Here is a 228105-nt window from a genome sequence, read left to right as displayed (position 1 = left end):
GCATGGTAGAGGGCTATCTTGTGCAAGAGTCAATAGTATATATCATGGAGTTTCTTGCATCCATGGATCTTGATATGCCACATGCTTGGTAGAACTAGGACGATGATCATAGTGAGAGTAAGAGTTTGCACGAGGATGTATGGTACATGTAAGCTTCTTACCTTTTGACTCAATTAATTTATGTTTCATCACAATCGCTTAAAAATGCATCCTCATTATTTTAATGATCTTTTATATACAAAAAGTATAGTGTATTATGGTCATATGGACAATATTTTTGTGTGGAACACATCGATTCAAAGACAATCCCATATGATTGTGAAGTCATGGCAAACTTCATCCAAGATAGTTGAGCAAGTAATTCTGATACCATATTCTCTCCCCACAATGACATTATTATGGGGCCATATGCAAAATTTATGAAGTTAATTTTAGATGATTTGGTATTTTCATAATTGATGTAAAAATGGTTTAGAACTATCTACAAAGGTCCCAATGCTACATTTAGAAAAGACAATAGTCGTTTCTTTGCCATAGACTCCACCAAGTTGTGTACTGATGAAAGTGATACTTTTATTCTTCCCAAGCATTATGAGCAGGTACAGGGCAGGTACGTACTAATGAATTAATTAAGCTAATGCCTTCATTTTTAAAGAATTGGTACATGTTCATATGTAATTCAGCATAAATTAATACAATTGATGATATTTAATTTGCATCGTGAACATAGGTGGTCTTCCATCAAGATCATTCTAATCCAAGAAGCTGGTATGCGATCCAAGTTTCTCCTCAAAGTAAACATACTTTTGAAGATAGGGACATGGACTCAAATATGCTGCCAATGGATCCAATTGATCTAATGGATCTAGGAAAGAAGATAAAGATCATGATATGAGCCAAGAAGAAAGTGCATATAATGGAGGAAGGTGGAGATCACGACATTTGGGAAGAAGATTGGGATCATGTATCCCTGATGTTATTGAAGAATTTGAATTAGAGGATCAAGGCTTAGATAGACGTACAATTGATGATGATGATATAGGTGATCAAATGACTATACATTTAGAGATGAATTATTTGGCATGCGGAATTGGGCTCAAGATGAAAACGTTGATGTAAATCCTACTGATTGATTATTTTGCCATTGACAAGGCTTTTTATCTTTGCCTCTTTCACTTTTATAGTGGCATTATGTACATTTATATATTAAATTCACCATGAATACATGAGTATTTTCATCTCAAACTTATAGTACATACTCTTATAATTTTAAATCTTTCAAATGATAAAACTTATAGCAAAAAATTATTTTGGATCTTATTGCAAAACCATGTTTTGTAATTTCGTTTAGTATAGAAATTTTTTTACCCAGTGTCGGCATATACCAACACTAGTAAATCAACTTATGCTAGTGTCAGTATATAATGATATTAAGATGATGTAGGTATATACTAACATTAATTAGTGTCGCTATATACCAACACTAATACCAATGAAAAACCCACCGATGTGTCACACTAATCGTTTTTTCACTCGAGCATGCTAAATATTGGCAAGAAAACATTGAAAAAGAATGAAGGTCTAGTAGTGTCTTATATGAGGCTATTGTTGTAGGGTTAGAAGCACTTAATGATGCAAACCTTGGGGCAACAGGGGATACTTTAGTCTGAAGATCTATGGAAAGGCTTGGAATTGAGTTGTGAGCTACTCTTGGGGCCTCTTGGGTAGCTTCATTGACATTTGATGTACTTGCAACATAGCTTGGTGCATTGCCTTGGAGAGTTGGAACAACATGCATACCTAAGGGTGTGGGAGCACTTGCAACATATGGAGGTTCATAGTTGATATTGCTTTAAATACTAGGAGAGAGAACATGGGAGTTCCCATAGGAGAGGGGCCTATGGATAGATATCTTGGCAAATAACCTGATGGGAATTTTGATGATGTAGGTAGCACACAACATGGACCAAACAAACCAGTTCCTTGGGCTACTTTTGAATTCGAATGAGACTCATGAAAGTGATAAAAGTGTCCCTATAGCTTATTTATATCCTCAATTAGTAATATGCACAATAGGAATATTGAGATAGGGAACAAATATGTGAAGCAAGATGCAACTTTGAGATGTTGCTTCACATAAGAAATCCTTGCTATAGACATGGAGTATCTCTTCATTTGGGCTTTGAGCTTCAATTGTTGGTCTTTTTTATGATGTTGCATGTACATGGACAAGAATATGTTTATTCTTTTTGCTTTGAAATCTTTACCTTTTTGTACATGGGTCATATTTGTTTTATGTAGCACATCAATGAAATTTGCAAGGAACATGTACAAACGTCTTGTAGGGGGATCACAACATTGAGGGTCCACTTGAAGGAGGACTACAAAAATTTCCAAGAAACCATTTCTTAAAGCATAATAGTTGAATGTCTGTCTGTTTCTCTCTCTCTCTCTCTCTCTCTCTCTCTCTCTCTCTCTATGGATAGAATCATTGAGGAAAGAGGATCTCTTTTGCCATGGGATTTGTTTGGTCATAGCTACACATGCTCTTATTTTGCAATTGATGTGGTGTAGTTTTTATTGGAGATGGGATACTGATGTAATAAATCACAAGAATATTGAACTTGATCATTGCAAAACTGGAATAATAAATAGACTTCCAACACACCTCTATTGCAAGCTTGCAAGTGGGAGTTAAAAGAGGCTTAGCAAGTTTCATGTAGAGGCTAGTTAAATCAAATCAATTATATCAACTCAATGAGTAGGATTGATTAAGAAACACATGATTTACAACTTATCATGAGTGAAGTCTATTGATTTCATTAGCATAGTAGTCAACGTTTCTCTAGTACGTAGCTTTTCAAATTTCTATAGTATTCCTTGATTTATACCACAAGTATGAGGGAGCCAATACGGCTATTGTTAGAAGCTTAGTAAACTAAAAGATGAACACAAAAATAAAAATGCTAGCAAAGTGTCTTCTTGAGATTGACACCTATAGAATTAAGAGAGAACTCATGTCTCTTCCTCTCTTAACGATGGTTCGTAAAAAATGGAAGATTCATGGGAATTAGGAGTTGTGGAAAGAATGACGTTAACTATCACTTGGAACATGAAAGCCTCAAGCTACATTGAAAAATAGAGACTCTCAAATGCATGTAATATTCAATACCTATATCTACATGAGGATGTAACAATAGGGATTGCAATCAAATCAATTCACTTTCATTTGGTTTTTGAGGCCATATGATTGCATAGCAATGACTTAGATTAAGGAGAATGGATTTACAGTCTGTAGATTTACACTCTCATATTGAAAGATCTTGCCTTGACGTTGACTTATCTAAAAGCAACGTGTATTTCCATGATGCATATTAAGCTATGAGATGGATGTGCAGTACAAATATCACTTGTTGTTGCACTGTGTACCTTTACCAACAACCTTTCCTTGAAGATCCAAGATCTGTGCACCATTCTTATCGAATTGAACTTTGAGGTCCTAATCCGTGATCGTAGAAATGGACAACAAGTTCCTATTGATATCTGGCACATAAAGAACATTGGACAACTATTTTACAACTCCATTTGACTTGAGAGCAATCGTACCTTTTCCTTTGGTGGACATTTTGCATCATTGCCGACTGCTACCATGATGTCATTCTCTACCGGCTTTAGAGAGGTATACCAATCCTTTCGACTGGTCATGTGGCATGATGCACCACTGTCAATGATCCAAGGTTCATCCGCAGGTACATGAACTGCCTCTGTGCAAATATCCTCAATTGCGACGAACAACTCTATTGATACTGCTTGAGCGCTGTTGCTGGACTCTTTCTTTACTCCGTTCTTCTCATCTACAATCTTCTTTCAGCACTCATTCTGCTTGTGCCCTGCCTTGTTGCAATAGAAGCACTTGATCTTCTTCTCTCTCTTTTTATCATCAGAAGAAGATGGGTTCCCAGAGTCCTTACCCTTACCTTTCTTTGATCCGGTCCAGAAAGCCGAATCTTCTTCAATCCTCATCTTTTGACGCATCTCCTCCTCCCAAAGCATCGCGTTGAAATCCTCAAATTTGAGAGTTGGATTTATGTTTTGTTTATTCAGCGTCATAATAAGACTGTCATACTTTGGTGGGAGAATCTATATGCACCTTCGTGCTAGATTCTCGCTGGTGACGGTGATGCCAATCACCGTCATCTGATCGCACAAATTCTTCACCCTGGTGATGAACTTCTCTGCCACTTCAGACTCAGACAACTTCTCGTTCACGAGTTGAGTCTCTAGATTCTGAATCCGCGTCTAATTCGTGGTCTCGTACTGATTTTTCAAGACCATCCATGCCTCCTCTGCTATGGTGACATGTTGAATTAATGCCACGATGGAATCACTAACACTGCAGACAATAGAACACAGTGCATCTGCATTTCTTCTTGTCCACGCGAGAATCTCATTCATAGTTGGTACTATCTGTTGTCCTACATTAGTTGGATCCGGTCTCAGAACCGGCGACCCCAGTAGCAGTGTCCCAAAGCTCATATGCGCTTAGAATGGCCTTCATCTTGAACTTCGAGAGTGGATAGTTAGAGCCATCCAACTTTTTGCTTTTGCCAAATGGTGGGATTCGCAGTCTTGCGGGCTGGGCCATCTCTCACAATTTGCTTGCAAACAGAAACACACTACCAAATCTTCTTGCTAGAGTCCAGGCTCTGATACCATGTAAGAAAATAATACAACATCTATGCTCAACAGATAATAGGATCTCATATGCAAGAGAGAAAACAAGATAGTATGGAGAATCAAAAATTTGATTGCTGTAGAACTGATACAATAGATGGTGCTACCTCCCAACCATGCGCTCCTATAAAAGAAGCTTCGATGGCATGCCGGAAATAGTAGAAGATGGAGGTTGGATGCTAAGGAATCAGCGTTGCTATAGCTAGTGATGAAATGGGCTTCACGGGCGTGCTCTTATATAGCCACTAGTCGTAGTCGGTTAGGCTCAATTGGGTGACTGACCCAGTTCGCCCAAAACGGTTGACTGGGGGTCGAACCCGAAATAGGCCACTGACCATACGATAGAACCGATGCACAAAATAGAGCAACTAACCTATGGTCACCGTTCGGCCCACAGCCATCCGAGATCATCTGAGGCTCCAAACGGGCCCCGCAACCCGAGAGTGGGCTGCCCCAGGAAATGCTCCGTCCACCCTCAATGCGGTCAATTAATGGATGCCTTTCGCACTTGCATGTAGCCTAGTTGGTGGTGTGCCAACTTTATCTGAAGCTGTCCAGTCATCAGACCACACATGGCCCCCATCTGGTGTCCAAACCAGGACCTACCAAATAAGTGAGCTACTCAAATGCCTTCTCCTCATATGGGGTGCTTACAAGTAGAGTTAGCTGGTTCCCGTGTAGTTATACGAGAGTGGAGCATTGATATCTAACAGTCTTAGATTGGCAACTTGGGAAGATTCAAAGCATCCCCTCTATGGTGATCTAGTCTACTCTCTATACCAACCATTGATCGATGAAAGAACAGCAAATAATTTCTTTTCTTTTGTTCTTTTTAAGTGCTGGGTCAAATGCGTCGATGTAGAGGTTGATGTGCGTGTAGGAAGTGAATTTGTCGATGAGGCTCAAAAGTGAGTGACACTTGCATAGAAATGTGCTTATGATGTGACAAGCGCATAGAGGACAAAAAATCGAGCGACTTTTCCTTTTGAAGCGCCCTCAAATTCTTCCTGGATCAAGAGATACGACTTGATCTAGGTGGAGGGGCAAAAGGAGTGCAAATGTGCTCAATGATGATGTGACACTGTGCCTAGCAAGAGGTGTGCCTGTGAAGCAATGTGCTAAGGTGGCAACTATGTGCACATGCAAGGTGCACAGTGTGCCTACAGAGTGATAATCGTGCCTGTAGGGGCTTAGTGTGCCATGTGGCAATTTGGTTTATGGTTAACTGACCCATGGTGAACTTGACTAATCCTTCAACCCAGGGTCTGATGATGACATAGCAGATGATGCCAGCAACAATGACATTCTAATTGACGTGGCCTGTTGACGTGGACCTGATGATGTGGTAAGAGAATAAGGTCTGCTGATGTGGTAATCGGCTACCAGTGGTAGAGAACGATGGTGTGGAAGCCTCACAAGGCTGCTGCTGATGTGGCATTGTCGGTGGTGACATGGCAATAGAGCCAAGGTGATGAGGTAGCAGATAGGATGCCACGTGGCATTTCTTTCACCACCCCCTCTTATGTGGTGACCTTGAGATAAGGTCTATGCCACATGTCGGTTGGAGGTCAATCCTTGGGTCACTGGAATCTATGAAGATTCCATTGAGATGCGACGGAATCAACTATGATTCTATCGATGGAATTCTCTCTGTCATCTTCCGTGAGCAGCCCGTTTCGTTGGGCTTTGTGGTGGCCGGTCAATGCTTTGTGGAGGTCATTGCTATCGGCAGGTTGGAGTAGTGTATGGCAGAGATCAAGCTAGTGGCACAGCTTTGTGAAGCGCTTGGAGCTTTGGACGCTTGGAGAGGCTTTGGGTGCTGGGTGGTGGAGAGCAACCCTTGCTGCCTGATGAGTCTGGGAGCCCATGAGCTCCATGTGTTGTCGCATTCGTGGAGGGCATGACTGCTGTGCGACGAGGAGCCCGTTGGAGTCCGTGCTATAGGTCAGAGGAGCTGTGGGAGGCTGGAGATTGCTGATGTTGTCGACTGCATTGGAGATGGAGTAGTCATTGCTGGAGAGTCACTTGTGCTTACCAAGATGCTCTTTTGGAGTCTGGATGCTTGTGCTGAGAGCCTCAGAACATGTTGCTAGCCGTAGTTAGCTATAGGAGCCAAGGAAGGCTATAGTTAGGGAAGACGAGGCCTACAAGTGCTTTGGAACGCTATAGGTCATTGAGCCTTGCATTTGGAGAGCAAGTCGTATGGCGACTAAGCGGGTGGGCCGCTGTTGCAAGGCACTATCTATAGAACTTAGCTGTACTAGAGTCTACACGTCGCTGCTATGGGCCGTAGATTCTTGAGAGTTATCATTCGTTAGACGGTCATAGCAATTTGCAGTAGCTGGGAGCAGCAGCATTGGTGGTAGCTACGTTGTCTGCTAAGTGACTGGACATTGGGGAGTAGAGTTTTGTTTGCCATGAGAGATGGCTCGTTGTAGGAAACTATGATCTGGCTGATTCACACCGAGCTACAAGAAACAACAAGGAACAACAACTGAGGCTATAACTCCAAGAACCAACACGATGGTCTCTCTAAGAGAACCTTGAATTTTGGGCGATGACAAGCCTTCAGGCTAGAGACTACACTAAGGCGATGCTCAGAATGATAGATTGCATCTCATTATCATGCCAAAAACCAATGCAGTGGTCTCTCCAATCCAACCTATGATTTGCATGGGCTGCAGACAAAGATGCGGCAAAAGGCTGCACGATGACTGGTGGTCAAGCCAAAGACTGCATTGCAATGGTGTTCAGAAGGATAGATTGCGTCTAATTATTACACCAAGAACTAGTGCGGTGGTCTCTCTAAGCCAACCTTGAATTTTAATCATCTGCATGGGTGCGTGCCTAGTGACAAGTGGCAAAGCTACAGCAAAAGGCTACACGATGATAAGTGATCAAGCGACGTAGGCCAGAGACTGCACTACACAAAAAAAGTAAAAGCTTGAATAGACGTGAACCCTCTCCTAGAAAGGAAAGCTATTGTCAAAAGTTTCGAACCTATAACAAAAAGATTTTGATTCTCGTATTAAAGTTTTAAACTCATATAAAAAATATTTAGGTACAAAAGTATTTGATGATGATGTCTCATGTGTGTGCATGAGAATCTATGAATACATTGACTCAATGTCCAATTGAAGCAAACTAATAGCATAGGACTACATTCTTGCCAATAGTACATACACTGTAGCCTGCTTGGACCTAAAATACAAATTTATAATATGCTTAAATAAATATGGATATGTCTATAAATCCTTTCAGATTAGAAAACAATTTGCTACTATCATAATTCTTTTCGACAAACTACTTTTAAAAAAACAAGGTATGCAACTATTGACTAACAATACATCAAAGACTATAATCTACTCATTACAAAATTGTATGCACCTATCTTTTATCAATTAGAAAAATGAAACTCTATAAATTTTTACTAACCAGATAAACAAAATGTTAAACTAAACCATTTATATCTAAAAAGTCAAACACGTTTTTGTCTACTAACTAAAAACATTAAGATAGAATATAATAAATGCTACTTGTATAATGCATGAGTTAATCAAAGAAAACAAATTTAGCAAATTTACACAATAAACACAAGATACTTTTCAAAAGGATATATTTCTATTGTGAAGCTTTGTTTAATCCTTTACAATTCTTAATATCCTTTTCGTTTTATCCTTTTTATTGATGTGAGAGTCATGAAAGTGTTGATCTTGGAGCACAAGACTCTCAAGAAAAGCATAAAGTACTAAGGCATGGGAGTGTGTGTGTGTGTGTGTGCACGCACACACATGCACGTGTGCCTGTGCGTATGCAGGTGCATGTGCATACGTGTGTGCATGCACGTGCATGTAGTGCGTGCATGTGTGTGTGTGTGTGTGTTTGCTTGTGTACTACACGCACGTGCATGCATGCGTGCATGTGTGTGTGTAATACCATGCGGTGGCATGGTATTACTGTGTGATGACTATATGTAACCGATGGTGGGAAAATTTTACTATTGGGGCAGTTTAAATTATCAAAATTATGTCCCAAAAATATTAAAAATGTTTCAATATGTCATTTTAATGATCTAAATCTCTCACAAATCCCTTGGGTTTAAAGCTCAATTATATTATTTTAACTGTGAGATTAAGGTTTGGAATGTGTGCATTTGTTTAGACATCAAGTTTCTTACATCATGCTAAAGGAAGCACAAGTTACCTATATGCAACATACTCACAAAGGTGCCTCTACAAAATCATCTAAACTTGTGAGCTACACTTGGTTATTCTTTTACCCAATGTTAAATACAAAGAAGAGACCAAGCCCTAAACAAACATTTAGATCCTTTCATTAAAAGATAAACTATCTTTCCACCCATATTGTACATGTATCGTACATGTATTGGGTTAATTAGTTATGACAAGATGAATAAGAACTGAGCATAGTCTTATACAATTGTAGTTTTCATAAACCATGCTGCATGGTTTACAAATTCTCAAAGGAAACTGTAATGTTTCTTCGGAATTTAGACATGTTTACGAGCACAACGGCTTAGCTAGCAATGACATGAAGTTTCAAATGATATCGTACTAGAGGAGTACTAGTGACGATGTCCATCATTGAATCTCGACGCTTCTTGGACTCGGTGGCCTCATATGCAAGGCTGAGCGAGGTTTAGGTCACGGATTAATGAGTGAAGTTTGGAGGAACGAGGGGGACCTAAGAGGAGGAGACGGAGAGAAGAAGGTTTTAACTTAGTAGGGGACAGAGGAAGGGAGATGGAGATGAGAGAGAGAGAGAGAGAGAGAGAGAGAGAGAGAGAGAGAGAATGGATAGGATGGGGATCTTTTACTTCGTAGCAGCAATGGCAAGCAGCCTACAACGCTAGTCCGAAGTCCTGCATCCGAGAGAGAGATCGTAGTTGACGATAAGGCAGAGAGAGAGAGAGAGAGAGAGAGAAGGTGGTGGGGGGGGGGGGAAGCGGAGGCTAGACAACATGGGGAATATCAGCAGAGGGTGTGGAGGGCGCGGGGCGGAGGAGGCCGTTGACGGAGTGGTCCGTCGTGCTGAACTCAACGGACGGACGAGTAACAGCGTCTCCGGCAGCGGCACCCGCAGACAGATCGCGTCGGCTACGAGGTCGATACTTATAAAAGCTGGCACAAATCACAAACAGCCCAAGGTTGATAACATTAATCACGGCCAACATCCAATAGAAATAGTCCAGCCGAGATCTGTTGAGGTTATCCGGCAACCATCCACCGTTCCGTCCCGTCCCCTTCTTCACGGCATTAACAATGGAGCCACTCAGATAATAGCCCAAAGCTAACGTACTTTGACTGATTCCGGTTCCCAAACTTCTCATTCCGTCGGGAGCCTCTTGATAGAAAAATTCTAATACTCCGACGTACGTGAACATGTCTGCAATCCCGAATGCTAAATATTGTGGTACTAACCAAAATATGCTCATTGGAATTGATTCTAGCCCTTGTAATACTTCTACGTTGTCTAATAGTCCGTTCTCTTTCGCCACCTTCACCCTCCTCCTTTCCACTCCCCCCGCTATGCTCATCGACACCACCGCCATCATCAATCCCACCCCTATCCTTTGTAAATGCGTTATCCCCGTCGCCCTTCCCGTGATCCTCCTCGCCACTGGCACAAATACTAGCTCGTACATCGGTGATACCACCAGTAGCATCACCACCGGAAATGTCACCAGTGATGCTGCTGGTATCTGGAAGCTGTGGCCTTTCCCCAGATACCTGTCCACTGTCACGCCTTGCTCTATTGAGAATGTCTGCAGCTGCGCCAAACATACGTTCAGCAGTATCGTCGTTGCCCAGATGGGCATCATCCTCGACAGCGCCTTCACCTCCTCCACTTGCGTCACGGTGCACAGTTTCCAGGGGCTCGGCGCGCTGCCGTCTCCCTCTGAATCCACGATTGCGGCCTTGTCTAGCCACCTGCAAGCAATATAACGCACACAATCGAAGAAGGATGTTACGAGTTGGACCCGAAGGCAACGTCTCAATCAATGGACAAGCGCTACTCATTCCGCAAGTAAGACGAACGTTACAAATTAATTTAGTCGATCGGAAACTAAAAACATCAATCAGCCAACTTTTAGTTCTCCAATTCTAAGGAGAAAGCCCCAGAAAACAAAAATCATCATGTTCCATCTAATGACTGTAATCTGTGCTTGCATATATTCACCCAAATTGGTTTGTATGATCGATGTGAGCCAGCCGTGGCAGCATTGCATCATCGCCTTTCTCATACACCTCAAACAATTCGTTGGCGTTGGATGGAAGTCTTTTTCCGCGCTTTCGAAGGGCTGCCACAAGCACCTGCGCGATGCGCGTAAGAGGACTACCCACGGGCACCTCGTATCTGTAGAAGGGCGAACCCCCAACGGCACAAGAAAGCCCGATGAAGACGAACGCCATCGCAAGTCCAAATCCTAGACCGAAGCTCACGTACTCTTGAATGTAAACCAAGAAGGTGCCGGCGATGCCGAAGCCTAGCGCGAGACAGAAGAAGAACCAATTGAAGAAACTGGACATTTGCAACCTCTCCTTGGCATCGCTCTCATCGAATTGGTCAGCTCCATGTGATGACAAATTCACTCTCACTCCCCCGGATCCCACAGCAATCAGATACATTCCAGCCATGAGAATGGAGTATTGTCGCCCTCTCACGGGAGGGCAATCAGTCAGGGAAAGACATGGGGGTGTTCGATGGTAGGAAGCAATAGATGCTGAGAGAGTCATAATGATGAACCCCTGGACAACATTCAAACAAAACTTCAGGCTTTACATTGTTACAGCAGGCAACTGCTTCCTCTAAGTTTCAGTAGAAATTTGCAGCACTTATTTCAGGACTCAGGACGTTGCCATACCGTAACCTCCACTATTCCGAAAATCAAGATGGCACGGAAGCGTCCCAAGTAAGCATCTGCGAAGAACCCAGCTATGATGGGCACTATATAGGCTGTGCCCAGAATGTTGGTGGTGATCACGGCTGCGTTTGAGTAAGAGAAGTGTGCCTCCTGAAGGAGGTATGTCACAATATTAATACCTATTCCAGCAAAACCTGCCACCTCGCAGATCTCCAATACTGCACATGTAAAACAACAAAGGTGGCTTCAAAGTTCAAATTTCAATCGTAGCTAGAAGGCAAGCAAGGATTAGAAGTAAAGAATTTCAATCATCCGAGAACCTCGAAAGTTTGCAATCCATGCTACATAGTACAGTCATTACTTAGAGGATCCACTGTGTAAGGTGCGATCAAATGAACCAGAAAAGAGTGTTGAATTGATTTGAAACGTTAACGACGGTACAGGAATTACTCATTTCAGAACTCTAGACTCTCTAAATTGATTCGAACGTTAACGACGGTACAGGAATTACTCATTTCAGAGCTCTAGAATCTGTGCTAATTTTGCGAGTTTTTTGCTACCTGCCCTCAAATTTGAAGGCTGCAACACCCTTCAAAGGGGTTTTTACCCTTCTAGGCAACACCCTTCAAAGGGGTTTTTACCCTTCCCTAGAAGGACAATAGAGAGATCAACCTTCAAAAGAAGGACCGCTTTGGGAAAAATCACAAAGGAAATGCCACGTCACCCTTCAAAAGGATAACTCTTAAATTGCCCTTCAAAATGAAATTCTAAGCTACCCTTCAAATTTGAGGGCTGGTTTCATACCTAAAAGAAAGGGGACTGCTCTCCAGCCGCCTGTCTTGGATTTCAGAGCCTGGCGACCTTTAAAATCCACCGCACCCAGCCGTACATACGATTCTTTTCCATTTCCGTTCTCCATGGTGTAAACAGGTAATGGGCAAAAGCAACACGGCGCTCACGAGTCTAGACTCTAGAGCTTACTGCTGATGTGATTATAACATCGAGCCGAGGCCCGAGGCACAGGTTTTATGTTGCCGAATGCTGATACGCAGCACTGGATTGAAAGCCCTCGGGCTACGTTTATATGCACTTCAATTTGAGCAACTATCGCCCAAACTTCCAAGCAATATGATTCAGAAGAACCAGTCGGCTGTAGCCAAGGATCCCTGGATTCCATGAACAAGCTACCGACCGATATCAGATATGCCGGAGCGGCAGATAGTGCTTTTGTATTTTGCGTCGTTTAGATGCTTCGATAGTCCGACAGGGGATGCCGTATCGGAGTTTTTGTCCTTTCTGGCACTACAACGCTCACAACCATTCAACCGAACCACATGATTGCAACCACAAGAGTGCCAATCTTTGAAATATAGGATAATGGTGAGTCGAGTCCCAGGGACAAAAATTGACCAATATCATTGTCATTGGGTGTTTTCTTTTACATTTACAAACGCTCTCGATAAAAATTTGTCAAATGAAAAAGGGAAATGGGGAAAATTTTTGTCATTTTTATACACACATAGAAATTTTGGGCCAATGACAAACTGAGGATCAATACTGATTTTCTTTAGAAAAAGGGGGGCAGTGTTGAATTTTTGTCCCTGATGGTGACGAGAGGCAGTAGAGAAAACCATATTGTTGTTCTTAAATGTCCATAAGCAATAATCGTTAAAGTTTTCATCCTTTCTGGCTCTATAACGCTCGCAACCATTCAGTCTCCTCATTTATTACTAAGTAAAAACCAAAAGCCATCTCATACAAAATGTTCTGAAGATGCTCTCTAACATCCACTTTTGGGCCACTAACCATTTGACTTGGACACCTATATCTATGGCCTATGAAGGCTATGCCCTACAACAAAGTCAATTTCTTCCTATTGGCAACCATGTAGCATGGATGACAGATGTTCATGCTAAGTCTTTGGGGTTGGAGTTTATCTCCAAGGGTGCAGCTATTTTTGGAACTGACCATGAATACCATTTTTTTCAATGGTGAACCTCTTTCATTCACTAGCATATCATGTACACTCATAAAACATAGAATTTGGTAAGTGCATGTGGACTTTAATAAAATCAAAGAAAGAATTTTGTGAAAATAATTTTAAGGATTCTTCATAAACTACTTACACAACAAGATAAAGCACCCATAGACGTGCGCACAGACGCGTTTCATGAACTAATAAAAAACTTACGGGCGCTCTATTTGCGCATCTATTTTCACGTTTGGAGACCCGCGTCTAATTGCGCGTCTATATATCAGACACACGCGCATATAGACGCGCAATTAGATGCATAAATAGACGCGCTTATAAACGCATTTATAGATGCACATATAGACGCAAGTCGAATAGACAGACGTGTATATAAACGTATTTTTAAACGCAATGATAGACGCGCTTTTTTAAAAAAAAAATTTACAGAATACTGTGTATGTTGTGTATGCTATATGGTTACAAGAATCCCATATCCACATTGTGTAATTCAATTCTTACAGCCAATCGCATTTTAATTACAATTCAAAATAAAACATTACAACTCCAAAACGCAATAAAATTGAAAGCTTAAAAAGTGCTTGTATATACATATAGCACGAAGCTAAGCCATGTCATGTGGCTTTAAGTACAAAAAATAAGAGGAGTGTATATACAAGAGGCACAAAGCCAAGCCAGTGGCTTTAAGTACAAAAAAGAGTAGCTAGCACTACTTGTATAACTAATCTATGTTCTCTAGGTCCTCGCTCCCTTCCACGCTCCCTTCTGCGCCTCCTTCCTCCTCTTCCTCATCGTCTTGTGCACGGGCCTGTAAACAAGGGACAACATATATCAATGTATGAAAAATCAAATCTTTACTTATAATTTTGGCATTATTTAATTACTTTCAAATACCTGGGGGGCCGCTCCAGTAGCTCGAGTATACTGCTCCTCAGTAATCAACCCATCATCATAGAAGTGCCTCCATGTATCTCCTCTTCGATGGTGGCGGTGGTAGGCTGTCTCCACAGGAGTAGGGTATCTGCCCACGATCTCAAGCTGCATGACCGCGACACACTTTGCGAAGGGATTAGTATAAAGAAACAACCTCCTAATAAACTACATAAGCAATATAATTTGAGATCGATACTTACAAATTGCGCCTCCCATGATTCAACACCCCTTGCTCCAAAATGCATGCTTCCATATTCCTCCATCTGGATCCTCCGTGCCTCCACGTGCTGCAGACTGGGGTCCTCCCTCGCTGACTTCATTGCCTTCTTCCACTCACGCTTGTGAGTGGTGTGGGGCGGGCCCCTTGGTGGTTGACCTGCCTCAAGCCTGGCAAGCTCCGCTAGTGCCTGCTTCTTAAGCGAAGATCTTTTATTGCTAAGTATCGTAACAATCTTTGACTTCCCCCATTTATCTGTGAACTGGCGATTGGGGGGGTTAGGATACCTAGAGCGAACAGTAGCGAGGGTCTCATCAGCCAACCTCTTTGGGTGGTCTTTGTAGTGGATAAAGCAATCTCTGTAATTGTTAGCAATTACAGAGCGCATGAAGGCCATGATATCCTTCCCCCGCGCATCCATCAAGATGCCTCCTATCTGAGTGATGTCATAATAAATCGTACCATCACCCAGAGGCACGTCTAAATCATCTGAATCATCATCCTCCCCACCACCACATGGCCTAAAGCACTGTGCCGTGCATCCCCCACCGCTCTCCCTGCTACTACGCCTGCTACCCTATCGTGTCGAGCTCGTACGGTGGCCACTCGTAGCTGGGGACTGCACAGGACTACGCTGACCACTCGTAGCTGGAGAACTGAGTCTCAACGGCACAGGAGTACGTCGACGGCTCGTAGAGACAGAAGGACCTCCTAACGGCATGGGGGAAGGGGCATAAGACGGGATGGCAAAAGGGACATAAGACGGCATGGGGGAAGGGACATAAGACGGTATGGGGGAAGGGGCATAAGACGGATGTGCTGACTCTGCTGGGGTGATCTCAGGCGGTGTGGGGTGGCTTGGAGTCTGTAGTGCCGACTCCTGGGGAGTGTTTAGAGTACCCATCATATACCCGTATAACTCCGCAGGAGTAGGAGGGTGTCCTAAAAGGTCATATAAGTCCTTCCAAATAGATTCCCGGGGATCAGGTGAGCTGGAAGCGCTTCCTGGCCACATGTTGAACTGGAAAAAAGGAAAAAAAACTATGACTGATGAGTTGAGAAGAAAGGGGAAGAAAAGAGAGGCTTACTATCAGAGCGCGTCTATAGACGCGTCTGATTTACGTGTCTATAAACGCGTCTAACAGAGCATCTAACAGAGTGTTTAATAGAGCGTCTAATAGAGCGTCTATCGATGCATCTGTCTGTGTCTGCAACAGGCCAGACGTGCCTGTAGACGCGCTTTTAGACGCGCTCTAAAAGGTGCCTATAGATGTACTCCGATAGACAGGATTTCTAAAAAGTAGAAAAGGACATTGCGCCCGACACAAAAACGTGACACTAATACCTAGATCATGCACTTTTTGGATACGAGAAAGTACAAATCTGGAGAGAGCAAACTTCCAAACAAGATCAACTGCAAAAAGACTTACTTGGATAGAGGTATGGAAGGTTCTTCTTTCTTTTTCAAAGTTGCTTCTCCTCCTTGTTCGTCCTCCTCTCCTTTAAGCTTAGAAGTAAGTGTGGGTGCCTTTCTCTTGAGTGTAAGCTTGGAAGTAAGTATGGGAGCCTTTCTCTTAAGCATCAAAACTATGGATCTGCTAATAAGGAAGGAAGCAAGCTGCGCGAAGTATAAGTAATGTGAAGAAAAGCAAAGCGAGCGGTGCGCTAAAAAGCAGGTTTAAAATCCACGTCTATAGTCGCATCTAATAGCGCGTCTATAGGCGCGTCTAAATACACAGAGTAGACGTGCGTTTAGACGCACCATTAGACACGATTTTAGACGCGACTATAGACGCGACTATAGATGCGCCACAGAGTTTAAATTAAACATTTGAAGAAGAGCAAATTTGGTGGGTTGTTTGTTTGTAGGATGTCTTCATCTTCAACAAGTAGCTCCAGTGAGGATGAATCCCTCTGTATCCACCATCGTGAAATGTGGTTGGAGCAAAAAATCAAATGTCTGTGTGATCGATGTCGAGGAAACATGTATCGTGCACGCAGGATTACACTTAATCATATCTCAAAGTATGGAGAATGGGATGTGACCGTAAACAAGGTAAGGGTTTGTAAGTTAAGGTTGATTGAGATACCTATGGGTGTTCATATGTTTGAGTTATGATCCTGTTTTAATTTGATACAGGATGCAATGCCACACCCGCATATGTTACCCTATGCTCGTCATGAGGAGGCGAAGCGTTGGCGATATGAGGTGGGATCTTCAAGAGGGACCGTTACGGATGCATGGAGTGATGGTGATAGTAGCCCTCCACCATTACCTCATGAAGCCGTGGAGAAGGAGGTGTTTGATGATATGGTGCGGGATTTATATGTCCATCAAGGGAGGGATAATAGTATGGAGCAGGATGATCTTTTTACTGCAGCATCGACTCCACTGTTTGAGAGGTGCACATTCTCTATTCTACGTGCCTCCCTTGAGTTACTAAACTTGCAAACCATCTATGGATGGAGCAATGCAAGTTTGAATGCATTACTCAAGTAAGCTTTAAAGTGGATTTTGCAAACATGGTGAATTATGCTAGTGGGTCAATTACTCGAATGCTTTTCCTCATTTATGGTCTTCACGTGCAGGCTATTGTGTAAAATGCTTCCAAGGCAGAATAAACTACCGACCTCAAGAGATATGGCGAGGCAACATGTGACCTCTCTTAGAGGATTAGATTACAAGCGCATCCATGCATGTGTCAACGATTGCATTTTGTTTCATGGACTACATAAGGATGCAAGAGAGTGTCCTACTTGTGGAGAGGCAAGATATAGAGCAGATCTCAAAACCTTGGACGTGCCTCGTAAGGTATTGCGACATTTTCCCATAATCCCTCGCATCCAACATATGTTCAAGTGCAAGTCTATTGCAAAGCTCATGTCATGGCATTCCTCCCATCGATCAACCGATGGCAAGTGGAGAACTCCCGCGGACTCTCCTGCGTGGAAGCATATTGAAGACACATGGCCAAGCTTCAAGGAAGAACCTAGGAGCTTGAGACTTGCATTGGGCATGGATGGTGTGAACCCATTTGGTCTCAAAAGCATGTCTTACAGTGTATGGCCAGTGGTATTGGTGAATTACAATCTTCCACCCTCTATGGCTATTAAGAAAGGACATGTCATGCTGTCCCTTCTAATTCCAGGGAAACATAAAGTCAAAAACCCTGATGTTTATTTGGAGCCTTTGATTGATGAGCTAGAGATACTTTGGAGAGCCCCCAAGAAAAAGTGACCTTGGAAATCCCTATATTGTAAGCTCACTAGAAGTCACCAAGTGGTCGCAAGGGGAAGCTTTGTGTGAAGGGGTTCTCCCCCCACAATAGCCATGCTTGAGCTCTCCCTCTCCCTCTCTCTCCCAAAAAGTCCCGAGAGAGATGAGAGAAGAAGATTCTTCTACCGTTATATTCAAGGCACATGAGAATATGTCTTTGCTCATGGGATTAAATATACATGCTAAAGAGCACCTCAATGAGCCCCATACACCCATTTCCCAATTATCCATACAAACCACCCAAGGGGATTAGCCCATATCCGACATATATGAAAATATTAATACTCAGCCAATGGATGTTTATATTGAAGCAATATGAATACTTAGCCACGGATGTTTTTATTGAAGCGACACTTGTATATTAATAGAGCAAAAGTTTATCAAACTGGATTTTTTAGTTTCAAAACTTTGATAACTATAGTACAATTTTATATATTTTCTTTTGAGTCTTGAACTAAAATATGTATATTATGTTGAAACTTCAAAAAAAAATCTCATAAAAGTTTTGAATCCTAGCGAATGTTTGAAACTTGAATCACTTTCTATTAGGGCACACAAACTTAATGCCAATATAAAACTTCTTCTTTTTATCAAAACTAATAGGACAAAATCATCCATCTACTCAACATTCATGTAATATTTTATTTGTAGCCACTCATAGAAGAAATGGAGAACATATTTGTAGCCATTTGTAGCCCTAATCATTAGTTAGATAGTAATCATGATTTTATAGTTATATAGTAATCATGATTACTATGCTTCACTTGTAGCCCTAATCATTTGTAGCCATTCGTAGCCCTAATTACTAAGCATTAACTCATGATTTTATTTGATAGAAGAAATGGAGAACCTATTGGAGCATAGTAAGTATTAGGGATCAAATTAACTACTTATATACACTCATATCTAATTAATTACCTATCTAACTAATGATTTTTAACTACAACCATGTGTCTCAAATATAAACTAGCCGAACACTTTCAGATGATAAACCAAGAAACCAAAAGTAAGGAGAAATTTTAAACCTTTAGATTCCACAAGCGTATACTATAGTAAATAGATTTATATAGCATGGCAAATGTGAGCGCATTATCTTATAATTTTCACATGACTAAAGCACTGTTTGTGTATCTAGCCACTTCAAGCACCTTTGGCTTGGAGGCTAAGCATTGCGAACCTGTCCATCTCATTTATGAATGCTTCTTACTCTTTAATCTCTTTTGAAACTATTATCACATTAGCCCAACACCATCTTCTCAACCAATGTATCTACCCCATACCAAACAAAATCCATGAACTGAAAACAAGGTTAACCAGTTCATGCTTACTACGCTCCAATAGGTTCTCCATTTCTTCTATCAATCCATTCATGATCTTTTGGCTTCTTTTCTAAGATGTTGCCAAACAAGGAGGAGGATTTCAGTCATTATTGCACGCAAGGATTTCCCAAGTGGATAATGGACATTGCAGATCATTAGAAGGATAGTAGAAAGCCTGTAACCCAATTTCTTACGAGGCTAAGGACTTGCAAATTTGTCCCTGAGCTAAGGTTAGGGATAGGGCCAAAGATTGTATTGCCGCTAATATCAAAGATGAAAAATTTCCATACAGACTCCGGTATACAAGCAGCTCCATCTAGAGCATGTGTAGTTAAAAACCAATGTTTCTGAGTGCACCCAAGTACAACCTTTTTAAACAAACCGAACCAAATCTATTGTGCCCATTAGCAATCGATGACCATACCTATAAAGAAGTTGTCATTTAAGGTCACAAATCGGAGCTTAGTTTCTCCATATATTGTCTTGAGCTTGCTCTTAGGTCTCCCCAACATTGATGGAATCGCTCTGGTCAGACAATTGGAAGCAAGATTGAGCATCACCAGCTTCTTCAAGTTTAATAGAGATGCCAAAATTGAACCTATTAGCAAGTTACTATCCAACAAAATTTTCATCACGTTTGTGTTAATGAGGTTCAACGAGATGTGAATTGGTCCCATCACGGAAGAATCACTTAAAAAATAAAAAATAAAAAAATTAAGCTGCAATCACATGTAGAAGGTTGTTCCATGCAACCAACCTCGGTTGTATTTCAATGTCTTGTCCTGAATCACGATATTTGAGCTTTGGAACACGAAAGAGGCAGGCATGGACTTTTGTCAAGTGCTTGCAATTGGCTCTTCGATCTCAAAATTGGAGGCATCATCTCCGCTACAAATAAACATGCTGACAAAGTTGGAGACATGATCACTACTGCAAAGAAAAAATGTTAGCAAACACAATCAAGAATGAAGAAGAAAGGAATCACATCTCCATAGTATATGACACCAAAAACGCGATGCACCCAAGCCCATCTTTCTTCTCTGTCATGCAAGTTTGGATCAATGCAAGTGAGTTGAAGCAAATTATTTGTCTATAATCTTTGTCCATCGTAGATTGCGTACGCTTCCATGATTGATAGATAGCAAGGCTTCTTGAGTTGAACCTTCAAACAAGGCAGCTCAAGAAATTGGATTTTATAGTTATACATACTCTCAAAACAGTCTACCACCATCATCCCATCCAAAATAGGATTCAATTATGCCAATGCATTCTTTACCCTTACTCTTAGCATATCCCTAAGCCAACTGTCTAAACTGCTTCTTCATGAACTCAATCATTGTACAAATCTCGTGAAATCTTGTCATGTCGAAATCCACATTGAACGTGAGCCTTTGCATTCTCAGGCACAGGCTCTGATAAAAACCATCATACCACTGCTAGTTCCTTATCTCGTAATAGGACCTACTTACTAGAGCATCAGGGGGGGGGGGATGTTCCCTTAGTAACATGTCTAGGGCTTGAAGCAGCTCCATGCACTACAAGACATGGGCTGCTTTTTGACATCGATACCAATGCTTAATACGAAGGGAAAAAAATTTAACAAGTGAAAAGTGTCAGAAAGTCCGTCGTTGTGTATGTCACAAAGAAGCCATTGGTGCAGGCATTGATATCACCATCAATAACATATGGTTGCCTGTGTCAGTGTAGACATCAGTGTAGCCATCGGTATATACTGACACTGCAATGTGGGTACAAGCGTCGGTATATATCGACGTTTTAATATAAGCGAAAAAAAAATTGTGGGTTGTACCCACTGCAGTGTGGGTACAACCGTTGGTATATACCAATGTTTCAGTCCCATCCTGCCCCACATATTTTTTTTCCTTAGAATCATATTAAATGTTACAAATTGCTCCTCCTCGTCTCCTCGGTCTCTCTATATGCACCTAATCCCTCGCCCTCCTCTTCTGTGAGCCTAGCTGATGCTTCTTGAGATCTAATCTCTAAGTTTGGATCTTCATTCAAATCTTCGAATGGGTCGAACATGCCTCCCTAAGAATGAAACAAGTTAGAAAAACTCAGAGCATCGATTGTAGGACAACACTGATAGTCAAATGATAACAATGCTCAAGGATTAATGTATATTCACATTATGGACCGCCACAAGGCACCAATTGATGTTGTATCCCTCGCCCTCCTTCTCCTTAAACCAAGCGTGGGCTCCAATCATGAATGCCCTTCTGTACTCCTCATCGGTTGGAGGCCTACCAATGATAGATTCCTGTGGATCCAAATTCAAGGAGTTAGATATGAATGACAAAACATTTGAACGACTCAACATATTAGATATTCAGTAGAAGATAAATATATACTTACCACCCATTCCTCATTGCCTAGTCTACCACTACTACTGAGGTGCAAAGAACCTATAATCTCCAGGCGTATCCTCACCCCCCTCTGCTAAGCCTCAAATGCATTTGGATTCTCCTTGTGCTTCTTCTTCACTATCTTCCAATCTTTTGGGTCTGCCCACCATGGCTTGTGCTTACTCTCCTTAATAGCCAGCCTTAAGTCATATTACGAGAATTTAGGATCTTCCTCATGCATGTAAGCATGGAATTTTAATCAAATTGATACCCTATAGGGTTGGGAAATTATCTCTTGAGGGCATCTATGACGGCCTCCTTGTCTCTATTGTCATGTTGTTTCCAAGATTTTAATATATCCTTGGGGAAGTGGGTGCTCAACAACCTCCTCATGTATCTTATGACCATCTTCCCATCGTCCTGTATAACTTTCCCAATACTGTCAACTCAGTAGGATAGGTCCTCGAGCAAAACAAAGTCTGAAGGATGTGCGGTGGATGTAGTAGTAGAGCTAGAGTGAGGGGTGGAAGGAGCGAGGAGTAGGGGAGTGAGTGATCTCTAGGGTGCTGTGGCCTATGAGAGGGGAGGACAAGGGACCAGACTGGTACTGCATCTCATGAAAAAGGGGAGACCTAGAGTAGTGGGAGTGTGCATACTCATCTACATCTGCCGTGCCACCACAACAGCCTCGACCCTTACTACTCTTTTTGGACCTAAGATGGTGATGCCTAGGTGATGATCCCTCAGAAGGGGCAAGAGGGAACGGTTGTCGAGTAGGTAAAGCCATTGATGTCCCTTATCTACCTCCAAGTGGTGTAGGAGAGGGAATAGTGGAGGTCCCCTAGGATAGAAGAGAGAAGAATCTCACTACCTCCGCATTGCTCATGGCTGCGACAAACTCATTAGGACTCCCGACGAAGCCATGGGCTGCTAGTAGCAAAGGAGTTCCTCAAGGGATAGTCCCCTTAGGGGTTGGCCCTTGGGGAGTCCGCCCAAGAGTAGTCCCTTGAGGAGTCGGCTGAGTGGAATTGAAGTCCTCTGTAGAGTATAGCCCATGGATTTAATACAATAGCTCTATGATGTACTCTACACACCTAGTATATAATCCAAATGGCTTAGATCCAACAGCTTTGTGCTACACTTCACACACCCCAGTATACTATATTGTCGGAATGACCCTAGAACCTAGGAGATCATGGCCCTTCTTCCTTAGCATCCTTTTCAGCAGGTGACCAAACACAGACACAGACAAGAAAACAAACACAAACACAAGATCAGGCAAGAAGAAGAAAAATACTTACACTTTACTTAAAAGCCAATTTACTACTTAAAACTCAAGTTCAATTTACTAAAACTATGATAAATTCATAGTGATGAGCAAAATTTGTATTGATAACAACATTGGTCTCCATAAAGAGACATTATCCTATATTATCATATATCTCCATAAAAGACATTATCATATGTCAACAAAAAGAGTATTCATAAACAATGTTTTTCTCCAAAAGAGACATTCTAGCATATGTTAAAGAAAGAGGAGGTCTATTGCTCTACATTACTATCACTCATACTATCCTCCTCCTCATGGCTAGAGGGGTCACTCGGGACCTCATCTTGCAGATCTTCTTCTATATATTGATACTCTTCTTGGATGATGTACCCACGGTCCAAGAAGGTGTGAGAACAATCCATAATATCCTTCTCAGGCTCCTCCTAATTGATTTCCAACTCAAACCGGTCCCTCCTAATTGATTTCCAACTGAAACCGGTCCCTCCAAAGCTTGTGGATATCCCTCATGTTGGTTCTTGTGAGTCTCAAGAAATGCTCCTCTCTTGAAGATCTATCTCGACCCCACCCATGTGCATGCACTTCCACATTAAACTTAACCCATTCTTCATCATGCTTAATTTTCTATGCTACATGTAGTAGCAAGATATCCAAATGTTGAATGGTGGCAACATGAGGAAGAGGGTTTGGAATTAGGGAAGATTGCCAAGGAGAGAATGAATAGTGACAAATCATCAGATAGGGGGCCGCCTCTCGGGACTTTGGAATGGCTTTGTGAGAGATTGCCTTGTCTTTGCACCATTGCAGGCGAGGGGTTCGTCATCAGTGTTGTATTGTCATGTGCCACTTGCAGATGTATGGAGAGGCACCACTAGAAGAGGATATTGGCCGTCATGCTAGTGCTCCTTCAGTAAACCAATGATATTTGAGTGATTCATGGATATTTATATTACGTGCGTGTTGCATACACTAACCTCGTGTCATTATACAGGATGAGGAGAGCAGCGAGGGAGCACATGCACCAACATCACAGTTCAAGCAAGATGATCTTGAGGATGATCCTCTAGAGAAGGACGAGGGTATGACCTGATAAGCAGTGATGTTGAGAGTAGCCTTCTCACAGAGGAGGTAAATAGAAAGAACAATGCTAGAACTAAAAGTTCAAGTGCTCTCAATGTGAGAGGGAGGTCATATTCCAGGGGGAAATATTAGGACAGAAATACAAGCAAGTCTAGAAGCAAATCTAGAGGAAAATCTCATGCCAAAAAGGATTTGGAATGCTTCTATTATGGGAAGAAATGTGGGAAGAAAGGCCATTTCAAGGGGATTGCTACAAATGGAAGAACGATAAAGGCAAAGGCAAAGCTAATGTGTAGCCCAACAAGGAAGAGAAATCCACGGTCAATATAGAGGAAGTGAATGCCATAAGCAACAATAGTGATGAGGGTGACATTCTTTATGCCTTTATGTTTGAGCATCCTTTTCTTGTGACTAGTGATGATGCATTGTCACAGAGCTAGATACTAGACTCAAGAGCATCTTTCCATGTCACTCCACATAGGGAGTGGTTTACCATTTATGATGCAGGAAGGAAAGGAACCATGAGACTTGGAAATGATTATCGATGTGACATTGTTGGAGTGGGAGATATCCACTTGTCTCTTCCTAATGGTTCTACATTTGTACTCAAGAATGTTAGGCATGTTTCAAATCTGAAAAAGAGCTTGATAAGTATGAGACAACTTGATGATGATGGCTATCATGTGTTTTTTGGCAATAATACATGGAAAATTAGCAAAGGGTCACTTGTGATTGCTAGAGATTCCAAGCATGGAATGCTATACTCAATGCATGTGTCAGGCATAAGAGATAATGTAATCAATGTGACCGAGTAGCCATGCATCTCTTTGTGGCATCATCAATTGGGACACATGAGCATGATAGGAATGAAGATACTTTCTAGTTTGCAGTATGTTCCCGTGTTTAATTTTTCAGATTTTAGCATGTGTGAGCATTGCATGTATGGGAAGCAAACAAAGTGTTCACATAAAAAATCTTTGGGTAAGAACAGGCTTGAACCATTCAAATTGGTTCACAGTGATGTGTGTAGACCTATGCCTACTGTCTCATTGGGTGGTGCTTCTTACTTTGCTACTTTCATTGATGATGCTACATGGAAAGTGTGGGTCTATCCTCTTTGGAAGAAGAGTGACGTCTTTGATGCATTTCAAAAGTTCTTAGCATTTGCTGAAAATCAGTCAGGCAAGAAGCTCAAATGCTTGCGCATTGATAATGGAGGAGAGTATACCTCTCATGCATTTAAGAATTCTTCTGAGCTACATGGCATCAAGCAAGAGTTGACTACTCCTAAAAATCCTTCTCAGAATGGGTTGCTAAGAAGATAAATAGAACTATTCAAGAAAGGAATATAAGCATGCTTTCTAATGCCGGTCTACCTCATGGCTTTTGGGCTGAGTCTATCAAGACAACAATATATCTTATCAATAGATCGCCTAGCAAGGCACTAGATGGGAAAGTGCCAGAAGAGGTTTGGTCAGGCAAGCCACCATCTTATGGGCATCTTCATGTATTTGGCTGTGAAGCTTATGTTCATATCCCTAAGGAAAAAGGTAGCAAGCTTGATCCAAAGTCAAGGAAGAGCATTTTTCTTGGATATGGTGATTCAGGTGAGATGGGATACCGATTGTGGGATCCAGAGGCCAGGAAGATAGTACACAGCTATGATATTATCTTTAATGTAGACATGATGCACAAGAAGCCAGAGAAGACTATTGAGATACACAGAGTGGTGTTTCAGGAGGATGGACAACCACCATATGAGAGGCATGCACAGCATGTTCCACATGATGCAGGGCATGGATAGCCCATAGATCGTGAGGTGGGAGAGCCACATCTAGGCACACAACCTCAGGTTATGCAGGAAAATCAGTTGGGACAGCAAGATGCTCATGGTGAGCAACTGTTGAGACGTTCCACTAGAGTCTCATGACCTCCACAGAGATATGCTCCATCTCTAGATTATGTCATGTTGACAGATTGTGGTGAGCCTTCATGCTTTAGGGATGCTATGTCTAGGGATGACAAGCATAAGTGGGAGAAGGGTATGCAGTTAAAGATGGATTCTTTGATGAAGAATACTACTTGGGATTTAGTTTATTTGCCCAAAGGAAAGCATGCATTGCCATGCAAATGGGTTTACAAGCTGAAGATGTCTCCAGTAGATGCATTTCCTAAGTATAAGACAAGGTTGGTAGCCAAGGGTTTTAAGCAAGAGAAGGGTATTGACTTTGATGAGATCTTTCCCCCAGTGGTGAAGATGACTACCCTTCATAAAGTGCTTGCATTGGTTGCCAGAGAGGACATGGAGCTTGTCCAAATGGATGTAAAAACAGCTTTTCTACATGGAGATCTTCATGAGGACATCTATATGCAGTAGCTGGAGGGGTTTGTTGTGCAGGGAAAAGAACGGATGGTATGCAAGCTTCAGAAAAGTCTTTGTGGGCTGAAGTAGTCTCCTAGGGATTGGTACCATAAGTTTGATGCATTTATGTGATCCCAAGGGTACACATGAAGTGAGACAAATCATTGCCTCTACATGAAGAAGGCATCAGATGGCAGCCTTTTTATTTTGATTCTATATGTTGATGACATGCTTATTGCTAGGAAATCTGCTTTGGATGTGGATGCCTTGAAGAAAAGGTTGCATGAGACCTTTGACATGAAGGATTTGGGTGATGCCAGTCACATACTTGGCATGACTATTGTTTGAGATAGGAATAAGAAACTCCTTCATTTGTCACATAAAGAGTACATTAGCAAGGTACTTGAGCATTTCAATATGGAGAGGGGGAAGTCCATAAGTACCCCGTTTCCTCCATATGTGAAACTTAACCAAGCGGATAGCCCTAAGTCAGATGAGGAGCAGGCTGAAATGGCAAAGATACCTTATGCATCCGCAATAGGAAGCTTGATGTATGCCATGGTTGCTACACATCCATATATTTCTTTTGTAGTGGGAGCTGTGAGCAGGTATAGGGCAAATCCTGTGGGGGTTAAAGGTCACTGTCCCTTAACCCTGGTTATGTACAATACTCAAACACATATATAAATGAATGAAAAAGAAGATTAGGGTGGTGGTTCTGCACCCACCAAAACTTGTGGCTCTCTGTCTCTCTCTCTCCTTCTTCTGTTCTTACTTCCGTTGAGAGCACTCTCAACTGGTATCAGAGCCCGGGTGATCTAGCTGAGCGTGCGTGAATGCTTGAAGATCAGCAGCTCTGTGGAAGGAAGGAGAAGCTCTATGGGAAGCTTTGTGGGTGACTTTACTTGCATCCGAGTGTGTAGAGACCTTGGAGGAACCTTTGGAAAAGTCACTTTGGCTTTCCGAAGTGTTTTTTGAGAGCCTGTTAAGTGGTTTCAAAGAAAAAGTCGTTTTTTGAGCTTTTCCCTATTCTGTTCGATGACAGAGACTTCGTATTGACTTGTAGAGGCAACTATTGCTTGCTTTTGGTGTCCACTTCACTTCAAGAGCTTGGAAACACCTTCATTCTTGAATCTGGGATCATTTCATTGGATTTCTGACTCACTGTGTCAGTTCCTGCGTTTTTTGCCCGGGTGTTGGAACTCAAGTTTGGAGTAACCATTTGTAGATCTGTTAGTTCCGGTGGACTCAGGAGGTCCTAAAACTTCTATGTTACTCACCATTCGCACTCCGGTTGAGTTTACAAACAGCTCTGTTTCCAAAAACATTTTTCAGTCCGTGTGTCGAACCCAGTGATTGAGACCACGGTTTCCAAAACCATCTGTCCCATTGCATTCCGGACGCCCAAAAACCCCTACCTATCAGTTCTTGCACAATTCGGTGGAGGATTTTCAGAGTTATAGATCTCTGTGTATTCGATATTCGTCTCTCTATTATGCATTTTTCATTCTAAGGTTTTAAAACCTTAGATTTATGCCACATGGCATTGGATAAGTGTTGACTCCCATTTCTCACTCATCGGTTGGGATTTTGGAGTTCTGGCAGAAGAGAGATATTTGCAAATTTTCTTGCTGAGTCCGATTATGCAATGGTGCCCATGTTTTGAGGCATCTCAGGTTCTATTTTTAGTAGCAGTCATTATCGTGGGACTATGATTTCTTGAGCATACCTTATGCAGATCACTCTGGTTGTAATTTGAGCAGTGTGTGCTCATTCGTGGTATGCATTGGGTTGCAGTGGATGATTTATAGGCCATTTGGATACATTGCGGTCCTTATTGGATGTGCTGATAGGCCCAAATTGCCTTGTGGGATGCTATTTTTATGGACGCTTTGCACATGGATGCTATTTTATGCTGAGGGACAGCTTTGACACACTACAGGTGATGTACTGATAGTGCTATGCTCTCTTGGATGAGATATTATTGATGTATATGCTAGTGGATGGTGTTTATGCTTGAGTCATTTGGCACTTATTGGCATTTTCTTTTGGGTCAGATTTGCTCATATGGATGCATAGTATATGCACATGAGTCAGATGCATCTTTTGATGCTTTGAGCTTTGAGTTTTGGTGATATTTCACTCTATTGTGGCATACACATTTGGGTGCACCTGGTATTTGGTGTGATTCTCTCTTGCAGGCACTAGCATTTGGGATCTTGTTTCATTTGCATAATGGCATCCTCTTCCATGTCTGAAAAGGAGTTTTTCAACATTAAAAAGTTTGATGGGACAAACTTTTCTTTGTGGAAAGAACAAATAAGGGATGTGCTTATTCAAAAGAAGCAGATTAAACCCTTGGTAGGGATTGAAGCTAAGCCTGCAAATATGTTTGAGGATGATTGGAATGAGTTGGATGCATTAGCAAAGTCTACTATTAGACTTCATCTTGTAGAGTTAGTTTATTTCATAGTAGTAAATGAGTAGACTATGGAAGATTTGTGGAAGAAACTGTGTGCCACTTATGAGAAGGAAACTGCCTCTAATAAAGTTTACCTCATGAAGAGGTTGTTTGAGCTGCAGATGAAGGAAGGGGTCTCCATTGCTTCTCACTTGAATGAATTTAATATTATTTTCAGCCAGCTTCAGGCTCAGAAAATGAATTTTGATGCAGAGACTAAGGCAATATTTCTCTTATGTTCATTGCCATCCTCATGGGATACCTTCCGTACAGCTATCAGTAACTCTGCACCTGGTGGAGTACTAAAATTTGATGATGTTGTGGGTAGCTTGTTGGCCGAGGAGATTAGACGGAAGTCTATGGATGGCAACAAGCAGGATGCAGCCTTAAATGTGCAAAGGGGCAGATCACAGTTCAGGGGGAAGTCCCAAGAAAGAGGGAAGTCACGTAGCAAATCCAGGGCACGAAACATTGAGTGTTACCACTGTGGCAAGAAGGGCCATATGAAAAAGGATTGCTACAAGCTAAAAAGAGAGCAAAAGGATAAGAAAAAGAATGCAAATTGGGTTGCAAATCAAAAGGAAGAGAGTCCAAGGGAGGACAAAGGAAAAGTGAAGATCGAGGAGATCAATGCAGTCACACATGATAGTGACAATGACGTTCTCTTCATGTCTAGTTTATCTGCAGAGTTGCTTACCACTTCAGATGACGCATGTTCCCAGGATTGGATTTTGGATTCTGGTGCTTCATTCCATGTTACTCCCCATAGGGAATGGTTCTCCACTTATGACAGTGGAAAGACAGGTTGTGTGCATCTTGGAAATGACTATGCATGTGACATAGTGGGAGTAGGTGACATAAAGTTTTCTTTTGCAAATGGGTCTGCATTTGTTTTGAAACATGTGAGACGTGTGCCTAAGCTGACCAAGAGTCTTATTTCAGTGGGTCAGCTAGATGATGCTGGTTTTTACACCACTTTTGGCTTTCAGAGTTGGAAAATTCAGAAGGGCTCTATGCTTTTGGCCAGGGGTGACAAGTGTGGGACTTTGTATCCCTTACATGCATCAGGGGTATTTGATCATGTTGTTGTAATAACCGAGCAGCCAAGCACTTCTTTGTGGCATTGCAGGTTGGGGGACATGAGCCAGAATGGAATGAAACTCTTATGCCATTTGGGTTATGTACCGCATTTGAGTTTCTCTGATTTTGAATTTTGTGAGCACTGTCTCTATGGGAAGCAGACTAAATCAGCCCATAAAAGAAGGGGAAAGAAAGAGTTTGAAATGCTTGATTTGGTGCATTCAGACGTATGTGGTCCCATGCCTACACGGTCATTAGGCGGGGCTGAATACTATGTGACATTCATTGATGATGCAACTAGGAAAGTGTGGGCTTATGCTATAGCTCGGAAGAGTGATGTGTTCCAAGTATTTCAGAAATGGCTGGCCTTGGTTGAGAATCAGTCAGGTAGAACGCTTACATGCCTACGGACTGACAATGGTGGAGAGTATCTCTCTCATGACTTTTAGCATTTCTATGATACACGTGGGATTAAGAGGGAGCTCACATCCCCTCGTACTCCAGAGAAAAATCTAGTTGCAAAAAAGATGAACGGTACCATTCAAGAAAGGTTGCAATGCATGCTTTCCAATGCAAGTCTTTCTGGTGGTTTTTGGGCTGAGGCAATGAAGACTGCAGTGCATGTGATCAATAGATCACCTAGTAGGAGTTTGGATGGTGGTATTCTTGAAGAGGCATGGAGTGGCAAGAAGCCCTCTTACTCTCATTTGCATATATTTGGGTGTGAGGCATATGCACATGTGCCAAAAGAGCTTTGAAAGAAGTTAGATCCTAAGTCTAGGAAATGCATCTTTCTGGGTTATGGTGAAAGTGGAGAGATGGGCTATCGTCTCTGGGATCCAGAAGCAAAGAAGATCATACGCAGCCATGATGTGGTCTTCAATGAGAAGAAGATACATAAGGCACCCATGAGGGATGTGGAAATGAGGAGAATCACTTTCTAGGATGTGAATCCATCTGCATATGTTGATAGACAGCAAGCTGTCCATGCACCAAATGTGCAAGAAATGGTACCACCAAGTACTCCCACAGGTATACAATCAAGGGTAGATGATGGATCATCTATTGGTGGAAATGATGAGCCAAATGTGGCTGATATGCAGGTGGGACAGCAAGCTGAAATGCCCTTGAGAAGATCATCTAGAATATCTAGACCACCTGATAGGTTTGTTCCAGGGGTAGACTATGTGATGCTTACTGATTGCGAGGAGCCTTCTTGCTACAGAGAGGCTATGATGCGTGAGGATCAACGCAAGTGGGAGTATGCTATGCAATCAGAGATGAGTTCACTTATGAAGAATAAGACTTGGGACTTGGTTTCTTTGCCACATGGAAAGAAAGCATTGCCATGTAAATGGGTCTACAAAATGAAGGTCACAGGTGATGATGTGCCTAGGTACAAGGCCCGTTTGGTTGCTAAAGGGTTCAAGCAAGAGAAGGGTGTGGACTTTGATGAGATATTCTCTCCGGTTGTGAAGATGACCACACTTAGATGCATGCATGGACTAGTGGCAGCAGAGGATATGGAGCTTATGCAGATGGATGTCAAGACAGGTTTCTTGCATGGGGATTTGCATGAGGAAATTTACATGGTTCAGCCGGAAGGCTTTGAAGAAAAGGGCAAAGAGCATTTAGTTTGCAAGCTGAAGAAGAGCCTCTATGGTCTTAAGCAAGCACCTAGAGAATGGTATCAGAAGTTTGATGCTTTCATTCGGTCCCAGGGTTTTAGAAGGAGTGAAATTGATCACTGCTTTACACTAAAAGGGCTAAGGATAATAGCCTGATAATCCTGGCACTATATGTGGATGATATGCTATTGGCTAGCAAGAATACTTATGAGCTAGATGCATTAAAGGCCAAGTTGCCTGAGGCCTTTGATATGAAGGATTTGGGACTTGCAGGTCATATTCTTGGTATGCGCATCACACGTGATCGGAGTAGGAAACTCCTTTGGCTTTCACAAAAAGAGTATGTTACAAAAGTATTGCAGCGTTTCAATATGGAGGGGGGGAAGGCAGTGAGTACTCCATTGCCTCCATATGTGAAACTGAGTCATATAGATAGTCCCAAATCAAATGAGGAGAGGGCCATGATGGCCAAGGTTCCTTATGCATTAGCGGTTGGGAGTCTTATGTATGCTATGATAGCTACTAGACCAGACATTGCATTTGCAGTGGGAGTTGTTAGCCGGTATATGGCTAATCCAGGAAAGAGGCATTGGGAGGCAGTTAAGTGCATCATGAGGTACATGAAGGGTACCAAGGAGATGTGCATCTGCTTTGGTAGAGGAGACATGCGTGTACTTGGGTACATAGATTCAGACTATGCAAGGCATGTGGATAGTAGGAGATCCACTTCTGGTTATGTGTTCACCTTTGCAGGTGGTGCAGTGTCATGGATGTCTCAAGCACAGAAGTGTGTTGCTTTGTCTACCACAGAGGCTGAGTTTGTTGCAGCCACAGAGGGTTGCAAGGAGGCTATATGGCTTGATCGGCTAGTGTGAGATTTGGGGATTCATACAAGTGTACTGACATTGCATAGTGATTCCATGAGTGCTATTCAGCTAGCACGAAATCCGGTCTTTCATGCAAAGACCAAACACATTGAGGTCAGGTACCATTTCATCAAGGAGGTACTTGAGGACAAGTGCATAGAGCTTGTCAAGGTTCATACAGATGATAACTTTGCAGATATGCTGATGAAGAGTCTACCTAGTTAGCAGTTTGAGTATTGTCGTGTATTGATGGGCATTGGATAGTATGCTCACTGGTTGTTCTCCCTTAAAGGCACATTGTCCTTTAAGTGGGAGGTTGTGGGGGTTAAAGGTCACTGTGCCTTAACCCTGGTTATGTACAATACTCAAACACATATATAAATGAATGAAAAAGAAGATTAGGGTGGTTCTGCACCCACCAAAACTTGTGGCTCTCTGTCTCTCTCTCTCCTTCTTCCGTTCTTGCTTCCGTTGAGAGCACTCTCAAATCTTAGCAAGAAGCATTGGGAGGCAGTGAAAGGTATCATGAGATACTTGAATGGTACAAAGAACATGTGCATTTTCTTTGGGAGGAAGGACACATCTGTTGTTGGATATGCAGATGCTTATTTTGCAGGGAATGTAGACACCGGGAGGTCTACTACAGAATATGTTCTCTCATTCACTAGAGGTGCAATTTCATGGGTCTCTCATTTGTAGCCATGTACGGCTTTGTCTACGATTGAGGCATAGTATTTTGTAGCACTAAGGCATGCAAGGAAGCTATATGGCTTACTCGTCTAGTGGGAGACTTGAGCATTGCAAGAGAGGTTCTAGTTTTGCACTGTAATAGTCAGAGTGCCATCCAGTTGGCATAGAATCCTATCTTCCATGCGAATACAAAGCATATTGATGTGAAATATCACTTCATCAGAGAGGTGATTGAGGACAAGCACATCTAGCTTGTCAAGGTTCACACAGATGAGAACCCTGTAGATCTTCTTACAAAGAGTCTTTCCTAAGAGTGGTTTGCACATTGCAAAGTATTGATGGGTGTTGAATGACATTAGGATGCCCATCTTCTCCCTTAAATGTGCATTGGCCTTTAAGTGGGAGATTGTTGGGGTAAAGGCCAATGGCCCAGTACCATACATACATAATAAGAGCTTACCTTGATCTAGGTGAGTTAGCACCCACCATTTTTTGGTGTTCTCCCTTTCTTTGTTGCTCTTTGATAAGACCTCCTCTCCATCAGGAAAGCCTAAACTTTTCAAACTCAAGTTGAAAAGATACATACAAAAGTTGATCTCTCCTAGAGGCGATCCTTAGAGACATAGTCACCCTTTGCAATAGTCATAGCTTCCCTTAATTTTGTAATGCACCGCATCTCTTTTAAAGATATGTAGGCTCATGTCTCTCTTGTGAAATGGAAGCATTTGCATCCTTCAGTCCCTAATAGCTCTATCAGACATCCCTTGAAATATACATTTCAAGCATTTTGCTACAAATGTGAAAGACTCTGTAATCCAAGTTGACAAATCGATCTAAGTATACCTTTGAATCGACACTAAGTTCTTACCATTAGCTTAGATGAGTAATTGTCCCTACATAACAACATATAACATTATCATATTTTTGTTTCTATGCATCAGGATAATAGTTTCTCCTGAGAGCTTGTGATGCAAACTCAATCCCTTAAGGCAAAAGAACCAAGATTTCTATCATCTCAGCCATAGTCCACATGTGTAGATCCCACAAGTGTAGATCACATGTTCCTTCTTGCTCCACTAGCCAAGACCCAATCATGAGATGGACAACACCAGAGAGCAAGATGTGGACATGCAAGAAATGACAAGAGAAAAGACAATGGATCTAACCAATCTATTGGGCTTCACCCTACACCTGGAGGATAAAGATATGCAAGAACTAAAGAAAGGCACAGTTGACAAAGGACTCAAGAGGCTACTGGTAGACTTTAGGTCCGCACCAGACAACCTCTCACTTTTCCAGAATGACATGAACACACTATAAAATGAAAAAGCTATTTTTATTGCGGCTCTAGCTCAAAAGCGTCCTGCTCATGGAGCCCTCCTCCCCCAATGTGCTATGCAGTAGATTAAGAAAGGGCGAGCCATGCTAGAGGTGTTGAAAGGAACCTATATGGGAGCTATCCAAGGAGGCTACCAAAGCTTGTTTAAAGCCACTATGACCTTGAAGCGGTTAGAGTGGGAGCAGCTCTCAGCAAGAGCAAGGAGGATCCTAAGTGACCCCTCCACCACTACCTTCACAGAAGGAGATATTGAAAAAACTCGTCCTGACTCAGTCAAAGGTAAGCTTCCTACTATGAAAGTTTATAATGGGATGCTGAATGAAACCATGATTAAATTGAGGAGGTAGATCATTTTGAAAGCCCACAGTAAGGTTAAAAAGTCAAATGTATAATAGGTTAATTTCAGGTCAAGATGAAGACCATACTTGCTCTTCCAAGCTTTGCGAGATGGCCATATTGATCTAAAGGCCAAAACACACCCTTATCTATTAAAATTGTGTGTTGTCTTTGAGCCCTTGGAACTCTTTACCTTACTAGAAGTGCATAGTACAGAAGTACTTGTACTTTAAAAATTTCACAAGACACCATACGTAAACAATTAGGATCGATCAATTAAAGGTAATTACAAAAGGATCCAACCAAAAGAAGCTACTAGTTACATTGATGTTTGAATATGGCACCATTCTCCATACCAAGCATGTTGATACCATATCTTCTAGGTAAGCTGCATCATACTGACACAAAATGTTAATAAAATGTGTATTGTATTAGGGGTGACAGTGTGTATGTGTGTTCATGAAAACATACAATGTGTGTGTGTGTGTGTGTGTGTGTGTGTGTGTGTGTGTGTGTGTGTGTGTGTGTGTGAGTGTAAAGCACACTTAGTGGTGCTATGAGGTGTCTGGACCATGACACAAGTGATGATGTAGTAAAAGGTTCTCTCTTGAGGAGGTGCCACTAATTTAGGAGTTATCTCCTCTGATGTAGGAGAGGTGCCTATGATTTAGGCCACCCTCTCTCTCTCTCTCCTCCTATAAAATGAGAGGATTCCCTCTCAAATCAATGGAATGCACTCTTTGGTTCCCACTCCCTCTTTCCATGATTGTCTTGTACTCTCCCACTCCCCAACATGCGGTATCAGAGCCTCCTTGAGCCTCTAGTCCATTCTAGCTCAAAATGAACCCATCATCTTCTTCTCAACCCTCAACCCTCTTCTTCATTTCTATCCTCTTTCTCTCTAAAACTTACATAGCTCCATTCTCCATCCTCACATGACCATTTGTCAAGCCCTCTGAGCTAAAACTTCCTCAATTGGGGCAAATCTCTTGCCCAATGGAATTAGGAATGCTTGCCTCTACTGCGCATGCTGATAAGATAACTGCCCGATGGCTTTTGACATAATTGCACCTCTACAGACAAAATTTGGACTTGCCCTTTAAGCACAAGTTAGGCAATGCTGTGATCTTGCACCTGATGAAATCTAAGCTCAAATACTTGTTGGAGTGAGGAAAAATCACACAAATACTAGTCAAAAATGGCACTTCTCCCATACGAAATAGCACATAATCTCATCAATGCTCTCTGTTGGACTTCCTTTGGTATACAAGCTTTCCTTTTGCAAACAAAGCCCCTTCAATCTATTTTCTAGTTGTGTGAATTCTACCCTCCAAGTTGATCTAGTACTCTGCATGTCATTTTGGCAATTCTTCGACATTTGATGATAGAATTTAGTTCATGTGAGTATTGACAGTTATTTTCTATCCAGTAACACTTTCAGCTAGTAATGTTTTTTTAGAATGCCTAGCTCTTGTTCCTCTTACAATGTTTCATATGTGAAAGCAAAGAAGAAGAAACAAGCACCTAGATATGTCAATAGGAAGGTGACAAAACTTGTGAAGGAGAAGTCACATAAACCATACTATTATTTTGATGCATAAATATTAGGATTTTTTGATTCTATGGCTTGCAATATGCACTTGTATGGTTGAGACTCATATCCATTTGTAAGAGAGCAGACACTACCTAAATATAAAGGTAAGACCCTCTCATGGCCACCTTTAAGGTAGACGAGTTCAATGGCCAAGGCTTCCACACTTGGCAAATGAAAATCAACTGTGTGCTTACAAAGGAGAATTTGTGGGATTTGGTCAAGCTAGGGAATCAATCATCACAAGAAGGTGAATCCACCACAGCTAAAGGTAAAGGTAAGGCAAGTGAAGTCCTCTAATAGCACTAGAGAAAGCTTTTGCCCCGAAGACCCCAGGTCAATAACGTGACTATTGCTTATCACCAGGACCTGGAAGGCATGAGGGAGCATTATTGCATTAGGTTTGGGAGACGATATGTGCATCGTATTTCAAATTTGGAATCCCCTTCTGAGGCTTGGCATAAGCTAGATGTGTCTCATACTTCTAATTTGAATCTAAAAATTAAGTTCTTTGAGCTTAAAATGGATGGAGAAATTGTTGCAACTCACTAAACTATGAGTATTATGACACAGTTGGCCTCACTAAACTATCAAGTCACTGAAGATGATGCAATGGTTGTGCTCTTGAAGAGTATGCCTCGGATTTTGACAATGTTTTGACTACTTTGAAGAATCTTCCCCAACCAACACTAGAGGGCATCATCAGTGCTCTATAAACTCAAGCACTTGTAGTGAATTTTTCATCAAAGGGCAAGTACAAAGCATGCAAGCATTGTGGAAAGACCAATCATCTTGAAAAAGATTGCTATAAGATCAATCCTTTCACTTATTATGGCAAAAACAATCACTTTGAGAAGTTTTGCAATGAAAAGAAGAAAGAACTCTATCAACACACGAAGTAACAAACTTTGTGATAGAAGAAAATAAAGATTTTATCTTTTGAGGTTCAATATCTTTGAACTTTTTTCATCACTTGGTCATGTAGTCAATTTTAAGGTTTTCTACCTGGAGTAGTACTCCAAAAAGAATGTTATGGTTATGTGTTTTAGTCCTTATAGTCTTTGTAAATCATCTCTAGTCACCATAGGCCATGTGTTATGTGTTTGCCTCCATGGTACCTCTTGCAGTCATGAGAAACTAGGTCCACACAAAGGCCTAAGAATAATCCTTGTACATGCAAGAGAGAGAACCATTTGGGGGGGGTCTATCCCATTTTGTAAACCTTCACCCTTGGGCACCTTTGCTAGCATGAGATCCTAGCCACTGATTTATCCTTGACCACCATCAGATGTCTTGTAAAACTATGTGACTAGATGTATCCTTGACATAGCATGAGGCAAACCCTTAAGGGGGAGTATGTTGGGAATAGTGTGATCAAGGGGGGCTTACTCTAGTAGTAGTCATATGAACATGTGTGTGTGTGTGTGTGTGTGTGTGTGTGTGTGTGTGTGTGTGTGTGTGTGTATGTGAAGCACACTTAGTGCTATGAGGTGTCTGGACCATGACATAGGTCATGATGTAGTACAAGATTCCCTCTTGATGAGGTGCCATTGATTTAGGAGTTATCTCCTTTGATGTAGGAGAGGTGCCTATGATGTTAGGCCACCCCCTCTCTCCTTCTATAAAATAAGAGGCTTCCCTCTCAAATCAATGGAATGCACTTTTTGGTTTCCACTCCCTCTTTCCATGATGCACTCCTACTCTCCAACTCCCCAACAAAAACAAAGTGTAACAATGGCAAGTATATCTTCCCTTAGTGCTCTCTAAGAAGCTAAGGAAGTCTACCGCAATGTCGAAGTGGAGAAAGCATGGTATTAAGGATTAAAGGTATGGGTAAGACATGAATAGGGAAAATTTGAGGCAGATTAAATAGCAATAGCAAAGGGCAGGCAATTAACACTGTATAGTATTGACATGGTGCAACTCAAGAGTAATTGATATATATGACACTCGTCCTCGATTGGATGGTGCCACCTTAGCTAGCTTAATCAACTACCACATCACGATGCCAACTGGAACCTTATTGAGAAATTTTCCTACAATGTGGGAAAGTTTCAAGGGTTGGATCAAATTGACAAAATGTTTCCGACCTTACAAAGAGGTATATCAGTGAAATTCGATGCTAGATATGACATCAAAAGTATAGCCATCCCGTTGGATCATAAATCATTTAGTCAATACCCATCAATAGTGGATGGTGGAGTAGCTATCATATTTAAGCAAAAGATCTCTATGAAGAATGGGTACTACCACCAATGAGGAATGCCACAGTCAGCATATTTCTAGCCAACCACACTAAGATGAAGCCACTCAGAATTGTCAACATTTTGTCAACAAACATTATAGGTGTCAAGCTCACTGCACAATTCACCATACTGGCTCTCTCCCCATGGTTCAACATCATACCAAATATTGTTGGGGAGAAGGTGGCCTAGAGAGGCTTTAGTACTCCATGATTGGGGCATTGATAGGATCACAATCCAAAATAGAGATACTACTATGAAAATAAATCTGGGAACCATGGAAATCAAGCCCACTATACCAAGAAATGTTGATGACACATCTTCCACCACAACCACCAGTCATGCATCACTTTCCGCATTGAAAGAACTATAAAGGGTGACAGCCAAAGTGACATCAACAATTGGATAAAGGAACTGGCTACATTTGATAATTATAAGACAACAAATCCAATGTTGCAAGATGTGGATTGAAAGAACTGTAAAAGGTGACAGTCAAAGTGACATCAACAATTGGATAAAGGCACTGGCTATAATTGATAATTATAAGACAACAAATCCAATGTTGCAAGATGTGGATGCACAAATGATATAGCTAGAACCAATGTGTAGATGAAGACAAAACTAAACATTATACACCAAAAAGAAAAGCAAGTGAGCATGAATTCAACGAATCAAGACTATTCCACAAAAATTAGTAGTCAGGTAGAGTATCTAGAGGGGAAAAACAATCGTTGCTTTGATGTGCTATAAGGTCAGCCACAATGATCAATAGGCAAGCAAAAGTGAGTGATGGAGGCAAGGCTAGGTCAAGCAAACACATTCAATGCATGCAAATGAAAGTAAAGATTATAGAAATACCCATTATAAGGGTGATACTTGTTGGGATTTTGGGGGAAAGCAGGGGACTCTTCTGTGTTTTCCAAGGCCTTAAGTTCTTTAACTCCATTTCACCAACCTTCCACCCTCCCCTTTGTCTTACAGGTGATTAGAGGGTATCATTGTTCTTGCTCTTACATATTAGTACTTAAGCTAATATATATTGGTGGTGAGGGATTTTTTACTAGCCAAACTTGTGCTGAGGAATTTTTTACTAGCCAAACTTGGTGTGAATTTAGAAAGAATAACTCTGCTAGATTGTGACATTCACATGGTGGTATTTATGTAGTTACCAAGGGAAAACAATTGAAGGCTCATACCATAGCCTCTATATTTCTCATGGTATAGATATGTTAAAGGTTAACACAATTTGAAGGCTCATACCCATCTCCTTCATATTTCTCATGGTAGAGATATGTTAAAGTTCAAAAACAATTGAAGGCTCATATAAGCCATAGCCTCTATATTTCTCATAATAGAGATATGTTAAAGTTTAACACAAATATGCTATTGGTCAATTCCTATGGGGTTTGGACTAGCCATGTGACAATTCTACCCTCTATAAGATTGTAACATCTAGCTATGACCCCTTTACAAATATGTTTAATAACTCTTTATTGACAACTAGTAGTATACTCATTTTACCTATATGTAATAGTCTTGAGAAACAAAGGGAAAAACATAATATTTTTGCAAAATAATGAAAGGAAATACTATTATTCACCAAATGTGTGAGTAATGCTCAATTTCCTAGAATAGGGCTTTCATGCTTGCATGCAAGCATGTGTGTGAGTGTGCATGCATGCGTGCATGCATTCATGCATGCTTGAATGAATGTGTGTGTATATGCACATTTGTATGTCTGTGTGTGTGTGTGTGTGTGGTGGGGGTGTGTGTGTGTGCGCACGCATGCACAGGCTATGTGGATGCTATGTGGGTGTGTGCACGTATTGTTCATGTGTGAATGCATGCATGCTTATGTGCATGCATGTGTGCTTACCTACATGTGTGTGTGCATGCGTACGTGTGTGTATGCATACATGCTGATGGTTGGGTGGGCGAGCATGCATACATGCATGCATGCCAACATGTGCATGCATGAGTGTGGGCATGCACATGCATGCATTCATGCATGCGTGTGCATGTGCACGTGCATGTGTGCATGCATGCATGCGTGCGTGTGTGTGTGTGTGTATGTGTGTGTGTGTGTGAAATCTTATTAGTTCTCATAAAAATTAACTATGAGAAACCACATTATTTTGTATGTGGACTCAACTTCCTGAGATCAACAGGGAGAAACTTGAGGCTCATAATTGTAACTACCCTTTCTTTATTATTAAGAAACAAACAAGAATAGAGTATTCGGTGCTCATAAGATAAGATGCACCAAAATCTTATGGCGAGTAGTTCGGACTAGGGAGTGACATTATAGTCATGAGAATTGAGTAGTTCGAACCAACGAATAGCATTATAGTCATTACAGTTCAGCAGACCGGGGAGTGACATTATAGTCATGAGAATTGTAGGTAAACTTTATTTGTTAGGTGGTCCCCCATACAACGAGCTTCAAAACAAAATAGTCAATACTAGGAGTTAAAGGGTGGGGGGTTTGAGCGTGTCTATGGCTTATGGACGGCTAGTAAAAGCAAAAGCATCCAAACCATGACAATTCGTGTGTTCTGTCAAAAAAACTAGAGGAGGGTCTCTAGACAATCGTAGAGGGCATTGTGGATCCATGGGTAGAAGGGCTCACCACCAATGACCTATGCTCTAGAAAGATACGGATTTTCAAGGGTCGTTCCAAGATACCCAGCGTAATCATTATATGTTCTAAGAGCGGATTGGGCATATGAACAGAGAAAAGTTCCTGAGATGCCTAGCATAGATCAAAAGTACCTAGTGATCACATGCAACCACTAGCCTATTAGCTGTTCCAGCATGAGGCTTATGGACGTATTCAAAAAAGCTTCATGGGCTTAAGGGGGCTGACCAGGTAGCATGCGGCTTTAGCCTTCCAATACCATAACTCTTATGCAACTTAGTAGACTTTGACATACACCTAGTTGGGAGGCATCTTGCATGGCTAAGTGTCCTAGACAACAACCTACACAACATTTTTGGGCATAGAATCCAGAAGGCAGACTGTTGAGCTCGCTCTTGCATGATATGGATTCACAAGGAATTCTCACCATCCCTAGATAGGAATTTGGTGTTGAACTAGGAAATTTGAGCATATTTCCTAGATAGAAAGAGGTATCTTCTCATCTTAGTCTATGAAATTCTTTTTCCTATATAAACAGCCAATGCTATCTAGGAAATTTTGACTTGTAATATGGAGAATCAAGTGGATTATAGGTTTTCCATCTAGGAAATGACGTCTTTTTTTCATAGGAAATTATATTTCCTATATAGATCACCCAATGCTATCTAGGAAATGTGACATCCTATATGGAGAATCAAATGAATTTTATGTTTCCTATATAGGAAATATGGTTTCTTCTAGGAAATATGGATTTTTATCTAGAGAATCAAGTGAATTCTATGTTTCCTATATTGGAAATTAGCAAGAATGTATCTTTTCTATATGGTGACTGCAATTACCTACATAAGAAGAGTTTCTTGTGTAAGCAAGAATGTTGAATATTCCATATAAAAAATGAGTGTATACTTAACAAGTGAGTTCTATGTTTCCTATATTGGAAATTACCAAGAATGTATCTTTTATATATGGTGATTGCAATTACCTACGTAGGAAGAGTTTTTTGTATAAGCAAGAATATAAAAAATGAGTGTATACTTAACAAGTGTGTATCATTGTAATTTTAATAAGATGTCTACTGTAGGCCACTTATATTTTCTTTAATTTTAAAATAGTATATTTTTTCTATATGTAGTCTAAATAAAAGTGACAGGGAGAAGTACATACGCTCATTTTTCTTTCCAAAATTTTCAAGGGAATTTGAAATGAAGGTTTCTCCATTTTATAATTGCAAAATATAATAATGTTAATATGAATTGTCAAATTCGTAGATAATTATAATATGCTATGTAATTCCAAATTAATGCTCCAAATTAGAAGTACATGGGCAATGTCAAGTGGATAAGTCATAATCATCTCACGTTTTCTAAGATAAAAGTATATGTCAAGGGAAATTTTTGCCAATAGAGGGTAAATAATTCCTTGAGCCATGACAAATGTAATATTTTGGTGTAAAAATAAGTCATCTCATGCTCCCAATGATAAAATTATAACTCAAAATAAATAATCTCTAACATAAGATAAATATTGTTTACCAATAAATATATAAAGTTGATTAAATTAATTACAAAGGAGATGTTTATTTCCTATAGTGCACATCTTTTCAATTAGGTATGCAAAACTATAATGTTGTGATGTCAATGCCATGTCCTTGCATCTTCAACTACATTCTTATTTTGGTACCCTGAACATCCATGTGCATTTGTAAATAAGTCCAAAATAAACCTCTAGGTTGAGTGACTTATCAACCATATAAAAGGCTTTCAGTTAATATAAACATAATTTTCTTCCCTGCCATTGTGTTGTTACCTTATATTATCGTATTCAGCTCATACACATTATACATTTTGTAGTATTATGTTGTGATGTTAATGCATCATCACTCCATGAACTTTTTGATACCCTTCATCCAAATACATTTGAAAATAAATCCAAATAGACTTGTACATTGCTTGTTATATTATCAATCCAAAAGGAAGCCATCTAGACTAACATAATATGCTTCACTCCCATTTTCTCTTTACATCTTTGTATTCTACTCATATACATTCTACTTCTATAGTGCAAAAATGGTAGAATATCTAACAATGGTAAAATATCAATACTAGACATGCAATTCATAAAAAGATGATGGCTAAAGAAAGTATTTATGAATTGAAACAAACAAAGATTGAAAGTGTCATATAAGAACCAAAAATATGCTTTAGGTGATGTAATAGTAACCAAAAATGTTACCACACACAATTGGCACAAGATAAATCTATTGACAATAGAAATACATTCTTAGATGCATTGGTTAGATTCAAACTACCAAAGGAAAAGTATTCTCATTGCCATCACGATATGATCATTTACCATTCGTATTAATTACTCTACTCGTAATTGATGTTGAGTTCGTATATTATTGCTCTACTTGTAATTGATGTTGATGCAAGGAAGCTAGGACATGAACTTATCAAATGATCCCACGTTTTGGTTATAAACAAGCTTATACAGCATGGCAGTCTTTACTTAAATCGAAAGTACTTTAAGAGAGTTAAAATGAATGTAAGGATTTGTACAAATTTATTTATAAGGCTTGTCGAGCTTCAATACAAGGTCTTCAAAGACTTTGTAAGATAAATTTTTACATATACACTATATACGGTTTCTAATGAATTTATGTTTGAGTATTCCAGGTCGTGTTATACTCTAAATGTGTCTTTGTTTACATATACAAGAACATCTAAGTAATTTTGCTCTCTTATTACACTAGGATGGTTTTCAGACATCAAGAATAACTCAAAAGAATTGTGACGTCATCGAGATAAAGGTTCTCAATTATGAAAAGAAGTCCATAATTGGAATAATACTAGTCTTGTTTATTCTATTTAGTTGCAAAAAAATTACAAGAAACTTGATCAAACTCGTTCTTGTTTTTATAAAACCCTTGATAGATGAATTGGAAAGTTTGTTCATACAAGGAATTGATATCAATTTCGATTAGTCAATGTCTCTAATTTTTTGACGTGATAGGCATTTTTATCAATCTTCAAAGCACGAGCTATATTATAATGGTGAGTAGTGACCATCTAACTGAATGTAAGATTAGAGCTTTAAAAGATAGTGGCTAAGCTTTTTGTCACTCTTTTTTTCAAACCTTAAAAGCACGTGCTATGCTTATGATGGTGAGTCATGACCATTTGAATATAAGATTGGAGCTTTTAAAGATAATGGTCAAAGCTTATTTGTCAGAGAGATAAACCTATAGCTACTTCGAAATGTGAAGGATCGAGTCGATATCTTTATGGCCAAAATAAGTTTCAATTTAGATATGCTTTAGTTAAAAAGTCTACAAAAGATAGGTTGAAAGAATTGCTTCTTATAGAGCAAGCAAGCAGTCAAACTCAACGTGAAGACATTCTTAAAGAGGCAGGCCTTTTAGGTAGATCATGTATACAGAGATTATGTAATCTTTATGAGTTTGACTTATCTATCAATCTAATGTGCGATTATATGTACATATTAGCATTGAATATGTTTTTAAAGTAAATGAGCTTTTCAATGAGAGATATCGATAATAGAGCGAAGTTTAAAATTAATGAAACAACTCACAGAATAACCCTCGTCACACCTTATTCCATATGATATGGTCAATGGCCAAGATTTCCTCTGAAGTATTTTAAGAATTACAAGACATAGAAAACTCAAAAGTTTGTACAATGGTATCTTCCTTATGTCATGTGAAATCCAAGGTATTTCCAAGAAATTTTATGATTTAGATCTCTTGGTTATAGATATTGCTCAAGCCTTTTATAACTATACTCAAAATAATGTCTAGTCTCAAAAAGGCTTAAACTCTCTGAGAGTATTGCTTGCTTTTTGGAAAATAAGATTAGAAGAGTTTTTTTAGCTCCATTAGAGCATGTTGTAGGTTTCAAAGAATTTCTTAATAACATTCTGTGACATGGCAACCAGGATGGATACTGGTGCTACACATATGAGTGTATGTCTCAATATTTGTTAACATCAAAACAAACAATAATGACAATGAGATTTTAGACACAAACTATTATCAAAAGAGATTATTCACACATAGCCGCCACACACTGACATAGACACACACGTAGCCAAGGATTGCAAATCGACCTTGGGTATTTTTACATATTCAAGAAAATGCTAATAGTTGTTTCCTCATCAAAGGATGTTGAAATAGTTTCATGGAATTATTTCAGTCCCAGATTGATATTTAGTGGATAAATATGGATGTTATGATTGTTCTCAATGGCATTCATTAGGATTAATACACGTATGATCTATTGAAAAAGCGAAATATTTATGGAGTTTAGCTACTATGCATGCAAAAGACTACCCTTGTCAAAGAGTTATTGACCACAAGGGTATTGTAATAGTAAGAAAAAAGTTAAACATCAAATACACAATAAGTGAGAAAAGAATATATTTGTAGATCAATATTTTCACTTCGGGATTGAGAGAGTAATAGAATACAAGAAATTTTTGTTTAAAGGTGAGGTGTATTAGATTGAAGATAAGATTATCATAAAGTCTAATGAGGACACAATATTAGTCTGTAATATGAGACATTGAAAAGCGTATATAGCATCATTTTTTTTTCTCAACATAATGGTTACATGCAACTATTCTTTGGATCATAATACTATAGGCAACGCATTGTGGTTGAAAGAAAATGTCAAAGATATGCGTTCCTGCAATGCATTGTGGTTGAAAGAAAATGTCAAAGATTAGATGTTGATGAAACCACTGGCATAAGTATTCTACACAGTGCATATTTGTCATATACATAGAAGCCAATTAGTTCTTTATTGCATAAGTTTATTCTCTAAGCACGGAGGTGGTATCATTGAATATGAGACAATAGCTTTAGAATTGAGAACACAATCTAGTCTAGTTTTATTGGATGTATTCCTCCTTGTTAGAGGAGAATGATATTATTTTATTGAAGTCTCATCTTGATGCATTATGCTCACCAAATGATCTCAAGTATGCAATTATAAAAGATGTGGATCACACACTAAAGCAAGTTAAAGTAACATGTTCCATAATTGCAGGCCCCTTCTCCAAATGCATAAGATACATGCCATAAATTTAGCCCCTTCTCCCATAAATTTAGCCGTCCTTCTCCCATAAATTTAACCCCTCCTTTACATCTAAATGTAAAAACATACATGCCATAAATTCACCCCTTCTCCCATAAATTCAATCCTTCTCCCATAAATTTAGTCCCTCCCTTACATCCAAATGCAAAAATTTATTGGAGAATGGTGCCATAAATTTAGTCACCATTCTCCAATGAAAATACACATGCCATAAATTCTCACATGAGTGCCATAAATTTAGTCACCATTCTCCAATGAGTGCCATAAATTTAGTCACCATTCTCCAATGAAAATTCAGCCATAAATTTATGGCCATAAATTTAGTCACCATTCTCCAATGAAAACACACATGCCATAAATTCAGTCACCACCTTTTTCTCTGAGTACATAACATACATGCTTAAAAATCAGTCTCTTCTTTCTCTAAATGCGTAACATACATGTCATAAATTCATCCACCACCTCTCTTAATCCATAAATTTAGTCCCATCTTTCTAAATTCAGTCATAAATTTATGGCACTCATTGGAGAATGGTGACTAAATTCAGCCATAAATTCTCACATGAGTGCCATAAATTTAGTCATCATTCTCCAATGAAAACACACATGCTATAAATTCAGCCACCACCTTTTTCTCTAAGTACATAACATATATGCTTAAAAATCAGTCTCTTCTTTCTCTAAATGTGTAACATACATGTCATAAATTCATCCACCACCTCTCTTCATCCATAAATTTAGTCCCATCTTTCTATCATCTCTCCCTGTTTTCATCCAAACGCAATAAATCCAGCCCCTTCTCCCATAAATTCAATTCCTTCCCTTACATCATAATGAAAAAACATACATGCCATAATTTCAATCACTTTTTTTCTCCAAGTGCATAACATATTTGCCATAAATTCAATAATCTTGGTTCTCTAGGTGCATAACATATGTGTCATAAATTCAATACTTCTTTCTCAAAATGCATAATGTAAATTCGGCATGAAGAAAGGACATACTTTTATTATAACCAACCATGGAATCCCCTTGAGTCTAAGGAAACTTGGATCTTTACTTATCATTTTCTTGAATAGCGTCGACATGTACAACATAAATATAAAAGAGTATAGTTATTATAAGCATCAAATAAAAACACATAAAAGAGCAATAGATATAAAAATAAATTAAATACCAATACATACTTAGCCTTTTTTCAATTTCTAGAATGAAATTAGCTTTATGTCAAACATGAATAATCCTAAGATTGCCACATGAATAATCATAAGTTTCATCTATAAATTCATCCACTACCTCTCTTTATCCATAAATTCGATCCCATCTTTCTGTTATCTCCCTCTCTTTTCATCCAAATGCATAAGATACATGCCATAAATCTAGCCTCTTCTCCCATAAATTCAATCCCCTTACATCATAATGCAAAAACATACATGCCATAATTTCATTGACTTTTTTTCTCCAAGTGCATAACATATGTGTCATAAATTCAATCCTTCTTTCTCGCAATGCATAACATAAATTCGGCATGAAGAAAGAACATACTTTTATTATAACTAACCATGGAATCCATGAGTCCAAGGAAACTTGGATCTTATCATTTTCTTGAATAGCGTCACCGTGTACAACATAAACATAAAAGAGTACAGTTATTGTAAGCATCAAATAAAAACACACAAAAGAGCAATAGATATAAAAAGAAATCAAATACCAATACATATTCGATTATTTTTTCAATTTCTTGAATGAAATTAGCGTTATGTCAAACATGAATAATCCTAAGATTGCCACATGATAGGCACTATCTTGGCTTTGCCTTCAATTACCATGTTCTGAGTCTTGATAACTTTCCACATCTCGTTAACACATACACAAAACCACCAATCATCATTTGTTATCTTCCATCAATATCTTCCATCTCTTTTTCTCAACATAAACCAGGTTTAGCCATGTTACTTTAACTTGCTTTAGTGTGTGATCCATATCTCTTGTAACTACATACTTGAGATCATTTGGTGAGCATAATGCATGAAGATGAGACTTCAATAAATTAATATCATTCTCCTTTAGCGAAGGAGGAATACATCCAACACAACTAGGCTAGATTAAGCATGTTCTCAATCCTAAATCTATTGTCTCATATTCAATGATACGACCTCCATGCTTAGGGAAATAAACTTGTACAATAAATAACTAATTGGCCTTATACAATTCCATGTGTATTGCAAATATGCATTGTGTAGAATACTCATGTCAGTGGTGCCATCAATATCTAATCTTTGATGTTCTCTTTCAACCACAATGCGTTGCCTATAGTAGTGTGCTCCAAAGAATAGTTGCATGTCACCATTATGCTCAAAGGAAAAAAATGATGCTATACATGCTTTTCAATATTTCACTTTACAAACTAATGTTGCGTCCTCATCAAACTTTATGATAACCTTATTTTTAGTCTAAAACACCTCACCTTTAAAAAAAATATATTGTATTTTGTTACTTTCTTAATCCTAAAGTGAAGATATTGGCCTACAAATATCTTCTTTCCTCACTTGTTGCATATTTGACTTTTAACTTTTAACTTCTTTCTTGCTATTACAATACTCTTGTGATCAATGACTCTTTGGCAAGGATAGTCTTTTACATGCATAGTAGCTTAACTCCATAAGTGTTTCGTTTTTTCAATGGATGACATGTATATTAATCCTAATGAATATCATTAAGGACAGTCATAACATCCACATTTGTACTAAGTATCTATTTAGGACTAAAAAAACTCCATGAAACTGTTTCAACATTCTTTAATGAGGCAACAACCTATCAGCATCTTCTTGAATATGCAAAAAGACTCATGTGAACAATCTCCTTCAAAGATAGTTTGCATATGAAATCTCATTATCCTTATTGTTTGTTTTGATGCTAGCATATGTTGAGGCCATACGCTCATATATGTAGCACCAGAATCCATCGTGGCTACCATGTCGCAGAATATCATCAAGAAATTCTCTAAAACCTATAATATGCTCTAATGGAGTTGAGTTTGTTCCAATCAACTTTTCTTATCTTACTCTCTAAGAATCAAAGCAATACTCTCACAACGTTTATGTCTTCTTGAGACCAACTGTAATTTTGAGTATATGTTATAAAAAGCTTGAGACCAATCGTTATTTCGAGTGTAATTATAAAAGCCTTGAGACCAAGTGTTAGTTCGAGTATAGTTATATAAGGCTTGAGCAATATTTATGATCAAGAGATCTAAATCATAGAATTTCTTGGGAATATCTTGGACTTCAAACAAGGCATAAGGAAAACACCATTGTATAAACTTTTTACTTTCCTCTATCTTGTAACTCCCAAAATATTTACTAGGGAACCTTGGCCATCGACCATATTGTATGAAATACGATGTGACCAGTGTTATTCTATGAGTTAGCTCATCAATTTTAAACTTCACTCTATTATCGACATCTCTCATTAAAGAGCTCATATACTTTGAAAACATATTTAAAGCTAATATGTGCATACAATTGTACACCCAATCGAGGGATAAGTCAAATCCCAAAAAATGATATAATCTCCATAGACATGATCTACCTGAAAGACCTCTCTCTTTGAGAATGTCTTCACGTCGAGTTTGAGTGCTTGCTCGCTTTATAAGAAGCAACTCTCTCAACATATCTTTTGTAGACTTTTTCACTGAAGCATATCTAAATTAGAACCTATTTTGGCCATAAAGATATCGACTCGATCCTTCATATTCCAACGTAGCTACAGGTTTATCTCTATGATAAAAAGCTTGGCTACCATAAAGTTATAATCTTGCATTGAGTTAGATGGTCATGAGTCACCATCATAAGCATAGCACATGCTTTGAAGGTTTGGTAAAAAAGTACTACCACATTCAAAAATTAAAGACACTGAATAATTGAAATCGATATCAATTCCTTGTATGAACAAACTTTCAATTCATCTATTAAGGGTTTCATAAAAACATAAAAGAGCTTACTTAATTTTTTTGCTACTAAATGGAATAAATAAACTATTATTGCTCCAATTATAGACTTCTTTTTACAATTGAGAACCTTTATCTCGATGATGCCACAATTCTTTTGGGTTGTTCTTGATGTCTGAAACCATCCCAGTGCAATACGAGAATAAAATTACGTGGATTCCCCTATATATATAATCAAAGACATATTTAGAGTACAACACGATGTGGATTACTCGAACATAAATTCATTAGAGACCATATATAGTGTACATGTAAAAATTTACCTTATAGAGTCTTTGGAGACCTTGTATCGAAGCTTGACAATCCTTGCAAACAAATTTGTACATTTCCTCACATTCGTTCCAACCCTTCGAAAGTGCTTCCAATTTAAGTGCAGACCACCATGCTATAAGCTTGTTTGTAATACTCCTTCTCACATACTAAAGTCAACTCAAACTCCGATTTTGGATCCCAGAAATCTTTAATGCTTTTATATTTATGGCCATCCCAAAACTCATCAATTCTAATATTGTCATTGGAATTGTTTGGTACCAACCATTTGTCTTTATTTTGCTACATTTCTAATAATTCATGACATAAAGATCTACTTTTCGTAAGTAGTTTCAATTGTTCACCAATCGAAATATAGTCAAACATATTCTATATCCTTGGATTCACAACAATACCAGGCCTTGTCAAGATAGTACTAAATCGCTCCTAACATGTGAGAACACTTATTCCATTTAGTCTTGCATCCCATGTTTATGGCAGTTAGACTAATAGTTTACTCTTAGTGAGTTCTTCGTTCACCAAAGTATCATTGTCAATAGAATTTCACTCATTTACATTTATCAAAACTGATGCATATATGTTTCCAATGGAGTCTTGTTGCAAATGCACATAATACATTCTCCGACTCATATCTTGATAGCTAAGAGGTGAATGCCTACACTTGTAATTGCATCTACATCTCCGTAGGCTATCCATATGAAATAAGACACATGAAATAAGAATTTAAATATGATGCATGTCTATCCAAGGCTTTGATAAGTGTTTCTGGGCTTGTTCATTTAACCTTGGAGTATCTATTTATTAGGGGCCAATTATGAGGAGCATCTTTCTTATCCAGATCATGCCGATTGGCATCCCACCAGAAGTGACATGATACTCCACCAAATGTGGGATGCATTCGAAAGAAAGACAAATACTCAACAAGATACTTTTCTCTAAGAAGTTTTGGTCTATGCTATGTAGGTTGGCTCCAATTTGTTACTTACATCCAGAGTGATTTACGCTTGGTTAATGTGCATGGAAATCCCAAACAGATCCCATCCTTCTCTTAACTAGATGTCTAGGTGATAATCCTTGAGGGAAGGGTTTTCAAGCGGTGGAAAAAAATTTAGGTATTACTGGATGGTGGGATTTAGACTCTTGGATTAGGACATAGTGTTGAGAGGCATGGCAAGGAATATGGGTTAGCATGGATCTCAAGGAAGGTACAGAGGATGTTATTAGAGTTAGGGAGGATGTGAGAAGATAAGAAAAGAGAGTGGTTAGATAGGGTAGATTAGATTAAAAGTAGATCACATTTTCTTTGGGCAAATCTTTATCGCTTTTGGAAGGCATTGTCAGATTCAATGTTGGATTTGACATGGAATTATATCCCCGAGATGCTGATGGTGATTATTGCAGTAGGGGTAGGAGTCCAACTACTACACAAAGAGGAGGACTTCCCATCAAGCATTCATATAGAAGTATTGCATCAAGTTTTAGCCGTATGAGGTTTGCATGCACTAAGAGACAAAACACCTTTTTCTCATCCTCATCCAATTTCTGGCATAGACCACGGAGGGTCTTTGTGCTCACTAGCCTGGTCCAGATACTGCATGTAGCATCTTGAGTTGCTAAAATATGAAAACCCATCTCCTTTCAAGTTAATGTAACTTTTTCATGTGTTACCTAAAGTTCAAGGCATAAAGACATATTTGAAGCTCTTTTAGTGTAGAACACGACCATGCTAATTTAACTAATTTCTACTCATGGCATATTGTTAAATTCATCTCATACTTAAGAATTTGATAGGTATTCTTACTAAAGGGAGTTGGCACCCTAGGACTGTGCCATACTTAGCCTTCTCCAACTCTCTACCTTGATATGAAGTTATGAATTGAAAGATGTATTCTAATATAACAAGTGTTGGTAAGAAGGATTGTAGCTTCTCAAAATAGTTCCCTAGGCCCTTGGACTACAAGAAGTTACATGCACCAGCTAACATGTTGAACATTGATACTCGTGGCCATATGACTTGTATTGTTAGCTCCTTGTTGGCTTGGGTGGGCATCAAGCTTTTTTGGTTTTTCATCTTGCATAGTCAATGGCTCTATCTCCAATTATCTTAACTCTAGGGTCTCGGAGGATTACGGCATCTCTCCTTAGCATGTTGCATTAATTTCCTCATCACCATCAGTATCTAAAATCTACAACCATGGTTGTTTTGGGGTTAATATTTTGGTTTGGTGAATTGAGATCTTGGCCTTCTTCAGGAGTGATTGGGAGGGTTGTTGATAGTGAGGTTTGGGCCATTTGGCATGGTGTCGCTTTGCCGATGTGATTTAGGTCTTTTTCCCATCTTATGGAGCTATCTTTGGCCTAGCATTTCACACATGAATTAAATCCCATTTTGATAGTACCATGTGCCAATAGTGCCATGTGCCAACAGTGCATGTTTCTTTTGTGAGTGGCTGATGAATTTTATTCTTTCTGAGGGTGCCGTGTGCATGGAATAAAGCAAGTATCTCTTAGATATTTTATTTTTACAATTTATTCATGGTTCTCAAAACATGAGGGCGCCTTATGAATGACTAGTGAGGTGGTAATTCCTCCTTATGCTTAATTTGCTAGGGAGTTCATAGGGCAGCTAGGACTCGGTCATCACCTCTGAGCCATAGGTTGAAATTAATTGAACCTACGTATATGTGTGTGAAAATGTACATATGCCAGCGAGTACTCATGATACAATATAATGCTAGCTTGGAAAGATATGGGGCCTTAAATCTTCATTATTGTCAAAGATGGCTTGTAGTGTTGATGTAGTGACACTTTAGTCAGCTTCCATTGATTATTGCGGTGAATTGAAGTCCATCTAGTGTTTCTAGCAGGACAACTCCAATCGAATTCATCTTTTTGGATGGACAAGTCATCGAGGAAGACTTGTAGAAATTTGTTAAGAAAGGCCTTGAAGGCAATGTACATGAACCTTTGAAAAGTGGGTGGGACATTGCATAAGCCAAATGGCATGACAATTTTGATTCAAAGATTGTCTTTGTTTGTCTCTTTATTACGTTCTTGTCTCACAATTTATCCATATGTTTGTTGCAAAAGGTATAGAGGAGGAGGAGATAGAGGTGGATGATATTTAGAGCCATAAGATTATTTCGACATTTGTTTCTTCTCTGGTATAGGAGAGAGAGAGAGAGAGAGAGATCTTGAGGCACAATTTGTACTTGGTTGTACCTATTGAACCCATCCAAGAAATTACATACTTCTAAACCCGCTACGTGTTCCAAGATTGTCTTTATCTGATAGAGAATAGTGATCTCTTATTGTTACCATATTAACATTTTTGAGATTCACACATATTCTTAGCTTCTTGTTTTTCTTCAAGACAATCACTATTGGTGAGACCCTTGATGTGCTTGATCTCATAAATGAATCTGGTATCCAATAATTTTTCCAACTCTTCATAAACATGGGCGCCATACTTTGGATTTGTCCTATAAGGTCCACATACCTTAGGCTTCCACCCTTCCCTAATTGGTATGGCATGTCCTGCAACTTCAGGGGAGGTCCCTTTCATTTCTTTGTAGGACAAATCCTTGTATTCCATCATCAGTGCTATTAGTTCTTTTTCTTCCTCTTGACTGAGCTGTTGTGGCTAATGTACACAAGTTTTCTTCTTCTGCTTCAAAGGAAAGATCCAATTTTCTACTCTTGGCCGGTCCCTCATAAATTGGGGTTCCCCCTAGTCCTTGTTTACATATCTCTGATTCCATAATTGGTCTAGGCATTGCAATTGTTGCATTCCCCCTTGTATAAGTTTTGAAATAGTCAGGTATTCCTCTAAGGCTTTCATAGCATTGTGAGGTGCTTGCCTAACTATTGGTGCTATAGATTGTTGTAGAAGATTATTGATCCATTGATTTTTTTTCTTTTTTGTGGGTACAGTCCAATTCAATCTTCATCCGCACATTGGGTTTGAGCTTGCAAAATGTTTTGTTTTGGGAGATAGGCACTGGACTCTCAATGGGCATTTTATTTTCGAAGAGTGGATCCTCTACTGTGCATGCACCTTCTAGGCCCTCTAGATCACATTGTAATTTTGGTGGCTCTTGTGCTTGGGTGGGCTTTGTCCTATAGTTCTACCACTCTAGCCTACATTCTTTCAAACTCATTAAAGTGCTCCACCTTAGCCTTCTAGCATTAGACATCCTTTTTCTTAGAATACTCTACTACCAATAATGCGTGAAGGATGGCCAAGTCGTTATCAAAGACTTGACCTTCAAATCTCTTTCTCTCTCTCTCTCTCTCTCTCTCCCCTCCTCCTCCCCTCCCTCTCCCTTTCTTTTTTTAAATTTCTTACTGCCACGATAGTGTGTCCCTTCCCTCTCCTCTCCCTCTCCCTCTCCCCTTACCCTCCCCCCCCCTCCCCTCTCTCTCTCTCTCTCTCTCTCTCTCTGTCTCTCTTTGTGGCAATGCAAGGGACTACCCCAAAAAAAAAAGGGGCAGTGCAAGAGCTTCCTTACCCCTGTCTCTCGCTCACTCTCCCTCTCTCCCTCTCCTTTCCCCCTCCATTCTATCTCTCTCCCCCTTCCTCTCCCTCTTACTTCTTTCCCTCTCTTTCCCCCTCCATCAAGATACTTCATTTGAAGGTGTGTGCTTATGGTATGATGTGATGGGTGGGTTTCGACACATCACTGACAAAATTGGATGTGTTGTCTTATAGTTATCAATTATGGCCAATGCATGTATCCAATTATTGATGTCACTTTGGCTATCACATTCTATGGGTTTGAGTTCAAGTGATGCATGTTTGGTGGCTATGGTGGAAGATCTATCATCAATATTTCTTGGATGGGCTTGGTTTCCCTAGTTCCCAGATTTATTTTCACCAGAATCCCTATTCTTGATTGTGATCCTACATGTACCCCAATCATGGAGTACTAATGCCTTCTAAGGCCATGGTCTTCCCAATAATATTTGGTATGTGGTTGATCCTTGGGGAAGATCCAGTATGGTGAACTTCTCCAATTACTTTTGTTGGCACATTGTCAACAATTCCCAATGGCTTCATCTTGGTGTGTTCAGCTAGGCATATGTTGAATGTGGTGTTCCTCATTGGTGGTAGTCCCCATTCTTCATAGAGATATTTGTGAGAATGTTGATGCCTGCCTCAACATCCACTATTGCAAGGTATTAACCAAAGGCTTTATGCTCAAGTAGTATATTTACTTTTTTTATGTCATCCCTTGCACCAAATTTTACTAATATAGCCTTATCTTCCTCTTCAAGTGGTGGGAAACATTGTACCAATTCTATTCAACCCTTGAAATTTTCCCACATTGTAGGACAATTTCTCAATAAGGTTCCAATTGGTATCGTGATGGGGCAGCTAATGAAGCTGGCTAGAGCGGCACCATCCAATTAGGGATGAGTTGCATATAGATCCATTAGCCATGGGTTGGTGGTGGCTTCAATCATCATGTGGATACTATGTGATGCTGGTTCCCTACCCTCTGTTGTTGCTCTTTGGTCTGCCTCAAATTTGTCCTATTCATGTCTCACCCATTCCTTCAAGGAATGATTCTCCAATTCAGCATTGGGGTAGACTTCCTTTACTTCTTGAACAACACTAGGAGTGTATGTGCTTGGAATTACCACACTTTGTTATGGGGTTGGCAAGGCTTGTGTGTCTTTTGATCTCTTTGCTTTCAATGCAAAAATCAATTTTTGGTGTGCAGTTTCCTTATTATCAACCAAACTGTGACTCTCGATGCCAATGATTGCAAGGAGTACATCTGGGTTTGCTTCATTTGGCTATTGATGCTTTGCTCTAAGTGGGCAATCCCTGCATGCAAGCCCAACTCCGCAATCTTAGCACACGAGTTGAAAAGTACTTGGGCTTCCTTTGTGTGGGGCATTCAGCAATCCAATGGTTTTCTCCACATCCAAAACAATTGATGGGTACTCGGTCTTACTTGATTGGCATACACCAAAGTGAGTCCTTCGGCACTATCCATGTAGTACATGGGGAATTCTTTTTCATACTCATATTGCCATTCCAGCTCCTTAGATTAGAGTTGTTGCAATGGGAATGTTGGAGCAAGATTGGGGGCTCAAGGATACATGGAAGATTGGGATTTCTTAGTAGTTGAGACGCTTGTGTCCTCACCGGGATGGGATTGAGCCGTGGCACTTGTGCATTGGGTGTAAAGTTTGGCTGCCTATGCTGTATATAGGAATTGGTGTCTATTGGTATTGATGGGGCCAAGGCTTATGCAACACTCATATTGTAGAAGCATGTGTTTACATCATGGCCTGCAACATTGCAAATGGTACACCATAACCTTGGGAGTTGGGCCACTTATGGTGGATTGAGTTTGCTCCTTAGGATTGGACACTCATTGGCTGTGGTTGGACATATACTGTGGGCACCATACATCCTCTCTTATTGGTTATTGTGGTGGCTCAGAGACTTGCAATTGTTTCTTAATGGCCCGCATCATTTCCTTGTTCACCCTTAAGGCCATGGCTTCCACTCTATCCTCAGTGGTGTAATCCTTTGTAAAAGTGCTTCCCTTCCTGAAAGATCTCTTGTCAAGGTAACTTGATTTATAGTCATCATTGTTGTCAGAGTTGGTCATGCTATCCTTGATTGTCTAGCTACCATCCCAAGGCTTATCGGTTGAAGCCATGGGAAACCAAGTAGCTTTAGTTTCATTGGATTGGTCAGGCATTTCCAACTTTCCAAAGTGTCTTCTCCCAATTTTTTTTGTTGGTTTTGCATTGTTAATTGAAGAAATCTTTGGCATTCTCTATGTCATCTAGTACTTCTTCATTAGGCCTTGAATCCTCCATGCTGCTTGTCGACAGGGAGAGGTTGAATTCTTGGAGAGTGTCGAGGGTAGAAGAAAGTTCTCGAAGGTAGGTGGTTGCATTCAAATTACTTTCATGTTCCATAAAATTACTTTTCTTCTTTGGGATAGACTGAAAATGAAATAAACCATTTTTGAGTAATTTTATGATACATGAAAGTAATTTGAACTTTTCTTTTTTTAAAGACTGAAAATGAAATAAACCATTTTTTAGTAATTTTATGGAATGTACCTTGGGATCATCATATGGAGCACTCTACAAAAGAAAACACATTGGAGATTATCAATGTTTGTCCCAGCCAATGGAGTAGTGTGAAGTATCATCATTATCAGGTGCTTTTCTTTTGGGGACAGAAGTGGCGAGGACTCCGGCTGGGAATCTTTGACATGAGAGGTGAAAGAAGGGTTGCTAAGAGGGGTAGAAGGGGTGAGCTTCTAAAATTTGGGGGTATATTTTGGGGGGAACTATGCCTTCTTTTGGGTAAAGGAGGAGTGAGTTGGTAATAGAGGAAAGCGAAAGAATGTTAAGGGTGAGGGAGGGGCCTAGGAGATTGAGAAAAGAAGAGGGGAGTGCAAAGTGGATAGAGGGAGACATGCATTTTGCTGTTTCAAGGAGCAGGATCCTAAAGTGGTAAAACGTGACAAGGGAGAATATCACCTCTTTGGGTAATTGCACCATCTAGTTTAAGAAGGCAAAGAATTTTGCTTGTAAAGAACCAATAGGGAAAAGGAGATCTAAATGGTTGAGTATATACCAGATCACATGGTCAAACCAAAGGATAGAGGATTTGCTCGGCATGTTTGTTTTCTTTATGAGATAGGTGCACTTTATGTAAAGCCTGAAGACGTTCCAACTATTCTTGACATAATAGTTATCGTCTTTGGTAGAAGAACTGGCATCATTGCGAGTGGCACCTTTTGAACGAAATAAGACCTTCTTGGTGGAACCACATTTAGAATGGTCTCTAGAGTTTAGGAAGAAGTGGGAGTTAAAAAAGTAATTTAAATTTAGATGTTGACGTCCCTAGTAGGCATCTTGCTTGCATTTCTCCATCTCTTTTGAAGAGAGGTTACAAATGAAGGCAAGCGATGGAATGGAAAAGGGTGCGAGAGAGCTAAGGTTATCCAGAAACTAGATTTTGTGATCAACAATTGGAACCTTCATTTCTGTGTGTCTAAGAGGGAGAAGGGGAACACATGAAGCAAAATTTTTAAGCTTTCTCTTGTTGAGGGGCTTTGATGGTTGAGCGAGGGGCTACCTCAATTTGTGCATTCTTCATTGGCTTTATGTGTGTCGCACATGTTGCGCATGTACTCAAGTTCTTGCTCAAGATCCTGTGCATGATGTTTCCATGCATCCAATGAATCTGATGCATGCATAGGTTCCTCGTCCTCAATCGATATAGGTGGCTTCCAAGTTGTCGTCACTTGGCGTAGAGCATCTTCAATCTCTTGACATTGTTGCTTGTCATGCTAATAGCATTCTCGCCATTCTTCCTCAGTAAGTGTCATCAGTGTTAAACTTCTTCTTGACTAATGGTGATCGTTTTCCATTCAGGATAACCTATCTCTGATGGAATATGCCTTCCAGACATAGTTAAGTATGTGCACGGTTCAAAGAAGAAATCACTATGAAAGGAATACACACAAACACAAGACTTATCTCAATTCGGTTTCCAAGCTTTGAAAGCGGCTATTTGTCGAATAGTATCTCTGTGGGCTCTCAAACTCACATGATTCCAATAACTGAATCCACTTTGTAAGGTACAAAGCAAAGCTCGTGTCCGATAGCACTTGTAGACTGCCTCCTACTCTTGTGAACACTTGCTTTTGAGATTCTCCTCTTCCAAAATCCATTGGGTTGCTCCCTTATTTGCACTTTTGCCTTGAAGGATATCTTTATGACTAGGAACTTCAAAGAATAGAGCAATAAAGCGACTTGATCTAGTGGATAGTCACCAATTCATAAGACAGCCTTTCGCACGTCTTTCGGGTTGTATGAGTTTCTTGTCATGCCATTTGGACTCACCAATGCTCCTGCTATGTTCAATCGAATAATGGACAAGATCTTTCGGGATCATCGATCGTTCATTGGTACGTTCTTTGATGATATGATTATGCGTTTGAGAGATGAAGCAGAGCATAGGAAGCATCTTGCGATTGTGTTTGCTGAGTTGCAACCGCATAAGTTGTACATCAATCCGAAGAAGAGAGTTTTTTATGCATAAGATCTATTTCTTAGGTCATATTGTTTCCAAGGATGGTGTTCGTATGGATCCAGCTAAGGTGGAGGCCATTAGGAGTTGGCCACAACCAAAGAATCTACATGAGGTCAGGAGTTTTCTGGGGCTTCGTTCATATTATCCGTGTTTTATTGCCACACCGATGCATGCTTTTCAGAAGAAGGGCACGGATTTTGTTTGCTCTAACAGGGAAAAAAAAGCCTTTGAAACTCTAAAGAAAAGCTTACTTTAGAGCTAGTGCTTATCATGCATGATCTGCGAAAAGCTTTCCATGTTCAAGCTGATGCCTGTGGGAAGAACAATATTGGGGTTATTTTAATGCAGGAGGGCAGAGTGGTGGCTTATGAGAGTCGTATCCTGCAGGATAATGAGAGGCATTTGGGCATTTATGAGAAAGAGATGTTTCCATGCTTTGCAAACATGGAAGTACTATTTGCTCGGAGCTAATTTCACTGTTCTTGTTCCCCATAGGAGTGGTGCTCTCCTTCCACCTCCTATGTATTTATGTATATTCCCCAAAAAGCTTCCGAAAAAAAATCATACAAAAGCCCCTGTGCTTTCCTCCATACACCCTTTTACAAAAAGCCCATCCACCTTCTATAATAGCTGGCTTTTTCTAAAAATAAAGCTTTTTCTAACTTTAGTTTATACACTTAGCCAAGCCACTAATATTCCAAAATTCAATTATGTACATAAGCTTTTGTAATATCAAAAATTAGGCATAAGCCTTATTCATCCCCGCAACACTGGAGTTGCGTCTACGCATCCAAAATATGGCAGATCATGCTTGCCAGATGCCATTGCCCGATCAATTACTCTTTCTTTGGATTCACATGATCAATAGCAATGAAATATTTCAAGCATAAGGTAACCTTGGAGTTAATCACTACAATCAATCAACCTTTTAGTATTATAGCAATGCGAAATCAATAAATCACAAATGAATGGTGCACGCATGCGACACATACCATCTCATGGTGCACCTGATGCTACACATGAATAAAATCATACGGATGTTGCACACATGCCACACATACTGTCATCACGTAAGTGGTGCACACTATGCTACAGTTGCAACCGTATATCCTACCATGTAGAAGCACACATGCATCACTATGGAATAGTGAGCACACATGCATCAGCTGCATGACAAAAATGCTGGATCTCACTAAACTAAATACCGAAGGATTAAATTAATGGGATAATTCCAATTCTTGTAACAATAATTCTCTTAACATAATTCTACATAATTCTAGTGATCATACCATTACTCTATACAACTTTGCATTTATAATTTTTACAACTAGCTTTGTTAGCCAGAGGTTAAGTGTTTATTTTTATTGTGACTCCAATAACAAGGGAGGGGTGATTGTGACACCTGTCTTCCCAACGAAGGTTTAACTGGTTCTCACCATGTTTTTCTTGTTGGATGGTGGCAGTTAGGCATATTCCCCTCTTCAATAAAAGTGATGCTGCCAACAACTCATCAAAGCTCAACTGCTCACATCTCTTTTTTTAATAAAAAATGTTCACCCTCTAGTGATGCTACTTCATTCATAGTGGATTTTCTAGTTATTTTAAAGTTTATCAATAAAACATTTCTCATTCCTTCTCTAAATTGTCTTCTCTTCACTATGGAAAGGGGTGGTGTAATGTCTTCTACACACACACACACATACACTTTTTTTGGGGGTGAAAACTTTGAATGCTTTGTATTACAAGATAGCTATCCCAAAACTAGGAAGCTTAAAGATCACATCAAGAGAAAATCTTTGTGTATGGCAAGTATACATCATAGTCTATGCAGTGAGTTTGCAGATAATCGAAGATCAATTGCTGCAAAAAATGACGAAAGAAAACAAAGTAGAAAAATAAGGATCACTAAAGACTCTGTGGTTTCTATCTTTCTAGAGAATCCGGGGTTGCCCAGTAGCGAACCTAGGTAAAGAACAAACTCAAAATCCGACCGTCAAAGATAGATCCCAAAAAGCCAAAAAAGTTTTCCGAAAGAAGCCTAAGGAAATCTCAATCATAATCTCTTTCGAAGGATGCCCAAGAAGCCCCATGTCTCCACAAACACACACACACACATACACACACACACACGTGCGCACGCACACGAACGCACACCCAAAAGACACACGCATAGAGAGAGGTTGTCTCGTTGACAAGGATTATTGTCTTGCTTAGTGCATGCTAATTAGGAGAGTCTTGTTGACTGAGGAGATTGTGGAGAAGCACCTTTGTATGTGTTAGAACAATGCGAATGGAAGGAAGCTTGATGTTGAGGGATCTATGAATTTTGATGAGGTGTACTTTATCATTTTGGCATACAATGAGGGGTAAAGAAGATCGCATATTTATTTTTCCTTTTGCATGTAACATTTTTGGATTGTGTCAGATAATAATTATTAGGTGGGAACCCCCTTCTGAGGGCTAACCATAGCTTGCATAGTTGTAGCCACGAGGGCTATATCCAACCCTATAAAAGAGGGTAAGTGTTTGGATTCCCTCCACTTTTGAATTTGTAAATTGTAGCATATAACCAATTCCTTATTTTGGGTTATTGGGTTTTAACTTTGGTTATAGTCAACCCTCTCTGGTTAGCCTAACAAAGGCCTACTTGCTCTTGACTTCTAGATCCCTTTATATATGGCGAATAAAAGGAGTTTATATTAGGTTGACTTTTCTCTTTAGTTTCAAAGGTCTCTTTATTTTAACCAAATTATGTTTTTCTTATTTTAGGTGACCTTTCTCCTAGTATTGGTTTAATTATTTTTCTATGTAGCTCTATTGTGATGGGCCTCTCTCTCTCTCTCTATACTTAGCCCTACTTTAAAAGAAATTCACTTCATTTGTTAACTTTTAAAATAAATTCTCTCTCTCTCTTTGTTCAATTTTAGGGTTTATTTGCTCTTTCTTATCTGTAAAACCATATATAAAGACACTCACCCTCCCATAACTCACTAAAGTAGAGGAAGACAAAAACACACTACTTAATTGCAAACCAACTGTTTTTGCATACTTACATATAGTTAGAGCAACCAGGTTTCGTATGGATCTAGTTGAGGGTGCCCCAAACTTGTTATATATATATATATATATATATATATATATATATATATATAAATTCTCATCGTTGCTTGCGTATTTAAAAATGAAACAAAATTGAAACACACCCACCCGTGGTCCTATCGAGGGGCACAATGATGGGCACAGGGGTTGGTCAACTCATGCACACCACCGTCACACACCTAATAGACCACTTAGTTAGACACTACGAGCTATCACCCAAGTTTGCCACCCCTCGCCCAAGAGGTGCCTACTTTGTGGGCGAGGGGCACAACGCACCTTTTTCGCGATGGCTTACACATTGCCAAAAATGTTCACGAGGAGTGAATGCTGGGGATTGCTTGCATAGCCTTGCTTATCGTAGTCACCTTGCCTGCATAGCTTGAGAGTAAGCAGACAGGGAAGTTGGGCAGTGAAGCTACCCCGCTAAGAATCCTCATTGAACAGGTTGGGGGGAGCATTTAATGCTCCTCCTAGAAGCAAAAAGTCCACCCTGTGGTGTGTAACGGGGGGTTTACACCACCCATTCGAACGCCCATAAAAAAGGATGACAAGGATCGTCGTCCTTTGTGGACCAAAAAAACCCATCTGGCATGAGGTCACCCACCCACTCAGCCGCCTGCAAAAATGGAATGGCTGACGAGTTGCACCCATCGGGGGCTTGAACCCCCATTGCTTAACACAGTCCAATTGAGCCATCCACCCCAGCAATCCAATGCTTGTGTAATTCAAGGGCAACCGTTTTTACATCACTTGACCGTTGGGTCGTGTGAACTACAAATCTGGTAGCCATGTGCTCTTCCTTCCATCTGGGCGGGTGGTCAGGAAGATGCACAGCGGTGAGGGCCATGGTTCCGTTTTTTAATGTTGATGGGTCAAGATGCATTGAACTGGGTACTAATTGGTCAATATGGGTTGAACTTGGGGGTGTGTAACCAAGGGTGAGAGGATGGAAGTCAATAGGCCAAAGGGGTATTGGCTGCGTAATTGTAGTAGCTAAAATGTACCGAAATGTGAGCTTGTCCCACTCACTCGTTGCGATTTGTTCACCCTTCTCAGAGCCTGTAAAGTCTAACTTGGCTCTCGTTGCAAACTTTCATTTGCTCTCTGCATTTCGCACACATTCTACGTAAGTTGCAATCCTTTGCTCGTTTGTCTTTTCGGTTAATTAAATCCCAAACCTTTTTCGCATCCCATCACGAGCTTCTGAAATTTGTTCTGTTGATCCTGCCTGCTCATACTCCCAGTATTTTACTTCGATCATATATAGCTATTGCCCTCCCTTCTTCCAACGTGCCATAACCTTTTGAAACTTTTAGAATGGTACTGTCATCTTTCCTCAGCAACGTATCCGTCCCTCTATTGGTTTTGTAATTGTTAGCTGCGCTCTGCTCCACACAGCTCATCCTCTCTCAATTCACATAATGAAAATGAAAGGATTTTCTTGCACCTTTTGATGAATCCGATGGATCTTTCTTTTCCCTATCGTTATTTTAGAATGTCCTGTTTCATTTGGGCACTTTGATAATAGTGCTTGTCGTTGCAGTCCTCATAAACAGAGCACAGGGGCGGTACTCATGAACGTTTCAGCAACAAAGACTGTAGAAGCTTCACCAGCTCCCGTTTCTCCGATGGCAGAAGAATTGGAACTCAATGCTCATTCTGAGTTGTTAGAATCATTCTACAAAATTCCTGGCATTGACAAAGCGTGGCTCTTCTCATCAAAGACAGGTAGCACAGCGGTGCTTTCCCCTTTAAGGTTATCGACTCTGTAAAAGCAAGTGGTGAAAGTAGCTTTGTTTGTCAAAAGGATACACCTGCAAAGCGTTAAATCGGCCCCTTAACAGTTGCAGAGTCACATATTTCCACAACACTAAGACATATAGGCAAAGAATAGAAAATGATTGAATACGCTAGTCCCTGGCAGCAGGAACTGTCATCTGCTCTTAATAAATATGCGAGCTTGCAAGCATCCACGGGTAATCCTCTTACTCTTGCATTCACTTCTTTCGTTTTCTGCTCTTTTTGTTCCTAAAATTCCCCTTGTAATTTTGCATCCACCTTATCCTGAAATTATTCAACTACTTTGTGTTGAATTGAGTCAGCCACTTGATTATCCATCTTATTCTATATATATGATCAACTTGCGTATTGATTATTTCATTCAAAGTAGATATAAATTGAGGTTAACGAAAGGCAATATATTATTGTATGGCTTCGTGAACATCTCGTCCTTTATTCATCATACCTTCTTGATCCATTTTTGACTCTGTATGCATGCGTGCCTGAGCTCCCTGATTTCCTTCTGTAGCTAAAAACTTTATTCCCTTAGTTCGAGAGTACTCACATTTTAGTCCAGCTGCATAGGACTTGCTTGTTGTAGATACGGATGTCATTCTGAGACGGGTTACCATCCAAAACCTGTTGGTGTTGCTATTGTCCCTGTGTACACTCCGTACTTGCTGGAAATTGACCCCTAAATCAGACAGGGGTCCAATTCAGGGCTCCCCCCTCCTCCCCCACCCAAAACAGGCTGCCTACCTTCCAGGCTGATCGTGAGCATGTTTCCTGTATCCAACACCTACCATGGTTCACGTCTTTCCACTTCAGCCCCGATGGGTTGAAATTGTTGGACTAACAAACAATTCAGGTGGAAATGCAGCTCCGGATGCTGCCATAGCTGAAAAACTCTCACAAAAACTACTAATCGCAATTCACTCCTTTCAGCTCCAGGCTCTTGAGCAAATTGTCTAGAGGTATCTGACCTACGGCCTTTAGATGTCCCTTTTGGCCAGCAGATTCCCTATGCAGGTTTCCCTAAGCAAATCGGATCCATGATTATTCTACCAAAGCCCGAGGAGTGCTATAATGGGCTGACACCAAATACATGAAAAAATATTCGTTTTCTTCTGCCTGTTAAGCCAAAAACGAAATTCTCTAGGCTTCGTGAAAGGCGTCTTTCCAAACATATGCTCAAACCACTCTTAGTAGATCCCCGGCTAAGAGTTCAGCCAACAAAAGGATCAGATGTCAGGCTCACCTCCCAGCTATTGACCCAGAGCATACTGAGTCACCCCCAAGTTGAAGGTTTAGGGATACTGCCCCTTAGGTAGAGCGCGTTCCATAAGTATTACCATGACCCCCTCGAGGGTTATGCTGAACTCTGGACGGCTTACACTGAGGAGTCCAGGCACCACGATGACTGATAGCCAAGTAATGAGGGTCAAGCCACTTTGTTACATCTTGGTCCCACTGAAATGCTGGTCTGAGGCTATGGGATGCTGCTCATGACTGTGGCTGACTGGAGAGGCTAGAGAAGATAGGAGGGAACATTGTTGAGGCTGCTGTAGAGGTTGAGGCATCCGTCGGAAAGGCTGAGGTGGCTGGAGCTGAACTCAGCTCTAGGGCTGATCCTGCTGCTGAAAGTGACGGTAGTACTGCCACTGCTGCACTAGGTTCTGCTGTTGCTGATGGCATTGCTCTTGTTGAGGCTGAAGTTACTGCTACACTGGCTGCTAGGGAGGCTGCTGCTACTGCTGGAGTTGATGGATCTGAATGAGGGAAGAGGCCTCTTTTATAGCCCTGAAGGCTCCTGTAACTGCCATATCGTATGTGCAAGGTATGGTCTTACCCCTACCATTGGGCGCTACCCTGCATCCCTCTTTTCAACATTGGTATCAGAGCACCTTCTTGGGCCTGTTGTTGTCAGGAGATTTGGTCCACTTGGGACACCTAGGACATCTAGGTAGAGACTTGGTCTACCTAGGACACAGGTCTATGTGACCCCTTGTATGTTCTCATGCAAGTACACTCCATTGGAATCTCAGCATGTTGTCTTTCATTCCTTTAGTGCTAGCCTTCGTCATGGCTGAGTTTGCCCTTCACCTCCGGAGTGCCGACAGAAACTCAGTACGAAGACTTTGTATAAATGGATGCTCAAGTATGTGTGGGTGTGTGGATTAGTATGTGTGAGAGCATACTTTTATACTATGGTCTACACCCACTGTTGGGCACTGATGACGTCAGTGGGGATGTCATAGTAGCTAGTCCCTGCTATGCATGATGGAGTTTATGGTTTTCAATCTTATGAGTGACTCTCGTGAGATTGAAACTGCACTTTGTTGTATTTTTAGAGGATGAGTTTGGGAATGTTCCTGCATTCATCTAGTTATAGATGTTGTCTTTCATTCCATTGCATCCAACAGTGGTATCAAAGCAGGTTCTTGCTCTGGCCTGCCGTCCCCGCGTGCACACCTTTACTTCAACAGATCTTGTGACCTACAGTAGCACATTGGAGTAAACTCACAGCTCAACTTGTAGATTGAGCTCCTGCGACAGCTTCGTACAGCCCCGTGCTGCTCCAGCTTAGTCCCATGACTGTTTGTTGGATTCTGCCTTGCATTTGCAGTTTCAAAGCAACCTACTGTACTTGCGCCTGTTCTGTGACCAACCTGCTGAGTTTTCAGCTGCTTCCAACAGCTCCAATCAGCCCACGACCTGTTTGTAGCTTCAAAAATGCTTCCATGCACTCCCGCACCAGTCGCGACCTGTAACAGCTCTATTTCAGCTCCAAAGCTGACTTTTTGAGTTGCCATTGCTGCAGCCTCAGTTCATTTTTTAAAAACCAAAAAAGGAAGCTTCTATTAATGCTTGAAAAACACCGTACAACTCATATGCCAAAAGGAGCTAAGGAAGGTAAGTACAAGAGAAAGAAGTGGTTGTCAGAAAATAACCAGCCTGTTTCCTAGAGAACTCAGCACACTGCCTAGGGAATCTCCGGAACAGGGGCTAACAACTAGGGTGGGGTTTATATCCCCAATGGATATCCCGGTGGAAGTGTGTAGAAGACGTTGCAAGCCAAGCCTTGCATAACTGCTCTTGTCTTTCAACATTGCTCTAGATCCTGGGGTAACATGATCCCAAATGGCACGCAAAGTAAAGATAATGTCCTGCCAGATGGCAACAAGGATAGCAGATCGAGTGATCTATGGACCTCCCAGCACCTGACTACTCAGATTTTTCGGCAGACTGAGTTTCTATCAGCACTCCGAAGGTGAAGCGCAGACTCAACCGTGACAAAGGCTAGCACGAAAGGAGAAGGCTAATAAAAAAGTAGCCCACATTCTCTTCATTCAAGCTACAACTGCTTGTGAAGCCTGTATGATTTCATTTAGTCTCTCACAGACGAGCATCCAAGCATTTGCAATGATAGCCTTGAGGCTTTGACATTTGCAGAGCACATTTCTTCTTGGGGATTTTTGCAATGGCAAACAATGATTTGCTTTGAATGCATTCAGCTGAGGACAAGCTTGATGGCACCAACTATCCCTTGTTGTTGTACATGGTACACCACTTGTTGGTTGCCAATCAATTTTGGGGTATTGTGCAGAATTAGAGGTCAGACCTACCTCTCAGGCACATGCACGTGCTGCCACCACACCCACTACGGGTGGTGCTGCTGTAGCTACATCTGGATCATCTACCACTGCTACCATAGTGCCTCAAGTTCCTTCAACGCAAGATCAGTTAGGATGGGATCAGAGGGATGCACAGGCACCTGCCTTAATTGCCTTATCTTGGAAGGGGTTTATTATTCCCCATATTTGGTCTTGCAAGACAGCAAAGAGTTCCTTCCACGCAAGATCAGTTAGGATGGGATCAGAGGGATGCACAGGCACCTGCCTTAATTGCCTTATTTTGGAAGGGGTTTATTATTCCCCATATTTGGTCTTGCAAGACAGCAAAGATAGCATGGGATACATTGGCCGATCTTTATTAGGTTCGGAATGAGTCGAGAGTTGCCTTTTTGTGCAGGCAGTTGGACAATTTCAAGATGGAAGAAGGCGACATCATGGATGCATATCTCACAAAAGTCGAGGACTTTAGAGAATAGCTCATGATGAGATTGTGCCAGATTCTCATGTTGTGTCCACCACAATGAGTGGCCTTCTTGATTCTTTTCAGGGTTTCGCTAGGATGTTAAGGTTAGTGGCCACAGGTAACCCCCGACCACTACAGCTTAGATCAGCTTGTCACCTTAATACTGCAGGAGGAGCAAAACGAGATCCTGACCCCCTGCACTAACAGGGTGCAGTGAAGGTGAATGGGGAAGTGAGAGAAAGCCACGGAAGGCAGGGGGAGATAGAGAAGGAATAGGGGAGGGAAGTAGAGAGAACAAGACTGGAAGTACACAAGTGATGAAGGAAGCAAGGAGAAGTGGATTAGACGTCAAATCAATAGCCCCTTACAATCCTTTTGGGTTGACTTATATAGTCCCCCACAGTTCCCACATTTCCCCTACTATTCTCCCATCTATTTCCCCCTTAAAATCCATCTTTTTCCCACCTTCATTACACAGGGGGGGTAAGTACATGTCCCGTAATTTTCTATGTCTTATGAACTTTTTGATTTTGTAGTAGCTTGGGGCATTATACATTAGTGCACAGTGCTATACAGTCCCAAGTGTTGGTTGGATGTAATCATGTGTGCCAACTATGTGCTCAATAGAGCACCCACACGGGCATTGGAGACCATCACTCCTTATAAAGCATGCACAGGCCGGAAGCTTGTGATTTCACACATGCATGACATGCAGGTATTTGGTAGTTTGGCATATGCAAATGTTCCCTCACAGTTGAGGCACAAACTAGAGGATAAAGCAGCCAAATGCATATTCATTGGTTACATCTCACAAAGCAAAGGCTATAGGTTGTATACAGCATACTGTAAGTCAGGTCTTGTGCGACAAATAAATGAGGCATCCAACAGCCTGCTGGTAAAGAGTGATATCACATGGTGGGCTCCCATCATGAGTTGAGAATTTGAAGCCAGGGTCCACTGGAGTAGAGATTGGCTTGCAATCCTCAAACTAAAAACGATCAAGGAGCTGTCCAACATACTTGGACTGTGACATCATGATACCCCCCTCAACATGAGCAAACTGAATACCCAAATAATAGTGGAGCTATCCCATGTCTGACATTTCAAAAACCTGCTGCAAATCAGCCTTGAAAGCTGCAATATGCTGAGTATCTGGGCCCGTGATGAGCGTATCATCCACATATAAAATCAGCACTAAAAAATCAGTTCCACTCCCATGGACATAAATAGTGGGTTCTGTGGGGCTATTCTGAAAACCAAGAGATAGTAAGTGTGCATGAATTTTAGCATACCATGCCCTGGGTGCTTGCTTCAAACCATAAAGGGCTTTTCTAAGCCGGCATACCTTGTTTTCAGAATTAACAACCTCAAAGCCAGGAGGTTGTGTGACATAGACTTCTTCTTCCAGATCCCCGTGAAGAAAAGCAGTTTTGATGTCAAGTTGGTGCACTTGCCAATGATGATGGGCTGCAATGGCAATGACACATCTAATGGTAGTAATCCTGGATGTGGGAGCAAATGTCTCCTCAAAGTCAATGCCTTGTTGTTGGGCATACCCTTTTGCAACAAGACGGGCTTTGTGTTGATCTATACTGCCATCAGATTTCCTTTTTAATTTGTAGACCCACCGGGTACCAATGGCATGCTTGTCGAGAGGGAGATCTACTAATTCCCATGTGTCATTTTTGGCAATGGATTGTAACTGAGCTCTAAATTTGTATGATTGGACTTATTCTAGTCTTACAAAGGTATATGTAACTCAGCTCTCATTGCATCCATCCACTCTTTGCTGTCAAAAGCATCTTTATGGCACAAAGGCTCTTCATTGCAAGCTGTAGCAAGGAGTGCAAACTCAAGAAAGTGACCATGCATCTGTCTATTCCCTGACCTTGTCCGGGCAGCAAAAGGCTGATCTTGTTTGCTGTCCCTTAATGTATCAAGAAGCCATCTGGGAACTTGCCTTTGTTGTCTATTGACAGCTCTTTCTTCAATCACTGCATCATGAATAATCATTTTGTGTTGGAAGAGAAACCTGCAAATCAGCATGGGGTACTGGCTGATCATTGCTTGTTGGAGGGCTTGCAGGAGGCTCATGTTGCTGGTCAAAGTCCCCTTCTGAGGAAGGCAGAGGTAACCAAGAGTCAAAGGCATCAAACATATCAACTTCTGGCTTAGCTTTGCAGTCCACAAGAGGAGAAGCTGAATGTTCAAAGATTACATCTCTACTGACAATAATCTTCCGAGTATTTGGTTGGTATAAGCTATACCCTCTGCTCTCCTGACTGTAACCAATAAATATGCATTTGATTGCCTTGTCATCAAGCTTATGTTTCAGCTGAGATGGTACATGAACATATGCAAGAGACCCAAAAACTCTCATATGTGAAAGTGAAGGCTTCTTGCCTTTCCATACTTCATAAGGTGTAACAGTCTTCAATGCCCTTGTAGGTGATCTATTGAGCACATAGTTGGCTCACATCACTGCATCAAGCCAAAATTTATTGGGTAAAGACTTGGCCTTAAGCATGCATTTGGCCATCTCCTATTAGAAAATAACCAGCAAAGGGTACACGCAGCGGAAGACTGATAGTAATGCCCAGGAGCTCACACAGTGTGGTGTGGGTGTGGAATCACAAACTTCTTAACTTAATGTGCATAATATAGATGTGTAGACTCATCAATAGACAATGAACCAGCTAGATATAGAAGACACCAAAACTTATATATTTCCGTCCAAAACTATGGACACAATACAAAAGAGATAGATCCAGAGTCCCACCAACGGTGTGGTCCTCTGATCTAACCACAAGGTCCCTCTCCTATCTTCCGGCTATCTCTAGACTTGAGTCCGCGTGCTCCACCTCGAGGGTCTGTAGACTTTCCGTCCAGTGTGTTCTTCTCCACCTTACTGCTTGTGAATCAGCCTAGGTAGGCAGCCCCTGCCAAGCTTTGTCTGCAGCACACAGGTCCCTGTTCCACTGCTCCAACGTGCTTGTGAATGGCTGCTCCAGAAGGTATGATGATCACAACACCTTGCTGCCTTGGAAGACAGCCAAGGTCCCAGCCCTTAGGGAACTCAGTCTGCAGTACTCCTTCAACTCTCCTTTACCTCCAAGATGAGGCCAAAGGGAATGCCTTCAGGCTGCTCCTGTCTGCTCCACTTTCTGCTGGATGTTGGATGAGAAATGAGGCCACAAGCCTCTCCTTTTATAGGCCCCAAGGCCCCCTTGAACCAACCGACCAGCCAGCCCTAAATGGGCCGACTGGCTGGTCTGTAGCAGCCCTAACCAACCGACCAGTTGGTTGACTGGTTGGCTGCCTATCCAGCCCTATTTAGGGCCCTTTGCTGGCCCTTTGTTCCATGCAGGGTCCAGCCCCTTTGCTGCTGCTGTCCTGCCACCTGCCAGCCCTGCTTGCAGGCCATAGATCTGCCCATATACTTTGCCAAGGACCCCGTCATGCAAGCGCCTTTGCCAGGCCCTTCTCCAGTGCTGTACAGTTCCGTACACCCTGCTGATGTTAATGCCTCTCATAGGGTCCTGCTGCAGTCCACTGAGTGCCTCATGCCAGGCCTGATCCAAGACACTGTGTCCCCGCCATCTTCCTGCACATGAGCTGCTCCTGATGCAGCCTTTCATCCTTGGGATACCCCACCAACCATGAATGCTCCAGATCTGTCCCAGATCCACACATCCATGTAATCTATCTTTGGGCACATCCTGCCCTAGGTCTCCCTCCCCCACGCTCTCCTCATTTGGGGGCTTACAGACGGGGAGGTGACCTTTCCAACGTCTCCATAGTAGACCTGTTTTTCCTTTCAGGAACAGGATTATGCTGAGGAGTGTAAGGAGTAGTGCATGAGTGAACAATGCCCCGTGAAGACAAAAATGCATCCTATACTCTCCCCCCCTATCTGTGTTGAGGGTGACAAGCTTGCATCCTGATTCATTCTCAACCATATTCAGCCACCTCTGAAAGCATGAGAACACTTTAGATTTGGCATTTAAAGGATATACCCAGCAATTATTAAAAATGGCAGCGGAAGATGCAAACAAACTGAAGCTACAGAACCACACAGAGAACACTAGAGATAACAAGATGTGCCACAAACAGATCTGCTGTAACTCAGCCCATAAACCAGGGCAGCAACTGAAATACAAGGTATCCTGAACAGGATAAGAAACAGGAGCTGCAAGAGGGGCTGAACTGAAGCAGAAGAAAGGGGGCACAAGGAGGCTGCAGAAGGGGCTGAACTGAAGCAGAAGAAAGGGGCACAAGGAGGCTGCAGCCTGAGAGCACGGAGGCTGGAGAAGCCTGAAGCGAAGAGGCAGGGGCCTGGGAGCGAAGAGGCTAGAGGAGCCTGAACCGAGGAGGCAGGAGCCTAGAAAAGAGGAGGCTGAAGGAGCCTGGGCGAAGAGGCAGGAACCTTGGAACGAGGGGAACTGTAGAAGCCTGGAGCGAGGAGACAGGAGCCCCGAAGAGGAGGGATCTGCTGAGGGAGGGTGGGCAGCCAACAGAACAGCTGAGGGGAGGCTCCGGTGGGGATGGCCAGGAGCAGGCTGAAGACAAGAGCCTTGAGGAGCTGCTGGAAGAAGTGATAAAGATGAGGAAAGGGGGGAAGACCCTTTTATAGGGAAGGCCAGGGGGGTCGGCCAGATGGCCTAGACCGACCAGCCTGGTCGGTCAGCCAGCTGGTCGGCTAGAGCTTGGTCGGCCAGCCTACCCCCTCTGGCCCCCTGCTGCGTGGGAGCTGGTCGGCCAGCCTACCCTGGAGATGCCAGTCTCAACACCCCCTCTCAGCTCCAGGGTGTGGCACAAGACCCAGAGAGCTGGTATGACGTTGGAGAAGGGGAGGGGAAACAGGTTTGGTAAAAATGTCGGCGACGTTGTCGGAAGTGGTGCTGAAGAGGAGCAAAATGGTACCGTCAAGAACCTTCTCTCGCGTGTAGTGGTACTGAATTTTGATGTGTTTTGTCCGAGCATGGAAAACCGGATTGCGAGCAAGGGCAATACAGCTTTGATTGTCACAAAAAAGTGTGGTAGGAGCGGGTTGCTGAAAACCACAATCGAGAAGAAGGCGCCGAAGCCACACAGCCTCACATGTGGCACTACACATAGCCCGATACTCAGCCTCGGTGGAAGATAGGGCGACTGTGGGTTGGCGTTTACTGGACCAGGAGATAGCCGCAGAGCCAAAGGAGAAAACATAGCCCGTGGTAGAGCGGCGAGAATCGGGGTCGCCAGCCCAATCGGAGTCACTCCAACCTTGGAGAGTGAGCGGGGAAGGAGAGGAACCACCGGCAGTATATAGGAGCCCGAAAGTAGAGGTCCCCTGAAGATAGCGGAGGAGACGTCGAGCAGCCTGCCAATGAGAAAGCGAAGGGGTTTGCATGAAGGTACTGAGGGTGCCGACAGAGAAGCCGAGATCCAGTCGAGTGTTAAGTAGCCAGAGAAGAGAACCAACAAGCTGGCGGTAGAGGGAGGCATCAGGATAAGCAGTGGACCCAGAAGCAGAGAGTTTAGAGTTGGGATCCATGGGAGAAGTGATGGGCCGACAGTCAGCCATGTGGAAAGTTTCGAGGAGCTCGTGAACATAGCGTTGCTGAGAGACAAAATACCCCCTCTTAGTCTGCCAAATCTCAAGACCCAAGAAAAAATGGAGGAGGCCCATATCCGTCATCTCAAATTCAGTTTGAAGAGCAACTTTAATGGCAAGGATATGATTGGTATGACTCCCAGTAAGGATTAGATCATCCACATAAAGAATGATGAAGGTATGAAGCTGTCCTTCATGAAAGAGATAAAGATTGGGATCAGCCAGAGAGCGATGAAGTCCTTGGCGGCAGAAGAAGGTATCAATACGTTGATTCCAGGCCCTAGGAGCTTGCTTGAGACCGTAGAGGGCCTTGCGAAGGCGACAGACCAAGGAAGGAGAACGAGAATTAATGAAGCCGGGTGGCTGATCCATATATACCTCTTCTTGAAGATCACCATTCAAAAATGCAGATTTGACGTCCATTTGAAAAATGGGCCACTGATGGTGGGCTGCAAGAGCAAGGATCGTTCGGATGGTGCTCATCCGGGCGGTAGGTGCAAAGGTCTCCCCATAGTCGATGCCGGGTCGTTGGGCATAGCCTTTAGCCACCATCCGAGCTTTATACTTGTCGACAGAACCATCAGAGGCGTATTTTGTTTTGAATATCCACCGGACACCGATTACGGAACGGTGTGAGGGACGAGGAATAAGGTCCCAGGTGTGGTTCCGAAGAAGAGCATGAATTTTCGCTTCCATAGCCTGTTTCCAATGAGGCTGGGCCAGAGCCTGAGGAACGGTAGTGGGCTCGCGAGTGGCGAGGATGCGAGACATAAGGGCGTAATTGACATGGAGGGGATCAGAAGAGGACGGTGGGGGGTGGCGATGAGAGCGACGAGGCCCATCATCAGGATGTGGTTCGGAATAGGGATCCTCAAGACCGGAGGAGCGGAGAGTATCAATGAGCCATCGCGGAACACGTACCGAGCGGGGTTCCAAAGGAGGAGCAGACGAGGGTGGAGTCGGAGAAGGAGGCAGAGGAGAGAGAATAGGAGGTGATGTAACGGGGGACGAGGCAAGTGGAGGGAGAGAGGGCTCCGGGGCATCGGACGGATCTCCAAGAACAAGAGGAGAGTCGGAGGATGGCGGAAGGACCTGCTCGTCGAAAAGGACATCCCTGCTCACGGAGATAATGCGGCGGCGAGGATCATATAGGCGATATCCAGTGGAGACGGAGTTGTAGCCTACGAACAAGAGCTTGTGGGACTTAGGATCAAGCTTTCCACGATCAGATTTAGGAATATGAACATAAGCATCACAGCCAAATACCCGAAAATGGGAAACATCGGGCTTAGATCCATAGTAAGCCTGATAAGGGGTCATGCCTGGGACTGCTGATGTCGGAGAGCGGTTAAGAGTATGGATTGCGGTCATCATGGCCTCGGCCCAGAGAGACTGAGGGAGTTGACTGTGAGTTAGCATGGTCCGAGCCATTTCAACGCCGGTACAATGTTTACGTTCAACCACGCCATTATCAGAAGGGGTACCTGTGTTGGCAAATTCCCGTTTGACACCATGACTACTTAAGAACCGATCAAACTCGAGAGAGGTGAACTCACCACCCTTATCAGCACGAAGAATTTTGAGCGAGTAGTTGGATTCTTTTCCACCAGGGCTAGCCAGGTCTGGAAACGACTGAAAGCCAGATCCTTGTGGGAAAGAAAATAGATCCAAGAATAGCGACTGAAGTCATCAACAAGGAGCATGTAGTACGAGGCTCCCCCCAGTGACATAATCTGCATAGGGCCACATAGGTCGAGGTGAACAAGACCAAGCGGAACGGTGGCACGGCGAGAGGCATGATGGGCGAACGGCTCGTGATGTTTGCCCAATATACAAGAGGGACAGAGACCTTGGCGAGTGCCGACGTTAGGGAGGCCGAGGACAAGCTGATCACGGAAAGCACGATGGAGAGCATCGATGTGTAGATGACCAAACGGATAATGCCAAAGGTCGCCAAGAGAGGTTCCTGTAAGGGAGGGAAGGGCGACAAGCTTGTAGATACCATTAGTAGAATGGCCGGTCCAAACCGGCTGTCCGGTAGCACGATCGCGGATGGTAACAGAGGCCGCTTCAAACTCAACCTTCATATTGTTTTGACAAATCTGATGAACCGAAAGGAGATGAAAGCCGAGAGACGGAACATAAAGAACACGAGAAGAGTGTTTACCCCCTTTGCCATCAGGAATAATATCAAGAGAGCCCTCTGAATGAACAGGAATAGAGTGCTTGTCGCCGATGCAGACACGACCAGAATGAGGGGTGAGATCCTGGAGCAGCGAGGAGGAGGGGGTCATATGCCGAGAGGCCCCACTATCAACGATCCATTCACGAGCATCGGAACTATGGAGAGCCAATGACTCTACTGCAGGAAGGGGTACCGAATTCAAGAGCTCAAGGTGAACAAATGCAGGAGTGGGGGTAAGGGAGGCATCAGCTGCAGCGGCCAGGGGTGCGTCAGCTCGTTTGTGTTTGCGGTAGGGACAATTGCGCCAATAATGGCCAGGAGTGCCACAGTGATTGCAATTACCTTTGGGAGCAGGACGGTCACTGGAGGGATCTGAAGAAGATGAGTTAGTGGTAGAGGACGGGGCTTTCTTGGATCGAGGTTTGGGACGGTGGGCCACAAGAGCCTCAGAAGAACCATCAGAGGTTTTAATGAACTGTTCCTCCTGATCCATCATCATGGGGACAAGTTCCTCCCAAGTGATGGTGCTGAGGCGGCCAGAGGTAATAAGAGAAGAATAGAATGCTGCATATCGACTGTCAGTAATAACATGAGATAAGAGAGTAATAGCCATATCTTCGGAGGAGATAGCCTTGCTTGCATGGAGGATGTCCTGATGCATGCTCTGCATTTTATTGATGTGGTCCCGTATGGAAGGGGAAGTAGCCGGATCGAGGCGACGAAGCTGAACTTCCAAGGAGATACGTTTCATGGGAGTGACGCGAAGATACATGCCATCAAGAAATTCCCAAATAGCACGCGCAGAAGTAAGGTGCTTGATATGATTGAGAACCCCTGGTTGACAATTGAGAAAGATGAACGAGCGTACACGAGCATTCAATTTGTCCTAGATAAGAGAAGCATGTGGCTCCTCCTCAGGTGACGGACGAGGGATCCCGGGATCAACAAACTCAGCAAGATCATAAGATTCCAATACAGACGCCATCTGAATTTTCCAAAGGGAATAGTTGGTCCCATCTAACTGCCGAGCATCTGGAAATGTAGGAAGAGTGGGAATGCGTACAGGCTTGTCAGACTCTTGAAAGAAACTGGACATAGGGGGAACGCGAAGATCCGGAGTAGAATCCTTTGTTTCATCAGCCATAACTGAAACCAGGGAGTGGACAGCAACCAAGGGCTGAAGAGAACGGGGCTGGTGAACAGATCAAAGTCTAGAACAGGGTTGCCGACAGGCAGCAAAAAAAAGATATAGGGGGAAGAAGAGAGCTCTGTAGTCAGCGGGAAAGAGAGTTGCTGACGAGGACAAGCTTCTTCAACTTCATCAATACAGGAGTTCCAAGATCAGAGAGTATTCTGGTGCTCTGATACCATATATTAAAAATGGTAGCGGAAGATGCAAACAAACTGAAGCTACAGAACCACACAGAGAACACTAGAGATAACAAGATGTGCCACAAACAGATCTGCTGTAACTCAGCCCATAAACCAGGGCAGCAACTGAAATACAAGGTATCCTGAACAGGATAAGAAACAGGAGCTGCAGGAGGGGCTGAACTGAAGCAGAGGAAAGGGGGCACAAGGAGGCTGCAGAAGGGGCTGAACTGAAGCAGAAGAAAGGGGCACAAGGAGGCTGCAGCCTGAGAGCACGGGGGCTGGAGAAGCCTGAAGCGAAGAGGCAGGGGCCTGGGAGCGAAGAGGCTAGAGGAGCCTGAACCGAGGAGGCAGGAGCCTAGAAAAGAGGAGGCTGAAGGAGCCTGGGCGAAGAGGCAGGAACCTTGGAACGAGGGGAACTGTAGAAGCCTGGAGCGAGGAGACAGGAGCCCCGAAGAGGAGGGATCTGCTGAGGGAGCGTGGGCAGCCAACAGAACAGCTGAGGGGAGGCTCCGGTGGGGATGGCCAGGAGCAGGCTGAAGACAAGAGCCTTGAGGAGCTGCTGGAAGAAGTGATAAAGATGAGGAAAGGGGGGAAGACCCTTTTATAGGGAAGGCCAGGGGGGTCGGCCAGATGGCCTAGACCGACCAGCCTGGTCGGTCAGCCAACTGGGCCGACTAGCTGGTCGGCCAGAGCCTGGTCGGCCAGGGGCTGGTCGGCCAGCCTACCCCCTCTGGCCCCCCTGCTGCGTGGGAGCTGGTCGGCCAGCCTACCCTGGAGATGCCAGTCTCAACAGCAATATCTTGTGAAATCATCAATGAGAGTCATGAAATATTTGTACCCCCCAATGGCATTTGTCCTCATTGGGCCATAGACATCACTATGTACTAATTGCAATTTCCTTTGTGATAGTTTTGGACAATTCTTTTGAAAAGGAAATTGATGCATTTTACCCAAAAGACAACCCTCACACACATGTTTGGAAACTGTGTGAGTTTGAGGTACATCATTTGCCATCTGCTGTGAATGTAGCTTTGCAAGAGCTCTATAATTGAGATGACCCATTCTCTCATGCCAAAGATGAGTTTCAGCAAGCTGTGAATCTGAAATAGCAAATGCTTCAATAGAGAGTGCAACTGAGTGATCATCAAGGTGATGAAGCCCCTTTTTCAAAGTGCCAGTGAGAACTATGGCATTGTCATCACGAAGATCATAGACTAGGCATCTGTAGCCATCAAAAATCACTCTAAAACCTGAAGTGGCAATTGCTGAAATTGAAATCAAGTTGACTTCAATTCCAGGCACAAAGAGAACATTTGTTAAAGTGATAGGATGGCTTGAAATGGATGTGAGCTGCACATCTCCAATTCCTTTTACAGCATAGGAAGCATTATTAGCACATGTGACATGTGAGCTGCACATCCCCAATTTCTTTTATAGCATAGGAAGCATTATTAGCACATGTGACAGTGCCCCCTCGAGGTGCATCAGCTAAAGAATGAAACAACTGTCTGCAAGATGTGATGTGCTTGGAAGCACCACTATCAAAATACCAAGACTGAGCATCATTAGTAGTAAAGAGTGCATTAACTTTGGAGGGATCAAATGAACAATGGACAGCCCATGCCCAATCATCCTAGAGAGCATGTGCATGTGAAGCATCTGTTGGCTCGTGGGATTCAATTTCATGTGAGGCATTAACTGTCAATCCTGCTTTCTTTTTCTCCGAAGCAATGCGCTTTTTGCATTCTGAAATGTCATGTCCAGGCTTGCACAATAGTTGCATCTTTTCTTCTTTGACTTATCTGCTGTATTTTTAGATGCATTGGAGGAATTGCCACTGCTATGTGCACACTTAGGCTTCCCCATAGGCTTGGAAGCTTTGCCTCTTTCTGTCTTCTATGAAGCAAATGCATGATCAGGAATAATGGCTTGTCTATTAGCACGACTTCGCTCTTCCTGCAAAAGCAAAGTAACTAGCTGATCAAAAGAGTAGTGGTTTGGATTACCCATGGCCACTAACTGAAGGGTTGTAGCAAACCCTTGATATGTATCTGGCAGTCCATTCAATGTGGTACTGACAAGCTGAGAATTTGGCACCGCCTCATCAATATTGGCAAGTTGTTCCATGAGGTCCTTGACCTTTGCCAGGTATGCATACATGGAATCACCTTCATTCATACTGACTTCCTGCAACTGTCTTCTTAAAAATGCAACACGTGGCTCATTGCGAATCTGATAAAGAGAAGCCAATTTGTCCCAAGCATCCTTTGCTGTCCTGCAAGACCGGATGTGTGGAATAATGATTCTCTTGCATGATAAAGCAATACAAGAATGTGCAATTGCATCTCTTGCATCCCATCTTGATTGTTCTTGAGTTGGGGGAGCAGCAGTAGGAGTGCTAGAAGATAAGGCATCAGGAGGAGTACCCTTTGCAGAGGGACCAACAGTAGAGGCAACCACTGTGGCATTGACTGGCCTCAGATCAACCCCAGAAACAATATTTCACAAATGCTTTGCAACAAGAATATGTTTCATGAGATAAGACCACATCGGATAGTTGGTGCCATCCAACTTATCATCTTCACAAAGAATGCCAAATAGATCTTGATTGTTCCCAGCCATTGCAAATGTGATACCGTGAAAAAGACCTGAAAACCCAAAAGCCTCAAGGCTATCACTGCAAATAGCTGGCTGTCCAAAAATGAAAGCAAATATCTGCAAATAAATATTTTCCAACCCAAATCAAAGGGCAAATGCAGATTTGACCCAAATGTGACTGTGTCAAGCAATGTTCACTGCAAAAACAGCAAATCTAGCAAAAGTCCCAATTTAATGAGGGCAAATAGGCCAAAAAGAGGGCGCCCCAAATTTTGCTGAGATTTTTGCAAATGTGACCCAATGTATTGTAATCTGACTCAATGTTTTGCAAATGTGACTCAATGTCCTGCAATTTGATCCAAATGTATTGCAATCAAATAAGAAATTGTAGACCAAATCCCAAAAGACAGCCTCAAGGCTTGTAACTGCAAAATTAGGACTTGCTGTCCACAAATTGACTGCAAAAGTGCAACAGTCCCAAAGTATAGACCTCAAGAGGTAGGCTTTGCAAACTGTTGAAATGGCTTGAGAAGATTCAAACAGTAAAAGGAAGGTAAGGACAGCAAAAGCCCTCAAAAGCCCCAAATTTTAAAAATGTTCTGAATATTACTTCGCACGTGCAAAACCTGTACGGAGATCCCGAAACAAGTACAACTGTACGGATGTAGGTACAATGTACGGATGTACGGAGAAGGTCCAATGTATTGTGTATGTACACTCGTATGGAGGAGGTACGGAATTGGTACAATGTACGGATGCAGGGTGTACGAGTGTACGGAAGCATGTGCTAAGTTGTACGGTGTACGGAACGCGGTACAGAGCAGGTACAGAGCGTAGTATGGAATGGGTACGTAGCCTTCTGTACGGTTGTACGAGCGACACATGTACGGGGCTGTACGGCGCGTTGGTACGACACAAGTACAATGGCTCAGGTACAGAACGTTGGTACGATGGCTCAGGTACGGAACGCTACGGCTGCTGTATGGAACATATGCATGATGTACGGCACAGGTACGTGTGGGACGTCCATACAATCGTACGGACTGTACGGAAAGGGGTGACAGAAAGCAATGAAGGTTCGGGGTCACGGAGCAGGCCCTCGCTTTGATACCACTGTAGGATCGTTGAATGAAAGAGCAAGTGCAAGGTGTCACAGCCGTCACGTCAACTAGTATAATAGAAAAGAGAAGTACATAGTACTTGTACCTAGACCCTAGGACTAAGTGTCCTAGGTGTCACAGAGGACTAAGTGTCCTATGTGGCATAAAAGGCACAAAATAAACTAAGTGCCTATACCTATGCCTACAAGGCACATACCAGGGCCCATAGGGCATCACTAGAACTGGGAGAAGATGGCCTACAAACCTATCCGTTTCGTCTAACAACACGAAACGAAATAAAACAAAACCTGTTGAAATGGCGAAATGGCGAAACAGACGAAACGTTTCTTGTGACTATGGCTGCCACTGCTGCTGTTGAGGCTGATGGTACTGCTGCACTGGGCTACTGCTACAGCAGGAGCTTCCATGGCTAATGCAGATCCACCTAGAGTTTTGAACACTGCCTCTTGATCTCGACTACAGTTGAATGGTGGTGTGGTGCGTATGGCCGACTTGCTGGAGCTTGTCAAGCCATAGACTGCTGGAACCTCCCTAAACTTGACCTCACAAATTTAGGAAAAGTCTTGAAGTTTTGATACCAGTGTAAGACGTGGGTTAAGTTCTTCTCTCGCTAGTCTGATCAGGGTTTGTAACTGAGTGCAAAAGCATAATTGAATTGAATAGAGATGTACACATAATTGAGGGTTTAGAGAACAACTCCAAATGTGAATGTTCCCTTGCAGTAGAGTACTTCTATATAGATGCCAAGAGACTGAACTGAGTACAACGGTATGTGCAGGCTGAAGCCTTCTGGTGAGGATGGACTGGAGAGGGGCAGACTGCTCCTCCTCTCCTGCTTGGTGCTGGCTGCTATGGGGCTGCTTTTCCATTTCTTGAAGCTGGAAGAACTGGTGATCAACAATGAGGGGAGGGCTGCCTTTTTTGGCCCATAGAGCTCTAGAACTACTAACTAGATCAGGGCAGACCTGGTCTGTAAACAGCCTGGCACCTGCCCTGCCCAAACATTGCTGACATCAGCTCATGGTGATGTGGCTGCTGACGAAGGTGGTTGATGTTGCTGCTGATGCAGTCCTGCTGCCCAGTGACCCGCTGCTGCTGATGTGGCTGTCCCCCACCTGGCCACCTGGTGCTGATATACAGCTGCATGGCAAACGGGCTGTGCTCCTCTAACTGTGCTGTAAAAGGTGTCCATGGGCTGAAGCATGACTATGGCAATTGCTTGGAAGACTACACTCCAGAAGGAGGTGTGGGCAGCCTCAGATTACTATTGTGAGCCTTTGAAGTTATGCAAATGTATATCAATATTTTTTTTTCACCCTTTGAGCTGTTAGTGAGAAGCAATCAATCTGCTCTATGATATTGTATGGCATTTGCTCACTGCCTGGGGGCGTCCTCGTCAATAAATTTGCTTTCATTGGTTTTCCTTGAAGGTGTTCAAAGATGTCATGGCTCTTCATGGAAAAAGGGTCTGTTCACTTTTGATTTTTTTTCAATGAGCTCCATATGCAAAGGTTGTGCTCACTTCTGATCAATTTTGATGAAGTCCATATGAACATGGTCTGGTCGCTTTTGATTAATTTTGATGAGCTCTGTGTCGCAAATAGTAATGTTTCTTGTCGCTGACAAGCTGTGGACAACAAAATTTTGATGTCTACACAGTTCCAGGTGCACTTGTCCCATATGTTTTTTAACGTTTGTAATGCAGAGTGAGCTGTCATAATCTCTCAAGTTCAATGCCATGAAGGCCGAATCACAATCCATGTAGCTATAGGACATTAAACTCAATGAGGGCAACTTGACAGCTTCAAATATTCATTACTTAAACTTCTGCTGTTTATATGCATCTTTTACTAGTTCTCTAATCACTCAGCGTGTGGATTGAGGTCTTTTGGCTAGTTAAGTTGATGGTTTGAAGAAATCAAACGTGGATTGCTGCTTTAGTTGTTAAATTTTGTATTGTTAACACAAACACACTCTCTCAGTGTTTCATTTGACAACATGCAGGGGACAAATTGGAAGCAATGGTTGCCATGAATCAGGTCAATCTTTTGGCTAACTCGAAGAGAAAGTATGTATCTTCGGTGCACATCCAAAGAGGAGTTGTGGATGGGACAGCATGTAGTTGGTCAGCATTCCCATTCGAGCTTACAGGAGTCTCTCTTATAGTTCCGTCTGATTCTGGAGGGAGGCTTCTTGTTATCAGGAATGCAGAATCTATTGCAAAGGATGGTTCCACCAAGCTTGAAGTATGGAGTTCTTCTCAGCTTTTACGAGAGATGATTGTTCCCACATCAGTTCATGGTCCTATATATGCAGATGGATGGTAGTTCTAACATCCTTAACTCTCTGTTGGGAAATTCTGCTGGTAGCTCTAAGTATATTGTATTAGGAACATATATCTTGTAATTTTCCCTCAGATGGTAAGAGGGATTGTGTTCATTCATATCCCCCTGGTCTTTTGCTTTCTGTGGTATTCATAGGTTTCAAGGCGTTTCCTGGAGTCAGGATGAGTCATATGTTGCATACGTTGCTGAGGAACCTGCTTCTGATCGGCCAGTTTTTGGAAAATCCTCCAAGTCTGATGAAAGCGTAAATGAAAGCAATCCTTACAGTTGGAAAGGTCAGGGAGACTGGAAGGAGGATTGGGGGGAGTCTTATACTGGGAAAGGGAGACCTATCCTCTTTGTTGCAGATATACAAAAGTAAGCCAGTATTTAAATAGCATTGCAGAGAAATACTATTAGTTCTGGATATGTAGACTGTCGGTAATTTTGGCCTTTTGTTCATGCTTAACGTGGACAATTTTCAGTGGGATTGTGCAGAAAGTGGAAGGTGTTCCGGATGATCTCAGTGTTGGTCAAGTAGTGTGGGCTCCACTACCTTTGCAAGGAAAGTCGCAAGTGCTAGTTTTTGTTGGCTGGTCATCTGCTTCTGAGAACTTCCGAACCTCTAAAAAGCTAGGAATAAAGTACTGTTTTAACAGGCCTTGTGCGCTTTATGCCATCGATGCTCCTCAAGCTGTGAGGTATGCTATATTGAGACAGCATTGGGGTTGTTATAAGCTCTTTACAGCCAAAACTACTCATTATCTCATTCAAGAGCCACCCTTACCAGAACACTTTTTGTGAAATCTTTTATATGGAGTAGTAGATGAGATAAAGGACTGTTGACACTATCAAAAGAATCTTTTTTTTAAAATGCTGGAGAAAGAAGCATGGATCTAATTTAAAGAGCTGTAGGTCATATGAGCCATACTTTAAGACACGTTGAGATTTGACTGACGATGGGTGCTTTTATTCATACAGGCTCCCAGATTTCTCACCTTGTTTACACAAATTGACGAGCTCCATGAGTAGTGCTTTTTTGCCACGTTTCAGGTAACTGTTTTGTGGAATGTTTCCTTTTTGTTGTTGAGATGCAATAAGTTCAAGCATATATAACCTTACGTCAAGAGATCAAGTGTATGAAGCATCTAGCTTAGATGCTTCATATGATAACATCAACTGAATAGATTCTTACAGTTACCGAGGGATGCACATGAAACATCTTGTTTAGAAGTCAATGCAGATCACAAAAGGATTTAAGAAATATGCTCCTAAGACATGACAAACGTTAAATAACGCCTCTACTTACCTATGAAGACTCTGTTGTGAACGTTCTCAAGTTAGCTTTCTGGTTGATGTGATGCAGAGATGAGTAGAAGTCTTGATAGCAAATATGTCATTGATGCCCGTTACTAACTTGAGACTTCTTGTCTTTTTTGTTGTGGTGTGATTGATGTGCTATTTTGAGAAATTAGACGCCTAAAGGTGAGCTAGGAACGTGTGGCTTTGGATTAAGTATGAGTGCCATATTCTAATGTGTACAACATATGGGTATTGTGCATAGAATAATGGAGTGGCCTTATCCTTCTTGGGGTCTTTTTGTCTCTAAGAGAGCTAGGATGGCCACAAATGGATGAAGGTAACTTGCATACATTTACATAGGTTCTGTGAGAGGCCACTGATCTCAAGTATCCTCTACAAATAGGCACATTTTTGGTACTCCACTATCGGTGAGCACCCCAAGCCGTCTTCATGGTAGGACAATACCAAAGTGTGCATCGATCAAAAGAAGGATGTCCCTATATTGCCTAAGCAGTTCCAGGAACCACAAAGCAGCTAGGGATCATGCACATTGTCATGCAAATTTCACCCTTGTGAAGTTTTCGTCCAAGTTGCGGCCTGCTGGTATTGCGATAATTCTTTCTATCTTAAATGGTGCGTTGCCCTATCAGCTTAGATGCTCGTTTGGGAGAGACTAGGGCAATTGTCTTACCCAATCAGCTTGTTCGTCATCTTGGCTATCCATTGGGATGGAATATCACTCGCCGACAGAAAACAGATTGGGTACTTGCGAAGCTCAGGAAGAAAACTGGAACTAGAATATTGGAAGCTAGCCACTTGGCCTCGTTATGTTCGACTCCAAATCGTGCAATCAATTTTGGTGGCTTATATTCAGTTTTTCTTGCCTTTGATGATGTTTGACAAAAGAGACATTTCTTCTTTCATGTCCACTCTAATGGAGACTTTCTGGTGCTCTCAACATGGCCGTAAGAGTATCAGATTACTCTCTATGGAGCATCTTTGTTTCCTGAAGATGCATGGTGGCTTGAATATATTGAATATTCATATCCATATTTTGGCTCACAAGGAAAAAATGCTGCTGCAATTTTTGGGCTGCCATGATGTGTCATCTACTCTCGTAGTTGACCACTACTGCTTTTGGGCATTGGCATCCCACTTCATGGGATTTCATTCTGGGTTATATCGATGGCATGGTTAAAGGCTGCCCTTTTGTTTCCAAAATATTTTTGGCCCTGAAGGAGATTGTTTCTCATCTTAAACGGCATGGTCGTGACTCTCTGGATGGAAGCGAGCTGAGAACTTGCATTGGTCAAAGGCATTCGATCTACCCCTTGCTTTGCAAGAACCTAGGTGCTCATATTTTATTTCATCAAAAGGAAATACTCTTGTTGATGATGTACTTTCTGATGACGGTACTTCATTGCCTTTTTCTTTGGTGGCTAGATGTTTTGGGATTGGGGATGCATTATTGGCCCCTCTGGCACCATCTTTATTAGATGCTTCATTGCTTTTTACTAGTACCTAGGTTGGAGCTTATGTATCGCCTTAGTGACTGGACCTTAGGGTTCTGCTACTCGCCACTGGCAGATATCTCAGTGGCTGGTTTGTAGGGTTTTGATGCCTCCTCCTTGGATACCGCATCATGCGAATCTGCTTTGGTCCTTGCATTGTAGTGCCAAATGATGGCGTTTTTAGATTGCAGCAGCTTTGGTCCCGCAAACTTCCGCTTCATTAATGGTTTTTCTGTGGCAAGTGATGCTTGGTGTTATTCCTTTGGGTCAACTCTTGGCACATAGTGTTGGAAAGGTCACCTCCCCATCTGTAAGCCCCCATATGAGGAGAGTGTGGGGGAGGGAGACCTAGGGCAGGACATGCCCAGAGGAAAGAATAAAGAGAGGGGGCTGCCACATGGGCAGCACCTCACAAGGTCAGGACAGCAAAAGGGGCTACCACATGGGCAGCAAACAGGCTGCATTGTGGGCAGCACACAACAGGCTGACAGAGGAGCATCATGGCAGGCCAAAAGGCGCCGGCAAAGGGCAGGTCATGGGCCTACAAAAGAGGTGCACACGTGGCGGCAAGGGCAGACTGGAGGTGCCTGTGTGGCGGGCTGTCTGGCAGGGCAGATGACGCAGAAGGGCGGGGCAGACCAGCATATCAGGTCGGTCACATGGAGGCATGGTGGAGCAGAAAAGGAGGCTGCTAGTAGGCAGGGACCTGCCTTTATATAGGGCTGGGCCCTTGCCTTGAAAGGAGGACCAAAGCCCTAGTATTGTGGGTCAAGGGCCCTTGTAATGAGAGCCCTTTGAGGGCGGTTTTCCAGCAGACTGGTCGGCCTGTTTGGGTCGGCCAGAATGATGCTGCTGGTCGGTTTTTTGGAGCAGGCCTTGGGCCTATATAAAGAGGCCATTGGGCCTCATTCATTGATCATGTGGAGCAGCCAATCCACTAGCAGAAAGAGCAGCAGCAGGGCTACCTTTGGGCCTACATTCAGGAGGAGAAAGAAGTACCTTGTGCTGCAGACCTAGCTTACAGGAGGCTGCCCACCTAGGCTGGTTTCTAGACAGCAAGGTGAGAGGATCACTCTGGACGGAAAGTCTACAGACACTCAAGGTGGAGCACGCAGGCTCGAGTCTAGAGATAGCCGGCCGGCAGATAGGAGAAGGACCTTGTGATAAGATCAGAGAACCACGGAAATATATTATTTTGGTGGTTTCTCTATCTGGCTGGTTCATTGTCTATTGATGAGTTTGCACATCTATTCTATGCACACAAGTTCAAGAAGTTTGTGATTCTACACCCCACACCACACTGTGTGAGCTCCTAGGCTATTATATCAGTCCTCCGTTGTGCGTACCCTTTGTTGGGTGATTTCTAACACGTAGACATATTGCTAGTGTTCTATGTCACATGTGTTTGGCTCCTAGGGAATACTTGCTTTATCTTTTGATCTTTGGCATTCACCCACGGAGACTAGAATTTCATCCAATTTTCACATGGGTTCAATACTGGGCACTTTGGATTTTGTGGAGAGATGGGAACTACAGAGTCTTTCGAGAACTTACTTCTTCCATGTTCTACTATTTCTAGATGTTACTCAAGCAATTCTTCTATGATTGCCTGTTTGTTTGTCATATAGATTACACTATATACTTGTCTTACAATGAAGTTTTCTGAGCGTTTATTCGCTGATCTCTACTTTGGAGACAACTTCTTTTAATATAAATATTCATAGATTTCACTTCAAAGTCTCTTCCTTTGAATTCTCTCACGATAGCCAATATATGGGTTCTCTTGCCTTTCCCTTGGATTACAGCCCTTGCAAACCATGTGTGGTCTATGAGGCGCAATGCAAGGTGGTGTAGGGATAGATTGTGTCAACTCAAGAATTCTAGCCTGCTACATGTCATCGATGCCTAGCTACTCAAGAATCTAGAAAGGATCTTGCAGGCACGCTTTTGAGCGGCTGTCTTGGATAGGCTTTTGGTTGTTTGGATTGCACCCTGAGCGGCAGGGATATGATTTTTTCCTTTCCTGGGCTCCCTATTGGGCCCTATGGACTCTTTGGAAGGACAAAAACCTTTGGGTTTTTGGTGATCCTTCTTTGAACAAGTTCTCTTTTTTCCGAGTGTCCCTCAGGCAGTCCTTTAATGACTGTGTGCCTGCGGGCTAGTTGGATTACTCTCAGTACCCAGCTTACATTCAAGTAAAAATATGTGCCGTGCGATTTTCAGCCAGTACCTCGTCTTGCGATTCATGATTGTCTCAAAGACTAGGTTCTCTAATCAGATGATCATGCTTGTCGTGCATTGCCATTAGCTGATATCACGGTTGCATCTTTGTATTGGATTTTGCTCCCTCCTCCTTGGGTTTCTTTTATGCTAATTGCATCTAGTCTATGACGTGCTCCTCTTGGTGGTGACGGACAAGATTGTGGCACATATGGGATTCCAAACTCCTTCAACAGAAGTTCTTTTTATGTTGGGTTATTCTTGGGGTCCGGTACTCCCACCCACCATCCCGATCGGGCCACACACCAACAAGGTCATTCGAGAGGATCTCCTGCAGCTACACATCTTTAGGACCTGGTTGGAGCCGAGGGAGCTTCCAGCGAAGCTTAGTTTCTACAGAGATTACTGTCTTCGTATTTCAGAGGAGGGATTCATCACACCACCGGGGTACACTGAGCTTCATATGCCTCACTCACTATGGATCTCCATCGGACAGTTTCGGGTATCATCACACCGCCTCCGCATAGAGAGCGGCAGAGCAGAGGGGATTCCTAGGGAGCATCGCTTATGCATATTGTGCAACTGTCAGGAGGTTGAGTCGGAGGAGCATTTTATTTTCAGGTGCCCAGTGTACTACGAGATCCGAGGTCGCTACCATTGCCTCTTTAGAGACGGCTCCGGGCTTCTTTCTAGATTCCTCGCCTACCAATATCAGAGATGCCTCACAACCTTCATTCACGAGGGGTCCGACACAAAGAGTACTTACTCAGGCGACGGGGCTTGGCTACATCATCAGACACCTATCAGGATCACAAAGTTCTTCCCATCAAGTGACATTGATTTCCTCTTGCTGTACAACAACCAATCAGAGCTTACAATCTCATGAAGTTGGGCATCCGGTTCATTGATGATGTGGTAGATACTCTATTCTCTGTTTTCCGGCAGCTTGCATCCGGTTCAGTGATGATGTGGTAGATACTCAGGGGCATATTCTCTCTTTTCCGGCAGCTTGTCAACAATACAATCTTGGGATGCATCATAGACCTATATGGAAAGTTATTGCAGATCTCTTACTCCCTTTTGTTCCGATTCCATCATTGGAAGTAAGAGACATGCTTCAAGATTGGCATCTTCAGTCTTCAAGTCCAGGCTTATCCTCTCAGCCTTTACATTTGTTGGCTTCCATACAGGCTTATCGATTGATTTTACCTCCTCCATGGATTGCTCATCATACAAATTCTCTTTGGCCTCTGAATAAGTCTTTATCTTGGTGGAAAGGAAAATTGAAATTGATATGGAAGTTGAAAATGCCATTAAAGCAGAGACTCTTTTTTTGGAGATGTATTGTTGGTATTTTTCGAGTGGGAGTGAAATTGGCTCAAAGAAGGATTGCCTCACGTCTTTGTCCAAGATGTTTCATAATATAATGTTCTTAGTTTCACAAAAAAAAGTGTGTGTGTGTGTGAGTGAGAGAGAGAAGAGTAGAGAGCAGTAGCCATGGCGTGCTCAGCCCTCTTGGCTTTCGTAGGCTGTCCTTGGTTTGTGTGCTACTTTTGTTAGTTTGCCCTTGCTCGGGAAAGCTTTCACAAGCAGTTGTAGCTTGAATGAAGAGATTTTGGACTACCTTTTTATTAGCCTTCTCCTTTAGTGCTAGCCTTCATCATGGCTGAGTCTGCCCTTCACCTCCGGAGTGCCGACAGAAACTCAGTACGAAGACTTTGTATAAATGGATGCTCAAGTATGTGTGGGTGTGTGGATTTGTATGTGTGAGAGCATATTTTTATACTATGGTCTACACCCACTGTTGGGCGCTGATGACGTCAGTGGGGATGTCATAGTAGCTAGTCCCTGCTATGCATGATGGAGTTTATGGTTTTCAACCTTGTGAGTGACTATCATGAGATTGAAACTGCACTATGTTGTGTTTTTAGAGGATGAGTTTGGGAATGTTCCTGGAGTCATCTAGGTATATTGCCCTTGCTTGGGAAAGCTGCTGTGTGATTATTTGATCGATCACCCCTTTTTGGAGCTTCGTTTCATGGCGAATTGCATTCAGAGGATGTCTTCCCTGGTCATGATCCCTTCCCGATCCCTTCCCCTCTTCTGCTAATTCTCCCGCCATCTCCTTCTCGCCAGTTTGCTGTTCGTCTGGTTGCAGCCCACTGTCTGTGTGTGTGTTTTGAGTCGTGTGTGTCTTCTGGGTGATTTCTTTTTATCTTTTCAACCATGTCGACGCTGTGTATTTCACCCTTCTTTTCCCTTATACTTCTGCTATTTCCTGCTAAATACCCTAACTGCCTGTTTGCGTTACCGGCGTGATTGGAACTGGGTTGGAATACAACAAGATGGGTGAATCCTTGGGGATCCTGTCAACTACCGAGATGTCAACAAGCAAGATGTCCTTTTATCCATTGACAACACATTTCGTTTTGTCCAAGGAGTCTGTGGGCTTGTGTGCGTGACTGTGCAGGCTACCTCTCCTACCCTATTTCGTTTGCTTTGCTGGTCTGTGTTTTCTTCTCCTTTTTCAGCCTCCTCTGGTCCTTTTTATTGCGCCTTTCTTGACCCCTCTTGTTTGTAATCTTCATCCCTCTTTATAGTTTCATTCCAGCTTTGTTAATACAGTCCTTTATCTCTGTTTTTAAAGGCTCTACCCAGATTTCTTTGTCAATATCCTTGGGAGTGACATATAAGGTCTATACTTTAAATTTTTTCTTTTTTAAATAGGATGGCTGCTTATCAAGCAAAGAAAGATTTGCCCATGACAAGAAACAAAAGCAGGAAATGGGTCAAAATGACCCTTTGCTCGTGCCTCTCAAGAGGCGCAGTTGGTATTTGATGTTATGCATGAAGGTTTTGAAGACGCACACAAAGATGAAAGGATCTTGCTCCTACTGTTGGAATTATGGAGGTTGATGAAACATTGAATCCAATACGTGAATATGCTAAGCATGCTATGATTATTTTCTTCCCGCGTCGTATGCCTGTTGCAACAGATGTGGGCAACTAGTTGACAGGGGGGCTGTTTTGTCCGCAAGGGGCATTACTAAAGGTTTTGTTATAGTTATTATGCCGGATGAGCAGCGTAAGCAAGTAGTGGATGTTCTCAATGCTGCCCCCCCCCCAAAAAAAAAAAAAAAGAGACTTCTATTAAGTATTAAAGAAAACTGTTAGAGCAAGCTCCATACTGGATACACCATGCAATGCATGAAAAGCTCAAGAGCCAAAAAGAAAGAATTGGGGCTGATAGTGCCATCTCAATCCAGTAGAAACCTCCGAGAAAAAGGGAGAACCCTTCCAAACTCGAAGAAATACAATCCTTCTAGAAGAGGCTGCCCGTGAAGGGCCCTGCATGCTAGCCCAAATGGCTATCAAAGGAAACCGTGTCAATCCAAATATCCGTGAACACCTGTGAAGGGTGTATCTGGGTGCCATCCAAGGCCTCTGTACATCTGGCTCTCCAAATGTGCCAAGAGGAAATGCTAGCCAAGATCTCCCAAGAGGTGTCCACTGAAGCATGAGAAGCCCTGAAGGGAGTAAGTGGTACATCCTGAAGAGAGGAGGGCTCCATCACCTGCCGGCGGACCAAGAGTGCCCAAGAAGAAGGCTCATCCTCATAAAACACCTGGGGCCCAGTAAGGCATAGCCATGCAACCGAGCCCCAAGTCATGAAGAAAGGGGAAGTATGAAAAATGCTGAGTATCCTCGCAACCCCTTTCCAAATAGCCCTCGCCAGACTGCAGTCCCAAAGGCAATGTCGCACTGACTCCTTTGTAGAATGATAGCGAGGGCAAGTGGGATGAGCCCCAAAACGTGATCTCCATAGGTTCACTGCAATCCTTCCATGAATAGAAAGCCAAAAGAAAAGAGTGATCTTTCTATTTCTGAGGGATTTCCAGAGCCTCCTCCAGAAATTCCTACGCAAATCTGTAGTGATGAAGAAGATATCCCAATGGGGGGCTCTGGAGGGAACCCAATCCCTACTGTTCAGCTGAAATCTCCTGGCAATACCAACCGTGAAACGAAAAAGGGAATTCCCCTCTCTCGGTGCCCATGATCTATCCACTCCCACTCTCCTGGGTCCCACTGCAAGCACTTGATAGGTGCACCTCCATACAACCACAACCTCTAAGATCCCAAGGCCAAAAGCTGAGGGTCGGGGTCTAAGTACCACTCCAAGCCCACTCCATGGTCCACAAAACCAGCAATCCTGACAGGCTGAAAGGCAACCTCTAGAAGAATATCATCCGTGGATCTAGAGAGTATACCTCCATCCCCAACATCAAAGGCCAGTGCATCTCCTCCGAGACCTCGAAGAGTGATCACCTGTAGAGGAACTGCTGTTCTCGAAAAAGCTCCCATTCAATGGTGGAAGTAATAGGCAACTCAACTGCCCATTCCACCGGGATGGCTGCATCTATCTGCTGAACCCTGCGTGCTACCCCTCTGAGGTGACTCACGAACTGTAGTCTCTTATCCTCAGGTAGTCTGATAAATGCCTTCCAAGTACCTACTGTGTAGGCGGGGCCTCTCTCCCATCTAGACCACTGCATGTAATGGAAAGTGCCTAGTGGTCTGCCATGCTCATCAAGTATACTATCATTCCAAATGATCGGCTGCCTATCAATCTCTTCTAGGGTAGAGGGCAGAACCCTTCGAAGAGTGTTCGTGAAGCTCCCCCAAGCTTTCAGGATGGCAGACATGAGAGGAGAGGCAAGAGATCTGAGAGGGGCTGAAGTAAAAATCCATCTTGGTCCGTCCACCCAATCATCTCCCAAGGTTGGTGTGCAAGCCTGAATGCGTCCAAAAAAGAAATCCTTCCAAGGTCCCTGCCCAGGCATGAGTCTCCTCATCACCACCTTAGAAAGCAATGCCCTGCACTGCAAGTCCGAGTCAATGATGTTAAGGCCCCCTTCAGATGTAGGGAGAATAATGGTCTCCTAGGCCACCCTCGTTGCAACATCTGCTGTGCCATCAAGTCCACTCCATAAAAAATTCCTGACTGGTCTAATGAGTTGAGTGATGCAATCCCTAGACCGGCACCAGCAAGAACACACAAACCAGGCGGTGGCCAAAAGAACCTGGTTCACTACCACCACTCTAGAGGCAAGGTCGAGTTGGGCTGAGCTCCAAAAAAGTAGCTTTTTCCTTATACTTTCTAGTACTGGGGCAAACTGTTGTGCTAACCCTAGCTGGCATCCCAAATACCTGACAGGAACACCCCTCTGAATCTAGGAAAAGCCAAGGTCAACTCCCCAGTCTGGAGTTTCGTCATCACTGATCCAAAAGCGGAAGGATTATGCTAGTTAATGTGTGCCCCTGCAGCTGAGCAAAAAATATTCAAGGCTGTCCGGAAAGAATCAAGTGACTACGAAGAGGCCTCAATAAAAATAGTTGTGTCGTCAGCCAACTCACAGTCAAGAAGCTCCTGCTCCTGTCTCAAGGGCAATCTCAACCCAAAAAGCTCAGCCTGAGATCTAAGGAAGATACTCATAGCTTCTGCCACAAAAAGAAAGAGGAAGGATGCTAAAGGGCATCCCTGACGAACTAATCTGGAAATCTGAAATCTGTCACCCCTTACCCCTCCAATCAAAACCTGGCTGTGAGCTGATCTATAAAGGGAGCCACCCCTCTAATCCATGCATCTGAAAAACCAAAACGTAGAAGAGTGCCCTCAAGAAAGCCCCAATCTACTTTGTCATAGGCTTTCTCAAAGTCCAGGAATAAAACTGCCAACCTCTGCCCGCTCTGCATAGCCCACTCAGTGGCTTCCCAAAAGGAAAAGATATTGTCAAATATGCTCGTGCCATGCACAAAGCCTGTCTGAGTATCATGGATGAGGTCTAGAAGAAGGGGCTGCAATCGGATGCTGATCGCCTTGGCAAGGATTTTGTATAGAGTGCGCAACAGAGTGATGGGTCTCCAATGGGATACAAAATTCGTGTTGCCACCTTTCGGGATAAGGTGTATGAGTCCCTCGGTTAGTGAGTCAGGCATCTCACCCGAGTCCCAAATGCCCTGCAGGGCTGAAGTAATAGGATCACCTATCATATCCCAAAAGGCTATAAAGAAAGGAGTAAAACCATCGGAACCAGGGCATTTCCCCTCATGAAGGGCGGAGAGGGCAGACTTGAATTTTATGTTGGTAAAGCGTGCATCAAGTAAGCATATCATCTCTGGTGAGACCAACACAGGTAAAATCTGCCAAACTTCCTCCTCTAGCCACATCTCTGGCCTGTGTGTCAGGATCTGCGGAAAGGATGGAAGCATAGAAAGCTGTCGCTAAGTGCAAGACGGTATTTGGATGAGACTGCAAAACGCCGTCGGAGTCAATAAGCTATCTGACACTCTCTCTACTATGTCTGGGACTGAGTGTAGAGAGAAAGTGTTTATTGACTCTCCCTCCCATCTGTATCCAAAATGACTCCCGTGCATGGAAGGCATACTTTGCTCTTTGATCAAGCAATGTCTGCAAGTAAGCCCTTGCCGTAGCAAGGCGCTTCTGTATCCAAGCATGTGATGGTCGTCTCTGCTCCTCTCTCTGCAAGGCTGCCAACTACCGGCGGATACCAACCTCCCGCTTGAGTACCTCACCTCGCCGAGCACTAGCAACGGAGAGATAAAAGTCGCTGATACTGGCAAGTACTGTGGCCACATGTGGAGGACCGGCCACCCCCCTTGCATGTGAGAAACCCAGATCTCCAAGATTGCCTCTGTGAGAGTCTCATCCGTGTATAAATCATCGGGGATCTTGATACTGTAAGACCGTCCTCTCAGATGGGCCAACTACCTGCGGATACCAACCTCCCGCTTGAGTACCTCACCTCGCCGAGCACTAGCAACGGAGAGATAAAAGTCGCTGATACTGGCAAGTACTGTGGCCACATGTGAAGGACCGGCCACCCCCCTTGCATGTGAGAAACCCAGATCTCCAAGGCTGTCTCTGTGAGAGTCTCATCCGTGTATAAGGCATCGGGGATCCTGACACTGTAAGACCGTCCTCTCAGATGGGCCTCTGAGATGGACAGAACTACTGGAAAATGGTTGGAAGTGGAAACACCAGGTGCAATGCAAACTGTCCCCCCTCTATCAAGAGCCGAGTCATCCACATAGAATCTATCAATCCGAGCATGGATAGGCATATGCACCCTATGGTTCGACCATGAAAACAAAAGTGACTGAGACTGAATATGAAATGCATCATCTGACCAAACATCTCTGCCATTGAACCTGAATAAGAAGGCATCCCAAGCTGCTCTCTCGAGGGAATGAATACCACCTTCTCTGCCCCCTTGCTTATTAGAAGGTGCCTCAACCATGTTGAAGTCACCTCCAATAATCCATGAATCTGCAATGTCAGCCCACGAGAGCAACTCTTTCCAGAAAAGAACACGGTCCCCTCTGCTGTTCGGAGCATAGAGGTTGAGGAAACCAACCTTACGTCCGTCAATCAGAAGTAAAACCCACTGGGCCCTGGAGAGGGTTATGGTGCCGTGTCCAATGATCAGAGGGAGAATAGAATGGAAATTGATATGCATATACCTCCTCTGGTTCCCAAGGCAGGAAGCCAAAAGGTTCGGCCTGAAAGCAGCTTACCTGACTTGGAGCAATCTTTGACATCCAATTTGTGTTCCTGAAGAAAAAGAATGTCTAGGGAACCACCCGAATTACCTGGATGGAGCTGATTCCTGATCAGATGTCTACGACGGCGATGAGGAATGCCGCCCACTCCCTGTATATTCCAACTGGCTATCCTCATCGGCGGGAGGAAGCGGGTTGGAATACCTTACCCGACCTGGTGGCGGAAAAGGAACCCTTCGCCGGAGCTGATCTCCTACCATACACACGAGGTCCAAGGGGAGGAAAGTCCACAGGTGAGAGAGAGAAGGATCTCTCACAAGGGATGCCGATCAGTGGCTCTCCGGAAGGTACAAAATCATTATCTCGGAGTTCAGAGAGGTCCTTCAAAGTGGAAAAGGAGTTCTGTTGAGCCAGTCCTAGGGAGGGTGTACGAAGGATTCCTACCGAAGGAGGGATAGAATGTAAGACCCCCTTCCCTCTATCCAAAGAAGGAGGCACCTGTACTGGATCCTGATCAAGAAGTGCTGCGGACGAGGTGCCAACAACCTAGGCTGCTGAGGAAGGTACAGCCTGATCCAGGGATGGGGTCGAACAAGGCTCCTGAACACTAGTCTCCTCCCGAGGCTCCAAGGGGGTAGCCTCCGAAGCGGTGGATGTGTGATCTGAAGTAGAGGGCCCAACCGCGACTGGAACCCATCGTGGGCCAGAGATGGTGCGAGGTGCAAGAGGGACTCGGGTAGCCCTAGGAGGGGGGGGGAGCCCGTGTCTGAGGCTGCCTGTGGAGCGGTATGTCCTGCTCTTGCTCTCTGTCGTAAGCTAGTACGAGCTGGTGGCTTTCTGGGCCTCTTTTTCTTCTTTGGGCAATCTCTGGCGAAGTGCCCCGAGGATCTACAAATCGTGCACTGGTCCTACCGACCTGCAACCTCAAATCTCTGGTGGAAGAAGGACCCATCGGGTCGCTGTAGCATGATGTGGTCATGTGAAATATTGGGGTCCTAGACAATGACCCTAACCCTAGGTACCCCATCCATCCTGACCGCCTCAGCAGCCGAAGAGGGTTCACCAGGAAGAGGGACCAGGAAGAGGGGGGATCTCTGCTACCACACCAAATCTCTTGCCAATAACCGAAAGTAGCCGGTGATAAACTGAGGGAAGACCAGGGAATCTGATGAAAACAAAAACTCCTTGCTTGTCCTCTTCAACGGGTCAAAGCCCAGTTGAAAGGGAAACAAAAAAATCCTCTTGTAGCCTAGAAAAAGAAAACCGGCCTGTAGCAGGTCTCTCGTGACGTCCGGGGAATCTGGGCACACCTGAAAGAAATCTCGTCCCAACAAACGAACATCCTTAAGGTGGGGGGCGAGCTCTCTTGGAAGTGCCGCAAGCATCCAATCTCTAGCTTGTGACCTGGAGGAGTGGGAGCCATGGATGTGTGCGAAGAGAGTCGGGGAACACTCATGCTCCAAATCCTTTTGCAACTGCTGCAGCTCGTCTTTTGAGAAAGTGACCGTTCTCGTGGCCGGTGTGGGCGGTAACAGATTGAATGAATGGGAACCCATTCGTCAATCGAGGTGGGAAAGGCGGATTCAAAACCAAAAAAAAGAACTCCGTCTGCTTTCTTGAAGCCCAGGAGACCCCTTAAAAAAAATAGGGCTACTCCAGATGAGGGGAGAGTGTGAAAGAAAGGAGAGAGAGAGAGAGGAATGAGCAAGGAGAGGAGAAGTCAGCAAGAGGGGAGGATAGAGGAGAGGAAGAAGAGGGGGCAGCAAAGGGAGAGGAAGAAGGAAGAGGAGGGGAGGAAAGAAGAGAGCAAGAGTGGAGGAGAGGGAGGGGGAGCAGCAGCGCGGGGGGGGGGGGGGGGAGCAGCAGGCAAGCGGGGGGAGAGGGAGAAGGCAGCGCACAGGGGGGAGGAGGTAGCGCGCAAGGGGGAGGCAGCGTGCAGGGGGGAGGAGGCAGCGTGCAGGGGGGGCTGCAGCAGCAGAAGAGAAGGAGGGGAGTCGAGGGTAGGGGGGAGGGAGGAAGCAGCAAGGAGGGGAGGGAGGGAGCAGCGAGGAGGGCAGCAGGAGGGAGCGGGGAGCAGCAGCAACCCACAAGTCAGAGGAACATGTGTTCTCAATGCTTGTCTTCACTTTTGCCAAAAATTGAAATCTGAGGAAAAATGTCTCAGCTAGGAGACCTCCACCTCCTTGGACATGGAATGGTACATCTTCCAAGGGTCATTCTCTTGTAGAAAATTCTGTAGAAAATTCAGGAATTGGCATTACATCGGGAGCGGGCTGCTGTAACGGCCAGCCGTATTCTATTCCCAGAAGAAGTTGCTAGCTTACTGTCCTCTCATCAGGCTGATGTGTCACCTCAGGGAGGAGGCGTAGGCCCTGAGGTGGACATGTCGTGTTGGTGTATCTTTTAGTTGTATATAGCTGTATAAAATATATGTAAGTTGCTGGCTTACTGTACTCTCATCAGGCTGATGTGTCACCTCAGGTGGACATGTAGTATTGGTGTATCTTTTAGTAGTATATAGCTGTATAAAATATCTGTAAGTTAATGCTTGAACAAATAAATTGCATGACTTTCAATGTACATGGTTTATGTGACACTCGGAAATGGAAGCTTGTGTGGGTATATGTCCATGATTTGCAGCCTGATATAGTGGCTTTGTAAGAGCACAATCATCATATTATGCAGGCAAGGCATGACACTTTACTGGTTATGACATTTTTAATGCAGGAGAGCATTCTTTTTTGGGGTATTACCTTTCTTGTGAAGCATGCTCTCATGGTTGACACGTCCGATCATGTGCTACATGACTCTCAACTTACCTGAAGTATAGCATCCCAAATGTGGCGATAGATAAAGGAGGCAGTGGTTTTTCTTCCCTTCTCTCCCGTATCCACAACCCGTAAGAAGTATGTGCTAAGAGGGTAAGAGACAAGAATGTTAATGATGCCTCTCTTCTTTCTATCACACCATCCGTCCAAGAGAATGGAGCATCCATACTTGGCCCACCCGGCACGCACGGGCTCGAGGCTTGTTGATTCTCTCCCTCTCTTCATCTAACTTCTTGGTACGCATGTCATTGTAGCTAACTCCATCCCACCCTTCACATGGACCAACCGAGACTATGGCTTTCACCATTCTTCGCCACCGTTCACATCGAAGCACATGGAAAGAGAGATTGTACTCAATGACGGTGCAGACAGTCTCTATTTCAGCTTGTCTTTGCCGCTCCTTCAGGAATGACAATGGACCGGAGAGGCCACCCGTGGCTTGGGCAAAGAGTAGCTTGCCTCCTTCTTGGTGCGTCACTTGTCTTTGTTCTCTTTGATGCCGTGCTGTAAGACATAGCATCCCCGACGGAGGCAATAGAGACGGATTGAGATGCCTCATCCTTTGCTTCAGATGAGGAAATGTCCGAGCACACCATCTTCTCTCGTGCATAGAGGTCTTTGTCCTGCTTCAAGGATAGGTACTTTTGTCAACAATCTTGAAAAATGTCATCGGGAATCCCCGTGCATGGTCCGGATTGCCCACCCAACTTACACAAATGAATAAGAAGGTGGGTCACACTACTAGTTTGGATCTTGGAGCAATACTTAACAATGCCACTTGCAAACATTAGACTTCTCTTTCACTCTCTCAAAGTAAGTATAATGCAATGAAAAGGCTTCATAAATAGCCGGTGGCAGAGAGAGAGAGAGAGAGAGAAAGAAAGAAAGAAAGAAAGAAAGTTTACTAAAGTCTTCGGGAGACCGTGAAGGTCTATGAGACTAAAGATAACTGATACATTGAGCATAACGGTGGTGGTCTCAAAACGAGCCAGCCAACCGTTTCTACAAAAAGGAGGTTATGGACGGTGTGTCTAGTCTTGATATAAAAAATATGTGTCTACCTCCAGATGATACAAAAAAGAAGGGGGGGGCACCAAAAATGGGGGAGAGGGGGGAGATACAATATATATGTGCAGGTGGTGATCATCAGAGACCAATCATAGAGGGGCCGTCAAATGGGAGGCCGGAAAAAACCCTGCGATGGATGATTGGCCTCTGACGTCACGCGGCCTAGTCGAGCTCGGTCATCGGGGGCGGCGGGTGGCCCTGTGGATGAGGGCAACGGTAACCTCGGTGGGGTGGGCAGAGAGCAGAGACGAGATGTCATGGACCCGGATGTGTGAGTCTGTCTGCTGGCGTAGTTGTCGTGGCTCTGGCTCTCGCTCACGTCCGCGTCGTCGGCTAGACTGAGGAGAGGTATCCTGTGACTGGAAGAAATCGGTGATGGGCCGCTGGGTGTCCTCACACTGTGTGTGCTGCACGTGTCGTCTTGCTCGGAGAGAGCTATCTCGGTGGCGAGTCATCTCATGTAAGAAAGCGGCTAGGCATCGCTGATCCGGGAACTGCAGCATGTGTGGGAGGGGGCCGAATCCGTCGCGGAAGAGGCAGTGGTACCGACCTCGAATGGCATAATAGATAGGACATCTGAAAGCAAAGTGCTCCTTCGACTCAATCTCCTGCAAGTCGCAAAGTGGGCAAAGGTGGCCCTCTCGTGGGATACCCTCTGCGCGTCCGCTCTTGATCCGTAATCGGTGTGACGAAACCCTAAACTGACCAAGGGAGATCCGGAGCGCATGTGGTAGATGAAGCTGTGTGTAACCCGGAGGTGTGATGAAGCCCTCCTGTGAGATCTGGAGGCAATGTCGGCGGTAGAAGTCAAGCTTCACAGGAAGCTCGGGGTGAAGAAACCATGTCCGCCAGGTGTGGAGCTGGAGCAGATCTACTCGAATGAGCCGGTTGACCTCCTGGTCAGCGGGGGAGAGCGGAGATGGTGGAGCGTCGAGGCTGTACTGAAAAGGAGGCAATCGGTCTAAGTCGAGGCCCAGTCGGGTGAACCAACTGGAAAGACGACTATACCAGCATCACTGGTCCCCATCAACGGATAAGGCCATAGAGGAGGATAGGGCTAGCCAAGGTAGGCGGAGGCGACCGTCGGAGGAGCTGAAATGCCTGACTCTGTGTAGATAAGTAATAGCCTAGAAAGCCGCATTGAGCTGTAGGGGTGAGGCGTCGAACTCTGCTAGAATGATCTGGTGTGGTATCAATGGTTTGCTGCGGATCATCTGAGCAAACATCAGTATCTGTAGGCGCTCGACTCAAGCCCGCTCTGTCTCTGAAAGGTCGGCTCCCCACCACGGACTACCGTACATGTCTGCTGGGCGGACCAAAGAATAAAAAGGGAGAGACTTGGTCCGCGGGTCCTGGAAGTGGGAGTGGTAGCACTGTCGCTCCAGCCTGGCAAGAGCGGCGTAGCTGCGGCCGATCCTGGCCTGCATGGTCGGGCGCATCGTGAAGATCGGGCCTGAGAAGACAATGCCCAAGTATGTGTAAGAGTCAACTATCTCAACAGGGTCGCCGGCGAAGAGGAATTGCTCTCGGTGCATAGCGGCTCTGGAAGTGTTGAAGAGGATAGTAGTACTACATCGTCTGTATATAGGAGAATCTGGAAGACAGCCTCCGCAAGAGAGCAGCCTGTACCTCCGAGTGTCCTGATGGTGGTCTCGAGCTGGTCGATGTAGAGGCCAAATAGAGAGAGAGAGAGAGAGAAGGATGGAGAGGCTTGAATCTTGATGCTTGGAGAAGGGAGAGAGATGGAGATGGAGAGGGAGAAAGAGGGAGATGGAGAGGGAGCTTGATGGAGAGGCCCAAGGGAGATGGAGAGGAGCTCGATGGAGAGGGAGAGAGAGAGGGAGCTGATGGAGAGGTGCAAGGGAGATGGAGGGGGAGCTTGATGGAGAGGCCCGAGGGAGATGAAGAGGAGCTTGATGGAGATGGAGGAGGAGCTTGATGGAGAAGGGGATGAAGAGGGAGAGAGAGAGAGAGAGAGGGAGAGAGAGAGAGAGAAGGATGGAGAGGCTTGAATCTTGATGCTTGGAGAAAGGGAGAGAGATGGAGATGGAGAAGGGGAAAGAGGGAGATGGAGAGGGAGCTTGATGGAGAGGCCTAAGGGAGATGGAGAGGGAGAGAGAGAGGGAGATGATGGAGAGGCCCAAGGGAGATGGAGAGGGAGATGGAGGGGGATCTTGATGGAGAGGCCCGAGGGAGATGAAGAGGAGCTTGATAGAGATGGAGATGGAGATGGAGGAGGAGCATGATGGAGAAGGGGATGAAGAGGGAGCTTGATAGAGAAGTGATGGAGAGGGAGCTTGATGGAGTGGAGATGGAAGGAGATGAAGATGGAAGAGGGGATGAAGAGCGAGCTTAATGGAGATGGAGGGGGAGCTTGATGGAGAGGGAGGGGGAGAGGGAGATGCAGAAAGAAAGAAAGAAAGAAAGTTTATTAAAGTCTTTGGAAGACCGATGGGTCTATGAGACTGTGAAAAACCTGATACAATGAGCTGTGGTAGTGGAGCTACTAAACGAGCATCCACACCAATACAAAATGCAAAAAATGCAAAATGGTAGTACTAAATCCTAAGTACAACATAGTCATATCTTGACTATATAAATCAATCAGTCTCAGCATCATCGTCGACATCATGATAACCATCATCAGCAGCAGCAGCAGCAGGACATCAGGATGGATGGGGCTGTGGAGGTGGAGCCATGAGGTCAGCAATAGAGTGCTGTCGCCTTCCCAAGGATGCTGTCTTGGTACATCTCTGCGTCTAACCAGGGCCACTGTGACCCCCGTCAGTCGGGCTCGGACCCTAAACAAGGAGGGGATGTCCCCAAGTATGATCTGTGAGTCAACCCTCTATCTGAGCTGTCGGGTCACAGGCTCCAGGTCACGGTCACGTCGAGGTCTTGCCTCGTGGGAGTCTATGTGATCTGGCTGAAAGAACTCCGTGATAGGCTCTGAGAGGTATCAGTCGGGGGAGAAGTCTGCTAATGTCTCCGTGCTCGGAGTATCCTATCTCGGTGTCTGAGCACCTCATGAATGAAACTGGCCAAGCATCGCTGGTCTGGGTAGGAGAGGAAACGGGCCAAACTCTGAAGAGGCAGTAGAAACGCCCACGGATCTCATAGTAAATAGGGCATGTGAATATGAAATGCTCCTCTGTCTCAACCTCCTGCATGTCACACAGTGTGCATATGCGCCTCTCCCTGGGTAACCGCTCTGCTCTGCGGCTCTCAATACGAAGTCTGTGAGAAGAGATCTGGAAATACCCAAGAGAGATCCTAAGCAAGTGGGGTAGGTGAATCTGCGTTTATTTCGGTGGATCAATGAAACCCTCCGTTGTGATATGTAAGAAGTGATCTCTGTAGAAGCCCAGCTTCATTGGAAGATCACTCGGGCCCAACCAAGTCCGGAATGTGTGTAGCTGTAGTAGATCCTCACGGATAACCTGGTTGACCGAAAGGAGCATTCATGCTGTATTGGAAAGGAGGTAGTTTGTCCATGTGGAGTCCTAGTCCTGCAAACCATCTCTTTGTGCATGCATACCAACACCTCCGGTCTCCCCTTGCTGCAAGTGCCATAGAAGAGGACAGTGCTAGCCATGGTATCATGCTACACCTGGATGTGTAATCCCCATACTCCCTAACTCGGCATAGATACGTAATTACATGAATGCAACATCTAGCTGTAATGGGGGTGACCCAAACTCCGCCCAGATGATCTGGTGAGGGACGGATGGCTTACCACGCTGACCCAAACTCCACCCGGATGATTTGGTGAGGGATGGATGACCCAAACTCCACGTGGAGGATCTGGTGAGGGACGGACGGAGAGAAAGGAGCATCCATGTTGTATTGGAAAGGAGGAAGTCTGTCCATGTGGAGCCCTAATCATGCAAACCATCTCTCTGTGCAGGCATACCAACACCTCTGGTCTCCCCTTGCTGCGAGTGCCATAGAAGAGGACAGTGCTAGCCATGGTATCCTGCTATGCCCGGATGTGTAATCCCCATACTCCCTGACTCAGTATAGTTACGTAATTACATGAAATGCAGCATCTAGGTGTAATGAAGGTGACCCAAACTCCGCCCGGATAATTTACTGAGGGATGGATGGCTTACCACGGATCATCCGTGATAACATTAGAACGTGTAGCCGCTCCACCCTGGCCCACTTTGTATTTGGAAAGTTTGGCCCCCAGGATGGACTGCCATACATTCCTGCTGGGCGGACCAAGGAGTCAAAGGGCAATCCTTTGGTCCGTGGATTCTGAAAATGAGAGCAGAAGCACCGCCTCTCTAGTCTAGCCAATGAAGCATATCAAGATAGGTGTATGAAACAGGGGACCCATCAAATGTGAAATGCTCATCGTGCATGACGACTCGAGATGTATTGAAGATCATAACCTTGGTTTTACCGAAGTTGACCTTCAAATCATGAGACTCACAGAAGGACTGTAGTGCGTCAAAGTGGTGCCTGACGAGCGCCTGTCCTCGCGTTGAAGTCCCCAACTAGGAGGACTTCCCCGCCGCTAGAGAATTCAACAAAGGACTGATAAAGAGCAACAAATGGTGATGTCTCATTCTCCCCTTGAATATCTTTGGCAAAGCGGGAGGTCTTGGGAGGGAAGTAGCAAACTGCAATAAACAGATCGAGGCTATCCAAAGCATTACCTCTAGGGGTAGAGGACAGGAGTCTGGAATCTCAAGGTAATTCCAGGGCCCTAATCTCCAAAAGTCTCACGGTAGGGGATGCTCAGGCTGGAAGTTGGGAGTTGCTGACTGCAAGAACGAGCCCCTTCCCTCTGGCTCCCCCTCTTGAATGGAGAGAGGGGACGGGATGCTGCGACGAAGAAGCGGAAGGGGGCGCTATCTTACCCTTGCCTGTTGGCAAGGGAGTCGAGGCAAGTCCTAGGAAGGGGGGGGGGGGGGGGGAGGTTGAAGAACCTACTAAGGAGGTGGAGGGGGGGGGCGGAGGGGGAGGGGGGGAAGGTGGAGGGAGGGGGACGGGTGGTGAGGAATAAAAGCATGCTTGAGAGCATCCCAATATGCAAGGAACACCCACATAGACACATGCTTTTGAAAAAAGAAAAGAAAATTTGCATTAAGAAAGCATTTACATTCATAGCTCTCCCAGAGGAGACAGCTACTACTCATAACTAACACAGTAATAAACAACTTCCAACTAGGCTTAAGGAAGGTCTCCAAAGGAATGAGCATCCTGTAGAGACCGAAGCAAAGAAGGTCGAAAGTATGGGAAGACAATCATTGAAAAGTGCTCATATAAACGAATGGTACGAGCACGATACAATGACCAAATAGCCCAATAGCGACACTAGCATATCTTCCAAACAATCAAAACTGCTTCCCAAACATAGACACACTTTTGTTTTGTGTGGTGAAATCCATGTAGCTTTATATTATAAAAAGTAGTCGCCTAAGAGTAGACATGCAAATACAATCTCAGAATATCTCATTATAAGACAAGAAAATTGAGTAACAGATAGGCAATCCTAAAAAGATTGCCTAAGTGACATCCGGAAATAGTGAAACATGGAAAATGTAGGATCACCAAAGCATGTGCGTGCGTACACTTTTTTTTTGTGTGTGAAAATTTTGATGCTTTATATTACAAAATAGCTTCTCTTGAAAAGGGAGCTCAAGCGTACATCAGCTGAAAATTTTAGTATATGACAAGTATACACTGTAGTCTATGTAACGAGTTTGCAGCAATCAAAGAGAGATTGCTGCAAAGATCGTCCGAAAAAAGGAAAAGTAGAAAAAGTATGATCACCAAAGACGTTGTGGTTTCTATCTTTCTAGAGAGTCCAGAGTGCCCAATAGCGAACCCATGAAAAGAACAACTCAAACTCTGGTCAGCGAGGATAAACCCCAAAAGCCAAAAAGACTTGCCGAAGGTAGCATGAGGAAATCTCAATCGCAACCATTGCTGAAAAAGGCCCAAGAAATCACGGGTGTCACGATAGTGCCAAAAAATATGAGACACAGACTCCCTTGAACCAAACAACGATGACGAACAGTTGGAGCGATACGTCGGCGTGCTAGAAGCTGTCCAGATGAGAGAACCCCCAACAGAATGTGCCCTTTTTTTTTGTTTTCGCAAAAAGTAGTGCTAGTTATATTGCTTGAAAACGAGAGTACAAGAAGGCCTAAAAGGCCAGCGGGCTGTGATCACAAAACGGATATAGCCCGGGGTAACAAAAATAATTACAAGCCTCTCAGGGCATAGTCATCTGAGTGTGGACAAACAGCCACGGTGGCGGCGAGAAATGCCACTGAAGACTCTGAGTAGAGTGTTGGAAGAAAAGCTCTTGATGGTCCTGGTCGCGAAGGAAGCGCCGTCTCTTCTCCTTCCCTGCTCGGGAGTCCCCCTGACTCTGATCCCACTGACCCTTGAGCGTGTGAATGATCGTGCTTTAGATGTCTGCTAGGGTTTGGGTAGCAGAAGAAGCCTGATCTCCTAGGGTCTGCGCGCATCTGGAAGTCCAGATATGCCAGCCTACAATACTCCCTATGATCTCCCAAACTGGGTGCCGAGTCATCGCTCCTGCATCGTCTCTGTTAGATGCCAGGGGAAGCTTTCCATGTATGCCCAGGTGGCCTGCGTAATGAAGAAAACTGGATCCTGTCGAGAGAACTCGTAAGCCAAGTGAAGTCCCACCTCGGTGCTGCACCAGCAAAAGGCTCCCCAGGTGACCGGTCCTAGCTCGGGTGCAGCCCTCGCTAAGATCCCCATGACTCCCTTCCACACTGTTTGAGCATGCGAATAGCTCCAAAGGCAGTGCTTCAGGGATTCCTCCTCCTGAAAACACATCTGGCAGTGCCCCTCTTGCCCCATCTGCCTCAGCCAGCTCCCAACTGGTATGGACCACCATCCAAAGAAAGTAAGAGATCTTCCTCGGCTGCCAGCTTGCCCATAGAGTCTTCCAGAATGTACAAAGAAAGACCAGAGACATCCCTTGGGCAAACCAGCTATGTGCCTGGGTGGGTGGCCTGTGCTGGAGAGAGCCCCAAGAGCACGCCTACCGGTACGCGTGCTTTATGAGAAGAAGGGGGTAGGGTTCTCTGAGGCCTCCAGTGGTGGCCAACGCCACTCCCCTGGGTCCCACTCCACTTCTGTCAAGGAGTGGCCCTCCCAAATCTAGACCTCTCATCTCCTGGGAGGACCTGTCTGGTGATTGTGGGAATCCTCCAACCTGCAGGAATGGCAGCATCAATCTCCGCTCGTCGAGCGTGGATCCCTCGTGCTGTACCTATTGCTGCTGCCAGCTCGTCTGGGCCCAACTGGCTATAGATGTCCCTCCAAATCCGGAGCGAGCGCGTAGGCCCATGCGCCCAGAGCGCCCATGGGATATGGGACCTCTCTCCAAGCTGGCGACCTGTATCATCTGTCACCTGGCTGCTCCAAATCAGGGGCTGTTGGGGGCTGAGTCAGCGGGGCTAAAGTGAAAATGCACCGGATAGAAGGCTGCCAATCACCCCCTCTCTGGGGGATACACGCGCTGAGACCATGCTAAAGCAAGAGCTTCCACGTCTGGCCTCCTAGGGTCAGACCGCGGATGACTAACTTTCCAAGTAATGCGTGACTCTGAAGTGTTGGATCTATGATGCCAAGACCGCCCTCTGTCTGGGGGAGAATGACCGTCTGCCAGGTGACCCGGGCTATGGTGGTGCCGAAACCGTCTGAGCCAAACCATAGAAAGTTCTGCACCAGTCTCCTCAGTTGGGCTACGCACGATCTCGAGAAACACCAGCAGGATGCCACAGACCAAGCAGTGGCTAGAAGGACCTGATTGACCACAAGGGCCCTGCCAGCCAGAGATAGCCGAGCCGTGCTCCAGAAGGCTAGCTTCCGTCGTATGGAAGCTAGGACCGTTAGGAACTGCTGAGCCGGCGTGGTATCCAGCCCTACCTGGAATCCCAGGTAACGTGTCGTCTGTCCTCTAGGGATCCAGCGAAACCCGAGGAAAATACCCCACTGTGAGCTGGCTCCTGGATCCGTAAGAAAACCAACTAACTTATGCCAGTTGATTTTCGCCCCAGCGGTTAGGCAGAAAACCTCTAGCGATAGTCTCACTCGCTCCAGGGACTCAACATCATCCTGCACATACAGGGCCGTGTCGTCTGCATACTTGGAGTCCAGAAGCTCTGCATCGTCCCTGATAGGGAGGCGCATCCCTCGAAGACCAGTGGTACGGGCTCATAGGAAGTGAGCCATGGCCTCCGCAAAAAAGAGGAAGAGGTAGGGCGCAAGCGGGCAGCCCTGATGTACCGAGCGCTCGAGGGTGAATCTCTCCCCCATCGTGCCACTGATGATAACCCGACTGGAGGCTGATCTGTAGAGGCTAGCAATACCTCTAATCCACTCCTCCGGGAAACTGAACCGAGAAAGTGTGCCCTCCAAGAAGGACCAGTCTACCCTGTCATACGCCTTCTCAAAGTCAAGGAGTATGGCTAGGTACTGGCCACTATGCTGGGCCCAATCCGTCGCCTCTAAGAACGTGAAGATGTTGTCCAAAATGCTGCGATCCTGGACAAAACCAGTCTGGGTGTCATGGATCAAGTCATGTAGCAGGGTCGGATGCGGGTACTGATCATCTTGGCGAGGATTTTATAGGCAGTCGGAAGGAGGGTGATAGGGCGCCATTGTCTGATCTCCTGACGGTCCCCCCCTTTGTGGATGAGGCAAATCAAGCCAGTCGCAAGGCTCTCTGGCATCTTTCCGTTGGAAAAGATATGCTGGAAGGCTGCAAGCAGGGGCTGGTGGATCTGCTCCCAAAAGGTGGTGAAGAAAGCTCTAGAGAGCCCATCCTCACCTGGGCATTTCTGCCCATCAATATCTCTCACAGCATCCTGCATCTTTGACACGGTAAACGGGGCGAGAAGGGCCTCACTCATGCTAGGCTGCACGAGCGTCGGCGTATACGTCCACACCTCCTCCTTGCAACGGCGGGCACGAGGGCCTGGGGGCTCCTACTGGAATAGGGATCTATAGAAATCTGTTGCCAAGTCCCTGACCTCGTCTGGATCTGTCCTGACACTACCATCCTGTGCCCTAAGAGAGCGGAGCTGCTCCCCTGCTGACCTCTGGCCATGAGTCTTGAAGAACTCTCTACACATCTTGTCGCCTTTCCTAGCCCAAAAGGACTTGGAAGCGTGGAATGAGATCTCTGAGCGTCTCTGGGTGATCTCCTCTAACATGGCTCGGGCTCTAACTTCCTGTCGTCTGAGCTCTTCGGAGCCTGGAGAAGACTTCTGCATCCGCTGTATCGAGGCAAGGTCTCGTCTGAGGCCCCTCTCCTTCGCCCACCACTGCTGCTTGACCAGAGTTGCCTCCTGCTGACATATGAGACTAGACTCGGCAAGAACTTGAGCTACCTGAGCTGGCATATCCCCCATGGGGTCCCAATCCTGCTTCCACAGGTCCACTATCCTGCCGCGAACCGCTGCTTTGGAGTAGATGGAGTCTGGGATCCGGCACATGCGGGGAGATAAGGAATGAGAGGCTGAGTCCAGGACTAGGATGACTGGGGGCATGGTCAGAGAGGGTCGTCCCTGGAACCACCCCTGACTCTCCACCTCTACCTATCGCCGAATCACTGACATAGAAACGGTCTAACCGCTCCAGAAGTCTGCCTCCCTCCCTCCTAGAACCCTAAGAGAAGTCCAAGCTCCCTGTCCACCTGCAAAAGGAAGGCTCTCTCCAACTGTCCCGACCTCCCACAGTGAACAAGGAGTCCCACTCCGCCTGCTCCGCCTGAGCTATACCGAGGAACTCTGGGCCCCGTCCCTGCTGATCCTCTAGAGCCTCAAGGTTATTGAAATCCCTGCCTACAATCCAAGAATCCATCTGCTCCAGAAAGTGGCTCTCCGTCTAAGGTCGGTCGGGGCATAGATATTGAGGATGCCGATGCGGGATCCCTCAATTTCAAGCCCACCCAAAGCGCTCGTCTTGGGATCAAGGTGCCAAAACCACATACATGCTGTACAAGAGAAGCATTGATGGAGGTGGCACCTCCGCTCCTCCCCTGCTCGCCAATCAAAGGTTCCCAGTAGGTGTGGGAGCGCCCTGTGAGGACCTTTCCACACTTACTGGTCTGAGAAGCTGAAAGCTTGTGTTCCTGTAATAGGAGCACATCTACCCTTCCCACCAAAGTTGGCTGGAGCTCCTATCCGAGCACCATGTTCCTGGGGCCGCGGGTTCCAGATGAGTGGAACCCGTTGACGTTCCAAGAGATAATGCGTATACTCATGAAGAGGAGAGATGGGCCACAAACAGCTGTCTGCTTGCGGTCGATGTCGAGGTGATCGGAGGATGTCCAGTGTGCAGATGAAGGCGCTTCTGTGAAGGTTTCGAAGGTGAGGCTGGATCATCGGACCCATCCTCTAAAACCTTTAGCAGAGGGGAAAGGCCCTTCGTCCCATGGTGGTAAGCTCTCTCTAACCAACTCGAAGCCCCCACTAGGGAGATACTGTAGAAGCCCGCTACCTCTGAGGTCCTCCAAGGGCGGAGCCCTTCCGTGTAGATCCACTCCAGAGGCGGTCGAATGATGACCAAAAGGCTGAACCGTTTGGCGCTGTGGCGCCATCTCAGACGAACGTCACCCTCCTTCCACTGCTGTTGAAGAAGCTCCGCTGCTCTGCTACAAATCGAGTCTTGTACCTGCTTCTGGGACTGATCACGAATCGTCTCCCAAACATTTTCATTCGTCCATTGCTCATTCCCATCACTAGTGATAGTGAAGGAATAGCTGGGACCATCATGGGGGGTGAGGATGGACACCTGACCCTCCACCCCCTTTCGGAGGAAGACGATGTTGATGTCTAGGCATGCAGGGAAGGAGCCAATACCAGCTGCATCCAACTAATCCCAAGGTCATGCTCGATAGAACTCCAAAGGTAGAGCTCTAGGAGCTGCCCTTGGGTGGGGGACAAAGATGAGGAGTCAGAACCAGAAAGAGGGGTGCTGGTCGTTGGAAGAGCTGGGGCGGTGCTGGCCGTCTGCGGGGAAGGGCCTCTCCCCTCCACCGGGCCAGGGGGGGTAGGCGCGAAGGAGGTCTGTGCTAACTTCGGGGCCGCAGGAGGAGGGGGGGGGTCCCCGCGGGATCATGCTCGAGGGAGAGGGAAGGGTTGAAACCAAAGGTGTCGGGGGGGGGGTGGAGGAGGTAGGGGAATCGAGGAGGAGGGGGGAGGAGGAGGGGGGTGGGGTGAAAGATGAGGAGGAGGCTGGCTGACCTTCTCCTTCCCCTTATCGGGCTGTTGCTGACTGGTGACCTCAGGGGTCTCTTGCTGGAGAGGGGGCTTTTTGGTTATTGTTTTGTTTCCTTTCCGTTTCCTTTTGACCTCAGTCCAGCCTTCCCCTTCTGGAGGGGTTGTCGACGCCTGACGGGGAAGATCCTGAGTTGCCTGGCTGGGGGCCATCGGAGGTTCTGTCCTCGTGAAGCGAGGGCAAGAGCGCGCCTGGTGCCCGAAGCCGTGGCATCTCAGACACTGATCTGGGCGACCAGTGACCATAATGCGCTGCGTCACCACACCTGCATCCATCTCAATCTCGAACTCCGAGGGAATACTCTGTGGATCTAGGATTGCCACTTTGACGCGTGGCACCCCTTGGGCTGCCGTCGCATCAACGAAGGTGTCCTGCATGAGCCAGCCAAAGTGCGCCCCCATGTCCTTGATGATCGGGCGAAGCTCTGTTGCGAGGCCTGGGAAGATGAGGGTAACTGGATGGCGGGGGATGCGGAAGCGGGCATCGAAGTCCGCTACTCTGAAACCCCTATACCACGGGACCATAAGGATGATCTTCCCACCCATAGAGGTAGGGGACCGTCTGACCATATCGCTCGCAGCCTGCGTCGAGGAGAGCTTGAGCCAGAAGATACCACGTCCCATGAGTGCAACCTCCTCAATGTGGCTGTCCTCAAGATATAGGGTGGACTGCAGCCAGTTGCTGATGTCTGCTCGTGAAGGGGCGTAGCCAATGACTCTTCCATAAACGAATTCTGGGAAAAGTCATTGGCAGCCTGCTTCACCAAGGAGACTTGATGCTTTGTCAGTGTTACACGGTAGGCTGAAGGAGGGGGGGGGGGTCCATCTGGGCCACCGGTTCCGGGCTTAACAGCCGCCATACCGCACCGACAAACTGCGAAAGCTCCAAAAGGCGGGGGAAAAGAAACGGCAAAGGCGAGGGAGGGAGGAATGGAGGCGGAGGAGGGGAAGGAAAGAAGGAGGGAGGGAGGCGCAGGAGGAAGCGGGGGAAGGATAGACAGCAGCGGGGAAAGAGAAAAGGCGAAGGAGGGGAAAGAAGGGAGGAGGGAGGGAAGGGAGGGGGTGGCAGCGCGGTGCAAAGGTGGGGAAGGGGAAGGAGGAGAGGCGGGGGTGTGGCAGCGCGGTGCGAGGCGGAGGCGAAGAAGGAAGGACGGGAGGGGGGGTGGCAGCGCGGCTCAAAGGTGGGGAAAGGGAGGAAGGGAGGCGGGGGTGTGGCAGCGCGGCGCGAGGAGGAGGCGGAGAAGGAAGGAGGGGAGGAAGGAGGGTGGCGGCAGCGCGGCGAGAGGCAGAGGAGGGCAAGGAAGGGAAGGGGGGAGGGGGCCACGCGGCGCGAGGGAGGTAGACGGGAGCGGGGGGGGGGGCTGGGAGCATTCACAGGAGCTTCAACGCTGGAAGAAACCGTATTATGACGCCCACAGAGACTAGGATTAGTCAGAGAATGTGCCATAAAAAGACCTATTGTCGAAGAGGGATCTTGTAATGCCAAATCTGCCTCAATCTTTTTTGCCACCATTTGGCTGGATGATCCAAACACCAAATCTGATTTGCCCGAGCTGCATCCCATAGTGGTGGAGGCAATAGAACTTTATATAAAGAGGAAACTGTAATATTGGACAGCTTCAAAGGACGAATGGACGAGTGTGATGAAAGAAGAGTCCAATCTTGAAGCCTGTCTTGAAGCTCCAGAGGCTAGCTTATGAGTAATAGCCTGCCATACAAGGCGATAATGCATCTTTAAACCATACTTTCCAGCAGCCAAAGGAAAGGAAAGGGGAGTGCCATCATCGTGAATGACATCAGCCACATAATAGATCCCTTTCGAATCAAGGAAATATGAGCGTCGGGGCTCTTGCAAGGCCAAGGGTGGGGAAAAAACTCGTGAAATTAGTGGATGCTCTCAACTCTCAAAGAGTTGCCTTGAAACGAGTCACGGCCATACCAAGCCAAATGTGAAAGAATATGCTTCCAATACATTCGAGGGCAACCTCTGGCCTTGCCTTCAATATGACCTAAAAGAAAGTCCCACTGAGTAGGCTGCCAGTAACAAAAGCAGGGGTGGTGATTTGTAGAAGTAAGAAGTGCATCATAGCAGCCCAAGGGTGATCACCATGTTTGCGTGCGCACACACACACACATAGGCACACACAGAGTCATACACATGGATGTGCTCACACATGCTTTTACATAGACATTGATGCGGATAGACTTTTACTTAGATAAATACGTAAACATGTGCATGCATGTACCTTGATAACACCAGAATTTTGTGGTTTTGTTTTGATTTCCCACTCGTTGCTGTGGCTCCTTGTGATTTGTGTGCTTGCTCTCTTTTCTAATCCTTCATCCTTTCGAACTTTCAAAAATGCTGGCTTGTACTGGGACCTTTACTTCAATGATAAATGAAATGTTGTACTTGCGAGTTAGCGTAATTGATGTTTACAGCATTTTACAATGAATTTAAGCCAACTTTTCTATGTTGAATAAAGTAATTGTCCCCGAGTATTTTGGCTTTGGAATAATTCTTTTACTTTTTATTTGTATTGCAGCGTAGATGGAGATTTCTTGATATTCTTGTCTGCAGAATCAGCTGTAAGAAGTGGTGCACACAATGCAACCAACTCATTACATACTTTGCAGTGGCCAGCCAAAGAGGTTTTACAGTCAAAGCTTAACATTAAAGAGTTGGTAAGGAAGAAACGATGAATGGTTGAGCTGGTCTTTGACAATTGTCTCTCATTGTGATTTATAAAGGGTTTTGACAAATTCATATGATCGTGATCCTAGGTTTCTATCACACAATCACCAGGAGGTTTTCCAGGTTTATATTGTGACAGTTTACTGCCCTGTCCATGGTTGCTTGATAAGCAAACTCTTTTGGTCTCGTCTCCTTGGTTTAGCAGCCAAGCTATCTTGGCTATCAATGTGAACAGGTCAGTTGTATTATAGTAAATGTTCTCTCTCTAGCTCCTTTGTAGATACTTGTTGGAAAAAACTCTAAGACTATATAAGAGTGGTTCTCATATGTTCTGAATGCATGTTATATTGTGTGTGCCCGCGTGTGCGCACACACACATACTTGTGTTTTTGGTGAAATCGTGCGCACACACCTTTTTTTGGGGGGGAGGGGGGGGATTTTTGTTGCTTTTTTATTTCAGAGGCACTATCCCAAAACGGGATGTGCCAAAATACATCAAGAGAAGATGTCAATATATGACAAGTATACATCATAGTCTATGTATTGAGTTTGCAGACAATCATTGAAAGATTGCTGCAAGGAGCGCTTGAAAAAAGAGAAAATAGAAAAAGTAGGATCACAAAAGACTCTATGATTTCTGTCCTTCCATAGAGTCCAGAGTGTCCAGTAAAAGTAGTGCTTGGGCTGCCCAAGGAAGCCCAAGAAATCACGGTGGTGAGAGCAATGCCAAAGAAGATGAGGCACTGATTCTCGCAGGGTCAAACATCTGCGGCAAACAGCTGGAGCAATATGTCTGCATCCCTCATAGTCTCTTTCACCACCAATTGGTAGGACGGTTCATTTGCCAAAGGTGATTCGCCCTCGCCCTCTATGAGTCCCAAGGCAAGGGTACAATAACTTTATACAAAGAAAATACAGTAATGTGAGACAGCCTCAAAGGATGGCATGTCGACCCTAGCAAATGAAGAGTCCAATCCTGAAGGCGGTCCTCAATCTCTAGTGGCGGTACCAGTTGACAATGCTGAGGCATATGAGTAGTAGTGTGCCATATAGGACGATAATACATGCCAAGACCATATTTCGCAGCAGCCAATGGAAAAGAAAGAAGGTTTTCATCATCATGAATGACATCTGCAACTGAGTGGATCCCTTTTAGACTAAGGAAGTATGAACGTCTAGGCTCTTGGAAAGCCAACGGAGGGACAAAAACCTTTGACCAATGTATCCTCTCAGCTCTTAGAGAATTTCCCTGCAAGGGATCCTGGCCATGCCATTCCAAATGCGAGAGGATGTGTTTCCAGTCCATCAACATGTTGGATACCATTGGACAGCCTTTGATTTTACCATCAATACAACCCAAAAGAAAATCCTAGTGAGTGGGCTGCTAGTATCCAAAGGTAGGGGTGATGAGTTGTGAGAGAAATGATGCATCATGGCAGGCTGAAAACCCTGCATAAATTGCAGCATCATTTTGACTTTATGAGCAAATATGCACATGGATGTTAAGAATATTGACACCTCCATGCATCTTTGGCGAACGGAGATGCTGCACCGAAAGCAATCTCAAACTTTTCTTGCCATGTTGAAGCACCAGAAGGTTTCCATAACTATAGACATGAAAGATGTAAGATCTCTCCATAACTATAGACATGAAAGATGTAAGATCTCCCTTGCTGAACATAATCAGAGGCAAGTAAAACTGAATATACGCCATCAAAATGCATTGAACAATCCGTAGCCTGACATGCAATGGCCAAGTGGCTAACTTCCAGTATTCAAGCTTTTTCTTCAGCTTTGCAAGTATCCAGTTAGATTGTTGGCGATGAGTAATCATGCAACCTAAGGATAACCACGATGGCGAATTGGTTGAGTGGGTTGGACAATTTCTGCCAGCCATAAAAGAGAATGCCAGTCTTTGGAATGCAAAGGTTGCAATTTAGATTTCTCAAAATTGACATGAATACATGTAGTCAAACCATATAAAGATAAGGCATGCATCAGGGACGATAGATCGTGCTGAGTATTTTACTCCTTGCTGAGTATTTTGAGGAGTAAAAAATGAATCATCAGCATAAGCCTGAGCAATCATAGTACTGCTTCCAGGAATCTCTAATCCATGCAGCATGTCTGTTGCCACTAGATGATAAATATATTGAAGCATGGGATGTGTAGCAATGGCATATAGAAGTGCACAAAGTGGACAGCCCTCATGAACTGAACAACGAAGAGTCCATGCTTCAGAAATATCCCCAGATAGTATGCAGGCAGCTTTACTGTCATTGTAGAGCCCATAAATAACATGCCACAATTTCCGACCAAAACCCAATGCATGCATAGTCTGTGATATAAAATCCCATTGGATTGTGTCAAATGCCTTTGCAATGTCAACATGCAGTAATAGAACATCCTGATCTGTGTATTTGGCATATTCTATTCCAACATAAGCGTTTGCAATGTTATTTGTGATATGCCGGTGAGGAATGAACCCATATTGTGCAGGATGAAGGCCATCATGTCGATACTCTTTAATACGATCAACCGCCATTTTAGTTATGATCTTGTAAATAACAGGCATAAGAGTGATAGGCCTCCAATCAACCAAGGATTCACATGTTTGCTTCTTGGGAAGAAGTTTTACAATCCCTTTTTCATGTAAATAAATCCTCAACCATAAAGGGGCATGGTCATGTTAGAATTATAGATATAATTCAGCAGTGACCAATGTAATATAATAAGCTAGTTAGGGGCACTTTTCCCTCTTTAAGAGGTTTTTCCCCCTAACCGCAGTAAGTTCACTAACTATGGTTAGTGACTATTAAGGTTTTGTCCTCCGTACAGTCGCCGTACAGCCCGTACAGATTCGTCGTACAGCTTCCGTACAGCTCCCGTGCAGCGCCGTATAGATTCGCTGTACAGCCCGTACAGATTCGTCGTATAGCGCCGTCACTTCCGTACATGCGTCGTCACTTCCGTACCTGCGCGTACACCTGTCGTCGTACCAGCCGTACAGTGTCGTACCAACTGTACGGCACTTCCGTACTGTTTTCAGTACAATGATTCCGTACTCAATCTGCTTCCGTACAGCAGGTAGCTCCTTGGTTTCGTACAAGAGAACTAGAAGGTGATCTTTGGCAGGAAAATTTTGCAGACAGCCATTGTTTGGCTCAGTATTCTGGGAGTACGTTTGGGGCATTTTGTATGTTGCAGACATTGCAATCATTGTGTAGTTTCGGAGCTACATTTGGAGCAAAAATTGCAGATTTTGTCTAAAATTTGGGGCTTTTACAGACATATCTGCAGATCTAGTCTGAAATTTAGGGCTTTTGTTCAAAAATTGCAGATTTGGGGCTTTTAGTAATTTTGCCCCTTTCTGGTTGCAATTTCAAGCCACAAATTGGGGCTTTTGTGTTGGGAGAGCATTTTTTGGAGTATTCAGTTCATACTGCCTTTCTTGGAGTGTTTGCAGCACTTTTGGCAGATTTTGGAGAGTTTTTGATGCTTGGACAGATTTCTGACAGTGCAAGTACAGAAATCTAAGTTGCATTTACAGCCCGTGCTTGGCTGTGTTTTTTGGGAGTTGTGCATTTCATTCCCAGTAAGGGAATTCAGCTTTGTATCTGCTTCAATCTTTTTCTCAGATATGGCCCATCAAAATCAGAATGAGTTTCAGTTCGGTGGTCTTTCCCTCTGGAGTTTCATGGTACGTAATATTCTGATTTCTCGAAATTTATGGGATTATGTCAATGGGGATGAGATCCGACCAGGAGATATTGCACCTGCTACCCCTCCTCAGCAAGGAGGTGGAAGAGGTCGTGCACAGGGTGCAGCTGCAGGACAAGTTGTTGGTGCAGCTACAGTCACTACCCCAGAGCAGAAGAGATGGGATTCACGGGATGCCTTAGCTTTGTCATGCATCTCTCTTTCAGTGAAAAGATCTATCATTTCGCATATCTGGTCGTATAAGACCTCCAGGGCAGCGTGGGATATCTTGGAAAGCATGTATGCAGCTCGGAATGATGCAAGGGTATCTTTCTTGAAAAGAGAGTTGGGCAATACACATATGGAGGAGGGTGACTCCATGTCAGTCCACCTCACAAAGCTACAGGATCTCAGAGAGCAATTGTTAAACATAAATGAAATTATTCCTGATTCAGAGATGATTACAACCACTCTGAATTCTCTTCTTGAGTCTTATCTCAGCTTTCACACTTCGCTGAACTTATCATTGAGGGGGGGTGCAAATCCCCTCACTTTTCATGAGTTGATAGGACTTCTGCTTTAGGAAGAGCAGACCAGGAAAAATTTGGCTTCACGTGCAGGTGAACAAGCCATGCTCTCAAAATTTAAATAAAAAACAAAGAGACAGGCAAAGACATCAGTAAATCAGCCTTCCAGTGGGTCAAGACAGCCTTCACAAAAGGCTAAAAATGATGCAAGTAAGCCCAAAAAGAAGGGTTTTTGTCACTACTGCAAAAAGCCAGGTCATCACATAGCAGAATGCAGGAAAAGGCTTGCAAAAGAAAAGAAAAACAGCTCAGGTATGGCTGTTTCAGATTCAGCCCCTCATGCATCTGATAGTGGGGATGCTGCAGCCAACTTTGTTGGACAGGATTATGCCTTTTTATCTTGCATTTCAGATTCTAGGTTGGCTGTTCCAGATGCTCGGGATAGTACAGCCTCTTGCAGTGATGATACATATGCAATTTTGACTTGCAGCTATGACTCTTCTACAGATGCATCTGCTTTCAGTGTTAATGAAACACTGAACACATGGTATTTTGACAGCGGTGCATCCAAGCACATCACTTCTAGGAAGTGTCTTTTTACTTCCTTGCATCCACCTCCCGTTGGTAAGAAAGTCACTTGTGCCAACAACTCATCATATTCAGTACGTGGCACAGGAGAGGTTGAGCTCACTGCCATTGATGGCTCAATTTTCAGACTTTCAGATGTCTTATATGTGCCTGGCATAACCAAAAATCTCCTTTTAGTGTCCACTCTTAACAGAGGGGGATTTCAGGTCATCTTTGAGGATGACAAATGTGCTGTCCGAGACAGGGAAGCTGACTATGCCTTAAGGTTATCTGGTACTCTGCTGCGTGGGCTGAAATGGTACTCTGCTGCGTGGGCTTTTTCAGCTTGATATTTTTGAGAAAAGAGCAGCCCATGCTCTTGCAGTTTCTACCCCTACAGCTGCCATGCAAAATGCAGAATTATGGCATGCCAGATATGGCCACATGCATTACAATAGCTTGATGACACTTCAGAAGTTTTCAATGGTTGATGCATTGCCACCTCTTGAGATACCTCCTCCACGTGCCTGTGAAGGGTGCATTTTAGGTAAGATGCATAGATTCCCCTTCAAGAAGGATGGTTTAGTTAAAGCTGTCCGCAAATTGCAGCTTATACACAGTGATGTCTGTGGTCCCATGAGGACTCCATCATTAGGTGGTCATCTCTACTTCGTTACATTTATTGATGACTACTCCAATTTTACTTGGGTTTATGGGCTGAAAAAGAAATCTGAAGTGTTCACGGTGTTTAAACACTTTTCAGTCATGGTTGAAAATGAAACCGAACTCAAGATACAGACATTGCGCACGGATAGAGGTGGGGAATACCTATCTGCAGAATTTGATGCTTTTCTCAAAGGCAAGGGTATTGTGCATCAGCTCACAGTCAGGCTGACCCCTCAGCAAAATGGCAAAGCTGAGAGGAAAAATAGAACCCTCATGGAGATGGACAGATGTATGCTGGAAAGCAAACACATGCCTCATAAATTCTGGCTAGAGGGTTTGATGTGTGCCAATTACATTTTGAACAGGGCTCCCACTAAGGCTTTAAAAACAAAAACTCCTTTTGAGGTCTGGAATGATAGGAAGCCTTCAGTGGATCACTTCCGAGTCTTTGGATGCCTTGCTTATGCACATGTGCCAGTTGAATTCAGGCACAAATTGTCAGATAAAGCCATCAAATGCATATTTGTTGGATACAGTGCAGAAAGCAAGGGGTACCGTCTCTACAATCCTGCTACACGCAAAATCATAGTAAGTAGAGATGTGATATTTTCTGAAAATTCAGCTCACACTCAGGCTGAATTTCAAATGCCTTCGTCTTCAGAGGATGTCTTTGAGGGGTTGCTACCCATTGCTTTGGGTTCCCCTGCTGATTTTTCTGATTCAAATCAGAATTTACAGCAACCTCCAGATGCTTCAGTTCCGCCACAGGATGTCTTGCCCCCTCCACAGGCAGTGGAACAGGTGGTGCAGCAAGAAATTGCAGACATACATGCAGCAAAAACAGTCCCAAACTGGCTGTTACAGACTCTCAGGGAGAGTAAACTTGATGCTTCGTTATCTGGCAGGACTCGCAGTGCAGCAAGGCACATGGAAGGTGCTAATTCAGTGGAATCAGCATATGCAGGTACTCTCCTTGATGAGGAGGAGCCTGCCACATTTGAAGAGGCAAAGGATAATGTGCATTGGATGAATGCCATGCACGATGAGTTGGAGTCCATTGCAAAAAATCAGACTTGGGATGTTGTGGACTTGCCACAGGGTAAACATGCCATTGGCACACGATGGGTATTCAAATTCAAACGGAAGCCAGATGGCTCCATTGACAGGTCTAAGGCCAGGCTGGTTGCTAAAGGCTATGCTCAGAAAAAGGGCATAGATTATGAGGAGACATTCGCTCATACATCCCGGATGACCACCATCCGATCAGTAATTGCAATGGCTGCACATTTTGAGTGGAATGTTCATCAGTTGGACATAAAAACAGCCTTCTTAAATGGGGACTTGCTGGAAGAGGTGTATGTCAAACCACCTCTTCCTAACCTAACGGTTAGCACGACATACTCTTTCCTCCAGCCGTCACCATGGATTCACTTACATGCTAATTCTCTTTGGCATATGGCAAAATCACTTGCTTGGTGGCGAAAGAATCTCCGCAATTTATGGAGAAGCAAATTGCCTCTCAAGCAAAAGCTTTTCCTATGGCGTTGTCTTACAGGAACCTTATCCGTGGGGGTCACTCTGGCTCAACGAAGGATTGCATCTGCTTCTTGTCTTCGATGCATGGCCCCTTCTGAAACGGTGCCTCATTTGTTTTGGATGTGTTCCAGCACTAAGACCTTCCTATGCAAAATTTCCATGTCGCTTCGCCTTCGTTTCCCTAACTCTCCTTTTGGGAAACATTTTTGGCTTTTTGGCAGACTTCCTGCAACCCTGGTCCATTACTCTTTATTTTTGAACTGGGTCAGATATTGGGCTTTTTGGACCATTTGGCAGGATCACAACATGCGATATTTTGGGAATCCGTTCTTGCAATCTTATGAATATTTCAGACTCTCCCTACGGCAATCTATCTATGATGCTTGCCATCAAGGAGATCTTCCTCAGTCATGCCTGGAAATAGTTTTTCTTTGCTTTTGATTTCCTGTTGAGGCTCTCTGCTTTTTTGAGACCCTCATGTAAATTTTGCTGATAATATAATCATGGATTTACCAAAAAAAAAAAAAGTATGTCAAACCACCTCCGGGCTTTGAAATTACAGCAAATGCACTTCAAGTATGCAAGCTCAACAAAGCTTTATATGGGCTGAAACAGGCCCCTCGTGCATGGTATGCCAAGATACATGCCTTTTTGACCAGCAAGGGGCTGCACAATAGTCCTACTGAGAACACCCTCTACATCAAGATGGATGGGGGGGAAATATTAGTCATCCTTCTTTATGTCGATGACTTACTGCTCACAGGGTCCAATGAAGAAAAAATTGCAGATTTCAAAGCTGATTTGCAGACCAACTTTGACATGTCAGATTTGGGGCTGCTTCACTTTTATTTGGGGATCCAGTTCTCTCATGAGAGACATGGCACTATTATGTCTCAGTCCAAGTATGTTCAGAAAATCTTGGACAGATTTAACATGCAAGAGTGTAAGCCCATAGCCACTCCTATGGAGCCGGGGCTGAAACTCACAATGCATGATGCAGGAGAATCAGTTGATGCCACACTTTACAGCCAGGCTGTTGGATGCCTCATATATCTCTGTAACACTAGACCTGATATTCAGTTTGCAGTATCTCAGGTGAGCAGGTACATGCACAGCCCAAAAACTATGCATTGGCAGGCAGTTAAGCACATCTTCCGTTATTTGCAGGGCACAAAGTCTTTTGGCTTACTATTTCCCAGGGGGGGTGACTTGCAGATGCATGCCTACAGTGATTCAGATTGGGCTGGTGATTATGACACTAGGCAGTCCACTAGTGGCAATTGTTTCTTTTTGGGTAAATCTTGCATTTCATGGCTGAGCAAGAAACAATCTACAGTGGCTACCTCATCATGTGAAGCTGAGTACAGGGCAGCTTTCACAGCAACAGTTGAATGTGTCTGGCTGCGACGTCTATTTGCTGATCTTCATCTGTCTTTGGAGAGTCCCTCTCCAATTCTCACTGATAGTCAGAGTGCCATTGCAGTGGCAAAGAATCCAGTGTTTCATGCTCGCACGAAACACATCGAGGTTCACTATCACTACGTCAGAGAAAAGTTGCATGTAGGAGAGATCAGTATGATGTTTGTGTCCACACATGACAACGTTGCAGATATTTTCACCAAAGCACTACCACGTGAAAAGTTTGAGGCATTTCGCAGTGCCCTGAACTTATATCCGTTTGGTTATTGATCAGCCTTGTACATGACATTGGCACTGCAGGGGGGTGTTAGAATTATAGATATAATTCAGTAGTGACCAATGTAATATAATAAGCTAGTTAGGGACACTTTTTCCTCTTTAAGAGGTTTTTCCCCGTAACCGGAGTTAGTTCACTAACTCTGGTTAGTGACTACTAAGGTTTTGTCACTAGGACAAAACCTTATCTTTCTTTCATTGTGTTGTACTCACTCTCTCTTGCTCTCTCTCACTCACTCTCTACTCACAGGTCAGAATGTGTAAAAGCATAATCCACCCACAATATGGTAGTGATAATATCATAAGAAGAAATCACATCTCTATGTCAGGCTAGATATTGTCTGCAAAGCAATGATCATAGAAAAATCATTAAATGGGAGACGAGAGCAAGAGAGTCCTATACCAACGATCGAGGTGAGCCACACACTTTTTTTTTTGTGAGAAGAAATCTTTATTTCTATAGAATAATTACATTCATAGCTGCTTCAAAAGCGAAGTAGCTACTACTCAAGAAAAGATCTCAGTATAGGCTGTATACACATCCTGATCAATCAAACGAGTCTGAAAACAATCGTAGAATGATTGTTGCAGAGATCGTTTGAAAAAAAGGAAGGATGAAAAGAGTGGATCACCAAAGACTCTATGATTTCTATCCATCCATAAAGTCCATAGGGTCCAATATCGCACCCATACGAAAAATAAATCAAAACCCTGTCTCTGGGGATGAAATCCAAACAACCAGAAAAATCTGCCAAAAGTAACAGTAGGAAATCGCTGTCGAAGCCTCTGTCTGATGAGAGCAATGAGATCAGAAGTATTTGGACAGGACCAAAAGATGTGGATCACTGATTCAGTAGAGTGCGAGCATCTGTGACAAACTGCTGAAGCAATATGTCTGTGTGCGAGTAACTGTCCAGATGGAAAAATGCCAAGGAGAACTCGCCATAGGAAAAGCTGTTGTCGAAGAGGGACTTTGTAATGCCAAAGGAGACGCAGCCTTTTTCTCCACCACTTCATTGGACGATCCATATGCCAAACAGTATTTGCTCTGTTGGAAATCCAAGGTGGAGGTAATAACACTCTATACAATGATGACACTGTGATATGTGAAAGCTTCAAAGGACGGACATATGAGGAAGGAGAGCGTAAAATCCAATCCTCAAGCCGATGCTGAATTTCTAAATGAGGTACCGGCAAGTACGGTTGGAGCATTGCTGAAATTTTATGCCATAAAGGACGATAATGAGCTCCCAAGCCATATTTGCGAGCAGCCAAAGAAAAGGATAGAATTGTGCCATCATCTTGAAGTACATCTGCCACAGATGAAATGCCTTTGAAGGAGAGAAAATATGAACGTCGGGGTTCTTGGATGGCCAAAGGTGGATGGAATACCTTAGACCAAAAGAGATTCTCTTCCCTCAAAGAGTTGCCCGAGAGAGAGTCCCTGCCTTTCCATTCCAAGTGGGAAAGAATGTGTTTCCAATCAAGAAGCAGAGAAGAGACAAAAGGGCATCCTCTGATCTTGCCTTGGATAGAGCCAAATAAAAATTCCCACTGAGTAGGCTGCCAATTCCCAAAAGCAGATGTATGAAGATGTAATAAGAGAGAGCGAATCATAAAAGCCCAAGGCTGATCTCCTTGTAGAAACTGCATCATCATTTTCCCCCTATGAGCAAGTAAATGCATTTGAATATTTAGAATGTTCAGACCCCCGTGCATCTTTGGAGAACAGAGACGATGCATGGAGAGTAATCTGAGACTTTTCTTGCCATGTTTTGAACGCCAGAAAATTTCCATGATAGCTGACATAAATGAAACCAAATCTGCCTTAGTGAACATAGTAAGAGGCAGATAAAATTGTATGTATGCTATCAAAATGGATTGTGTAATTCGCAGACGAACATGTAATGGCCAAGTTGCAAGCTTCCAATATTCAAGTTTTGCCCTCAACTTTACTAGCACCCAATCAGTTTGTTGTGAACGGGTGAGTCCCCAGCCTAAAGGATAACCAAGATGTCGAATGAATTGAGAAGCAGGGACAATTTCCCCAGGCCACAAAAGGTTGTGCCAGTCCTGTGCATGTAAAGGCAACAATTTTGATTTTTGAAAATTTACCCGAAGGCCAGCAGCCAAACCATATGTAGAAAGAGCATGCATGATCATGGAACACACACACACACACACACACACACACACACATTTTTAGTGAAGATTGAGTTGATTTATATTACAAAATCATCATCCTAGGATAGGACAATGAGAAATACATCAAGAGAATATCTCAATATAAGACAGATATACATCATGATCTATGCGCTTGGTCTGCAAGCAATCATAGAAAGATTGCTGCAAAGAGTGCCTAAAGAAAGTAAAAATAGAAAAAGTGAGATCATCAAAGACTCTATGATTTCTATCCTTCCACAGAGTCCAGAGTGTAGGATCAATTGTAGACCGTGCGAAGAGATTGGAGTTATCTCGAGGCTACAAGCTTACATACGTAACTTGATTGTATGTGTGCATGTTTTTAGAGAGACTTCTGCCCCTAATTTGGTTGAGTAAAGGAATGTGTCCTACCATTGTACATACATTGAATCATTCACATTTGTTACAATTCAATACATGATCCAACTTAGATGTTTTGGACTGTGCTCCTAGTTGCTTTCCAAGCTCTTTGCTAGTGACTTCCTATTCCTATTGAGTAGTATAAGTTTGTACAAGTGTTGAAGATGTTTGCTCATGGATAGATTAATCTCTACATCACAATAATTCTTTGTTTCAACAAATTATAGGAATTCCCATGGGCACTAATTGTGCTGTCTTTTTAGCAAACTTTTATCTTTTCACCTATGAATTTGAGTTTATGCAACGTCTTATTTCTATCAATACTTGCCCTATCATTTTACATAAGCTTAGTCAAGTTAGGTGTTTTATAGATGATTTGTACCAGATGTTCTTGACTTTCAAGACTTTATGTACAAAGACGCTTGTGCTTTTGGAGAAGGAATCTATCCTCATGACTCTTGTGAACTGAACTGCACTTCAATGGGGGATTCTTGTGTTTTCTTAGATCTTTGACTTTCTCAAGCTACCATAGGATTAGAGGTTGACATATATGATAAATGTGAACAACCTGAATATAGTGGTTTACACATTATAAAAATGCCTCACATTGACTCAAACATGTCTGATTTGGCAAAATATGGAGCCATTTCTTCCCAATTCCATAGATTTTCTTGCCTTTGTACAACTAAGGAGTCTTTGATCACTCAATGTAGTAATTTGATCACTTTACTATTACACAAGAGGTATAATCCAAGGAAAATAATGAAAAAAGTAGGCACAATCTTAAATATGAAGTCTTTTATGAATGGTGTATCGGCCTTAGGTATGTTTAGAATGATTGAACACAAGCTGAAAACAAAAAGCGGGGAGCTGAATAGCCCGTTTTTCTTTTAGTTTCAAAAGAGAGTTTGATTGAGTACTCTCTTCACTGCCTGCCAATGCTGTGGACTGGGCATGTGCATGAATCTGCTGAGCTGAGATACAACATACTGCAAGTCAGGTCTGGTGTGACATAAATAAATAAGGCATCCAACAGCCTGCTGATAAAGAGTGATATCACATGGTGGGCTCCCATCATGAGTTGAGACAGGGTCCACTGGAGTAGAGATTGGCTTGCAATCCTCAAACTGAAAATTATCAAGGAGCTGTCCAATATACTTGGGCTGAGACATCATGATACCCCCCTCAACATGAGCAAACTGAATGCCCAAATAATAGTGAAGCTGTCCCATGTGTGACATTTCAAAAACCTGCTGCAAATCAGCCTTGAAAGCTGCAATTTGCTGAGTAGCTGGGCCCGTGATGAGCATATCATCCACATATAAAATCAGCACTAAAAAATCAGATCCACTCCCACGGACATAAAGAGTGGGTTCTGTGGGACTATTTTGAAAACCAAAGGATAGTAAGTGTGCATGAATTTTGGCATACCATGCCCTGGCAAACCATAAAGGGCTTTATTTTCAGAATTAACACCCTCAAAGCCAGGAGGTTGTGTGACATATACTTCTTCCTGCAGATCTCCTTGACGAAAAGCAGTCTTGATGTCAAGTTGGTGCACTTGCCAATGATGATGGGCTGCAATGGCAATGACACATCTAATGGTAGTAATCCTGGATGTGGGAGCAAATGTCTCCTCAAAGTCAATGCCTTGTTGTTGGGCATATCCTTTTGCAACAAGACGGGCTTTGTATCGATCTATGCTGCCATCAGATTTTCTTTTTAATTTGTAGACCCACCGGGTACCAATGGCATGCTTGCCCGGAAGGAGATCTACTAATTCCCATGCGTCATTTTTAGCAATGGAATGTAGGTCAGCTCTCATTGCAACCATCCACTCTTTGCTGTCAAAAGCATCTTTATGGCACAGAGGCTCTTCATTGCAAGCTGTAGCAAGGAGTGTAAACTCAAGAAAGAAACCATGCTGTCTATTCCCTGATCTTGTCCAGGCAGCAAAAGCCTGATCTTGTTTGTTGTCCCTCAATATATCAAGAAGCCATTTGGAAACTTGCCTTTGCTGTCTACTGACAGCTCTTTCTTCAATGACTGCATCATGAATAGTGGGATCATTTTGTGCTGGAAGAGAAACCTGCAAATCAGCATGGGGTAGTGGCTGATTATTGCTTGGTGGAGGGCCTGGAGGAGGCTCATGTTGCTGGTCAAAGTCCTCTTCTGAGGATGGTAGAGGTAACCAAGATTCAAAGGCATCAGACATGTAGACATATGGCTTAGCTTTGCAGTCCACAAGAGGAGAAGCTGAATGTTTAGCAAAGATTACATCTCTACTGACAATAATCTTCCCAGTATTTGGTTGATATAACTGATACCCTCTGGTCTCCTGATTGTAACCAGTAAATATGCATTTGATTGCCTTGTCATCAAGCTTATGTCTCAGCTGAGATGGTACATGAACATATGCAAGAGACCCAAAAACTCTCATGTGTGAAAGTGAAGGCTTCCTGCCTTTCCATGCTTCATAACGTGTAACGGTCTTCAATGCCCGTGTAGGTGATCTATTCAGCACATAGTTGGCACACATCATTGCATCAAGCCAAAATTTATTGGGCAAAGACTTGGCCTTAAGCATGCATCTGGCCATCTCCATTGTGGACCTATTTTTCCTTTCTGAAATAGGATTCCGCTAAGGAGTGTAAGGAGTAGTGCATGAGTAAATAATGCCCCGTGAAGATAGAGATGCATCAAACTCCTTAGACATATACTCTCCCTCCCTATCTGTGTTGAGGGTAACAAGCTTGCATCCTGATTCATTCTCAACCATATTCAGCCACCTTTGAAAGCATAAGAAAACGTCAGATTTGGCTTTCAAAGGATGTACCCAGCAATATCTTGTGAAATCATCAATGAGAGTCATGAAATATTTGTACCCTCCTATGGCATTTGTCCTCATTGGGCCACAGAGATCACTGTGTACTAGCTGCAATTTCCTTTGTGAGAGTTTTGGACAATTCTTTTGAAAAGGAAACCGATGCATCTTACCCAAAAGACAACCCTCACACACATGTTTGGAAACTGTGTGAGTTTGAGGTACATCATTTGCCATCTGCTGTGAATGTAGCTTTGCAAGAGCTCTATAATTGAGATGGCCCATTCTCTCATGCCAAAGATGAGTTTCAGCAAGCTGTGAATCTGAAATAGCCAATGCTTCAATAGAAAGTGCAGCTGAGTGATGATCAAGGTGATAAAGCCCCTTTTGCAAAGTGCCAGTGAGAACTATGGCATTGTCATCACGAAGATCATAAACTAAGCATCTGTAGCCATAAAAAATAACTCTGAAACCTGAAGTGGCAATTGCTGACATTGAAATCAAGTTGACTTCAATTCTAGGCACAAAAAGAACATTTGTCATAGTAACAGGATGGCTTGAAATGGATGTGAGCTGCACATCTCCAATTCCTTTTACAGCATATGAAGCATTATTAGCACATGTGACAGTCTCCCCTCGAGGTGCATCAGCTAAAGAATAAAACAACTGTCTGCAAGATGTGACATGCTTGGAAGCACCACTATCAAAGTACCAGGACTGAGCATCATTAGCAGTAAAGAATGCATCAGCTTTGGAGGGATCAAATGAGCAATGGACAGCCAATGCCCAATCATCCTGAAGAGCATGTGCATGTGAAGCATCTTGTGGCTCATGGGATTCAATAGCATGAGAAGCATTAACTGTCAATCCTGCATTCTTTTTCTCCGAAGCATTTGCATCTCTTGCATCCCATCTTGACTGTCCTTGAGTTGGAAGAGCAGCGGCAGGAGTGCTAGAGGAAAAGGCATCAGGAGGAGTACCCCCTGTAGAGGGACCAGCAGTAGAGGCAACCACTGTAGCATTGGCTGGCCTCAGATCAGCCCCGGAAACAATATTCCACAAATGCTTTGGAACAAGAATATGTTTCATGAGATAAGACCACATCGGATAGTTGGTGCCATCCAACTTATCATCTTCACGAAGAACGCCAAATAGATCTTGATTATTCCCAGCCATAGCAAATGTGATACCCTGAAAGAGACCTGAAAACCCAAAACCTGAAGGCTATCACTGCAAAAAGCTGGCTGTCCAAAAATGACAGCAAATATCTCCAAATTTCTGACCCAGATCAAAGGGCAAATGCAAATCTGACCCAAATGTGACTGTGGCAGGCAATGTTCACTGCAAAAACAGCAAATCTGGCAAAAGCCCCAAATTTATTGAGGGCAAATAGGCCAAAAAGAGGACAAATGCAGAAAAGCCCCAAATTTTGCTGAAACTTTTGCAAATGTGACCCAATGTATGCAAATCTGACTCAAAGTCTGGCAGAAAAGACTCAATGTCTGAAAATCTGACTCAATGTCCTGCAAATGTGACTCAATGTTCTCCAATCTGTCCTAATGTATTGCAAACAACAAGAGATTGCAGACCAAATCCCAAAGCTCCAATGTTCTTGCAAGAAATTGCAACCAAAGAAGGTGAAATGAACTGAAAGCCCCAAAAAAATACCAATGTCCTGAATGTGACCTTGTACGTGCAAGACCTGTATGGAGATATCGAAAGAAGTACAAGCTGTACGGACAGCTCAACTACAGTGTACAGCGATTGTACGGATCAAGTACATTGTACGATGTACGGTGTACGGTTGTGTGGCAGTACGCTATACGGAGATCTAAAGTATTGCAGTTGTACGGAGGCTCCCACATGCAGGTATGGAAGATGTACGACGATCAATACGGACAGTACAGCGATGCAGGTATTGATCTGTACGGCGGCGCAGGTACGGTGGCTCTAGTATGGAATGGACACGTACGGCGCATGTACGTAATAAGTACTGTGTATAGATCAGGTACGACGTACACCGCATGTGCAGTGTACGGAACACAGGTACGGATCTGGCTGTAGGTACAGTCGTCATACCGTACGACTGTACGGATGAAGGTACGACTGTACGGATGAAGGGCAGTGAAGTTGAAGAGAGCTAATGTGAGTCCAGGTGCAGGAGAAGATGAGTCAAGCCCCGCTTTGATACCACTGTAGGATCGAATGAAAGAGAGAGAATGCAGGTTGCAAAAGAGTCGATAGATTAGCCGTCACGTCAAAACTAGGATAATAGAAAAAGAGAAGTACAAGGTACAAGTACCTAGACCTAGGACTAAGTGTCCTAGGTGTCACATAGGACTAAGTGTCCTATGTGGCCTAAAAGGCACGAACACTACAAGTGCCTTTATTTATGCCTACAAGGAACATACCATGGCCTATAGGACATCACTAGAAGCACCAGGAGATGGCCTACACAGAGCGCCTAGTAACAAACCCAACCAAAAAAGAAATCAAACTCTTTTGTAGCTGGGTGTATTTCAAAGATCCAGAAAAACTTCCCAAAGATAGCATTTGGAAATCTGGCATGTAAATGCTGTCCAAGGAAAGTAAGAAAATCTTGAGTGGAGGAGCAATGCCAAAGAAGATGTGGCACAGACTCCCGTGGAACTAAGCATCTGCGACAAACAACCGGAGCAATATGTCTACGTCCAATAGTTGTCCAGATGGAAAAACTCCCCGCCACAAGAAAACTTATTGTCTGAGTGGCATTTTAGAATGCCACTCACACACACACTTTTTTTTTGGGTGAAATCTTTGATTGATTATATTATATGAGTAGCAACATGATCTATCATTTGTTCTTTGCTGCTCAGGATAGACATCTCCCCCTGCCCTGGCTGGCTTATCAGAGTGAGGGCTGATATGTCCCCACTCTTCACAATTCCAGCATTGGACATTGCTCATGTATCCCCGTCCTCTACCTATTCCAGCGGAACTTCCTTCTTCTCCAGCCATAGCTTCTCTCCTGCTATTTTGACCTCTGCCTCTTCCTGCAATCTCCATCTAATTTAGGCTGAGTATTTTCATCAACTCCACAGCTTCATGCAAGGGAATCATCCTGCACAGGAATAGACACCGGCTGTCTCTTTGCATAAGCCTTTATTGCTTCTGGATTTCTAATGAGATTCTTAGGCCCCTCTTGCATGCTAAGCTGCCTCAGTATCTTGACTTTCCACTCCTTCTCCCTTGGCCACTCTGATTGCATCCTCGAAGCTATTGATATTTCTCAACTCCACCTTCAAACGGAGCGGAGGCTTCAGGCTTGAAATGAAGCGGTCTCTCTTTTTTTTTTTTTTTGCCGAAAAAACAGTGCTAATTATATTACTTCGAGAACAAGATACACGAGGTCAGCTTATAGCTGACGGGCTGCGTTCACAAACCGGACGCAGCCCAAAAGGTAGCATAATAAATCATACTCTCACGGAGGGATATGCTGAGTGTGAATGAACAGCCATCGGGGTGGTGAGTAGTGCCACCGAAGGCCCTGCGTAGTCTGCTCGAAGAAGAGGCTCTGTGTGTCCCAAGCCTGGAGGAAGCGTCTCCGCTTCTCCTGACCAGCCCGGGAGTCTCCCTGAATCTGGTCCCACTGGCCTCTGAGGGTATGAATAATCTCACTCCAAATCTCCGCCATGATCTGGGCAGTCGATAAGGAGGTGCCACCGAGGATCTGCGCGCAGCGCGAGGTCCAGATGTGCCATCCTGTAATGCTGCTGATAATCTCCCAGACTGGCTGCCTCTCCCGAACTCCTGTATCAGCCTCTGCTAGGTGCTGTGGGATACCCTCGAGCGGCCCCCACGTCCCCTGTGTGATAAGGAAAGTGGGGTCCTGCTGGCATGCCTCGAACAAGTGATGAAGACCAGGTGCGGTGCTGCACCAACAGAACGCGCCCCAAGTGATCACTCCTAGCTCTGGTGCTGCACGAGTAAGAAGCCCGAAAGTCCACCTCCACACTTCCTGGGCGCGCGTGCAGCTCCACAGGCAGTGTTTTGGTGACTCCTCATCCGCATGGCAAATCTGACAGCAACCGTCCTGGCCTATCTGCCTCAACCAGCTCCCCACTGGAAGACCTTTGTGGGTAAGAAGCCACAGGAAGTATGAGATCTTCCGTGGCCGCCAGCTCTCCCACAAGGCCTTCCAGAATGCCTGCAAAAAGAACCTGGAAATACCCTGTGCGTACCAGCTAGGACGCTGGGTGGGGGGGCGGCTCTGCATCCTCCTGAGAACTCGCCTGCCCAGAGTCGTGCTGTAAGCGAAGAAGGAAGTCGGCCCCTGTCCTGTCACAATCTCTGGCCACCACCACTCTCCTGGGTCCCACTCAAGCTCTGACAAGGCCCGCCCCTCCCAGAGCCAAAGACGCCAAAGCTGCAACTGGTCCTGCTCGATACTAGGGTCGGTATGCCAGACCTTCCCCAGAAGGCCTACGACCCTAACCCTCTGCCACGGGAGTAGGGGGTCGATGAGCGCATCCTCTCTCCTGAGTCGTCCATCCCCTGAAACCGCGAAGAAGGCGATAGAGGAGTCATCCAAACGTCCTGCGACCACCAGTGGGATGCCACGGGGGGTGAACTGTCCCAGCCAGTGGGTGTCTCCAGGCATGAGGACCTGAGGCTCAGGTGGAGCCAACCAAGCGGCTGGGATCGCACCGTCGATCTCCGTGCGTCTCGCCTGGACTCCGCGTGCACCTCCAGCTGCATCTGCAAGATCGGCCATCTCCAGATGTCTGTACGTATCCCTCCAAACTCGAAGGGACCGGGCTGGCCCCCTCATCCAGCCGTCCCACCTGATATGTGATCTCTCCCCCAACTGAAGGCCCTCGGCGTCTCTGACCTGCCCATTCCAGACGAGCGGCTGGCGATCGATCTCCTCCTGACAGCTGGGCTGGGACTGAATGAGACTGAGACGGAGCCGCCTCCAAACCATGAGGAGGCTACGAACGAGTGGGGAGCGGGGCTGAGTGAGCGGGGCGGAAGTGAAGATCCACCTGAAGGACGGTAGCCAATCTCCACCTCGGCGCGGGACACAAGAGCCGACTCCCTGCTGAAGTAACATCTTCCACGTCTGCCCCCCTGGGGTCAAACCGCGGATGATAAGCTTGCCTAACAAGGCCTGACTCTGAAGCTCTGGATCAATGACCCCCAGACCACCCTCAGCCTGCGGAAGAATGACTGTCTGCCAAGCAACCCTGGCTCTGGTATCTCTATGCCCATCCTCCCCAGACCAAAGAAAGTTCCGAACCAACCTCCTGAGCTGTGCCACGCTGGATCTCGAGAAGCACCAACAGGAAGCCACATACCAAGCCGTGGCTAGAAGGACCTGGTTAACTACTAAAGCACGACCTGCAAGGGAAAGCTTAGCAGTGCTCCAAAAAGCCAGCTTCCGTCGGATGGAATCTAGCACCGGGAGAAACTGCTGAGCTGGCGTAATGTCTAGGCCAACCTGGAAGCCAAGGTATCTAGCTGTCTGTCCACGTGGAATCCATCTGAAGCCCAGAAATCGCCCCCACTGAGAACACGCCCCCGGGTCTGTGAGAAAACCAACTGATTTGTTCCAGTTGATTTTCGCACCAACGGCCGAGCAGAAAACCTCCAGGGCCATCCGCACCCTCTCTAGCATCCTCTCATCGTCCTGGACATAAAGGGCTGTATCATTTGCGTACTCTGAGTCCAGAAGCTCCGTGTCCTCCCGGAGTGGAAGGCGAACACCCCTGAGCCCTGTGGACCTCGCCCGAAGGTAGTAAGTCATGGCCTCGGCGAAGAAGAGAAACAGATAAGGAGCCAGGGGACAGCCCTGACGTACTGATCTCTCCAAGCTGAATCGCTCACCCATCCTGCCTCCAATGATGACTCTGCTAGACGCTGTCCTGTACAAAGCTGAGATACCCTGAATCCAGCCTGCCGGGAAACCTAGCCGCTCCAGAGTCCCCTCCAAAAAGGACCAATCCACGCGATCGTAGGCCTTCTCGAAGTCGAGAAGTAAAATGGCAAGGTGTGATCCGCTGTACTGAGCCCACTCCGCCGCCTCTGAAAAGGTGAAGATATTATCCAGGATACTGCGATCCTGGACAAAGCCTGTCTGAGTGTCATGGACGAGGTCTGGAAGTAGAGGTCGAACTCTGGCACTGATCATCTTGGCGAGGATTTTGTAGGCAGTGGTAAGAAGAGTGATCGGACGCCACTGGCGGATCTCCTGTCTATCTCCTCCCTTCGGGATGAGGCAAATCAGTCCCGAGGAAAGGCTCTCTGGCATCTGACCGCTACTGAAAATCCCCTGCAGAGCTGCAAGGAGGGGCTGATGGATCTGGTCCCAGAAGGAGGTGAAGAAAGCTCGGGATAGCCCATCCTCACCTGGGCATTTCTGCCCATCAATAGCCATCAAGGCCTCCAACATCTCATCCGAGGTGAACGGCGCCAGCAACGTCGCCTGCATGCTAGGCTGGACCAGGGATGGAATGTGCCTCCACACCTCCTCACGGTCACGACTAGCACGAGGGGCAAGTGGCTCCTGCTGGAAGAGGGTCCTGTAGAAGTCAGTGGCCAACCCCAGGACCTCCCCCGGGTCCGTAACAATGTGACCATCCGCTGTCCTGAGACTCCGTAGCTGATCACCTGCAGCTCTCTGGCCGTGTGTCCTGAAGAACTCCCTGCACATCCGGTCACCCTTCCGGGCCCAGAAGGAGAGAGAGGCGTGATAGGAGAACTCGGAGCGACGCTGGAGGGTCTCCTCCAAGAGGGCTCTGGCTCGAAGGGCCTGGATCCAAAGCTCCTCCGAGCCCGGGGAAGACTGCTGAAGTCGCTGAATGGAGGCGAGGTCCCTCCGAAGAGCTCTCTCTCTGCCCCACCAATCCTGTCGAACCTGTAGGGCTGCGAGCTGGCAGATCTGGCTGGACTCCTGCAGAGCCTGCGCGACCGAGTCTACCAGATCCACGCCCTCCCCCCAGTCTCTGTCCCAAAGACTGCAAATGCTGCTACGGACGTCCACCCTCGAGAAGATGGAATCGGGAATCCTGCATGATCGGGGGGGGAGAGTCTGGGCTGCCGAATCTAATGAAAGGAGCACAGGCGCATGGTCGGAGAGTGTCGTCCCTGGAACAATGCCCGCCTGGCCACCTCTGCTGATGGCCCAATCACTGACATAAAACCTATCAAGCCGCTCCAGGAGTCTGCCTCCTTCCCTGCGGAAGCCCCAAGAGAAGTCCAGGCTCCCGTGCCAACGCCGGAAGGACGGGTCTCTCCAACTGTCCCTCCCTCCTGTCGCGAAGATGAAAGAGTCCCAAGCTGACTGCTCTGCCTGAGCCATACCTGTGAACTCCGGATCTCTACCCTGCTGGTCCTCCAAGGTCTCCAGGTTGTTGAAGTCTCCTCCAACAATCCAGGAATCCATGTCTGGAAGAATCCCTGTAAGTGTCCTTCAGAAGGTGGCTCTGCATCGGAGGTCTGTGGGAGCATAAATGTTGAGGATTCCTATCTTGGATCCCTCCAAATTCAGGCCTACCCAAAGGGCTCGGCCTGGGATCAACGTGCCGTGACCGAAAACTAGCTGAGCTAACTGCTCGCACACGGAGGTACAGACCCCCCCGCTCCTCCCCTGTGCGCCGATCGAAGGCTCCCAATAAGTGTAGGAGCGTCCAGGGAGAACCTTCCCGCAGCTACGGGCATGAGCCGCAGAAAGCTTGTGCTCCTGGAGCAGCAGTACATCCAATCGACCAATCACTGCAGGCTGAAGTTCCTGACGCAAAATGAGCTTCCTGGGACCACGGGTGCTCGAAGAGTGAAACCCGTTCACATTCCAGGATCGGCCGCAGCTCAATAGCAAGCCCTGGAAAAACTAGTGTCACTGGGTGGCGAGGTATACGGAACCGAGTATCGAAATCCGCTGCGCTGAAACCACGGTACCACGGGACTATCATGATGATCTTCCCATCCACCGATGTGGGGGAACCGGCAATCAGATTGCTCGCAGCTTTCTCACTGGAGAGTTTGAGCCAGAAGATGCCCCTTCCCATAAGGGCCACCTCCTCAATATGGCCATCCTCTAGCAAGAGAGTGGACTGGAGCCAGTCCCTGATGGTAGACCTGGAGGGGGAGTGTCCAATGACTCTACCGTAAACAGAGGTACGAGCAAAGTCACTGGCTACCTCCTGAACACGGGATGATTGTTGCTCTGTCAGGATAACGCGGTAGGCATCTGGAGAGGGAGGGTCCGACTGGGCCTCTGGATCCGGGCTGGGGGCCGCCATACCGCCAAGACTAACTGCAAGCTTCCGATGAAGAAAAACAGGCTGCCACCCAAGAAGGGGATGAAGCGGCGGTGGAGCCTGGGGGTGAGGCGGGCGAGGCGAAATGAAGGGTCGGAGGGGTCGAAGCGGAAGGCGGGGCGAAGGCTGCGGGATGCGGGGAGTACGGAAGGGGCGGGAGGGCGGGGGGGGGGGTGAAGTTGGAATGGCGGGGGTGGAGGGGTGAAGTGGGGGGGCGGGGGGAGCGGAATGAGGCGGAGGCGGGTGAAGCGAGGGGGTGAAGGAGCAGCGAGGGGGCGGGTTGGAGCGGGGTGGATGGCGAGGGAGCAGCGAGAGGCGGAATGGAGCGGAGGCGGGGCGAGGGCGAGGCGGGCTGGAGAGAAAGGGGGGGGGGGGACGAGGCGAGGCGAGGCGGGATGGAGCGGAGGGGGCGGTTGGAGCGGCGGCGAGGGGGGGGGTTGGAGCGGGGGCGAGGGGCGGGTTGGAGCGAGGGGGCGGGATGGAGCGGAGGTAAGGGGGCGGGATGGAGCGAGGGGGCGGGATGGAGCGAGGGGCGGCTGGGGCGGAGGTGAGGCGAGGGGTAGCGGGGTGCCGGCGGGGGGGGAGGAGAGGGGACGGGGGGTCGAGGGCGGACGGGAGGGGTGGAGGTGGTCGCGGCGAGGGGGGGGGAGCGAGGGGGAGGTAGGGGCTAACGGCGAGGGGGGGAGGGGAAGCTCGCAGGAGACAGGTCGTCAAGTCTTCAAGAGACTAACACTGATAGACAAGTGGAATATGATGATTCGGATTAGGATTGAAGCGGTCTCTCTTAATCATCTGAGGAGGCACCTCCGGCACAAGAGCTTCACACAAGAGACTCCATAATCTCCCAAATTGAATCAGGTACTAGTCAACCTCTTGCTCCTCCTCCTGTCTCACTTTGCACAGCTCTTTCCAAACTTCATTAGGGCTCCTGGATTGTGCAAACCATGCAAGAAACGCTGCTCTCACCACTGTATACTCCAGATTTTGCTGCTGAGGATGAGCAGTCCTGAAGGTAGAAACTTGAGTCTGCAGCCATGCTTTTGCATGTCCCTGCAACCAATACTTCATGATCTTCATGTTTGCCTTTTACCATTCTCCAAAATTTCCCACAAAACTTAGACCAATGCCATTAATGCACACATTCCCAACCTTAGGCTCACCGTTTCCCTTGCACATACTCTTTCATCAAAGCCTTTAAATAACCACAGATCAATGACGCCTACACGAAGTATAGGAGTGCTCCAATGACTTTACCACAGTACGGAACATCACTCATGACCCTATGAACACTTGGTAAAGGACTACTATGATGGACATATGTCACCCACGATCAACACCTCCACTCTGCATACCATGCTGTACTCGAAAGCTGCTTACACAAGATCTGATTGAACGCCATCAAGCACACACACAAGTTGAACATCACACATGTACATATGTACAAGACGAGTTTGGGGTTTTCAAAAATCTTCACACAGCTTTAGCAATGCCACTCTTCTGCTGTGACGTTCATGTCCAGCAGCTAGAAGAAAAAAATCAGCAAACCACTTGGATCAAAAACAAAATAAGTTTGTACTCTATGCATCTGCTTTTCTTTTCCCAAATCAAAAGGATAACTTTGAATTCTCCACTACCAGATATGCATAATCCACCATCCCCCTGGATCAAAAGGAATCAACAACATACCAAATCGATATAGCCACCAGCTCCTTCCATATACCCACATCCTCACTAAGCCTCCAGGATCCCATAGCTTATCCTGCCAAGACATCACACAACTCCACTGGCTATTAGCCATCACACTTGTATCATGAGTCTTGCTCAGCTTCACATGAGCCACATCTTTTGAGGTCACTACCTCACACGTAGATCTGTCGGGAACAACCAGCCCATAATGTGTGATTAGGGACTGAACAATAGACCCTATTGCCTCAACCTCGTAAGCTCCATCACTACCATCCTGCTCAACGTGCATAATGGTGTTTACATTCTTTTCTGAAGAGATCAATGCTAACATATCATCCAGTGCATCATCAAGAATGCTCATCAAGAATGCAATCCAGCTCATCATATGAATCACCATCATCCTGTAAACACTGAATCTTAACCTCATCATACACATCAAAGTCCACATGCACACAATCAACACTTGCCCGTCCCACCCAAACTAAGAGTTTTAACTGCAGGTCTTTTTCTTTATTAGTAATAGCCACATCAGCTTCATCACTATCAGACATGATTGAGCTCTCATCTTCACTGCTAGTTTCACCTCTCTCTTCCTCACTTGTTGAATTTGAAATCTCAGCCCCTTTGGTATGCACAATCATAGTGTCAACCACGAAGGATTGCATTCAGCCATGTACTCCTTCCAAGCCTTGTCTTCAAGTGGCTGCATATCTGCTGCAACGTGACCAGCCAGCATATGCACATCATCACATGGAACTGGAGCATGACCACCATCTACCACTACACACACAGACTCATCTTTAACTGCCATTAATGGGCTCTCAACATTTCTGCCACCTGTGGCAGCAACCCCTTCATTCGGGCTCTCCTTTGCCACCTCACACAGATCTGGCTAAGCAACACCCTCCTCCATAGCAAGTGAGAAGCCTCCATTCATAATAAGTGGAAAGACAAAAATCATTGAGTCTTTTCTTTCGAGATTCCACTTTTTCCAAGTTTCACTATTGTCAAATGTCACTCAGACAATCTTTTTCTAATTGTTTGTGTGTTCCTCAGATAGATTCCTCTGTCTACTTGTTATATTAACATCTTTTGATGTAGTAATTGCATGTTCCATTCTTTGGGGACTCATTGTAATATAAACATACATGAATTTCACGCAAAAAAGTGTGTGGTCATTATGAAGGAACTCTCTTGCTAAATACCAGTTCTTTCGGGAGTCTCTACGGCAATCATTTTTCTCCCTTCGCAAATCTTTTGCAGTTTCTTTGTTGTTCGTCCCTGTATGGAACATGCCCGTACAGTTCCATACATGCTGTATGGCCTGTACAGCAACTGCTGGTGCAGGAATTGCTGCTGTCGTTTCTTTTTCACTCTCTCTCCCGAGCTTTCTTGCTAGTCACTTTTCTTTCTTTCTTCTGCCTTTGGTCGTACATATCAGCCCTTTGTTAACACCTTGTCCTGTTTGCTGCTCGTATATATCAGCCCCCCTTTTTTCTTTTCTTTTCACATCATCCCCCCTTTTTTCTTTTCTTTTCACTCCTATTCTATACCCACTTTCAGCCTGCCTTCGCTTTCTTGCTGTTCAAGCTCTGTTTCTTTCTTTTATCTTCAAATACATTTTTCAAGTACTCGATGACTACTACAAAGACATACATGAATAAAAGACACAAGCAGGATTTGGGTCAAGATGACCCTGGCCGTGTTTATTTGGAGGCTCAGCTAGTTTATGATGTGATGCATGAGGGCTTTGATGATACACGCAAGGATTGGAAAGATCTTGCTCCCATTGTAGGAATAATGGTGGAAGTAGAGGACATTGTGGACCCAATGCGTGAATATGCCAAACATGCAGTTATTATCTTCTTTCCAGGAAGGATGCCAATTGCAGCAGATGTTGGAAATTGGCTGACATGCACTTTGGGAGCTGTTTTGTTCGCAAAGTGCATTATGCTACCAGGGGCTTCTTTGAGGTGATTATGGCGGATGAACAGCACAGATGAGATGATTCTTGAGCACTCCTCTCTCTTTTATGGATAGCAGATGGTACATGTTCTCCATTGGTCACCTACCAGGAATTATCAGGCTTTGATTAGGCATCATTGTCTTGTATGGGTGGAAGTTGTGGACTTCCCTCAATGTCTTGCCTCCTTGTTGCCAAAAATGCAGCTTCTTTGGGGAAGGTGGTGTGTCCACCACGGCCAAATGGCAACTCAAATAGATTTTGCATTTGTGAGATACAGATAATCCCACTCCATATTTATATTCTATTACAGTTAATAATGTTGCAATGGGTAGTGCATTTTACAAGTTGAAATGGGGATCATTTACAGGAGCCTGCTTTGAGTGCAAGAAGTTTGGGCACATGGCTTCACCGTGCCCTCTGGTCTTGCACAAAATGCCTCCACATGCTATGCCTGCTGATATGCATCGCAAGGATACCCCTGCCTCCTCTCAAGCTAAGAATAAGTCTAATAAACCAACAAATGCAACTCAGGACAAGCAACTCAGGACAAGGGGAAAGCTCCTGCTGCGTCAAATGTTAATGTTTCTACTTCAATGTCTTCAACTTCTCAATTGAAAGCAAAGGAAAAATCTTTGCATGAAGTTTGGCAGAGTCCAAGAAAAATTATGACAGCAAGGAGACCTCCTTCACGTACTTGGAATGGCTCGTCTTCGAGTGGGAACACTCCACAAGACAATTCAGGGATTGGAATTACTTGGGCTGTAGTGACAGCAAGCCATACTCTCTTTCCTGAAGAGGAAGTGGCTGCTCTTTTATCTTCTCCACAGACATTAGTTTCATCTCAAGGTCGGGGGCCAAATGCTGAGATTGAAATGCAATCTTGATCTTTTGGGTTCTCTCATGTAAATATTTTGTAGATATGCTGTCATACATAAAGTGTCTTACTCTCAATGTACAGGGTCTATGTGATCCCAGAAAATGGAAGCTGGTTTGGGGATACGTGCATCAATTGCAGCCTGATATAGTTGCATTGCAAGAGCATAATCAACATATGTATGCTGGTCATCATGGGCATTTTTCTGGTTATGATATTTTCTATGCAAGAGAACATTCTTTTACAAGTGTGGTTTTCCTAGTGAAACATGAGTTACAGCCAGTGCTTGCTCTAAATGATAGTCAAGGAAGATGGTTGATCATCCAATGTCTTATACAAGGGGAAGTCTTTGAATTTGCATCGGTCTATGCACCAGCAGAGGTTTAATTTGGGCTGATATGCAAAATTATCCCTGGAAGCAACATGCCTTTATTTGTGGAGATTTTAATAATGCTCCTCAACCAGGTGACAATACTTTAGGCCACACTTAGACGAGCACGACTGGATTGATGGTATAGGGTTGATCCTCAGCACTACATGAGATACCTTGATGGGAGTTTTCCCGTCTAGGCAGCTTATGGCACGTAGACATATTGCTCCTGTTGTATGTTAGTGATGTCATGCTCCGTGGGAATCTGTGCTTCATCTCTTCTGACTTTGTCCGCATACTCGCAATTGTTGGGTATCATTGGAGAGTATCTGAGAGCTCATTTTCCAAATGTTGCTTTTGGAAGATTCTTGTGGCTCTTCGGCATTCATCCACGGCGACCAGAGTTTGATTTGTTTTCTACTTGGGTTAGATACTAGGCGCTATGGACTCTATGGATAGATCGCAATCATACGGTCTTTGGTGATCCTCAGTTATCCATTTTCTTTTTTTTCCGCAGATCTTTGTAGCAATCTCTCTTTAATTATCTGCAAACTCACCACATAGATTCGGATGTATATCTTTCTTAAACTGAGATATTCTGTTGATGTATTGTCCAGCTTTCCCTTTTTGGGAAGCTCTCCTGTAACATAAAGCAACGAAATTTTCACTTTTTATATTAAAAAAAGTGCGTGTGTGTGTGTTTGTGTAAGTTGCAGTTACTCCATTACATCACTTTTTACAAAGCAACAATCTGAAACTAGAGGATGTTTTGTTTGATTCTCCTCCAGTGGATATGTAACTTTTTACTGGGCTGCCTCATCAGTTTTTCTCTGAGGCTTTACTTGTAAATTTTTTCTTTGTACGTATTGGTGGGTTTTTACCTCTTTTTGGGTTTTCCCACACAGAAATAAAAGATTTCACTAAAAAAAAAAGTGTGTCTGAGTGGCGGGGGGTGCCATGCATCACAGGTTTATTTGGGGGAAAATTGCTGAATTGCTGCAGCCTTTTCTTCCCATCCCTCCTTTATCTAACAGGGACCGATTACACGATTGGCAGTTACACCCGGTGGGCTCAAATTCTCATCCTGTTACTCTTTCTGACCTAACGGTTAGGATGACATACTCTTTCCTCTAGCCGTCACCATGGATTCACTTACATGCTAATTCTCTTTGGCATATGGCAAAATCACTTGCTTGGTGGCGAAAGAATCTCCGCAATTTATGGAGGAGCAAATTGCCTCTCAAGCAAAAGCTTTTCCTATGGCGTTGTCTTACAGGAACCTTATCCGTGGGGGTCACTCTGGCTCAACGAAGGATTGCATCTGCTTCTTGTCTTCGATGCATGGCCCCTTCTGAAACGGTGCCTCATTTGTTTTGGATGTGCTCCAGCACTAAGACCTTCATATGCAAAATTTCCACGTTGCTTCGCCTTCATTTCCCTAACTCTCCTTTTGGGAAACATTTTTGGCTTTTTGGCAGACTTCCTACAACCTTGGTCCATTACTCTTTATTTTTGTACTGGGTCAGATATTGGGCTTTTTGGACTATATGGCAGGATCACAACATGAGATATTTTGGGAATCTGTTCTTGCAATCTTATGAATATTTCAGACTCTCCCTACAGCATTCTATCTATGATGCTTGCCATCAAGGAGATCTTCCTCAGTCATGCTTGGAAATAGTTTCTCTTTGCTTTTGATTTCCTGTTGAGGCTCTCTGTTTTTTGAGACCCTCATGTAAATCTTGCTGATAATATACCTCTCATGGGTTTACAAAAAAAAAAAAAAAAAAGTGTGTGTGTGTGTAAGTCTTCAAGTCCAGGATTATCCTCTCAGCCTTTGCATCTATTGACTTCCATATAGGCTATCGATTGATATTACCTCCTTCATGGATTGCTCATTATGCAAATTTTCTTTGGCATCTGAATAAGTCTCTAACTTGGTGGAAAGGAAAATTGAAACTAATATGGAAGTTGAAAATGCCATTGAAGCAGCGACTCTTTCTCTGGAAATGTATTGTTGGTATTTTTCCAGTGGGAGTGAAATTGGCTCAAAGAAGGATTGCCTCTCCTCTTTGTCCAAGATGTCATCATACTCCTGAGAGTATTTAGCACTTATTGTGGTTCTGTTCATATTCCAAAGACCTTCAAGACAAGATCTCCTATTTTTTCTCTCTCAGATTTCCTACACACAGGTTCTCGAGGTTTTTCTGGATGTTTGGCAGATTATCAGCTTCTTTGTCACAGTAGTCTCTTTTCTTCCATTGGACCAGATATTGGGCCTTATGGACTCTTTGGCTACAGCGAGAAGGGTTTGAAGACACCCGCAAGGGTTGGAAAGATCCACTTCCCACCACTGGCCTTATGGTGGAAGTGGATGATATCTTTCATCTAGTTAAGGAGTATGCAAAGCATGCCATTATAATTTTCTTCCCAGGCCGGATGCATGCTGCAGCGGATGTTGGGAATTGGTTGACTCGACCCCTCGGTGGTTCTTATGTCAAAAAAGCTCATTATGCAACGAAGGGTTTTTTTGAGTTCACCCCTTCAGCACCCTTGTGAGTTCTTCCGGGCCTCGTTGCGGCAGTCCTTATATGATACCTTGCATGAGGAAGATTTGGATGTTTCTTGCATTCATCTTTTCTTTTACTGTTTCTGATGGATAGGGCATTGGCTCTTTTCTCAAGCACTGCTCTGTTGTAAAATGGATGTTTCATAATATAATTTTCTTGATTTCACCAATTAAAAAATGTGTGTGTGTGTGTGTGTTTCATCCATCCAAACCGGAGTTTTACTTTTCTTCGTTTGGGTTCGCTATTGGACACTATGGACTTTATGGACATATAGGAATTGTAAAGTCTTTGGTGATCCTACTTTCTCTTTGTTTGACTTTTTTAGGCATTCTCTACAGCAATCTTTCTTTGATTGCTTGTAGACCCGTTGCATAGATCATGAGGTCTTTTTGGCATATACTGAAATTTTCAGTTGATCTAATTGTAGCACCTTGTTTTGAGTTGCTAGTCATGTAATATAATCAAGCAAAGAATTCACTAAAACTAAAGTGTGTGTGTGTGTGTGCAGTGTGACGGTGTGTCGTGTGTGTGTGCTCTCCTAGGATGCATGGAGGTCTTAATGTTCTAAATATGAGATATCATGAACTTGCAAGGAAGGCGACTATGCTCCATATCTTTTTCCGTCAAAAACAGCCATGGACTTATATGATAGCATCCATGTGTGTCAACATGAGGACAACTGCTTATGGCCATTGGACTACTGATCATTGGGAGGTTGTCATTGGGAGATTTGTAAGGAAGATTCCTGGCTGCCCTTTCTCTACTGCTCTGATACTGGACTGGAAACAAGTACTTTCTAAAGTCAAATGGGCTCCTGATAATCACTCGGGGACAAACTCAATGAGGAAACAAAGTATTCATTGGAGTGTCATCTTTGACATTCCACTTGCTTTACAGGAACCTGTTCGGGCATATAATCTCATGAAATTGGGAATTAGATACATCAATGATGTGGTAGATGATCACGGCCATGTCTTATCTTTTCCTCAAGCCACTGCCTCTTATGCATTGGGAATGCATCATAGGTTGATATGGAAGAAAATTGCTGATCTCTTGCATCCTTTTCTACCTATTTCTCTTGTGGCTGACACAGACAGGCTTATGGATTGGCAATTGTATCCCTCTGCTACATGCTCTCATCCTATTCCTCTGCCTGTTTTGACCTCCATCAAAGTCTACAAGCTTCTTCAGCCTGCCCCTTGGATTCATCAATATGCTAATACTCTGTGGCATATCAGGCAGCCCCTTTCATGGTGGCGGAAGAATATCCGACTATTATGGAGGTGTAAAATGCCTTTGAAACAAAGACTTTTTCTTTTGCGCATCTTGCATTCTGCTACTCCATTTTTCTGTGATGTATGTGGCGGGGGTTTCTGCCTCTTGATCCCGTGACTTTTGCAGTAACTTTCGAATTCAGTTGATGTGAACTCTCCACCTCTGTCTGATCTTAACTTCTTCACCTTCTTTCATGTTTCTTTCTTGACCATTACATGCCATTCCTTGAACTTACTAAAAGCCTCGTCTTTAGTCTTTAGGAAGTATATCCATATCCTTCTATTGTAGTCGTCGATCACCGTCATGAAGTAATAGGAACCACCCAAAGCTTCCATCTCCATCTTTCCGCAGACGTCCGTGTGAACGAGCTCTAGAGCAAATCCTATATGCAAGCCACAAGGGAAACTGTAGCGAATGCCAAATTTACTTGTCAGAGTTAGATTGAGCTTGCTCATCTTCGCCCTTTGTCTTCAAAGCAAAGCATGCTCTTATGTCAGGCTCAATTCTATCTTCAATCCAATGATCGCAGAAAGCTTACTAAATGAAAAACCCAATCTAGACAACGGGCTTTTTTGGATAAAGGCTGCTCTTCCAAGTAACATTTTTAAGAGCTTACACTACAAAAGACAAGCTGCCAATATTTGTCGGATCCGGATGCCTGATGGTTCTTGGTCATCATCTCATTCAAATCTTGCTAATTTATGTGTGCAGCACTTCACTCATTTTGGACATGTCGATACTCTTTCTCCTCAGGTCGTGTCTGCACGTCAGCTTCTTTTGCAGCATGTTCATCCAATTCTGTCTGATGCTCAAGCTTTGGAACTTGAACATCCCTTCATTGAAAGGGAATTGTCTGATCCACTAAGATCATGTGGCAGATGGACATCTCCAGGATGGGATGGTCTCACTGTTGAATTCTTTCTTGCTTTCTGGGATCTTCTTAAATCCACCTTGCTGCAAATGGTAAATAAAGCATGGCAAAATCAGCAAACGCTTGTGTCATGGAAAAAGTCAAGCTGATTCCAAAGAAGCAGCTATGTGATTCACGCTCATGCCAGTTATTTACAAGATCATTGCCAAAATGATGGTTGATCGTATTAAAGGTTATTTGCATGATGGGTTGCATCCCTCCCAATATGGCTTTGCTCCACGTTGCCATATCACAGATAACATTGCCAATGCTTATATTGGGATTGAATATGCCAAATACACGCAGCAGGATGTTCTACTCTTGTAGGTAGATATTGCAAAAGCATTTCACATAGTTTAATGGGATTTCATCTTGCAAACTATGCGATCTTCGGGGTTTGGACAAAAAATGCAGCGGGTTATTTATTGGCTTTACAAAGATAGCAATGTGGCTTGAATTCTCTCTGGGGATATGTCTGATGAGTGGACTCTTTGTTGTTCGGTCCGCCAGGGATGCCCTCTCAATGCTTTATTGTATGCCATTGCTACTCATCCTATGCTGCAATATAATGATCATCTTGTGGCTACATGACTACTTCATGGCTTGGAATTCGATGCTAATCGCATCATGGTTGCTCAAGCTTATGCTGATGATTTTTTCTTTACCCCGAAGAATACGCCCCATGATCTTGGTGCCTTGATGATGCAGGCCCTCTCTGTTTATGGTTTGGTAGTTGATCTTCATGTTAATTTTTAGAAGTCTAAGCTACTCCCTTTGCATTCCAAAGACTCGCATAGTCTCTTATGGCCCGGGGATATCATTCCACCCACTCAGTTTGTTTGTCATCTTGGTTACCCTTTGGGGTGGGAACTCATTCGCTGACAACAAACTGATTGGGTTTTGGCTAAGCTTCGAAAAAAGCTTGAGTATTAGAATAATCAGTGGCCACAATGATGTAGCGTGCCTGTGTTCCTTTTGCTGCCGGATAGATGGGACCCACATAGTCAATCCCTCATTTTTCAAATGGTTTTTGTGCAACAATTATTGTTAGGGGATTGAAGTCTTTGTGTTGTGGTTTAGTAGTCCGTTGGCATACATCACAGCCTTTTACATATTCATAGGCATCTGCCCTGGCCTTTGCACATTCGTCTTCGAATAGTGCAGTCCATCCTTGTGGCATATATTCAATTTTACTTGCCATTGATCATGTTCACTGAGATAGATCTTACATCTTGCATGTCTGTCACTATGGAAATCTTCTGGCAATCCAAACATGGCATAAAAAGTCTTAGGCTGCTTTCGATGCATCACATTTGTTCTCCCAAGATGCATGGTGGATTGAACATCACGGATGTTCAGGTGCATATCCTTGCCTACAGGGGGAAAATGTTGCTGCAATTTCTGCAAGGTAATCAGCCTTAGGCTCTTGTGATTAGATCTCTGGTCACTCATATCAGTATTTCTGCGTTTGGTCGTTGGCAACTCGATCAATGGGATTTCCTTTTTGGCTGCATTGATGGCACTTTGCCTGGCTGCCCTTTTGTCTCCCGCCTGCTTCTTGACTAGAAGCATGTTCTTTCTCATCTGAAATGAAATGGTCGGCAGTCTTTGCTTGGGAATTCTTTGAGAGCTGAAAGCGTTCACTGGTCGAAAGTCTTTCAACCTCCCTTGGATTTACAAGAACCTCGATGTTCCTACTTTGTCTCGTTTAAAGGCATCACCTCGGTTGCTGATGGTATTGATGATGCTGGTAGAGTGCTCCCTTTTTCTCTAGCAGCCACCAGATATGGATTGGGCTCATTATCATCCTTTGTGGCAAAAAATTACTTCTATGCTTTCGCCTTTTGTTCTGATTCCTCCTTTGGAACTCGAGGACCGTCTGGAAGATTGGACTTTGACTTCTCTAGGGTCCTCTTCTCGTCCTTTGGGGCTATCTCAGATTACTCTGCTTGCATTGTATGAAATCCTTTTGTCTTATCCTTGGGTTTCAGAGAGAGGTGATTCTGTTTGGCGAATGCGTTGCCCAACCAAGTGATGGAAGAAAAGATTACAGCAACTTTGGGCCTATAAAGTACCGCTTCGGCAACAGGTTTTCTTTTGGCACTCTGTGAAGATTTTTGAAAACCCCAAACTCGTCTTGTACATATGTACATGTGTGATGTTCAACTTGCGTGTGTGCTTGATGGCGTTCAATCAGATCTTGTGTAAGCAGCTTTCGAGTACGGCATGCTATGCAGAGTGGCGGTGTTGATCGTGGGTGACATATGTCCATCATAGTAGTCCTTTACCAAGTGTTCATAGGGTCATGAGTGATGTTCTGTATTGTGGTGAGGTCATGGGAGCACTCCCGTACTTCGTGTAAGCGTCATGGATGTGTGGTTATTTAAAGGCTTTGATGGAAGAGTATGTGCAAGGGAAACGGTGAACCTAAGGTTGGGAATGTGTGCATTAATGGCCTTGGTCTAAGTTTTGTGGAAAAATTTGGAGTGATAAAAGGCAAACATGAGGTGGATAGCTAAGGATGACGTGGCACTTGTAAAAAAGGTATGCATGCAACGTGGCTACGTGATGAGGGAAGGAGACTCTGGAAGAGATGGTCGTGGCTTGACTCGGGGGATCTAGGTTTTGGGCGGCGCGAAAGGAGAGGGTCTGGAGGATGAAGTAGGAGGTCTCACGTAACTATGAGGGGGGGATCTCTGGGAGAGCTTGGTGGGAGAGGCACCTGCTCTGGTGGAAGGGTCTCTTTTATGCAGTTTTAGAGGACCATGGACGAGGCAGAGGTTGTGTGTGAGTAGACGAGAGAGCCATAGGAAGTTAGTCGATGAGGAGTCCAAGCAACACGCAGATGGAAGCTATGGAAGTACGCGAGCTTGTTGACAACGGGCAGTACCGGGTCCTGTTGGAAGAAGTCAACTATTTCTTTGCTGGGAGCTTCTTGGTTGGTCGGGGCATAGCTAATATGCAGGCCTTGAAGAGCTATGTGTGTTGTCTGCGCAGAAGAGCAGCTGCAACAACTCATGGATTCTGCTAGAAGAGTTGTAGATAGCTCTTGCTAGGAGATGCGAGTCCATGAGATAGGCGACGCGAATCCAGGAGTTCCATGAGATCTGTGAGCAATAGAGAGGCCGTGGGAGCACCTTGCTAGCATCTGGCTGCAAGAGTTCTGTGTTGCTAGCATCCGGCTGAAGGAGTCTGGAAGAGTCGACTATGCATTCATTGGAGCTTGGGATCTGAGTGGTTGGAGTCTGATCGGGGGTCTCTACTATGGAAGCCACCAAGGACGACTTTTCTCGACGGGGGATTGTGACTGCATGGAGGGGGGGCATTTTGACTATGGAAGCTGTGGGATCTCTACAGTAGGACTTGGCTGTGAAGACGATACTGTGTGGGCTGGGAGGATCACAGATGACAGGAGTTTGGTCATGCTTATGCTGTGAATAGGAGGCTAACATACTGTGAAAGCCATAGTCAGACGATGGGAGCTCAGTGTGATCTGTGAGTAAGAAATAAACAGTGCGAGCTTGAGCCATGAAGGCGACGGGGTCGTTTCATGATATGGGTGTCACTACTATATGAGTTGGAGAGGTCGATTGCTACGTATTGGGGTGTTGCAATATGCGGTTGGCTAGTCGGTGTGTAAGCACACATTAGCTTGGCTGAAGGTGGAGAGGCTTTGGCCAAACAGATGCAACTACAGGGACCTCAATAGTGAAGAGCTCTAATGATGATGAGCTATGTTACAGGAGTTCTCCTCACTTCATGTTTTTCAAGGATCTTAATAGGAGCTTGAGGGTGGCTGGTTATTGCAAATCTAGTGTCCATTGTTGATATAGAAGAAGCCTTGCTTGTGATGACGAGGCAATGGGCAGCATGTAAATGATGAAAAGTGAGCTTCATGGAGTCCAAGGTGCTATTACATAACATGCTTGTATAGCTTACGGTGTAGCTTCTCTCACAGGGTGGTGTTTGAGCATATGCTACTTGAAGTCAAAGAGATCCGGGATTGTTCTTCATGGATTTTGTCAGGGGAGATATGAGCATGGTTGTTTATACCTTGAGTTGTCAAGAAGTGTTCATGGCAGTTATGCAGTTCTGAAGTTGTCATTTTCTGGAGTTTTATGTTTCATGGGTCTTCTATCTATTTTCTGAGCTTGATCTCAGTCAGTAGGAGAGCTTGTCTTGAGCAGTGCAGTCCTTTGGGTTCTTTTTGAGTTTTTTAGCTTTCAGTGGAAATGTGGCTAGAGTATGAGTTGTATCCGAAGGTGTGTAGAGACAAGGAGTTTCAATGAAAGCCTTTTACCTTCTAATGGTGTTGATCACTTGATTTAAATGTGGATGAGGGTGGCTGTGAAGGCGGTGTGGGCTCTACTACTTTTGTCCGTCCAGCGCGTTCTTTTGGGAGTGTTTCCATCTGGACAGCTATTGACTCATCGACAAATTGATCTTGCACTTTGCCACAAATGCTCTGCTTCTTCGGAGACTTTGCCTCACTTGTTTTGGCATTGTCCGTGCTCTCGTGAGTTTTTTGGTCTGCTTCGACAACACTTGCAAGCGAGATTCAATGTGTGGAAATGTGGCCAGGGTATGAGTTGTATCCGGAGGTGTGTAGAGACAAGGAGTTTCAATGAAAGCCTTTTACCTTCTAATGGTGTTGTTCACTTGATTTAAATGTGGATGAGGGTGGCTATGAAGGCGGTTTGGGCTCTACTACTTTTGTCCATCCACGTTCTGGTGCCTCCATGGAGGATTGTGCACTTCAATTTGCAAGTGTGAAGTTGTGCAATCAGTTGTAGTGTTGAAAAGGTGAGAGAGATGGCACATGACTTGCCAGAGTTATGGGGGTTGCCATATGAAAATGCAACCAAATTCCTGGAAAAGATGGAATTTACAGCACTTATGAAAGATAGGGCAAGCCCTGAAATTTTGTTTCAGATCATGAATTATTGCTTGCAGGGAGATGCAAAAGCATGGCTGCAGACTCAAGTTTCTACCTTCAGGACTGCTCATCCTCGACATCAAAATCCGTAGTATATAGTGGTGAGAGTAGCCTTTCTTGCATGGTTTGCACAATCCAGGAGCCCTAATGCAGTTTGGAAAGAGCTGTGCAAAGTGAGACAGGAGGAGGAGCAGGAGTTTGACCAGTACACCTGATTCAATTTGGGAGATTATGGAGTCTCTTGTGTGAAGCTCTTGTGCCGGAGGTGCCTCCTCAGATGATTAAGAGAGACCGCTTCATTTCAAGCCTAAAGCCTTCACTCCGTTTGAAGGTGGAGCTGAGAAATATCGATAGCTTCGAGGATGCAGTCAGAGTGGCCAAGGGAGAAGGAGTGGAAAGTCAAGAGACCGAGGCAGCTTAGCATGCAAGAGGAGCCTAAGAATCTGATTAGAAATCCAGAAGCAATAAAGGCTTATGCAGAGAGACAGCCGGTGTCTATTCCTGTGTAGGATGATTCCCTGAAAAAGGATTTACATGAAGTTGTGGAGTTGATGAAAATACTCAGAAACAGGATCATCTGATTGAAGGACCGAGTCTTTGAGGCGGTCTATAATCTGAAGACGTGGTACTTGCTGAAAATTATGAAGCATTTGTGACAATATGTACGAGAGAGTTCTCTAATGCTGTCCCAACCCAAACTTCTTTACTACAGCAGGGAAGGATAACACCATGCAATCAACATCTAACACATCATCCACAAGGCGTATGCTTGTAATGAAGGGGAAAAGGGGTTAATTTAGGGATGCTTTAGTGAGGCTTAGAGGGGATAATGGAGGGGACTATATTATTCTAAGCCCTCCACTCCTGTACTACTTTTGATGTACCCTCCCTCCTCCCTCCTCCGTGCTTGCACTCTCTCTCTCTCTCTCTCTCTCTCTCCATAGAGAGACAGTATTGAGACTGATCAGGAAGCATCAAGAGGTGACTGTGCCGCAGGAGGCCGAGGTAGACCTAGCACATGGTTTTGAGTTTCCCTTTGATCCATGACACACAAAGGTTCAGCCCCGCAAGGGTATTCCATTCCGTATGCCTAGAGTGGAGCATCGTGCTGTTGTACCATTCCAAGCACGGAAGATGCTAATGGGAATGCCCCTGTGGATGAGGACGAGCAATATTGGGATGCTCAGCGAGTAGTTTATTCCATATCCTTTTCATATGCTTGTGGACAAGGGAGCGCACACAGCCAAGACCTTCTAGAACATGGGGCTTGTTGCCACAAAGAGAGACCATGAGCTCAGATGGGAGGTGACGGATCCAAGGACCAGAGTTAGAGACACTCCAGACTTGCCGGAGGGCGAAGGCACAAATTAGGCATGGGGACCTTCCCTCCATGCTCACGAGATTGGAGGCATGACCAACGCAGGTAATAGTGCCACTTATTTGATGTACTCCACAGCTAGGAGACCACGATTGACCACACATATCAAGAGTCGCCAACGCTCTACATCAGGTTTTATGCCATTGCAACCTCATACATCGTGGGGCTCCCTCTTAGGCTTTACCACTGTGCCAACTTCCGCAGGATCATAACAATAATGCACACCACATCTTTCATCCTCTCCATGGGCTCAAGGAATTGGAAATTTGTGTCTTATGGTAGCATGGTTGAAATCCCTGTAATCAATGCACATAGGTATGACCCATCTTTTTTTAATGCAAGGAGCACTAGGGAGGCAAAGGGAAAATTGCTATGAGAAATGAAATTCTTCTCAAGCAACTCCGATACCTGTATATATGTGTCAAACAAGTCCACTTCACATTATATTCACATCAATACTCTTCGGTATCAATGTTTGTCCACCATGGCCGTGTTCAGTTTAGCCCCCATTTTTGCATTTAATTTAGCCACCATGCTTTGTCTTTCAATAGTCCACCATTGCCGCATTCAATCTTCCTCTTTGAATTAGATCTCGATAACCTTATGAGGAATTTAGATTCGAGGACCACCCCCCTATGCAAGAAACAAACCAGAAAAGTGATGTAGGTGAGTAACGCATGGTGCTCGTCCTCAATTGACCCGAAGTCACATCATGTGCAGGTGCGGCCATGGCCTGAAGGAGTGTGTCTTGCGGTCTGCCAATGCCCTATCTCATTGCGTAATTTAAGGAATCCTGATTTAGGTCTGGTCCCATGAGCCAGGGCTGGAGCCAGGGCTGTGTGCGATTACCCTAGCTGCCATGAAGGTACCCTGGACATGCGGGCAGAGCTGAAGAGAGTAGTGGAGAAGTGCAGCGCTGTACCTACTCCCATGTGCAAAGGAGATGCCTTGGGAGAAAAGCCTCGGTGACCTGCGCATCTGTTGGTGTGTCTATCACAAGGATTTCTGCCCCTCAGCATTGGAAGCATCTCTTCGTTTCCATCATCCAGCTGGATTGGAGGAACTCGCTCTAATGTGTCTTATGGGGGCAAATTCTCACTTCCCATGCAATTAAAGGGAGGCAATTGTGTCGTAGCTGGGGGACTTTGGCTAGGTACTGTGTCGTTCTCTCCACACGAAAGTCACCCAGCTACCACATGAGATGATGATTTAAGTGGGTTATTTAATTTAGTTGAATTTTAAGTTGGAAGGAATCCTACTAACTAATTAAGTTGGAAGGAATTCTACTAACTAATTTATTTTAACTTCCCAATGGCAGTGGCAAGGTGTCGAGGGTCAGTCCTCCAGATGATAGCTCTTCTTGGGATCTTCTCTCTATTCATGATGATTACATCTTGGCAGGTATCGTGTGTTCTCTGGATTTTTAATTGATGGCTTTGGTTTTAGGAAAGTATAGAAACATAATATCGTTTGCTTTTTTTAAATCTCTTGAGATTTGTACAGCTTACATGTTTTTCAGCAGCTTCACTGCTATTATTTTAATGTATAGCTAGCAGCAGCTTTGGCAAACCTCAGAGCCTGTGGTTGGGAGTTTGCAATTCATCCACTGGAGAAACTGGATCGACCAAATCTTGGAATTGGCTAGATATTTGCAATCCCTTCTTGCAGTTCCCAGACAAGGTCTTCTTCTGCAGCCATTTTGCCGAGTTTCTTTTTCAGTAATTGCAAGTAAACTGCTAGGAGAGATCTTGCCAACCAGCATGATTGATTTGTTCAGGTACACAAACTGTTGTCTTCTATCACGTATGACATCATGGATGTCCCTATCCCTGATCAGGAGGAACAGTCAAGAAATGGTATCAAAGCTGAATCAATCCAGATCCTCCTTTTCTTTATCATTACAAAATCGTAAAACAGATAGGTAGCTAGACACTGGTGGTATTTGATGTTTCAGTGTACCATACACTTTTGTTAGAGCTGTGTTTCTCTCAACAAATTCTTATTGTTGGAGGAATTCAAAAGTGGTTTGACTTCAGTCATTGTATGTAAATAAATTAAAGTATATCTTCCATCCTGTAAACATATCATTCTGTACTATTTTATCTGTAGGTGCAAAACCTTGCTTTGAAGCAATCTTTGTGTCATCAAAGTCATCTGAAATAATTGGTGAAACCCATGCAAAACGTCCTTTAGTGGTGGTAATACATGGAGGGCCACACTCTGTGTTTACGACAGGCTTTTCCAGAGCACATGCTTTCCTTGTTTCGTTGGGTCTAAATTTGCTGCTGGTGAACTATAGGTATCGTTTTCACTCAAAAGGCTCCCAATACTAATGTTTATCTTGTCGGAAAACTCCGTATCATTGCCCCATGGATGATGTGTGCAGAGGCTCCACAGGCTTTGGGGAGGAAATGTTGCAATCCCTCCCTGGCAAAGTTGGCCAGCAGGTGAATTTTCAATTGAGTTCTAAATGGAAGCCCTGTGACAGGCATCATGCCTTGGTTCATAACAGATTTTCCAGCTACCTGTGAATGGATGCAGGATGTGGCTGATGTACTGAGAGCTCTAGATCATGTTATTGCCAGAGGTCTGGCTGATCCTCACAAGGTTGCAGTTCTTGGTGGATCTCATGGTGGCTTTCTTTCAACACATTTAATTGGGCAAGCAAGTCTTACATGCTCTAACTGTTTTTGTTCTTTCCAATGCCTGGAACAATGGAACGTCTCATATCTTCCATACTTATTGTAGCCCTGTGCAGATCAAATGAGTTCACATGACTTTGATTTTTTGTCAATTTAGTAATTATCTCCACCCGTGCATAATAAGTTCTATATTTGTTGATCAGCAAAATCTGTCAACCCTTTGCTTTTGCAAAGGACATCTTTTGACTAAGGATTAATGCTTGCTGTTTGACCTTAATTTGTAGGGATCCAGCCGGAGTTTAAGAACGAGCCTTTGTTTAAATGTAATCTTATGCTTGTGAATCTACAAATGTATGTGCATATGCGACAGTGTATGTTTATAAAACAGTCTAAACATGCTGTTGGGAACTAATGGAGTCTGGTGAATGTTGTGAAAAAGGTATTCTTCTTGGAGAATTTGTATGCCTTCCTTTATGTGGCCAATGTAAAGGAACGCCTTTATTCTTAGGCAAGCCAAGACTCTAGAGACCAAGTCATTCACAATCGAAGTTTGTGCCTAGGTAATCATGTAAAAGCATGGTGCAAGGGTTAGCCATAAGACTCAGTGGTTGGTGTGAAGGTTCTATCAACTTGAGCCATATATGTTGATCATATGTCCTCCTAAAATGATCCATCTTACAATTGACATGTCAAATTGCATACAACGACATGAATGCAAATAATAGCATCAAAAGGTACACCTGCATCATGCATGGACAGCCTCAACCCTGGCTTGATGGGAGTTGAAATAGGCTTGCAGTCCTGAAAATTGAAGTTTGAACCTCGATAACAGTCTCTGAATGTATTTTGGCTGTTTAAGCACGATGCCTTCATTTGATTGCGCAGCCCTAGATCAGACATTTCAAATGAAGCTTCAAGATAAATCTTCAATTTTCTCTTCACTCGTGCCTTTGAGCAGCACATCATCCATATACAGGATGACAATGAAGAAATCCTTCTTGTCCTTCTTGACATAAAGGGTACTCTCAGTTATATGTATGAATCTTCTCATACCAACCCCGTGGCTTGTTTTGGCCTGTAAAGTGCCTTATGCAGCATGCATACTTTGTCTTCCTGACTAAGCATCTGAAAAGGAACGCGCTGACTGATGCTGGTCATCTTGGAAGTGGGGGCAAAGGTTTCATAATAATCTATTCCCTTTTGTTGAGAATAGCCCCTGGCAACCTTGCCTTGTACCTGTAAACGGTACCATCAGATTCTCTCTTAATCTTGTACACCCACTTTGTTCCGATAGCTTTCTTATTGCATGCTCTAAAATGCCTTCAATTGCCAGTGGAAGCAACCTTTTAAACACATCTTGAGAACCTATATGCAGCTGCAGTCATGGACTGATATGAGTATTCTGCAAAATCACTTCTCACATAGATGTACAGCCAAACCATAATATATATCACGGTAGATATCATGTGCAAAAACTGCCAACAAACTTTGACCAACACCTTCAGCAAACAGTTGTCGAGTTAAGGGAACCAAATGTGGCTCTGTTTGCTGCACCCTCTGAGGTAAACTCTCCCTGTTTTGCCACGTGTCTCTGTGTAGGCTCCAGTGGCTGTTCAAGGCTAAGCACTCCTGCAAAAGTAACGGTCTGATGTGTACTGCAGACAAAGTTCCCTTTCATGCAATCCTTGTGATCTCCTAATGATATAAGTTTGCACCTAGGGCTGTTGCAAGTGTCAGGGGCTTAGGCTTTTGCAAAGTACTCTTTGTAAAATGATGATCTGTAGGGGGTCCCACTGCCTTCACTGCTTCAGAATGGCTGCAGGCTGAGGACCCAAAAGATGGATGGAACACCCACAAGGGGATCCTTTTATAGAGGGCTGAATTTCCCCTGGAATCAGCCGACTGATAGGACAGACTGGCCGACCAGCCTGCCACCTACCTCAACCCCACCACCAGCCAACCATTGACTGGTCTTTGCTGATCAGTCTATTGCTGTTTTCCGCAACTACAAGGCCTGCCCTTTTGCAGCCTTTGCTGCTGCTACAGTTTCTGGCCCTGCTGCCTACCTGGCAGCCTTTGTACCATTCCCTACTGTACTGCTGCAGATCTGTGCCTTGCTGCTATACTAGTACATTCTGCTGCTGCTGACCAGATGCTCTCTTTCTGTTGCAACCCTCCTGCTGGTCCTTTCCTTGTTGCACACTGCAGCAGCTTTGTGCCCTCCACATGGGCTCATGGACGGGTTCGTTCCAACTCCAGAGCCAGCCCTTAAAGAGAGACATCGGTGGCCTTCTCAGCTGCCCCAAATTAAGCCTAAGCAGGATCTTTGTCTGCTTTCCCTGTGGCGGCCATCTTGCTACCCACATGGCAGCCTCAGCCCATCCTGCTACTAGTTCATCTACCCTCAAAAGATGATGAGATGTCAAGCCCTTGAGCTCTCCTCATTTGTGGGCTTATAGGTGGGGCATTTACCCTATACATCCAACAAAATCTCTGATAGTAAGAACATAAATTGGTGGAAGATCAAATCTCATGCTCGTCAATAGGATCCGTATTGCTGGGACCTTTGTGTTGTCCATTCAAACTCCATCCTTTGAGATGATGCGCCCAAGGTAGTGAGTTTCTTTCAGGAACAACTTGCTCTTTTTCCATTGTGAGAAGAGCATTTCCCTCCGGAAGTTTGAAGATTGCTTCTAATTGCTCAAAATGTTCTTCCTCATCCTTGTTAAATACAAGACACAGCCTCGAATTGAGAACAAACTACAAGCAATCCAGGTGTAGAGTAGGAGAGTCGTCCAGAAAAAGATTTCAAAACAGATCCAAAATAATTGCAACAGGGTTATGGGGCTGTCTAGTAGCTGTTTATTATTGAAACATGTCGATCTGGCAAAGGGCAAGTAAGGCGTTGGCACAAAGGGATATGTGACCAGTCTTTAAGCTCTTGGCAAGCTTTGGTCATGCTGCAAACTCAAGAGAACAACTTAAAAGTGAATCGCAAATCAGCATAAGGGTAAATAGCTGCAAAGAGAACACTTTCAAATAGATGGCATACCCTGGTAAGTTGAGAAAAAGCCTAGAAGCGATAGGAGGAACAAAGCAAGCCAACACTAGGGACATCCTGAAAATGTTTTGCCATCTTGAAAATTGAATTTTTGTACTTGGTTTGTGTTTTCTTCTCCAAATTAGCTTAGGATGTCTTTATTAAGCACCTAACCTGAACTCAACTCTAAAAATTGATATCTTAGTTATCTAACTATCTACTTTCCTTTGCAAGACAATTGGTCCAACGTGATCATCTTGTCAAGATCTACAAGTTGATGGAAGGATTTCTAATGGACCTTGTTTTGTAAGACCCTCCCATCCGATCCTATGGGTTTGTTTAAGGTTGCTGACTTATCTTTCTATGTTCTCTAATCCTTTGCTCCTAGCCCACAGTAGACCCATTTAGTGTCATGCCATAGATTGTACAGCCAGTCTGCAGTGTAGTGTGCATAGTTGGTCCAGGAACTTGGTGGGCGTTGTTAACTTACGTGCAGGGTAATATCTAATCATAACTTTCCCTCTCAAAGGGTATTATCGTACTTCCCCTCTGAAAGGCTACTTTCATACTACCTCAAAAGGTTTTGTCATATCTTCTTCCAAAGGTACTATTAGGTGGACCTCACTGCTAGAAATCTTTTAATATCTAAATTCGCAAGGAGAATATTTCCATGTTATTATTGTAATCAGATGCAAACATACAAATAAGAAATAAAGTCAATCACACAAGTCAAATGAAATAACATATAGACAAATTCAGAAAGGATACAGATGCCGTTCTCATGGTATAACATTCTCTCCATCGCATAAACAATCAACTTCAATTGTAAAGCATCCTCATATGCCTCATGAATAGGCAAATAATTGTCTACAAAGAAAGACAGTTTCATCCATCTGTCAATCGATAGTTGGAAATCATTTAAATTTCAATAGGTATTTCTGAGGCGCTTTTCCTTTTCTTCCAATCTTGAAATCATGATAGACAATGTGACCATGAATGAGAATTATCACACCATATTCTACCTTGGGATAATCATCAAGAATGGGTTCCTTAGGAACCTCTTTCACGTGTGGCTTCAATAGACTGATGTGGAATACATTGTGGATATGCCAACATTGATCACACCTGTAATTTGGAAAGGACCATGATACTTGAGTTCCAACTTTGATGTAGATTTACACTGTCTTGATTTGACCGTAAGCCTTGCTTTCATGCTCCTTGCTTGTCTTTGGTGTTCATGAGATCTTATCCATTGTGATATGTTCCCATGGTCGCTTGGGAATAGGCAATGGATGAAGCGAACCTCATGGCTTTCCATGTTGAAACTTCACCTTCTAACAAAGTAAACATGCTGCCATATACTGGGTGGTATATTTCTTCATGGTAGGCCAATAGAAAAGCTTCTCCAAATCTACGAGTGGATGGGTATTACAAAGTTTACTTGATGTATACGAAATATCCTTCATTCATGTGATAATACTTGTAAATGTTCCCTTGCTGTCTCTATATGGTATCAAAACACTTCTGGCAAGATTTGGAGCTCTGGCTGGGTAAATTGTAACATTGCATCTCGTTTTTTATATTTGAGAAGAGCAGTCCATAGAAGGCTGTTGTGCATCAACCACAGGCAATAGACGGGCAATCAACAAATTTTTGAGAAATTTTCAAGAAAACAAGAAAACATGATTAAACATGTGGGTTTATGTAGTCTAGACAGGATCTTTCTTAATTAGGCAAAACTTACGCGTGTGAATTTGACAACTTAAACAAATTTGGAATCAACAATAGTTTTGGCAGCAATGGGTAGCAGATTTTTTGCAGAGAAATGTAAAACTTTGCAAAACATTGTATAAAAAATGAAAAATAACTGCATATATGAAAATTTGTTGGCTGGTTCAACCTGTTGTGCTAAATCAGTTCTGAAACTACAGATATTACCTGTTGTGCATTGTTCGAAAAATTGGGAAAAAATCATACATTTACAGTAGATTTTGGTTTCCTGAAGTTACCTATTAAATAGTAAACAGTCAAAAGAGAATTGTCTTGATGTGTTTTGCAGCCTATAACAACTTTCAGAATTGTTTTGGTAAGTTCGCAGAAAGTGGAGATTCTGTAGTGAAAAACTAGGTAGTGAATTGCACTTAATTTCAGCAAGAGATTACCTTGTTTGTGGCTGTGAAGAAAATTCCAGATCTTGTGCTCTCTTTGTTGCAGTTTGTAAAAAGAAAAGATCACAAAACGACTTCCATAAGTGATCAATGATCAGTGATGCATTGGAGGAGTCATCCAACTATCACATTATACATTCTGATATGCTTGTGTGGTGGTGAAAAGCGATATGTATATGCAATATGTGCGTGCATAAGTAAGATTCAGTTCAGCAAATGAAGGTGATATCTAGATGAAAGGGAGTGGTTGATATAGGATAAGAGGTAGAACAACAAAGTGATAGCTAAAGGTGTTAGACAAGGAAATCCGTATAGGCTGTACAGTGACGTTTGAACAAAAAATGCCATGTTTTATTGAGGATGAGGGGAAGGTAATGCCCGATATAGGGCGAGACATACGTAATGAGAAGAAAGTTGATGCTTGATATAGCACAAGATATAGGACAAAAAGTGATAGCCAAAGGTACTAGACAAGGAAATCTCTTAGGCTTTGCATTGATGTTCGAACAACAAATGCTAGTACTCTATGGAGGCAAGGAGGTATGGCCGTGTGAACTAGCTTGGTAATGTTGCACAAGCAACAGATGGTATATGGGCCGTTACATGTCCGACATGGAAAGCAACATAGATATCCTTTTCCAATAGGGCAAGTACACAAGGACAAATCATATTTGGAATTGGGACCCGTTGAGATTGGGTCTGAGCTTCTACTTCATGAAATTCATAGATGATTACTCCCAGAAGACTTGGGTGTACATGATGGCACACAAGTCAGATCCTTTTATTATTTTCAGATGTTTAGGGCAATCGTGGAGGATTGGACATGCAGTTATCAAGTCAGACAATAGTAGAGAATACAAATCTCAAGCCTTCACTGATTTTTGTAGGAAATATGAGATAAAGAGACAGTATACAGCAGCATGTACCCCTCAGCAAAATGGGTAGCTGAGGGAAAGTGCAGAACTATTCCAAGTGTGCCAGGGCTATGTTGAGAGATAAGAATGTGTATGTTTTCTATTTATTTGTCTGGGCTGAAGTTGCTAAAAACGAAGAAAAGATGAAACTCCGGTGTGGATGGATGAAACCCAAATAGCCAGAAGAACTTCCCAAACGGAATAGATGGGAATCTCGATCGCAGGTGTTGTCGAAGCAGATAAAAAAACTCACGAGAGCACGGACAATGCCAAAACAAGTGAGGCATAGTCTCCGAAGAAGGAGAACATCTGTGGCAAAGTGCAGGAGCAATGTGTCGATGAGCTAATAGTTGTCCAAATGGAAACACTTCCAAAAGAACTCGCCAAAAGAAAACGTATTGCCGAAGTGGTACTTTATAGGCCCAAAGTTGCTGTAATCTTTTCCTCCACTACTTGGCTGGGCGATGCATTCGCCAAACAGAATCACCTCTCTCTGAAACCCAAGGTTGAGGCAAAAGGATTTTATACAATGCAGGTACAGTAATCTGAGATAGCCTCCAAGGACGAGAAGAGGATCCTAGAGAAGTCAAAGTCCAATCTTCGAGCCGGTCCTGGAGTTCCAAAGGAGGAATCGGAACAAAAGGCGAAAGCATAGAAGTAATCTGTCACCACAAAGGACGATAATGAGAGCCCAATCCATATGTAGTGGCTGCTAGAGAAAAGGGAAGCACAATACTAGCATCATCCATAACATCAGCAACCGAGGTGATGCCTTTAAACAAGACAAAGTAGGAACGTCGAGGGTTCTGTAAAGCCAAGGGAGGCTGAAAGACTTTCGACCAATGAATGCTTTTAGCTCTCAGAGAATTCCCAAGCAAAGATTGCCGTCCATTCCATTCTAGATGAGAATGAACATGCTTCCAGTCAAGAAGCAAGTGGGAGACAAAAGGGCATCGAGGCAAAGTGCCATCAGTGCAGCCAATAAAGAAATCCTAGTGATCAAGTTGCCAATGACCAAACGTAGAAATATTGATATGAGTGACCAGAGTCCTAATCATAAGAGCCCAAGGCTGATCACCTTGCAGAAATTGCAGCAACATTTTTCCCCTGTGGGCAAGAATATGCACATGAATGTCCGTGATGTTCAATCCACCATGCATCTTGGGAGAACAAATGTGATGCATCGAAAGCAGCCTGAGACTTTTTCTGCCATGTTTGGATTGCTAGAAGATTTCCATAAAGACAGACATGAAAGATGTAAGATCTGCCTTAGTGACCATGATCAATGGCAAGTAAAATTGAATATATGCCACAAGGATGGACTGCACTATTCGAAGATGAACGTGCAAAGGCCAGGTTACTAGTTTCCAATACTCAAGCTTTTTCTGAAGCTTAGCCAAAACCCAATCAATTTGTTGTCAGCGAGTGAGTTCCCGCCCCAAAGGGTAACCAAGGTGACGAACAAACTGAGTGGGTGGAATGATATCCCCAGGCCATAATAGACTATGCCAGTCTTTGGAATGCAAAGGGAGCAGCTTAGACTTCTGAAAATTAACATGAAGACCAGCTGCCAAACCATAAACAGAGAGGGCCTGCATCAAGGCACCAGGATCATGGGGCGTATTCTTCCGGGTAAAGAAAGAATCATCAGCATAAGCTTGAGCAACCATGTTGCGACTAGCATCCAATTCCAAGCCATAAAGTGATCGTGTAGCCACAAGATGATCAATATATTGCAGCATATGAGTAACAATGGCATACAGTAAAGCACTGAGAGGGCATCCCTGGCAGACCGAACAACGAAGAGTCCACTCATTAGAGATATCCCCAGAAAGAATGCAAGCCGCATTGTTGCTATCTCTGTAAAGCTAGTAAATAACCTGCTGCATTTTTGGTCCAAACCCCAAAGCTCGCATAGTTTTCGACATGAAATTCCACTGAACTGTGTCAAAGGCTTTTGCAATATCTACCTGCAAGAGTAGAACATCCTGCTGCATGTATTTGGCATATTCAATCCCAATATAAGCATTGGCAATGTTATTTGTGATATGGCGACGTGGAACAAAGCCATATTGGAAGGGATGCAACCCATCATGCAAATAATCTTCAATCCGATCAACCACCATTTTGGCAATGATCTTGTAAATGACTAGCATGAGCGTGATTGGCCTCCAATCACCAAGTGAATTACGTAGCTGCTTTCTTGGAATCAGCTTGAGAAGACCCTTTTTCCATGACACAGGCATCCGTTGATTTTGCCATGCTGTATTTACCATTTGCAGCGAGGTGAATTTAAGAAGATCCCAGAATGTGAGAAAAAAATCAACAGTGAGACCATCCCATCTTGGCGATTTCCATTTGCCACACGATCTCAGTGCATCAGACAATTCCCTTTCAATGAAGGGATGTTCAAGTTCCAAAGCTTGAGCATCAGACAGAATTTGATGAATATGCTGCAAAAGAAGCTGACGTGTAGGCACGACCCGAGGAGAAAGAGTATCCAGATGCCCAAGATGAGTGGAGAAGTGCTGCACACATAAATCAGCAAGCTCTGAACGAGATGTTGACCAAGAACCATCAGGCATCCGGATCTAATAGATATTGTCAGCCTGTCTTTTGTAGTGTAAACTCTTAAAAAATTGCTTGGAAGAGCAGCCTTTATTCAAAAATGCCCGTTGTTTGGATCGAGTTTCCCACTTAGCAAGCATTCTGCGATCATTGGATTGAAGAGAGAATTGAGCCTGACATAAGAGCATGCTTTCCTCTGAAGACAAAGGGCGAAGATGAGCAAGCTCAGTCAAACTCTGACAAGTAAATTTGGCATGTGCTACAGTCTCCCTTGTGGCTTGGATATAGCATTTGCCATAATCTTGAATAACTGCTTGCATCCGAGTAACAAAAGCCTACCAGGCATAATCCAAACCAATGCATATCTGACGAGAGAGAGACTGAATAGCATCAGAGACCAAGGCTTTAAAGTCAGCATGGTCCAGATAACTATTATTAATCAGCAAAAGCCTTCAGCAAGGCAATCTGTTAGTGGGAAATTCATGTAAGGAAAGCCTCAACCAAAGAGAAGCATGATCCGAATGTGTGAAAGCATGATCAACCCAAATTTGACAAGTAAAGGCATCACAATGCTGTGGATCAATCTAATACCATCTGTCCAAGCATGCCCGATAAGAAGATTGAGCATTAGGCAAGCCAGCATATGAGTGTGGCCTGAGGTGTTGTCACCCGATTGAGGGGCATTATTAAAGTCACCACAAATGAAGGCATGTTGTTACCATGGATAAGTATGCATGGCAGCCCAGATCAAAGCTCTATCACGAGAAGACTGGGGGGATAAACCGATGCAAATTCAAAAATTTCCCCTTGAACAAGGCATTGAACAATAATCCATCTACCATGGCGATCATTGAGAGCCACAACAGGTTGAAGGTCGTGCTTTACCAAAAAAGCTACACCAGAAAAGAACTGCTCTCCAGCACAGAAGATATCATAACCATCAAAATGGCCTATTTGACCAGCATACATATGCTGATTATGCTCTTGCAAAGCAACTATATCAGGCTGCAATTGGCTGATATACATCCAGACCAGCTTCCATTTGCGACCATCACACATTCCCTGTACATTGAGAGTAACACACTTCAGATGATCAAGCATATTTACAGTTACGGGATAGGTATGTACAGCAACTAACGGGCTGTCTACGTCTGCATTTCCACCTCAGTGTCCGGGCCTCTGCTCTGGGATGAAGCATCAGTCTGAGTAGAGGACAAAAGTGGAGCAACTTCTTCTTCAGGAAACAAGGTTCGATTTGCAGTCACAACAGTCCAGGTCAAGCCAACACTAGAGTTTTCAGCAGGTGTTTTCCCATGAGAGGATGCACCATTCCAAGTCCGAGAAGGCAAAGGTCGTCTGGGGGAGATCACTTTGTGAGGAGTTTGCCATCGATCAGTCAAAAAATTTTCCCCCTTCCCTTGAGGTGGAGAGGACAAAGGCACAGGAAAAGAAGCATTACCATTTGAGACAGCCGGGGCTTTGCCTTTGTCTTGAACAAAGAAAAACTGTTTGACCCCTTTGTTTTTGACCAGAGAAGAGGCATTTGCATTCTTATTCAAAGGCTGAACCATTTCAGCTTGCATTGGCATCTGTGGAGCTCGGGAAGGGCATTGTGAAGCCATGTGCCCAGTTTGCTTGCATTCAAAGCAAGCACCTGCAAACAGCCCCCACTTGAGCTTGTAAAGGGCACTCCCCATGGAAACATTATTCACAGTAACCGAATATGAAGCTGGAGTGGGATGATCCGTATCCCACAAAATGCAAATACACGAACCCCCAGCTTCACCTGCCACAAAAAGACCTTGTGTCAAAGAGGAACTTTAGAAGTCCAAAGTTGCTGCAATCTCTTCCTTCACCACTTTGTTGGGTGATTCATGTTCCAGAGTTGATTTTCCTTATCTGAAGTGCAAGGTGGAGGCAGCAAAACTTTATACAGGGAAGATAATGTGAGATAGCCTCAAAGGATGCCTGATGAACGTGGGGAATGCTCAAGTGGGGGTACCGGCAAAAAAGGCTGAAGCATTTGAGCAATCTTTTGCCACAGACGACAATAATGCATGCCTAAACCATATTGTCTGGCAGCCAAAGGAAAATATATCATGGTACCATCATCATGAATCACATCAGCCACAGAGCGGATCCCTTTAAAACTAACAAAGTAGGAATGTATGGGTTCTTGCAAAGCCAACAGAGGGTGAAAGACCTTCGACCAATTTTCAGCCCTCAAAGAATTGTCCTGCAAGGAGTCACGGCCATGCCAGTCCAAGTGGGAAAGGATATGCTTCCAATCAAATAACATCAAAAGTAAAGGTGTTAATTTGTAAAAGCAAATAACACATCATGGTAGCCCAAGGTCGATCTCCTTGCATAGATTGCAGCATTATTTTCCTCTTATGAGCAAGGATATGCACGTGAATGTTGATAATATTTAAGCCCCCATGCATCTTTGACGAACAGAGATGTTGCACTGAAAGCAATCTCAAACTTTTCCGGCCATGTTTGGATCGCCAAAATGTTTCCATAATGGCTGACATAAAGTATGTAAGATCTCCCTTGCCAAACATGATCAAAGGTAGGTAAAACTGAATGTATACCACCAAAATAGATTGAACTATTCTTAAGCGAACATGCAACGACCAAGGCACTAATTTTCAGTATTCAAGCTTTTTCTTTAATTTCACAGTACCCAATCAGGTTGCTGGCAATGAGTAATCATCCAGCCCAAAGGAACTAAGATGGCCAACTAACTCAGTAAAACACACACACACACACACACACTTTTTTTTTTGGGTGAAAATTTTGATGCTTTATATTACAGAGTAACTATCCCAAAATGGGATGTGCCAAAATACATCAGTATAAGACAAGTATACATTAGAGTCTATGTAATGAGTTGTAGACAATCATAGAAAGATTGTTGCAAGGAGTGCCTGAAAATAGAGAAAGTGGAGAAAGTAGGATCACCAAAGACTCTATGATTTTTGTCCTTCCATAGAACGGCATGAGAGTGATAGGCCTCCAATCAGTCAAAGATTCACGTAGTTGCTTAACCAGCCCTTTTTTCCATGAGGCATGCATTGATTTTGCCAGGCAGAATTAATCATACACAGCAAATTCTTGACTGTTTCTTTTGGGAAGTCTTTGTGGCTCTTTGGTTTTCATCCACCCAGACTGGAGTTTCATCTTTTCTTTGTTTGGGTTCGCTATTGGGCACACTCTGGACTTTATGGACAGATAGGAACTGTAAAGTCTTTAGTAATCCTATATTTTCCTTGTTTGGCTTTTTTAAGTGTTCTCTGCAGTAGTCCTTCTTTGATTGCTTGCAGATGCACTGCATAGATCATGATGTATATCTCACATACATTGAGATTTTCAGTTGATGTAATTTTGGCTGCCTCGTTTTGAGGTCGCTACTCTTGTAATATAATCAATCAAAAGTTTTTACTTGAAAAAAAAGTGTGTGTGTGTGTTTGGTAATTTGGCCTGAAGGATTATCCCTTGTGGGTGATATGCTTGATGATTCGGGTATGGTGTTATCTTTTCCTGAGGCTGTTAGATAGTTTGGCTTTGGATAACATTATAGATCCCTTTGGCACCTACTATCACAGCTACTTCATGATTGTCTGCTATTGCCTTGTCTTTGAGATTATAGACCACGTCAAGGACTGGGCCCTTATCTTGGATGATCCCGCTGTCAGTTTTGACTATTGGGTTTTGGCTCATGCAAATAATATCTGGTTTTTGATTCATAGTCCAAGATGGTGGAGGACAAGGCTGAAGTATATTTGGGGTTGCAAACTTCCTCTTCAACAACTCGGCAAATTCTGCTGGGGTTCTTCCATTTGGACAGATCTTGGCACGTTGTCCTGTTGTGCTTGCTCTTTGTTGATGGTGTTTGTCACCACGGGAGACGATGCCTCATCTTTTTTGGCATTGCCCAGAAACTGTGACTTCTTTTTATTTCTGCATCAATGTCTACATGCACGCTTTTCCACCGCTTTCTTTGGCAAGCTCTTTTGGTTGTTTGGGGTTTACGTTATTAGGCAGGGATATGATCTTTTCTTCTCTTGGGTTTGCTACTTGGCACTATGAACTCTATGGAAGGGTTGAAACCATAGGGTCTTTAGTGATCCATCCTTGCCAAGTACTCTTTTTTTCAAGCATTGTTAGGGCAATCATCCTTTGACTGTCTGCAGGATCGGGATGTTGATTATCATGCTTTCTTGTCATATATTGAGATTGTCTGATGTTGTAGCTGAATGTCCCTTTCTTTGGGACTGATTTTTGTAATGTAAAGCAATATAGTCTTCCCTTGAAAAAAAGAAGCTGTGTTATTTTTGGTTTTCCTATTGTTAAAGACTACAATGGAGTGCTAAATGCTCAATTTCTTATAGATGAGGAGCATGTGCAGTCATAAATCACAAGAATTGCCGTGGGAGCCAGGAGGAGCATTCGGTTGGGTTTCCACCATTTGTATTATGGTCTAAGTCTAAGTTTAGGTTTACAACTCTGCATCATGGGCTGGTTTCTGAATGCGATTCAAAGTGGACAAACATGGAGTGCTGTGAAATGAAATGAAAATTGTTGGCTGATTTGTGAACTTTAAAATAAATATTTTATCTTGCTCTAAACTTTTTACAGGCACCTGATCGCTTTGTCACTGCAGCAGTCAGAAATCCTGTGTGCAATATTTCTTCAATGGTTGGAGTTACAGATATTCCTGATTGGTGTTATGCTGAGACATTTGGAATGGCCTGCTTTGATGCCTATTCTGATGCCCCATCAACTGATGATCTAAAAGCATTTCATCAAGCATCACCAATAGCACATATTTCAAAGGTATCATAAGGTTTTCAATATCTAGTAGCTCTCTGAAAATTTTGATTGCTAAAAATTAACAAATGTCCTGCTTCTCAGGTTTTCAATATCTAGTAGAGCTCTCTGAAAATTTTGATTGCTAAAAATTAACAAATGTCCTGTTTCTCTTTAAAGTAATATAAACTGAATAGAGTGGCCCCCCCCCGCCAGCCCTCTCTCTCTCTCTCTCTCTCTCTCTCTCTCTCTCTCTCAGAGTAAGCACTCAGCAAGGGCCCTAGCGAGCCCTTTGCCTCAGCCCATAGTGCTTGTATAAGTTACCCTTTGATTGTACTTTGTGTTATAGGCCCGTGAGGCCTCCCGAAGAGGTAAGCCTTCAGAATACAAAGAAAATGCTCACCAAGCTTTTGAATATGGCCCTAGAAGAAGGGTTTCCTCCTGAATGGCAACTTAGAAGAATTGCACCGCAAAATGGCAAAAACTACCGCACAATCATGGTAAGTAGCCTAATGGCCAAGTTATACGGCACCATTCTTGAGTAGAAATTAGCAAGTGGGCAGAGACACAGGGAGTCCGGGGACCATCCAAAGCTGGGTTCCATCCCAAGCATTCGACAATAGACCACCTGGTCCCCATAAGGGCTGCATTGGAGGGGCAAAGCATAAAAAAGAGGCTATATTATGTGCTTTGTAGGTTTCAAGAAAGCCTTCAACACGGTGAACCACGCGAAATTATGAGAAAGACTAGAAAAGTTCAAAATTCCCACACACTCAGAGAGGCTACATACCGTCTATATGAGAAAGTATTAGCTGAGCTAGCACAGCCACCCATGGATTGATCATGCTGGAAAGGGGAAGTGGTCATAAGCAATGACATAGGGTCAAACAGGGGTGTCCTCTTTTTGGTCTTTTTATCGATGACTTGGAAGATTGGATGAGAATAACAACAGAGAAAGTGTTCGAATTGCATGTTATGTTCTACTATTGCTTATTTACGCAGATGATGTACTTTTCTTTGCAAAAAGCAAGCCGAAATCGCAAGCACATTTGGATGCACTAGGGAGCGTCTATAGACACTCAGGAATGCAGGTCAACATAGCCAAAACAAAGGTTATGGCAATTGGAACTCAAAATAAACAAGTTGATGTCATTTTCGAAGGGGAGCCTTTGGAAACAATCAACTCATATAAATATCTAAGGCTGGAATATATTGACAGCTACAAGCGGAATGCATGTGTAGAAAGAAGAATCTTAGGAGGTTTGAAATCTGTGTACAGCTTCCAAATTAAGTGTAGGAGAGCACACTTGTTGAATTGGGCCTACCTCAACAAAGTTGCGAAGATGGATGTCAACATAATACCTCACAAAGATTTGGAAGCTACACAATCCACTGGATGGCTTGGAGAAAGGATGAAATGGATGGAATTATTGGGTATAACAGCTGTTGATATACCAAAAGATGCATGCGTGATCAGAGAGCTAGTGAAATCTGTGTACAGCTTCCAAAATAAGTGTAGGAGAGCACACTTGTGCAATTGGGCCTACCTCAAGAAAGTGGGCCTACCTCAACAAAGTTGCGAAGATGGATGTCAGCAGAATACCTCACAAAGCTTTGGAAGCTGCACAATCCACTGGATGGCACCGAGAAAGGATGAAATGGATGGAATTATTGGGTATAACAGCTGTTGATATACCAAAAGATGCATGCGAGATCAGAGGGCTAGTGACACAAAAGATGCTACAGAAACTATGGCAAGACCTAGGGGCGAAAATGCAGTTCTACAAGCAAGAAATCAATTCAATGAATAGCCATGGGATGCAAAAATACCTTGGGGAAGACATATCCATGTTCAAAGACATCTAATATGTAAAATGAGAACTGGCTTACATGATCTGAAAGTCGAGAAGGGAAGATGGACAAGATCGAGGGTCCCCAGAGAAGAACGAATATGCAAAATCTGCCCCACTGGGGTGGTGGAAAATGAGCAGCATATAAGATGCCAGGCTTATGCATATATTAGAAAAAGGTATGATGGCAGCAAAGGCAAGCTGCAAAATCTATTAGAACAGCCAACTACAAACTGGGAAGCTATCTAAAAGAAGTGTTGGAGGGCTAGTGGCCAACAAGTACTAACTACATAGCAGTCTAAAGTATTCTATTGCACCTGATGTAAACTGATCACTATTTGTTAATAGTGATCACCAGTCCCATAGATCCGGAAAGAGATTGCAGGTGGTTATGGGTTCCTGGATAATCCAAAATAAGCCCTCAGTACCCCATCAGATTATACAGGGAGAGTTTGCCATGACACCACTCCAGATTGATGCTATCTTTCAAACATTGGCATATATTCATAGGGTTTGGGCTCTCCCTACCTAGAGATTGCCGAGATTGGCACTCTAAGTATTCTATTGCACTTGATTTAAACAGATGACTATTTGTTAATAGTGATCACCATTCCCATAGATCCGGAAGGGTCTCAAGAGGACTTTAATAGAATCATCTCTGAAGAGATTGCAGGTGGTTATGGGTTCCCGGATGATCCAAAGTAAGCCCTCAGTCCCCCATCAGATTATACAGGCAGAGTTCGCCATGACACCACTCCAGATTGATGCTATCTTTCAAACATTGGCATATATTCATAGGGTTTGGGCTCTCCCTACCTAGAGATTGCCGAGATTGGCACTAGAGTGCTACGACTTGCAGACAACGGGGTCAATACAGCTTGGTATGCATGTGTTTCCAGATAGTTTGATATCCAGGCTGTCCAAATGGATCGACTCCCATCCTTTCAGTACAATCTGGATGCCCCGTCCTCCCTGATCGCACAAGATGAGATCAACCATATCATATGGTTAGGTCTATTACAGCTTTACATGGCACGGACTTAGGGGGGACCAAGAGTTCCCACGAAGGTCGAGTCCTATCGTGACCGTTTCCTTAGAGGACGGATGCATCTCACATGCACTGAGGATTGCCATTGGCAGATGAGAGTCTTGTTCCATCAGTTCAAAATAGAGGTAGGTAGAGTTGGTGGCATACTGAGAGAGCAGTGGATATGCAAGCTTTGCACACTGGGAGAGGTCGAAACAGAGGAGCACTTTCTATGCATATGTCCGGCATAATATGAGATTCGAGGGCAGTACCATTTCCTATTCTAGGAGAGGCTTAGATGTCCACCTTTCTCTTGTCTGATCCATTTCCATGACCAGGTCTATGTTGATCTTTATCTGATGGAGATGCGATGACATAGAGAGACTCTTGTGAGACAGATTAGAGAGTCTATGCCGACAGTATTACCTGATCCAGAGACAAACGTAGCCCATCGACATGTCACAGATTTCTATGCCTTTGAGTCAGCCTTGGGACATAGTAGAGTGGAGGAGGAGGAGGAGATAGATGGTATGCGAGGAGAGTGGACTAGTGGGAGGAGACGGCATGGAGCGGCGGAGCAAAGAGTTGCTAGACCACACACCGTGGAGGTCTAGCCTATCACAACCTTCTTCAAGATGAGCGCCAGAGTTGAGGGGTCACTCTTTACATGGCACGCCGAATACAGAAATCTAGGAGACCACGCTTCCCCTGCCACTTCATGAGACGGCACAACAGACACAGCTCCGAGATATCCTTGCATCTCATAGGAGAGCCACCGCACGTGGATATGCTTTGTAAGTCTTTGAGTTCCCTATGTGTACTAGTTCTAACTTATGTTTTTCTTTGAGATTTCTTAGTGCTCTCCAAGGGTCTTAGCGACCCCCTTGCTTCAGCCCACTCTAGTCACAAGAAACGTTTCGTCTGTTTCGCTGTTTCGCAAGTTTTGTTTCGTTTCGTTTCGTGTTGTCAGACGAAATGGATAGGTTTCGAATTGATACTTAATATATACCCTTATAGGGACAAAAAGATATGTTATGTTTAAGTTAGAGTGAACAAAGAGAAATATAAGTTAAGATACTAAAAGGAAATTCAAAACATAAACACCTTGGATTCTAGAAAAAATGGGGCAAAAACGTTTATTTTGATTTGGGCGAAACAAAGGTTTCGTTGAGAGCGTTTCGTCCTATTTTGAAACGTTTCATGTGTTTTGCATTTCGAGGTTTCAAAGAGGATGAAACGGGCTTTCATGTGACTATGAGCCCACTGCAGCTTGTATGGATTACTTTGAGATTGTACTTTGTCTCATAGTGGATATGCTTTATAAGTTCTTGAGTTCCCTATGTGTACTAGTTTTGACTTATGTTTTTCTTTGAGATTTCTTAGTGCTCTCCAGGGATCTTAGTGACCCCCTTGCTTCAGCCCACTCTAGTCACAAGAAACGTTTCGTCTGTTTCGCCGTTTCGCTGTTTCGACAGGTTTTGTTTCGTGTTGTCAGGCGAAACGGATAGGTTTCGAATTGATACTTAATATATACCCTTATAGGGACAAAAAGATATGTTATATTTAAGTTAGAGTGAACAAAGAGAAATATAAGTCAAGATACTAAAAGGAAATTCAAAACATAAACACCTTGGATTCTAGAAAAAACGGGGCAAAAACATTTATTTTGATTTGGGCAAAACAAAGGTTTCGTTGAGAGCGTTTCGTCCTATTTCGAAATGTTTCATGTGTTTTGCGTTTCAAGGTTTCAAAAAGGATGAAATGGGCTTTCATGTGACTAAGCCCACTGCAGCTTGTATGGATTATTCTGAGATTGTACTTTGTCTCATAGGCCTGCGAGGCCTTCCGAAGGATCTAATACATCTCTCTCTCTCTCTCTCTCTCTCTCTCTCTCTCTCCCTGACTTTCCGTCTAGGTAGTAGCTTGAAAATATCTTCCTTTTCTTTTTCTCCATTATATTGATGATGAAGTCGCAGCCCACAATGGCTTGTATGAGGTAGACTTTGATCTCATAGGCCCGCGAGGCCTCCCAAAGACGTAAATATCTCTCTCTCTCTCTCTCTCTCTCTCTCTCTTGCTGGTAGATTGAAAATATCTTCTTTTTCTCTATCAATTTGATGATGAAGTGGATCAGATCTCTCTCTCTCTATTTGTGGCTTTCTATCTTGTTGGTAGATTGAAAATATCTTCTTTTTCTTTTTCTCTATCAATTTGATGATGAAGTGGATCAGAAATGTTTGGTGACATTCACTCATGAGGATGGCACAGCCAGCAAGCCCCAAGGAGACCGCGTAGCCGAGGCCTTGAGCAAGAAATATAGTAGACTCGTCTGCGTGTGAATGCACAGATGGGGCTTGGACTAGAGGCATGGTTGACGGGTGTGATAGTGGCACGTGTTCGGCGCAGGGCCATAGCTAGGAGACCACACATACTGATTGTCGCCAACACTCTATCATGGGGATTTATGCTACCATAGCCTTGTACATCATTGAAACTCCCGTGGACTTGACTCGTCTAGCAGCATCCAGAGGATCATCACAGTGCACAACTCTCTTGCTCCCCGTGGGCTTAGTCACGTCGCACTTTGAACTAATGTTTTTATGTTGTTGCACTCGTCTTGGCTGTAGATGTCCGCATAGATGCTGCACCCATTGAGCTCATTGCATTAGTTTCATACTCCATTCGGTCTTTTGAAGACTTTTTTTTCTCCCCAAAGAAAAGAACCTTCTATTAATGCTTGAAAAACTCATACAAAACAGCAGCCTCAAAGGTGCTGAGTATGGAAAAAACCGGAAAAAAGGCTGAAAGAAGAAGACCAGCCTGTTCATAAGAAACCCAGTTCACTGCCTAGTGGATCTCTGGTACAGGGGCTAACAACCACGTGGGGGGGCTATACAACCAACGAATCCCTCACGGAGTGAATATGCCAAAGAATCATGCAAGTCAAGCCTTGCAGAAACGAGCGTGCCTCCCGACAGTTGTCCTAGAGCCTGGGGTCCCACGCTCCTAGGTGGAACGGAGGGTGTAGATTATATCCTGCGAGATGGCGACCAAGGTAGCCGAGGGTGGAACCGGATGCTCACCCATCACCAGACTGCAGCGAGTAACCCAGATGTTCCACGCCGTGATACTGGCTACTACATCCCATACGTTGTCCTCCAGAGGAGAATGAGGATCGGGCCTATGAGGAGGGACTGCCTCATGGAGCTCTATCCTCAAAGAATGCTCTGACCTTGTATTCGGTAAGCGGGGGAGGCCTCATCAATTTGGAACACACGTCCTTCCTCAGTCAACCAGGCCACCATCCCCCATGTGTAGTCTCTCTGAAGGCTCTGTACATGGGTCATAATCCTAAGGGCTCCCATCCAAATCCTCGCTGCACTACGACAGCTCCAGAGGTAGTGAGGAAGCGTCTCTAGAAATTTCGCAATGCAACAGTGACACTGCCCCTCCAATCGCATCTACTCCAACCATGGGCCAATGGGCAAGCCTCCGTGGGTGGCCAGCCAGAAGAAGTAGGAGATCTTCCTCGGCCGCAAACTGGACCATAACCGTGCCCAAAACCTAGAACGGACCTCCTAGGGCACTCTCTGGGCCACCCAATGCCTCTCCCTCGAAGGGGTCCAAATCGAAGAGTCCATCTGAAGCCTCCTACCAATCCGTGTGGTGTAGGAAATGAATGGCACCTCGTCCACCTACTCGGCAAGGCCGCTCCTGGAGGGCCAAAACCACTTGCCGGATGCCACTGGACCTCCCTTAAGGGCCTACCTTCCCAAAGCCAGAGGCGCCATCTAGGACATCCTGCTCTGGGATACTATGAGGATCAATGTGCCACTCGTTCCCCAATCGTCCCACCACTCTGATCATCTAACAATGAATCCCATCTAGACTCCCATCTATCTCTGGGTCTTTCTTAGTGAGTGCCTGAAGTAGGACTCTGGGTCCTACACAAAAAAAACCAAGCTGTGTTCTGCCTTGCTGCATCATCATCCTCAAGGGGACCCCAATCGGAGAGAATTGACCCAACCATTCCGTGTCCATCCACACGCGGAGTCCCTTCCACCAGAAGGCTAGGTCAATCTCCCTCAACCGCTACCCTACCCTTGGGAAATGTGCTAAGGTGCCAAGCCTCGCCTCTGCCTCGATGGGTAGTTTGCTTTGTTTGCCAAAGGAGCCGGCCTGCTGTTCACTGTCCCACTGTGCCCAACTAATGTGAGTCCGCCACCCGAGCATATGCCCATCCTGATCCCTCATCTCCGAGTGCCAAACAAGGGACTGACACTTGAACTCCTCTCTGCAACGGGGCTGGGCACGAATGAGCCCCCTTGCCAATCTCTGCCAGACCATATGGAGGCTCCTCATCAAGGGGAACCCCTTCCCTGTGAGGGGAGCACTTGAGAAAATCCATCTGTGTGATTGCTGTCACTATGCCCCAGTGCGTGGGGTGTTCCTAAGAAGCCCTCGTTGTAAGAGGAGCCTCCAAGGCTCTACACCCAGGGTGAGACCACGCACTACCAACTTGCCCAAGAGGATTCTGATCTGCATCTCCTGATCAATGATACCCAAGCCTCCCAATGCTTGCGACATGATCAGTGCTTGCCAAGCGACCTGGGCTCTAGTATTCTGCATGCCTTCTGAGCTCCAATAGAGAAGCTTGTGGCGAACACTCTCAAGAATTGGGGCGATCTGTTGCTCTGTTGTAATATCAATACGCACTTGGCATCCGAGGTATCTTGCTGTTTGGCCCCGCAGTATCCAGTGGAAGCCAAAGTCGCTCATCCAATCTCGAATCTCTTGTGTCTCCTCAGAGCGTACGAAGAAACCTATGGATTTTGTCCAATTGATCCGCGCACCCGAGGCCTCACAATAGATAGCTAGGGCCCCCCTGACTCTCCAAGCTCACTCTGGTGCCCTCAAGGTACAAGGCCGTGTCATCTGGAAACTCAGAGTCTAGCAGTTGCTCCTCCTGTCTGATTAGGAGTCTGATTAGGAGCCTCAACCCTGTAAGGCCCACCACCTGCGATCTCAAGTAGTAGCCCAAAGCCTCCGCCACAAACAGAAAGAGAAAGGGAGCGAGGGGGCAGCCTTGGTAGACCGAGCGAGAGAGAGGAAAGGCTGCGCTTGTGTGTCCACCGACAAGCAGCTGACTAGATCTCCCCTCATACAACGAAGAAACTCCTGTAATCCATCTGTCTAAGAAACACAATCTCTGCATAGTGCCCTCCAGGAAGGACCAGTTCGCCCTATCGTAAGCCTTCTCAAAATCCAAGAGAAGGACAACCAAAGGCTTTGACTCCTCCTTGGCCCAAAATCCACTGCCTCCTAGGACGTGAAAATGTTGTCCAAGATGCTGCGCTCCTAAACAAAGCCAGTCTGTGTGTCATGGATGATGTCAGTAAGATGGGGTTGTAACTGCAAACTCAAGACCTTGTTGAGGATCTTGTATGTGGTGTCAAGCAAGGTGTCGGTCTCCTATCTTCCCCTTTCGAGATCAAGCAAATCCACCCCCTGCTCACGGATTGAGAAAGGGAGCCCGTGTTGAAGATCTCCTGGCAAGCTAGGCGGAAAGGGGGGGAAATGATCTCCCAAAAGTTTCTGAAGAAGGCCGGAGTGAAGCCATCCTCACTAGGACACTTCTGGGTTGGGAGAGTCTCGAGGGCTTCCCAAAGCTCCTCATTTGTGAAAGGCTCCCGCAGATTCTTTCACAAATTCTGTGAGACCACTGTCGGAACGTGGTCCCAAACTAGCTCGTGGGCCATAAGGCAAGCTGGAGTCATCCTCTCCGTCTAAAAGAGCTAACTGTAGAAAACCATGGTCAGCTCTAGAATCTCCCGCAGATCAGTGTGCATGATGCTCTGCAAATCCCGTAAACCTTACAACTGCGTCCTTGCCGAAGGAGGTCCAGTGGTCTGAAAGGACTGCTTTGTCATCTTGTCCCCCTGCTGTACCCACCGGGCCCGGGAGGAGTCCATCATGTCTTCTCTGTCCGAAAGAGAAGAGGAAGCTGCTAGGTATCCTGCTGAACTTTGGCTGTCGCCACGGGTCCCTGCCACTGATCATGAAGATGAACCACTCCCAGGTGCTCTGCTTTGTTGCTGGCATCTTAGAGAATGAGGCACCGCCCTGCTTGTCCTCCCCAAACTTCAGGTTGTTGAAGTCTCCTCCAACAATCCAGGAGTCAACATCAGGAAGACACTATGTCAGTCTCCTCCAAAAGGTCGGACGATGCTATCTGCACGCTAGGGCATACACGTTCAAGATCCCAATCCTAGACTCGTCCATCCTAACTCCCATCCAAACTGCCCATCCTAGGATAAGCTCACCTTGATTATAGACCTCTGGAGCCACTGTCTGTGAGACCGAGATGCAGACCCCTCCACTTCGTCCTACGGCAATGGACCCCACCTCCGGGCCTCTCCTCGGAAGGAGATGGTGTCGCCGTCTAATGTTTGATGCTGAGAACATAGGCTCCTGAATCAACAGGTTGTCCGTTGCCCTCTGCAGCTCCTGTCGAAGGATCAGGTACTCTAGTTGACTATGAGCACAGTCATGGAGCCCGTGCATGTTCCAGCTCACTCTTCCAGCTTACGAGGATGGGAATGCAGAAAACAAGGCTCTCATGTGAGTGGGTTTTTGTTCCAAAAAGACTGCCTTATGTGACTTTGTCGGGGGTTTGGAGGGCGAGTAGTCCGTATCCGTACGTAGGCATACTAGGGTGGACACCAGCTCAATGCCAATATTTTGTGCCCAGTTCATCATGAAGGAGACTTCCACCTCCAATCTTAGCCTCAAGTGGCAATCTAATAACTCCTACCGCCAAACCACACATCGGCTTCTCCCGCGTGAAACATAACTAAAAATTCACTTCAGCACCATAGGCGTGCCAAAGGTCCAGTTTCTGTGGCCCCATCCACTCGTCCATCATGTGTAAAATCTGATTTCGCAGCATAGCATCAAACACTACTAGGGACCACTTCTCCAACCATGTGGAGGCGAACTAGAATCTCCAAACTGGGTGTGTCTTGGAGCCTACGCTAATCGAACCCCCGTTCTGGGGCTGAAAGATCACAAGTGTTACCTCCAGGGGTAGAGGGTAGGAGTATGGAACGTCTACATAGTTCCAGGGCCCCAATCTCCAAAAGTCCCACAACAAGGGACGCCCAAGCTGAAGGTTGGGAGAGGATGAGCCCCTTCCCTTTGACCCCCCCCTCGAATGGCGAGGGAGGATGGGAGGTTGCGATGAGGAAGCGGAAGGGGACACTGTCTTAACCTCGCCTAAAGGTAGGGGAGTCGAGGCAGGTCCTAGGGAGGGGGGAAAGGGGGGGAGGTTGAAGAACCCGGTGAGGAGGGGGAGAGGGGGAGGGGGAGGGAGGGGGATGGGTGGTGAGGATGACCATAACAGGAGGCGCGAGGGGGGGAGGGGGGAGCTTAGCAGGAAGGGGAGGGAGAGGAGGGGGAGAGGGATCCTGGGGTTTAGGGTGGTGAGGGGAAGTTGGGGCGATTGCAGGCCCATCTTGCTGATCAAGTTCGCCAGGGCTTTGGATCTGCTCCTCCTTAAGTGCTGTTGGGCTAACCTCCGCAGCATCTACCATCGGAGCATCAGGAGCTCTTGAGGCTCGCTGTTGATGCAAGGGTGACTGCGGAGGTTGGTCGACTGGCTGAATAGTGGCCCTTGCCACTTGGGGGGGGGGATCCACGAATGGGCTTCTGCTTCTACTCCTCCGCAGATGCCTCCCGAACTACTATTTGTCTCTCTCGCTGCGTCTAGCTCGCTACCTTAGGCGCTTTCGAGCGAATTTGCTTGGTTTCTTTTTCTTTTTAACCTGGGTCCAGTCCCCTTTTGAAGGTGTCACCCAGGGGATCTGAGACTCTTGTTGCTCCTGTCTGGGGGGGTGTTTGGCCTTGGCCTGTTGATTCTGCCTCCTCTGTGTGTGTGGGGGGGGAGGGGCGCCCGCCCTTGGTCGCGAGGACAATCTCTGACTAGATGAGCCATCTGCCTGCAACAGAGACACTGACCTAGTAACTCATAAATCTCCACTCGTTGGCGAAGTGTACCCCCCTCAAGAAGCTCAAGGAGGATCAACTCTAGGAGGGACTTCAGGGTCTCAACCATCAGCCTGATCCTGGGGACCTCATCATCTACTAGCACTGATGTGGCCGAATCTGGCGGGGACTCTAGCATAGTGCCAAACACTCGACCAATGGAGGGGAGGATGGCTCTATATTCCTTGGGGAGCCTGAGGAAGCAGAGCGTAACTGGAAAACGAGGAACATGGTGTATTATATCCATGTCCTCTACTGTAAAGTCATGGTACCAAGGGAAGAGGTACACCAAATGTGGGCCAAGGAGGATAGGACTCTGCTCCACAAGTGCCAAGGCGGTAGTGGGGAAGCTCAGCTGGATGAGGAAGACGCCTCTTCTGTAGATGGTGACCTCGTGAATGTGGTCGCTATCTAGTGTCAAGTTCGCTTGGATCCACTCTCGCACTTGTCTCCTTGTGGGTGTGAGGCCCACAATTCTGCCCATGATCGCCTTGTCCTGGGGTTGAAGTGCTCGTTGTACGTGTTGCTTGTCAATTGGAGAAAGAAGGACCTTAACGCGGCTGTGGGATTTGAGGGTGCTACCATAGAGCCCCTCTGGCCAGACCAAAGGTCACCACCAAGATTTTCCTCCTCCGAACAGGCACAAATGCTCCTACTGCAAAGGAAGAAGAGGGAGAACCGGAAGGAAGGAGGCGAAGAGGGGGGGTGGGCTGAGGTGGAGAGGAGGACGAGATGAGGCGAGGGGGGGCGGAGGTGGGGAAGGGAGGCGGGAGAGAAGCGGGGGGAGGCGGGGGGGTGGGGGTGGACATAGCAGTGGGGGGGGCAGAGAGGGCAGTGGGGGGGAGAGGGAGGAGTATCAACAGGTGAGGGGGCAGCAGAGGTGGAGGAGGGGGCAGCGAAGGCACGGATGGCAGAGGGGGGCAGTAGAGGTGGAGGTGGGGGCAGTGAAGGCGGCGGGTAGGAGGCATGGACGGAGGGGAGAAATGGTGGGGGAGGAGGGGCAGCAAAGGCAGGAGAGGAGTCCCAAGTATGTATAAGACACAGCAATCTGTATTGGCAACCCGTCGAAGGTGAACTGTTCCCTGTGTCTGACTGTCGTGGATGTATTGAAGGTCATAGCCTGGGTTTTTTCGAGGTTCACCTTATAAATCATGTCTCACGAAATGTCTCGAGTACATCCAAATGTCATTGGAGATCCTCAGTAGAAGAGGGAAGTAAGATCACATCATTTGCATAAAGGAGAATCCGAATCAGGGAAACAACAAGAGATGAACCCGTGCCTCCTAGTGTCTCAATAAAGTCTCAAGCTCGTCGATGTAGAGATAAAACATGGTTGGTGATAGCAAACAACCGTGCTTGACACCCATCGTGCTCATGACCTCCTCAGTCCATCTAGTGGCCGTTCGAACTCTGGCTAAAATCCTCTCATAAAGTGTCAAAACTACCCAGATAATCTTTGATTGTACCCCAAAGAAAGAAAGAAAGAAAGAAAGATAAGGAAAAAAGTTTATTAAAACTCTTCAAAAGACGTCAAAACATCCATCGACTTAAGGGTCCTCGAGCTGATCCTAGAGCTCTGAGCTGCTGCTCTTGCTGCCCGCCTGGCTGCTCCTGCTGCCCCCCTCAGCCTTCTCTTCCTCCTCGCAGCCCCCCTCGCCTCCCTCCCGCCATCTCCTCGCGCCCTCTCCTCCGCCTCTCCTCGCCTTCTCCAGTCCGATCTTCACAGTGAGACCAATGATGTAGGCCAAGTTGAGTAGAGTGTATGCCACTCTTGCCAAACTCGAGCGTGATTACTTTCACTCTCATTTCTAGGACCTTAGAACCAGCTTTCTTCTTTTTGACTCTTTGGTATTCCCAGCTGGTATGTATGGTAGTCCTTGTTGGGGTCCTGACCTATAAGATGCGGATTGAGAGGCTCTAGTTTTATTGCTTGCATCGATGATCCCTAGTAAGCCTTTAGTCCCACACCAAATTATCCTATCGAAGTTCGGTACGGCTTCTCTTTAGCTAGATGCAGCATTCCAAAAGATCACATTTCATGACCTCAGGTCTGTTGGGTGCTGGAAGCTGTGGAATGGGAGTGAAAAGCAGGAGCAAACAATAGGGGAGAAAGAACTGAACGTACTTGCAAATGGATAATGAAGCAATGTACAAGAATGGCCTATGTAGGCCTTCGGGTCAACCAAAGTGTTGACCAAAGAAGTCAACCAAGGTGTTGACTATGTCCTGACCAAGGCCTAAGTGCCAACAAATCCCTTCCATGGGATGATGATAGGGGCTAAAGTATATACTCATACAATAAAGGATATAGCAACCTATGATTATGTAGAGAATCAAGGACATAAAAGGAGACTGGCAGGATGCATCATGCTTAACCAGAGAAGAAAGACAAGTCACAGCAAATGCCCAATTATCACTGTGGGAAGGGCGAATGTCTGTCCACTGAAAGTGATCCTGCAAGTAACTGATGATTGCAATGGCTGCAAATGTCAAAGCACCCGAAGCATAAAGCTGCCCTGCAAATTTCAAAGCCTCAAGGCTACAATGCAATGAGCTGGCTGCTCAAGAGTGGACTGGAAGTCTGCAAATGTCAACTCAGCAATACTCTGCAAATGTAAATGCCACAAGGGCTTCTCAAGCACTGAGCAAGAAATGCTAACGGGCTGTCCCCAAAGAGTGTCGTGCAAAGAGACACTGCAAATCTGCAAATGTCTGTCAAAGGAAAAGACCCCCCTGCAAAGGACTGTCTTGCACAAATCTGCCCCAATGTATGTACAAGTCAGCTGCAATGGACCTGAAATTGACGTCTTCAATGCACAAAAGCCAATGCAAGATGATAGGAGCAAAAGCCCCAAATTGAGAGGACAATGTAGGACCAGGCAATCCGAGAACTGAGAAAGGAAATAATGGCAAAAGCCCCGAATCCTGAAGAGGGCAAATGTGCCAAAAAGAGGGCAAATCTGTAAAATCTCCTGCAATCCTGCAAATGTGACTGCCAATAGTGGTTGCTCAAACAATGAGCAAATGCACAAGGTGTCCTGCAAATTTTGTCCCGCAAAGAAGCCAAAGATGACCAGCCCAAATCAACTGCAAATCTGTCCAATCTGAGTACAATCTGCCCGCAAATGGTGGCGAAAAGTCCCTCCAATGCAACTTCCGGGGCACGAGAGCCAATTGGAGTGCACAGGGGGTAAAAGCCCCAAAATTTCAAAGGCAGAATACCCAAATCAAAGGGCAAATGCAAAAAAATCCCAAATCTGGCTGTACCAAGCAAATGTCGCTGCAATTGGCAGCAAATTTGGCAAAGGCCCCAAATTTTAAGAGGATAAATATGCCAAAAGAGGAGAAAACCCCAAATCGTGTCACAACTCTGCAAACGTGGCAATTTCTAGCCAATGTCGATGAAAAAACCCCAATTTCAGATCAAAGCGGCCAAATGTCACTGTAATGTGTGCACTGTGACTATATAACGTGCAAATCTGAAAAAGTCTTGCAATCTCACTCAAACTGAGTGAGAAAGTGCCTGCAAATCTGCCAAAATCTTTGTCCTTTGCAAAATTAAAGCCCAATATGAAAAGCCCCAATTTCTAAAGGTCAAATTGCAACAAAAGAGGGTAGATTGAGGAAAAGCCCCAAAAATTGCTGCAAATTGGCAATTTGACGTCAAAGCACTCAAAAGCCCCAATTTCTGACTGAAAATTGCACCAAAATTATGGGAAATTTTAGCCAAATGAAACTGTATGGATAGTGCGTCAAATATACGATTTGTACGGCGAATCTTGAAGATGGATTAAGTTGTGCGGATGAAGATTCCGTACAGACGTGAAAATCTGACGTTGATGCAAGTATTCAACGAGTGAGTACAGTTGTGCGGCAAAGTATCAATACATGTGGACGATCAAAACAATTCATGTACAGGCACAAACGTGCATGTGTACTGATGACAAGAGCTGAGCCACAAATATATATGGCGATGCATGGCAGTTGCAGAATTCGATGCAGATGAATCTGTACGCCACTTCCACACAAGGATGTAGATTTGACGCATGTGGTATCTATCCCTCTTTTTTATTTGTTTCTCAAATGTTAGTTTTTTGTCTTGGATGTGGATGCATCCTGTAGTTTTTTCTCATTGTATATGGTTCTTTCAATCTCATAGACCCTTCGGTCTTTCGAAGACTTTGATAAAGTTTTTTCCTTTCTTTTTTCTTCTCTCAATCCTCCTTTGGTTCTCCTACTATCCCTCCATTTTGCTATCTTTCCCCTTTCCCTCGTTACTTTCTGCTATTTTGTCCTCTTTCTCTACATCTGCCCCATCACCTTCTCTATAACAACCCCATAGCATTTCTCCCTCTCCCTAACTCCTTTCCTTTCTCACACCTGTTCGAAAGCCTAAGTCATCTTTCTTGTCCTTCTTTGTTGAGGATCTTAAGTCATTCATTCAAGCATATCCTTGGAAGTTGGGATTTACAAACTTCGTCTACTTATTGCAAACATGTACGATAAAAGGCTTAAAACCCCTTAAGTCAGTCTTAGAGACGCGTGCACCTTGCTTGAGGGACTTCAGAATGTACATGCCTTTCACTTGGGTTGCTAGAAGAATATTCCAAAGGCTTGCACATGAACACGTCAGCACATATATTCAAGACATTTTAGAAGGGTTTATGTATTTTCTACTCTTCTTTGGAAATGATATTGGGAAGCTGTAAACATCAGAAGTGAGTTAATTTTCAGTTTGCGTGTGGTCTCCTATCAATTGCATTGTATGTTCATGTTCCTCAGAGTAGGGTCTATTTTTGAAAGTTATGGGAAATTGTTTATTAAAAGGACAAGTTCGTGGCACAACAGGTCAAAATCCCAAGTCTATTTTTGCTGGGAGCACAGGACCGTAGGGTTCCAATCTCAAATGGATTTCAGGTGATATTGTAGAGTAAATTTGTTACTAAGGCTATTGAACAAAAGAGATTATGTTTTTTTTGTGGCTATGAAGTTTGATTAATCCCAATCTTTTATACAACTGACCTTATTATTGCAATTTTGTTTGCCATTGGTATCAGTATGTACAAGCACTACGCTCACGTGGTCTCAAGGTCAAAGTTATTGTTTTTCCAGAAGATGCACATCCAATTGACAAGTACTACATTTTTGACCCCCCCCCCCCCCCCCCCCCCCCCGCTCCCTTTCCTCTCTCTCAAGCAAAAAAGAAAGAAAAGAAAAGAAAAAGAAAACATCAACAGGTGCCTATTTACATTTTTAAAAATAAGCTAAAAATTTTCAATTCAGTGTAGAATGTTGGACTTTAGAACAACAAAAATCTAGATTTGTACAATTGGATATATTCTAGTCTTATAAAAGTATATTTTTCTATCACCTTAGCGGACATGCAAATTCTTTGAATTTGCATCTAAGTGGTGATCAACGGTTCCAGTATATCAAAATATTTTATGTAAGTGCAGAAGTCCCAACAACATTTTCAATTCAATGTGGAACTTTGGACATTAGAACAACAAATATCTGAATTTGTACGATTGGATATATTCTAGCCTTACAAAGGTAAATAGTTTTCTTGAACAACTAAGGATTGACAAATGCATGAATTAGATCAGTATGGCTTCCTAAATGTTGAACAAAAAGCGATGCCGTACCCTTGGGCATAGTGGGGTAGTTTGTGCCCCGAGCTTATTGTGCTGTTTGTGAATGGTTTGGCCTTGACGCTACATAGTTGTAGTATGCCAAAGGCACGTAGAATGGGCAATCCAAGGACATCCACCCCTCTATCATTGGATATTTTTTTCATTCCAATCCTACATTGTCTCCTTCTACATTCACATCTTATCTTGCAGTCCTTGTCGCCTCGGGCTTCATCCACTCTTCATATTCAAGGCATGCTTATATTAGGTGCAACTTTATTCTAGACCTCCTTCCATACCTTTGTATTGTCATGACATGGAAAATGACTATTTTATAGTTAATAGACATTAGAACATTATTATATTATGCGCCTATTTAATGGTGCAACATATGTTTGTATTTATGATAGACATTGACTGATATTTTTATGGCAGTGAATCATTTGAGTAGATAGGGCCCGTCAAATTGGAGCCATTGCTGCAAACGGCACGAAATTAGGACATGTAACACTAATTGTATCAATGAAATGAAATGAGTCATGCATTAGACACCTAGTTAAGGCTAGACAGATTAGAGTGCACGCTTACAAGGTCCAAGACCTTGAGGGGGTGCCTTGGTCATTTCATTGGACTAAGTGTATCCCAATTGAGTAAATAGGGTGATACGAAGAGGTGTGAGCCTCTTCATGTCTCACCCTGTGTCTTCTTGTTACATTCTTTGTTTTTTTTTGGTTAAAAGAACCATATCATTAAGAAGAATGTACATTCGTGGCTGTCCCAAAGTGGAACAATATTGCTCAATGACTAGAAACATTGATAGAAAACTTCCAATTGGGCCAGAGGAAGGTGTCTAAGGAAATGCACATCCTGGATAGACCTAAGCAAGGATGAACAAAAGAAATGAAAACATCAAACAATGCCCATATAGTCGAATGTTATTGGCATTATATAATGACCATAGAGCCCAAAGCGACACCAGGACAATAAATGAGCATAGTCTAGTGATTGGTCCAGAAGCATATCAACCAAACAACCAGAACTGTTTGCCAAAAGTAATCCCTGGCAAACGAGCATGAAGATCTGTCCTCAAGAGGAAAAGAAAATCTTGGGCAGTAGGACAGGTTCAAAAGAAATGGAGCACAGTCTCCCTTGGATGTGAACAAGTAGGGGAGTTTGAGGAAGCAATATGCCGAGCAGCCAATAATGAACGCACCGGTAAGGCCCCCATCAAACAGCAGCACAAGAAGACCCATTGTTTGAGAGGAAGCTTGCTAGTCCAAATGCGACGAAGACAAGCCTTCCACCAAGCAAGAGGCATGCGAAGATGCCAAAATAGATTCCCATCCTATTGAATCTAGGGCTGTGGAAGCAAGTGATGATAAGCAAAGGCTGCAGCATAACAGTAAGAGTGTGCCAAATAGATATGTGATGCATACCCAGACAATATTGTCTTCTAGCCTGCGGAAAAGAAAGAGTGCAGCCCTAATCCTCCACCACATCCTGCATTATAGAAACACCCAAACGATGCAGGAAATATGCCTTTCTGGGCTGAAGATAAGCCAAGGGAGGATCCAACACCCTTGCTCCAATGAATATTGTGCAATGGAGGGACTTGTCTAGATCTGGAGAATGGCCCAACCATTGCAAATGAGCCAAAATTTTCTGTCAATCTTGTATCCAGCAAGAGGAAAGGGGGCAGCCAGCATAGTTACCAAAAACAACCGTTCCTGGCCTGGAAACGGAAACGCAGAAACAGAACGGCGTTTCTTCGCCGTTTCATAATCACTATTTTTTGCCCTTTTTTGATTAAACTGTTTTTCACCGATTCGTCACCTCCTATCGTCGTATCCGCTGCCTCCCGTGCTGCTGCATCCTAGACTATGTTATTTCTTTTTTTATGATACAGTACTACGTATACTTTGGACCTTGGTGGCAGCTGGCTGCTTTATCTACTATCATCCATGGGTGCTTTTATTTTGACATGACTCATGAGTCATGATCATGGAATTTGTGGATCATGATCATCTATGGATGCTTTCAATCAACTTGTGTACTTCAAACTTCTAAATTTCAGATTGTTGTACCAAACTTGTTAGATGTTAGAACTTAGAACTTAGTTCATGACACATGTCGATTGTTGAAGCATCACTCATGGATAATAGATGATACTAGATAGATCAATCATCATAGGAATTTAGAATCATACAAGCATGCATGATTAATTGTATTATGTATAATTTGCACTCTATTGATAATTGTATTAGGTATAAAAAAATAAAATTTAATACATAAATTGTACCATATTGCCGTTTCTTCCGTTTTTGTTTCGTTGGGGGCTGCAAACTCTGTTTCCCCGGTTTTTCCCATTTCTGTTTCTTCCGTTTCGGTTGGCAACCATGGCAGCCAGGAATATGCCCACACATGTGGCCAAAAATAACATCAAACATAGCTAGAATCCAATGATCAAGAGTATTCATGCGAAGAGAGCCAACTAGGCAGGATAGCATAACAGCCCACGGTTGACGTTGCTCCAAAAAGCAGAACAAGAGGATGGCTTTACGAGCCAACATATGAATGTGATTATTAAGAATATTCAAACCTCCATGCATACTGGGCAAATAGACGAAATTGCATTTAAGAAGACGAAGCGCCTTATGATCATGCTTGGTACGCAAAACAACATTCCATAATCCTAGCAATGAACTTTTGAATGTTGAGTGATGGCCAAGTAATTGGTGGTAAATAAAACTACACATGCCACAAGGATAGACTGCACAATCGGAAGGCAAACATGCAGCAGCCATGTAGACAATTTCCAATAGTCCAGCTTGTGGAAAAGCTTCCGTAGCACCAATGTCTCTCTTGGGTTAAGGAGATGTGCCAGCCAATAGGATACCTAAATGAAGCACCACCTGACCCGGAGGAAGCAAGAAGCTTGGCACAAAAGAGGATGCCAATCACACTCCTGTTTTGATTTAGGATCTAGGAAACGTTTTGATTTAGGGAAATTGACTTTCAGCCCAGCTGCGAGACCAAAAAGATCCAAGGCCTGCAAAAGAATTGAACATCTGTATCTGAGTTTCGTAGAAAGAAAAAGGGAATCATTTGCATAATCCTGGCTTGCAAATGGTGTGCCTTCAGGAAAATCAATACCATGTAAGCATCCTTGCTAAGCTAAAGCATCCATATGCATCAACAATGGGTGTGTAGCAATAGCAAAAAGTAGGGCAGTAAGAGGACAGCTGTGACGGATAAACTGGCAACAAGAAGAGAGGGCATCATGGGATAATAAACAAGACGCTGTAGGATCCTCATAAAGACAATAAACCACGTTTTGCATCTTAGGACCAAAGCCCAACTGCCTCATGACATCTGCAATAAAATCCCATCTGACAGTGTCAAATGCTCTTTCAATATCCACCTGCATGATTAAGGCACCTTGATGGGTGTATTTTGGATATGCAATGCCAATATAAAGCATTTGCAATATTGTTCATGATCCATCTTCTTGGCACACAACCATAGAGCAAGATGCAGGCCATGAATAAAAGATGCGATATGCGTAAGACTAGCATTTTGGAAACGAGCTTATATACCACAGGCATCAATGTGATGGGCCGCCTATCCGATAAATGTTGACATAAAGTCTTTTTGAGAGTGAAATGTAATAGACTCTTTTTCCATGATGAAGGCATAGAGCCAGAAATCCAAGCACGATTAATCATGTGTAGCAGAACAAGGCTAAAGCTGATCCCAAAATTCTAGAAAAAACTCAAGCATGAGGCCATCCTAACCTAGGGATTTGAAGCGGCCCAACTTAGATAATGTCACTTTCAGTTCTTGATTAGTAAAAGGCAGCTCCAACTGATGTGCTTCCTCTTGCAATAGAATGGGAATAACATTACCAAGAAAACTATTTTGAGCGTCCACCTCCATAGGCTAAGTCAGGGGCAGCAACCATATCAGAAAGTATTCTTGCACCTTGACATGAAGCTGTTGCCTATTCATTGTCCATGAGCCATCTTGGCGCAACACTGGATGCAAAGTATGCATGCGAGGATGGGAAGTGTGGAAGACTTTTGAAAAATGCCTATATCCTGCATGGCTTTCTGACGAGAGCAAGCTGCCATTTTCTCAGCTTTCGTTTATCATTTCAGCCAAGCAAGAAAGAGCAGCCTCAAAAGCAAATTGATCATCCAAAGATAAATGGCACTGCTGTGCAATAGAGTAAAAAGAATCCTTAGCATGTGCCTCTTTGCAACGCCAATCACCAAGGTAGTGTTTGCCATAATCTTCAATCAAATCCTGTAAGCCTATGGAGAAGCGATACCGTGCCCAATCCCATTGACCGAAGAAAGCAAAATGAACCTACGAATAAGAGCCCAACTATAACTTGAAAAGCATATGCTTTAGGTAAGAATTGTTAACCAATAAAAGCCTTTTGCAAAGGGGCCGTGTATCATGCACTAGCATACGAAAATGCAAAGTCATATTGACTAGAAAGTGATCAAATAGGCGCAAAGTGTTATCCAAGGCCATCTTATAAGTAAAGTCATCAAATTTTGCTGCATGAAGCATGTACGATCGATCCAATAGAGCCCAATACTGAGCGAATGCATTACGATGAAAAGCGAACCCAGCCATATTAGGCATAAGGTGCTTCCTTAAATCACGAGCATGTAGAATTGCAGACACAAAAGTCAAGGCATCCCTTTCACTGCGCATCATATGAGATCGATGAGTACTACTGTCCTTAGTGTCAAGAGAATTATTATTATTATTATTATTTTCACAGAGAAAAGAACTTCTATTGATGCTTGTCAAAAATGATCCTACAAGTTGGCGAATACCATAAAGGTGCCAACCATGAAAATCAACCAAAAATTAAATGCTGGCTGTCAGAAAGACACTCTTGTTGCTAGAGATCCCAGCTCACTGCCTAGGGATTCTCTGTAACAGGGGCTAACAACCGGGGTGGCGGACTATACAACCATCTTATCTCTCTCGGGGTGATGTTGTAGAAAACACCTGCAGGCCAAGCCTCCCTGAAACATTCCCGTCATGCAACACGTAGCTCGAGAACCTGGAGAGCCTCGCTCCCAAATGGCGTGAAGTATGAAGATGATGTCCTGCCAGATGGCTACCAAGGTGGCCGACGGTGGAACATGGTGCTGGCCCATAACCCAACTGCAACGAGCAACCCAGATGTTCCATGCCATAATGCTGGCTATTGTCTCCCACACAGTGTCCTCTGACGAAGGAAGAGGTCGATGACTAGTGGGAGGGGTCACCTCATGAAACTCAATGCTATGAATGCACAGGCCGTGTATCCTGTATGCTGGAGAGACCACGTCAATGGGAAAGGCATGGCCACTCTCTCACAACCAAGTAGACATGCCCCACGTGAAGTCCCTCTGCGTGCCTTGAAGCATCGCCAGGATCCGAAGTGCTCCTCGCCATATCCTCTGTGCTGCTGGGCAGCTCCAAAGGCAGTGGGGGATCGTCTCTGAAGTCCCAATCGTGCACCTATGGCAGCTGCCATCCACCCGCATCTACTCCAACCAAGGGCCCCGATAGGAAGACCTCCATGCGCTATCATCTAGAAAAAGTGTCAAGAGAATTATTGAAGTCACCACACATAAAAGCACTAGGCCCCCATGAATATTCTGCTAGACGGTGCCACATGTTAGCCCAAACTATAGAAGTAGAAGAAGCATAAATTGAAGCAATCCATAGGAATCCCCCTTGATCAACCATCTGACAATCAAATAATGACCATGCGGGTCATTATACTCAATGTGCAGCTGATATATGAGCATAGCAACTATCGAAAAGGAAGCCTAACCAGCATAAAAGATGCGGAATCCTGCAAAGAAACCTTGAGGGCCTGCAAAGGAGTGTTGATTGTGCTCTTGCAAACAAACCATATGTAACTTGTGAGCTGTAATGTAATCCCAAAGAAGCCTCCATTTATCTCTGTTGCAGAGGCCCTATACATTGCAAGTAAAGCGCTTGATCGGTTTATACATATTTACAACTAGGTAGAAATATCATAGCCTCAAAAGCTATTCCTATATGGCCGTTCTAGGCTGTGATGGATCAGCATACTCTTGACAGCATTACTATATGGCCGTTCTAGGCTGTGATGGCTTAGCATTACCTTGTTCATCATTAGAAAAATGACCAAGAGAGGTGACAGAATTATCCAATGGTGTAGCTGACATAAGTGGTAAACACAATGGATCAGCCCACATGTTACATGACCACAAATAAGGACTCAACCCTGATTCACCACCCAGCCACAATTCCTAGAGTGCTCCCTCTTGCAACCGTACGTGAACTCTCTCTGAGTTTCCTCTCCTTTCTTCCTTTTGTGGAGCCTCTCTCTAGAATCTCCCCTGAACCCAGTGCTTGCCACTTGGAGCCCACCTGAGTGCCACATGTCCATAAAGGATCTTGGTACCTTACTGCCCTTTAGGCCTTAACATTGCACTTATTGATGCAAGCATTGCTTCACCGTAACCACACTAGACGATACCGGGATTATGGCTGACGTAACATTCCCTTCCCCTTAAGAATGGTTTACATCCTCGAAAACAAAATTGGGAAACCTCCTCTAGAGACTGCTTACTCTTTCTCATGTTGAACTCTCTTCAAATCTATCTTTTCACTTAACCAAACATTCTTGCCATATAGTATGTCATGTTCTTTTTTCTAGTTTATCTAAAATTCTTTCTGATTCATGTGGTAAAGATGCAGGTTCAATGAGTTTAACTAGGACTTCATTTCCAATGAGATTATCATCATCTCCTAATTTTCTTTTTAGCCTACTAACATGAAAAATTGAATGTACTCTACATCCCTCAGGTAAGGATAATTTGTAAGCAAGTTCTCCAATTCTCTTAAGTATTGTGAATGGTCCACAATACCTAGGAGACAACTTCGGACATTTACCTGTCTTTAGAGATTGTGAAGATTCTGGTACCTTAAGGTAGCCTTTCTCATTTACTTCAAACTCCAACTTTCTACAGTGGGGGTTTGCATAACTTTGTACTCTATCCTGAGCTCTTCTTATGCTATCTTTAGCTAACTTAAGCGTTTTATTCATATCTTCAAGAAAGTCTTTGGCGGCTTAAACCTTCTCTTTTTCGAGTCCCATTGTCATTGGGGCTCTTAGTTGAAATCCATACATCATCATGAATGGACTAAAACCTGTAGCTGAATGTTTGGCAATGTTATATGCAAATTCTAATATGGGCAGATATTGTTCCCAAGTAGTTTGCTGTTTACTTACATATACTCGAAGCATATCTTCAATGATCTGATTGACCCTAGTTAGACCATCACTCTGTGGATGATCCGTGGTGCTCATATTCAATGAAGTTTCTAATCTCCTAAACATAGCTCTCCAAAAATGGCTGTTAAATTTGCTATCCCGGTCACTTACAATACCGGATGGTAGCCCATATAATCTATAGATATGCTCCACAAATAGCCTAGCTAATTCTGGAGTTTTAACATCTTCATTGATAAGAATGAAATGAGCCATCTTGGTCAATCGATCGACAATTACCCACATTGAGTTGTGTCCCCTTTGTGTCCTAGGTAATCCCACAATGAAATCCATGGAGATGCTTTCCTATTTGCCAGATGGGATCTCCAATGGGTGTAGGAGACCTCCTACCTTAAGTCGTTCAATCTTATTGACTTGACATTTTTGGTACTTCAATACATAATCTTGGACGTTCTTACCTGTTCCAAGCCAAAATAATTGTCTTTTCAGAAGCACATATGTTTTCTGAATTCCTTGTCCCGCACTCGGACTATCATGACATTCAAAAAGAATTTGGCACCTAATGTCATTATTATCCGGAACACATACTCTACCCTTGTAGAGTAGGTAGCCATCTTCAATAGTATATTTTTTCCACTTGAGTCCTTTATCACCAACCTGTGGTGTGTTGCCATTTCCATGCGACTCCTCAGTGAAAGCCTCTCCCTGTTTCTAATTGCTTTCCATATTTCAGAGAAGTGAGGATCAAACTCACATTTTCCCTTTAAGGGCTCTAGGAAATCATTCTGAAATTGAGTAAAACTCAATTTATTAACAATTGGCATTCGGCTAAGAGAGTCTGCTACCACATTGAACTTTCCTTTCCTATATGTCAATTGTATATCAAACTCTTGCATTAACTCAGCTCATCTAGCTTTTCTACCTTTAAGCTCTAGCTGATTACAAATCCACTAATGCTCTCTTGATCAAAGATTATTTTGCACCATATAAGTAGTGCCTCTCCACTTTTAAAGCATGGACTATAGCATATAGTTCCTTCTCATATGCCGAGTAATTCCATTGGGCATGATCTAACTTTTTGCTTTCAAAAGCCATTGGTCGATCTTTTTTTATAAGTACCAGCCCAACAGCAAAATCACTGGCATCTGTCTCAAGCACGAATGGTCATTGGGATCCACTACTTTTAAGACAGTGGCTGCCGCTATAGCTACTTTTAATTTTACAAAACTTCTCTTTTGAGGTTTATACCATATGAAGGTGCTTCCCTTCCCCTTAAGCTGGTCCGTCATCGGAACAATAATCCTAGCGTAATCCTGGATGAGTCTCCTATAGAATCCTGACAAACCTAAGAATATCTGTAATTCTTCTAAATTTGTAGGATGTGGCCATTCCAATATGGCCCTTACTTTGTCAAGGTCCATACGAACCCTTTCTTGGGATATTATATGTCCCAAGTATTTCACTTCTTTTGCAAAGAATTCACATTTGGATTCTTTAGCAAAGAGTGAATTTTCTCTAAGCAGCTAGAACAGCTTAAGCTAGTCCATCATCGGAACAACAATCCTAGCGTAATCCTGGATGAATCTCCTATAGAATCCTGACAAACCTAAGAATATCTGTAATTCTTCTAAATTTGTAGGATGTGGCCATTCCAATATGGCCCTTACTTTGTCAAGGTCCATATGAACCCCTTCTTAGGATATTATATGTCCCAAGTATTTCACTTCTTTTGCAAAGAATTCACATTTGGAATCTTTAGCAAAGAGTGAATTATCTCTAAGCACCTGGAACCCCTTAAGCCGGTCCGTCATCGAAACAACAATCCTAGTATAATCCTGGATGAATCTCCTATAGAATCCTGACAAACCTAAGAATATCTGTAATTCTTATAAATTTGTACGATGTGGCCATTCCAATATGGCCCTTACTTTGTCAAGGTCCATATGAACCCCTTCTTGGGATATTATATGTCCCAAGTATTTCACTTCTTTTGTAAAGAATTCACATTTGGATTCTTTAGCAAAGAGTGAATTATCTCTAAGCAGTTGGAACACTTTTCGCAAATGTTCCAAATGCTTTTTTCTGGTTTTACTATAAACAAGGATATCGTCTAAAAAAACTACAGCAAATTTTCCTAGATATGGCCTTAAGACACTATTCATAAGTGTCATGAAAGTTGCTAGAGCATTTGTTAATCCAAATGGCATTACTTTAAATTGATAATGCCCATACCTAGTACGAAATAATGTCTTAGGGACATCCTCTTTCCTAATTTGTACTTTGTGATATCTTGATCTTAAATCAATTTTAGTAAAGTATTTTGCCCCTTGCAATTAATCAAAGAGCTCATCAATGCGAGGCATAGGATACTTATTTTTTATGGTGATTTATTTAGTTCTCTGTAATCTATGCATAAACGCATAGTACCATCCTTTTTCTTTACCGGTAAAATTGGTGCAGACTAAGGTGAGCTACTTGGTTGGATTTGGCTCTTCCTAAGATATTCCGTTAGCCGTCTTTCAACCTCACGTTCCTCCATTTGACTAAGCCTATATGGGGGTTTACAAACAGAGGTAGATCCAAGAATTAAATCTATTTTATGATCTACTTCTCTCCCAGAACGTAAACCATCAGGTAAATCAGATGGAAAAACGTCTTTAAATTCAAACATTAAATCATTGAAAGAAGATTTATACTTTTTAACATTATAAAAAACAACATTACTTCTTTCTGATGCAGAAGACATAAAATCACCAATAAAAGTAAGTTCACAGAGATATACCTCACATTCTTCTTGGTGTAGTAGTCGTTTCAATTCCATCGAACAAATAAAGGAGAGTTAGGCACATCATGTTCTCCTTGAATTTGGAATACTTTACCCTCTTTTTCAAACATAATGGAGTTATTAAGATAACTCCACTGTAAGCTATGCCCAAGACTATACACCATTCTCGACCAAGCACTATATCTGTTCGGTTGAGATGCACGATTTGGAAATCCAAGGCATCTCGATAACCTTGAATATCCACCTCTACACCATGTATCATGGTGTCCCAAACTTTTTTATCACTGCCCTTTGCCAAAGAGACCACAAATAAGGGCTCAACTCTGATCCACCACCCAGCCACAATTCCTAGAGTGCTCCCTCTTGCAACCATAGATGAACTCTCTCCGAGTTCCCTCTCCTTTCTTCCTTTTATGGAGCCTCTCTCTAGAATCTCCCATGAACCCAATGCTTGTCACTTGGAGCCCACCTGAGTGCCACATGTCCAGAAAGGACCTACCTTATTGCCCTTTAGGCCTTAACATTGCACTCCATATTGATGCAAGCATTGTCGAGCTCTCTGTTTTTTCGCTTTACGGTAACCACATCAGATGATACCAGGATTATGACTGACGTTGATAAGGAAAAAAAAGGAATTATGTACTTCACCATGTCAGATAGCTGAGACTTCATAGGGATCAGCAACAATGTGGGCTCGTATATGATGAGCTTATGAATCAAGTTCCAGAGCAGATATCCGAAGCACACAAAGGCCTGCAATATAAAGGGAGGTCAACCACCTCAACCCATATAGGACATACATGTCGGATAAGACTTTGGTAGTCCTTTATAGGCATACATGGATAGACATGAACCAATTGATTGCCAAAAAAGAGAGGATATTTTTGCAAAAGCTATTGCTTGTATTGGGCATCGTGAAAATAACCTCATAAAAATCTCTGTCAGCCTTATAGCAGCCCTCAACAAAAGATCCTTTCAGCAATGATTTAAACCATTGTGCCACATTTGTTGCTTCAAGCATATGGCCAAGAAAGAACCAAACCGCTGCTCTTTGAGCCAAGCTCATAACCGGTGCATACAAAGCCTTCCCAAGGACAGAAACTCGAAACTCAGGGACTGGATCATATCCCATGCATGATTTATCTCTTAAAAACCCTCCTACAAAGTGTCAGCAAATGGATACAGCTTGGGGTTGGTACACAATTCTGCATGTTTTGCAACCAAGACCCGCCGACGCTTGAGGTCATTCCTTTGAAATTGAATTGATTCCATGAAGGGTTAACTGAGCTAAGGAAAGAGGAATAGGACAGCAGACAGAGAGGAGAGTAAGAGGTTGTGAAATGAAAGAAGAGGCGAAAGAAGGCTTATGGACAGCGGCTAAAGAAAGGTCAACTTGTATGGATAGAAAAGGGGACCAAAAGGAAGGACACACAACACACCCAAACTCAACGCTCTCTTTTTTTTGTGTGAAAACTTTTGATGTTTTATATTACACAATAGCTTCCCTATTCCAAGTTAGCAGTGATGCATCATCCTTGGAGGCATGTTTGAAGAACCAAGTGACTGTATAGTTAATGCTTAGTAGTCCCTCCATGTTTAGGCCGTTATGCTGTGCCCTCGTGATAACCACTCCCTCTACATCCTTAGGCTCCATGGGCATATGTCTCAGGGCAGCTCTTGTGGCAAACACACTTAAGTTCCCATTCTTACAGGAAGCATTGATGACATATGTACCCTTGGTTCTATTGCAGAGGGCGGTTCCAGTATTAACTTATTTTCGATAGACAACATAATTGCAAATGAGGCTTGCCATCACTAACCATCTTTGTTGTAATTGAAAGTTCATCAAAGTATAGTCAAGCTGTTTAAATTAGTGAACATTTTCTCTCTCCAAATATCCCCCTTGAAAAAGGAGTGTCTAAGTGGGCTTCCTACTATCCTCACCCTGGAGAAATGATAGCCGAAAATGGGCGATCATGTTCTAAACTTGGTGGAGAAAATTAACCATAAATTCATAAAATGCTTATTTTGATGCACATAACTTGATTAAATGGTGCAATAAACGTGTTGAATATCTAAATCATGTCTTGCCATTTGATTTGTTATGCTACATGACCCCATTTGGATTTTTCAATCAAAAGATATAGGTTGCCAAAGTTTGACAGTTTGGGCAATCAACATAGGTTTTTCCTCAAAAATGCGAATGCCATGGTCGCCTAACTTTTTGTTCCAAATCCAAATGAGCACCTAATTTCTAAAATTCACCTTTTAAAAGACATTGGTAGGTGAAAGGGGATAAAATGGAATTTTTGTTAATAACTTCATTGTAATGTATTTGGAGGAAGGTGTAGGCAATTCTTTCTTGCTCATTCACCACCCTCCAAGGTTGTTCACTTTTGGGCTCTTATCACCTTCTCATACTTACGGGTGACCAAAGAGTGTACAATTTGCTTGATAGCTTGACTACAGCTACGTCAAAGATAAGAGAAGTTCTCCAATGGTTCATGATCTTTGGAGAAACCTATTGAGAGAGGTTGGTGTCCCAGTAGATGTAAGTTGGACACTCAATGACTTGGTAGGGGTCCGAGGATTTATCAATCATAAAGTTTTTTGAGTGGTCATGGATTATAAAATATATGTGTATTGTGGTCTTGCTTGGAAATGTTTATTTTACTACATTCTATAGTAAGATGAATCTAGGAGATGCAAACTTGATGTGAAATCTTGTTTCACAAATTTTCACTATGTAAAAGATAGAGGCAATGCTCAAAGAGTTTAAAAATCATTGATATATTTTGATTTTTATTGGGTGAAGTCCAAGTCGAGATATTGTTTTCAAAAAGAAATAGTACACAAAGGTTGTAGCTGCCGAAGTTGTCTACTATTGGTTGAACAATTCTTCTAGATAATTTCTTGTAACTCTAGGACTGATTAGTCCAACAAAGCATTGGTATTCCCATCTGCCCTGTATTCTTAGCAAACTTTTCTTTTATGAATTTGACTTTATCCAATAATTGATCTCTTTTGAGACTTATCCGATTACATTTCTTGGGAAAGAAAAACAAACGAAGGCTACACATGCTACACTGCTAGCCAAATGAGTAACTTTTCTGAAGATTCTTGATGCAAGGAGAGGATATGTTGCTACGCTTATAGTTTCAATACTGCAATAAAGTGTTAAAGCCTTGCTTTAGCAGAATTGTGTTTTCAATGTTTTGTTTAATTTACATTTAGAATGTAAGTTATTAAACAACAATAACTTTCTGAAAATCACACAAAGCTCATCGACAAGAAATCGAAATTGAGCACAAAACAGTGAACTTGCATGGGTTACAAACAAGAATCACCCCTTGACAATATTTGAGTATAGATTTGATTTCAAGGAGTGGACCACGGAATAAACTATTTTATAGGGTGAGCAAATCTCAACAAGGCGAAATACAAAAGCAGGTTCAAGAGCTGATGGAAAATGGGCTGATTCATCCTAGTAGGTCACCATTTTGTTCTTTTGTGTTACTTTCCCTAAAAAAGGATTGTCTTCGAGAATGTGTGGATTACAGAGCTTTGAATAAGATGACAGTCAAGAACGAATTTCCAATACCATGAAAAGATGAGATTCTTGACATATTAAAGGGAGCACAGATTTTCAGCCAGATAGACGTGAAGGGTGGTTATCATCAAATGCGGATAGTACCACATGATATTCATAAGGCAGTTTTTTGATTTCATAAGATTTGTATGAATATATTGTTGTTTCTTTTGGTTTAAGTATTGCTTATGCCAACTTGTATCCAATGATGAGCCGAATCTTTCAAAAGCATCAATCTTCTATGGGGACATTCTTCAATGACATCGTTGTCTTTAATAAGAATGAAAAGGAGCATATGAAGCATAAAAGTGATATTTGAACTTTTGAAGGAGAACCAGCTATTATTACTAAGAAGAGTAAATTCTTCTTATTTGAGATGCAATTTCTAGGTCATATCATGTCAAAGGGAGAGATCAAGATGGATCGAGGTAAGTTGAAAGCGTTCTTGAATGGCCTGATCTCAAGAATGTGCATGAAGTTTGTTCATTTCTTGGTCTTTGTTCTGTTTTTAGCGGATTTATCCATCACTTCACGCATAAAGCTTCTCCATTGCATGATTCGACAAAGAAGGGAAGAGCTTTCGATTGGGGAGCAAAAGAGAAAGTAGACTTTGGAGAGCTCAAGATATCCCTTACCACAACACCAATGTTGGTAATGCTAGATTTGCAGAAACCCTTCTGGTATAAGTAGATGCTAGTGGGGGTTGCATTGGGCCAAATCTCCTACAAGATAGTCATGTAGTTGCGTATGAGAATAGGAGGCTGAAAGATGCTGAGGTTGATTATGATGTTTACGAAAAAGAGTTGCTCGCTATAATTGATGATTTATGTGTTTGAAGCATTATCTACTGGAGTTGGCTTTCTTATTCAAATTGATCATCATAGTGTATGCTATTTTCCTCTAGTAAGAGAAATGTATATGCATTGGGCAAATTTTCTTGCTATGTTTGATTTTCAGGTTCAACATACCCAGGCAAGAAAAATGTTGTTGCATATGCCTTATCATGAAGATGACCAGTCAATGCAATTTCCACTGCTTATCATGAGAGTTAGCTGTGATTAAGGCTGCATATAAGGATGTGATTTTCCACATATTTGGGCGGAGTTCAGTGCAAGAACGGGCATAAAGATATCTATTTATGTGACGGATATCTCTGGAATAGAATTTGTGTCATTAGAATTTCAGGGAAGTGCATTGATGAAAGCCATAATCCACCCTTCAGTGGGCATAGAAGTCATTGGCCTGAGGTATAGAGAGATGTCTTCCATTATGTTACATCTTGTCCAGTATGTCAAAAGGAGCCATGGAAATCTGCATCGTCTAGATGTCGTGGTCCCAAACTCTTTGACCCTATGGAGTTAAGTGACCACTTGAAAGATTGCATCAAGCTGCAGAGGAGTGACCCCAAACTCTAATTACCTGACCTAAGACTAACTTCTTAAAAATGTAGAACGCTAAAGATGAGAGAGAAATTGGGCCTTACAGCTCCCTACTTTGATTTTGAATTTTAGCTTTGATGATCGTAAACATACTCAAAGAAAAATTTCAGGACGAAGGGGGATTTCGTCATTCCTTTTCTTGAATGAGCCTTTTGAAGAAGAAAATGAGTAAATTAACGAGCACATGTATAGAAATTGTCCACGTGAGGTGTACCTTGCAAGAACAAGTGTCCAACTCTTCGAGAGACCTAATGGGTGGTGGTAACAACCAAAAATCCAAGATGGCATGTGAACAAGCTCAAGAAAAGGCTTCTAGTGCTGCAAAGGCTTTTGCAATCCTTGTTGACAAGCACTTTTTTAATTATTATGGCATGAGTAGCCAGTATTACCAAATTAGTATGCTAATCACTAGGACTAATCAAAAGAAGAACATTGGTTCAAACGGCTCTAAAATCAGAGTCATTTTGAGTGAGATATGGAGGGAAAGTTATGATAAGTTATAGGTCATTGCATAGGGTAAAAAGGGACAGAGGGGTCAAGGAACCTTAGAAACTCTAGTACCTAAGGTCTAAGGATTAACCTAGGTTTTAGGGAGAATTGAATCCCCCTGTAGTAGTATTAGTAGTACTCTGAGAAGCTAGATCATGCCTTACCCTCTCAGTGGCACAAAGTGGAAGTATTGTGATTATTCCTTGGCCGGAAAGGCTCTTGGCAAAGCCTCGAGCAAAGGGCAAGGTCGCAATCTGCACGTGCTTCTCCTTCTCACACTCTTCCACAATGAAGCGAACTGCAACCCGTGAAAATTCCAGCCCAATCTCCACCTGATTGGAATCCCTGCATAAACTTTTCCAATGGTCCATATTGCGAAATCCTTTATGTAGATTTAGCCATTCCCCAGCAGGGTAACTAGCTGTGGACATACAGAAGGACAATCAATAACTATTTCAACAGAATTTCCCCAATCTGCTCTTATCGGTGCATCCCCAAATGACCAAATACCCTGCAATTCAGTAGGAGTTACTTGGAAGAAGTCACAGTCAACCTAGCGGCGCTGAAGAAGTCGCTCCATGGAGGCATTTGCATTTGCTCGACCTTGACGGAAGGGCTGTGTTGAAGGTTTGGTGGCACAGCAGATCCAATTGCTAACAATCCAATCTCTTATTGCATCTATTGGAAGAGAAAGCTGGAAATTGAGGGCTGTTCAAAAGTGAGCCTCAGCACACGCTTTGAGGCTGTGTTTGGAACGGCAACATCAACATCTGCAAGCGAAAGGGAGCACCTCAAATTTAAGAATCTTGTTGTGCTCTAAGTGAAGGAACTCTCTCATTTGAATTTCTGCAATTCATTTATATAAAAAGCGTTATCCGGGGAAGGGATGGATGGGAATGATAATGAAGGCCATACTTATATTGAAAAATCTATCAAGAGAAATATCTCTACTGAAGGCGTCACGGTGGTTTCCAATAGACTAAAATAGTAAAAGAGTGGCCTACTCCCATGAGATGAGTTCTTTCTTAGGGAAGTGTTCGAACTGTTTCCCAAATTGCTTCTCCATTGGCAATCGTTGAACAGACAGACAGCATTTGAAAGCTTAAAAAGAGCATTAGTTACAGTTCCAGCTTTAGGTCTTCTTGATATGGGCAAGAACTTTTCTTGTACTCTGTACTTATGCGATTGGTGAGTCTATTGGGAGCAATTTTAATGCAAGAAGGTCATCCTATAGCCTTTGACAGCCTTCAAAGTGCTGAACTAAAGGTACAGCACTTGTGAAAAGGAGTTGTTGGCTGTTGTGCATGCTCTCAAGCTTTGGAAGCATTACTTGTATAAAACTAAATTTAAGATGACTGATCACCAAAGTATCAAGCATCCGCTTTCTCAAGCTATTGTGTCTTTTGGACAATCTACATTGGAGTATCAACCTTGGAAAGCTTGAGTAAAAAAGATTTGGCATAAAACCACTTTGGGAAGTACCAAGAGTAATTGAACAAGGCTGTAGGAGGGCCTGGTAAACAACCATGGAGTCATATTCTTCCCACGAATGAGGCAAAATCAGTAAACTGAGGATAGTTGCTTCATTATACGAACTTCAATCATAAATTCCACTGCAGGGTTTTCGAAAAAGAGTGGTTTCATCCTTGCAGCAGGAGCATCTGTTGTGAACATGTGCCTCTGTTGGAGATGCTTGAGTTAATGTGAAGCATTCTTGTGATATTCAAGATCAGGTTGTTGCTGTTTAATACATATGAACCTCTAAGCCTAAAGAAGTTCTAGTAATGCTACGATCTAAGAAACTGCAAGAACTTCTACTCTTTGCAAAATTAGATATATTCCTCCAGCAAATAAATTTGAATATTTGTTTATGTAAGATCAGCAGCTGCAAAGTTTTACTCTATTGCCATGCTCCGGTGACTGACTGAGGGATGAATTGGTTTTCGTCCACCCTTGCCTTTAATTCACTAATTGTTTCATGGGTCTCATCTTGCCTGGATGCTTTGTTAGTCTGTCTCAGCCACTCATCGTTCTTTTGATGCTTCATCTTCTTGCCGAACAGTTTCCCATGCTGTGGGGCTGTCAACATCTTCTCAATGTGTTGGATGAACCTCCTGCCAAAACTCACCTCGAATATTCCTTCAGGCCATCTCATTTTCCAAGTTGCAATTTTTACTGCCAAATATGGAAAATTTTGCCATTGACTTCTTCATTAGCAGCGATGTTGTTTCATCCATTTTCACAATCTGTGGAAAGAGTCCCCATGATTTTCTGTTAGGACAGATGCCCATAGAAGAGTTGATATGTGGATCTGACCATAATGGTTGAGGTATTTTCTCGGATTGCCTGTCACAGCCTTTGTGAAGGGGGTTTGACCAACTTGCAACCCAGTCCTGTGGGAAACCCTTCATATGGCCATATTGTGCATATCACAAAGTCATGTCCTGGTAGTAGGTCCTGTCCTTTTGAGGAACCAAGCTCTTACTGCTTGTAAGTGTGCTTTTTTCCTATTTTCTATTTTCCTAAGTTCTCCCTCTACATCCTCAATGGAGAAGACTAGGTTATCTGCTTTTGTCCTTGCTATTGCGATCTCTCACTCATGGGCCTCTCAGAGAGAATTCGACATATATCCAAGTTTATGGGAGTGGGTTGATCTGAAATATTCTTGCATCTTGGGTTAACTGCTCAGTTTCCCATGATGACCTCAAGGCTTTTGTTTCCTCATTATAATGTCATTCTCTCTTTGTTTGATGTGGCTTTCTCTTTCATGGTTGTGGCTGCCACTTTCTCTTCCTAGCATCCCTAAATTCCTATGTAGTCTGACTGATCTATAATCTGATTCTTGCTAAAGTGCTCCAACAGGAAAATGTATGCTATGGTCTAGCCATGTGTTTTCATAGTTAATGGCATTAGCCTACATACCAGAGATCATGGCAGCATACAACCACATGCTTTGTTTCCTTGCCATGGTTTTCACATAAGGCATACACTCCGTAACAGGCCTCTTGGCTTTCTCCTGAGCTAGTAATCCTATTTTCATGGTAAGACAATATGTCTGTTTTCCTTTTCACGGTAAGACAATATGTCCGTTCCCCCCTGCGCCGCGCCCCCATTCACCCTCAACCCCTCCCCAAAAAAAAAACACATGCACCCCTCACCCCACCCAACAAAACAAAAGCACATGTGAATCCTCACAGTTGTCTTTTACACTTTGTAGAGCAGTATGACATTTGTTGACATGTTTTGTGGCTGACATTGCATTTTGATCTGTATGTTGGCTGCACGGTTTCTTACATGGATCCATATCATAGGTGCCTGTATGATTGTTATAACTAAGGAATTTATTTTGAAGCCCATATCATATGACAAGAGAGTATATGTGAAAAGAGCTGGAACTAAATATTATAACGGCCAGTTATTTAACAGAGTAGCTGGATGGGGAATGTATGGCATTTCTAGGAGCCATTTGAACTGACAATCCTTTCTTGTATTACAGACCACAATCAGAATTTGAAAGCTGGCTTAACATTGGAGCCTGGTTTAAGAAGCATCTTGAAGTGTAAACAGAGAGTGCACCATCTTAACTGGAATTTATTTGAGACAATTTTTGGTGTATGCCTTGTACATCCACAGTGCTTGGTATACATATACAGTTATGTGCACAAGCACTCTTTCTTCAGTGAAATTTACTCGGTTGCATACAAACAAAATGGCGATGTGCTTCATTTTTAGGAGGAAGCATATCTAACCATTGGATTGTCCCAAAAGTGATTTTTTTTATCAACAGAGGAACATTCTTGAAAAAAGTACATATGGTACAGATCATTCCCACCTCTGTTAAGTTTACATGAAGACTCCTAAAACCAACATGAATCATTTTGTGCATCTGGGACATCGCATGTTTTCCAAGCTAATTTGTAATTCATGTAGCTTCAGTGTTTACTAACAGTATCTACTGGATTTCTCAAATTTGCATGACATGTTGACAAATAGTCGTAGAGTTGCATGCTCAAGTCACCAGAATTTACATATATGTGAAATCTAGCTACGATGTTTTGTCAGGCCATGCTCTAACAGATTTTACAGAGAGAATTTTCATGTTAGGTAAGCATCACTGGGCAAGCATCCTGTGTTACTGCTCTATCTTTTGGCAATCAATGACTCAAAATGAAAGGATTAAAATTTGTTTGTATATGTGTAATTCCAATGCTTAATGATTGTCATTTGAGCGCACAGTCAATTATCTTATTGCACCAATTCAATGGAAAAATATCATGGCATATTCCACTCTTATGAAGGTATATATATTCAATTAAAATTCCCTGTTATAGTTTGGTTACAAGCACGACCATGTGGTTTCTAAACTAGCTGATGTCTGGTTTTCCAATCCTGTAACAGCTAGCATAGCGATTCTGCAAATGTAGTTTTATTGAGTTTTTGTGAATTTACTCAAAGGCCAAGACCTATTACTTAGTTGGAAGATGATGAAAGGGCTTGGTTTGCTGCCATGATTGAAGAAGAGGCGGTCATAGTGAGAGCATAAGATGTGACAATGCACTGCTATAGTTCAAAATATCCAAGTATCTTGAACCCATTGGATAGGCCCAGAGAATGTGGCATGCATTGCACTCAGAAGACTACATACAGACAGGCCAAAGAGGTAGAAGAGCAAGCACCCACACTCCCAGGTACTCACAGGAGAAGGAACTAGAGATCTTAAGATACAAGCAAGCGGCAGTGTGTTCTTTCATCGACCTAGAATAGATCCAAGAGCTAAAGAAAAGGGAGGCTGTTGAGGATGAAGAAAGCAAAAACCCAAAAGCATAGTGTGGAAGCAGCCCCAATCCTTTCTTTTTGGCCCTTGAGCTTTTCATGCATTGCATGGTGTATCCCATATTCCCGTATGGAGCTTGCTCTAACGGTTTTCGTTAATACTCAATAGAAGTCTCTGTTTTGCAAAAAAAAAAAGAGGAAGCCAGAGATACAACGCAGCGAGTGCTTTCCAAACTTCGTCCTCCAGACTAGTAGAAGCGTCAAGAATTCCAATCATGGTAAATCTTGCTAAAAATAGTGATTTGGAATGTGTGGTTCTCTTTGGCACTTTGAACATCTTGTTTGCATGCGTTTTCTCCTCAGATGTGGGGATTTTAGCCCTCTCCAAGCACTTGCTATAACTAAAATACCACCAAGCACATTTTTAACGATAAAATGGTTAGCCAATGTATGCATTCGTATGCTTTGGACTAATCCTAGTCCTCTATCAATGTCCCCACCGTGTAACTAAGTAAACACAATTAGAAATATAGAAACTTTTCCAGTTGACATTATGAAACATATTTCTTCTCCTTCTGATATGGAGCTGAGTCCTTCATATTACAACTTTTGTTGAATGCATGAGGTCCTGAAGCATTGCATCGTTCATCGTATTCAAAGCAACTCGAATTTTTAGTGGCAATCTTGCTCGATACTTCTTGCGCCAAGTCTTTGCTAAAATTTCTTGAAACAAGGCAACCTGCAAATATGCATCCCAAAAGCTTTGATTAAATGATTTCACCATTTCTCCCTCTTCATGTGAAGACCATCCCATGCGATGTGGACCTCATCTAGAATTTGCTTTGTGAGAAATTGTTGGTAGAAATACTTTTTAAATTTCTTTTGAGCCGTGGAAGTAGTTCCATCTAACTATTTGGCACCACCATGCACTAACTATACTATAAGAAGCAAACTCGCCCTTTGGAACTTTGATGACTCTTGATAGTCCTTCATACCATAGGTCAAACAAATTGGTGTCTAAACATTGTAGCCTTCTTAGTTTGCCAAGATGCCCCAGCCTAGGTGACAAAGTAGACATATTTTCCTATCTTCTTAAATTTCTTAGCCTTTGAATACTTTCCGCTTGAGCATTTAGTTGGGATAGAGCAACTTAAAAAACAAATCCAAGTCTCATAGTGGCTCTAAGACTAATACAAGAGTGTTTGGCTCAGCCTTTATGCCACAAAGATGTGTTCCTCGATGCTTACCTCATGAACAGCTAGGAGAAGAAAAAGTCAAAGATGAACTCAAATTGCTACTAGCGCTTCTTTTGCATTTCTTGTGCTTAGGAATTAAAGTTTTATTCCTCGGTGTTGCAATTCTCCCTCTACGTTGGGATATATGATGTCTCTTGGTGAGGTTGGTGGTGACCTTATAAGCAATTTTGTAAACCCATAATGCGGCATGCAATTTTTTGTCCCAATCTATATGATTATTAGAAATTTTGGTGAGCATCAATTTGAGAGTCTTGGTGGTGTACTCGGCTTGTCTATTACACCGTGGATAATATGCGGTATCCACTGTGCATCACCTTAAATTCTTGAGTCAACAACTCAAGACTTTATTCATAAAATGGGAAACTTGATCACTGATAAATTCTATTGGGCATCCATATTTGCATATAATATTTTCAATGAGAAATTTTAGGCATTTATTCAAAAGCTTGCATTTTCCCTAGTTTGGTCCTTATGGCATCCTTAGAAACTACATGGCCAAGCAAAACACCAACTTGGATACAAAACACATTCTTAGTAGGATTTAGTGAAATACTCACTTGTCTGCACCTGTCAAATACTTTCCCTAGATAACTCAAGTGAATAGAGATAGATGACTAAACATAGAAGTCATACAGGTAATGGCAATGAATTTGGTTAGGTAGTCTTTGAAAGTTTCAACCATGAATGCTTGAAAAGTAGATGGTGCATTCCTGAGTCCAATAGGCATGACTTTTGTGGCATAGACACCCCACCCAATGATAAGAGTAGTCTTAGTCTGATCCTCGGGTGCAAATCATAGTCACTATAGCCATCCATAAATAAGTACATATCATGTCCAACAATTTGGTCAATTACACCATTTGTGTATGGAATAGGAAAGGGATGTAGCACAATTTGGGCATTTAACTTCATATAATCTACACACGCTTTGACTTTCCTTTTTTTTAATAGGTACTATCAAAATAGGAAATAACCAATCTCCTCTATCAATTAAATAGGTAAATCTGCGACAAAAATGCTGAATCTCACTAAACTAAATACTGAAGGATTAAATTAATGGGACAATTCCAATTTTTGTAACATCCCTCTTGCTTGAAATTGCAATCGCCCTCAATTGCGCGACAAAAAAGTAGTCAATAAATCAGAGTATTGGCGAAAATATCACTTGGGCATCCTCAACAGGGTGGTTCTTAAATGTAAGAAGATAAATAGGATACGAGTTTCCACGTCTCATTTGAGTGATTTGTTGATCAATGATTTGGTCTAGCTCTAAGAGCTGGGTCTCTCCTTGAAGCAACGATGCATCGTCTAAAATAGGTCAAACTGGTGGGTCTCCATGGAAAGGTTTCAGGAGGTGCACATGAAAAGAATTATGAATTTTCCAATCGGGTAGTAATTCAAGCTGATAGGTATTGTCATTAATGCACTCCAAAACTTTAAAGGGACCATAGGATTTAGGAGCAAACTTAACTATAGGGTGTGTCTCAATACTCTTAAGTCTGCGCTTCTCAATACATAACATGACCAGGTCACCTTCAGCAAATACAACTTTCTTTCTACCATTGTTTGCACGTGCAGTATACACAGCTTGAGCATGCTCGATATTCTTTTTAACAGTAGCCAAAATGCTAGAGAAATCTTCAGTAAATCAATCAGTAGCCTCTACTTGGTGCTTAAGGCGGGTCACTGGAGTAGGAATGGCCTTTCCATAGACAATTTGGAATGGAGATTTGCTTGTAGCAGAGTGCTTAGTGTTGTTGTAGGCAAATTGTAATATGTGTATAAATTTGTCCCATTTGTCTAGCTGACCAGACACGTAAGCACTTTACATGTCACAAATAGTATTTTGTGTGACCTCGGTTTGGCCATTAGATTTGGGATGAAAAGCTATGGAAAAATCTAACTTCGTACCATGATTATCAAAGAGTGCGGTCCAGAAGTTACTACAAAATTTACTATCCCAGTCTAACACGATTACTTTTGGAAGGCCATGGTGTATGAAGATGTGCTTGATGAACAAATGAGCAGCCTGAACTGCAGTCAAGATCTTCTTACAAGGAATAAAGTAAGCCTGCTTGCTAAATCTATCAATGATAGTCCAAATCATATCAAAACCTGAGCTAGTTGTAGGAAATCCAGTAATAAAGTCCATAGAAATCTGCTCCCATGGGCCATTAGGAATTAGTAAAGGCATAAGTAAACCTTGATATTTGCCCTTATAGCTCTTGACTTTTTGACAAATAAGACATTGTGCAACAAAAGTTGCAACATCAACTTTAAGCTAGGCCAGAAAAAATCTTGAATTACAATCTGATACGTAGCAGCGACGCCTCTATGTCCCATGTAGGGTGGCTGATGTACCTAATCTAGTACCAAGCGTTGAAATGGTGTAGTGACACACAAGCGCTTTTCGTAGAATAGATAGTCATTATGAATGGAATACGAGGCCATAGGGGTGCTATTAGCTTGCTTAATCTTATGCCAAATTTTTGAAAAGTCTCAATCAGTAGGATAGTCTGGCTTCATAGGCTCAAAAGGGTCTCCCTCGATGATTGAGATATTATTTATGCTAGGTCGACGGCTCAGTGCATCGGCAACTACATTGTCTTTGCCTGGTTGATATTGAATCATTTGTTTAAAGCTGTCAATAAAGGCAACCCATTTAATGTGCCAATCCGAGATCACCGGCTGAGTAAGGAGATGTCTAAGACTCTGGTGATCAGTCTTAATGAGTAACTCGGAACCCATAAGATAGTGTTTCTAGAGTTTAAGGGCATGCACCACAACGGCTAATTCTTTATCATACGTGGAATAGTTTAGCTCTGCTTGGTTTTAATTTACGTGACTTGAATGCAATTGGATGGTTATCTTGCATGAGCATAGCCCCAAAACCCTATCCACTAGCATCAGTGACCATGGCAAAGAAGGGTCTTGTAAAGTCCGGCATGGTCAAAACTGGTGTGTGCGTCATTGCACCCTTAAGTCGTAGAAAAGCTAAAGTGTGCTGCTCACCCCAAGAGAAAGCATGAGTCTTACGTAGTAGTTCGGTCAATGGATGTGCCTTGTGTGCAAAATTTCTAACAAATCTGCGATAGAAACTACACAAACCTAGAAAAGATTGTAACTCATGGATATTTTTAGGCTGTGGCCAGTTTACTATCACTTCTACCTTCTTAGGATCTACTCGAATGCCTTCAGCTGAAACAATGTGTCCAAGATATTCAATTTTAGGCTGGAAAAAAGAACTTTTCTCCGGGTTGGCATACAGTTGGTTCTCATGTAAGAGAGAGAAAACAAGATCCAAGTGTTTCTCATGTTCCTCTTGACTCTTGCTTATAAATCATGGTATCATCAAAGAAAACTACCACAAAGTCTTGATAGGGTAGGAAGATACGATTCATCATCCGACTAAATGTGGTAGGTGCATTGGTCAATCCAAAAGGCATAACGAGAAATTCATAGTGACTAGTTTGGGTTCTAAAAGCAGTCTTGAAAATATTGGGCTTGATCACTCTCACTTGATGATATCTTGACTTAAGATCGATCTTACTAAAGATTGTGGATCCTTTCAACTTGTCGAGTAGATCATCAACTCTCGGAATGGGGTATCGATTTTTCACTATGATTTTATTTAAGGCGCGATAATCGATGCACATTCGAAAAGTTTCATTTTTCTTCTTGACAAGAAGAACGGGTGCCTCAAATGGTGAGCTACTAGGTCAAATTAGGCCTCTAGCCAAAAGATCTTCTATTTGGGATTGAATCTCTTGCTGCTCAGTAGGATTGTGTCTATATGGTGATTTACACGGTAGTGCGCTACCTAGAATAAGGTCAATCTTATGATCCTCAGGCTACCTAGAATAAGGTCAATCTTATGATCCTCAGATCTAGATTGAGGTAGGCAAGGGGATAAGTCTTCCATAAAGCAGTCGTCATAGGTAGTTAAAGGATCCAAAGGCTCTTGCTTAGTTTTCTTAGTCTCAGGACTAGCCTCAATCTTATTGAGACCATTACTAGATATGTCTTCTCACGTTTGCGCAAAGCTCTTTTAGCTTGGGTATGTGATAATATAGGCCAAGAGGGAAGATTATTGTCGCATTCTAGAGTCATAGTCTCAATGCCTTGAGTCACAGTAATGGTGCATTCAAGATAATCAGGTTTGGCATTATGATCAATGCGCCAGGGCATCCCTAGAATGAGATCTTGCTCACGCAAAGGAGCGACTAAGAAATCACGGCTCTCAACTAATGGCCCTAAAGTCACCTTGAGATCCTTAACCATTTGCAAACAATTATAATTCGATCCTTGAAAAGCTGATTTGACTTTATTTTTTGTTTTGATGGTTGGCCCTAACTTTTCAACGAAACGTTGCAAAATGAAATCATGGGTGCTTCCATCATCAAATAAGACACTATCTTCTTTTTCGTGCAATAGTGTAGTCATATGTAACAAAGAAGTACGAAAATAAGATGCATTTTTACTTGAGTAACACTTACCTAAAGCGGTGTAGTCGGCATCTTCAGTGTCGTCCTCATCCTCGCCCTCTTGCTTGAAAGATTTATCATGGGATCCATCATCAATGTAGTTGATCCGTGCGAAGTTGTTGCACTGACTATTACCATTGATACGTCCATTGGTTCTCCCTCCATTGCCTCCATTGTTGTTGGTAGCATTCTTTGCTTGGGTACCTATCTTGTGTGTAGCAAGTGGATTCTTTGGACATTCATAAGAGTAGTGTCCCTTCTCTTTGCATTGGTAACAAGTGACAAGTTCTTTGGTTCTTCGATTAATACGTGACTTAGCAGGTTTCCAATTAGACCTACCATCATATCTACCAACTTTTCCACTTACACCCTCCTACTTTAAGTATGAAGTATGCTTCTTTGCTCAAGGGGTGCAAGTAGCAAAGCTTCTTCCCTGCTTTCTTTTTGACTCTTATGCCAAATCCATAGCATCAGAAGCTGTAAAGAAAAGTCAAAACAATGCTTTATCATGTCTAACAATATATTTTACTTGATTTCACAAATAGACAAAATAACTATGTCAGCTACATGTTTTGTTTAATGAATATTTGAGATTTTCTCACAGCATGACAGTGATGTAGTATACCCAAGACTAACCCTAGACTACCCAAGGGTTCTCCAAACCCACGTTTTAAATTTTGGCAACCACCAACCAGCAAGAAAAAAAAAGAAGCGAAATCCAATCGTGATTTCACGTCTGCTTTCTTTGTTCCAAAACAGTTGTACGTGTTTGCGCCATATCCTTGCAGCAAGTCATGCCCTTCGTCAAGCCTCCATCTTGCATAGTTCTCGATGGCCTGCATCAGCCGGCTCTTTTGCATACTTGCCTACATGACCTCGTGATCAAACAGATCCCCTTTGCAGCCTCTATCGTCACCTTGCTGCCCTGATTTTTGTAAATAGTGTAGGTGCCAGAAATTCGCCAAGGTGCCAGAAACTCGCCATCTTCTTCTACTGCAAATCAGCCCTGGAAGCAAGCAACAAGCAGTGCCAGATGCAAGCAGGCTGCACCCTTTGTCAGGCTTCCATCCTACAATCTACTGGATCGTTTTTGGCAGCCGGCCCTCGCTAGAGCATCGCCACCATAACTAATTGGCAGATCAAATCTATGCCAAGTGGATTCTTTCCATTCTCTTTCTAAGGATTCTCTTTCATATTGTTATTTGACACTCATTATCAAATTACAGCAAATGAAAGCCTCCTCCTTAAAGCATGGAAACCCTAGTAATTTCCCAGTTCCTTAAAGGGTGGGTTGTTGACCACATACACCTTTTCAAATTGCCTAACATGAGCATCGGGGTCATCACTTTTCTTCCCCAATAACTTAGTGTACCTAACTTGGGCCACCATTCGTCTCCCTCTTGTGGATTGAACCACTAGTCTGCCCACTCTTGGTGTTGCCACACATCCGAATAGATTGTGTGAAGCTATCAAAACTATTGTTGGAGAGGATTGCATCCATCCAATGAGACTCGTACATGTAGACTTGAGTATGTATGAGGTGGTGAGTGTGAATGTGAGGGTGTCCCCTGGCGAGAAATCGGGGAGTTCTCATCTTCATGACTGGGATCACTCCTCTGATCTATGTCGTTGGTGTTAAGGGATTAGGAGGACCCTATGAACATGTTTGCATGCATGCTTATTGTGTGGACATCAAATGCAAAATCCGCTCCCAAGGCCATTGAATGAGGTTGGTCACGACAGTCTCCGCTCTTGCCTCACCGTAAGTAGGGTGTTGCAGCTCTGTATGCATTAGATGGAGCTCATCTTGAAATTATTGAATGTGATGTCTCACTACTGCAATCTCCTCCTGAACCTCTACATAAGTGTGTGGCGATGCTTGCAACTGACCATGCAACATTCCTCATGCAGCAACAAGGAGAGGATGACATGGGAATGGAAACACCCTACTCAAGATGGGCCACTTGCCAGATTGAGGCCGGATCATGACTTTCCTTGCATCCGTAGTAAGAATGAGCATCACATCACCAATGGGTAGCTTCACTATACCACACAGACACTATGGGGTATACAAGATGAACATACAGTGCATCATCTACAAAAAACTCAAAGAACAAGGAAGAAGAAAGATCACCATAACACTCCGTCAGATGTATCTCTCATAGTAAGAACTCATATATCCCAAATGAATGGAGCCATAATTCTAGTAATAGCATGCATACAAGATCAAGAACATTGGTTAGGAACCGTTTGAGAACCGAACCATCGGCCGTTGTTGCGACTAACCTACCTGTGCACACCTATGGCAGTCATTGCTACCAACCTGCATAGTGTTGCTAACCCGCATGGTTATACAATAACAGCGGTGAACATGACTCTCAGGAATGTGGCAGGGGTATTACATAGGCTGAAGGGCATGACTCTATAGGCAAAGATTCCCCATTCGGTAGCAAATGTTGTTTTGGATTGGTTGTCAGGAGCAATTTGCACTTAGTTATAGCCACTAAAGCCATCCAAGAAGTTGTATATCTGATCCAGCCACCTTTACCAACATTATTTCTGTTAGGCGTAGGGGACAGTGATCCTTGGTTGTGGTGGCATTCACATTCTTTAAGTTGACATGTATCCTTAGCTTCTTGTTGCGTTTAGGCACGACGATGATGGGTGAAACCCAATTAGTGTGCTCTATCTCACTGATGAATCCTACATCTAAGAGTTTTGCCAGTTCTTCACAGACCATGGTGCCATATTTTGGATTTGTTCTATATGGTCCATATACCTTAGGGTGGGAACCTTCCCTAATAGGTATCGTGTGTACTGCCACTTCTGGTGAAACTCCCTTCATTTCCTTATATGTCAATGCTAGGCAATCTTGGTATTCCATTAGGACTGCTTTTACATTTGTTTCATCTTCTTGTGTGAGCTATTTACCAATGAATACCAATTTCTCTTCTTCCCCTTCAAGGGCGAGGTTTATTGTTCTTGTTTTGGCCAGTCCCTCATAGATTGGAGTCTCTCAAATGCTATCAATTTCTTGCACTTTAGATTCTTGTACTAGTCTTGGCATTGCTATGGGGACACTATCACTATTATAGTTTTTGAATTACTCTGGTACTTCACGAAGATTAGCCTCTAATGGTGTTGAACTAACCATACATGGGCTATGGTCACTGGGTGGCATAGTACTTTCAATCAATACTTTTTAGGAGAACAGTACGAAGAGATTGAGAAGGTAATACTTGCTGCGGGTCACATGACAAGCAATGCACAATTATGGTGGAGTGTGGTTGCCGAAAGCAATCATGTTCCAAAGACATGGGAAGCATTCAAAGATAAAATCAAGAAGTGCTTCCTACCTACACAGTTTGAAGAGGATACTCGCAAGCAATGGCGAAGATTGAGGCAGTTGGATAATGAGAGAGTGGACGCATACCATGAGAAATATCTTTCCTCTCTACTTCAATTGCAAACCATTGAGAAAGTGTCCCGAAAGGAGCAATGTTGTACCTAATCCACACAAGTAAAGCTTGTCCATCTCTTTTACCATCATATTTTGGAAAAGAAAAAGTTTTGCGATTAATCTTACCAAACTTCTTCTTATCACGAAGCTTGAGTGCTTTCAAGATGGCCTTTCCCATGTTGTCTTCATTGCTAGACTCATGTGAAGGAGTAGTGTCATGATGTCATCGTAGTGAAGTCTTCACATGTCGCTTCTTCTTCCTTTGATGTCTCGTCTTGCTTCTTCCACGCTCACTATCACTGGTGTCTGATGATTTGCTGCTTTTACCTTTTTCATCATCTCTGTCCTTCATACGCTTCTTTGTGACTTCAGTCATCTCTTTTAACACTCAATTTGCGTGTTCTTCGTTGGCTTTATGTGTGTCACACATGTTGCGTGTGTACTCAAGTCCTGCTCAAGGTCCCATGCATGATGTTTCCATGCATCCAGTGAATCTGATGCATGCATAGGTTACTCACCCTCAATCGATATAGGTGGCTTCCAAGTTGTTGTTACTTGGCATAGAGCATCTTTAATCTCTTGACGTTGTTGCTTCTCATGCTGATAGCGTTCTTGCCATTCTTCCTCAGTAAGTGTCATCGGTGTTGAACTTCTTCTTAACCGATAGTGATCATTTTCCACATCCTCATCATGATGTAGATCTTCAAGATAACCTATCTCTGATGGAATACGCCTTGCAGACATAGTTAAGTATGTGCATGGTGCAAAGAAGAAATCACTATGAAAGGAAATACACACAAACACAAGACTTATCTCAATTCGGTTTCCAAGTTTTGAAAGTGGCTATTTGTTGGATAGTATCTCTATGGGCTCCCGAACTTACACAATTCCAACAAGTGAATCCACGTTGCAAGGTACAAAGCAAAGCTTGTGTCTGATAGCACTTGTAGAGTACCTCTTGCCCTTGTGAACACTTGCTTTTGAGATTCTCCTCTTCCAAAATCTGTTGGGTTGTTCCCTTGTTTGCACTTTTGCCTTGAAGGATATCTTTAAGACTAGGAACTTCAAAGAGTAGAGCAACAAAGTGACTTGATCTAGTGGATAGTCACCAATTGTTAAGGGTACTTGAGCTAGAATAGTACCGGGATGGGGGACCTCCCGGGAAGTTTTAAGAGCAATCTCCCAAGGCTTCCTCACGCGTAGCCAACAGCACCAATGGTGCCTTTAGTGCTAGGTATGCCAAGGACTATGTTTTGGTCGTTGCCTTGGTCGTACGCTTGGAGGAGCTAAGGTGTGGGTGTGCATTCATAGTCTACGAATGACTTCTTTTGCTGCGATTTTTTTTTCACCGCACATTTTCCTACCTACGAGCCATCCTATGCTATTCGCTTTTGCTGCTTCGAGCTTCGTTGTCTCTTATGCATGGTGTCCGCAATCTGATGCATGCTGCAGTTTCTTATTCGAGGACGTAGGGTGTGTGTGCTTCCCGTGCTATGGAAAACAAAACCGGGCTCTGATACCATTGCGATGGGAAATGCCCATGGAACCTGCAAATCCTTGAAAAAAAACACAGCAACACTCTTCGAAAATACGTACAAACTCTCAAAACTCACAAATGAAAGAGACAAAACAAGCCGACTTGGTACAATCTCCCCCCATAGGTGTGGTGCTCTCCTTCCACCTCCTATGTATTTATGTATATTCCCCAAAAAGCTTCCGAGCAAAAATCATACAAAAACCTCTATGCTTTCCTCCATACCCAATTTTACAAAAAGCACATCCACCTTCTAGAATAGTTGGCTTTTTTAAAAAATAAAGCTTTTTCTAACTTTAGCCTATACATGTAGCCAAGCCACTAATAATCCAAAATTCAAATATGTACATAAGCTTTTGTAATATCAAAAATTAGGCATAAGCCTTATTCATCCCGGTATCACTGGAGTTGCGCCTACGCACCCAAAATATGGTGGATCATGCTTGCTAGATGCCATCACCTGATCAATTACTCTTCCCCTGAATTCACATGATCAATAGTAATGAAATATTTCAAACATAAGATAACCTTTGAATTAATCACCACAATCAATCAACCTTTCAGTATTATAGCAATGCAAAATCAATAAATCACAGATGAATGGTGCACACATGCAACACATACCATCTCATGGTGCACCTAATGCTACACATGAATAAAATCGTATGGATGGTGCACACATGCTACACATACCATCATCGCATAAGTGGTGCACACAATGCTACACACTCATACAGCCGCAGTCGTATATCCAGCCATGTAGGAGCACACATGCATCACTATGGAATAGCGAGCACACATGCATTAGCTATGCGACAAAAATGCTGGATCTCACTAAACTAAATATTAAAGGATTAAATTAATGGGATAATTCCAATTCTCATAACATGTAATAACTTGCTAGGTTGAGCAGTTGTTGTAACTCTACTTGATAAGGTGCTACTTTGAGAATCTATACACTCAGTTCTATGGACCCCTATTCTTAATCTTCTCAATTCCCCACTCAATACTTTCAGCACTTCTATCCCTAATAGGATTGCCAAATGTTGATGGTCTTTTTCACCTATCACCCGAGTTGACTACCTAATCTCATGGTCAAAATTGGATGGTGCGTATACAACTCATAGAAGATTCCCTCTCTTGTAATCCCTAAGTTGCTCTATAGGGTTTTCTACTCTTAACGAGGTGCTTGGAAATAGATGCCAATGTAGAAATCTAACAAATGGGTGATTGCTATCTAGGCCAATTGTACAAAGGCAAGTGTTTAAACACTTAAGTAGAAAGAGGAACATAATACCATCTTTATAAAGAAAAAATAATCTATATTAATTGAAAGGTTGGACTATTATGGTAGTTTGTACCTACATATAGTCACTGCAAATTCTCTCAAAGCTCACGTCTAATCACCTCGACTTAGGCTTAGAGCTTTATGAGCCAATAGCTTTATTATAGACTCGCTACTATGATTTAATCACTAGCAATCCACTATGCAATAGATTAGTCCTCCTTCTAATACATTTACTACCTTTATGTAGGTGAGCTTGCCGCTTGAGCTAAGATACTCAAGCTACCGCCTTTTAAATATGCTCTCCCTTTGATTGGTTGGACCATATTCCATGACTAGCCCTCCAATGCCTCTCGCCTTGCACTCCTCCATAAATTTTGGAGCTACACCACCCTATCTATCATTGTTGGTAAATACTAATTTCGATTCCCTACATGGTGTCCACCCAAGCTACTCTGCCTGAAGTTGCAACCTAAACTCGGTTATAGCTTGGGTTACCTCTAGTAGCCAGAGGTTAATTGAGCTATTGGTAGAACACTTGCCTTTAGACACTGGCTCGGTAGATTTCTCAAGAGTACCTACTTTGAAACAATACTGGCATCGGGAATTCTACTTCAAGAATTCATACTCTTGGATTTTGGATGAATCTTTGTCAAGATTAATAGCAAATGAGAGGATATTTTATAGGTGGAAGAAAATTGGAAGCAGCCTCTTTCAATCAACAGATATACACTAATAAAGAATTCAAACTTCAGAGGAAAATCTGGAAAAAATCTATCTGATCACTTCTTGTGAGAGAGAATTGCAGAAAATTGCTTTTGGGGATTAGGAGAATTGCAAGAGGGAAAGGAGGAGTAGAAAACACACACATTAGGGGCTAGAAATAAGGGCTATCCCCCCTTTTCTCCTTTCCCCCCGAAGGTTTGTATTTTATAATTCAAGAGTTTGTTACAAAGTCAACTCATGCAGAGTGCATATAGGAAGCTAGAGATAAAGCAAAGCAAGTGCTCTCCAAAAAATTTTTCTAGACTAGTAGTGGCATCAAGAATTCAAATCGTAGAAAATCTTACTAAAAATAGAAATCTTGAATATGTGGTTCCATTTGGCACATTGGATGTCAAGTTTGCATGCCTTTTCCCCTTAAAATGTGGGGATTTTAGTCCTCTCCAAGAACTTGCTACAAATAAAACACCACCAAGTACATTTTCAGCTGTTAATGGTTAGACAATGCATGCACTCTAATTCTTTGGACTAATCCTAGTCCTCTATGGGCACCCCCACCATGCAACTAAGTAGAAACAATAAAAAAGAAACTTTTCTAGTTGAGAGCATCTATCATCCATGATGATGACTCTCATGTATTCCATGAACAATGTGGACGTAAGGGAGCAAGCATCCAAATTGGTGTTTTTAGGACCATAATCGATCTGGTTGATGGCTCTAGGGTAGCTCCTACTTTGTAGTACAACCATATAATAGAAGGCTTAGCTACTTTGTAGTATTTTGGATATTTTGCATGTTCATAAATCTCTCCTAGGAGTATTCTTTTGGCAAGCCTATGAAGTTTAGAAATATACCAGAGGTCTAAAACATCCATGAATTTGTGCTCATTCAAGCATGCCATTATCCATATGGTGCTTATATGTGTACTTAGTTTGAAAATGAAGAGAGAGTTTTGGAAACATACCATGTATTGGCTATTACTTGTACTTAAAACACAACTAAAAATTTAAATACAATGGGATTATTGGACAAGCAGTCAAGCAAAACTAGAAATACACCTTGAGAGCCACATGCATTAATATGGGCACAAAGGATGGAAGAAAAGACCATGAGAAAAGTGCTTTGAGGTAGTTTCCCATAAATACACCCCATCAAAGTGAGACTGCAAGACAAGCTCGAGAGGAGAAACAATGTCAAACGAATTTGGGCTTACAAAATAGGACTAATACAGGGATAAAAAATGCTCAACGAAGGAAATGAGCCACATTAACAGATGACCTAAGGATGTCAAGGATTAACCATTCCAATGCCATAGTCGTAAGATTTTTTTCACTCATAATTTAAAAAGAAATGAATCTACAAAGAGCTTAATGCTATAGAAGGTTCAAGAAACCATGGGTACAAACTCTTTACATAACCAACATGGTATCTATTCCTTACAAAGGTCATAAAGCTACATTAGTTTAGGAATGTACTCATCACTTAATGTAATACATTCAATGGAGGAAGTGCAAATCACAAATCAAGCTATTGAGTATAGCAAGCAATTGCAATAGCTAGCATCTCCCCTAACCCTTTCTTATTTGGGAGAGACAATAACCACTTTGTAAGAAAGGGAGCAAGGCCAATTTGGGGGGAAGAAAGAAATTAGTAGAAGTGAGAGAGAAGGAGGGGGGGAAGAAGTAAGAAGTGAAGAAAGGGGTAGAAAAAAAGAAAGTTTATTAGAAGTCTTCAAAAGCAAAGGGTCCATGGATACAATAAGCTAAATCGGTGGAGCCTCTAATTAGATGTCATGCCCAAGATAACTATGGCATAACCATAAAGATGTGAGTACATAAAAGTGTCTAAGCCCATGGAGAGGATGGAAAAATCATGGTGTGACATTATTGTGATGATCCTGAAGAGGCTGACAAAGGGATCAAGCCCAGCTGAGGAGGTCCATCAATCTAAACCATAAGGCCATGTATGTTGCCCATGCTCAAGAGTGCATGCCCATAGGATGTGGCTGAATCTTGCCTATCTATAGAGACTTGACACATTGTAGCCTCATCTAGTTCAACATTTGGTAATAAAATAGAGTAATCATGAAAATCCAAAAGTGATACCTAGGATGTACCCATCCTCATGTTGAAGTCCCCCACAAGGAGAACTTCCTTGTGGCTCAAGAAAACCATGATGTTTGAGTATAGGGTTGCATATGGTGAAGTCGTAGCCTCCTTGTGTAGGCCTCAAGCAAAGTATGAGGTCTCAAAATGGAAGTAACGTACTACAAGTAAAAGGTCCTCTCAAGAAGGGCATCTAATCTAAATCCACAAAAATCTGGCATGTTATATCATGCCCTGAATGGAGATCCTCTGAATGAGAGATAATCTGTATAATATTGCCAGTTCTCTTCACCTGTCTCATGAGTCTCATCCCAAAATGTTGCCTCCCATGTGTACACAGGCAATGGGTGCTTGGGGCTTTGATGAGTCTTTATATAAAAGGCTATATCTTGTCTTGTCTAAGACTTCAAGGAATTCCCTAGGGTACCATTGTAGTTCCAAATAGTGTAGTTCAAGCTCTCAATCCTCTGAATCTCATAGACCTTTCCCCCTCTATAAGGGAGAGTCTAGATTCTTATCAAAGGCCTATCAGAAGCCACCCATCTCTAACCAATTCACATGTTTCCTTGTTGTGGGTGATTCCCCACTCTGCTGAAGGAGGGTGTGCTTCTCCTCTACCTTTAGAGGTGTGAGGTACTCATCTAGGTAGTCTAGGTGTGATCCTATAGGATTGATCATCTATGTATTTCTATAAGATGAGCCTAGGTGTCCTGAAGCTTGATGAGAGGTTGCACTTGTGTGGGGTTTTACCTATCGAGACTTGATGGGGTTGGAGTAGGGTTGGACAGGGCTAGAGCAGAACCAAATAGAGGTTGCACATGGATGGAGAGGGAGGGAGGTAGGCCAAGGGAGGGAGGTAGGCTAAGGGAGGGAGGGAGGGAGGAGAGAGAAAGAGAGAGGTAAAGAAGTGGGGGGGAGAGAGAGAGAGAGAGAGAGAGAGAGAGAGAGAGAGAGAGAGAGAGCATAATATAGTCTATGAAAGACCGGAAGGTCTATGAGACTAAAGAAATTGGAATTAGTTACGGACTGACAGCCCATAAAAACCATAATGTCAATTAAGGACTGAGAGTCCATCCTGGTGTTTTGAAGACATATGTATTACATTAGTTCTAGGTTGAGTGTCTCCATGAAGCCTTTATCAAATTAAAACATAGCTTCAATATTAAATTTGTAGCAAATCTAACACTTAGCTCTTCAAAAACAACTTTGAATACTGGCTAGAAACACAATACAACAAAAAGAACTCAATGATGGAACCGGAGCATGAATCATGATACAGGGACAGAGTGAGAGAGAAAATAGGGACACCACCCCAAATGATCGTCTCAAGGGATTCTACCGTCCCTGCCGCTATTTCTATGAAGGCTTCAGAGACAACCACCAACCATTAGGTTTAATTTATGTTTGTCCTATATACAAGATTTTTCAAATTAATGGCGTACCTTGTTAGAGTGAGAAATAACATTTTATAGAGTTTAGAAGGTCTCAGTCTGCCTGTGACCTACCTAAAGTATGGGTCAATACTTTTCACTCCAATACTAGCAACAATGGAAGTACCAAACTTATACTCTAAAATGGTATGAGCTAGGATTTCAAGATTCCTCTTGAAAACGGTAGTGAATGATCCGGATTATGGAATTTTTAATGGCAAAACTAAGGCACAATTGATCTCAAATTTCCAAATCCATTGAATTCGTTAGGCTTAATTACTCCTTCTACCAGGTGAACCGCTTCTATTTGTTACTTTGCCCCTGGTAATCCTTCTCTCTTCTATAATACTCAATTCCAGGGAATCCATCTCGTCGAATTCCATTACTGGTGTTACGTGCTTAGCACTAAAGGGATTCAAACCCGATAGCTCCAGCTTAGCTATCAGTGTGAAAAGAAGCTTCTGGCTTTGGCGTGCTCTTAGAGCAAAGGGATCAAAATCCTTAGCTCCTTGGATGACCTCAAAACATCATACTATCCACTTTAGCTCCCTCCAAATCAGGTTGGGCTTTTTTCAAAAATGTGATTAATAGACTATTTATACAGGATACTAAAAAAGTTCTATGGAAAGAAACTCCCACATCAAGCATGTAATTCTCGTTCATTTTTGCCATTTTTGTTGTAGCTGGGCACGAGGGAAGCACTAGTAGCGAAGTTGAAGCTACCTCTAGATCCTTAAGTCCATGAAGAGAGGCAGAAGCACACCCACCTAAAGCGTAATTGCACTCTCGCATCGAAATCCTAGTCAAGCTGGGCCCACCCCTATGCACTACTATGAAGGCCCAAAATGGTTCCTAGTTCGTTTGATAATTAGGAACCCCCTAGATCTTTATTGCAATAGAAAACTCTTTTACAACTAGTGGACAGAGGAGCATGAAGCTAATACAACTTGGATTCTAATTTCTAAACTTGGCATGCATCCAAAAAGCTAGGCTTTCCCAAAAAGTCCCAAAAAGCCAAGGCCTGCTTTTAGCCAAAATATGCCAACCTTTCCTAGAAAGCAATAGTTTTCTTCTACAAAAAGGCAATTTCCTTGCTTTTAGCCCTGTGAGCTCTCTTTTAGGTTTCTTGTACTAGTACTATTAAATTGATCATTGCAAACTCTACACCATCCTTAGCAACTCTACTGTAAATAGTGACCTGACCATCTAGATAAATGAGAAATGGTGAACTTAGAGAGTGTGCTTTCTCCCTAATATTGGGCACTCTATACCTGCTTTTCTCTTGTGGGACTTGCTTTTTGTGCTTTCCCTCTTAAAAATTGGGCCTTTTTGGACTCTCTAAGGTCCCACACAATCAATAGACAATATCCAACCCATTAAATGCTGGCTAATGCATGTAATCTAGTCCTTGGACTCATCCTAGTCCCTTATGGGCATCCCCATGATGCACATTAATTATTGTAAAACAAAAGAAAATGGAACTTGTTCCCTTTGACTAGAGTCAAAAATAACATATTTATCTTTATTTCTTGGGAGAACTAGATTTCAAGACATCCCCTTGACTGCTAATCAATTTTCCTCAATTGACATGGTTCTTACGGAAACTTTGAGGAAAACTCCTCATCCACCTACTTGGCATCTAGTGCCAAGTGGTTCTTGAGCTTGAAAAAGTACCTGATCTATTAATTTTTTCTTTGAGCTCTTTCTTCTTTATGTGGTACACAGTCTACTCTTGGCAAACCCATCCCTTCTTTCTTGGCAAATCCATTCCTTCTCTCTTGGAAAATACATACCTTTCTTTCTTGGTGTAAGGATTGTATACTACAGCCATAAGTGCATGCCCAGGTTGTGCTATGGCTAAACTTGATGATGTTCACTGCACTGGGGCAGGATTACATTGATGCGTAAATGTCATCATGCTGAGAAATGATATGTTGATCGAAAGAGGTGGTGATCACTGGATCCAAGGGTGTTACAAAGTGGGGGTGTTACAATGTGGTAGGACTGAGTCGATGCTAGAATGTGTTAGGATATCTCAAGGTGTATGCCTCAGGCACACCTTATGTTTCTATGTGTGAGTGCTAGAGGCACAGTTAGGTGCCCACAAGCACAATTAGGTGGTGGAAAAGCCACATAGGATGATTGAGTGAATCTAGGAGCAGATTGAGGAGATGATTGTGGAGCTTTGAGGTCATCAGTGATGTCAGTGACCTTGTATGAGGTGCCTACTTAAGGACCTCTTTCTTCTTCATTCTATAAGCAAGTATTCTGATTTTGTGTCCACTCTACTCTTTCCTTTCAGTGTTCCAACATGGTATCAGAGCCATTTGATCCCCCTTGAGCCCATTTCTGCCACATCATCATCTTCTTCTTCATCTTCTTCTTCCCCATCTTCCTCCTTCTTCCCAAAATCTTAGAGAGCTTGGTTCTCCGCCTACAAACGACCATTGCCCAAACCCTCTGAGCTGGAAACTCCTCTAGTATGGACGAACTTCCACCTGCAAGCAATTGAAGAAAAAACGTCTGTGGTGGCTGCCATTCTCCAAAGAGCGAATTTCTTCTGTTGCTCAATACTCCCTGCCTACTCTGCCATTGCCTAAGCCCTCTTAGGAGTAGATGGGCGACCTCAAGACGAAGATTTTGAGCCATTTTTCAAGTCATTTGGTTTAGTAACGAGGGAGAAATCGTCAAAACTCAGTTTCAGCCTGTAGCAACTCTCCCAGGCAAAAGTGCGCACCATTTCGTCCAACCTCTGTGCTGGACCCTCTCTGGTATATGAGCTTTCTTTTGCTTCAGAAAGCCCTCTTTTCTTTGCTTTGAAGAGTGAGCTACAAGCCCTCCAAGTTCAGCTCTCTAGTTTTGACAGTTTTGACATACTTTTGAAAATGATGCTACATAAAATGCTACTCTAGCATTTCTGGTCTTTTGAAGTTTTCAATAACTTCACTACAAGTGTTGCTTCAGTTTTGTTTTGACTTGCTAGACTTGGTTGTGATTGGAAAGTGTTTATTTCATTCACTTCTATGAAGCATGCAAAAAGTAGCATCATTGTTTGAAAAACTAGTCACTACTATTTGCTACATCAAGTGCCTATACTTTGGAAGTATTTCAGTTCTTTTTGCCTTGTAAGAGAGATAGACACTGCCCAATATCTGGGTTAGACCCTCTCATGGCTACTTTATATAATCTTGAGAAGTTCAATGGAAAGGGCTTCCATACATGGCAAATGAAGGTAAAATTTGCATTGATGCGGGAGAACTTATGGGGACTTGTCAAATTTACTCCTACCGCTTCTTCTACGGCCTCAAATGCTGGAGAATCTTCAGCTCCGACACGACCGGCAAGGGATCCAGCAAGAGAAGAAAAAGCATATGGTATAATTGCTTTAGCTTTGGGTGATGATTACATACATCATATATCTGACTTGGAGTCTCCATCGGAAGCATGGCAGAAGCTAGATTTGATTTTTGGTGCAAGCTCTCACATATCTAAACTATCACTTAAAATCTCTTTCTTTGAATTAAAGATGGCAAGTGATACTACTTTAGCTGCTCATGTCAACTATATGCGGAGTCTTATGACTCAGTTAGCTTCTATCAACTCTCCTATCACCCCTGATGATGCTATGGCAGTACTACTTAAGAGTATGCCTGAAAGTTTTGATCACATTGTAAGCACTTTGAAGAATCTTCCCAATCCAAACCTTGAAGGCATTATTTCAGCTCTCCAAGAAGAAGAAAGACATATGGAGTTAAGGAAAGGCAATGACACTGCTTATGTTATGAAATTCCAGAAGGGCAAGTATTCTCCTTGCAATCACTGTGGAAAGACAAATCACCTTTCAAAGGACTGCTTCAAAGTTAATCCATGCAAGCACTGTGGCAAAAACAACCATAGTGAGAAGTTTTGCAGAGACAAAGCAAAGACAGAAAATGCAAATCTACTTACAGTGAATTTGCCTCCACAAGATGAGGCATCCCATGAAGATTATGCATTTTAAATCATCTCTATGTATGCTCCAGATCTCTCTTTTTATGTCAAGGTACTCAGCCTGGATAGTCCTCCAAAATGAATGAAAATAAATTATTGTGTGTTGTGTGTAAACACCTCTGGTCACCTTATGATGTAGGCCATGTGTATGTTTTGTTCCATGGTACCTCCTACAGACATTGTGTGCATGTACATATAGGGGAGATAACCATTGGAAGGTTTGTTTGTATCCCTTTCTGTTTACCTTACACCCAAGGAAACCCTTGCTATCATGAGAACCTAGCCATAGATTAATCCTTGACCACCATGAGATGGCATGAGAAACTATGAGACTAGATGTATCCATGACATAGCCTGAGGCATTTCCTTGAGGGGGGGTTTGTTGGGATATCTCAAGGTGTATGCCTCAGGCACACCTTATGTTTCTATGTGTGAGTGCTAGAGGCATAGTTAGGTGCCCACAAGCACAGTTAGGTGGTGGAAAAGCCACATAGGATGATTGAGTGAATCTAGGAGCAGATTGAGGAGATGATTGTGGAGCTTTGAGGTCATCAGTGATGTCAGTGACCTTGTATGAGGTGCCTACTTAAGGACCTCTTTCTTCTTCATTCTATAAGCAAGTATTCTGATTTTGTGTCCACTCTACTCTTTCCTTTCAGTGTTCCAACAGAATGTCCTGAAGACTGATGTGCTAATCTATACAACTAAAGGAAACTATCTTCAAGGATATAATATGCTCCATGTTAGAGGTGAAGGCATTAGTGATGGATGCTCAAATGGAATCACCTAAGGAGCTAAATACACTAAGGCATATATCTCCGCATGCGGTTGGAGATGTGAGTGCCTCATACTGAGGACTTACCTGCTAAATGACCGCATGATCATTGGTGAGCTCCTATTGAGTATCTGCATCATCTAGTGTGACAATAAATGGAGTCGGATCCATACATGAAGCTGATGGCTGGGCATTATAAGAATCAAACTATGCTGAAGTAGATGAGATTGAGGGCATACTGTCAAATGTGCCTCATGTTGAGGGCTTGCCATGAAACGTGCATGATAAAAAAATCTGGGCTAATCCATGCTAACATGTGGTAAACCCGGTCTGATCTCTCAAGAACAGTGAGGCTCGAGTCTGCACCATAAACCTGTACATACCATGTGGCAATGAATGGTTGAAGTAGGTTCTCTTTCCACTCACGGATCTTGTCCAGAGTCATGACTGGTGTATCATCAACTATCTAATGTGAATAACTCCATGCTAGAGATGGTCTGGTGCTCTATCCAAGAGGCTTGCCTGTGTATCGGCGAGAGTGTCTACCCATGAGAACATTGTGTGAGAGCTACCACCACTATGGTGCTTATGCTCGAGCTACCGCAGGGGGCTTACATTGAACCTGTAAATTTGAAACAAGTGATGTGATGGAAGAACAATTGTGTGCCAAGGATCAAGCCCATAGTAAAGTGATGTCAACTATGTGTTGGGAGTAGCCAAGAGGCTATATAAGGCTGATGGATATGTGTAGAAACCAATGCCCAAAACAATTAATGAAAATCAATGTACATGGGTGGCATGTGTGTGTGCAAATGTGTAACAATCCTGAATCCAAGGAAGATCACTCTACCAAGTGTCACATTGTGTGCGGAACTGCCGAACGCCAAGAGTACAGATGTGTGAGTGTGTAAACGATAATAGATTTGATGGGCTTGATGTTGGTGGGAACTAATCGGGTAATGTGGCAATCGCTTAGTTGGCTTGGTGGAGTTGAATCTCCACTATGGATGTGCTATTCTATAGGTGCACTACGTGTCAAAGCACAAAATGGAGGAGAATCAGTTTTATCTTAATTCATTTTATGTGTTGGGTACACTGTAGAGGATCAAGAGGTGGTTTTGATTATGAGGATTGCATGATGCTTACCTATGGAAAAGTCAACTTGTAGATATGAGGTTCTCAGTGCATAGAGCACAATCTTGTGATCA

The 228105-nt window shown here is 43.5% G+C and overlaps 2 protein-coding genes and 1 pseudogene across 5 annotated transcripts; 1 reads left to right on the top strand and 2 right to left on the bottom strand.

Moving 5' to 3' along the window:
- Nucleotides 1-9099: 9099 nt before the first annotated feature.
- On the bottom strand, nt 9100-12658 carry LOC147894694 (protein NRT1/ PTR FAMILY 8.1-like). Its single transcript, XM_087385114.1, has 4 exons — nt 12425-12658; nt 11621-11838; nt 10936-11504; nt 9100-10685 (listed from the first exon to the last, which is right to left on the bottom strand). Exons 1-4 carry the CDS (start codon nt 12537-12539, stop codon nt 9707-9709), a joined length of 1881 nt encoding a protein of 626 aa, XP_087241240.1. The 5' UTR covers nt 12540-12658; the 3' UTR covers nt 9100-9706.
- A 51193-nt stretch (nt 12659-63851) lies between these two features.
- AARE (acylaminoacyl-peptidase-like protein) lies at nt 63852-204976 on the top strand. 4 transcript variants are annotated; one of them, XM_087384566.1, is made up of 18 exons: nt 63852-64021; nt 64439-64623; nt 83651-83969; nt 84127-84348; nt 84456-84671; nt 84952-85023; nt 114306-114444; nt 114544-114689; nt 154111-154193; nt 154342-154472; nt 154570-154648; nt 154902-155091; nt 155179-155239; nt 155334-155456; nt 168766-168963; nt 184705-184773; nt 184914-184990; nt 204579-204976. In XM_087384566.1, the coding sequence occupies exons 1-18, from the start codon at nt 63894-63896 to the stop codon at nt 204643-204645; spliced, it is 2505 nt and encodes an 834-aa protein (XP_087240692.1). In that variant the 5' UTR covers nt 63852-63893; the 3' UTR covers nt 204646-204976. The 4 variants fall into 4 exon arrangements, with proteins under 4 accessions (XP_087240692.1, XP_087240693.1, XP_087240694.1 ...); XM_087384568.1 differs by lacking the exon at nt 63852-64021 and adding an exon at nt 64134-64215; XM_087384569.1 differs by lacking the exon at nt 63852-64021 and adding an exon at nt 64740-64871 and having other exon boundaries at nt 64506-64623.
- LOC147894693 (uncharacterized) lies at nt 99395-108667 on the bottom strand (annotated as a pseudogene).
- Nucleotides 204977-228105: the final 23129 nt, after the last annotated feature.

The sequence above is a fragment of the Dipteris shenzhenensis genome, chromosome 14 (genome assembly GCF_047967505.1).
Source record: "Dipteris shenzhenensis isolate YYH24624 ecotype China chromosome 14, Dip_SZ_1.0, whole genome shotgun sequence".
Lineage (NCBI taxonomy): Eukaryota > Viridiplantae > Streptophyta > Polypodiopsida > Gleicheniales > Dipteridaceae > Dipteris > Dipteris shenzhenensis.
Note: the sequence above shows the minus strand (reverse complement) of the source record. Positions and strands in the feature narration are given on the sequence as shown.

What these genes read in the sequence shown, in the direction of transcription:
- AARE (XM_087384566.1), top strand. Translation starts at nt 63,894, where the DNA reads ATGTACCGAAATGTGAGCTTGTCCCACTCACTCGTTGCGATTTGTTCA. An exon ending in TTGGCTATCAATGTGAACAG is followed by an intron (nt 114,690 to 154,110) that starts GTCAGTTGTATT and finishes TCCCAATGGCAG; the next exon opens with TGGCAAGGTGTCGAGGGTCA. An exon ending in CTGGCAAAGTTGGCCAGCAG is followed by an intron (nt 155,240 to 155,333) that starts GTGAATTTTCAA and finishes GAATGGATGCAG; the next exon opens with GATGTGGCTGATGTACTGAG.
- LOC147894694 (XM_087385114.1), bottom strand. Translation starts at nt 12,539, where the DNA reads ATGGAGAACGGAAATGGAAAAGAATCGTATGTACGGCTGGGTGCGGTG. An exon ending in TCGGAATAGTGGAGGTTACG is followed by an intron (nt 11,505 to 11,620) that starts GTATGGCAACGT and finishes AATGTTGTCCAG; the next exon opens with GGGTTCATCATTATGACTCT. An exon ending in GATCATACAAACCAATTTGG is followed by an intron (nt 10,686 to 10,935) that starts GTGAATATATGC and finishes TATTGCTTGCAG; the next exon opens with GTGGCTAGACAAGGCCGCAA.